Genomic DNA, 288,358 nt, shown 5'->3' with positions numbered 1-288,358 from the left:
CTAGAAGACAAACTACTATCAAGCAAAACATGGACAAATGTGGGAGTTTAAGAAATCTGGGGAGCCTGCTATTTGTATTTGGCTTATTTGATAGAAACTCCTGAAATGTTTTCAACAGTGATAAAGCAAAAAGTGTTTATCATGCTCCAAGATCTCAGGGACAAGGACATGTGCAGTTTTGATGTTTATTACCTGGCCAAAGATGTTTCGTGGTTTGGTATGCTTCACAAGAACATTCATTTCTCCCATGGAAAACAAAATCGCATCCAAAAGTTCAACAGTATCTGTGTGGAAACAAAGAAAAGGCAAAATAAATTTTCTTTTGACTTGCCACCTCCTTTAGCCCATCCTTTTAACCTCCATTTGAACTTTTGCAGTAGTTAAATTGTAGATTGATGCTTTAAACAGAGCTAAAAAGTGATGACAGTGCTGGAATAAAGGTTTGAACACACTAATAGGTTTTAGTGTCCGAAACTTTTGATAATCTGGCCCTGCGTGTCATGGGTCTCTCCAAGTGGATTCCATCTGTCCCATAAAGTTATGTACTGAAACGTAACACAGCCCTTTGATCTTCCCTGTGTGAAGATCCTCGTGTTCCATAAAATCAACAAGATGCTCTCGTTCACTGAAAAGCCAGATCTCAGACTTGGTGATTGGTGAAACTATACTACTTGTTAGTGTATGTGCCTTTTCCCCTTTTGTTCATGTCAAGTTTTGGTTGCAGGATAACTCCAGCAACACTGGTGAAAAATCAAAGTCTTTATTATTACAACATAGCCAACTGGCATTTGGCCATGTTAGCATAATAATCAACAGAGACTGTAAAATAAATCTAAATAGTTACACTCTGCACTAAAATACACTGTAGTGAATTAATAGACATATCAGCAATCTTGTTTGTTTGTCTTTAGTGAAGTGTTTTAACATCTATAGGTGTTCTTCACGATGGAGTTTGTTACACAAGTATAACAACTAAGAGGGTTACTTCAGATTAGCATTGCCATAGTAGGAAGTGGACGGAGAGTAGGTTTTTTTTCACCCGAGTGCATAATTAGAAATAAAACTCAGACTGAAAGCCCATTTGTCACTCGTGTGGTTACACAAAATACCCACGCTCAGACCTTCAGCTACTCCTGATAGACCTGAAAAGCAGCCCAGAGGCTCAGGCTCTCTTCCTGCCAAGCACACATCCACAGTCAGTCCACAGCACAGTGCAGAGCAGACTCGTGCACCATCTTTTCTTGCTGAGACACTCAGCCTTACACCCAGAACTGTCACCAAGCTACTTCGGAGCTCTGTAAGACCCCCAGAATCACCAGTACAGGGGAAATCCAAACAGGGCTGAATCCCAGCTGGCCGCCAACAGTCCCAGAAAATGAAGCACTATGAGCCCTCAGGGGATCCCCTCATCCTGCCTCAGCATCCATACAGAAGCACTGCTGTGTTTGAATACTTTTATGCAGACAGATGTAGGGAAGGGTTTTCCCTTAGCGACTTATCAAGTTCATTCAAGAACTACACCGCATATCTGTGAACAGAGCCCAGGTGCTTGTACTCCCTGTACCTTCATCCCCAAAACTCGTTTAGGTCCTTATGTGCACTGGTTGGTGCACATGACTTCTGGCATTGTAAACACTGTGTTTAGGATTGTCTGACATCCAGAAAAGAAATCTCTCATGTCGTGTGAAATGAAGTGTATTTTAATTTATTTTTTTCTTCATGTCTTCAGAGAAAACCTTATTGACTGTACACATTTAGTTCACAGTTTTATTTAAATGTGATGCAAAAGGAGCTTTTTTCCCAGCCGCTTGCCATATCACCAGTTAATTATATTATTAGTATAATTATATTCTTTAATAAGGGTCCTACTTTCCTATTATTATAAATGCTTTTAATATTGAAGTTGTATTCTGTATTATACCATATACTTCCAAAAACAGATGAAAATAACATTAAATGTTTTCATGTAATTTACAGTTATCTCATTAGATGGCACTGTAACATTCAAAACAAATGTTTTATTCTTTTAGGCATAAGTATTTCATATTCACCAAGAAAAGCAGTTCATTTTATGTTAGGTGATAAACTTTTTCTAGAGTTTAAATGTAAATTGACTTTTACATTATGGAATGTTCAAATCTAACATCTGGAAGTGTATCTTAAAATTAATTGCTATGTTGATAACTGAATCAAGATATTCTCCTTGCCAAAAAGTTACAACTTTTAATAAATAAGGTATTATTTACTGTCATCTGTAACTCCTAGGATATAGATAAGAAATTTGTGTTGCGGAAATCAATGTGTTGAGAGAAATGATAGTTTTAAACAATCTTTATATCCTTTTGATCTTTAGGCCAGCTGAGAATCAAGTCAGTTCCAGATAAATTTTGGAACTACTTTAATATGCTGTCCCCCATAGAAAGAGCTTTTACCATGCCAAGAATCATTGGAGGATTATTCCTTTTGTATCATAGATACTTATGTTGCTTATTTCCTACAGTAAAATCTGATTTGTGATGCTCCACAGTGCAAAGATTTGTTATCTTACTTTTCTGAAAATCTTATTTTTCTAGAACTGAAAGCATATCTAAGGACTATTTTTCTTTCCTAATTCCTTTATAAGCCTTTCCTCCTTTGATATATTTATCGAAGAGGAAGAAAAAATATTAAAATAGAAAAAAGAACTTCTGGATTCAGGGCCACCAAATCTAAGAAAGATTACATTAAAGTATTTGGTATGACTGGTAGTGAAGTAAATCAAATATGTTCAAAATACCTAGTTAAGATGCATATGCTTCAGTATTTACAATTTTAAATTTACAAATGCAGTCAGTCCTGGAATGAGTTTACAGAACTGTCCAGTGATAACTTGCTGGTTCTGAAGAAGAATCTTGTCTTGAAATTCAATGAATTAATAGTTTTTGCACTAATAAAAAGCACAAGACCTCTGCCCTAGACTACAACTTATCATTTATAACTTATTCCCAGCATGCTATGATGCATTCCTTAGACCTTGAAAGCTTCATACATGACACTTCATAGTACTGAAGAAGACCCAAACAGCCTCTCTTAAACACATCATTTTATTTTGAATTCATGAAAGAAAGTATTATCCTGATACGATGAAAGCCAGACCTCCGTTACAGTCAACTGAGTAACATCGTTTTGCATGGAAAAAAGTTATTAAATATAAAAGCAATTTGCAAAGAGGTGTAGAAGGGTGGGGTTTTTTACCTAGTGACCAGGTAATTGAAATGACATATGAAATTCAGTCTAAAAATAGCACATGGGAAAAGCTATCTTACACAGTACTGGACTCTGAAGAAGCTATTAAGGCTCGGAAAAGAAGATAACAGTGTCAGAGCAGATGGTTCTGTGAAAATGGAACTCAGCTCAGTTCTCAAGAGCAGTCCAGAAAAAAACAGCCAAGGAAAACGATAGGGCCTATTTTACATTAATTCCTTCTTAGAACACAAAACGTAAACCACCCCCATACTACTGTATACCCATGATATACGTGTATCTTGAATTTAGTAGGCAGTTCAATGACAAAAAGAACAAGAAGAAATTAGAAACTGGCAGTAAAGGATGTTCAAGGGCATCCATATAAGGTATGAGTCAAACAGAGAAAGGAGACAAAGGAAGAGAGAAAGAGAGGAGGGAAGAAAGATTTCCTCACTGAATGGGGAATTACATTGTGGAACTCACCGACACAGGCAGGTTTATGTGTTAAAAGTCTACAGGAGCTCAGAGAAGTTTAGACAAATTTGTGGGAGACAAAGCATGTAAACACAAACATTTAAACACAAAGGCATTACCTCTGATTCAGGAAATCCCTGAGCTGCAGGGAGTTGCAGGCTGAAAGAACTGTGCTGGGGAAATGTCCCTGCAGGCTTGCCCTGGTCCTATCTTCTGCCCTTCACACCTGGCATTGGCCTTTAGATAGGACACTGAGACTGACTGACAGGCTCTCTGGTCTGACCCGGTACCAACCGTTACATAGCTTGGTGACCGTTCTGGGTGTAGGGCTGAGTGTCTCAGCAAGAAAAATAACTAATAAAAATTATTCATGCTATGTATATGCTTCTCTTTGTTCTCAAGTGCCACATGCTCCAGATGACATTTGTTGTTGTTTTTTTTTTTTTTTCTGGGAATAAATTTTGCCACTGAAACATACAAACCCAATTTCCACCCTACAAACTGTTTTCAGCATTTCGAGTCATTCCATCCATGCAGATCTATACTTCTATACTTTTTTTATCAGTTGATAAGGGTTTCAGTCTTGCTGGAGGAGTAAAAAACTACACTAGCTCTACACTAGCAGAACTTTTACTGGGAAAAAATAATTCCCAGTTAAAAAATGGGGTTTACATCTCTTTACAATATACATGCTGCCAATGTATTACTGATGTACTGTTCTTCTGACTGTACTTTTCAAGGTTACAGAACTAGTACCGCAGGTGCCTGCTAAGAGACAGCACCCTCCTTATTGTTGTCGTGCCCTTCAACGTACAGAAGTCTCAGGCAGTGTGCTAAAATGGACTGGGTTTGTCTCACAATATTCCTTGAGGGTTTTCTATTTTTCAAATAATGTCTCATATGACAAGCCTTTCAAGAATCTCTGGTTCTTTAAAATTCCACCTATTCTTCTGGAAAGGCATGCTGTCAAAATGCCACATCCTTTACTGGCATTTACCCTGAAGGCTAGGAAAGCATTTGTATGAAAGTTGGAGTTCTGAGGGTGTTACAACGGATGTGTTGCAAAGCCGTACTTTAGGCTAGTTATTATTTCTGCACCCTATCAGAGCTGAATGGATTTTCCCATCTGTGTGAAATTAGCATCTTTTCCTTTTTTTTTTTTTAATTCCCAGTGTTGTACACCAGCATACGCATGTCACAGATTTGGCCACAAGTTTGTGTCTCTGATAGAAATGTCTCTTTGGTGCCCTGTCTTGGGTTTTGCTATATTTAAAATGGCCTGATTATTTGTCCCCTCCTTTTCTTTTCAAAATTCATTAAGAATATAGGATTCTCTTAATTTATTTTTCTGCTTCACTTTTTATCAGCAAGTTACTCGGTTCCAGGAAATTGGAAAGCAGCAAACTGACATTATCATTGGGCCCTTGGGAGCAGGAAGACTACACATGATGTGATGAGATGACATAAGTCTACTAAAAACAAAAGGAAAGAACACAGGCAAAAGAAGAAAATACTTATCTTAGCAATGATAATATATGGGAAAAATATTGTTTTCCAATCTTTTCCTGTTTTTTTCCCCATCCACATGGCTAGGAACTGGGGTTTTTTTCCATGATAGCTTTAATCTAGCAAGCAGAAATGCAACTTCTAAACTGAGGTCTTTAAAAATAAAATCCAGGATGATGATGATGATGATGATGATTATAGTAAAAAGATATTGCAGATCACATTTTATGAGTTTGTTAAGATGCATCACAGGTTAGAGTTCCCAGTGAAGCTGAAGCACTCACTAATGGCTCTACACTATGTGTCCTATCACGCCTTCATGTTGAAATACCTTCTGGCAAAATCTGTCTTCTCATCGGACACAATCAGATATTAACTCAGATTTGAAACATAATATTCTCACATTCATGTTTACTAATATATCCATGTTTCAAATTTTTAAAATAATTTCTTGGAACATATCCTTTTTTTTTTTCTTTTTTTTAAATACTAGAAAAACATTATTGTGCTACAGAGCCATCAAAGGGATTTAGGAAATTTTAAGTTTGTAGACATGAAAATCTACAGAGGTGAATATGAGCATGTAACTAATAGTACATATTATCTATGAGTGAATGTGTCAGACCAGGACAAAACAGATAGTTCAAAGCCTTTAGATTTTTGTATCATCAGTCATTGGTGACAAAAAAAATGTTACTATAAAATTATAGTTTGATCAGCATTCCTTATCAAATAAATTAACGCTCCCCATACAGTTTGTGAAGCATGAGAAAAACACTACGTTTGCCAGTAATCACTCTTGTTTGACTATTTAGCTGGCAAATAAAATACAGAATGCTTAGGGATATGAAAACCGGTACCACAAGAAGCCTCAGGTGCCATAGTTCAGAGAAAATAGAAAGTGGTGTGTAATTCTACTGAATGTTTTTAAAAGAAAAAGGCTCATCTGCCTTTTAAGGATAGACAGCCAATGAGATTTGTGTCAGACCAGACAGCTTCTGATCCTGCTTCCCAGCTATATAACCAAGGGCTAAATGCTAGCAAAGCAGTTTGATCTCAGACTGCAGTTGCCTCCCCTCCCTGCACCCACACCTTTGCTGCTCCTCACGTCCCCCAGTGCACAGCTGGTACTCGGGCACTCGTCTGCGCTGCCAAGCTTTGCTCCTTCATCAGTCTTAGCTGCATCTCCCTGCACAGAAGCACACGGCTGGTAGTCCTGCAGGCTAAGGTAGCCACGCTGGGTGACACTTGGCATGTCTCCGGAGGCAAGGCAGTGCTTTCCTTGGGAGCAGGGGCAGCTGTTCAAAATCCAGAGTTGCCTCTGACCGTAAAGTCTCAACAACACAAGCATCTATGGCATAGCCTTCATCAGAAAAGTCCAGCTCTCCCCAATGAAATAGGAGATACTAGTTGATCAAGGAGTTCAGGCTGTAGTTTGTAAAAATGCGAGGGTAATTAGGAAGATTATTTCCTCATGAATCTGAATGTGCCTTGTGAAGGGAAAATAGGAGGCTACCGTATATAAAAGAAGAATTGACGACTGACAGATAAACTTTTGGCAGCAATCAACAGCAGGGAGAGCATAGTTTGTGCAAATAGTCAGGGATATGGGACTGGGAATTGATCATAATATGTTAATCCCATCGTCCCATTCTCAGCGCTTTGGACTGCTGTCTAACTCTGTCTTAGGAAAAGAGAAGCAGAAATGTTAGCCAGTTTGCTTAGGTGAGTATTCCCATATATATTCAACAGACTTAAAAGAGATTAATTTCCTCCTAGACTGTATATATCTACTTTCTGGTAGCATGAAAAATAAATGTTATACCTCATAAAACAGTAGCAAAATACATTAATTTTAATATCTTTACACAGTTATGAATCTTATATAGAAAATCAGAACACCAGCCAATTTCCTTCTCTTTTTTTCAGCTATGTGAAGGAAAACCTGAACAACAAAAAATGAAGTTCAAATAAGCCCAAAGATCAAAAATATATATCTTTTGATTATTTTTCCTTTACTATCAGATCTCTTCTGCTGATTTGAATAGGTTACCTAGGAGAAACAATGTATAAAAGTCTGTCTTCAGATCTCTGATAGGAAATCCCCACTGCAGCAATAAATATTATATCTATGGCAGGCAATTGGCAAGCTACCTTAATCATGATAGTCCCTGGCTGACAATCACACAAAAGTGAGACCAGAAAGTATATCTTAAATGTTTCAGCACTTGGATTTTCCTAACTACTCCTTTCAAGTTCTTTATGAACAACTTGTATATAGATCAAAACATGCTAATTTCATCATTGCTGGCCAGCATCATAAAAGAATCGTATGAAAACCTATGGGCACACTCACCAACTTTTTAAGCAACCAAATCTTTCATAGAACTATTGAAGTTTCTTCAGGAGATAAAAGTTTTGCTGTTTTGAAACAATGGTATCTCTTTTTTTAATACGAAAACACATGAGAGCGCTATGTGTCATTTATCATCTGTCACCTTTTCATTTAAAACACTGTCAAGGGCCTGCCTAAATATGTAAAAGTAAAAAGGGCTAGTACACTGCACAGCCAAGATAGGCTTGGGTTTTGACCCTGAACACACTGCCTAATTCCCCAAGGCAATAAGAACAAAATATAAAAAAAATATATGCAATAACTGGCTATGAGATGTACGTTATTTTTGCTCTCTTGCAACAGTGTTTGAAGGAGCATTGAAGAACTGCAAGTGAGCTGCATCCTAAAGAGTGCCCTAAAGAAGGTGAGAGGGGGTAAAAGAATTAAGAAAATACGGAACGGCCATATGAAACGCGGTCAACAGAGCAAATAGAACGGCTTAAAGCAAACTTGGCCAATAAACTAGAATTAGGTGAATTGAGCTTTTCAAGGTGTATTTGCCATGGAGAAAACCTACAGAAACATATACACATTCTTTACTGCAGTTGTTTGCCGAGCACCATCATCAGAATGGAGAACACTTTACGTTGTTAAGATTAGCAGACACATTCCTAGATAAAAGAATTTACCTCCTCATTATGGTAAACTTGAGGAGTTATCTGAGGTTATAAGCCACAAAACCACAACCACTACACAAATGCAGGTATCTTGGACCCAGTTTTTAGTAATAAATCAAATGCAATGTGGTACTTGCAATGGTACTTGAATACAGCCATGAGACATTTCTAGTCACATGAGACAATTTCATACTGCACCTTACAGTGTTCAGCAATCACAAAGCACAAAACTCACCTCAGGAGACTTTATGATTTTGGAATAGGTAACCATGACACCATGACCTAAAAGAAAGTGTGAGTGACTAGGTAGTAGGTTTAGGGTTTAGTGTTCAGCAATTTCTTGTTTATACATAAAGATAATAGCATAGAATTAAGAGCATTTGCTGACCATTTGGTGACTGTTAAGTACTGGATTGTAGCTCACTAAGGAATGTTTGGACAAAGCAATCTTCTCACAGCAAAAATCTACTGACCGTTTATTCAAAGAGTAATAAGACTGTAGCAAAAATATCCAAAACCCAAAAATATTGGGTTAGCTGGAAAAAGATCAGTAAGAAAAAAACAGGTATCCAGATCCCTACACTAAATCATAGAGGGTAGCTGAAGTGTTTTTTGTAAAAAAAAAAAAAAAAAGCAAGCAATCCTCTGATCTATCTGTTAAAAACTGTGGTTCTGAAAGTTTGACTGGAGGGCCAGCAACACAGCATAGCTTTGTAGAACCACCACAAGGGATTTTCTGAACAGGAAAAGCTACCTTCTGACATTTTAAAAATCAAACCCCACTCTAAATCATATCTGGAATACAGTAAGCTACAAGTATGCATCCCTATTTCCATGTTAAAAGTTACCAGAGGTATAGACCATTTTAACAGGCCCATTCTGCAGCAGGTTAAAATTCTTGACAAATTTACACAGTTATATGTGTTATAAGAGTTTTCTGCATTTGTTTAGTTTCACGATTAATTGGAGATATTGTCCCCTTACAGGTGGTGGAATTGAAATAGAAAGACTTTAATATATAATCCCAAGTTTGAATAGATAGAGGAAAAGGCAGAACAGAAACCAGAATGCAGCTTTGACTTTCCATGCTGTCATTGGCTCATGCTTCTTTTCAGAAAGAGTAGATGGCCAAGGTGGTGCTAAATCTAAGAGATGAAGACAGTCTTTGCCCAGCTTAAAAGAAAAATAGTTTCTGGCTGGAGTTCAAAACCTGATAAACCACCTGATCAGCAGGCTCTCTAGTAAGGAAGACTTGCTAATTGTGAAAATCATCTCAGAGTCTGAAAAACATCCTGAGAATATTCCCCTTCCTATCGTTTTACCTCCATCGTGGTCATGCCAAGATCCAGCCAGCTGGCTTCCATCCATACCTCTCCTAGAAAACGAAAGTATATTTTCTGACTCAAGCAAAATAGGAGACACAGAATTAGCATTACCGGGATATTGATGACTTGGTAGCTAATATTACTTCATGCTCCTACCCAGAAGCACAATAGGGATCAACTGCTAAAAACTCTTAGGTATAAGCACAGCTGCCTGTCACCACCTTCTATTATCAAAACCACATACAGATGAAACCACCCTAAGGCAAATCTACCCACTTTAAGACCATGTTCATGTCTATGGCACCTTATAACCACTGGAATTAGAGATGGGTGGAAGATCTTGCATGAATAATAGACAAGTATGTTCACTGAAACAGTCATCCACTGAGACTGTTATTGCCAGGAACAAATGAAACGCTTGTAACTAATTTGAAAAGCATATTTCATAAATATATGCTAGTGGAGATATGTATATATATAAAAAACCACATTTGGGAGACAAATGTCACTTAAATTGGGCTCTATTTATAAATTAGTTAACACGCATGACTTGAAGATATCCATGAAAGATTATGTGGTTTGTGATACTTTAAATGTGAACAAAGCATGATTCAATTTTTCCTACAATGAGACAAAATATATAAACCAAGACTTCACCACAGAAAGATTTTTATTAAACTCACTTTCAAAAGACTGCCTTTCTAACACTCTTACTCCTTTTTCCTATGAATTACACTTACTAGAGATTTGCTATAATAAGAGAACAATACCAATAACATTTTGGATATGTTTGAAATACAGAGAGCTACTGTCACTGCTGCTTTAATTCAGTATTTTCTCTTTTTCCTGAACTTCCAGAATGGTTCTAGTGTCTGATCATGTTGCAGATTAAATAGTTATTTTGGCAACCTGCCAACCAATTTCTGTTTGAAATTTAATCTCTCTCCAACTGGCAATAGAACTAACTGTTTGACCTCTTCCCTGTTTGTTTTTTTCTCTTCCTACTTGAACACAACTTATTCATAGAGATGTCATGGTTAAGTATCTTCCACCTGAGCAGCTTTTACACCTTTCTGATTTTCTGCCCACGAACCTCTGACTCTTAAGAACCCATACAGCATTGTCAAATGTGCTTCAAACCTTTGTATCAAAATCTTAGTTAAAACTAACGCCACAGACAAAACTTCCCTGAATAACATTTTGATGGTATACAAAAACTTCAGAATGCTCTCTTTCTAGTAATGTATTTATTACCCTGTACTGAGACAAGCACATATACATGCAGATGGACACTAACACCAAGTACACTAACCGCAAGGATTTCACCGCAACACCAGAATATACTACTGCAAAGGAAACTGCTTTAAGAGAAATGTCTGATAAAATGTAGATTGGTGCAGACATCTGGGAAGTGCAGAATTCCATCATCGTGTTCTTCAATGTTGTGAAATGTTTACTTCACTTTTCTGCCTCACAAAAGGAAATGACCCAGAGGAGAATTGACTTTAGGTCCTAATCCTAGTCAGGGTTCTACATGAACGTCCAGAATATATGCCTATCTTATTCTTACTCTCTTCCCCATGCAGTTGAGATGCGGTACAGTCTGATCTCATGCAGCCATTGTTATGTTCATATAACTTCAGTCTTCAAATGGTTACACTACTAAAAAAAACCAAAAAAATAATTACAGAGAATTTAACAGCAGTGAAGTCATAGTTTTTCTCACATGAAAAGCAAAAAGCGCAAATGCAGAGATTTCCAAAAGGCGTCCTTTACTAATAGCATCTCCATGAGTACGGAGGAGCAAGATGAGCAAAACTTGAGCATCTTACCACAGTGATCTCAGTATTCATGGCAGAGGCTCAGTCCAGTGCATTAAGGCAATTGGTGAAGACGCATTTATGGCATACAAAACTGCCTTACCTTACCTCTATTTAGTTCTTTGTTGTACAGAAAAAGGAGTAAGGAAAACTTAATGGTTTGTAATGGTAGAACTAGAGCCATGGTATGGTGGTACTAGCATGATTACATGAACTGGAAAAAAAATAAATCATACCCATAGTTCATATAGCTGGTGGTAAAGACCTTTGTTTAAGTAAAACTTCACAAAGTTACTGAAGCAAGATTGCATGGCTATGAAAAAAAAAAAAAAAAAAGAGTTAAAAAACACATCAAGAAATGAAAATAGCTGGAAATTAAAGCTATTATGAAAATGTACTTCTTAAATGACTCTCACATGTCAGAAAGTAAATTCTGCACAACCCTGGCATGCTACCAGAGTGCATGGCCATATCAGTGATTTGAACTTTCAGATGAAATTAGTGAAGCTGGATGTCACACCAGAGCATGGAAGATAACATCAATAAGCTTATGACATAAAACAGGAACATACAGACACGACCAAACTGCTCCATGCAAACATGAATGGTTCAGACCAGTGAAAGGTCTGTGTGCCTTTTAGACTAGCTGTCCGCTTTTTCTGATTATATCAGCTAATCTAATAAAAAATCCCATTTCCAGAGGCACTTGGGTTGTCCTATATCCTGTAATTATTACAGCTAGAAGACTGCCACAGAAGACTCTTAAAAATTCTACCTTCTGCATTCTGACCAAGAGCACAAGGATTAACTAAAGCAACAATTCAACTACGCTCAGAAGTCAAGGTTACTCCTGGATTTCAGAAAATCTCCTGTATGGCAAGTACATTATTTCTGACACAACTTGGGAAAGAGAGCAGCAGAAAACGAAATATGTGAAGAAATACAGAACTGGCACGGAGCACTCAGTCCTCAGCCAGCTCTGAGATCAAAGGGCCAAGTTTTACAGCTACTAGGAGAATCAGTAGGAAGCAAAAAGTGAAGATGCACCTGCTATACACACTGCATAACTACCTTTAATTCTCCTTCCCTGGAAAAAAGGAAAGGCAGAAATAGGGCAGGCAATCATACAGGGATTTATTTCAAGATGTTACATTTCCTCCACATTCAGAGATTTCCTCTGAACCTCGAACAATGTCACCTCATTCGAATTACCCTCTTCGTGATATTAGTGCAGCCCCGATTTCAGACTGATAGGGTTATGCGAAATGTAATGAGCGGTAAACTAGATCATTAATTCTTCTGGTTAATCAGAACCAATCTCTCCCTCTCTATCCAGTTGGGCTTTCTGAAGTGGGAGTGAAAACCACACAAAAAGACCAAACAATAACAACTAAAGTTATCGGTCTAATGACATATGAAAATAGCTATTCTGAGGTGCTGCTTTTGCATCAGCCATTTTCAAACTCGAAAAACATTAACTGCATCTGAAGATCATACTGGACAGAATGTAACAGAGAGCAAATAAACACTGCAAGCAAAATGAAATAGGAAAATGCAGTATCTTTCTTCAATGACAATACATAACTAAAAAAGGATGCTGTGACAGCTTTCCAGTGCTCTGGAGGTGTTGTACAGTCATTCATCACCACTGTACCTGCTCCGTTACATTTTGTTCAAGGATTATTGTCACATATCTAAAATGGGAATGGGGCAAGTAAATGGCGAGCATATATACTCTTCTTCATCTATATGTTGGCTAGGTGTTTGGATCCAGAAGTTTCAGCTGATTACTCACTACTTAAAGCTATTCTCAGTTACTGTTCTGGATTGTACTGTATCTGTGAAAAAGGATGCATAGCAATAATAACAAGGATTATTACAGCCCTTGCCATCTTCAAAGTCCTTTTGAGGTAGTTGGATTCACAGTGAACTGCTAATCCAGAGAGAGATAAGCCTTTTAATGGTGTGATTTAAACAGTGAGCATGTTTGCCAGAACTGCATGTGAATTATGTCCTGAGCAGCAGACAACACACACACAACTTACATGGAATAAATTACTTTTTAACATGCATGAAAATTTTCTATTTAAAGCATATACTTCTGTCTTCAGTTATTGATCTATTACTAATAGGACACAGCGTCACCCATAAAATCATTATTTTATGCTATGTTAAAGTGCATTACAACATTATTTTACTAAACTGTATTCATTGCAGCATAGATGTTAAACTGCCTGTTTTTCAGAAAATTTCAATGGAGCCTTTAACCTTAGCAAGTTACATATTGCTAGCCACAAAGTGCTGAAACGTCTTTTTGTGTATCAAAATTCAATTCCTATTTGGCAAAAAGTAAAATGATTTTGTCCATAATCCATCAGTAACCTATGTTCATCCACTTCTCATTTATAGATTGGAAGAAGTTCTGGTACAGCAATGGCTCTAGCAAGTGTGTCATGTACTGGAAAATGCTTTTCCTTAAGACTTTGATTTGATATAAATGATGCATGTTGGGTACTTGAACCGTATATGCTTCCACAAAACTAAACTCAAATGAGTTATCTTGAGCTGGAGCCCACTGGGAGCACCTGAAACGGGAGACCAGCTCTGGTCCAGTACACATATTGCTGCCCTCTCCTGGACAGACCTTCCTGCACCCCTTTTCCTGGACCCATCTTTCTTTCCCGTGGAGGTGGCAAGCATCTGACAGCAAGCTGCAGCAGGTTTAAGTCTAGATCGTATGGGGTCTGCCATTAACACTTAGTATTCTTACACAGGGCAGAGACTTCCACATGAGTCAATATGCAGATGAGTTTGTGCTTCATAACTGACAGTCCTGAATTAAATTAGTGTAAATTAGTGCAATCTATCTGTTCTAGAACTGTTACTAGCATAGAGGCATGCCTCATCTTTGTCCTGACAGTCTTCACACAAAAACTGATACTGAGTGTCACGTCCAACTCAGATGAGGGAGACAAGTGACTCATCTGAGCAGGAAGTGACATTAAAACTGATCCCTAAAGGAGAAATTTTAAGACAATAAAGTAGTCCCCTTAGGCTCCTCTCTACTTAGTGGAGAAACAACCTTCTCCCGCTGAAGCTTTTCATTCAGTTATCAGAAACTTCTTACTCTGATACTATTTCCCCTTAAACATATTGAATATCATTAAAATATCTTATATAGGGATGAGAATCCTACATGAAAATTTTAAATAATACAGAGAATAGTTATTTGCGTGTTAGTAAAGGCACTAGTAAAAACATTGGACAAAAAGCCATCAAGCATGTTGTGATTTGAATCAAGATTTTTCTTTCAAGGTAACTGCAATACACTCTTCACAACTGTTGCAGATTTAAAACGTTACACACAGTGTGCTAAGAGGCTCTCGATTTAAAAATGACAGTAAACCAAATAAAGTGGTGAAATTATTTTTAATTCCCTTTTTAAATGTGCATTTGAATTTAATACAGACCTGTAAGGCACTCTCATAGGTAAAAACAAACAAACAAACAAACAAACAAACAACATTCTCTCCAAAATAAGGATAGTTACAAGGCAATGGTATGTGCATAAAATATAACCTTATCTGTAACTGATAAGCAATGAAATATGAATGTTCAGGTTTTGGATGCATTGCAATGTAATGTCATTTCTGTATCATGACACTATTCAGAGTAAATGTTGGCACTGGAAATGTTTTCTCATTGGGGTTAGGGGCTTGTATTCTCTTCATATCCCAGTAAAAAATAAACTCTTTAATAAATAAATATATAAAATAAATATATGCTATCTGGAGATGTATAAATAGGTCCATCCTGAAGAAAAGTTCCAGCTCTGAATACGATGCATCGACATCTAAGGTCCATCACTAAAGTGGAGCCACTAAAACTTCATATACAGTTCTCAGGATTTATTACTGTTTTACAGTCCATTTATTTATATTTCTTCCAGCTCTTGTCTCATCCACATGATGTAGGTAGTTCTTTGCTAATTTATGTACCATAGGTAATCCAGACAAAATTGCAAGAGTTTGTTATTTTTAAAAAAGTCACACTCCAACTTTCCTCTGGTTACTGACTACCAAACAGTTCAGCGAGTTTGAAGGAGGCTGGCCGACTCTCAGCTTTAAGGCTTTGTCTCCTAAATCCAAAGGTTAGAAAACAGAGGCCTGCCTATCACAACATAGCTTCTTCCAATCCAGCATCCTAGACCTCTGCAGGTTCCTCATGCTGGTATCGCCACGAAAGCAGCAGCAACAGCTCCGGTATGGGTTTTTTTCCAAAGTCACCTCCTTCCTCAGCTGTACCCTAACACATCTTTGTACAGTTCTGGAACTCTTTCAGGATCCACAGGCCGGGGTAAGAAATGTGTGAATTTCTGGTGTCTTTTGGACCTTGCCCCATCTCTGGGAGTACCATCTTTGTTAAGTGCTACGAAGTATCGCCGCCCCGAATCTCCATGTTTGTACACGTTGGATGAGTAAGTGTTGTACCAGTTTTCCTCAAACTGTTCCCTGAAGATGCATTCAGAAGTTAGTTTCTCCTACAGAAAGAAACAGCGAAGAAAAATAAGTCAAGTTGTTGCTATATATCTGAACACACATGTAAAAAATATGATAAAAATAAATAAAATGTTTTAGGCTTTGTGCAGCCTTACTGTTCATTTAACTGTCAACAAATCAAACCCAGGAAGAGTATGTGGAGCTGACACTGAGTTTGGGAGCCTACTTTAATCTTTATTCTTCTGAAAACTGGACCTGTACATGTACAGTTCTGGATTTAAACATGAAACGGATAACTCTCTCTCTAAGAAGGCATTACTTATTTATGATTTCATTAAAATTCACCTCACCTACAGGAACTATATTATGTAGATCTCTGTCTTGGGTTATCTACAGCTCTAGAAATGAGATTTAGTGGAGAGACTCAGGTGCAATGTAACACATCAGGAATATATTTTCATGTGTTCTTTGTGGTGTGCACCACTTCTCACATTTTAAACAGGACTAACAATGACCAAAGGAACTGGAGGGACAGAATATTTTATCCGAAGTTGTCTCAGGACTTGAAAGGAGAAGAGTCTAAGACTGTTATTATCCTGATAGTATTGGAAAAAACAAAGATTCTATTTTTACGGTCATACATTGGAGTTATTCAATAGAAACAAATCAAGCGTAATGAGTACAAGCTTATTTTCATTCTTAAACACAAATACTGCAGTCAGGATCTACAGCTACTGCCAGTACTCTTGCACCATTCAGATTTTTCAGGTAACAGTGGTACCCCTCCATGACGTACGGTATTATCCTTTTTCCCATCATTTAAAAAAATGCTTTAATGTTAAAAAGGTGGTACCTGGAAGTACCACCTGCTGATTTGTAAAGAAGCATTAGGCTACACATAAAGTAAGTCAGGGTACTATATTAGTTGTTATTTATTTGTTCCATAACTATCCTTTAAACTTTTTTCCAGTTGCATTCAATGTTTTTGATGATAGCATACACACTGTGATAAATCTGCAGTATTGATAAAAAGAAAATTAGATAGCAGGCAACTTAAGTGCTGAAAAAGAAAATTAGATAGCTGGCAACTTAAATGTTGTTTGACTAGCTGGTTTAATTCAGCTATTTATTTAAGATTATTTCAGTATATAATTTAAGAGGAATATTTCTTTTCGGTTCTCTTCATCTAAGACAGAGAAACTTTTCCCACTGCATCTTTAATATCCAAGGCTATACCGCATACTTCACAGATAGATTACACATTTCAACAGGAAAAGATGTTAGTGTTTTGAAAGCTAAGATGACATCAGCTAGCTACGCAAGGGGCTTGCATAGTGCTAAGAAGTGAATCAAAACCTCAGCATGTATGAGCTGACATGGAAGTGGTACTTACAGAGCCATAGAGTTCTCCCTTCTCATTCATTCCAAGGTAAAGGCCACTGTCCACACCTCTAATACTGACCAGTCCCACTGCCACGCTGATGAATTCAAGGATACCTGGAAAAAAGGAGATTGCTTTAATTCAATTTGTAAGCATACAATACGTAGCATCCACAATGCAGCTGAAAGCAAGTAGAAAATGTACATATTATAATACATGTGGTCTAGTTTCTCTGAAATTTCAAATACTATATGGAAATGTACACCACATTCACAGGAAAAGAGTCTGAGAAGCCTCGTCTAGAAACAAAAATCCTACACCATTTAAGAAACTTTTTTTTAACGTTGAGTATAAAACGATTTTATTCAGCACTGTCTAAAGCCTTCGGTACTCTGCAGTTGGAATCTAGAATGATTATACACTATTTGCTAAACTGCCTACTCAAACATTGGAAGATAGGTTTGAATTATCTGAAAATATACTTTATTTTCTCTGTAGCATTATCTCAAAAAACCACATCCATTATTAGATTATTTGAATGGAAATCAAAGTACAGATGGGAATTTTATATAACAGAATCTACCCATGGGAAAATAGAAAGCATTTGCCAGGCATCTTATCTAGCATATGGGCCCACACCTCTTGACACAACTTGCTGACTTCAGTGCCGGCTTTTTATGTGCATGAAATATGTTGCTTATTTGCTAATGTTTGGATTGTAGCATTATTTACATTACATTTGCCCCAAAATGTAATATATATTAATAATATAAAGTATTCAGGATATGAGGCACTATTTGAAGCCTGAATTTGGCAAGGGTATGCCAACATGTTTAACCAATTGATATGCACAGATTACGTACATACAAAACATGAAAGAAAGGGAATGTGTGAACTGGCTTTTTGGAAGTTGTTAACAATGTAAACAAAGCCTCAAAAAGAAGTTCTAGAATCATACTTTAAGATTTTGCTGTGCAGCAGCAAAACCACAAAACATTAAAAAAAAAAAACAAACCAACAAAACAAATCTAAGATAAGTGGTTTTAAATAGTGCATTTGATTTTGATTGTGACTTTTTGCCTACTTGCTATGATTACTCTTTTTCATTCAGGACCATTTTTCACTCTCAGACAGATGGACTGTCTGGACTATACAATAATTTAAAATGTTTTGAATTTTAATTGAGCTTTGGCAGGTTTCTTATTTATATTACCAAGCAGCAAAGAAAATAAATCCTTCACAAAGAATGAGCATTAAAAACCTCTGTTGCATGTAAATCATCCTAGTTTTCCAGTTCCTAAAGCACAAAGTCCCATAGAAAGAGGTGGAGGTATTTTGTCTTTCTGGTATCATTTTCAAAGCCACCCTTTTTCAAAACTATAATAAGCAGGTGATTCAACCCACAAAGCGACCACATCAGACAAACCTGCCGAGAGTAGTGGTAAAGGAAGAACATTTCTAAAAAGCCCAGTAAATGTTTGATGTGGGGCTTTTTTTTTTTCTTTTTTTCTTTTAAAGCAAAGATTTATTTCATGTTTACATGCTGTAGGAAATCTTCCTTCTGAGAACTGACTACTGCTCTTTTACTTCTGAAAGCATCCATGTGTTATAAAAGCAATTAAGAGCCATTCCAGCAGATTGTTTTGACTATGGGGAGAATGATAGGAAACTCTTTAATCCCCTTTTTTACGACTGCTAAATCAATGCACACAAAAGCTCACACGTAGTTTACAACGGCAGGTTTGTTCAGATGTCCAGTTCCTACACCTCCTATTTCGGATTTACTCTGGTATCACAGGAAACGTTTTACATTTTGGGATTGTCTTCACCTCCTTTTGGTTCACTGACAGAGAAAGTTGGCCGGGAAGCATTTTAAGCATTTGAGCGAAGAGGCATTGGAGGGCCCCCAGCTTCAACTTTCTGCCCTGCAAAACAAAGCAGCCCACCGCGGCCCTCGGGTCAGCCTGCCCGAGTGCGGGGCCCGCTCCGTTCTACGAGGACCCGAGAAGGTCCCGCACAGGCAGCGGAGCCAAAAAGGCTCGCCCCGACTTTCGGCGCTCCCCGCCAAGGCTGCGGGCCAGCCCGCAGACCTCCCGCCCGGCCGCGCAAGGCGCACACGCCCGACCTCCCGGCTCCCACGGGCTGCGCCGCCCTCGCTCCCTACCTCGCCCCGCTGCGGCCCCCGCGGTTTACGGGCGACGGGCGAGGGCAGGACGGAGCTCGGCCGCGTCCCCAGCAGCGCCGGCCCCCCGCCGGCCCCCCTCCTCCCTCCCGCCCCGGTACACACGCGTGCGCCGAGCTGACCCGCGCCCGTCACACGGGCAGGCACACGCGCGGGGGAGCGCCGAGCCGTGCCGCAGCCGCCTACCGAAGAGGCTGTGGTCCTGGCGGGTGCCGCGCACGCTGCCGTCGGGCAGGATCTGCAGGTGGAAGCCGGTGCGGCAGTACAGCTGCCGCCGCCGCAGGATGCCCTGCAAGTGCGCCAGGTCCGCCGCCGCCGCCGCCGCCGCCGCCGCCGCCGCGCCGCCGCGGGCCGCCCGCTCCCGGCGGTCCCCGAGCAGCGCCGGGCGCTCCCCGGCGGGCGGCAGCAGGAAGTGGGCGCCCACCGGCTGCCCCAGGCCGTCCAGGCCGCCCAGGAAGCCCCCCACCTCGGCCAGCGGAGCCATGGGGGCGCGGGGCGAGCGGGCTAGGGCGCGGCGGCGGAGAGCGGCTGCCGGCCTCCGCCGGCGGGCATGTGGGGGGGCGCGGCGGGGCCCCAAGCATGGGGAGCCGGCAGGGCCGAGACGCGCCGTGCCGTGCCGGTGAGAGCCAGGCGGCGGGGTGGCGGCTGTGCGCCCCGCGTGTGTGTATATATATACGGCGGTCCCCCTGACATATGCTAATGAAGCGCTCCGCGGGGAGGCTGCGTTTGAAATTGTAAACCGGCTCCCCCTCTCCCCGCACCTTCCTCTGATCTGAGCTGACGGCGGGGAGGGAGCTCTGGCGCACCCCCCGCGCGCAGACACGCACCCACGGCCGCGCGGGGGGGCACCCCGCACCGGGCAGCGGGGCCCGGGCAGCGGGCGGGCGGCGGGGCCCGGGCGGGAGCTGCCGGGGCACCGGGCGGACAGGTGCAAGGAGAGGCAGGAGGCGAGAAGGAGAAAGGGCGTTACCCGAGGGTTAGACCTGCCCAGACACACATGAAAGAAAAAAACCCAAAGATCTGACAGTTTTACTCCCTGTTTCTAAAACGCTAATAAAACGTACATGCATTACCCTTTCCTTTTATCGCTTCAGCTACAAGGAGGGGAATTTCTAAAGAAATTGGCATAGTCAGGGAGGTGTTTTCCCCTCTGCAAATTTCTCCCTCGCGTTTAATTTATCATTCATGTGACATGAAGCTGATCTATAGCGTTTGGGTATCGACACACCGCTTTGAAAATATAAATGGGCAGGCCCGTGGTTTGGGATAAAGATTTTCAAAACCTGCAGAGAAGAAGAAAGGAAGATTGAGAGGTGCCTCATCTAATCCAAATCTTTGGAGTTTTGCATTGGGACCATAACCAAAGTCCGTAAGCATCACAGACTAGCAACAATGCCATCTACTGAAAGGTCTCTCCTGCCTTGCTACGGTGTTTTGGATCGATTTAGGACTTCGCTGTCCTGTTCCAGATGAGCACAGGCCTTTTTTTCGTGCCCAGAGTAGAATGGTTCATGCATGCAACCACAGTGGTGGAACACATGCTCATTATTAGCAATGGTAAAACAGCTGTATCTTAAAACTAAGAGCTTGGCTTTTGCCTTTTTTTGCTGCCTTTTCTATAAAATCTAATGAATTTTAGGGCTCAAACTACATGACCCATCTTAGAGTTCAAGATACGCAATGCAGTTCCTTGCCAATGTTAAAACGCGGTATTAAACGCAAAGATCTTTCATGGTCAGTTCTTTCAAAAGTTTGAGAGAATCGCTTGGCAGTTTAAGGTTTCATTTAAACAAAAAAGTTGCAGAGAATCGTGAAAGATTAGTTCCCCCGTCTTGCTCCGTGGTCTTTTCAGTCACAGTCTAAATCTGAGAGATCAAATGGATTTGACTGCTTAGCTTTATTTGCTATGGAGAGTATAGGGCTAATTAATTGGCAGGTGCTTTAAAGCAGGTAATGCTATACCTTTTCATCATCGCAGTCCTAAGTACTGCCCCTGTATGCACCTGAATTACAAAAAGGCTGCTTTAAAGCAAGTGATTTACTGTGAAGGGATTTAAAACTGAAAAAACTAACGCTAAATACAATGATCAGATAAATCACCTCAGAAGAGAGTACAGGCGGACCTGCTCTGAACAGGCAGTTACAGATAGATGTTATATTATTTTACCTTTCAGATAACAGGAGCCTGTCATGTGGTGGGACCCAAAAATCCACCATAATTGAGATTTCAAAGCACATCTGTGTAAACATTATCACATCAGTGTAAAACATCAACCAATGAGCTTTCTCTTTGAACCAAATCTACTTAATTGCAGTGCTAAATCAAAGAAATAGATCAAAGTTGAATAATCTATATGGCACCTATTTCTCAAGTAGCCTGTACACTGATTACTCAAATATACCTAAAACGTTTGAAACACTCATCAAGTATTTTTATTGACATGATTGGCAGGTCAAGATCAAACTGTTCATCACAGCTGCTAAGTTGCAGGGCACGCACTGGGATGGTACAGCTAAATGGAGGAGGCATGCTCTTCTAAGCCTAAACATGCTTCAGTACAGATAATGTTGCCAGGCCCTAGCAGTGCTCTCCGAGTCCCACAAACAGTAGAGGACTCTTCTGGTTAGATGGCACTACTGTCCCCAGTAAGGAAGTCTTTTTTTAACAACAAAAAAAAATCCTCGGCCATCGCACACTGGAAGACTCTTACGGCTAAATCTTTCCCGGTATATAATGAAAACATTTAAAGTAGAGTGGAATATATAACGTCGATCTTTTCCGAGTGGAGTCTTTAATGTCTGGGCACTAAACCGGTTATGCTGTTTTATAAAGTACCAGAAAAGAAACAAAAAGATAAGAATTTTTTTGGTGTTTGCACGAGTCATGTGACAGGAAAAGATAACACTAAAGATTTTTTTTTTTTTGCGCCTTCTGAGACTATACCATGGGAAGTTAAATAATTTTGAAGAGTGTTTTTACAAGAGTACATAATTCAACTTAAAGTATACAGTACAATCTAATCAACTCGACGTATACTTCCTAGAGACCGCACTTTCGGTGTCATTGAACAAATACATATGTGGTCGAGTTTTTATTTCCATAGCAAGTAGTTAGGGCTTCTATAGACAATATAATTTCTGTGTATTTCCTAATAACACATTGTCATAGGCAAAACCCAGTGACTACCAAGGCAGTGGAGAAAGCAATGGACTGTAATCTTTCAGAGATAATCTCTCTCTATATATATACATATACAGAGACCAATCTATATATCTATCAGGTTGGTTAAAATAAAGCTTTTAGCTGTAAAACTTTATGTCCTGAAATGTATTGCACCTTGATTAATTTTAGAACTCCTTTACAACAGTGCTGTGCCAGCTATAAAATTTTAATGATATAATAAAATATTGGCTAGGAGAATGAAGGGGGGTGTTCATGAATCCACGAGAAAGCAAACACAGGGTGGAACAAAAACTACTGAGTAGAACACAAAGGAATATGTCTAGCTGGGGATACCTGTGTATCATAGTCAGTTCCAGATTCTTCCTAGATTTGGACAAGAACACATGGTTGGCTGCTTTCAGCCAGACAAGCAGAACATACAGAAGCTACAGTGACAGCCATTCAGAGCACTGCAAGTCGGAGTAAAATACCATGTATTCTTGTCCGGGATATACTAGGGAGAAGGGAACAGAATCATTTTCAAGGCTGCATGTACAAAACAGGTAATAATCCGATGGTCTAAAGCCTTTTAAATCCAATATATGCAGACTTTAAAAGCATTCAGAACTTTTTCTTCTAAATTGATACAGGTATGTATGCGTGTATATATATATGTATATATAAATATATCTACCTGTTTACAAAAACTCACACGAGGGAAAAGTAATGCTGACAAAATTATTTTCCTATGGAAAGGAAATTCTATGTTTCTTTTGCTTTATTTCTTTAAAGGAAGACAGAAATTCATAGGGTTTTTTAAAATTCATTATTTTATTGTCCATGTTTTTTTGTGGATACACATGAATAACTCCTGTATAAACAGAATGGGACAGAGAAGCTAAGTAGTGAGCACACGTTCACATCCAGTTACATCCAGTGAGAATGGACCTTTTCCACATATATCAACATTCAAATGTCTCGTTTGGCAGTTTTTATATTAATTCGGCAAGTGGATCACTGGATAAAAAACACCTTGATTTACTTAATTATATGGTTTCCGAACCTGCGCACACACAATGTGCAGACAGCTTACGGTTTTTGACTTGCTGCACAAACTGTACTCTTGTTCCTAAGAAAACACCTCACCAGGGAAGTTCTGACTAACATACCCCGGTGTAAGTAGTTACAGGTGCCGATTGGATTTTTTGAAGTGAAAAAAAAAGATTAGCCTAAAGGTGTAATTGAAAAGTCATTAAAATGTGGCTAACCAATTTCAGGGAAACAATGTGAACAGGGAAGTAAGTCATGCTTCATGTCCACAGTTTAGGTGACTGATGAGTCATCCAGCAAACAGGTTTACTTTGGGACAGTACACTGACCAAAACTGGGTTTTTTCCAATCAAATGGAAAAACTAGACTATTTTTAAAAGGTAATTGTGTTGGTGAATGATGTCTCCTAATGAGGCAGCTGGAAATGAAAAGATCCAAGAGCCATGTTTTACAAAATTTTCCAGAATGGATGCTCAGTCATGTAACTGCAGGAGAAATACTTGAGTTTCAGTCATGCTAAGCATCTGACATCTAAATATTGGCCTTTAGATTGTCCTTTTATCATTTAGTACAGAGGTGTACCTCAGATTTGGAGACAAGACTTTTGCTTGGGAAATGTGCATATAACATACATACATATACTTACACATAAAGCAGTAGACATAAAAAAATGGAAAAAAAAAAAGAGATCGTTTTTAACAGATGGGAATAATGAAGTCAAGGGAATTACTTAAAGCATGAATTGGCTTATGGTATTCTAAAATATTGAAAGAAATGCAGTAACTCTATCATTCATTCCAGACACCTGCCTTTCCAGACATAGCTCTGAGGTAATTCAGCCTTGGCCATGCTTACAGTTGTATGATCTGTCAGATTGCTGGTTGACAACCATGGCCACAGTTCTCCCTTGACACAGTATCATAGCCACTGAAACGCTTCTTAGACATTGAAAATGCATGAGAGTGTCTTAAACCTATTAAAATGAGTTATTTTCTGGTTTTCTGTATTTTCTGATATCTTGTTCATAATAATATACAAAGCCATTAAAGATTTAGGAAAAAAACCCCAAAGTGACTGAAACTTGGGAAGAACCTGTTTATACAAAGAAAAAGACTGAGGCTGCACCTGACCATTGCAAAAAATGCCCTAAGGTCTGCTGTGACTTGAAACATTTGTGTGCAGTTCATGAAGTTTCAAGGTGGCAATGTGAGTTGTGCCATGGAGAATGCCTTAACATGAAATCCCTGACACGGCCTATCCCCCCTCAGCACCAGGTAAGGACAAAAGAACATGCTCATTTTTAGCAACTGGTATTAAACTAGTGCTTGGTTCATGCTGAGGAGGCTGCCTGCAGCCAAGAATATTTATCAGAGGTGAGGCAGCTGACATGGCAAGTGTCTGTGGTTTCCTCATGACAAGGCTTCATAACACAAGAGTATAAAAGGGTAAGAGATCCTGTAGTCTGGGGTCACTTTGAAATGAACGGCAAATATGCTTGAAATATTTCTGGGAACCTGAGGTGCAGAGAGAGGTATTGGAGGGAGATGTCAGATGGACCTGGGGAAGGCAGAAGTTGCCAGCCTACTGATATTTAGGGAATGAAGTATTTGAATTGGGTCCCAATGCAACAATGCAGTAAGCAACCAAACAGAAGGAAGGTTACCTAGATCAGTCTAAGAACGGCAAAGGACAGCATTATTCTTTGTTGGTTAAGTTATTTAGCTCCGTTTCACATTTCATTTCTAAAAACTCTTCCTTGTGGGACTATGCAACCTATGAACACTTTACTGCACGGTTCAAAAAAATTATGGAATAGTCTCCCAGACTATTTGTCAGCTTTCAATAAATTTTAAAATCAAAGATTTAATGTGCCGAATGTTAGTAGTACAGACAACACTGTTTAATTTCAGTTTATCTGAAACAATCTTCATCAACGTGGTGGAAGGTGTCCCTACCCATGGCAGAGGGGTTGGAACTAAATGATCTTTAAAGCCCTTTCCAACCCAAACCATTCTATAATTCTATGGTTTAAGTTTCAGCTGGATACAGGGTATGCACCAAGAGTTTTTCAAGGCTTTGGAAACAGGTTGGGACGTTACTGGGTTCGACAGGGCAGTGAAGTCGCAGCATAAGGATAACTAGGATCACGTTTAATAAAGCCTTGGCAGTAAACAGTGACCGCTCTTCCCGCTGCAGGCACCTCGGGCCTTCAGGGTGAGGAGGCTGGAAGCTGTTCCTTTTCCGAAGCCCGTGCTCCCAGGTTCCGCAGAGATCCGAGGCTGGTGGTGCGGCACACTCCCCCGGGAGCAAGGCTGCGGCCGCGCGGGGCTGGGCTCTGGCGCACGTTTCCGAGCACCCGCTGCGGGCGGCAGCCGGGCACCGTGCCAGCCTGCAGCCAGGCCCAGGCCCGGCCTCAGCCCCAGGCCCGGCCTCAGCCCCAGGCCCGGCCTCAGCCCCAGGCCCGGCAGTTCCCGCGCATCGCCCTTCCCAGGCGCTGCGGCTCCCGCTGCCGGGATGCAGGTCCGCGCCCGTTCTCTGTCGGTGCTCTAACCGCCTCGCATCCCCGACAACTCGGCTGCAGCCCGCCGCAAGCAGAAAACGTCCGCCCTGCCTGCGGCCGCCCGCGGCCACCTGCCCCAACCACGGCGGCGGGCGGTGCCCCCGGCCGGGCCGGCTGCCTGCGGGGGCCGGCGGCGGCGGCGCGGCGGGCAGGTGGCGCGGGGCGGGGACTGGAGGGGGCCTCTGGCTTCCCCACCCCTTCCCCGCTTCTCGCGAGGCTTCTGCCGGCACCCCCGGGGGTCCGTCCGCCGGTCGCCGGGGCGGAGCGGCGGCCATGGCCGCCCTGCGCACCCTCCTCCTCCGGTGGCGCCGCCGCTTGGGCCCCGCGCCCGGCGCGCAGGCGGCGCGGCGGCTGTGGGCCGGCGGCGGGGCCGGGGCGGCGGGGCTGAGGCGGTGGCGGCGGGAGCTGGGCTGGGCGGCGGGGGGAGCTCTCGCCGGGTACGCGGGGTACCGGCTGTCCGAGCGGCGGCGGGAGCCCTCCCGAGAGCCGGCAGCCGCCGAGCCGGGCGGGGCCCGGGCGCTGCTCCCCATCCCCGTGGCGGCCGCTGCCAAGGAGACGGTAGGTGTGCGCGCGCCGCTCGCTCCCGCCTAACGGCCCGGCGGCCGCTCGCCGCCTCAGCGCGGCCTGGCCCGGCCCGGCCCGGGGGGGAGGCCCGGGAGCTGCCGGCGGGCGGCCGGAGCCGGCCGGCGGGCGAGGAACGTCACTGCCCGCCCTTTCGCTGTGGAAACGGCCCTGCGAGGCGGCAGCGGAGCCGCTCCCCGGGCTGTGGCGCAGAGGCGGCCCGGCGTGCAGCCGGCCCTCGGCCGGGGCCGGGGCGGCTGGCGGGGGAGGCCGGAGCTTGTCGCCCGTCCTCGGGCGGCGGAGAAGGGCTGTCACTGAAGCGCCGTGGCAGGCAGCGGGCGCTGACACGCCTCCGCTGCGCCTCAAAAGTGCGAACCGTGCGCGTCCCGCTCTGCTTTTTCTCTGGAGCTGTCCTAATCAAACCTTTCTTCAGCAGGACATACTGTCTTGCAAATGGAACCGCTACTGATGGTGCAAAACGTGTGTGCGCCTTCTTTATATTTAGGACAGTTATCTCCGATACACAGTTTTCTGTAGAGTCAAAGGTTTATGCAGAAGGTCATAAGAAGTGTTAGTGCAGCGCTTGGTGCAAGTAAGTAACGCTTCAGTTGGGCTATGCGAAAACACTGGTTGACTGGCCATGGGTAAGAAAAAAACTTGATGTGAACCTGGAAAACGAAGTTTCCTGTGATGGGGAGAAACTCCTGCACTGCCATATGTAACATAGGGTAATGATAGGGGTTTTTCATTAAGAAATTAGGTATTTTTACAAATGTCAAGAGCCGTGACTAGGCGGTTTGTCAGTATGATACCTGTTGAGACTGGAAATCAGTGGTGTAAACGTCCTGCTTTCTGTAGATAAAGTTTATGTTCTATGTGGGAAGAGGTACTGCGTTTTTGCAATGGAGGCCTTGGGCTTAAGTGTGAGCGTCGTTTGCCCTTTTGCGCTGCATTGTTAGCCAAAAGGCAGATTCTGTTGCCAGCATCCTTTATGAAGGGAAGTTGCACCAGCTGTTTTTGATTATTTGTGTACTTGTTGTCTTTAAGTGTGTTACTGTGGTGAAGAGGACCAAAGACAAACTCTTTCAACCTTTCATACTGTTTTGATGTGACAGAACTTTACATTGTTGTACTTAGCCAGTCTTAATTGTGAGTCGTCTTTCAAGGGATATATGGCCACTGCACCCTTGAAAAGTCCATAAATTCGGTGTAATGTGTAGTTACGAATTTTCACAGATGTCACTATAAAAACATTGAGGTTGCAAAGTCAGAATAAAGGTTATATTTGAATCACTGTAAAATAAAGAGTTGTACAAAATCCATCTTCCATGTAGACACGGACTACTTTTCAAAGACAACCATGTTCCTACGTGGGAAAGAGTTCTAATTAATTTGGTTTCCGTTTGCATAGCAGAAAATTTGAAAGAGTAAATTGAAATATGTTCACTCAGTTTGTGTGGTCAGATTAAATGCACGGACAGACATCTCAGAATACTAGCTTTATGTTGCAATTTTCATTTTTTGAATGAGTGATCTCATTGATTTCAAGTCGCAGATCTGAACGCTCAGCATTCCTGAAAAAATATCCTTTCAACTGAAGCCCCCCCCAAAATGAGGATCAAATAGCTGGGGAATATTTGGCCTGATGTGACAGGTTCCTGTGTTTTTTAATATTGGACTGTCATGCTGCAGAAGGCCACGTATGGCAGTGGGGAAAGGCCATAGTCTGATACTGGATCTAGCTAATGATCTACTAGTTTGACCATGAGCTCTATCTGCAATCTGTACTCCATTTGTGACTCCTCTAGACCTGTGATGAACACTTACTCTTTCATTACAGGCTTCTAAAACACTTCCAGAGGTGTCTTCCAGGGGAAAAAAAGCGTGCAAATACTGTGTTCAAATTGCGTTGAATGATATTCATGGTATTCTGCAATGGTAGTGTTACTTTATTAGAAGGCTGAATTAATGTTGCCAGAGTGACAATAACGTTTCTATTTCCTATTTTTAAGTGCTGAGCTTACAACCTTAAAAGTGTTTAACAAATATAATAGCATTTGAAGTAGAAAATTCTGTCATGAAAAGTCATATAGGTGTCACTGTTATTAAGATCAAGGTTGGAGCTCTTGGATCTACTGCAGAGTGTGTTTAGAGTGGTGGCTGGAGAATGATAACCTGCAGTTTCTGAATAAATGAGTTTGATGGACAAGTGATGCACATTTTGCTAGGAGGTTTTAATGATTCTATCATGTACTGACCAACAAAGAATGATGAAGCTCAAGTATCTTGAGATGCTCTTCAGCTACTTTTGGAAGATCAAGGAGGAGTCAAAGACGTTTCTCCTTTATTCCTGATGCACAAAGTCTGACACCATTTTGGGGGGTTTCTAGGTTTGTTCTTCCACCGCTTCCCTATTTCCCTAGCTCCCCGTTTCATTTCTGGTCTTTCTGCTTTTCATTCCACTAAGGCAAATCATCCAGCATCTGTTTTTTCTCCTTCCATCCAATCCAAACTTTTCTACTTCATCCTAATATTTCCATTTGCATGCTTCTTCCTTAATCTTTCCCCCAGCAGGATGCTTTTCCCAGTTGCTTTTTACTTGGATTATTGGAAGAAAGTAGCAGGTGATGTCTGTGCTCTCAGCATCTTGCTATAGAGGTTGACAGCAGCTGGTAGAAGCAGTTACACTGAATGTTTCTTGCATCACCCTCGGGACTCTGACCTGGAACGGCCATAAAACAAGTTGAAATTTTGGGGGACTTAGCAAACAAAATGAGTATTTTTAGGTGAGAGTTTGCATAGGCTCATAACTAACTTACTTCTTAACAGAACAACCACTAAAAACAACCCCAGACCTGACACTAAAGTGACCAGCCCTTGCAAAACCTGAAATCCCTTCCTTTAAAATGTGGAATTGGTGGAGATTCTTAAAAAATTTAAAAATATTCTAATGTGGACAAAACAAATATCTCCTCCCATAGTTTTTGGTTCCATTCAAAAAAATCCTTTCTGAAATATTAATTGACGATGCATGATTTAATTTTTGATGCTTAATATCTAGTAAGTTTATAACTGAAAACAGTATCACAAGGTATTCAGGTGTTTGAAGCGTTCAAGAGTATTCAAGACAACTGTGGCTATCTCATCCATATTGTTGGGGTTTATGCCTGGCCAGAGCCACCACACAGCCCCCACAGCCACTCCCTCACCCCCTAGCAGCGGAATGGAGGAGAGAATTGGAAGGGTAAAAGTGAGAAAACTCATGGGTTGAGATAAAAATAGTTTAACAGGTAGAGCAAAAGCTGCACGCACAAGCAAAGCAAAACAAGGAATTCATTCACCGCTTCCCACTGGCAGGCAGGTGTTCAGCCATCTCCAGGAAAGCAGGGCTCCATCACGTGTAATGGTGACTTGGGAAGACAAATGTCATAACTCCAAATGTCCCCCCTGCCCCATTCCTCCTTCTTCCCCAAAGCTTTTATTTCTGAACACAGTATCATGTGTTATGGGATATCTCTTTGGTCATCTGCAGTCTGATGTCCCACCTTGTGTCCCCTCCCAACTTCTTGTACACCCCTGGCCTGCTCACTGATGGCACAGTGTGAGAAACAGAGCAAGCCTCGGCACTGCAAGCACTGCTCAGCAATAGCTGAAACATCCCTGTGTCATCGACACTGTGTTGGTCACAAAGCCAAAACTTAGCACTATACCAGCTACTTTGAAGGAAGTTAGCTGTCTCAGCCAAAACCAGTGTGCATACCTGGTCTTGGATTCCCACATGTCTGTCTGTCTTCTCGAGGTGAATTTTTGTAAAAGTGTAATAAGTGGAATCACCTTCATGTTTCATGTAGGCAGCTCCAGCGGGCAGCAGAATAGGTTTCTGATCCCCCTAAATGCTAAAAAAGGGTGGTTAACCTAGTTTAGGTCTTGACTCTTGAAGAACAACTTCCTTATTACAGGTCACCTGCTTCCAGATAATGTTCATATGGCCTGTGAAAATATCTTGAGAGTTGTACTGGGCCCACTTACTATCCCTACAGGCTACTTCTCTTCAGATTCTATCACTTGAGTCCCAAATAATGCTTGTCAGTAGTGATGGAATATTTAAGAATGTAAGGTTACTGTGTATACCTTGATAAGTAGTCGCTTTGTACCGCTGTCTCTAGAATTTACCGATGCTCTAGTATTTATGGAACCAATAAATTTTAAAAGGGCTTTTAGATTCCAGGACTAACACTGATGATTACACAGATACTGATGGGACACTTTCCCATTGCAGTCAGTTCAGAAATGAAGTACATCATTTGAGAGTAACCGAAAAAAACCTGTTTGAGTCTCCTAGAGAAACAAAGTGTCAGGATGGTCTGCAGATCTCCCTGTTCTATGAAACTCTTACAGTCTAAAACCTGATGAGCAAAAGATTTATGAATTTATGTACAGGTGAGTAAGAAGATGCTGTTTGCTAGAAGTCAAGTAAGCTGTGATATGTGTCATCAACATGGGGTCAGTGGTGTGGCAGACTTTTTGAACAGACAAATCTCATGTGGTCAGTACAAAAAAATACTTGTTTGACCAAGCACATCATTGGATATGTTCCGGTAGAGTAAGATTTGTCAGAGAAGCAGCATGAAGCTAAGCTCCCTACAGGATTCCTTTTTTCCCAGGTGCTTTCTGAGAGTAATTCCAGTCCTGAGGACCAGGGGTTTATATGTGGTTACCTGGAGCAAAATCTTGGACACTGTAATAAAGCAACAGTTTTAATTCCAGGGTAGTTGCCACATTTCAGAACCAAAGTAAAATTTGGTTTTACTTTGCTAAGAGCTAACAGCTAAGAGCTGCTGGTTTTGTGTCTGAAGGTTTTGGTGAAGACTGGGAGAGCTCTACTAACAAGAGTCTAGGAGATACTTACACAGAGCAAGGAACTCTTCGAAAAAACTGTTATTTTGATACAGATTCTCTGTACTGACAACTGAGAACAGTGTTGACCCAAGAAAAGCCCTGATCCAACATACTACTTATGAAGTATTTACCTTGTCGGAAGAGCTGTGTGTGATGTTTTTTCAGAGAAATATAACAATTTTAGAAAAATACAATCCAGTGTCAGAATTCCTCAGAGGAATTCATATTTGTCCTCTAATTACTTGCTTCCATGTTCCTTACTTCCAGAATTCTTGTGTCATTTGTAAAGCTTATTAAAATGGTCTTGGAAATGCCAATAGTGCCTCTTAGCACTCCAAAGAGATCTTTACTGTAATCATGTTGTCATTGTGTAAAGGTAGTAAACTCCAGGTCTCTATTTTTATGAAATATTCTCTGAGAATCACTTCCTTCAGAGGTGATTTAGGAATTAAAAGGAGGGCAGAGAGAGACAGACATATATGTACTTTTATCACATTTCTTGAAGACACACTCATTTCCAGGAGAAGGAAGTTGCATACTTCAGATGCTTCCAGAGCTTTTTTTTTTTTTTCCTAGCACCTCAGCAGTACTGTCAAACTCTCTCTTTGTGAAAATATTCAGAAGGTCAAGTTTGTTTGTAGCAGCGCATTTCTAAGTGGATTACATCATGTATTTCCATTTCTGTGAAATGAAGAACAAGACTTTTAACTCCCAAAAGTAAGGCAAACCCTTAGGGAGGAGACTCTCCTGCCTTCTCAAAGAGAATGCCATTCCAAGAGATGCGTAAAGCATCATTTTTACAAGAACTGCTTGTAGTTAACCTTTTTTTTTTTTTCATAAGCATTGTGCATTTCATGCCGTAGGTCAATTGCCAAATGTAGGAAGATGGTTTGTGCTTTGCCTGATGACATCTGAAACTACTCCCTGTCATCATTCTGAGAAGGATATTGCTTGCCAGCCAGCTATAGTGAGAACCGTGCTAAAGAAGAAGGAAAGTTTACCTCTCAGCATTAATCCTTGTTCCTCAAGATGTTGAAAAAGGATGATACATGTTTGGGACAGACCCAGCTACTGGCCTGTTTTAGTCTTGGATGCAGTGAAGCATATGGACATGTATAGCAGGATATACACACTGACTAAACTTGAAGACCTGCCAGAGATTAAGTAACTTCCCCGTGAAACTAAAGTAAGAAGGACTGTTGGAGAATATTTTAGTGTAATACTTGCTTTGGAGGTATTCTGGAATAACTGTGCTTACAGATAAACATTGTTACCCCATGGCTTTCTTGTAAGAGTATGTTATTTGAACAGGGCGCTTTTTACAGCATTTTAAACACATTTCAGCTTTCTATGCTTGTAAATATTTTAATACAGTGATGTCCTTATCTCAGTGAAGCAGGATCAACAAACAGAATTGTCGGTTGTACTACATCTAAGTAGTCTGCTAGAAATACAGCTTCAGTAAGCATCAAAACAGTTTTGTCTACTTTGGGATTTTCCCACACTGGGAACTTGACGTTTAACCTTTTGGCCACCCAGCATGAAAACAGAATTGTGCTACTTTTATCTACATGGGAGCATATTAAATAAGCCTGAAGACAAATATAAACGAAGGAAGTAAGGAAGAGCATTGCTTTGAAAACCTTTCTATTTTAATAATTTGCAGAGATTCTCACTGATGGAAGACAGATTACTTTGCAAGCAAAAATTCAAAGAAACTCGTGCACTTGAAATAAATTAGTTAAAGATTAAACTACTGTAACAGAACATATTTTGGACTGCAAGCAAAAGGCACTTTCAGTAGTAAAAGTTGGCTGCTTTAGCTAAAATAGTCTCACCTTTATCTCAGTTGGAAAAAGAAAGAGAACACTCATTTGACTTGGAACGTGGCAGATTTGTGGGTTTTTTATGTGATACGGTTGGAGCTTTTTGTTTCATGCATGCACACACAGCATGTATATTTTTACCTATTTATTTTGTAAAATATTTTTCATTATTTGTGGATATTCTCAGAATCTGGGAGTTGAAGTATTGTTCTGGGTTTTGATAATGGATTCCAGCAGATTACTTCTTCAGAGCTTTATGAGCTTGTAGGCATCAGTTTTTCCAATTTTCAAGTGAAAAATCCTGTATCTGGTGTTTAAGCTGTCTCTATGGGAAAAAGAGATCTTTTGCCACAGAATAAAACATCTGAATTATTGACAGTGTAATACGAGACCAACACTTGGCTGAGAACATTTCTTTTGTGTTTTTTAATAGAAAGAGTAATGATGTCATGTTTTGTCTTCCGCACTTTACTTACACTGAACCTGAGCCATATTATTCCCATTTATTGATATTTTCACATAGTTTGAGGTCATAACTACTGCAAAATCCTAGCTATTTTAATGTCATCTTTAGCTTGTGTCCCATGTTAGGCCATCTTACGGCAACGTAGAGTTATTGCACGGAAGGCCCTACAGGTTAATTCATATTATACCAAATTCAGACAGATCATATCTCTGAGGTTTGAGAGCCAGTAAGACAACATGGGACCAGAAATGGAGACTAGCCTATGCTTCGAGGAAGTTCAGGTAGTATGCGGAAACCTTTGGTGAAAGCACCAGACTTTCAGGGCATTTTGACTTGTCTCCGTTGATAGATGTAGTGCATGAAAGATGAACCCAAAATGGGAATGGGTTTTAAACACTTAATTTTGCTTAATAGAAAGCCTAGATTTTCTTCACTCAAGCTTTTGCTGTGGATAGAGGGAGAAAATACAGAGAGGTATCACTCTAAAAGAGGTTCTGCAAGGAATGCTTTCAAAGTTGATCGACTTAAAAATGTTGAGTGTCCATAACAAAGACCTTCATCTAAAGGGCTACTACTCTGTGAGACACTTGGTGGCATTATTGTAGTGTTAGATGTCCCTCTCTAAATACAGTAGAAAACAGGTTTTAGGAGTTATATTAAGTCTTTGAAATATGTTAGTGAGAGAGCATTATCATCATATTTTCATTTGCATAATAAATTTGAAACTTTCGAGGCCTTTTCCAGATATTTTAGTCTGTTTGTAATATGTTTGTAGCATAGATTTACAACGGAAACACATGTAACGGAAGAGTGATATTCTCTGTTCAGAGAAGTACCCTGCCAAATTACTATTTGGTCTTCAATTTATTTTTTACATACCTTGTTTTGATTAGTTGATGTTAAAAAGGGCTTTCCTGTGGGAAATGTTTGTTTTGTTTGCCTGGTGGCCATCTGCATATAAGTGCTGAATCCAGCTAATCCGTTTTAGAAAGTGCTTTGAAATGTCTCCTCAGTGTGAGAATTAGGTACGTGTATATACATTTCTGTGTTAGGGAACAGCAAGAAAATAGTCCAGGATCATTTTTTCTCCTTAGCTGATTTAAACAGCTTAGAAAAGCCACACAATCTCTGTTCTTGGTTTTGCAGAAGGTAGATGGAAGCTAAGACCATGCATGGCAGCACCTAAAAACAGTGCTGTGTTCCCTCTGCAGTCCTCCAGAGTTATGGCACAGGAGTAGAGCAGGTGGGAGGTGAAATATGGAGCAACAAGGCACCAGAGTTTGAGGGAGAAAGGGCAGAAGGATGATAACCATGAGCTCTTTGGTTAGAACTACTAATGCTTAGATTTTTTTGAGAATAGGGAAAAGATAATAGATCGTTCATGACTGCTGATGAGCTTCAGTCTTGCCTCTTTTTATTTACCTCATGAGTTGTGAAGTTGGAAGGATGGAGATTCTGGCTACCAGTGAGATTCTTGGTTTCAGCTGTGGGGCTTTTTTTTCCCCTAAAAGTTCTAATAACAAAGTAGGTTGGTGTACATGTTCAGGTAAACCAGAGCTAACCTAAAATTAAGATAATACCGGTATTGGGAAATTCGTGACATTCTGCTTGAAGGAAATCGCTGCGTCCAGTTTTTAAAAGGCTGAGAACCATAATATGATACAAGATCATAGTAATTAGTAGGCAGGATTGCCAAGAGGGTTAGTAAACAGAAGCATAAAAAAATCTCCCCTCTTTTGTTTGTCAAAGGGATGTACTTTCATGAAAGTTTTTGAAGATTGTTGATAATTACAGAGATTTAGGCTGGATAAGATCTTGAAACTTCAAATAGAAATTGGAATCTTACTGAATCCTGTTCAATCCTTCACCAACAGAACCTTCCCTGAGGTATTCAACATCTGCTTTCTGTGTTTTGTTCATGTGTCCATTGGATTTGGTACTAATGCTGCTACAATAAGATTGCGTAACCTGGGCGTAAAGATGAAACACATCAGTGGAGAGTAATTGGTATCACTAAGATTCTCATACTTGCCTCACTGGATTATGATCTGCTAATGCTGGGGAAGACAGGAGATGTGTCATCGTTATGTGTTGAGAGGAATTTCTTAAATGAATGCCTGAAGAAATGCAAATTGCAGTCATACTTTAGAATGGCTTGGCTTTTAATTAGCATATTGATTAGTTCCTAATAATTACAGCTTTTATGCAAGAGACTTAAAGTTGCTATATGTTACATAAGTTGATAAGCAGTAATAGAAGAAGGAAAGCTCTGAACAACAAATGTGCATTAAAAATAATATTATTCCCAAAGATGTTTTATTTGTCAGTTTGCTACGATGTGTGCCTGGAGTCTTCTGCAGCCAAACCTTGTCTTCATTTGGACATTTAGTGTGTGGACTGGTGATTTAATATGTGTTAAGCCCTGTGTGCATTTGTTTGAATTCATGTTGGATCAATAGCAGAAACAACTTGGTTTGGTTCTTTCAGATAAAACCACAAAGTTCAAAATAAAGTGATATTTTTATTCCTTGTAATAAATTAATTCTTAAGATTCTAGTTTTCTCCTCGCTTTAACTTGAAGTAGGTGGAGCTTGCTGCTGGAACACGTGATATTTTCTTTTCCGTAAGCTGGAAGTTCCTGTGGCCTAAGTTTTGAAATAAGTCACTCTTCTTGTGGGGTAGATCCAGGCATTTATCTGGCTGAAAAATAACACCACCAAAACAAAAAGTTCTCAGTCAGACCATCTCCCTTATCCAGTTTGACTCTTGGAAAAATGAACGTAAAGTGCCAGAGCAAGGGCATGCAGGGTATGGAGCCTTTAGGGAGGTACTGCTCTTTTTGGTGGCAGGCTGTGTTCATATCGGGTTACGCTGACTTTGAGCCAGAGCATGAAATATTGGCATTGGTACCTAGTCAGAGGGAAACTGTAGATTGGCTAAAATGAGGCAGAAATTAAGGTTTTGCAGACCTGAATACTGACATGAGTTAAGTTTAAGCGTGTCTGGAAAATTCTGTGTTTGTAGTATGTTATTTTGTACTTACAGTAGCATAGAGTACTTAAGGAAGTGTTGAAATATGTGTCTGAGAATCTAGCAAATGCTTTTCTGTCTCAAGCGAAATATTAAGCAATAGTAACTGAGGTAGTGTGAATTTCTTGAGAGCAAAGAATCTCAACATGTTCCAAATACTAACAGTGATCAAAACTAAGGTGATATTTCTTGAGTGATACGTAATCTACAGATTCTCCTGATTATGTATGATCGATTATGACTGATTACAATTGTACGTACTGCATGTTTATTATGGCGTTGAAGCGGTTTCTTTTCAGTTTGCAGAAATACTGCTTTATTGTTCATGCTTACAACCTGCATGTATTCAAAAGCATGTTTTTAACAGTGATAAAATAACACGTATCAAAAATAAAGTAGATTATTAAACTTCAAGTACAGGAATAATCAGTTATGTCACGAAAAGCTCTGCTGAAACAGTCGAGTCGTATAAATCCCACTTGAATGCTGGATTGCTGAAGGATCAGTCAGACCATAATATTCAAATAGTGAGATAGGACAGAAATACTTTGGCTTGCATGTGAGTGTGTCAGAAGATAATTCAGGTTTTTTTCTGTCATTCTAATGTGAGTTTATAGATCTGGCTGTTAGATTTGTTTTTATTTCTCCCCATATTTAATTTGGTAATCATTTGAAAATGATAAAAACCAGAGACCTCCTCAGGAAGAAGTGCAGAATATTTGCATGGAGAGCAATCTACTGAAAATTAAGTGATTGTATAAACACTGCAGTTACTCTTACTTTCTATGACAGTTTTTTCCATTGAAGTGAAAGATTTTCACACACATGCATACAATAGAAGCAATAATTTCAAAAAGACTAGAGACAGTCCAGAAAGAGAACTACGCAGTCAGTAGTCTTGTTTCCTTCTAGAAGGCTGGTTAAAATGTCCTCAAGTATTGAGGTACTAAGGCTGCCATATGTAAAATCAAGAAATAGTAACTCTTCTGTTACATTGTGATTACACATGTGATTTTTTTTGTTTTTTTCTCTAAATAGGAAGTGTTGACCTCTTCTAGACACAATCGTTTTTGATGTGTCTGTTTTACAAACATAATTTAATCTTCTAGTTACAACTGAGGCCATAAAATTTTGTTTCACTGCAGTAGTCTTACTAATGTTTTATTTTTTAAGGACATTGTTTGGAAAGCAAAAGGGAAGTAAACCCAGATTTCTGACTGCCCAAGATAAACATGCCTTTGGAAAGTTTTTGCAAAACCAATTTCCATTTGTAATTGAGGACTGTTACCTCTTAGGAGACAGCAATTGCAGACATCTCCAAACTTCTCTTCGTGTTTAGATGCCTCTCTGAAAAGCAAAATATGTTTGGCTGTTTTCTTAGTTGTTAAAAGACAACATAAACATTAGTTAACTAAACCATGTGCTATTTGTTGCCTTTCCTTAGTTTGTCACCTGGAGAATTTTAGGGGTACTGTATGAAATGACAAGAATAGTGGGAGCAGTGGCAGCTTGGGATGTAAGATGCTGCATTCCTATTTTAACATACTAGGAGAAATTAGTCATATCATTGGTCTTCCTTTTATGAAACGATTTGGGTTTGTTTTTTTCATGTCTGAAAATAAGTTCAAGATACTTGCATTTTCTTCAAGATACGGATTCTGCAGAGGAGCTTGCCTTGTTATGGGGAAGTATAAGTGCATATATGGGCAAGTTATAGCAGTAGCATATTTTCTGTTAAAAGGTTTGACAGTGTTAACACAAAGATATAATTTAGAACACTTACAGTTTTGTACTACTAAGGTTACATGTAAATCAACTGGATGGTTAATATACCAGAAACTCCTGACATCTCTAAGCTCTCATGAGGTGTGAACTTAATGCCATATAGTACTTCTGTAACTCTGGAGGAATAATTATGCTTTTCTCTTCTTCTGTTTCCACAAGTATGGTAGCTTTAATTGCATTGAACGCTTGAAATAGCAGTATCTGTAGATTTACACTGGAGTATATTATGGAGGTGTCTTGCCTGCTATTGTCAACAGATGCGCTGTACACTAAGAAGCAATATAAAAAAATGTTATTGCATTCTTTGCTGAAAATGTCAGGCAACTGAAATAATTTTAGCAGAACTGTTTAAAATCTGACTGCTGAAGTTACATGGACTTCCTTGAGTTAAATTTGCCCCTTTTTCTAGGATTCAAGAGCCTAAGTTCTTTCTTTTTCACCTTTTTTTCCTCTTTTTCTTTTTTTTTCTGAGCTTGGGTAGTGTCAACAATTTCAGTGCATAAAGATTTATTACTAGAATTGCAGAAGACTGAAAATGGTAGCAGTGAAATCCTGACTGTAGTTTCACCTCTTACCATACAAAAAAATCCGGATGCATTTGACTATCAACTTTACATTTACAGTTTCTATATGGTGAATGGCGGTGGCAATTGTAAACCAAAATTTTTTTCATACATTAAAATTGTTTCCTTCTGTCTTTGAAGGTTACAGAAAACAGATCAGACCTTGAAGATTTACACCTTTATGCAACTCCTCGGGAGCAACGGTTTCGTAGGTTTGCCAGTTTAGAATTTGAAGGACAGCTATATATGACTCCATATGACTTCATTCAGGCTGTCACAAATGATGAACCCAAACGTAAGCAGGAGTTTTATATTGATAAAATTGCTAGGGAAAATGCCAGTGGTGTATGTTATTTTTCCATTTGCTTTTGATTACTACTTCTGTTTGATTGTTGTAATTTCGAATAACATTGAAGTAATTTAGAATAACATTGTTTTGGTATTTTTGCCATCTTAAATTGTCATCTGTTATCATGTGGGGGGTTTTTTGCCCTACAGAGATAACCGTATCATGGCTTTCTAAATCACACGCTTTGAGTACAAATTCAGTCCCCCAGGGGATCCACTTTCTACATTTAAAAGTTGCCAGAGTTAGTGCTATGTGTTAATTAAATTAATGAAAAATAAACTATCAGATTTAGTTCACTTATTGTAAAATTTTTGCTTTAAGTATCAAAGAGTGACTAAATAGTAAGGTGATCCATTTCAGATCTAGTTTGATTTCCTGGCCCTCAGGCTTGCAGTGCATTGGTAGCAGCACACAACTTCTGGGGAAAAGTGAGTATCTTTGCTCAGGTGTGACATGTATAATAACTCACCTTAGGTCTTTCTTCCTAAAGTGTATACCACAAAGCTAGTATAGAGAACAGTCAAAAGCGGCTGAAACAGTCAGAGGAGAGCTTAAAGCTCTGTGCAGATGTTAGATTTTTCCCCTTTGTTCTCTTAAGAGTAATGAAACAAGAGGAAAGAATTCAGCCACGGCACATCAGTGATCAAAACTTCTACAACTTTTGAATAAAGATATAATCTCATTGTAACAGTGAAGAGAGAAGATAGATCTTAGATGGTGAAAACTTGTAAAACTTTGAAACTCTTACCAGAAAGCAAATCTTCATTGTCTTTTTTTTGCTCTGCAGTTAAAAGAGAGGAAGCAGATTCCTCCTTATTATTGAAGTTAATACAAATACACATCAGCACTTTATGTCTACTTCCTCTGCCCAGATCTCCAAGTCTTCCTTCTTTTGTTGCTGTGGAATTGGGTTTCACCATGTATAGTCATGAAGCATTTGTTCTATATACTGGGCATCAGTTAAACATTTCATTTTAACTCCATTTTATGACACTTTGACTGGTTTGACCACACTGTTTATATGGTTTGCTGGTTTTTTCCATGCTAAGGAAATTTATGATTCCTCCTCTCTCACAGCAAGTATTCAGATTTTAAAACAAAAACAAACCAAGAAGTGTTAAGCTCACAAGGATGTTCTGTTCATCTCATGCCAAAGGAGAAGAGATGTGGTCAGGCACCCTTCTGAGTTCAGTGTAGCAAACCTTGTTTGTATCAAAATCCTTCTTGTACATCCAGTTCATCTCTGAGACTGAAAGCAAAACTAACCTGAATGGCCTTTAGTTTTATAGACTAGTATCAGAGATCACATGACTGAGATAATTATTTTAAGGGATAGTGTAAGAGACTGTAACTAAATAGAAGTGGATGACTTCATTATAGTGGAAGTCATATTGTCTGGGACGTTTGGACAGAAGGCTGACAAGTAGGAAGTCATAGGTGAAGTAGATGATCTGCAGATTACCACTTCTAGCTTCTTATCTCTGACTATGTTAATTTTCACCTTTGTACTGCAGCTATGTCAAAAGTACCACTTTGTCTGTTTGGGCAAGTCTTAATTTTCTGTCTTTCTCTCATGGAGTTAGTAAGTTTAAGGAAGGTATTTTTCTGAATAAAATAATACATTCTAAGCATCTTATTTTGGTTTTTTTGGATTATTTTGTAACTCAGTTGCAAGTTGTAAATAATTGGGTCTACCCAGGCTGACATACTAGAGCATATATATTTTGCAGAAAAAAAAAAGAGCATATACCTGTTGGGGTTTTTTATGGATGAAGACTAGAAAGGTCTTGAGTTTTGTCAAAAAGCAAAAATGCCCTTTGAAGAGTAATAATAGTAGCTCTTTATGTCTGCTGTATAGAAAAGCTAATAATCCTAGACCTGGCTGAGATTTGTGATGGAGTGAATGCATCTATTGTGATTGATTTACTTTGGAAATCTTGTAAACCCTACAAAAGTCAAGAGGGTGTTCACTTCCTTTTTTGATTAAACACTAACTAATATGGTAAGAGTATATTTTCTTTTATGAAATGTAAATTTTGACTCCAGGCAGTTATTATAAAAAAATATGAAATAAATCTGTAATTAATTTGTTGCCGCTGCCTTTGGTGCAGGCTTTCATTTGGGAAAATGTAATATTTTTAACAGTCATGCTTGATACATTTTTATCATCTGAATATATGTTTATATATTTAGAAAGCCAACTAAGAGAAGAGGAAATATATTTTGTTCTCTTCAGCTCTAACTATAGTAATTTTAGCCTAATACTGAGCTCTAGGAAGTATGTATCTACACATAAATCTTCACTTGCTTGTCTAGAAAGAAAATCTACATATAATGTATGAGACTGGGAAATTATCTGATTGAAAATTTAGATATATTTATTCCCATATTTTTTTATGGTAGGTATAAACATCAATTCGTATGGCAAATTGGGTTGTTTTGTTGGGTTTTATTTAGTATTTTGTGACAAGACTTTAACTGACATTAAAATATTAAACTGAAAAGTATGTGAAAATCTGTTAGCTCGTGTTAGATGTTGCTTGATACAATTCCATCATGGCGTGAGATTTGCAGACAGTCTTGGTGCTAACCTTTAACAAGACGTAAAACTAAAATTTCAGTGAGTCTCTAACCATGAACTAAAGACCATAGCGAGTAGCTTTTGTATTGTGATAATTATTTCATGGAGCATGGAGTTCATCAGGAGGGATTTCTAACACTATGGATTGTTTTGCTCTATAAAAATGAACCTTTACCAGCCAAAAAGTTATGGATTTGACCCCATACTATGCTACTTTTTGTACCTTTGTGAATTCTGATATTCACAGTGCTTTATCTTAGTATTGAATCTGTGCAAATGTTCGCCTTGAGAGGGTGGTGATGAACCTCAGGTTTTGAATTCTTGGATGGCTGTGGGCAACTGTTGTCAAATGCAAGTATCTTTCTCAGCTCCTGGAGTCTGACATGTAAGGCATTAGGAAGAAAGTATCTGCTCAGTCTTATTCATTAGTTTTCAGTATTAATGAGCGGTCCCAGTTCTGAACTGGAGGCCCTCTTCAGCTCCTCTGTTAAAACCGCTTACAGAAAATTGAGCCTAACAGAGGCTCTAAAAAGGGAGTATAAATCTGAGTTAACGAGGAATGGCTGAAGAGAGTATTAGCACCTGGTGTAGTTTCAAGGATTTTTTTCTGTATTTGCTTTAAAAGTATGAGTGGTCTCTGAAGCAAGGGACAGAATCTAGGTCTCCCTACAATCTGCATTGTAATACTACTGCTGCTAAATAATCATTTCAGAATATTGATGCTACAGGTTAACACGAATGCCCTCTGTTTCCTGTTTAATGTTTTAATGGTGTATTTTGGAGGTAGAAAGTCTTTTCTCTCACTGAAGCAGAGTTGGATTTAAAACTACATATCTGAATTGGTTCTTTAAAGTTAGGAGTTTAGGTATGTATTAATCTTACTATCTTTTTAATAATATAAAGAGAATTTTTCTCAACCAGGTTGAAGATTAGCTTCATGAAGTAAAGACAATACCTCTTCTTTGGCTAGAAAACACAGTATAGATGCAGTCTAATTTTTATGACACCACATAGGCATAACTAAATTCTGTGCGTTCGTAACTTTGTCTTTTGTTGCAGGTGCTAAAAGGTGGCGATCCCTTTCAAAGCAGGTGGGTAGTAATTCCTGTGCTGTTCTACAGCCATAGATTTTGATACATTAATCTTCTTTCATGATGTAAGCTTAGAGACACAGGAGAAATAATGGAGTTTTTTAATCTTTATTTTAAAAAAAAGAAGACAGGCTTTAATTTCTTTGGTTTTGTCACTTCAGACTCAGCTGAATCCAGAATCTCAAAGATACGTGAGCAGCTGTGCCTGTTATGTTGGATTTACTGATTTTCTCAAGCCTCTATCAGTTCCTTCCTCAGCCCATATCTAACTGACTTTCTTTAGTTTCTGAGTGTAGCAGGTGTATCCAGAGCTGCCTGAAATACTTAAGCCACACTCTACCTTTTGTCATGGTTAAGTACCTCTTTTTTTTTTTTTTTTTTTCATTTATACAACTGCAGAAAGACTCTCTCTGTATCCCTGTATTTTAAGTAAAGTCCGTTCATGTTCACGGGTGAAGTTTGCTTTAGTTCAGGTGGAGGGTTTTTAAAAGAACAGTTGCTTGGAGCTTCTATGAAAACCTTACCGAAATCCAGGGGGATTTATCCTTGGCTTCAGTGAATATGAGTAGTGGTGAGTAATTTCAGCAACAAATACATTACATGTCTCTCTCCAACTCTGGAAACAGTATTTGTGCAGATGAGCAATTCTTAAAATAATCTTGTGTGCAAAATTTATATATGGGCTTGAGTTACTTCCAAAGTCATTGGTGTAAACTGAAGTTAAATTAACTGGTAGATTTGCATGCAGTTCCTTGTCTTTTATATTGATTTCCTAGCATTTACTCATAATCTGTTAATGACTTCATTAAATATTTAAATACATAATTTTTCTTAAATCTTATTTTTTAGGAACTGAATCAGATCCTCATGGAGACACCACCAGTTTGGAAAGGATCATCCAAACTTTTCCGTAATCTTAATGAGAAAGGTGAGAGTTAAGAATTTATTTTCCTGAACCAAATTATCACTTGTCTTAATTTATTATGGCTAAAGTGATCATGTTTGAGTCACATCTTCAGAAAGATAAAAAGTGTTTGTTGCTTTTACGTTTTACATCATGAAAAAGTTCCCTTTAGTCTCTACAGTGTTTTAATCATGCCATCTTACAGCTAGCCTCTTCAAGTGAATTGGTATATTTGAGTTTGTTAAAGTGATCTTTGAATGTTTCAAGTTCCATCTGTTGTAATGAAAAGTGATGTATAGACAGAATATTCTAATAAAGACACAATATCTCTTTATTTAATAGGTTTAGTGATGTGCTTATTTTTAAAGACAGTATTCTTATATCACTGAATAAGCATTTTCTTAACAACATGCTTTCAGAAATGCTATGTATCCCTTTAAATTCTGCAGGTGAGGGCTTTGATAGCTTTTAAAACTCACACTATTAGTCAAGAGCCACTCCTGGTCTCCTCTTTTTTTTTTTTTTTCCCTCTATCACTTCAAAAACAAAAACCATAGAAAAAAAGAAACCTATGATGGCTTGTATACAGACATTTAAAAGCTATTTGCAGTAAATAATCCACATATTCCTTATATTCAGAATGGCAAAGGTTTGGTGGAGTGTTCTAAGTGTTTTCGAAAGCAGCCACAAGTACTTGCTGTAAATTTAAACATTCATAAAACTTTGCGAATGTTTAAACTAAGCATGCTAGCAACAAAATTCCAATCGAACATGTGCAAGTAGTTGATGAAGCTAATTCATATGCAGCTCAAATTTCTTAAAGGAGTAAGTATGCACCTACTATCAGAAGAGAGTCCCAGGCTTGAATCTCTTTTTTCTGAGTGTGCAGCCAGAACTCCAGAGGGGCAGAAGCTGGCACATCTTTGTACTGTGTTTCCTTGCTCTAGGCTGCTTTCTGTATAGTCAACAGCTGATGTTTGAAATATTAATTACATAAAAATTCAGCTTCAGAATCTAATAAGTTATCAGTTCAAAATAAATGTATCTGGATGTTGCTTATGAAATCTGTAATTAAATGTCTGTAACGTTCAGTCTTGATTCACCAATATCTTACTCCAGTTTTCCACCAGTGAAATTCTACCAAAGTTGATAGAATTAAGAGGACTCAAAACTGTCATAGTAAGCTGGTAAAATTAGCAATAAACTTTAGCACTTACATAGCTTTTCAGCATGCTTTATGAAAAAGTGAGTTCCATTATCCCATTTTATAGATAATATAAGAAAACATGATTAGTCTTATGACTGATAAGGTCATCCAGTAAGCCAGTGAAAGGAATGGGAATAGAATTCAGGTCTCCTTAATTCTAATTTAGTGTTTATTTAGTACATAACATGAAAACTCCAAGATTAATTTACTAATTTTCTTTATAATATACACATTTTACTGTGAAGCAATTAGCAAAAGCCTATGTCCATTCATTTTTCTATAGATTCATTTAAATCAGATGAGCCACATAGGTTTATGCCAGTTATCCTTAAGTTTTATTTTTACATGTTACCCTTGAGCAACGTCCTTCTTTCTTATCTTAGTGTAAGCTTTTCTTTCCATTCAGTCGTCATTACAGAGCCTCTCTCCCCTAACACTCAGAGCAATGAACCAGAACTGTCTGTCTACAACTACAATATACCAGTACAGACAAAAGGAGAGAACACTTTCAAGGCATTTTATATTGCTCTCTTGGTACCTGTGATGGACTGCTTGACAACTGCACTTTCTTCCTCTGTTTTGCAACAAGGAAGGTGTCCTCAAACAAACAAAAATACATATTTACATTTATTGACTGGCTATTAAAGAACGTTTTACATCACTGAATGAGAACCTTTGAGGTATCTGATTTCTTGATAGCTGCTTGTCCAAACAGATTCAAGCAGGCCTTTGAAAACTAATGTCTGCAAACTGCTGTATAAAATCAAGAAGATAAAGCATAGAGCATGCGTTACTTAAATGCCTACCTTTAATCTTTGCTGGTCTTCAGTGTAGTGTAGAGCTATGTGTAAATTGAAGAAAAGAGTAGGTGGTATTAAAAAGACTTTGTAGCCCTCCTAACTAGATCTACTAGCAGTAGCAAAATCTTGGTTCTGAAGACTTAAATTTGCTCTTGGATCAAAAGGTGGGAAAATACCTTTTTGTATTGTGGGTGCTTTTTTTTTTTTTTTTTCCCCATGAATGGATTGGAAGTTGGGAGGGCAACGTTTCAGCTGGTAAAGGTTGAGCGTTTTACTGGTTCTTTGTAGTATGTGATTTGGTTCCAAAGACAATTTACTTAAGTCTTTCTTTTGTATTGCCTTTATATACCAGTCTGTGATATCTGTGGAAATCTCTGTGGTTGGTTATTTTTTCTTGTCTGTGTGAGGACAGGAGACCTGATAGTCTTGAAAGTGCTCCCCTTTCAGGACAACTGACTTTTAGGGAGGAGTATTGTATGATCAAAGCTTTGGAGGGTCATTTGGACAGATCCAAGAGAAATATAGCTGGGATTTCATATCTCATCTATTCAAGAGGACAGAAAGTCCCTCCTGAGTATTCTTTCAGGACAGAATTAATTCAGAACTTTTTGTGCTGTAAATATTAGTGGAAGATGCTAGTTTCTTACTTTGGCTGTGTTGGAAGTGCTGATGTTAAATATGTTCACTAATTATAATCACATGAACGATACAGTGTTTTGAGTTTTAATTGTACAGGTTTTTCAGTTAAAAAAAATCAGATTACTATTTACATAGTTTGTCACATATTCAGTTAAGTCAGATTTTAAAAGATATTTGAACATCCAAAGATGTGGCTGTTTTTAGAAAAACTTTTGCACCTGAGTTGGACTGAAATCAAGGAGACAGCCCGCAACTTTTGAAAATCCCAGCTGATAGACATCTTTACTCTCAGGCATCTAAATACTTTTTTTTTTTTAACTCTTTTGAAATAGTCTAATATTGTGGACTGACTTAACACTTTTGGTTTTGGAGGACAGACAAAATCAATTGGTTAGAAATCAGGAACCAGTTTTGCTAGTTCAGCCTCGAAGATCATTAGAGCTAAGGACTTTTGGGAGAGCTGCAAGTCATTGTTTTCAGTTCTCACTGAACTGTAAAATGCTTCTCTTTGTTGGTACTGTGGTCATTCTGCAAGGTTATCTCTTTACCCAAGAGCTAGAAAAGCAGAAGTACAGTTTATGGTACCAGACATGGATACTGAATGATTTGGATATTGAATTCAGCTCTAATTTAACTTTTGCCTTAATCACTTCTGAAGAGAAAAGGAAGTGCCATTCCACACTGTGATTAACTTTTGACATGTAACGAAAATGAAAAGCTTGGAATGTATTCCTTACAGATATTCTGAATGTAGAAGAAGAGATAGTACAAATGTGTCTAACAGGCTTTAAAAATATTTAACAAAATTTTCACATTCATTTAGTAAGAGTTTTAATATAAATTTCAAGTGATGATTATGAAAATGTGCATGTAAAGACAAGTGAAAAACCCAAATCTATGCTTTCTTAAGTAACAGGAGGCCAAGTTTTCAATTAATATAGGACATGCAGTTACAAAGCACATATTAAAGAACTGTATTCAAAAGGTACATATCAGGAGGGAGCACTACAAGTGTTCTCAGAGTAAATGTTCTCATACTGTTAGAGTGTTGTCATGAATTACTGGTGGGGTTTTTGGAAAGAAAATTGAGTAAATAATTTATATTAGCTTCTAAGAATCTAGCCAGCTTCTGTTTAATGATCTGTTCTCCACTGACTGCAGTTGTTGTCATGACCCGGACTGGAAGCTCAGAGAATTGCAACGGTTCTATGATCTCCTTGGGTTAAATTAAAGGTGAAACAACACCAAATGACTGGTTAAAATGTGTTAGAGTGCTAGAGAACGATTGTGCTGTGCTAGAGAACAATTTAAACTTGGAGAAGGATAATAAACGATGTGGTCTCTTATAAATCTATAAGAAAGAAAAGAAAGGAAAGAAAAGAAAAAGGAGAGAAGGAGAGTCAAAGAAATCTGGATCACCACCCCTGGATGCAGCATTGTCTCGGGTCCAGTAATCCTGGGTGGTGGGTGCACGCATAGGAAAGTTTCTGTTACCCTTGTAAGTTCATTTTACCAGCTGATTAGCATACTAGACGAGGAGGGGCAGGTATTCCACAAATTCATTTCTACGAGAGATGAGGAAAAAAGTGGAGCATGGGTTCCAGTTGAGTCGGTGGTCATTGCCCAGCTTTTGTTTCTCCTTTGTTCCCAGAGATCTTCTCGGGTATCCCAGAAATGATCACCTCTTGCCAGTTCTTCAGTGGCGAAGGCCCATTAGTCAGTAGCAAGTCGTTAGGCAAGGCAAGCATGGTGTCTGGCTTGCACAACAGAGTCACAGAGGGCTTAGTGGTACTTGTGCCACTTACTCGGGGAAAACGACCTGGTTTCACTCACTCCATGTCTCCCCCTTTATCTAAGGAGTCTGTCAGTGCAACTGCAAGGGAGTGGGGGATGCATCCTTCGATACACTCCTGCTTCCTTGGGTGACATTCCTTAGACTAATCCAAAGGCCACACAGCTTGTCCTTGAGGTTTTCTGTGTCGATGAATGTTTGAGGCATTTTTTCCTTCAGTTCCTTACAGTTGTTTGTATATTTGCCATACTTAATGTATTCCTGCTCAAAGATAACAAAAACCAAACCCAAACAAAAACCCCAACCCCATAGATCAGTATTTCAGACAAATAACTCACTGACCAGGTTGAATACAGTCACATGCACACAAGTATGAATATGCATATGCACATGTACAAGAATTCTCCTTTAGATTTAATATTTTCAAGTTTAGAACGTCAAGACAAGGTGAAACTAATATAGCATAACTTCTTTTTTTGTCTTCAGGTGTGATATCTTACACAGAATATTTATTCCTCTTATGTATTTTAACAAGTAAGTATTTTTTGAAAAATGCCAAAACTTACAAATTTCTATGTTCTGAATATATTGCTGTACGTTACAATACTCTTTTTTCTTTTTTTTTTTTTTTTTTTTTGTTTCCCCCGTATATCCCAATATGGAAAAAAAAATGTATCATGCATTTCTATGTCCATTTCAACCTCTCCTGTCCTACTGGAATCTTTATCGTCTTTGAAATTCCTACAGGGTTTCTAGCTAAATTTACTGAAGTTCATAAAGGACATTGAGTACAGGGAGAAACGGAAGATATACATTATTATTGGCTTCTTTCACCTATTAGTGCATAATGGGTGATATCAATGCCACAAAGATAAAATACAAAATCTGTCAAACTAAATGTTTATTTCTGTTAGAAAACACTAACCAAAGTGAACACTTATTCTTCTACCACCCGTAAAACCAAAGTAGAAGAACTCAGAGTAAACGAAGACTGATACAGACTGTTTTAGTATTTTAAGAGGTGCTTTTTGGGAAGAAGCAAAGTGTTTTACTTGTCTTTCATTTGAATGTTAATAAAACACTTCTGTTGAATTCATTAGGGTTTTTTTTCAGACATGATCTGAGTTCCTGTTATGAATCAAAGTAGGAACTTGACCCAGAACCCTTACAGTCCCTAACTGCTGAATCAATGGATATTCTTCCATTATTTCTTTGTTATCTGGACTAACTTCTGACCATAATTCATCCATATTGCAAATCATTGAATATCACCAAAATGTTGCCTAAAGACTTCACTTACAGTTACCTTCAAAGTCCCCATGTTCTGGAAATAATTTAAAATTCTAACCTGATTTCAAAGTTCATTGACTAAGCATGTAAACAAGAAAATTCTGTGTCATTTTCAACACATCATTTCTTTTGACTAGAAGTTGCATACAGTACCTTTTCTGAAAAACTTTTTAAAGTGTCTTAGAACAGTGTTTTCATAGAAAATTTATTTTCTACTAATTTGTGTTTTGTAACATAAAATGGACTCTATTTATAAAGTAACACTCAACAACCCAACCAGCCACTACTGTGAGATATTTTTCTTGGCTATTTCATGTTCTATTTCTGCTATCTGTTTCCCCTAATGTATGAATTTGCGAGCATACCTTCTGTTTTCATAACATGGATAATAATTGTTTTACAGATATTGTGATTTGCATTTACTGTGTCCACAAATGTACTAATTTAAATTAGTTGAGGATATGGCTTTTATAAACAGAAACTAAATAATTTTTTAGAGTTTTATATTTGCTTTCTTTCAAAGCAAATAAATAATTGAATGGGGTTTTTTTTTGGCAGAGCCACATGCAGGTTTTAGAATTGCTTTCAACATGTTTGATACTGACGGCAATGAGATGGTGGACAAAAAGGAATTCCTAGTGGTATGTATATTTTCAGTCTGAATATTTGATGTAGTATTGAAATTCTTTTTTTTTTTTTGTCTGGTTTGAGACTTATGATGTCAGTAATCATGAGAACATGAGCTATTCTTCACTGAACGTGATTGGGTTTTTGCCTTATTGAATGTAAATAATGTAAGTTGTAAATAGTAGCTCCCTGTTACAGTGCGTATTGTGTATAATGATTTTTGAAGCTTAGTTCCAGGTTTTTTTTCTGGATCGTTTTAATTGCTACTATATTCACAGATAGCTAGGTTAATAAAGTAATATTGCTGTACCAATGGTCAGCAGAATTATTTAATTGCCATAATGATGGAGGGACTTGCAAAAGAATCTTTTCCTGGGAGATTCCTTCACTTTGTTGTTCATTCTGCTTATAATTCCAGGTGACCTGAAAATATTGACTACATAATGTGACACTATCATCTGTTTTGGACAAGATTTGTAGTGGAATAAAGCCTATTGTACATATATCTGTACATATCGTACCTATATCTGGTTCAGTCCATGAAATCCACATGCTGAAGCAATTTCCTAAGATGAGGTTCAGTGATTTCTTTTTAAGGACAATATTCCTGGTAGCAGAATTGAACTGAATAATTTTCATGTGCTTTGGAACAGTTGGCAGGACATCTAGAACTTGGCAGTATCTTTGTTGCATCCAAGGTTTTGTTACATTACAAGTCTGAATTACAATATTTTTCAAACTAGAGCTTTACTCAGTTTATTGCTTGGAAAAGCAGTTCTGTAAATTATTCTTACAAATTATTTAAGCAGAGAGTTGAGTTTTCTTCTAGTTAAAAATGTAAACAGTTCTAAAAGGCCAAGACTTTAAAAGAAAGATTAGCTTATTTCACTTGTCCTTGAGATTTGTGCATTAAGAAGAATTTGGCACCCAAAAGAAAATCTTAAAAAAATCTTAATCATCCACTGCATTTTGATTTTTATCATGATAAATCGGATAATTCCACTTAAAATTAAAATACTTCATAAGTTTTCATGTGATAGGATCCACTTAGTACAGGAGGATAATGTTTGCACTGACTATAAAATTAAAAAGCCTTGGAACAAGAGGGTTATGTCAGATTTATGTTTGTTTCATTTATTTTCTGATTTTAAAAGAAACGGGAGGAATAATTAATGCTATTCTGAACAAATGTCAGTGATGAAGTAAAAAATGGATCATTTTTTTTAAATCATGAAATGCAGCAGATTGCCCACTCAACATTAGGTCTTCTGATTTTTCAATTACTACATGGCTTTACATTAACAAACTGAACAATATACATCAGAGTTTTATAAACTGGTAATGTCCATACACAGCAGATGTCTAGGATTATGCTGAAACACTATTATGGAACATAGTTTTTGACATTTCTTTAGAAATTAACATCTAAAATTTTGTGGTTAGTGGTTTAGACAAGCTTTCTGAAGACAAGGCTGTTAATTTCTACTGAACAAGTACGGGCGATTAATAGAATAAGAAATATTTATAAGAAATTAATCAGGTGTAAAAAAAAAAATAAATTTGCAGAAGACATCAGTTCTTATCTTTGTACGTTTTTTGTGCAGTTGAGTTTATAAATAAATACAGTAAATACATATGAAAAAAAGCCCACTGCCTTGCTGAAGCAGGTGGAACAAAATATAAAGAATGAAACAGACATATGGAATAGATTTAAGTGTAAGACCATAATTTATTTAAAAAGAAGACACTAATTTCCTGTGTGTTGTTTCTTAATTGTTTTCAAGTCAAGTTCTAAGACTTGATTCAGATAAGCTATGCTAACCTAAAGAAAATGGAAACATGAAAAAATCTGTCCTCGACACACTGAACTTCTCTCAGTTCTCCTTTTCAAGAAAGTGAGATCTGGGGGCTTGTTTTCTGGTGGCATGGCTTAAGCAGAACAGGTCTCATTTATTTTGTAAGCTGATGCCACTTGCAGATTGTGGTATGCTGATAATTTTTTATGTTCTACTATTAAATGTACACATCCTTATATTTGCTAATTCCTAGTTACCATCTCCTCCAGTCAGGGGAAGAAGCCAGCCAAGATTGGATTAATTGGTCAAAGGAAAAATAGAGGAAGAAGGGGGAAGAAAAAAAAAAAGGCAAAAAAGAAAAAAAAAGTCTTTAGTGATTCAATAAAACAAAATATGGTAGAATAGACAAACAACTTCTTTTAAAAAAGAAGTCTTCCATTACAACAGCTAAGTGAGAGGAAATTGAAGCAGGAGGCTTTGTCTTTCAGCAATTGATGCTGAAAATGAAATCAAATAAGTATATAAGGCAGGAAGCAAGTTCAACATTTAACTATGAATATTGCATCTTTCCATCTTTCTTTTTAACTATACTTTTTTTAGTCCTCTTCGTATCCTGCTTTTTTATTTGTTCTTTGTCATGGTCCTTGATAAAAATTTCTCCTTCTTTTTCTGTTACCAGACTTGGTGGATAGAAGAAAGAAAGAAGAATTTTCAAATATTAAATATACTGTTCTCCACCTTTTATAAATTAACTGACCCTAACTCTGCGTGATTAGTGTGTCAGTGACCCTTCAAAAATTATATCAAAGCCTGTAAGTCAGAATCTTAGATCTGAAGTGATAAGGACTAAAATAGGTAGGTAGATGCATAGTGTCTGTGTAAATAAAAGTACATATGAAAATAAAAGTTTATTCAGTGATGCTGCAGCTGTAGTAGACCTGGCCCCAGAACATACATTTTGTATCTGCACTCGCCTTGCCTGGGTATGCATCATCTCCTGTGTGCCTGGAAGAGGAGACTTTAAGCACTGCCATTTGAACAATACCCAGCATTTGCAAAATACTCCTCCACTGATTACAGTCAGCTGTCATAAAATTGGGTTTATAGTTAATGCTATTCAATTTTGGAAATAAAGAGACTCTGAAGGGATTGGTGTAGGGATTGCATGTTACGTGATTCTTGAAGAGAAGAGTGTGTGCAGTGAAGAGTTGAAAAATACTTAATTTTTCTGATAACAGCTTTAGTGTTTTTGTAAACTAATTCCATGGTGTTTGTGCTTTCCTCTTTGCTTATGTCATAGGGGTGAGGTCAAGGAACAGAAGGATTGTGTTGCCTTGTTACAGGAGATCTTGGTTTTGCTGCTTTTAGCAGTCAATCTCATTATCCTGTTTCAAACAAGGTTCCTATGAAAGTGCTCCTAGATCCTTTTTGCATTCACTGTTCTACTCGCTGGTATCCTATAGCACGCCTTCTGAACAAAAGATCCATTTCTACAAGTTTAGCAAGTGCTTTAATGATGAATGCAACAGAATCCTCTCCCTTTGCCTCTGTGGCAGGGCAAACACATCGAAGGATGCATTGCTTTTTACTGATCTTTTTTTGGTTTTTCAATCACTGCTACTCTTCTCTCCTACTTCATGTCTTGTCACTTCACTTTTCACAAGGTATTTTCCTTGTACTTCTCTCTCTTCATTTACCTTTCTTCTTTCCACGTTTTTGGGTTGCAATCTGTGTAATATTCTGGGCCATCCAGCTAAATGTTCTATCATGACTCTTTTCTTGTCAGCATAGTTTAGTAATTTGTGCCTGTAGGTTTGCAAAAAATCAGAAAAAACATTCCAAGGTCTGTAAATTGATCCCATAGTCAAAACTTGATAAGGTGACACACACAGTATTCCGGTCTGTATTTGCCTTAAAAACAATTCCAGAACACAGTAGTCAATTCTGGAAATTCATAGAATGTTACTTAGAAATGCATTTGCTATTTAATCGCTAAACACTGTATTAATTTATTTCAGTGTTGTCATACCCCTGTAGTAGAACTTGCTGATCCCTTTGTCTTAGTCACCTGCCTTCTCTGAAATACAGTATTCTGAAGTTAAATTTGGAAAATTTGCTTGCAAATTTGTCACACACACTTTTATCTTTCACATTCCAAACTCTGGGGAACTCTGTGTGCATGTTTTTACAATATCAGGTTTTTATCAGACTTGTGGTAGGTAAAATCGGGTCTTTGAAACAACTTCCACAATTGTGTTACAGACATGATGTTCAGTTCTGAAAATACCATATTCTAGATAGCACAAATTAATCAGCCACAGTGTTTATTCTTTTTCCAGCCCACTTTGAGATTAGCAGATGCTACAAGTGGCAGTACAGTATTTTCACGTACAGTTTTTGAGAAGCTGTTAACTGATAGAGATACAGATGTCATCATAGTTAACACTGCTCTTTCTTGCTGTGAAGAATAAACACTGTGACACTTTTTTTTCTAATGGTTTGGGAATATTAATAAGTACTATAAATAAAAATACCTAAATAAAACAGATTCTTACAAAGAAAGATAAGTACAGACTAGTTCTTACTCTAAAGATTTTATAATTTCAAAAAACAAATATGCTCAAGAATCTGTATGTTTTAAATCTTGTATTTGAGGTTTTCTCAGAAGTCATGTTTAAAGCTCTTAATGTAGAGAAGGTTGTGAAAGGGGTATTTTACAAGACCTGAAGGTATTCTTTGAACAGACTTGAAAAAAAAGGGTACTTGATAAATTACTCTTGAGTAGTAGTTTGTTGCTGCTGAAGGGGAATGTTTCACCCCCACCAGGTGTTTCCACTCCTCCCTTGTGCCAGCAGGAGTAAGAACTGATCTGGTTGAAAACTAACAATATGAAAAAAAGATTGATCCAGGTGACTGCGTAGCCACACAGATACTAATTAGTACCCGACAAGAAAGGATGTGCCTAGAGGTGGTGAAAAAGGCTGGAACTCCCCCTTTTTGTGTAGGCTGGATTAGTTAAAATGTAGAGCCAAATAGGATGTTCTTAGTATCATGCTCCCAAATAGAATTCCTAGATTTACTTTGTAAAAAAAAATTTATCCTTTTTCCTTCCTGTGTGATGATTAAGGTCACAGAAGTACCTTGAAAGCATGAATATGAACAGTAAAGCATCACTGAAACACTGATATTTTAGTAAAGAACTATGTTTTAATACTGTTTTCAGTGTTCCTCATGATGAATTATTGTTATGCATGTGAAATGGCCTGAAAACTAAATAAGCACAAAATGGTTTGTATTGTAGCTGCAAGAGATTTTCAGGAAAAAAAATGAGAAGAGAGAAAGAAAAGGAGATGAAGAAAAACGTGCAATGCTGGTAAGCAAAATTAGAATAGTTGCAGCTGGTAGTTTGTTTTCTTCAATGTGGGACAAAATTGTGTGTGTATATATTTCACTAATCACTTCCAGGGTTTTTTTTTAAACAAATTCATGTAATTAAAAAGAGTATGCACAACTTTTATATATAGAAAAAAAGCAATATTTAGCCTAAACTGCAATTATTGAAAACAAATCTAAGTGAGCTGTAGAAAGGAAAAATTAGTGTTTAAATACTGTATTACGTATTGGCATTCGTTCCATTTGGAGTCTGTAAATCTAGGAAAAAGCCAGAGGTAATGACCCGGTGTTACTGTCTGTAAGAGTGAGAGATGTCAGTGGCAAGAGCAAACTATACTCCTGCTCTCATAACTAACTGTTTATATAGACATACAGATCCTGATGCTTCTTATGAACGTAGTAGTTTTCAAATAGCTTATGAAATGTTACAAGTGAACTTTGGATTTTATATTCAAATTTAATTTTTTTATTAAATACTGCTTATGACCACTGCAAAATGCTTTTAGTTGTTTATATTATCTGAATAGATTTTTGCTTAATATTGAATACTCATTCTTATATAATGTCAAATTTGCATTTCTTATGTGCGTAAGAAAGATAAGTCAGACAAGTCTGTGATGGTTTGTCTGGAGGATGGCAGCAGTAGCAGGAACTTATTATACTGTTGGACAAGTAAAAATCAGGGATGAGTTTCAGTCAAGCCCACAGTGGAAAAAGCGTGTTCATTTGCATATTGCAAAAATTCCTTGTTATAAAAAATGTTTTGACGTATATGCAAAGCTTTTCATTGTGCCCATTATACTTTGGGGACCATAGATGCTTGATCTTTGTACCTGAAACTATAGGAAGTATGAATTTCAAGAAGTAATACTTTTTAAACCTTCCCTGAGCATAAGAAGTTATCTTTTCTTTCCACCCAGAGACACCTCTTCTTCTCAACTTTTCAAAACTGTAGGTCAATTGTTGTATCTCTCACACACTGTTTATTCTGAACAAAGGAAACTTACACCCAAAGAAAGAGCTTTTGGAAAAAGTAAAGTTTGCAAAATGGAACTTTTCTCTGAGAGTAATCTCTGCAATTCTGTACTTTTGAAAATTTGAAGAATGAGATTGAAGACAAACCATTTTTTCTTCTGTCATTTAAAAAAAAAAAAAAAGACAAAAAGATCTAATATATAAAATAAAGATTTGCTTGTCTTAACCTATTCTATTGTATTTTTTTTTCCTCCTTTTGGCTTCATTCTGACATGTGATACTTGGCTTGGCCTGTTTTTGCTGTATGTCAGCGTCTTCAACTTTATGGATATCATACTCCTACTAACAGTGTATGTACTCTTAATTATTTTCAATTTATGCAGTCTTCACCAGAAGAAATAGTATGCTAGAGGAAAATTTACTATATTTATCTTTTTCATCAAGTACATTACTTCTGCTAATCAGTAAAAATGTGATGGATCTTACTTGCATAAAAGATTGTGCACGGTTGTTGCATGCATTCTGGCAAGCCTACCAGGAGGAAAGGTTGCTTTCTCTATTTACATAAAATGAAGGAAATAATATTTTTAAGGGAAAGGACAAAATATATCTTAAGAAATTATAGACTTGGTTTTTATGTGTGTAAATTAAATCATCCTGCATGAGTCATTTGATTCAGGTCTGTCTTGTCACTGTGTATAATGTGAAGTAATAATTAGTCAAATGAATCCTCCACCTCTTTCTTCCCCACTTTACACCAGCCCCCCACCCCTGCAAAAATAAGACCCTGCAGTGCTGAACTAGAATAGGGTTTTAGGGAAATAATCCCTGTGTTATGTAGGTGACAGTAAACTTATTTTCAATCATTTTTGAGAAAGAGAGAAGCAGCAAGAGAGAGATCCGGGTTTTTTTAATGGCTTCGTCATGGCCTGATTAATTTTTGGATCACAACAGAAGTAAAACTTTTGTAAAAAAAGATTGGTTTGTTAAAATAGAAGAATTAAACTTGTTTTCATATGATTATTGTGATATTCAGAGTGAGAAGAGGGAACCTATGAGATTAGATACTAATGAAATTCCAGTTTAAAATCTGTTTCTTCATAGAATTGTTCTCAGGAATGCACAGATTTATTTCCTGTGAAGTTAGCACATACAGTTTGGGCAATCTGCAGGAAGGGAGTCTGTTGGATGAAAGGGTGCGGTGACATGATGTAGATGCCACAATGTTGTGAAGATAATATAGTAGGAAATGTGAGGCCTTAAGATTCAATGGATTTTAGATCAGGCTTTACTGCAGTGAAAGATGCCGTACAATGGTTGTCATACTCCTATGCTGCCTCCTATTTTAAATCAAATTAGTTAGACTTTCCCACTTATATAATAATTTCCACCTTTAGTAAAAAAATCTCCTTCTGGACTCCAGCCACATCCAAACTCTTTATCAAGATGACGCCCAGGTGTGCACCATCCTTTTGTGCCCTCCTACTACCTGAATGGAGATCTCCATGCAAAGCAGACTCAGATGTATAGGAATTCACAGTATCTGACAAATCCCTCACCCCAGAAAACTGGTATTTCAGATTACTATTTCTCCTACTGAAACAAGAAGTGTTAGCAGCCTTTTCAGTTTCCCTTGATGTCCCGGGGAGCTGAAGATACTCAAAACGAAGGAGATGCAGCCCTAAAATGTCTAGGATAGTCCAAAGCGCTGTGTTGGGCACTTCTCCGCACTTCATCCTTCAAAACAGCTCTAATTTTTTGAGAAGTAAGCCACAGAGTGCATACAGTGATGTTTTAAATGGCATAAATATTTTCGTATTTTCATTTGTATGGGTTAATTCTTTCGAGTCATATTCTGGTGCATGCTGCGTTGTGTGTTAAGGCTACTTCAGCATGTGTTGCATGAGTGCTTTCACTAGCCAAATGCCAACTGGAACATGATAACTATGATGAGATGCATGTAAGGAAAATAAGATGTGCGTGCCCGGAAGTTCTAATTCCATTGGCTAAAGTAAATCTCCAGAAAGAGAACAAATTCAGTGAAGACTTAAAATAGATAATTACAGAATCGTATGCATAAAGGAATGAGGTGTTGTTCATTCACATGACCCAGTAAACGTCAAAGGGAGAAGTAAATCTAAGAGAGGAACGTGCACACTGTGCACACTGAAGTAAACAAATTTATCTGAGAAGAGCAGTTTAGGACTGAATAGAGTTATATATGAGAATACTGTGGCCACGACAAAGGAACTGTTACTCCGTAAAGAGAAAGATAAAACCAGAATTTTTCAAAAAGGAAACATAAGTATAATATACATTAAGCATGGGTATAATTCCTAATAGTTTGTCATGTTTCTTTGATGACAATTTACAGAAAGAGCTGGGTTGAATTTGTTAGTGGAGGAAGTACATAATAGAGCGTGTAGAAGCAGTACGGATAATGCGTTGACGTAATGCAGGATACATAGAGATAATAAACCTTCAACTCTTTACTGTATTCTTTATAATAGCATGGTTTTGAACATTGCACAGCAGCATAAATCTAAGAGAACAGTATGCACTGAGTAAAAGGAATGGTTTTCATTTGGTGTTAGAAGATTAAACTCATTCTGTCTTTCTCTTGCCTGCCAAGATGGATGTGAGTGGGGAGCAGTGAAAATAGGAGACGTAGTTTAGATTAAGTTGTAGAGAGAAAGGGGAAGATTCATTCAGTTGCAATAACCCTAGCCAAGTTCAAATAGCCTTCAGTTATCTTTAGGATCACCTCCCCTAGATTCTTTGGGCACAAAACCCACCTAAAATGTATTACATAGATCTTCCAAGACTGATTGCAAGATAAAGGCAGGCCTGTTTTAATGAAGAAGGATTTTTTTTTAGGCTTCCAAAATTGAAACATTTCAGAGCAAAAAAAGTAGGCGTATTTTTCTTGGAGAGATTAAATGTTTGTTTTCTCTTTAAACAAGGTAAGTTTGGTCATCAGATGTGCATAGTGTTTTCTTGATAAGTATGTTACAGTTGAAACTGGACTTATTAGGCTTGGTTTTTGCATTTCTTTATCGGTACAAGGATATAATTCTGATTACTGGATAAAATTAATTTTATATAACTAGTAGTATGGTGATACCTATATTTTGACCAATGAGAAAAAAAATCCTAAGTATATAAATATTTTTTTCAGCAAAACAGAATTGTTAGAAAAAACAGCAAAATACTGAGTTTAGATGGACATTTTCACACATACTTTTAATAAATATTTTCACTTTACACTTTCTCTATTTTGTTTGGGAAAGTGGAGTCTGGTGATATTTTTGTCACAGCCAAGTTATGAGTAATAAGCAAAGAGCTGTAATAAACCAGTGTTCCTTTCATTTACTGTCATATAACTAGGTAGAACTGTGTGTAGAAGCAAAAGAATCAAGCCATGCTTTTGAAGATCAGTCAGAAAAGATTTTAAAGTCTCTAAGTGGTTGTTTTATTGTTCTTTGGTTTTCAAACAATTGTGCTTCTTGAAACTTCTGCAGGTTCTTAAAACAGAAGGAGAGGACCTTGTTCCCAGAAGCTATTGGGATACTTTGAGACGTAGCACAAGCCAAGCACTCTTTTCGGACCTTGCGGAGGTATAGGACAACCTCTGTCTCTGGTCCATAAACAGACTGCTATTTTATTTATTTCTGTTCTGATTATTTTCCTATTTTATGCACTTTGTTTCTTCTCTTCTAATTACTATTTTTAAAACCTGAAAGTTCTCAGATGAAATGGGTTTGGTTCTGTGAAGTTTGATAATTGAAAGTTGTCATTTCTAAGTAAAAGCAAAGTTACTTCACTTTGAAAGAGTGGGAAGATAAGTCCACTTCAGTCCTTACTATAAGAAGCATTTTCTAACACTAATAGTGACAGTATTTCACATTTAGAAAAGTAATTCAGGAAACCTTTGTTGTTCAGGCTTGGTCCAGTCATGTGACAACTTTAATGAGAGTTGCAGTCCTTTAAGCTTTTAATCTTAATGTCCTTTATTGTGCTTTTTATGTATGTTATCAGAGTTTATCTTCACAAAAAGTGTCTTACAAAGATCGTTTTAATTGTTGGATCAAACCAGGAATGTTTTAAGGTAACCAAAACATCAGTCAATCTTTTTTAATATTACATGATCATTATGGAGGACTAGCAATATCGCAGAGCTGTCGAATTAATTTCCAGCGTGCTTTAAATTCTAATAAGATTCTTGTTTAACGATCGGCTTTCAGATAATTAAGACATTTGTTTGTATTGATCATTGAAGAGGATGAGAAAACTAGGCCATTGAGGCTTTTCTGTGCCCCATACAGTGAGGGTGATTGCTCTGCTGGTTGTGGCATTAAAGGACATACAGCAACTCCCCACTGACCCTGCTCTCAAGTCCCATGCTTCATAAGCAGGATGATAATGAGAAAAGAACTGAAACGCACCTCCAGGGTAAAATAATCTTTTTTGTTGCTTCATAAGCAATGTGCGCTTCTTATTAAAAGTAATTAGTGTTTGGTCCCTGCTGTTCCTTTGCAGAAGCTATTGAATAACCTGAGAACTTGGATGGACTTTTTCTAATGTCCAGGCTAAATTTACTCATAGTCCCTTTATACCAGTCTGTTGTCTCTTCATTTTCATAGGGCTTTTTCTTCTTTCGTGGTAATCTTCTTACTCATGGTTGTGTTTATAAATGCAGTCATAGCCCTCAGTTTTAATTATCATAGACTAAACATAACAAGGTCTTTGATTTTTCTTTTAAGGTAGAACCTACGTTTCCCAGGTATCAGATAGGCCTTCTCTGTACCTCTCTCAGCTTGAGTTCATTTTGTTTTGTTCACAGGCAAGTGTAGTGTTACAGAATTTAGTTTTATACCGATATTCATAACAATATTCATAATAATGTAATAATACATTCATACTAATCTTGCAATAAAGCAGTATACCCAACCTTTCTTTCCTTGGTTTTAAATTGATGAGCTCCTAAACTATTAGTCCAGTTATTAGTCCTTATTTATTCCACCAGATTTTAAAACCCAGAATATCAGTGTTCTTGTCTAGTCAGCTAAGAGACATAGAGGGGAGAGAGGGCTGCTCTTTTCATTGACCATTTAAGGAGCTTGAGGCACTGATTTTTTCTGAATTAACTGTCATCTTAATCTGCAGTTAGGCATGAATTCAGTCCCAAGTATAGATGGACTTAAATTTGGCAATCTCTACACACCTTTAATTTGAAGAGAGATAGGTTTTTTTCTATCTGATGCATCAGACTATTATCTGTAACTACAATGTAATTGAAGCTTAACAGCAGTTATACTAAACATTGATTTAAATTGTCTTTATAATGTATAAAAAGTCTCTCTGCTCACTTGTAAATCATTTTATGAAGAAAAATCATGTCCTGCATTTGGTCCACTGACAATTTCCTACTTCTCACCATAACCATTTTTATCTTGCTTGGGTTGAGTTTGAGCCATCTGGCTTTCATCCATATTCTTATCTCTCCCAGGTACTCTCACATCTGAATATTATAGCCATCTCTACTAAGAAAGTGGTATAAAGCTAGGTGACACTGGAGTCAGTGTTGTTTCATAGCCTTTTGAGAAGGCCTTGTGTAAGTTGAAAGGAAGAGTAAATAAGGTTCATTGTTGTGGGAATCAACTTACAAGGTCTCTGTAGAGGGAAAGTAAGTTATTCGTCACATCCAGTTTCTTTCTAGGACAGTTTACAGTACAGTTTCTGCTATTCCTTTTATCCTTACCCCTTAAGAGAGAGAATTTATTTAATGTTACCATTGCAGAAGGAGCACAGGAATAGTTTTCAGTTGTCTGCAATTCTGCAGAGAAGCATACTGGGTTGAGTTTCTGCGTTGAGGTTTTTGTTTGGGGTTTTCTCATTTACTGAGGCTGACCAAATGGGAATTGTGAAAAGACTTACCGATTGTATTTTTTTTAAATGGTTCTTTAGATATGGGTGAATGCAACCTAAGTCTAAGGTTTTGAAATGTTTTTGCAAGATGAAAGGCTGTAATTTAACATTTGATATCTTTTCAGTGTACTTGAGGGAAATTGTTTGAATGTGCTTGGGGATTTAATTGCTTAAAAGAAATCAGGGTATCTGCATTTCAGTATATTGTGTCTTGTAGTGGAGACTAACAATATTAAAAGACAAATAGTGATTACTTTTCTGAATTAGTTTGCTCACTTGAAGAGCAGAGCTGTCTTAATTGAAGGACATGAAATATCTCTCTACCTATATATACACTATGTCATCTTATTTCTCCCTGGAGAAGAGTATGAGAATAAAGAGGAAGCTAGAGTACATGAAATACAATCTTGAGAATCCTAAACTGATTATACTGAAGTACAGAGAAGTCTCTCTCATGTCTTTAGTTCTTGGATGTTGAAGGGAAAGGATTTATGTTGTTACTGCCTCATGTTTTTCCTTGTTGATACATAAATACTCTTAATGGATAATGCATTTTACATTTTCTACAAATCGGTATGTAAATTTGAAATTAATATAGTATATTTCAGAGAAAGTAGATATAAAATAGTTTTTCATGGTACATGATGTTGAACTACTGCATACTGTTCAAAATGTCTTCCTAGTTGCTTCATTCACAGTTTCTCCGTCAGTTATAAATTTATAGCCTCTTCAGTTATTAAATACAGTCATACTTAAAGGACTCTGTGCACCTTACAGGTTTGTATATACAGATCTTTATAGATCTGTATGAACAGTTTTCTATACTGCTAGTAAATCCCACAGATTTCTAATCTGTCATTATGGTGATAAATTAGTACTGTTGCATCTCTCAAATACTTACTAGGTTTGTGTACTGTGTATTCTGGTTTGTACTTGTGGTACAGCCCACTTTGACCTACACACTGAGTGTGATGTTGTATGATATGGAATATTCCACTGGCCAGTTTGGGTCTTGCTCTGGCTATGCTTCCTCCTAGCTTCGTGTGTACCTGTGCACTAGCAGGACATGGGAAGTTGAAAAGTCCTTAATTTCTTAACAACTAAAAACATCAGTGTATTATCAACATTTTTCTCATATCAAATCCCATACGGAATCCAAAGCACAGCACTATTCTAGCTGCTAAGAAGAATACATTCTCTCTATCCCAGCCCAAACCAGGGGAGTACTTTTGGCAGTAGAGTCGGCAGGCACACTTCCACAAAAATAAAATGTTAATAATAGGTGGTAGCTTACCTAGGGAGAGCAGAGACTACTGGCTCCCACTCAGGAGTTTCTGGGGTTTTTTTTCATGCTTCTTTTCCCTTCACTGCAGCTTCCATTATATTGTTGCTTTAAGTGTTTTCTTCTAAATGCAATTAACATCCTAATGCTATTTTGTGTGAAAATTGCATGGCTAAATTAATTTAATGGATTTTAATATTAAAATCTTCTTTAAGACTGAACATAAAACATAAACTCTTTTAATTAAAACGTCTATTGTGATGATAGGTATTCTCAGATTATACTCTAGTCACAGCCTTTTTTTTTTTTTCTTATTTTAATATTTAAGCGTGCTGATGATATTTCAAGTTCACTGTCAGATACTACACTGCTTGTGCACTTTTTTGGCAAGAAAGGAAAAGCTGAACTGAACTTTGAGGATTTTTATAGGTGAGTCTCAACTTTATTAATTCTTTCTAAAAAAATACTTGCATACTTCTTCTAATTAACGTGTATTATATTACTGTACACATAGTTTATGCAGACATGTATAGAAAGTTTATGTTCCCTTTGTGTGATACATATACAAAGAGGAAAACACAATACAATAAGTGGACCAACAATAAAAAGGTTCTGTACTAATGCTGCTGCATTTGCAAATTTTGTTAGCACTTGTGTGCATAGTTGCTTTGTGAGGGATGGGTTATACCCCAACCCTGTCCTTATTGGTATGTGGGAACTTTTTTCTCAGTTTTGAATGATTTTTATTTTTTTCCCCTGTTTGTCAGTGCTTTAAAAAAAAACTTTGTATCTCTGCTCTTAGGGACATATTTAAATGTAAATATTTTTAGACACTTAGAACAAGCTTCTTTGGGAAAAAGTGAAAACACAGTGGAAGGTATTGGGTTAATTATTATGCCAATTAAAATATAATTTAAAAATATAGGGAGAGTACCATAAAAACAGAGCCATAAAACTGTATGTTCTGTGTGGTTGAAAGAGATCCAATGTTTGGTTATAGTTTCCTCAACAAAAACTCACTACACCTGTTGTCTTTGTAGTTTATGATCACTTATGTGTTCTAATCAATCAGATGTTTGCAAAATATTTTGTCTTAAAAGTATGTTCATCATGAAAAGTATTTAGTATTTCACATAATATAAAAACAGTGTCATCAAGTGAAATCATGATGTGAGTTCAAGAACCAGAAAGGAATGTACTTTTTCAAAAGATACCTAGTTAAAATGTCCATCTATTGCTGTCCATGTATTGCTGTGAATTCTAAAGAGGTCAAAACCTAGTAGACATATTCATGAAAGAAGGACCCATCAAGTTTTAGTCAAAACTACTTTACCGGCTCAAAAAATCATTGAACTCTGGACTGGTGAGGGAAATACTATTGTATGTTTACTTTGCACTTACACTTTTGCCTAGACATCCTTTTGATTTGAGCTCTCATAGTTCTTAGAAGTCAAGTTATATATTAGGAAGGAGTGTTGTAGACAGTGTCTACAGAACCTGTAACAGGGAGGTGTTACAGGTTGTGTTTGACAATCAGATGAACATAAGCTCCCAGTGTAGTACTGTGACCAGAGAGCTAATTTCATCCTCGGTTGTATAACTAGAACATCAAGCAGAATCAGGGAAGTTATATTTCCTTTTTATATGTAGTTGGTTTTATACTATATCGAATTTTGGTGTCCAGAATATAGTAAATATGTTGTTGAGGAGAGTTTATAGAAATATAATACAAATAGTGAAGTATTTTTAAAAAAATATATTAAAATGCTGCAAGAGCTCATCATACTTCGTTAAAAATGTAAGCTTTAATTGCAATCTGTAAGTAACTACATAGGGAATAAATTTTGGGAATTCATTTAGTAGCATGATGGAATTTTCAGTCTAGCATGTAAAAATAAGGATCAGTGACCCACTGAAGAAGGAAATTAAGGAAATACAAGCTAGAAGTAAATTAGAAATGTAAGTATTAAGTCATTTTAATCCTTAGTAAAGCACTTAATCTTTGAGTTAATATTGTTGTATTGATTAGAAAATATGTCAACATAGACAAGGGATTTACCATCAGTGCTACAAAAAGGAAAGTAATCTGTGTAATGCTATATGGCTTTATATTCTACGTGTCTTTTAAGGACATGAATAATAGAAATACAAAGTGTTACTATTTCTTCATATTTATGTTTGTGCTTTAGATTTATGGATAACCTACAAACTGAGGTTCTAGAGATAGAATTCCTTTCCTACTCTAATGGGATGAACACCATCAGTGAGGAAGATTTTGCCCATATTCTTTTGAGGTATACAAATGTGGAAAATACATCAAGTTACCTGGAAAACATGCGCTGCAGGATTCCTGAAGAAAAGGTAATTGGTTAGCTAAGACAGCAGTGGGCAACAGCATCCGGTCCCATTGTCATCAAGATTAAAACATAGCCTTGTTGGACTGAATGAGATTCTGTCACTGAATCAATTAGCACCAGGATTTTATTCTGATCACAAGATGTGTGTGTTACATTTTTCAAATTACTTGCTGAATAAAATGTAGAAAGAGTAAATAGAATAGAATTATGTTCCATAGGACTTAGCTACTAGTATTTTTGAAGCTTAGATAACAAAGCTTTATATTACATGAAAATTCAGTTTAAACAGCAAAAAACCAAAAGATGTGAAAAAGAGCAATTTTCTAGCAATAAGGCATTAAACTTTTTTTTCTTCTCTTTTGCACTGCCACTGGAATAGCACCTCTTCAGAAATAACATTGACACCCTTTGTCTAGTTGTTTTATAGACTTAATGATGGATTACTTGTGTATAATTATTGATGGGTATGTGGTTCTTATTAATGGCTGAAGAGATAGAAAAGAAAAACAGTAAAGGTGGATAGTCCTTTCATTTGTTCAACGAATGTGTTGTCAGAAGTGTATCTGAGAGAAATGTAGTAGTAACTCCGCATCAATGGTAATCGATAGGATAACATTACAAGTAGCCCTTCAAATAAGGGATGTTTTGGATAGGCTCCTTCTGTTCACAGAAGGAGATCAGATTAATCTGTCCTGGAAATCTAACTCTTCCAATAGCTGTGTATCTTAATAGCATTGACAGCAGAGCTTGTGAAGAAAAGTAATAAATCAGTTGAACAGTTTAGTGTTTTTTTTTATTTGAGAAATGACATTGTAATTTCAGTCTACAGAGTAAGATCAGTCAGCTGACCTGATAGAAACACACCCCAAAAAATCAAAAGTTTTCCGTTCAGCTATCTGGGATTATCTGATTCTTCTGTGGTTGTACAGCAGTTAGGTCCACTGAGAGATAAATACAGCTGGGGGGTGAAAGGGGAAAGCAGGGCTGTCTCTTTAGCACCAGATTAGGCCTAAGAAGAAGTGGTAAGATTGGGCTCAGGGTTCCTGCTCATCAACCCTTTCTGAGTTCCTGGTCTAGCCACTGAGGCACTCTGTACTAACTACTCTAAAAGGTCAGTGCAGCTTTACACTTTCTTTTAAACACAAGGAAGTATTCTTTGAAGTTCATCTTTAAATCTTCCAGTGCCACTGTTCAGATAGCAAGCCTTTCCTCTTGAGCTCTGGTGGGACTAAGGAAAACTTCCATGTTGAGAGCTATGTCACTCAGTTATACAGTGGTTTGTCTATGCTGTGTTCTGGGAATATCTTGGCACTTGACCAGTGCCACGTATCTCTATGCTACACCTCTATTAAGTAAAACAAGACGTTGCCATTTTCTGTAGCTCCATATCACTGTCTTGGTAAGTGTGCTGTCAGTACAGTGGAAAAGTTAAATCCCTGTGACATCTCTTGTGCTGGCCACAGGCTTTTGAGAATGGGACTTTGCCCCTTATTGCACACTTGTAATAGCATTGTAATTCTAAAATTATAAATGTACCTTCTATTTAATTACAGTGATATGCTGTAATACTAATATAAACCAGAGAATTCAATTTAGAAGAAAAAATAGTCTATAGCCTGTACAGTAATAGGCAGCTACTCTCACAGTTAGCAATGTTAATCTTTCATGGCGCTGTATGGAGAAGCCTCTAAAGAACATGGTGATCATTTGGCATACCGTAGTCATGTTCAAATGTTAAGCTGGCAAGCTGCCTGGTCACAGGATGTTTTCCTCCTTTTACTGACTAGATGCCAAGCAGTGATTCATTTAAGCTGGCATCTTGAATTACTGCATATATCAGCTCCTTAAGAAAATGTGTGCATTTTTAACAGCATTGGTGCATTAATGTAACACTTTTCTTTGCTGTAGTAAAATACATCTAAATAAATAAAAAAATTAGTTTCCTTTTACACAGAAAGTAAGCTTCCAGTAGGAAACTTCTAGGATATCTACATGTAGGTAACTTCCTGTGTCAGAATGCAAAACATATGGCAAATATGAAATGTTATTACAGTTACCAGTTGAACAAAATATGGTTCTAAGAGAGACAGTAGAATGCTCTATGCCCAACTCTCTTTGAGTGTCATTTTGCTTGTCCTTTTCCCTCTTTTGTGTGCGTTGCTGGTTTTCCTTGTGAGAAAGTAAGCATGTATGATTACGTGTGTTTTCAGCAGAAATTGTAGAACTCTTAAATGAAGCCAGATATTTTTCTCATAGCTAAAATGTCGTGGAATGTGTACAGTTTAGCTGTGGACTGTAGGTGTGGCTTCTTTATCTCCCTGCTTCATCTCCACTGTCAACTTACGGCAGCAGTTTTCATCACTACTGGAAACACAGAAGCTGCAAAAAAGACTTGTTTGTAGACCAGTGATTCTCAGACTTACCTATCCAAGGGCCGCTTTCCATCTAGACTGATCATCTGCTCTCTAGTTACATGGAAAGAGACAGGATTTTTGCAGTAGCCTGACCTCTTATGGTATCTTGCACATTCCGAATCTTTACAGGCAAATTGGTGCAGATTAAGGATTTGTAAAAATCATCGTGAACCAAAAAATGTCACCTCAAGAACTGGATGGTCATTTTCTGTTACTGCGATTTTGCCCTAGTACCTGAGGGTCCTATCTGGTTGGGGTCTGAAGTTTCACCAATCTAGGTATTTCACAAATATGTGACAAAACTATTCTAGTTTTCAGTCTAAACAGAGTACAAAAAACAGAACTTGAATGTAACTATGAGATGTGAAATGCAATGAAACAAGAAGACAGTGTTGGTTAGTATTAGTAAATTAAGCTTTTAAGATAAAAATTTAAAGGAGGATAAGGAGGTGGTTTTGCTTGTGTCTGAGAGTTTCCTCCCAGTTGCAGAGGATGAAACAGAGAACAAATACGCTTGTTGAGAAAAGCGATTTGTGAAAGAGATGGGTCACGCTCTCCAATCAAGCAGTTTATAAATCTTAGCTAGGGCTTAGGTAGGATCACTTAAGCAGTGGTTTACATCTCAAGTGGGTGGAGACCTACTAAAGTCTTTTAGTCTAACAGTACTATGTTGCTGTCCAGATTTACCACAGCACTGGGTTTATACCCAATCTCTGCCGTTTTCTCCTCTGCAACAAACCTACTTCAGTATATTTTCTGTGTTCCACCATACCATAATGACTGTTTATATCTTTGAGGAGAGACATAGGTCAAGATTTTAGTTTGAACAGAAGGGCTTACAGGTCTTTCTTTTGTCTTTCTATCGTCTTTCAGACAGAAGTAGTTAAATGGGTGAAAGGATAAAAGCAGACAGAAGAATAGCCAGGAATGATAGTTAAAGGAGGCCACAGAGATCAAGGTTTGACGATGAATGCCATCCCATGTCCAGAATGGCTGACAGACCATGGAAGATGAGACATAGGCAATGGTCCTGGCATAATTCAAAGTCTCTGTTTTTCTCAAAATTGATTTAGAGATCGTTTATCAGGTTTCGTAGCTAAGATGAGAGAAAACCAGAACAAATATCATAAGGAAAGGAAAGAAAATAATCTCTTTTAAAAACAGCACTTTCAGAGAAACTTTCAGAGAAAATATTCTGGTCTGGTCAAAACGCAAAAGATTTTTTTAAAAAGCTGGACAAACCCTGCAGTACTTGATACCTGGAGTATCAGCTGAAAAGACTCAGGTGTCTAAAACTGGATATGTAAAAACTTCACCTTCAAATACAGAGCTTAAGTTAGATAGTAAGATGGATTTATTAATTCATTCAGTCTATGTGACCACACACGCTCACATACATACAATAGTGTGAGTGTCACCAAGGCCAAATGCCGGGGGCTGCCCTTGGGCCACAACAACCCCCAGCAGCGCTACAGGCCTGGGGAGGAGTGGCTGGAGAGCTGCCAGTCAGAGAGGGACCTGGGGGGTGATTGACAGCCAGCTGAACAGGAGCCAGCAGTGTGCCCAGGGGGCCAAGAAGGCCAATGGCATCCTGGCTTGTGTCAGCACTGGCGTGGCCAGCAGGGACAGGGAAGGGATCTGAGCCCTGGGCTCGGCACTGGTGAGGCCGCCCCTCGATTCCTGGGTTCAGTTTTGGGCCCCTCACCCCAAAAAGGCCATTGAATGACTCGAGCGTGTCCAGAGAAGGGCAACGGAGCTGGTGCAGGGTCTGGAGCACAGGTCGTACGGGGAGCAGCTGGGGGAACTGGGGGGGTTTAGTCTGGAGAAGAGGAGGCTGAGGGGAGACCTCATCCCCTCTACAGCTGCCTGAAAGGAGGGTGCAGAGAGCTGGGGATGAGCCTCTTTAACCAAGTCATAAGTGATAGGACAAGAGGGAATGGCCTCAAGTTGCACCAGGGAAGGTTTAGACTGGATATTAGGAAGCATTTCTTCACAGAATGGGTTGTTAGGGGTTGGAATGGGCTGCCCAGGGAGGTGGTGGAGTCCCCATCCCTGGAGGTGTTTAAGAGTCGGGTCGACATAGCGCTGAGGGATCTGGTGTAGTTGGGAACTGTCAGTGTCAGGTTAGTGGTTGGACTGGATGATCTTCAAGGTCTTTTCCAACCTAGATGATTCTGTGAACAGTGGTTTGCAGGTTTTCAGCAGTAACCATATTCTAATAGTCATATAAATCTAGACTCTTATTCTCACTATTAACTACTGTATTGTAATAATCCTGGAATTCTTAAAGATTGTCTTAATCAATAGAACTGTATTTTTGACTGCTTTTTGGTGAGAATTGCTTTCCATTGCAGTGGCAAAGATGAAAGACATCTTTCATTTCTCAGGAGACTCCAGTTCTTTACGGACTTTCAGTACAAATCTCTATTTTTTTTCAGTGGGTTTAGTATCTATTCTTAAATGAAATGGACATATGTAACTGCAAGGTTTATTTATTCAGTTGTCATCACTACTGATAAGTCTTATAGTGCACATTGTTGTTCTGTTTTTTAGGGTATCACATTTGATGAGTTCAGGTCATTTTTCCAATTCTTGAACAATCTGGAAGATTTTACAATTGCAATGCAAATGTATAATTTTGCAAGTCGTTCCATAGGTCAAGGTAAGTATATTTTAATAAAAATCTGTTGATAAATATACAGAACTGTTGATGAAAATACAGAAATGTTCTGTAATTCCTGGTTTGTAGTTTTAATGTCTCAGGTAAAAGGCTAGGACTCCAGCTTTGAGAGGAGAAAGCTGGGTCATATCATGAGATATGCTAAAGCTTTATAGCGTCATATAAGTGGTGGGTAAGCTGAATGAAGAATAGCTGGTCACCAAATCCTAAAATACAGGAGTTAAGAGGCACTTGATGACACCAATGAGAGATCAGTTTAAAGCAAACAAAAGCATTTCTTTACACAGCGTGTGTCCGGAATCTGGTCTTCTATGAGGTTGTAGAAGGAAACAGTATCTGAAGGGCCAAAGAGAGATTAGACAGATTTTTGAACAAATCAGTAAATGGGTGCTGAAAGAACTAGGCAGGTATGTACTGACTAAAATCCTTAATACAACAGTTGAGATGCTTGGGGAGTGCAAGGTAAAGAATATGGGAACTGGTCAGACTTGTGTACTCTCCTCAAGTAGCATCTTTGTGGGTCTGACACAGTAACACCAGCATAGTCCTACCTTGTGTGGCCTTACTAAAGGAGTATACTGTTTTCTCTGTGCTCTATTTCTTAGGTTCTGTTTTGTGCCAATTAAGTAGATGCCATCAGTATATAAGTAACATAGGTTTAATTATAATGCGATTTCCTAGTTGTGTTATTACACACGGTATTGTATATAGATGTATCTTTTTTGTAAAATAATTGATACCAGTTAAGCAGTATCTATCAGTTGAGAACTACCTGGCTTAGAACTGTGAAATTCAATCCTTATTTTCACATTTTCTTAATTTTTGAGTGTTTAAATGTGAAAACTCAGTTTAAAGTTTATTTGTATTTTACAATATGTTGTCCACAAAGTAGGATTAATGTATTTTATTTTTTTCTTATGATGTTCTTTTTATGCAGACGAATTCAAACGTGCTGTGTATGTAGCCACAGGTGTGAAGCTTTCACCACATTTGGTGAACACAGTGTTCAAGATTTTTGATGTTGACAGAGATGACCAGTTGAGTTATAAAGAATTTATCGGCATTATGAAAGACAGACTTAATCGGGGGTTTAGGGTAAGGATTCTAATTTTTATTGTTATCTTAGTTGACTTTACTACTTACCACTACTTACTTTAGCACCTGTAGGTTGCAAACCAACAGTGCGTCTGCTTAACAGAAATCCTGAAGCAGTCTGTCAGATTAATTCCTTCTTAAATTCTTGATTTTATTATCAGAAAGCAATACATAGAGGACATAATGTACTTTTATAGCACACAAACCAAACTGGAGATGAGAAATCCTCTGTATTCTGTCATTTCTTCTGTATTGTGAGATTGATAATGGGCATTAAGAATTTTAACAAGGCTAGCAATTATGTCTGGGTTGTTTGCAAGGAAAAGAGCATTTGTCTGTCTCAGACTCAGACAGTTTAGTTAAAGGTCAACCACTAGCCCTTCTAAAACATTATTTAAAATACCAAGTGTTGATAATGACGGTTGGAAAGTTGCAGCAGAAAATAGTTTTCATTTTCAAATAAAGAATTAGTGAACTGGTGCTGAAAAATGCTGTATTCTAGTTCAAAGTTACTTTTGATAATTTAACCCTGTATCTAATATATTAAATTACAAGAAGCTAGAGGGCAGGAAATTAATTACTTCTACAAAATTTTCATAGGGAACAAGCTTGCAAATCAGGCTTTGCCTTTTAGGTGCTGCCCTCTTCGGGTTCTGTGTGGTAAAAGAGGAATTTTATAGTAGAAAATTTTTTTACAGTATGATCAATAAAAGTCACATTTTTTTTCTTCATATGGCAGGTGTTAACTTTTTTTTTACTAAATGTAAAATGGTGTTCTTACTGACAACCTAATCCCTTAGACATAAATCTTAAATTGTATTATGAGTCCTAAATTCACACTTCAGTACGTTTTTCTGTAATGTTATTTTAGTCATTTTTAGTTAGCTTCCTAAATATAATTTTAGAACTTTCTGTGAAGTGGTGTTGAGTCCATTACCTAATTTTGTAATATTATGATTGAACATAAAATGTGGATAACAACCACTGCATTTGTAACAAACTTATTTCCTTGTTGGTCCTCAATTCCTTTTATTATGGTGTGGGAATGATGATTGTTTCATAACTGTTTCAAGATGTTCAGTTACATGTTTTTACTGTTTACTAATTGTAAGTGTGCAGTCTATGTTAATTTAACCAGAAAACAGTCTGCTTACTAAGTAATTCTTGTAAATGCATTACATGTTTCTATTTCACAAAATGCATGACAGAAATCACATATAATCCTTAAGAATCTGTATCACCCAGCACTATTCAGTGTTATACATGTATGTTTCTTTTGCCTAGACCACTATAAAATCTTCAGTGGACTGTAAAAGAACTATAAGGAATAATAGCCAAAGGTGTTCAGAAGAATAGCACTGTCTTTCATGAATGTCTAACAATTTTAATTAGACAAGAGATTCCTCTGGGACTGCACAGGAGATGATCATGAGTTGGTCCTATAATTCAGTTATATTCAGACATGCCTACATGCAGACTTGTTAGATTACTCTTCACTAATCAGTAGTATTCCAAGACAATTACAGTACCAAACTTAGGAATTACAATTGCCGGTAAATTTTTCTAAGTGTCACACAAACCTGATTTTTTCCAAGAGTGGGCAGTAGTAAAAACTCTGCAAAAATGTGCCTTTTCAGTTTAATAAACACCTCCCACCCACCCCAATCTTGGTTTAGAACGAGAAGAAGAAAACACATAAGAACAATTTGCCCAGAACAGATTGGTGGAAGGTGTCATTAATTGCTTTCTGTTGTTGGTACATTAAAAGCTACACAGTGTGTAGTGTGGCCAGAACAAGTAAAAGTTTACCCTCTTGCTCCTACAGTGAAGGGCTTAATTGTTGTCTTGTGCTAAATCCAAACTAACCTTTTCTTTGTTAGTAACTGTGTTTTGAATCGATACTAAGATTTGGTAAGTTCCAGATAAAAGAACACTATAGCTTCTGCTTATGCAGTATTTTGTAGCAACATGGAAATTTTTGCCATGAGAAATTTGAACCTGTTTGTAAAGTGTAAATGCCTGATTTCAATGTTAAGTATACTACAATTAATGTCTGCCCGAATTAGTGAGGTCTCTGATTATCACTCTAAAAAAATCTCAAAACAACAGTTTAAAGTAAGCCTATGATTTGAAGTATGATTTTACAATTAACATCTTATACTTAGTAATTCAACTTTTTCAAAAGTTGTTTTACTAAAATGTTTGCTCAGAAAAATCTTGAGGGTTTCATAGAGCTTAGTACTAGGACCATGTATTTTAGAAAAGGGCATTTTGTAGTTATAAAGTCTGACTAAAACAAACATTTAATATCAGAGAGTTACACAAGTACAATAAACTAGAGTTCTGAAAGGTCAGCTAGTACCTACCAGCTTTGTCCTGTTTAAAAGCTTAGCCATAAACTTGAGGAAGGTCGGGTACTACCCCTTATAGGAACATCATAAATACTCATTTTAACATGTATTTTAAATATGGTTTTTTGAAAAGTAAACGTCTCAAAGAGTTTATCAAATGACATTTCTCTGTTTCTGGAATACAGTATTGTAATCTGAGACCTTTCTTGGGTTTAGTAGTTTGAAACAAACTAGTATCTTAAGCTGCCATCAAGTGGTCGGTCAAAGTATTGCCATAAACTCATTAAAATGTGCAGACACGAAAAGCTTTATTTTTGCTTGCTGTTTGGTTTAAAATAGTTATTTCCTTTTTTAAATTTAAAAATATATAAGAAGATTCCCTTTCCTTTATAAATTCCATTTTTAAACGGAAAGATTTGGAACTTAATGACTAAACGATAAAAATTTTACCTAACACAATCTATATTGTATCTTCTAACTATTTGTCACTTAAAGCCATTTTTTTGTATTTTCATGATACCGTTGTCTTATGCTTACCTCTGGCTGCCTTCACATGTTGTCTGCATTTGTGCACTTCTCCATCTTCTGCTCCACAGGGCTACAAACCTATACAGAGGTATACTACTTTCAAATCCTGCGTGAGGAAGGAACTCTATAGCAGATAAATGACGGTATGTTTTAGCCGCCCAGTCTGAGTGTGCTGGCGTGCTTGCAGGAATGGCTGAATGTTAAACTGTCACTGCTGTGTTTCCTGTTCCAAAACTCAGGCATAGGTTATCTGGCTGTAAGCAATGTATTAGCTCAAAGTGTCACGTTGTGTTTTAAACTGAAGCAATAACATTTCATTTTTGAGTTGGCAATGACTGACTCGCGCTGTCGCTGTTTTGTAAGCCAGCTGCAATTTTGTACTATGTTTGGAACAGGGAAAAGTATTCCTTCATAGTTTCTGTTGCTGTTTTCTGTCTGTCCTGTGACCACTTTCCAGTAATTTTTCAGATACCTATAGCTAATAAGTATTTACCAACGAAGACTGTAAAGACGGATTTTTCTTTCTGAGAGACTGTTAGTAAGTTGATTCTACTTTGATTTATAGTTAAGCTTTTTGAAAACAATAATGTGGGTTTTGGCACTATTAATGCTATGTCAGCAATTTTCAAAAATAAGCACTGTGCCCACACATGACCACCATGCCTGCTTGTGTGTATCTGCCATATTAATATTCATTCTTACAATTAGATTGTACTGTGGGTTTCAGTGTAAAAACTGATGTGGATATTCTGGAGCCATATTGTGAAACTGTTTGTCACATGGTGGACACAACAGAAATGTTTTAGTAGACATTTCTCTTCTTACATAAAGCAAGAGTTTGCTCCTTTGCAATTTAAGGTTTTGATGCCAGCACTTTTTTCCTGTTTATATTTATAGACTTTGCTGTAGTTGCTATGAAGACTGTTAATGACTAATGTAGACCCTGAATGTATTATTTTTGCAGTGGGGAGGAACAAAGAGATGTACACCATGACAAACAGGGCCTAGTACCCAGTGGTCTGGTGTGAGTGCTCCTGTGCCAGGAGGGTTTGACTGACATTCCTCTACTGTTTTTAATTCAGAGGCACAATACGGAGATTTCTTGTCAAATAACCATCTTCAAATGCCTCCGTACATTAGCATATTGGCATCTGAATCATCCCCTTTCCTATCATATGCCTCTCTGAGCGCTTGTATGCCACTGAGTGTTCTGGGCTTCTGGTTTAAATCTCATCTCTGCGAAGTGGGAATGTGTACTGGGAAGTGTAAATGACTAATGAAATAGTTAAACCAAATTTTAGTAATGCAACTCACCGGTCACATGAGAGAAAATTCATGGCTTTAGATTAATTTTATGTAACTTCATCACTGAAACTTTTGACTCTCAAAACTTGCTTTCTTTTTTTTCCCATGTCTTTTTAAAAATCATTTTTAGGAATACATTTGTCTTTTTATCCCCATTATTTCTGCCACAAACTACATTGTAGTTGCCTATCAAGTTTGTTTAAACTGTAAACTTTTCAAGATATGGAACAGCTCTTACAGGAAAGCAGCAAAGTGCTATATAGTCATGACGCTTTCCTAATAATTTTAGTGAAGAGTATGTGACCAAGTGAAACAATGCAGTGACACAAAAGAATCCAATATCTAATCATCAAGCCTAATAAAATTACCTTGGTGACTAAAAGAGAGACTGTGACAAAAGAATCGAGTTTACATACATTAACACCTTGACAGAGATCTGAATACTGGGAGAAGAATATGCAGCGGAGATTTTTAAAGGGAGATTTTGTTAAGGAAAAAAAAAAAAAGTTTAATAATAGTATGTCTACACTACTTGCTGGGAGACAGACAGAGAAACCAGGTTAGTTCTCAATGCACTGACCTGGCCCCAGGCAGCCTCACTGATACAGTGTAGAAGTTGTTGGTTATTTGCCCTGTTCTTCTTCCCTCCTGGAGGGCCTGGATGCTATAACAAGAATGCTTCTGATACCTAAGCTTGCCTGTGGAGATCTGTATTGGGTATCTTTTCCCTGTGCACTCAGAAATGCAGTGTAAATCTCAAAATATATAAAATCTCTTTCCTGCAGACACATTAGTCAGCTACTGTCCTTCACTTGAGCAATGGCTCCTTGTCTCTTATGATGAATTACAGTAACGTAATTAGTTGTTATCTGAGTTCCTTTGTGCAAAGTGTTACTTAACTTACACTATTTCTTCAGATTTGTTGTAAATATTTATTAAAGTTTGTTGCAAATGTCAGTTAATGGAAATAGAAACTTTAGCCAAAACACATGAAGTTATTTGGAGTTAGTTACTGTGGAGGAGAACAGAACTAATTCTGTCTTTGCTGTACAGTGTGGAGTGAAAGTGAATTTACATAATTCTAAAAATAATTATTTTCTATTTAGTTTCTAAATTGAAAAGATAGTAAAGACGGAATCATTGAAGATTTGAAATCGAGAAATTTCAAGTGGGTAATTAAATTTCCGCCTGATGTACAAAAACCCCCCGCATAAATATATGTGAAATACAAAAATCTGCTGTAGTTACATCCCAAAGTTAGGTGCAATACAATAACTCTTAATCTTACTTTGTTCCAAATATAAATGTACAGATCATTTTCTGTGCTTTCATGTACTTTCTGTGGCAAACGTAGAACTCTGATGAAAGAGATTAAGATACTTGGCGTACCTACCATAGATAACACCGTACTTTGAATCTGCACCCTGAAAAGGGATAAACAGCACATTGTGTGGTAAATTACATATCTCTGAATTGTACTAACGCAATTTACTTAACAGCATAAAGAATGTTATACCCTTAAATAATAAAGATCTCTCCTTGGGGAACAACTGTACAACCTCTGTGTGGTCCAAACAGCTGGCAGTGTTTTGGAGAGCTTGTCTTTCTGCACTGCTCTCCCTGCAGGGCACACAGCCTGACGGCATCAGCAGGTACACCTCTGCATACACTGTAGGGAGAACAGAAAAAACATGTTAGTAGGGAACTGCCAAACAGCCAGGAGGAAAGCTCCGCTTTGACTGCTTTATGAAGGGCGATCTAGGAAATTTCGAACAAAACGTTTTCAGAGTTAATTTCTGAAGAAGGATGCTAGAGGCCAGCTTCAGGAGGGATTCAGGTCCATCTGAAGGTACTGTTTGCTAAACCGTTTGGTGCTCAGTAACTGTAATAGATATTTAAGCTGTAATTCCCATTTTTTTCACTTCTAAAGTATTGAAAGGAAATACTATATGTCACAATTGTAAATCTCGAAATTAAGTTGTATGTCTCAGTAATTTCTTGAAAATCTTAAGATTTTTCATTAAAGGAACTGTTTCCTAGATGTTCAGAATTTTATGGGGTTTCTAAATTTCTGGTTGAAGCTTTTTAGGAAGTAATAGTTAACAGCTAAAACCTCAACCTGATTGAGGAAGGAGATTTCATTTTGAGAAAGACACAAAAGGCTGAAGCATGGATTCAGAACCTCATTTCCAGACGAGTTTCAACAATAAGTTGCTGTTTCTGAATGAAGTATTTACAGTTAAGTAAGATTAAGGTTTTTCATGTAGTTAGTATTTTGAAAACTTTTAATTCCCATACTTTCCTAATACGCAGCACTCAAACACATCTATTGTAAGAGACAGCTTTCCAAAAAAACCCCAAAACTAAAGAGGCTGTTGCTTACTAGTTGAGACTGTCGCTTACCTCTTATTTAAAGCAGATAAAGTCAGAAGTGTGTTATTATCTGCTTTAAAGAAGAGGTAAGTCAGAAGTGTGTGAAAGGCACACCTTCCTTACTCCTCTTACAAAAGTAACTGCAAGTTACAGAACCCAAACTTTGATCCTAAACCTGACTAGAACCTTAAAAACACCTGGATACAGTGGGAGGGAAATGCGCGAGTGAAATGTGAAAGCACTGCAGAGTATGTGGACCAAATGTTCTATGAATCTGGTACACTGAGAGTAGATAACAACAGTGCATACATTAGAAATAAGTAGATGAACAGTTAACGCGCTTCAGTTTTTCTTTTACTGATTTTCATGAACATTTCTCTGAACCTGTTTCATAAAATAAAAAATAAATGCATATCTTAAAGCACTGGTTAATCAGCTGAATGTGCTTCTGTTAATGCAATGCATTTTGCAAGTAATGCATTTTTTTCATAAGATTGACTGTAAACCTCAACTAAATTATGCATTCATGTAAGTATTGTTTCTAATATTTAAAGTTTGGATTATATACTGCTGTGGATTAGATTGCTTTCTGAATATTTACAACTTCTGCATAATGTTCTATGCTTTTTAATTATACAAGATGACTAATAAGAATAAATGGAAAGTAGGCTTTACTCTTTAATGGTTGGTTTTAATATACTGCAATGTCGCAGTATTTTTTAATTTCTTCACTCAGTTCAACCAAAACAAGCTATCAGACAGTCTCTCATCTTGACACTGTAACCATTTACCTCCAGATACAGGACTTAATTTCTGAAATTAATTACAATTTAAAATTACTTGTAAATGCTTCTATCTACAATTTCTGTTCCTTACTTAGCCTCTTTCCCCAGGTGATGTAATATTTAGCCCCTCTCTATCTTTCTGTACTTACTGTCAACATAGGTTTGTGGACTCAGGAATAGCAGAAGAAATAATGAGATATAGTGATAACTACAGGCAGTGCAGAGTCTGGTGATTCTCCCAGGCCAGCCTTTGGCCAATGTTCCTCCCCATTCAGTGGGCACTTATTAATGTCAGTGAACTATGGCGCAGTTTAGGATTAAGGTAATCTAGTATAAAGAAGCTTTCGTATCATCTGCCTATTTTATTTGGGGTTTGCTAATGCCTCAGTCTCATGAACATCAGTTTTCTATGCTTTTTATTTGGTGTTAGAGGTGAATTTTTTTAGTACAGTGTCAACATGAAGAAGCCAGAAACAAACCGAGACAGAGAGCAGGATGTACATGAATAAAGAGGAAATCCTTTCTTACAGCTTTTAATATACATTGGCTATTTGTTGAAAGCTAACTGTGTGCTGTGAGGTGAAAATGCATTCTGAATACTTAACCTATGTATGGATTTATAACCTTCGTTTTACAGAAGTAGTTCTGAGCCATAGAATTATTTGATCTTCCATGATTTTAATATTAAAACATATATCTAGTTTGTATGAATCTGAGTCAAATGTAATATAGTATTAAGGAATTTAGTGAACAGTATCTTTTCCCAATTGTATGGTTTTCATTTTTCACAGGAGACTCCAAAGTATGGTTGGAAGGAATATTACTCTTGTGTGATGACTGTAACCAGTGAACATCTCAGAGATCTATGGAAGCAATTTCGGAGACGAGACATGCTCAGATAAAGGAAGAAAGAAGGAATACCTGCACTGGTTAGAACTATTTATTCCTATGAATTCTTAATGAAGAACAAACTAACCCAGCTGAATTGTGAATCTTCCAGCTGCAGTAGAAAACACAGGACTTCTTTTCCACTTAATGTAGTGGTCATCAGCTCTTAAAACTGCTATTTTATTTAAACAACAAACTATCATCTGATTGGCAGAAGGTTGGTTTCTTTTTTTTAAGAACACATTTTGAATATTATTTTTTATTATTTTGAGATATGTTTGTCACTTAAAACAAAAATAAATTTTATACCTGGTAGGAAAACGTTTTGGCAATGAAGAGAAACTGCCTGCATCAGCTTAGACTGTGCTCAGAAGAGCACTATTAAAAGTTTGTGCTAAATTGGTAATGAGAATACATTAAGTAGCATAACAATTACATATGAGTTGAATGTAAAAATTAAACTCTTAGAAGCTCACAAAGATGTTACTTTAAAAAAGTAAAGCTATTATGGTTATAATGTGAATGATAGGTATTTACTTAGGAACGGTACTGTATGGACTATAATGTTCAGATTTTCCAAGTCTTACTATTATGTTTATTAATTTATCCTTTAAAAATTAGTGCCGATTTTAAGATGTCTTACAAGTAGTATGTTGAAGAAAAGTCAAAATGTTCAAATCTACATTAAGTAACACGCACTTTGTAATATTTAATATGAATTTTATTGCCATACGTTTAACTTCACTGGTATATTTATGGTAGAGTAAAACTTCATGTGTTTCTTGTGAATAGTGCACTTTATATAAAATAAGATGTGGCACTGAATAGAAATTATAGTTGTCTCATTTGCTACGCTGGAATGCAGTATCCGAAAAATAGATAACTTGTGTTTGTGTCGAAAATGAAAAACAAAACAGGAATGCATGCAGCAGTACAGAGCAACACACACGAAGTAATATTATTTTAATATTACACGTCAAATATTAGACATAAATTAGGCCTTACAAAGGTTAAGGAGACTACAGGCAATCAGTAGCCACCATGACCTTTCATACCCTGTAGGTTCTAGATGTTACTGAAACAGTAATAAGGACACTGTTACATTTGGGTTCTATATTCAACTTTTTTTTTTTTTTTGCAATTCAGCAGCAGCATTTTTCCTTACTCCCTTTCAAGGCGATTGTTAGGCAGTGTGAATTAAACCCAAACAAACACGTATTTCTTTCATCTTTCTTGAGAAGGTTCACTGGACATTAAATATTAGGAACAATCTGTGCCTTGATATATTAACTTGTGTTAATAAACTTATCAGAAAGGCAAATATTTGGTGGTCTAACAATTAAAATACAACCGAAGTAATGGTTTTAAATATTTTATTACTCTAAATACCTATAAGCAAACTTTTCAAAATTGTATTTAGTGCACATGTTGCTCAAATACCATCTTGTATCACATGTGAAGAGAAAAGATGCATAGCATCTGTGTAAGTACGCTTAAGTTTAGAAATGTTTACTTTATGCTAAAAAATCAAAACAAAATGGAAGATTTTAAAAAATAAAAAATTCCACTGGGAATCTTAGGAAAAAAAGTGCTAACTGTGGCTTTTATCTGAGAAAAAAAACAGTTTAGAAAGCTTTTTAAAAATGCGGCTTTATTTAATATTTCATGATAAATACTTACCAAATTTCCACCTTGGCGTCCTTAAACTACCAACAACAGGAAAAATCGAATAAATTGTCATAAAGACACAACAGAACACGGATAATCTGCAACCCCTGTGTGATCATTTAGGGAATTAATTGTATTAAATGTATCGTCTTGGTACATGGTATGTCTCACTGCTTCTTGTCAGTGTATGCAAAACCCAATATGCTACTTCAGTGATGAAGGGCAAAAAATGGGAAGAAAGTATAGGGAGTTATTGAAGCGGGTTCCCGTCCTTCCTCTTCATCCACCACTGCTCACTCACAGTGATCCTCCCCTTGGAGGAAGCAGCAGCAGCAGCATCGTTTTGCTCCTCCACAGCCCTAGGCCAATCGTGCACTTTGTTTTTATGGCTGGCTTGAGACAATTTTATCGTATTTCTATATATTTCCTAACTATAGTCACTTAATATAAAATAGAATGTGAAAGTGTCAGATTAGTTTTTAAGATTATTTTTTCTCATGTTCAATAATAAGTTATTTAATATAAATATTAATATATGCATATAATATTCCTGTTTATTTCAAAATAAACGCACTTGAAATTAATTTTCTTTGCAGTGTATATCATTGAAATTCTTTTGTCAGAAATTTTTTGTGTGTGTGTGTAGCATGAATGTACAAGTGCTTTGAACTAGAGCAGCTCACCATCACAAAAAAGTAAGACTTTTTTCCTTCTTTTGGTCATTTCATTAGATAGCTTTGCCTTTCTGCCACAGAATTCTCTCTAAGAAGCTGGAAGTGTAAGGACAGACAGGTGAAAACAAGGCAGGGTAGTGGGACATGCCATCTGCTATAGAGGCACCCCTTGGATAGACAGTAGTCAGTGTGCTCAGTAAAACCTTGCTCAAAATCTGCCAAATTCTTGGCAGCAGAGAAGGTGTGTACGCTGCAACTAAATTATGTGATAGTTGCCTACATGAAGGCTTTTTGTAAAACCAGCTCTTGTTCTCTTCTGTAAGTTAAGAAAACTCTAATAATGTAAGAAAATACTCAGTGGATGCTTAGGGAACTGCCAACTGATGCCCAGACCAGCTGTAAATTGTGATAAAATGGTAACTGTTAAACCGGCAGCTTTGGGTAGCTTTACGATGCTAACTTTTGTCTGAGCTCTGATGAATTCCTAGCTGCCAGCAGAATATCCCATACTACAAGCTGCTCCTTGCTAATCCTCTGATGTTTAAAGTCACACTGGCAGTTTCCCTCCTTGCACATTTTGACAGTAAGTCAATAAAAATTATTGTACGTCATAAAGTTACCAGCCTGAAAAAAAACCCCAACTATTTAACAGTGACTTGCAGCATATTGTTGGTTGTACTGCCTGATTTTCTGTAGTTATTGATTTTCTCTTTTCCCCCTAAATATCAGTATAAAGGTGCTTTGAAACAAAATGAGAAAAAAAATTCTAGAGGAATTTTAATTTTTCACTTTGCTTCAATTCAACATTGCACATATTCTTTACATAATGATGTCTTTTGCTGTCTCGTCCCACTGAGGGCACTTTCAAGCAAAAGAACTCCAGATTAATGCTTGCAGAAGGAAAAGAATCAGACCAAAAGCTCGTTACTCAAAAAGTGAATCTCAAACAAAACTAATTTGCAGCAATACCAAGTCTGAACTCTCCTTAAAATCAAACCAAAACTGAGTATTTTCTAATATATGTGAGGTCTGAATGTACAGTATTTTTCCATATCTCAAAACCCATGAAAGCATTTGGCACCCTGAACCTGTCAGCAGATGGTGCCCTTGGATATATTATGTTCTTTTTCTTACACACACAATTAAATACATGGGGGTGTGTTTAATCCTGAATGGGTAATGTCAATTTTCACCACTACTTTCACTTATAAATTCCTCCCACAGAGGAACATTGTTATTAGTTAGTAGAGTTCCATAAAAATACTGCTACTCACTTGAAAATCTTAATATAAAATACCTAAATATATATATATATTTTTAAAGTACACAATGCTGTTACCTATATATATGTCTACCTTAATTTAAAAATAAATTAATATAATTGTGCAGGAACTTTTCCAGTTTCTGTTTCAAAGCTATCCATTGCATAACTGTTCATTTACAGTTTTCTCCTGACAATAAATTTATAATCCTTCTCCTTTTTAAGAAACCATACCTATACGCCGTGGTTTTTTAGTAAGTGGTTTTACTGTTAAGTGGTTTTAGGTAATTTGCCTGAGGTTGCAAGTTCTGGTTTGAAACAATGAACTTTGAATCGGGGTTAGACCGAGTTAAGAAGCTACAACCTAGATTCAAAAGAGTTGTAGTGCTGTAAAAATAAACTTTCAGGTATTAAATCTCTGCAGTGAAATACCGAGTCTGAAGTTAGTCACCTAGGCTCTCCAAAAAATGCATGCAGAGAATTGCACAAGATCCAGAAACATCACAAACTGTTTTAAATTGGCAAACTAGCCAAACTAGTTGACAGACAGTACTTAGTATAGGGACATCGTAAGATGCTGTTCCTGGGAGCTGTGCGTTCTCCTGGGCTTGCTTTCATGGCCAGTAGCACGTGGGTGAGATGGCTCTGTTAGAAATTAACACAGTCAAAAAACCCACACATGTGTGCACAGATGAGATTCAATGGGAACGGCTCCCTGTTACACAAGTGCTGGGGCCAGCGTATCAGAGGGGGTGGAAATACACTGCCTGGAGCAGAGGTGAAGAGCAGGATAATGGCAGTCTGGATTCAGAAAGACACGAGCTGCTGTGGTAGTTGCTATCAAATTGTGCTTCTTGCCAGAGATAACATGGCTTGTAAAAAGAATATGTCCCTGCACTTGGAAACTGCTTGACAAAACCCCGTACAAGGAGCAGGGAGTGGAATCCAGAAGTCCCTGTTTTGGGCAGATGCCCTGCGAGGCTGCCGAAGCATTTACCTTCTCCGGTCCCTTGATTCTCGCATCCTTTTCTATATCACTTTATAAAGACAATGGACAAGCCAACATACTGGCAATTAAAACACTTCCATGGGAAGTGGAAAGAAAGAAATTGTGGCTGTCACTGCATTTTGTGCAGAGGCATATTCTCAGGATCCCCAGGAACAGAAAGCATGAACATGGGAAGGTATCTCATTCCTGGATAATGATCAAACCGGGATGTGTGACCAAGGCACTGAGTGACTCAGCGCTGTCAGGGTATTTCAGGGCATTAGCTGAGCAAAAGTGGGTTTAAATTGCCTGATCTAAAACCAAAAAGAGGCTGTCAGACTGTTGTGTTTACATTTAGATGCCTACTTTTGGAGTCAACTGTTAAGCCACAAAACTTCTCCTCCAAAGGGCAGAAACCACTGGAACAGCATGCAAAGCAGGGGATGTCACTAGATGAGATAAGGTTTCTTACATACAGATCTCTAAGGCTTTCCCAACTCCAGGGGTTGTGATTTTTGCCTCAGTGGAGACATGTACAATAGAACTGGTTGAAGTTTTTCCCACCTTAAGGGGCAAAAGGGGAAGCAGCAGAGGAGTGAAAACTCCAAGATGAGTATGCCTGGAAAAAAAACAATGCAATAAAAAAAACTACTGCTGAAAGTGACAGAAGAGTGGGTGGATAATGAACCCAAATACAACTTTAAACAACTTCCCTGAAAGCAGACTCTTACAAATAGAGTATTTTATTAATCTGGGGTAGCAATCAAGAAATTCCAGGAAGGACTTCATTACTTGACAAGGAGCTAAATCTCTCCTGTGGAGAACCAGGCAAATTTCCACATTGTGGAAAAGTAAAGAAAAAAATTTAAAAATCATATGACAATAATTCGGATTGGGTATCCAAACAGTTGCAAATAATGAAGTAGCTAGCTAGAAGGGAGAGCAAGAGGATGAATACATCTGGGACAGCCCTCCAATTACATCTGACAGCTAGACCGAGACTGGAGAGGCTAGTAAACTGCTTGATTTCATGTATCTGGGAGCCATGAACTATACATAGATGGTACATGACTCCAGATGAGATGCACCATACATTTTCTAAGTGGTATCTTACACCAGAGACATTGCAGAGATTTCTTTTTCTATGTGTAGTAAGTGTCGTCCAACAGCCAAGCATTCTGGAAGAGAAGCAAGTGGCAGAGCACTGTCATAAAGGTCCGAGAGCATCCCTGCAGAGCCACTGGTTTGCCTGCCTAGTGCCATGTACCCGTATGACTGTGTCTGTCTGTATTCCTGCTTCTAGCTGCTGGTCCATGTATTACACTTGTGTGAGGGCAAGTATTTATATTCCCGTCTTACTGTCCCTCCTCCTCTTGCTGCTCCACTGAATATGTGGGACATGTGGTGAGAGAGAAAGTACTCCACCATATCAGATTGCTTACATAGAGGAGATGATGTTCAGAGTGTGTAAACTGTAAATTTCCAGTCAGATTCTCTGAAAAATACTTCTTAAATTAAGAGCATTTTGCTTGTGTGCTTATTTATCATTCACTGTATTCCGCATACACTTAGTTTTGGATTATTTTAACTGACCAAATAATGAAAGAAATGGTGTGCTTAAAATTATCAGAAAATTATTATGAGATTATAAAATGAATCATGCTTTATCATTTTCAAACTTCTAGCACAGTAAATCTGTGACATCTGAAAATGATCTAATAACACAAAGTCTTGTTTTTCCACACTCAGTTGTTGTAATGGTAGTCTTAAGAGTTCAGTATAATTTAATAACTGAAATGCCTTGAGCTAAATACACATACGGTATTTCCAGCTACTCACCATAACCTATGAATGGACTGTAAATGTGAACATCTATGACCAGCCTTGGATATTAAATCCACAGGAGCCTAAACCTAAAGTAACTCCTTGACAAACGCTCTCTTACTGCAGTACTGTCATATTCAAATCACATATATATTAACACTATTAATTTGCATAACTCTGTTTCTTTGTGGCTCATTTTACTGTTTTATTCTTGTTTTGAAATTTTATGACCCTTCAAACTAGTACGAAACTGAGCTCTGAAGAGACTAGACTATCAATAACAGATAATTTTTCTCTGCCATATATTAAACATCCTCCCCTGCTTGAGATTTCCTTCTATTTTGCCGCCATTACTTTACGGATTATCAGGAACTGTTTATCACGTCTTAATAAAATACATTCAAGCCATCTGTGTAACTTCATTAGATGTGTACAAACCTTCTACTACTGTTTGCTCTAGATGGGCAATTTATTAAGATCAGAATTCCTAGAACAGTTTCTTCTTTCTTAAATGCACCAAAATGCTCTTAACAGCTATCCATGTACAGTGAGCATCTTGAATATGCAGCATGATCTGACTGTAATTTAGGTATCAAAGAACTTTATGTCAGCAATTAGAACCACAATGTCATTCTTTAGATAAAAGTTGGTTCAACTAATCAGAGCCTCCTAGACTTGCACAGGAGTAGTTTTTAATTAAGACTGGATGCTGAGGTACCAAGATTACTCCCTTTGGAAAGAGGCACCGTTTGCACTCTCCACTTCTGTATCTGAACCCAGCTGGAACCTACCTGTCAGCACACGTGGAAGAAGGAGAGAGCGCCTGCTTTGTTGCCATCATCCTCTGACGCAGGACCTGGTCAAGTGGGATGACAAGGAGAAGGGGAGAAGCCAAGCATACAGAGGCACAAACCTGACTGAACAACGCTCACGGAGACAACAACAGGGAACAGCCCTGGCCAGCCAGATGGATTGGTACGGGTATGTGGAGCGGTAGGATGCTTGTTTCAGCAAGATGAGCTTGTCAGAATGCAGTGAGCACCAAGCTGGACCAGCTGGCAAGTCAGGGACCATGGAGCAGGTAAGAGGGCCTGGGATCTGGGCAGGGGTGTCAGACAGCCAGGGAGACCGTGCCTGTACTTGGGGATCTGCAACTGCGCGTGGGCAGCATAGAGTGTGTGTGGGGATGCTTTCTCTATTGAACCTCAGCCCTGACAGCTGAAGAGGAGAAGGGAACCTGGCTGTTGGTACTTCTGTGAGTCCTATACATAGGTGAGGTGCTGTTGAAGTTGCCACTGGCTGAGCAGGTGAGCAGCAACCACGTCCACTGGCCTGGGACACAGATGCCAGGTCCCCAGGCTAGTCTCCAGCATCTGGGCAGGAGGATGCCCAGCCCCAGAGCTGGGGAAGGCATCCTTTCACACTACCTAGGTCACACAACCTGATACAGAGAATAGTCCGACATGGTAATTTTAGAAATGTATTCCAGATGAGACACTTTTTTAAAAAATCCACCAGCAACACCTTACGTTTACCTTGCCAGAGGGGAAAACCTGAGTGGTACCACTTATGACAAGAACATGTTGTTTCGATTTGCCAAACACTTAGGAGCTCTCCTCCAACCCCAGCTGCCTTCAAACCAAGTTCCTGACAGGAAGAAAAATCAGTAAATTACCTCTGCTTCCTCTGTCTTTTTCCCATGAACATTTCATACAAGCATCAATAAACTGCCCCAAGTAGCCTCCCTCTGTAGAGAGGGGCTGCCCGAGTACAGTCATTTGGGAAATCTGTCCATGAATACCTAACAGTTTAGATAATCTCAGGATTTACTTTTGCCATAATGCAGTGCTCCCTTGAATATACTCGCTCTTGAGTCGCTGCTACCTAAAATTTCTGCGGGTCATACCACAGAGGGAGGAGGAGGAGGAAAGGCACAGAAGAAAAGGTCTCTCATGACCCATATGGAGCGTGGTGAGAGTGGTGGAGGGAACAGAAAGGAACAGTGGGCATGGATGGGAGAAAGAGAGCCCACATCCATGGGGAGAAGCCATGAGCACAAGGGCAAATGCAAGGGATTTACAGCTTCCTGACCAAAGGATGCTCCAAGGTAATTGGAATATCAGTCAAGGCAGACTTTTTTGTCCCAGCTAAATTAAAGCAAGGTTTGCCTGTTTATTTCATTGGACAAGCTAGTTTTGAACCAGAATGACCATGATATTGGAGCTCTAATAAAGAGTATGCTGTAATAATAATTATCGATATAATTACTAGCATGCTAAAGAACAAAATTCTGATTTTTGTGGAATCTGAGGGTGTTGGCACTGGCCATGGAAAAGTTAGAAAGCTGGACTACAGAAACCCTTTTCCATGAAGGAGTAATAAAAAGCCTCTGACCAGAAATTGTATGATGTAATTTGAGGTCTTTGTAACACATCATCTTCTTATTCCCACATCCCTGGCAAACTGCCACCTCTCTATATAGATAATTTTGTATAATAACTATTATTTCAAGGGATGAATTACTATCTTACAAAGTCTTATCTACTGTTTACCATGTTTCTCTGGCATGTGTTGTTGTTAATAAGCCCTGTATCACATGCAGTATTTTAAAATGGTTTATAGGAGAAAGCTTTTCATAGCCCCCAAGTACGATGCAAAAGCTAATTCATCCTTATGCATACAGTTTCCAGCTGCTAATTTCTCATGGTACGGCTACATGTCCCTGGAAACACGCAACACGTTAGATGTGTTATCCTTTCTATCTGGGAGAAGTCACTGTCAGGTATTTCCATCAAATGAATGACATTGTCTTCCTTTCTTTTAACTTTTGCCAGTAAAGCATGGGGTATGCCTTCAAGCGGAGTAATTTGGTTCCTTATACTTCTGAAATCTGTTTTGAATAACCATAGATGTTTTCATTAAACATACTAATGTTAAATCCTTTAAATGTTCTATTAAGATGTTGGCCTCGGTGACGATTTGCATAATTAACCACAAGTAAAATAAAATGGCTTTATTGTCTAGGTCACATTGGTTTTGGTCCCTTTCCTCTTGTTTTGTGAGATACGGTGTGGAATAGCAAATCTTGTTTTTCCGTACCATTCACTATATCGCTACCTTTTTTATATATAATAGATAATTCCCCATCATGCAGAATGTTGTTATTATATTCCAATCTCTCGGTGGCGTCATATTTTGTTAATTTCTCTTCTGTGATGACTGTACATTTTGCAGATGGTTTTGCTGAGCCATTCACGATGATGTATGAGTCTTTTTCTTGAATAGGTAAAGACTTTACTGCCATGGGATATGTAATACTCCTCTCAATACATCATTCTGTATTGCTCATTCACCCGGTTCTCCGTGGCTAACTGAAATTCCTCAGCCTGTTCTGACAATAACGAGGGGTGCATGACTTTGCATTACATAAAAACACCACAGCCACCATATGGTGGAACTTCTTTCTCTGTCTTTCCAGTAAACATGCTGACAACTCCGTTTCATAGTCTGGAACCTGGCAGCACACCTACTATTGTTTTTGTCTTATTTTCTCTTATTTGTTTTCCTCTCTCTCAGCCCGTTTTTAATCCGTGGCAGCCATATGCCTTCCAGGGTGTGATTATTTGGCTTCACACATAGTCTCCTGTGTGTGTGACATGACACAAGCCTTTCTTCCAAGTCCAAACACATTTTAATCAACCAGCTCTTTCCTACCCACCGCGCCGCCGGTGCTCGGAGGGACGCCAGCAGATCGCAGAAATACTACGGGCTGTGCTCGGCATTTCCAATTCTGGAACGACAGTTCAGCAACGATTTGGGTGCGCGTACCGCAACGCAGCCAGGGTTTACTCTGACGCTTCCCAAGCGCTTCATCGCCATGGCCATACCTTAAAGGCCGCTCGGGAGGGGGCGAGTCAGCACCTGCCCTTGGCCGAGCCCCGCCGCCGCTGCGAGGCGGCCGCCCCAACCCCGCTCGCTCTGTGAAGCTGTGTTTGCAAGGGAGGCGGCACTTCTCTTAACCAAGTGCCCTGAAGCATCCCCCAGGGCGGTTAGGTACCACCTCCCCTGTTTCGGCGGCGGCAAGGCCGGAGGGGGCAGCGCCGGGCCTGCCGCGGGGCACACGGCACCGGCGGCTCTGGCCACGTAAGGCCCAGCCGCTGCCGCAAGCGCCGCCTGCCCGAGGCACGGAGCTCACGCTGCGACGAGCGGAGCTGCTCCGGCCGCCCCGCCAGCTCTAACGGCGCGTCCCCGGCCCGGCCCGCGGGCACGCTGCGGCCCGTCGGGCGGGCGGCCCTTCGCCCGGCCCGGCCCGGGGGGGAGCGCCGGGCGGGCGGTGGGAGGAGCGGCCCCGCCGGAGAGCCCTGTCAGCGCGGGAGGGAGGGGCCGGGGCGGGCTCCGGCGGGGTGCGCGGCCGGGGCCCGGGCCCCTGGAGCGAGCGGCCGGGATGAGGTGCGGGAAGATGGCGGCACCGCCGCCGCCGCCGCCGCCAGCCGGGGCGGCGGGCACTTGGGGCGGCGTGCGGCGGCGCTGCCAGCGGCTGCTCTACTGGGTGCCGGTGCTCTTCATCTCCAGCATCCTCTGCTGGTCCTACTACGCCTATGTCACCCAGCTCTGCCTGCGTGAGTGCCGCCGCGGCGGGACGGGGACGGGGGTGGGCGCCGCCGGCGGCCCTGTCCCTGCGGGGAGAGCGCGGCCGCCCGCGCCCGCCGGGCCGGGCACCGGGGGCGGCGGCATTGTCTGTTGTTCGGCGCCGGGGCCGCCCCTGGCCGCTGCCGCCACGCCCGCGGGCCGGGCCGGGGCCGCGCCGCAGCGTTGGGCTGGGCAGGCTGGAGGCTGGCGGAGCCGCCCCCCCGGCCGGCCGGGGCCCTGCTGGCCTCCCTGCTCTCTCTCGTGTCCGTCGCCCCCTCGTCCGTTTGTCCGTCCGTCCCCCCCCCCCGACCTGGTCGCGCGTGGTTTCCCCTTCCACGCGAGCAGGGAGCGGATCGCACGGGGCTTTACACGGGCGTGAGTTTTGCTCCGTGGCGTGCATAGCGTGTGACACCCCAGCCCTGAACGTGGGGCGCGGAGAGTCCCGGTGCAGGCGGCGCGGGCAAAGTTTGCGGTCCCTTTGTTCTCCTCCCGCTGCGTGAGAGCACGCATACACATACATGTCTGTAAAAACAGGGGCTCCTCTCCGTAACACGGAGGTGGGAACGGGAGATCCCCGAGTCTCCCCATGCCACTCGTCGGTCACCTAGAAAATGCCGGGCTGTCACAACTTCTTGGTCGGCTTCTGGCGCGGGCAGCCGGCGGTTCGCTCCGGAGTCCTGGCTCTTGCCTAGCGTTAGCAGATAATTAACCAATAATTAACTGGGGGCTGGGTGTGACCTGAGCGTTTGTGTGAATTTGAGTACTCGACCCAAAAGGGTTTATTAAATGATCAGCTTTTGCTGCTAGGCTCGCCTGATTTATTTTAAGTTTGCGTTGCAGTGTATCTTGGAGGAAACAATTGAATGCGTGGTGTACTGGTGTTTCATGATCGGTGTTATAATAATGGCACAAAGGAATACAAATTAGCTGTGTATCCCCTTCTCCCTCTGCTGTAGGTGAGGTTCATAGTGACCGTTGGTCATTTAGCATCTCTTTAAGGAACAGTGGCTTGGGGAAAATAACCAGCTCAAGCTGCGTGTGTTTATATATATATATGTATATAACTTTGCTAGACTTCAGCTGTTCATGTTGAAAATTTCAGCAGTCTGGTACCTAATTTTGGATATATACTTTTTTGTTGTTGTTGTTAACAGAAGACTGTGATGAAATTTTTTGTCCTAACAGCTACTTGGCGGAGCAGTTAAAACATTGAGCAAAAAATGATTGCCAGGCCTAGCACCTCTGTTTTGGAGGGAGGCACCAGGACTCGGTGTGGTTCCTATATTGGAGGTGGGCTTTTTATGCCTTTTTTACGCTAACATCTGTTAGTTTTAAATGCTGCTTTTCAATTAGAAATTGAGACTTGACTTGCTGTGCCCCCACGAGAGGAGGACTGAAGTGTCTACCTCCTGTGCAAGGAAGCAAATTGTCTGGAAGGGTGTGGGAGAAGTTGACTGGACAAGCCTGATAAAGGGGAGCTGTAAGCTGACAGGAGGGCAAAGGATGTTTCAGGGGAAGGTGACCCTATAGTTAACATCTGTCCTGACGTACACGGCCCCATGATGCCTACACGGTACAGTAGGCTTAATTTGGGCGCTACTGCTTGAGCTACTGTACGTTTTCTTCTGTGTCATTCTGTATAACAAAGGAAGATTGGGTTTTAGTCTACCTGAAAGCGGCTACTTCTTAAGGAAATGGCATGCTTGAAACTTGCTTCAAACTGTAAGGTATAGTACCATCGTTCCTTGAGAACCGCTCAAAGCAAAAGGCCTGTGATGGGAGGGAAGATGGAATCCTGGGCTCTGCTAAAACATCTTTTACCGAATTCCTTTCTATGAGCAAAGGTGATTCTTTTTTTTGTTTACCGCACCACCACCCCCCTTCCCCATTCTGCCCATCTCACCAGTTTTTGAATTCAGCATAATAGTTGTCCACGACTTCTGCTAATTCCATCTTTTATCTATATCTGGATGATTCCCCTCATTTTTGGCATATTAAGATAAAATAAACTTATGTCTTGTCTTACTAATGAATATTTAGTGTAAACAACAGAAGGAATAGCTAACAACTCTGAGAATGAAAGCCAACAGCAGAAATAGACTGTAAGCATTTCAGCGCTTTGAAGCCAGCCTGTCTACTCAGTGCATCTTTTATTCCTGCAGCACTGACTGCTGAAGAGGACATACATAGCTGCTTATTTTACTGCAGCTTACTGTCATTGATGCTAACGACACCGTACAGGGAACAGCATTAACCATTGTGCAATAGGACTTAGCAAGGACTTTGCACAGTTGTAATTGGCTTATTTGAGCTTTTGGTAATGAGAAAGTATGTCAAATGTAGTATTTTGAATGTTTTTTGCAATTTCAACTGTTGCAGGAGGGATGTTACATTTTTTTAAAAAAGAAAAAGTCTACTAAGATGATCCCTTTCATCCTTAAAGCTGAGTAGTTATATTATTAAATAGCAATTTAGAAACAGAGAAAGGTTTTAGAGACAGAAAAAGGAATCCACAACTTTTAACTGTATTATTGCCATGTACAGAGTTCTGTCTCTTTTTTTAGTGGATTCAGTTAAGTGCCTGTGCTGCTTTAAACTTCAAGGAAAAGGAGAAGGGTATTGAACACTAGCAAATGGTTATATTCTTCCTGCTGGTTATAGAATACCGGAGATAAATGTGTAAAAGAATGGGTTTTAAAATAAAACACCTGACTAAAAATTGCTTCTCTCTAATCCATTTCCATTCTCTTGATTTTGCCAGTATTGTCATCTCACAACCCCTATCTGGCAATAGTAGTTGTCTTCTTCCGCCAAATAACTACCTCTGTGTTTAAAATTAAGGGGCTTTTAAGTATTCCTTCCCTTAAAAAGGTGTTTATGAAAACCTGAGGGTTACAGATTTATTGTTCTTCTAAAAAAGATGAAGAAATACATGGGATTTACAGTGAGTACACTGAACTTTGATAGCTGAAGCTACTGCAATTACAACCTGGGTTGTATGGAACACCAGTAACATGAAAGTGCAAACAGAATGCTTTCCCCCAGCTTCTGCATCCAATGTCTGTACTCAGAAAATACATACTGGATTCAGTAAACTAGATACAAAGAAAATAATTGTTCCTATGTCTTCTTTCTTAGGTGTATCTCTAACGTGGGTTAGTAGAACTATAAGGGGCTTAGTCATCCACACCATGCTTTGCGTAAGGCAGAACCAGTAGTCACTTGCAGTTTCTGACAGTTGTGTGTCAGAAATGTTCTTTACGAACTCAGAGGGTTGAGATCCTTTTCTGTTTTGTTTTGTTTTCCTGCCCGTTTGTGATTTGGAGTTGCTTATAAGAACTAAATTGTGAAAATTTGACAGTGCTGTGACATGTTTTTAATGAAAATATCAACTGTGCTATTGAAAGGGTTATCCAGTAATTAGAAATTGGTTGTGTAGGTTCAGTTTCAATCCATTTCTACATATCACTGATTTTAATTCTAAGGATAATGCTCTTGCTCAGGGAATCCTGTCCAAAAACACACCTTGAATTTGTACTTTTGAAGAATGAAAACAGATCTAATGTGGAACATAGAAACAAGCAATGAGCATTTCCTGACTACTTCGTTGAAAGGAAAGGGAGGAAGTTTTGCCACCTGGTGAGTGATTTGCCTGATTTGGGAAAGAACAAAGTGACTTCAGCGTAGTTGAAGAGGGGGACAACAAGACATGCATTAACAATACAGTCAGAAGAGCTCATAAGCCACGTCTGTGGTTTTGGGGTAGAATATACAGCTGGGATCTGTCTGCAGCTACCTTCAGCATGGAACAGAAAAACGTGGAATGACATCCAGTTGCTAAAGATGTTAATGATCATGAAAGATTTTTGCTGGAGGATCAGATTGATTAGTGCTGAATTGAGGTTTTTCACTCTCTAACATCAGTGGAATGGAATTATAGCAGGATAAAAAGCTGCTTAATTCATCACAGTTTAGAGGCAGAATTAATGTGTGCCTCCTAGGCATGGCACAGAGTTATCAGGGAATCAGAAGCCACAGAAAATATGGAAATAGAAGCTGATGGAGGGGAAAAAAAAGGGGAGGGGGGGAAGAAAAGGTGGGGCCCAAGATTTGGTCAGCTGGATCTGAGTTCTTTGATCGGTACGTTCTCCAAGTGGATCAAAAGGATTTATGGTACTTGCTGCTTATGTCTTGTAATCATCTACCGCTTACGTTTGGCTATAGAAATACATTGCAGCATTGCAGTTGGCTGTTGTAAAATACCAGTCAAATACCCTGTCTGTTCGTTGGCTGGTAAGGTAGCAAAGGACTTTGTTCAAAGCAAGTTTGTATTTTTATACCATATTTTGCAAACATCACATTTTTTCCTCTTCCGATCCCTGGTTACTTTCAGAAAAGTTTCAAAACTGGCAGCTGAGGTAAAATAGGCTTCTGAATTTTAGTCCGTAGTGCTCCTCTGCGTTTCTCAAATTTAATCTCATTTCTTTCTCAGACTTTCAGAGGCAGCTGCCATTCTCCACTTCTGAAACAGAACTGAAGTCTGTGTTAAGGATGACTGGTTATCTCTCCATGTAGTGCCTAGTGTACTACTTACAGGTTTTGTGCCTTGAAATTTAAGCCGTGGCTTAAGACATAACATCTGTGTTGAAGGAATAACTATTCGATAGGATTGTGTCTTCAGTTAAAGGTTTAACACTGCTTGATATAAAATAGCTTGAATAAGATGTATTTGTCAGGATGTACTCTTTGTTTGCTAAACAGGATCAGATCGTGTAACTTCTCTAGAAGAAGTTACATGATCAGATAGTCTCTTCAGATAGCCCTTGGGACTTGGAAAGTTAATGGGAAATTTGCAAAGATGAAAGTTAGATCAGTTCTTGGGCATACTCAATTCAAAATCAATGGTCTTGTGACCTTATCTAAAAAGCTATCAGATATCAGCTTGCTGCTGGGTAGGTGGATGGTGACGTAGTCTGATGGGCACAGGGTTAAAATGAATTTACCAAAACATTCACAAATGCTGTCAAATCCAAATGGATGGGTTATTGATGATTATTTATGCCAACCTTAAATCTCCCAGAAGTATTTCTGTTACTTTTGTAATTCAAATCATTGCTCTGTCTGGCAAAGAGGTAGATTTTATTCCAAGCACTGTTTTTTTTTTTTTTCCTAAAGGACTACTGCAGACAAGGGTAGAACTCTTGTCACAACTATAAAACACTTTTATGAGTACAGAGGCTCGGTTGAGTTAAACTGCATCTGTAGATCAGTGTTTTGCAGCTTCAAATATGCTGTAAAGATAAAATACATACTTAGTTTTGTGCATCAAATCCAAGATGTTAAACTGTTTGAGGGAAACAGCTATTTATAGATATGGCTGCAGAGTCTCTGAATCAGATATGTATTTTCCCAGTTCAAAGTTTTAAATATTTTAAAAACGTACATAAAATACGGAAGCAAGATTTTGTATATCCACTTCCATCAAAGCTTTTAAAAATTGCTTTCTCCAGTATTTTTTTTTTTCCTAATCTAACCATTACGTCTGCTGTTCAGGAACTTTGATTTAGGGTTTAGAAGTCAAGAAAAATTTAATGTTGGAAAACCAGTGCAATTTTTTACATACATTTTACCTGCTAGAATCTTGGTGTTTGTGGTAGCCATGTGTCTCGCCATGTCTCTAGCTATATGGAGATGGATGCCTACTTAATTTTTTCCATGGGTGAATGTTCAAGAAATGGGAAATTAATTTCTGTCACTGAATTAAGATCTGACCAAGTGCGAAGTGCCTAGCAATGTGGCTTCTCTTCTTAGCAAACTGATTTGGTGATGGAATTGTGGCAGGCAGTTTTGAGATACTGTGGTGGCACTTTGCTTCTCAGGGCAGCATTCCTAATGCTGCATGGCTTCCTCCCAGTGAGGAAGGCTACCATCAGCTGTGGGGTGAATTTCTCGGGCTTCTCTGGGTGTCCTTTCCATGCTGGACTTTTTCCTACCTTTTGTAACACAACTTTATGTCCTCAGTCACTGTTGTTTTTCGCAAGCACAGGCTGTTTAGCAGCATCGACTTCTGAACGTGCTGTTGCTGTTTCTGGCTGCCTGTGGTTCAGGGCAAGCAGGGAACGATGTTTCTGGCTCAGGAAATTGGCATCTACGTTGGCCTAAGTCCTGCATATGTCCCAACCTGATTCCTAATTCTGATGAGCACTGTCTGCAAGCTGTGTAATGAAACAGAGAGGCTCTAATTATGGGATAGTCTGCTAGTGCTGAACTGTAAATGGCATCCTGACGCTTCAGCAGTGTAAGGCTGATTTTTAATGAAATTGGCCCCTGCGGTATCTCAGGCGAGCAGAGCTGTAACTTTTTAATGACTTCTTGAAGGCAGGTCATGGTTTTATAATTGTCTCTGAATATATGGGAGTATCACTCCATTCCTCTCTCAAAGGGTTTTACCGTGTTTTCCCCCAGATTGTAGAAACGGCTGGGATTGCTATGTCCTTGGTGTTTATTTTAGTCATTGTAGGCATAAATGCTTTTTTACCCTTACTATTTGTGTGCTATTTGACTACCAGGAAGTGAATTTGCCGCATTTAAGCTGATATTTATTAATGACAGGATGCACAGTCTGACCTACTTTTCTATGTATTACCAGCAGTCGATAATAACCCCTAGTAAGAGAAATGAGAAAACTGCTAGAAAAACTGGTATGAATGATTCACAGAAGATTGTATGATCAAATACTATTGAATAATATACCAAAGTTGTATCACTGAATCTACTGAAAAATATAAAATTTGGCTTAAATAAATATTGTGTGCTGTTCAGAAGGTAGAGAAGATAACACACGTTTCTTTGATCAAATCCAGAATTCCAAGGTTTTTTTTCATGTTAGAAAATAATTTTCCATGCACTTAAATATTGTGATTTTAGAATTACAAGCATCTTGTGGTTACCCTAAGAAGTCTTTGTATCGTGGTCATCCTACAAATAGAGAAATTTTAATTTTTAAGAGAAATTTAAGAGACAGTTTGATTTGTAAGGGTGTGGGGTTTCTTTTTCTTTCCCATCTGCTGGTCAATTCTGCCACATTTGTGAAAAAAATATCCAAACCAAACCAACCCCCTCTATTTTCTCCCTGGTCCTGTGGTATTGCAGATACTTATCCATTGCTTCCCCACACATTATACATCCTTCAGGGAGTCTTTGTCAAAGGTAATTTAAAAACTCATAAGCAGAAGGAGTAGTACTGCACTTTGTGAAAAGCTGCAGGTTATTGGATATCTTGTCTATTCCTCTGTGTCACCGTCTGAGGGGAAGTTTTTAAGCAGCACAGCCAGTCTCCTTGTGTCGTGGTTTGAACTCAGAGGGCAACTGAGCACCATGCAGTCACTCACTCTACCCTTCCCCCCTAGTGCTGCAAAGGGGAAAATAAGCAAAGATGCCACTCACTCCCCCCGTCCCTCCCAGCACTGAGAAGAAGGAAGGCAAGAGACCCAGGAACTTGAGATAACGACAAGGAGGGATGTTCTCATCCTTTAAGGGACAGGCAAAAGACAGACTCATTAGGGTAAGAAAAAAAGAACATAAATTTAATACACTAAATTTAGAACTAACAGCAACAACATTTAACACAGAGTACGACTGTGAGAAGGATTACCACATCTTGAAAACACCTTCCCCATCCCTCCCTTATTCCTGGGCTCAGCTTTGCTCCCAATATCTCTGCCTGCCACTCCCAGAGGGGCAGGGGGCAGGGGCTGGGGGGTGCAGTCTTCCTGCTGCTTCTTCCTCCTCGGGGTGGGGGGAACTCCTGGCATTCCTCCCCTGTTCCAGCAGGGTCCCCCTCTCACAGGAGACAGTCCTCCACACACTCTCTCCGGCATGAGTCACTCCCACGGGTGTGTGGGTCACCCTAAACTGTTGCAATCCTCCTTGTGCCAAACTGCGACAACGGGGCCTTCTTCCCATGGGGTCCCGGCCACCTGCAGGCGCAGGCACCTGTCCCGGAATGGGTCCCTCACAGGCCAAAATTCAGCATCTGCTCCACCACAGACCTCCACGGGTGGCAGAGGGGGCAGCCCTGCCATTTCACCGTGGGGTACAAGAGAGTCTCTGCTCTGGCACACCTCTCCCCTTTCTTATCTGTTCTTCCACTGACCGTGCTGTTCACACAGATGTTCTCCTCGTAATGTCTCCCCACAGCTTCTCCCAGGTTCCCCTTCTTAAATCCGTTATCGCAGAGGCGCACCTGCCGTTATTAACTGGCTCAGCCTTGGCGCAAAGGCAGGTCTGACTTCGAGGCAAAGGAGCTTCAAGGGGCTTCTTACAGGGGGCCACTGCTGTAGCCCCCTCTCCTGCTACTAAAAACCCCACCAGTCACTCAAACGAGGACACCACCTAAACACCAGTTACAGTAAGTGGGGAAGAAAAGCATGGTAACGTGGAAGATACTGGAATCTCTCTTCAGCCTTCCCTCTTAAGTGTCTTACAGCTGCTGCAACTCAGGAGCGTATGAAGTAACTCTGAGTTATACTTGGGTGGTAAAAGAGATTAAAATGACAAGATGTATCAGAAAAAAAAGAATGGTTCTCACTCTGCTTGGATTAACTGGACATCTTTGGGCACTTACGTTTTAGCCTTCATGGTCTGCAGTTCCTGACTGTCAGCAACATTTGGCTTCCAAGCTAGATAACCATAAAAACTGAAAAGACATCCACTGAACAGGTGCAGACTCTGAAGAGTGCATTTCATCCCAGAGGTGGACAGAAATTTTGAGAAGTTGTAGGCTTGTAGTCAGGTAGAAATTACTAAATTTGGATTTATTAGTTGTATTGGTCCTTTACTTACAGACGTGTAGAAAAGTTAAAATAAGTCTCAAACATTTTATTCAGGAGGGCAAAAAAGATGACAGCTGCTTTCATGTAATGTTTTATGCCATTCCTTTGTTAGGAGAGAAAAATACTACAAATCATTGTGAAAGGTTGGTTAAGGAGATCTTAGTTTGAAATGGTGATTCTGCAGTGTATGCTTGGCTGTGGCTTTTTAATTAGCAGAGAGTAGTTATTCCAAAAAGACTGACAAAATTTCTGCACACCTTGCTGACCATACCAAGTGGAGAAAGAAAATTGGAATTTGAGTAATGGCTAGTTTGTCCTAATCTGAGAGCTCCAGCACTTTGAAATTACACATCAGCTCTAAAGCATCTTTTCTTTTTTTACTGGTGGATGGCAGTTTACCTACAATTTTAGAGTTCCTGTGCATTATTTTACTGCAGTATCTCTGTTCCTCAGAGTCAAGTGTATATACGTGTTCACTCAGCTTCTCTCCAGCAGTTGTCTAGATGGATATTTAGTTTGTCAAGCTCTAAAGATTTCTCTTAGCTGAACTAGAAAACTGAGAGTCAGAACAGAGTTTTCTTTATAGTGGCTTATGCAACTTCTGTGGTGTCCTGTTTTTGTGAAGAACTTTATAAACATGATTATCTACTGTTTTCCCTCAGGTAAGGTAGGTGCTCGTTTTGGTAGAGTTATAGTCAAATCTTCATTTTAATAGATTTATTTTATAATTATAAACTTCTGGAATAATTCGTGTTTGAGAGGACCTAAGCTCATCTAGTCCAACCTCCTAATCAGAACAGGGTTAGTCGTGAGGTCAAGTCAGGTTGTTCAGAGTTCTATCTGGTTGAGTCTTAAAACTCAAAAATGGGATGACGTGACTGCTTGGCCTTTCAGGAGGAATTGCCTTGTGCCCGCTGTTTGAAGACCAGCCATGTGCAGCCATTTTTATAGGGAAAACAAGAGCAGATGAGAGATCTGTGTAGCTACTGCCTTGCTCGCAATCGTAGGTGCTGGTATTTTACAGTTTGTAGACTGCTTCATTGGGATGGATAAATGTGTGATGGAGTGGTTTGGGTGGAAAGGGAGGAGCACCATGAAGTTTTAATCACTTGGGAGTTTGTTCTCTCTGTTGTTGGGTGGTTATTTTTTAAAGTAATGTGGCCAAGAGTGGAATACAGGTGTAAGAAAAAGATCTATTCTCTTTCATGAATGTGGTGACTGGTACATAATATCTGTGTACTCCACTCCATACCTGGCATACTTGCACCTTTCTTACTCTCTTACTATCCCCAAATCATGTAATCATCATGCACAGTTTCTTAAAGGAAATGCAACTTTTGTCTGCTTTTGATTTCTATGCCTTGGAGATCTAAGGTATTACTGAGTATTGCTGGCAAAACCAGTTCTGGAGTCTGACACTCCACCTCAAGAACAGAACATACATAAACAGTAAAACCTGTACAACCACAGATAAAGAAATAACTGTTCTTCAGAGGTGGCTTTTCTTGGGTTAAACTTGGGCAGCTTGAGATAGATGGAAGTGCTAGTTCTCAGGAACTGAGCCTGGGAATGGGAGCCAAAAAACCTTATAAGCAATTGGCATCGTCTGCCTATTCTTGTAATGAATGTACACAGCATAAATGCTTGATAGTGTATGCCTTAAAGCTTGTATAGTTTTATGATTACTTGTCATTTGGTTGATAAACAAAAAATTTAAAGTATTCAGTTACATCATTTAAACATCATTTTTACTCTTTCCTTTTTTCTCGTTTTTCAGTGACAATGACAAATATTGGAGAAAAAGGTAAGATTTTTATTAGCTGTTTATAAGTAGAATTCATATATCATGGTAGTATAGTAGTTTATGAGTACAATCGAGATACAGATCTAACCTGCTTAAAATAAGTGTATTTTTTTGTGTTCCTCAGCTTTAGCCATTCCAAATAGAGATGAGAAAAATTAGAACTTTTTATTCTTCTTACTGGCTTTGTGAAATGTCAATTTTCCTTATATTCTGGTTTTAAAGATTTTTATTCCTAACAGGGAAAGCTTTTGTAAAACGAGAACTTCTAAAGATGAGCAAGGGTTTATACAGAGTGCAACATACTTAAATGGGAGGTGAATTTTTTCTGCAGTTTCTTTTTAGCCAGTTTCTTTGAAGAACCAGAATCCTTCAGATATGTAACCTTTTCAGAAGATAATAAAGCTGCCTGATTAGAGTTCCTACCCCGAGGCTGTAGCATGTTTAGATTGTTTTTCCAGATGCTATTTTAATACCACAGCACAACATGGGAGCGTAAAATGTGGGGCGGCAGAGCTTTTGGAGGAAGGACTTTGGGGTTAGAAGACAAACTGCTTTTTACATTTGTGTAACTCCAGCAGGTTTTACTAAGTCATTGGCTACTCCCTCACTTAGAAAAAGTGTTTGTCAATTAAGAAACATATGCTTGAAAAACTTTTTTCAGTTTAGCGATCTCTTTCCCTAGATGAGTGCATAAGCATATCTGCAAGCGTCAGCACCTGCAGACTGCAATAATTCCACTTTCTTGCTGCTCCATAGTGTGTGTGGGGGAGACAAGTAGGTTGTTAGGAATTCCTTACAAAGCACATTAGAATTATCAGTAAAATGCATTGGGGAACATTAAATGTCCCTTTTTTTTAGCTGCCCAAAGCCTTGGTGAGCTTCAGCCAGTCAGTAGAAATTTACCCTAGCTGTACTTCTGCCCTAAGTGTTTCCAGGAGTGAAAACCGGGCGAAAGGGGCTCACCCCTACTACAGGTTGCTGCAGATTACCAGGCAACTCTAGCGATGCTAGAGTTTGTAAATGGGTTGCCTTCAAGCCAGGAATACGCCATTTGGGTTTTTTTTTTCAGAAAGAGTGTAAAACAGAAGGATTTCTGCCCAGGGAGCTGCAGGCAGCTCTTCTTTTTATGTCTGAAGGGAATTGAGGTTCTTGTGTTGGACTCTGAACTCCCCCAGGCTCAGTAAAGCAACTGGTTGGCCCAGGGTCTCCACTGTGGTGTGTTGAAACTGGTGAGTAGGTCACCTGGGAGAAGCAACTGGTCAGGACCTGGGCTAGGTTGGAGAACTGAGGTGCAAGAGCAAACGAGCTGAAGTCTTGTGCAGACTTTAAAGGGGAAACATGGGCTAATGTCTTTTGGCTAAAATTTTGTCCTCCTCCAGTAGTATTTTTTAAAATGTGTGAAAAAGGAATTTTCTTATCAATCACACTCTCACAAGAATAAAATACAGATGCAGATTAGTAAATGCATAGAGTACAGAACTGATGTAACTTGCCCTAACTTGCCCTCATTTTATGCCATGAATATACTGTTGTTTAAGAAAATACTGATTTTGTTTGAGTAAATCAGGGGGGTTTTTTGAGTTGATTAATAGAAATGTTCTGATAAAAACGTGGACTGTTTCTACCAGATGCTTGTGCAGTAACAAGTTGGTCATTTAGTTTATTGTGGTTGATGTGGAGTCCAGTTCTATCACTTACTGATCAGACTTTTTTGTTTATAGACAAGGCATATGGCTCTTTTTCTCTGTCATCCCAAAAGCTTTGTACACTGTTGCTCCTCAGATTTTGTTAGCTTTTGTTTATTATTTTTTAACTACCTAGTGGATAAGAATAAATGTTAACTATGTTGCTGCCTTTTTGAGTAAATCATCTTCAACACCGGAAACACGAGTTCAGTGTTACTTTTGAGGCAAAATCACAAAAAACAAGAACATGCTGGGCTACTGTTCCTTTATTTATACACACCATCATGCATGTGTTGTGGAAAATGCTCTAGCGCTGAATAGCATTACATATTAAAAAACATGGGCTAACCATATGAGGGCAGTATTTCAGGTTGTGTAGTGAAAGTAAACAAGTTTTCCTTTATAATGTTTTTTTGACAGTCTTTTGAATTTATAGAAGTTATATAAAGACTGTTTGACCGTGTAGCTTCTGTGTAACCTTGACCTCTCTATGATATGAGTTCATCCGTACAACAGGAAAATAATATTTTTCACTGTTGCTGTCCTAGTTGTCCTTTATTTCCTGCTTCTCTGTCCAAGGAAGAAAAATCCAAGGAAATACTTTTCTGTACATTAGAGAAAGTTAATCAGGGGATACAAGTTTTGGATTTATTATTTACTGTAGTGGATTGCTTAGTACAGCAAGAGCTTTTAAATGGAAACACCTATCCATCCATGGCAGGCTCTTTGGAAGAGTTAATGTTACCTTCTGTATGCTAGTAAAACGACTCAGCATGGTAATATCGACTAGCATCTATTAAAAAAAAATCTAAGAATAAATCACTGTGAAGAATGTAAAGCAATGAATGAACATGTGAATTTAAAGAACCCACAGGTTTTTAAAAACCACCCTACTGTCCTCCCTCTTAAAAATCTAGCAGCACAGATTAACTGGTTATGGTTACTGCTCAGGTATTGTTGCATATCCACTCAAAGACTCCTCTCGCTCTAGTTATTGTTTAGGCAGCTATATTTCCTTATTTCCTTTGGGATTGAGGAGGAGCGTGTTGGGGTTTTTTGTTTTGTTTTTTTGCATGGCTCCCTACATGGAAAGTCTCCCTACATGGTTTATAAAGCTAAAAAAGCAGAGATGCATCAGTTAAACAGGATTTAACAGATACATAAAGAGAGAGTGCTTGATAAAAAATCATGGGACTCTTAATAGGCTATTAACCATTCCCCTCAAACTTTTGTAATACATGTAGCCTGTATCATGACTTTCCCCACACAGTCTGTATTTGTCTCATGTAAAGTTGCAGCGCAGTATTTTTGTTGCAGAGTTTTTTGCAGAGGCTCTGTATTTACATCTGTTAGAGTAAGTATCTGTGATACATACAGCATCTGTTTGTAAGTACTATAATATCACTGGTCTGTATTAATTCTGTTCCTTTTTGATTTTAGTTGTGTGCCTGGTTGCTTACCACATATTTTTCATGCTGTTCGTCTGGTCATATTGGAAAACAATCTTTACGCTACCAATGAATCCTTCAAAAGAAGTAAGATAAACTTAACTTTTGTTTCTGAAATAGACTAGTCAAATGCCTGATTTTGTAGTATCTGAGTAACTCAGAATCTGATCTCATGTAGTTTTGCACTGTGTAGAAAAATACAGGTTACAGCTTCTTAATAGGAGTAAGTCAGATTGCAAACAGTGTAATGGCCAAGACAAAACACCTTCTCTAAGTTTTAAAGGCTTTTAAATAGATTTTTTTAAACTAAATAATATTTATGCTCTGAAGAAGAAAAAAAACCTCTCCGCTTGAAAAATATTACTTATTTGAACTAGCAGCTTAAATCTCTGCGTGGAAGTACACTTTTATGTGGTCAAAAAAATTATTTCCCCCTGTTTAAAAGTTATATTGCCTGTCAGCATCTGTCTGTTGTCCTCTGAATTAAAGTTTCTTCCCCATCTGTTTTGGTATGAGGAAACCTGGGGGCAGTGGCATGAGCACACAACAGGTGAGCTGATGCTGGGAAGCCACGGCTGGCTAAGCAGGAAGGGAGCTAGTATGGAAGAGCTGCATGGAAAAGAAGTCTGAGTCCAGCTAGTACAGAAGTGTAAAGAAGGATCCAGTTGTCTTGGAGAATATTAAGATACAAAACCTTGTCCAACATGATGTAGCCTCAAGATAATTGCTTTTAGTACAGTGTTAGGGTTTTAATTTCACGTTCTTTCTAACATTTAAAAAAGAGAAAACTGTCAATAGCCTTGATGAAAATCCTCCCCATGCAGCTTAGTACAACCAGTGCAGCTCTTTGGCCTCTTCCATCTTGTCTTTGTACAGAAACCCTACAGTCCTCAGTAGGTGCTGAGATCACACAACCTCTGAGGTCAAGAGGAATCCTGCTGTGGCTGCTCTGGAGTTTGAAATATCCACAGAGCCAATACTTGTTTCGGCATGGACTCATCATTCTAACTCCTATAACTACCAAGCCAACCCAAAATAAATAGCTTGTGATTTCTACTGTCTGTTATGTGGAGGTTCTTCTCAGTAGTTTTTGTTCACTAATAAGATATATAATTGTGAAAACAAGTAAATAATTCAGAGCGATTGGCATCTTCCTTGAATTTCACACTGCAGGCAGAGAGGAATGAAACAAATTACAAACTTACTTCATTTGGTAATTACATAGCAAAATATATGCATATATATGGTGACTGTAGCGATAATTAGAAGGGTTTTTGAAATCACTGGGCTGATGCCAATAAAAGACTTCCAAAACATTTTGACAAGTCCTTAGTAATTACAGTGGGATTCCAAAGCCACCATACAATGCTACTGGAGAACTTCAAATGGGATATTAAAAGTATTGAAGTTGAGTAATAGAAAGCAGTGTGTGGTGCTTCTGTGTCTGAATTTACAGTGTTGCTGGCAGTGACACGTCTGTTGTTCCATGTCTTTTTCCTAATCTACTAGAGCAGTATTCTTAAAATTTAATTAGGGTATTTTGTAATGTTGAGCTACTGCTTGGCTTTCGGTTTCTAGGATGAAGTCTGTAAATGTAAAATAATGTATTTTCAGTTTGACTAAACTGACTTACCAACTATAGCAAATATTTGTTTGAAGTCTGAAAAACAATTGATTAAGCTTTTGCATTTTGCTTTCGTTAATACTGCAGCTGGTGCAGACCACACAGCCTGTAGTTTTCTTTTTAAGATTATTTCATTTTACATGTATAAAAAGCACTAAAGTTCCAGCTTCAGTTTAAGATATTTTGAGGAACTTCACTTTAGTGTGTGCCATTCTGTACCTGCATGTATTGGCTACATACAAGTGTTGGATGAAGGTAGGAAAGAAGATGGTTTCCAGGCAGGAAGGTTTTGTAGACTTAGGGCTAGTCTGAGAACCGATAGAAAATGATGGAGCAATAGCTCTGTGTACATCAAACAGGAAGCATTAAAAAATAAAAGTACTCTGAAAAAAGTTTCTGCAGTGAGAGATCCTATGTATCCTGATATAAAATCAGTTTGGGTGTTGGCAAGAGTGTATTCTTGCTAGGGAAAAAAATGAAAGGTGACCTAAGAAACTCATGCTGAACAGTGAACCTCCAGGTTCTGGTGGAAAACTGAGCTTTGTCAGGAAGGTAGAGTGGTGCCTTCTCTACGGAGGTGAGAATAAGCTCCTAACTGGATGTTTCTGTCTTGCTTTCTTAGTTTTGTACGCATCACTTTCATTTAGGAAAAAATTCAGTATTATTGCAATGTCTAGCCTTTTTCTAGATGTAAATGCTGTGCAGAGGCCTTCTGTTTCTAGCAGAGGTTAGAGACAGCCACTTTTTCTGCCAAATAGAGACTTTCAGAGGTGATTTTGTATCCTGTTTTTCAAATAGAGATACCAAAGACTTCAGCATCTTCCCATTTCAAGAAGCTACAGCTGACAAAGCTGACTATGTTGATGTGTTGCAGAGGACTTTGGAGTATAAGAAATTTGGACTACATCGTGTATACCATGTATTTCAGTAATTTTTTACCCTCTTAGCTCTCAACTAGAGCAATGTTTGTTATTGCTATTTTGGGCAGTGACAGAAGTTGTCTTTATGCAGCAAGATGTTAAGAAGTGGTTATTCTGTCATACAGGTCACCTATCTCTTCCTTCTCTCAGCCAATCTCTGAAGTAAAACCACATCCTAACACCTACACGAAGAGAACAGCAACGCTCCAGCGGCAAAGAACAAAAGTAAAAATGCCAGATACCAGTAGAGAAATAAAGCTGTCTTTTCTGCTATTACTAGTAGCATATTTTCTTGCCGTTAAAAACTGACATCCCTAGCTTATATTCACTAGCTAGTATTTAGTATTACAGAAATAAATTAACTGACCTTTCAAGGGAATGGTAAGTTCTTGATCCTTCTCTTGAAGAGTGTCGCTTATTACTTCTGGAAGCATTCAACATTGCATCAATACCAAATCAGAAGTAATAGAAATTTTGTCTTCAGTTGCCATGAAATAAATTAGTCGTCTTAGGAACACTGAATTTTTTGCTGTAATACGTTGTATGTGCTGCTAATCCATCGTTATATAATGAATATTTATTTCTCTTTATATCTCCACAGATATTTAACTTGAAATTTGCTAATGTATCTTTGATTTTTAAAATTATTCCAGTTTCATCTATCATATTCAGACAAAGAATCCCTAGAGAGGGAGCCTAGAGGTGAATCCCAGCAAGAAGTCTTAAGACGGGCAGCCAAGGATCTTCCTATCTATACACGGACAATGTCTGGAGGTAAATAGGTGTTCAGGAGACCACTGAAGGCAGGTGTCTTGATGTACTACCTAAACTAATAAAAAAAAAATTGCAAGGGTTTGGTTTGTAGGGAAGAACTGGTTTTCATGCTTTAGAAAATAACAAAGTGACTCAAGAACTTTAACGTAGCTGTATGCAGCTACATCTGTTCAGTGGAAAGGTTGTTGGAAAGTAGATTGCTGCATATTATTTAGGATTTTAAAGTGGATTGACAATGCCTTGCTAAATGTTTGCAAACTGACGTTAACAAATAGCATGTAATACTAACAAACTGCGGAAGAGGCTGTAGCAGTCTTTAACCGGGTAGATTTCTTCTTTCATGGATTTAAATCACTATCTGCATGTCAGGTATAGCTAGATAAACCACAGTAAGAAACTTACTGGTTTACTTGCTGGTTGTTCAGTTGCAGGAACAAAAGTTCTTCCACACTAAGAGTTAACCTTAACCCACTGATACTGTAAGTTTGTGAAAGCTGGCTATCTGAGCAAGTCCAAGAGATAATCTCATATAGTAAATAAAAGCCGTTAGAATAATAATTTCAAATAGCTATATTGTTGAACAGTCTTTAAAGGTTTTTCTGCCTAGTGAGGGTTTTGTGGGTTTTATTGGTTTGTTGGTTGTTTTGCAGAGCTGAGGGGTTTGGAAGAAAAAGCCCTGATTAACACGATTAGCGGACGGCAAAAACTAAGCTTTTTGGGTGCACTCTGCTAGATTCAGCATTGCAAGAAGCATTGCAAAGAATGCTTCAGTATTTGCAGCTGCTTCTGATCATGCTGAAATGCTTTCCTGTGGGTTCTGCTGGGCTGAGCTGCTAGTATTTATTTTTGCACAGATTTCAGGAGTCAAAATGTGTAACTACACTGAGATCTAACCTTGGAACTTCTTTCTTTAGCAATCAGATACTGTGACAGATGCCATCTTGTAAAACCAGATCGTTGCCATCACTGTTCTGTATGCGACAAGTAAGAAAATATTTTGAATACGTGGTTTTCCGAATTAACGGATTTTTTTTCTTGACACAGAAGCTTTTTTTTTTATGTATAGATTTTTCAGGTTTAATGTTTGGGCAGATAGGCTTTTTTTTTTTTCCCCCTTAGATTTTTTCAGATGTAGTTTTTATTTACTTGTTTCTAAGGAAGTCTGTAACTTACTCTAATTCATTTGATGGCTTTCTTGATGCCAACATGGATTACATGGTCTTACACGTTCTTTACATAATGGTTAAAAATTATGAATATTAATAAAGAACTTTCCTTAACAATGTAACCAAAAATACCTGATAAACAAAAATTTGCTTCTTTTGTTAGAATCTGAATAAAGATCACTACCCATCTCAATCTAATCATGATGTCACTTACATCTTATCCGAGGTAATAAACTTAATATCCTATTTTTCATTGGATAACTTGCAGGTTATTTTTGTTTAAGGAAAGAAACAACCAAGCATCCCCCATTTCTAACTGAAGCTGTAAAATAAAGGTTTTGTTTGTCTAACACAAAAGGAAGTTCACGTCCATATTCCACAGAAGTCTAATTGCTTTGTAATTTAGTCTTGCTTTCGGCTGTTTTTTCTCTCTGATCTTTCTCCAGTTAGCCTGGATGTCCCTGTGATTTAAATTTCCAATCCACTCTTGCTCCCAGTGATTTAAATTTCTAACATTAAGAGAAGGGGCTTCTTCCGAGGTTCATTTATTCTTAGCTTTAAGGCTGTTCCAAGTACTCTTCAGCTGATAATGCATCAAACCTTCCAACATGATTGTGAGGCCAAGAAGACTTCCTATTTTATCCACCAAAACAGCAGAGGCACTGGAAGAGTAACTGAGTTGAGGCAGAGGATCTTGGTTGTGTTGCATGGGATAGTGGTTGTAATGTAAGACAGGAACATTCTCATGTCTGAGCAGGGTGGAGAAAAAGGGTGACCTGTGTTACCCTACGAAATAGGAGAGAAATTTACAGAATGCCATTAGTTAATATATTTTGCAGAATACCTCAATTTTGTCCTTGTCAAAATTCACCTGCTTCAATTATATCTGATTTTCTTGTGCATGTTTTATTAATGGAGAGTGATTAATTACAAAAATGTTTGGGATTTTTCATGCAAGGTAAGTTCCTAAAAACATTGCGTGCATCTGTATATATTTCTATAAGTGCAAATCATGTACTTGAAAATAGATTTAATTGTATCACTAAGTATATAATAATTGAATTAACCCAGTTTCTAAAGCTCTGTCAGAGAATAAAAGATAGTTGAAAAACTTATTCAGAATGAGACCGAATCCTAAAGTTGGAGTTACAGATTGCATTTTCTGAAATCACTAAGCTCTTGACAGAGCAAGAGTTTTGTGTTTGGGTTACCTACAGTTCATTCTAGGTAAACTGTATTAGATGAAGTCAAAGAGACATATTTGTGAAATAGATTACGTAACCAGTAGTACATACGGCTAATTCTTAATCTGAATGTGAATAATTTAAATCCGACATGTAACAGTGTGCTGACTTATTTTTTTCTTTTGCCTTTTGCGGTTATTGGAATTCTGTTGGGGTTTTTTTAAGATGCATTTTGAAAATGGATCATCATTGCCCATGGTAAGTGCACTATTTGCTTTCTTTTCTTATTTTCTGATTTGGTAAAATAAATTCTTGAGGGGCCTGTTATGAAGGTGATGCTTCACAATTCCTAGAGTTACTTGTTTATGTGAAGTTACTAGTCTTGCAGGACCATTGAAGTTATTTACTGTATGCCCTCTTTTCCTGGTTGTGGGATGTGGAAAGAAGTTCATATATCATTTTTCTTAGACCTTTGAGTTAGGTAACTCCATGTTTTTACAGTTAGGATGAGGTAGACTTCTGGTCAGTAAGAAAACGTTTTAAGATTTGCATCTTCTCTTCACAAACTTTATTACTGGGGCTTAGTTGCATTGAATGATGAAATACTACCTTAGGTTAAAACGCACAGGGCTGTGCTTTGTTCCCCTTTACTGAAGCACCCAGGACAGATTGAGTGGGCTTGCTGGAAACAGCAAGTTAGCTCTTTTAATTTTATGGGTTCTTTGTTTTCTTTCATTTTTTTCTTGCCTCTCCCTCCCACTCTCCCTCCTTTTGCTGCCATGACAGCCTGCACAGTGGTTTTGTTTTACTGTCTTTTCTCAGCAGCCTTTGGAACCAGTAGGTAGACAGGATGTGCAATTAATTTTATGTCAGTTTGGCAATTATCTCACAGAAATAATTAGAGGGTAATTGTTTAGTGGGGTCCAAGTTAAGAGGATTGAGTGGTAGATGGCAGTTCTTCACCACATGAAACCAGTCAGAAAAGAAGAATCTCCTGAATGCGACAAACTGATTGGTAGATGATTCTAAGCAGCTGCTTTGACCTTCTTAAATCAAATTTTTGGGCAGAGGGGGCTCTGTCCTACGGGAGAAAGGGGTGCTGGGCCCCTCCTGTTTGTCTTGGTCCTGACTGCAGCCTCTGACATAATACAATATGATTTAAGAATCTCTTCTTATTTTACAACTGCATGGTAGATACAATTGAAAGAAATATTTAATGATACAGGGTAGAGTTATTTCCTACATATTTTTTTTCTGTACAGATATGAGCATATGAATCTTGATGATGCTTAGTGTTAGTAGTGTGCTTCTTAATTAAAAAAAAAAAATCCAAACCACAAAACACAGATAAAACCATTGAATGTGGAACAAATTTCATATTAAAAAAAAAAAAAAAAAAAGGCTGTTTCCTTTTGTTTCCCTTTTTCAGTTTTCTTATAAGCTGTCTTGTAGAAAGCTGTAAGAAAAATAGCTGTCAGGCTATTCCTGACAAAGTATCAGTGAAAAGTCTCAATATTACTCTTATTATTCAGTATCATACACACTTTTCATAAGCTTTATGGTCTGTTTGAGATTTTTTGAATTGTCCTGCCTTAGGACAGCACATGAAAATGTCCTTTATGTAAACTTCAATTTCAGAATAAAAATCCATTGCATCAAATAACAAATCAAACTGAGCACTTGTGTAGAGTGGCAGTGAAGTGGTATTTCACTAGGGCATAGACTTCTAGAAAAATAAATTCAATTTTTCTCTCAGTAGCATTTGCTTGTTTTACCTGTTTGCAGACTTTGTATCCAAACATAGATATGCCCATTTTGAGAGAGTATTTACATTGCTCATTGTTTTTAATCTAATAAGCAATAGGTGCAAAAAGAAAAAGTAGAAATGGAGAAGGTACTTGAAAGACATGTAACGCTTCTTGATGGAGAACTATTCCTTTTGTGCTCCAAGTAACAGAAATGAACTAGAAAAATAGGTATTGTCTTGCTTTATTTTTCCTGATCTAAGAGGATGTCCACAGTTCCTTTCTCACCCTGAAAAAAATAACTGTGTGGAAGTAATAAGAGAGTTTTGAAATACTGCACAGATGCTGATCAAACTTTATAGTTTCCTTTAAAGAGCCGTGTTCAAGGGTTCTTTGGGAAATACGGATATTTTGCCAACAAAAGTAGGGGTGCAAATCAGTATAATGGGTGGGTTTTAGCCCCCCTGAAAATATCATTAGGTGCTGCTTTGCTTTTTTGTGTTGGGATTTTTTGGTAGAAGTAAGTTTGGTGGGAAAGAAGGGAGAAGGAACCCATGTGATACTTAGGGAGAACAGGGAAACAGTAATGGGAATTACTACTATTTTAGTATTTGGCTAGGATAAGGATTTCTGGAGGGAGAACAGGTAAGAACAGCCTAGGGGAAGTAAGATGAAGCATTTGGAAGGCAGAGGTAGTAAGATGGTAGTCATGTCCTAGCCTCAGGTCAGCTGTCTTCTGCTTCTTGGGAGGCTTTATTTTGGCTGTCACTCCTGCGCTAATGGAAGTGTTGTGATAAATGGAAATACTTAATGCTAATTGCCCTCTAACTACTCTAAAAGGTTTAAGTGAAGCAGAAATAAAAGCAAATTGATGAAGAAATAAAAGCATTAGTGATTCCTATGCTAGTGCTGCTGCTATTCATACTATATAGAGATGGAACTGCAGGCAGGAATGTGATGGCTTGAGGCATCACCAAAAATATAATTTGTGTATAACAACTCTAATGCTAACAAGGTGCATTAGGAACACCTTAGGAATAATTGGAAACATCTCTCCTTTGTCTTCTGAGAATCTCATTTAGCATCTTTATAATTCTCTGATGCTTTTGGTTAACCGAGTTTTATCACCTTTGGAGCCTTGGCAGTTGAAGACGCCTGGCATCTTCAGTAAGCTAACTCTTGAGACAGAAGGGATAAGTCTTTTTGTGCTTCAGAATTGTTCTAAATGTTACCCGTAATCCAAATTGTTAACCTGGACTGTTCTCCTGTATGAACGTTTCACTGCGATAGCACACCATTATTTATCCCGTTGTTGGCACATTCATCTGTTTTACTCTTCCTCAAAAATGTTAAAGACTTCAAATCCAACCACCTTTCTTGGGTTTTATGATTTGATACTGCATGTTCAAATAACACAATTACAAAATCCCTGTGTTTGCTTTCTCTTCAGTTTTCTGATGAACTTACTCTCTTGCAGTAAAAACTCCTCAGTCCAGCACTTTGTCAAAATTGAAGGGAGTGGAATAATTTATGAAAGTTTATTTTAATGTGTGTACCATATGCAGTAGTGCAAAAGAACAGCAAGAAAGAAATCTATCTTTGGGGAATAACATTTCATATGATATTTCCTTTCTCACACTAAACAGTGTCATAAAGTAAAAACTGTCCTAAAATAAATACCAGGAAAGGAAAATAGGGTTATTATAAAAACCTTTAATTTGAATTGCTTGCAGTTTATCCTGGAATTGCTTAATCTGGCATATTTAATGGAAAACAACACTTCACTGTGGAGAACTGTAAATTTACCTTTCCAGTAAAAATCATAATGAGCTTAGAAACATACCTTCTGGGTTTTTTTAATTAGAACAATCTGTTGTGAGCCCTTCTTAACTGTAGTTAATATAGATGCTTAGCTATTGCTGCATGTTTAAATGGCGATGCTAAATTTAATGTTTAGCCAAGGTGGCATGTTTGGCAAAACCAAAACCAATAACAAAACAGGTAAACCCCCTACCCACCCTGAGGATGGATAGCAGTAGTGTACAGTGAAAGTTTATTTGCTATTTGAAGATTTTACCCTATTCTGATTACCATTTATCCTGCCATTACCATCACTGTCTCTGTAAAGAAGAGAATAGTTATATAACTTGTCCTGTACTTGTAGAAGCTGAAGTTGAGACAAGCCATGAATTCTTATTTTTTGAAAATTATTTTTCAACATACAAGTGCTTTCATGGATGTAGTCATCTCTTTAATTTAGCTGATCTTTCTGACAGCGATATCAATTAGTTAAAGAAGGCATATGGAATTATTTTTTTCTTGTATAGAGAGTTATGTCAAAGTTAGCAGTGCAGTGATAACTTTCAGTAGCTGCTTAATGCAACCAAATAAAAGAAAGAGGAAGCTGTTTACCAATAAACTGTCCATGGGCAACTCTCCAATATTTTTCGTTTGGTGGATATAATATCATTACATGTTTAATAGAGCTCTGAAATTAATAATACTTAATATATTGCCTCTAATGGGAAGCTGCTGTGGTACTAAATATACCTTCGTCATGTCTCTCTGATGATAGTGTATACTAGTTGCTCATGTATAAATTCTTTAAAAATGGGAAACAGATGAACTTGAAGCCCATAATTACAAATGATAAAACGAGGTTTATTTTAATACTTGGATGTATTTACATGTTCCTGATCTCTCTTATTTGCTGTCATGTTGTCACTGATATGGAACGTTTTATGTTTATTCAGTGGTAGTATTTCTTTCACTATTTTATACAAATGTAAATATTTTAAGGAATTTCCTATAAATGCTCTTAAGTTTGAGACTCTTAGTAAGAAGTTTTAGTATGAAGGAGGATATGGATTAAACGAGACTGCTATTATTGTCACCAAAATTCAGTTGAGATTCAAATTCTTGGCTTGTAACTGACCCAGTTGTTATGTGCAGTGTGCCTAATGGTAAAGCATGGATACTTAAACTTACCTACAAAGTGTAAAAGTAACTGCCACTGTAGTTACATTTACATCAGATGTGCTGGGACCAGATTTCATACCATAAATGAAAATTCAGTTTCAGTTAGCTGTTGACAGTGGTAGTAACTCGTAAAGTTCTTTGGGTTTTTTGGGGTGGAGGGTGGTGTTTTGGTTTTGGTTAGAATTACTACAGTAATTTGGGAGTTGAAACTAAATACATTTCAGTAGCTTGAGGCACCAGAGATAGGAATTAAAATTTGATTTACATGCCGATATTAACTTTTTTAGAGTAAGTTTAATTTTAAATTGGATGAAAGTGAAGGAAATAACTTTCATTACATCCCATTTTTACTTATGCCTTTTTTTGTTACCAGGGTGAACAACTGTGTAGGATTCTCCAATTACAAATTTTTTCTTCTCTTCTTGGCTTACTCGCTACTGTATTGCCTTTTCATTGCTGCAACGGATTTACAGTACTTCATCAAGTTTTGGACAGTACGTACCCTAACTACATACTGTCTTTAAGGTACCACTGTGCGAGAAGTCGTAAGATTTTGAGGCATTACATTGTAATCTAGTATCTCTTAATATGAGGTACAAAAGTTTATCTAATAATCATAGCCCTCAATTTTTTTCTGTTTATCATAGTTTATGAAATTTCACTTATTTCTTCATTATTTTGAAGCTGCGTAAACAAGTATGCAATTATTTAGAAAACATTTTACAAGGGCATTTATATTATAGATAGGTTTTATTAACTTCCATTAATGCTACGTTATGAAAAATCTTCAGAGAAATTTTCTAGTATTTTAATTGCGATTATCCGGGTTCACAACTTAGGATATGACCTTCTTAGATTTGCAGGTTTTATGCTATAAGTATTCTGAAAAGGCTACTTAAGGCTATTTTTGTAAAGACAAATTATTATTCACTAAAGCACACTTCAAAGTTCAGAACCAGATTTCAGATCCTTGTTGTCAGTGATCTCAAGAAAGGGCCCCTTTCTTTAACTTCCATGCTGTCAGCAACCTCCTGGCTGTACAGAGAAGGTGTATAATTCACTTATTTAGACTCTTGTGTGGTATGTTTGTGTCTGCAACGGATTTGATTTGGCTGAATAGGGGATTATTCATAATCAAATTAAACAGCTATTTCCCCAATTCTGAAGGCTTTTTTTTTTTTTTTTTTTTTTTTTTTTTCCCCCCCAGAATGGCCTTCCTGATACTCAAGCCAAGTTCCACATCATGTTTTTATTCTTTGCTGCAGCTATGTTTTCTGTCAGTCTGTCTTCTCTCTTTGGTTATCACTGTTGGCTTGTCAGCAAGAATAAATCTACATTAGGTAAGTAGATTTAATGCTTCTGTGTTTGACAGCAAAAAATAAATAATAAATGTATGTTATATGTATGGGGGTAATGGAAAAGGTGAGTAGTCCTGTGCAGGTTGCTTGGACCCTAGTTAGAAGTGCTCGGATCTGGCAATGTCCAGTACCGACTTCCCAGATCTGCTGCTCCCCAGAAATTCTGACTCTTTTCCTCTTGCCCCAAGGGGACAAGCTATTAATGAACTTATCCTCTTCTTCCCACTTCCTTCCATCCACAGCTTGTTAACAGAAACTGAAATAAATTAAAAAAAAATAAATTGAGATCACTTTGTAATGTTAGATACACTAATGCGTGTTGACCCAGATGCTTCTTGTTTGGCATTCCCAGCCCCCAGGTCAGAGTCTTCTGATGTGGCATCTCAATCAGGTCTCCAGCACTTCGTTCCCACCCTTGCCCTGGGCAGAGCCAAAATGGCTCTGTTCAGTTCAGCTACAATTCTGTTTAAAAACTCTGCAAGACAGAGTTACTCATTCTCCTTGCCTTCCTCTCCTTGCCTGTACTGGAGGCAAGGAGAGGGAAGAAAAAAACCCCTGGAAAGCCAAGCTGTTTGTGGTCATAGTGCTGTTAGTTTTGATCAACATGAATGAGCACAAAGAGCCAGTGTCAGAGAATGATCTGATACGGGAGCACTTCTAGATTTAGTAGTAGATGACCACAGAGATCTGAAAGGCAGTTTCACAGTTGTGAGTCCTGTCTACCACATAATCATAGATGCATAGAAAGGCCTCTGTGTTATGAGTTAATTAAAAAAACCTCAGAGATGGCCTGTGCCTCTGTTACGGGGCAGTATATATCACTACATTGAATATCAGCATTTCCCACCACTTGGATGCATGTTTGTCTGGGTACAAATCTAAATAAATAAATAAATAGATAAATAAATGGAGGTGCAGAAGATTTGAGTGCCTGTCCTATGCTATATCCTGGCCTGTAATAATAGCAATTTGCAATATATTCATTAAAGTTTCTGTATCTCTAAATGCTTTTCTTTTGATATAAGATGAATTCAAGTAAGCCAATAAATTGATGTTTTTTCCAGTTCTCTTGGGATTTACTAATATATGGATGATTAATGGAAAACTTTGAATATATATCATTGGAAGAAACCTTGTTTACTTCAAGATTTCTCCAGAGTTTGTGGGTTTCTTCAGTATTCTGAAAAATGATCTCCTTAGAAATTAGTACTGGAAAAAATTTGCTCAATCTGATTATAAGTGGAGAAAAGTTTTACTAATGATGATTAAATGAATTGAAATAATTACATGTTCCGTTTATAAGCTGTTTGTATAATTTTAGTGAAAAAAAAAAATGTTCAAAGGTAACCATAATGCAGTACACTTCTAATTCAACATTTCATGTTTTTAAAACAAATTTCATTCCATGCGAGTATACCATGTATTCTGTACCCTTAAGCTACTCAAAAAGATCTGTTTGTCTCTCGTCTTTCCATTTTACTTTGGCAAATTGTTCAATATGTGAAACCCTTGAACGTGCAGTAGTTTGGTCATGAAGCCATGACAGCATTAAGTATGACTGTGCTTAAATCACCCAGGGAGCTGTTTTCTTAGCCTAACATGGCCATCTAAACGGGTATTTCTGTTTTCCCTTCCCACGTCTTTAAAATACCTTGTAACTAATGCATACTACATGCTGAAGGTCATTTCCAGCAGTTCATAGCTAAGGATTTACTGCAGAAGGACGATTTCTGCGTAGTTCCAGCATGGTTTGTGTGAGCTGTACTGTCAGGACATCAGGACGTGGTTTGCCTACTATATATAGCCAGTTAAGGGAATGAAATGGCTGTCAGTCACTTGGGGAAAAGTAAATTATTTTTCTGCTCCAGGCACTTTGCAACACTTGAAGCTGTATTTAGCTCTGTTCTCGAGAAATTTAGTTTGGACATCCATGGGGAGTAACCTGGGTCTATGAGTAAAGTGCTTTCTTTATGCAGCTGTAAAAACATAGTATTTTTCATACCCCAGGGTGTGAAAAGCTAGTCTTACTACTAAAGTAGGTTAAGCTTTCCTTCTTTTCCATTACTCTTTCTGTAGTAAACCCTTTGTTTAGGTTTTTCTTTCTTGCACACACTGTAGTATATAGTCACATGCTGAAATCTTCATATAATATACCACGTCGTCTTAAAAAGTGAATCCCTCGCTCTTCCTTGCCTTGATTAGGGAGGAGGGTGAAGGAGACTGCCACGCTTCCTCACCCACGGGACTTCCTCTGCACGCACGGTGGCTGTGTAGCACTGACTTTGGCTTTTGTGAGTGGAGTAGCTTTCTCAGACATCTGGGCAGTACAGCCTTCCCTCTTGGGTGATGATATCATCAGTGCAATTGCCTAAATATTGGTGTGAAACTTAAACGTGCTGTCTTGCAAAGAGATGCAATTGTTTTTTTTCTTTTAAGAGGTATTCAGAGCTCCCATATTTCGTCATAGAACAGACAAGAATGGCTTTAGCTTGGGCTTCAGCAAAAACCTGAGGCAGGTGTTCGGCGATGAGAAAAAATACTGGTTGCTGCCAGTGTTTTCAAGGTATGCTCAGTTTTTAATGTTTCTTTTGTTGAACTATTGAATAATCAGGATCCACAGGATTTGGAGGGGATGGTGGTGGTTAGTTTTTTGAAATAGGAAACAGTAATACCTGCTTTAGAAAAAATAGTTCTTTGAAGTGGGGTTGTTTTTTGTATATATGACACTAATTCTGAATTTTTCAGTCTAGGGGATGGTTGCTCCTTCCCAACTTGCCTTGTTAATCAGGATCCTGAGCAGGCTTCCACACCTGGTGGTCTTAACTCAACATCCAAAAAGTAATCTGCTTTTTGTTACTCATTTCAGATAGTTGATACTCTGTTTTTTCCTGTGCACATGTAAATAGAACCATGTATAAGATGCTTAAAAATGGTAAGCAAATTAAGAGTATCCTATTAATAAATACAAGTCAGATTTAAACAGCTGAGCTGTTGTTCAGCTAATCCTCAGATTTAGATTTAAATTTATGGAAATAAGGTGGGGTTTTCTTTCCCCTGATGTGCTTTGTCTCAGTGCAGTGGCACCCGAGGACCTGAGTTTTCCACACCTACCTAACACTGTGTATCAGCCACATTCTGTTCTGCGTACACGAGAGACGATTAGTCGGTCTGCTGGGGATAGGGATGCATTACCTTCCAAGGCTTTTGGGGGAGGCCTGCTTCTTCATATCTGCTCAAAGGTGCTTCACATAAGGGAATCCCAGCCCTCAGCACTTGTGCCAAATGCGCATGTTTTGTTTCTGCTGATAACAGGACATGTTTTCTTTATTCTTATCCTTCATGGACATGACATCTTTAAAGTGTGAAAAGTATGCAGATGCTCCTTAAACTAAATAAATATAACTTAGTATTTCATATTGTAACTTTTCTGCAACATTTATTTAATGGAGAGCAATGAGTACAGTAGACTTGAATATGTGACTAAGAAATGATAATAGAATCATATCGGCAGTCTTCTATTCATAAAAAAAATACATTACATTTCAACTAGCTGCTTACTGACATTTTAATTCTTACTGCAGTGATCCATAGCTTATATTAGACAAGAGATTTTGGAGATGGTCTCTCCACTATTTATCATGTCAGGTTTGTTGTAGTGGGACAGAATATGGCTAGAGTGCATTTGGAACTGAAGTACATGTATTGATATATAATGGCTGTTAAAGAAAAAAAAAAACCAGAATGTTTCCCTGTTCTGTGCTAGGGTGTTGCTTTTTACATGGAACTTGCATCTGTGACAACTACAGTATAATGTATGTAATGATAAAAGTGTAGTGATTCATCAGAAAAGAAGCAAGGTAAAGTAGGGAAAATATTGTCCATGACAAACTCATTGTAATATGTGGTAAGATAATGAAAAATTACTGCACTTTACTAATGTTCTCTTTATTGGCATTACAGTGAGAGCCACCTGTTTCCTGCAAAGCCGTTGCGTGATTCCCAGAGCCACCTTCTTACAGATACACCATCTTGGTCAGAAACTAGTGCAAAGGCTGAAAAGGGCAAAGTTGGTAAGGAACTGATTTATGCTGCAATGATTCGTTTTGTAATAAACTCATTTTGGAGGATGTAGTGCAAGAATCACCAGGGTCACTTGGTTTGTATTCGTGAACCAAAATTCATGAAGCTTATTTTAAATGCATGTTTGTAGGAAGTTCCATGTATCAAGCTGTTGTGCCCTTCCCAGTTAAACCTGACCAAGAGATACTGAAAACGCTAACACCGAGAGGTGCTCATTGTCTTTCAGGATGAGCCTGATGAGCAATTTGCTGTCAAAAGTATTATACTAGAATATGATGACACCTTGTTGAAACTAGTGAAAAGCTGTGTAAGGGACAGAGGACAGAAACAGACGTGGTAATAGTGGAATGACATTACGATGGATTGTTAATTAAAGATTGTATTATTTGATGAAATAGACAGGAGACCTTTTCCTGTGGAAACAACATTTTTTGTCTTTAAAGGTATGAGCAATCCTGCATTAACCATGGAAAATGAAACCTAATTTTCCTTAAAAGAAACACCTGAATATCTAAGGAAAGGTATGTTAATATTCTCTGTACTTAATGTGTTATTTCATGATTTCTTACCACTTGAAAAATGCACAGAAGAAAATTACTAAAGCAATTCCTATCTCTTTTCTTTTCTTCAATTTAAATTTTTATACCATGAGTAGTATCATGTGAATTAATAGCTTTAAACTAAACCTCCTGTTTCTTGATGTGTCACGTTTGCAAAATAGTTTAACCTTTATACCTACTGCTTTTAGGTAATATTCCAAAATACTAAAATTATTCTCTTTCTTTAGAGAAATAATAAAATTGTGACTATTCAAGCTGACCAGCAAATATTTGTGAAGCTTTTAACACTGAACATAAAGATCACAGCTTGGTCTGCTAAAGCAGTGTCATGATTTAACCCCAGCTGGCAACGAAGCCCCACACAGCCACTCACTCACTCCCCTCCACAGTGGGATGAGGGAGAGAGCTGGAATGGTAAAAATGAGAAAACTTGGGGGTTGAGATAAAGAGTTTAACAGGTAAACCAAAAGCCACACATGCCAGCAAGGAAAACCAAGGAATTCATTCCCTGCTTCCCAGGGGCAGGCAGGTGTTCAGCCATCTCCAGGAAAGCAGGGCTCCATGCCACGTAACGGTCACTTGGGAAGACAAACGTTGTAACTCCGGACGTCCCCCTCCTTCCTCCTTCTTCCCCCAGCTTTTGTTGCTGAGCATGACATCACATGGTGCGGGATATCCCCGGGATCAGCTGTCCCAGCTGTGTCCCCTCCCAGCTTCTTGTGCACCCCCAGCCCACTCACGGGTGGGGTGGGGTGAGGAGCAGAAAGGGCCCCAACTCTGTGTGAGCACTGCTCAGCAAGAACAAAAACATCTCTCTATGACCAACAGTTTTATCAACAGTTTTCAGCACGTATCCAAAACATGGCCCCATACTAGCTACTGTGAAGAAAACTAACTCTATCCAAGCCAAAACCAGCACAAGCAGGTAAAGGTCTATCAAGTGATGAAGGAAAGATAATTTCTTCGAATATATATGCTATCAGCAGCTTGTTCTTCTATGTCAGGTACTGAGCTGCATCCTATTTAATAATAAAAAAGTGCTCCTTACAGAAGACAAAAGGTGTCCATATGACTTCCTGAGAATTTAGTCACCTATTGTCAAAAACAGCCAAGATTTTTTTATTTCTTGCATTCATGTCTTGCAACATAGAATTCTCAGAAGGCAGGTTTGAGAATCAGATAGTAAATTTTGTTATGTACATAAAAGGAGGACACCTTAATAATTGCGTTGTGGGGAACGAACACAATTGATCATCATATTCACTCTAGTATTTGAAGAGTTCTAACTCCATCAAAGCTTATGGAAATCAACTATTTCAAATTTAAAGCTGGATAAAAAATTTTACTCCAACCCTAAGACTTTCAGCATACCCAATAATTTTCCAGCAACATTGGAGGAGTCATTCCAGCAGGGTCATGTCCTGTGTTATTGGAAGCACCCTTTCAGTCATCCTGAAAAAGTGTCTCAAGTGGATATCCTTCATTTGTGCGTGACATGACTCCTGGACATGCTGCTCTCAGTCACTCCTGGAGAAAGTGGAAGGCATGGAAAGCCATCGGAGAACTGCAGTGATTGTTACTAGACCCATCAGACATGGTACTGCACTGTCAGGCAGGTTATAAAAACAAGTAGGTGTGCAGATACCAACAGGTGACTTTTAGCCTGTACCAAAAATGTCCTAACAGTTCAGTTGGATTCATCAGAGAAACCAAAAATTTCTTGACCCGTATATTCTGATTTCGTGTTAAGTGTGAAGGACGACACAGACGGTTCCGGATATAGGTACATCTACAAACTTGATCATGGTGTGAAGTGTTAAAGTGTTGAAAATGTGGGTGTCATGAACAGAGTTAGAGACAAGCGAATGAAACTCAGCCAGTGTCTGCAATTTTGGCTGCTCGGTGTAGGGCTTTTTTTAATGGAATCTAAAAATCTCAGTTCTAACGTTTTGTTCAACATGCAAGTGCCATGTTTCTGCCCTATTTAATCCATCGTTTGTTTTCTGGAAAACAATAAATTACTCAACTTCAGTTAATTTAATGTCTTACATGTCATCACTACTCAAGAATAAAGATGGGAGACAGGCTTTAAAGAAATAGATTTTTTGATTATGTTACAGAAATACGATTAATTGCAACTAGTCTTGTCAGGTTTGAGTTCCACTTTCTGAAGTCCTAACACTTTATTTACTTAAGTAGTAACTTTTAAACTTTAATCTTTCTTTGAAGAGTGTGAACATTTTATTGGATTATTCACATTATTCTGAATATATAATGCGAATATAATTATTCACATTATTCTGAATATCAAACAGTTTATGTTTTTTCTCAAGATGCTGAAAGTGGTTTTTTTCCAAGCTGTTTAGCTTGGTAAACATTTCATGCTCTTTTTAATTTTTTTTTCTTTTAGTCCAGTCTGAGAAAGTAACAGATTCATGATTGCAGTCCAATTACCCCACCCCCTGGGTTTTGTTGCATTCATTTGTTTTGAGATTTTTTTTTTTTTGTTTCTTCTTTTTGTGAACATCCATTTGAAGTGCAGCTTTTGAAAGAGAGACCACCTATGTTGCAAAGAGTATGTGTAAACCCCACATAAATGGACTCCTGGAAGTTAGTTTTGCCTCAGACTGACACATGCACATCTCAGAAGGGCGGTAGCTAAGGTCTGATAATTTCTCTGGCATGAACGTAAGCGCCAGTTTGGTTGTACCCTTAGCTCTGAGATATTTCTGTGTGGCCCTTAAAAGATTTTCTGGAGAGATAACATCTATATATCTATTTGACATACAGCAGTTAGAATAAGAGCCCTTACATAAAAACATTTTTACTTTTTTTTTTTTTTAACTACTGTGCATTTAACTTCATTACTTTATTGTCAGTATTGAATGCTTTATTAAAGGTGCTGAAGTCACAACAACAAGACCAAGTAATTTCATCTTTGACATGAAAAATGTAGCCCACAGCCCCTACCAGTGTGTTAGTAATGTGAGTTTCTGTCCCAGCTAGGGATATGTTCAATATCCTGTAATCCTTTATAGTTGAATCAGAAGATGAATTACTGAGAGTGCCAGATGTGGTTTACACTAATGTAATAGAGAATTGGTTTTTAATGATGCTGGTACCTGGAAGTACTGTAAAAATAGCTCACTTCATTTTATAAACTGGTGGCCTGCTTGCTATGTAGTCAGTTTTTAATCACTGTCATCCTGAAGTGCATTAATAACTGTGAACAGTTTTACTGTGTTCCTCTTCAGGGTGGGATTTTCATTCATCTGTGGTTTGCTTTCCCCTTTGAGTTGATGAGAGTTGTTGCAATAACGTAATTTTTAAGTATTCTTCAATTCTAATAATGTCTTTTGTATTTAATGTTCTGTTCCAGTTCAAGAAAAGCTGTCGTTGGAAGGAATATGAATTCTTCCAAGTATCAGCCCTGTTGGCCAGCTGCTCCTATCTGCTCCTGTGTGGATGTGCTCAGAAAACAAACTGACAGACAATTAGCTGTCTCCATGTCACTGCTTGAAACATGAAACTAAACATACTACTTCTGAACCATATGAAGAATGTTTCAACTTAAAATTACTGGTTTTGAATGGTGAAGGATGATTCTGAGTATTAGGAAATGGAGAAAAAAAAAAAAAAAAAGGAGTCTGAATTTGCAATTGTAAAAATTCAATGGCTGGTTTTACTTTGATATTCAGCACAAGAAAAATGTGACCTCCTTACCTACAAGTCCGTGTTCTTGTCTTGGTTTTGAAGATTCACCCGTTAATTCAAATTGCTGTAATCAAATTTTTGCACTACTGGCTTTACAAATTGGCAGAACAGCCAGTGTTGATTACAAATAATTTAACGCTTGGTGGACTGTATTTTCTTTTGGGAGCTTGATAAGCAATTTTTGAAGATAATGAGACCCAAGTGAAGTGTCTTGACTATTTTTGGAACATTTTTGAAAAACGTTATTGCAAAAGGTCCATTTTTCCCTCAGATAGGTGCTACCAATAGTTTGAAAAGTTGTGGAGGGGGGGGGGGAAAAAACTCCTTTGTTAACTGAATGCCACAGTGGGTCACTGGTGAGTGGAGTGATAAAAAGCCTGCGGTCAGATGGGTAACAGATGAATGAAGCTGGTCAGCTGGGGATTTTGATGGGAGCTGCGCAGGACAGTGCAATGAAATGGGGATTTTATTGTCCCATTTGGAGCTGTTAACCCCTTCAGGAAACAAATGTTGGCACTTAACTTTGCTCCAAAAGGCTTTTTACCAACTGTGTTCCCAAAGGCCACTGTCTTTCAAAATCCTAGTTTCTAACTAATCAATAGTTGTCTCAGATTTCTTTTTTTACTTGTTCTTTGAGACACTGCCTTTCTAACTGCATAACTTAACGAATACCACGTACAACCAACAAGACTTACTGCTACAACTTGTGATATTTGCATTTACAGGACAATAGATATTTGATTGCAATACCAAAAAGCCAAGCTGCTGCATATAGGAAACCCCCTCCAATTAAGTTAGGAGCTAGCAGCTTTCTTAGAATCAGAGTTTACCAGACAGATAATAAAAGATGCGTTATCAGCTTTCAAAGGCAAGGAAATTTCAGCAACACAAATCTAATTGTCTTGTGCCTTTTGTATACAGTACATTTATGGTATCAGTGTTTACATTTAAATGCAAATCGTTATTCTGAAAACAACTTTAGGAGGAATTTAGCTATGCGTTCTAGGTGGCTAGATAAAAAGACTAGTCCAGAAAAAAAAAAAAATGTGAAAACTTCTCAGACTAAGCTCAGTTCAGTTGAAGCAGAAAAGTACTTCTGTTACCAAACCTGAGTCACTTAGCAGGTTGGCTCACAGTGTGAAGATGCCAGTTGCTTGTTTAGAAAACTGGCAGCTGGATTAAGTGACAGATTTTGGAAAGCAGATATCTTTATCATTAACTCTTCTACAGGCAGGTAACTTTAAAATTTGTCTTTCCTGAGTTTGCAACTTAAAAAGTGATAGCTGTTGGAGCACAAATGTGGCTTTTTTTCTAGTGAGGGAAAATGTATTTCTTTCAATTCTTTTTTTTTTTTTTTTAAATCTTAAAATTTTACCAGCCTGAAAACATCTGTTTCTTGCCAGAAGTGCCAGTGTGGATTCCTTGATGTAGAACACCTTTTTTAAACTAGCATGAAGGTAGCATACAGTTTACATGATGCCTGCAGACATCTAGCAACCAAAAGTTTTTTGCAGCTGTTTATTCACAGTGTTGTTCTGTCAGCTTACCTCGTATTAGTGTTTAAAGGCTAACTTGTCAAGGGATGAGGGGGAGAGGGAAAGTATATTTTTTAACACTTCAGGTTCTCTATCTGTATAGTCTTGTTTTTTATGCAGTTAGTCACAGGGTGGTTTGTCATGGAGCATGGCATTTGAAAATACTGAGTGAAAAGTTGAAATTCTGCTTCAGTGTAACTTGCTCCGTATTTTTACATAAAGACAAAGTACAGGTTTCTTCCCTGGCAAAATTCATAATGGAAAGTAGATCTCTCCAACACAAATGTTGGCCTCCCTGACTATGGCCAGGGCTCTGAGAGCTCTCAGTAAGGCTGGGGATCAGTGTAGAGAAAGGACAGGGGTAAGGGATCAAGAAATGCCTGGCTTCTCCGTGTCTCAGAAGTCACACTTGGAAAGCACAATAGCCCTAAATAATCTGCAGCTTTGACGTAGCCATTGGCTGTACCTCTAGCAGAAAACTGATGGAGGCGTGGGAAACATATGCTGATGAAGGGAGGAGGGGAAAGAGAAGTGACAGCTCAGAGGGAAACGTTCAGCAGCTCTGAGCCAGAGGGCTGTAGCTACAACCTGCTCCCAGGGCGGGTGTGAGCCGTGCCTCTTGCAGAGCACTGCTAGCAGGCTGGGGAGGGTTCCCGGAGGTTCTCACTGCATAGAGTATGGACAGAAGTGAGCTCATCCTGCTCCAAAGTATAATTTCTGATATGACTATATTCTTGGCTTTAAGCTCTCTTAATACTTTATATAGCAAAGTGGAAATGGTCTTTTTGACACTGTCATTGAGCATTGATGCTGTTACAATGCATGTGGGAGAATTTGTGAAGAGGTGAGGGGAGCAAGGATGCAGTGTTGTTTGTCTGATTAGACTGATTCTCCTGTTCTTTATATTCTTGCTAGGCACTTTACTACAGCCTTTTGTGTAATTTCTGTATTTTTTTTAAAGACTGCTTTTTACCTAATGTACAGTTACTAATCTACTTTTTTGCTAAAAAGAAAATGATAGCCCTGATATTTGTCTAGCAGTATGACTGCATTTCAAGCTTCGGTGGAAGTTGAGTGAGCTCTACAGACTCCTCAGATGGGCCTGAGTCCCTAATGACAACAGAGTTAAATTTATTTTGTATATATGTAAACAGTCATATGAATCGTAGCCTCCCCCCACATGGGCAAGGAAGCTTCCTTCACTTTTAAGTTAGAACAAATCTAATACATGTCTGCACCAGAAGTGGGACACACCTATGTCAGTTGATGTACTGGTGATGGAATGCTCAAAGTCTTCACAGAGAACTATTTTTATGAAGAAAAAAGAACCCCTAGATGTCGGTGAGCTCCTCCCACTGAGAAATTGAAGACAGCTGCTGCTGTGCACTTTGAGAGAAAAAACACTGTCCAGTTTAACTTGCAGAGTGAAAGTGCTTTAGTAGCCTATAACTGCAGCATAACGTTTGTGTACCTAAAATCAGGGTCTTCAAGCAAGACCTCAGAGAGTTTGCAAGAAGCAAGTTTGTTTAGTGCATGGTATGCTGTAGCTGCTGTTAGTCATTATTTGGACTGAGAGTTCTTGCCCTGATTCAGTTGACTGGTGTGCTGGAGTGGGGGGGGGAATATATTTCTACATAAATTTAGTGTATAACTTTGCGACTTAATGTATTGCTCACATAAATAAATGCTTCATGTTCAGCAAATTAAATCTGTAGTAGTCATTGACCTTCAGTTTTACTAGCAGCATACCTGATCAGCAGAATGTCACCTCCACTATGGCTTCATTAACAACATAGCTGCTGTAAATGTGCCCCCTCACCAGCAAACTTTATAGGTAGGTTCTCCCTCCCCTGTTTGTTAGATCTCTACACCTTACAAAGCACAGACACCATGAAACGGGTTAAAAGGGAAACGGATCCCTTCTGGTCTTTCATGGGTGAAACGCTCCATATATTCATGCTGGCAGAGCTGACACAGCTGCACTCCTTTGGCTACTGTTGAAGGTCAAAAAGGTAGACTTTTGTCCCCAAAAAAGAGGGAGTTCTTAAACCCACATTACTTTATAGAACTGAGGAGTGCAAGGAAGGGAAGTGGGTTGTCACCCCCAGCAGCTTTGCTTCCTGAGGGCTCGGCAGTGCCTCCCATGCCAGATTCTTCCAACCTGCCCACCTTGACACTCTGCACTTTGCCAAGCCTCCCCGAGGAAAGAAAGCATTGGATCCACCTCTGATGCAGAGCGGAATGAGACTGTCTTCTTAGGGGCCTCTAAAAATGCAAGAACAATTACATAAAGATGAAAGCTTTCACCTGTTCCAGTTCAGACATTAACCTGCAGTGTATGCTCCAGGCTTTCCCCATCTTCTATTTAAAACCCTTCCATAAATACTTGTATTGAACCACATACAAACATTCTCATCCAAAAGAGGATTAAAAAAAGAACACGCTGCTACACTGCATGCGTGGTGGGGTGTCTTTGTTGCCACTTGTTCATCAGTGACCTGGTAAGAGGACTGGAAAAGCAGCAGCCTTGTGGGTGAAATTCTAAGCAAGCAGCATCTGACATAACCTAAGGAAAGCCTTGCCTCCTTTCCCTTTGCAGTTTAAATTTCCTTTTTGAATTTATGATCATCGTTCTCTCTTTTCCCCTTCCCTTCCACAGAAATCCAGATTGAAAAGTCTTTCAATTTGAAATGTACAGTCAGTATCTACATCCTCCTTATTCCTCCCAAGGTTTATTCTAGATAGAGAATTCCTTAATCTCTCCTAGTTTCGCTAATGGTCCCCATCACTGAAATACAGCAACTCAGGCATCTCTCAATGTGGCTGTGTAGCTCCCAGTATTTGGGGCAATGATTACAGGCTTCATCCTAGATCACTGTGATCTCAGGCAGATGGGCCCAACAGTCTGACTGCAGCAGTTGGAAGAGTGTGCTGTGAGCCATGTCCCCTTTCCCACCTCCTGCATGCTCACAGTTTAACTGATTGGCATAACTGGATCAGACCCAACACTTCCTGACAGTCGTCATTTTATGAAGTCATTTTCCTTTTTTTCTTCTGAAAATGAAAAAATTCTCAGTTCACCTAAGAAGGAGCCCCAGTTATAAAGACAAAATACACAGCATATACAAACTTTTACAGCCTGAACAACAGGAACCTATTTCCAGGTATTTTCTGTCATATTAAACTGGCCAGTAGTTCAAACATAAAACAGAGCAAATCAGTAGCTTAGTGATGATATAAGCACACTAACAATTAACCTTCATACAGAACACAACCACAGATAATACAGATACAGTCCAGAGCATGCAGAGGGGCAAGAACGAAGGAAAATGGGGAGCTTGCAAAGCTTGGCTATTACACGATAAAAGGTAAGTAAAAGATACTGCCAACTGCAACCATAGCTCTGATTTGCTATCCCATAAAAGATAAAGCGTGTTCTCTGTAACGCAGCTCTAAGTTCAGCTCTTGCCAATTGCTACCTGAGGCAGAGGTATCTATGATGATCTCTTTCCCTCCCATGGTCCAACACAGTTAATTGGGGCAAGCATCTCATGAGTGCAGGAAAGACAACTCTCTCACTTTAGCAGAGGCAGAAAAAAAATCTGTGCTGGCAGAAAAAGGACAAGACAAGCCTCTGCAGAAATCAGATCTTCACAGTTGGCATCAATGAGCACATTTCATTCCCAACCCAAGACTGCTAAAATAACGCAGGAGAACCCTGCTCGTTTCTCTACCATACCTAGTCAGGCAAGAGGGAAGAAAACACCAAAACAATCTCCTATAAACCAAGGTACACTGAAGTTCAGAAAAAGAACTTCATGGTATGAATAGGAATATAAGCTGAGACAACCAATGTGTTTTACTCTATCTAAAACTCAGGTTTTATTATTTGTGAGATTTTGTTCAAACTCTACAATTTGTGGTAGTCAAAAAAAATACCAACAGTTCTACTAGAGGCTTTTGGCTCTCTTTCTTATCACTCGGTGTTGTTAAATAAAAATCTCAAGAAGTCTATTTTATTTTAAAATCACTTCTTAGAATAATTATTTTACAAGTTAATAAGTTGCAGCGAACCCACACCATCCTAAAGCCATTAACATCATATGAATATTAAGCTTCCAGGGAAGCTCTAAAAACTGATTCACTACAGAAACAATTTCTTACTTTCCACACACTCAACTAATTTAGGTGAGTTATTAGCTAATTCAAGGCTGAGAAACCAACTGGGAGTTTAAAACAGAAGATAAAGAAACACATGTTCTCAAATAAAAATTACACTTGAAAAAAACTGGGGAAAAAAGCAACCAAAAACATGTCGGTAAAAGAAAAACATAGCATTGGGAAGGCTAAGTAAAGATGCAGGGGGTTAAGTTTGTGGGTTTTTTCCTTTCTTTGAATGGCATTTGTTAATGTGTAGCACATTTAAAATAAATAAAACAATATTTGGCCTTATAAAGCCACTTTCATCCCGTGACTGGTCAATGAACCCCTTCAACAGGAGGTGGCTCAGAGAAGTCAAGCAAGGATGGTGTGCTCAATGAGGCTCCGCAAAGAATACAGGCAGCGACCACACCTGTCACCAAAGCAGCTGAACTAATCCCAACACCAAGGGGACCAGAGATGACCTTTGACGTAAACAATCAAATGTATCAGTTGAGTAGGTCAACCGGTTATGTAAATAGCCTTCCCTAAACTAATCTACAGATTATTAATAATAATCTACTTCTGAGTCAGTCACACCAACACCGGGATGTATTTGGCTCAGCCCAACAGAGAGCATAAAAACTGAACACCCAGAAAAATCAACTCTGAGGAGAGCAACAGGCTTGAGCTGGCTTCAACCCACGTGTTCCCTCAACCCATGTGTTCCTTCCTGGCAACTGGGAACAGCCAGCACCCTGACAGTGAGCATCTATAGAGACTGGTAAAGGGAACAGTGCTCGACTGGATGTACAACTGCTATGTTGTGTTGTGATTTCACTATACTGCTGCATCCCTTTTCTCAATCAAAATCCCACATAGCAACAAAGATCTTCAACTAAGTTCAGTACTAAAGCATGAAGCCCTCCTTGTGGAATATCTAGATGAACCTGGTCAGAGAATATTGGACTAACGCACTCAGTTTGCCAGCTGATTTTATTAACTCTTCACCTATTTTTCTAAGCAACTGCAAAAGCAGGACTACACAAAAGTTTTCTAGAGCTGAACAAGTACTACCGCTCAAGAACATTCAGCCAACATGATTAAATGCAACACTTCTTAAGCACTACTACTTATAAGCTAGGAAATTTTTACTTGGACTTATTAAACAAAAATACTGTAAAATCATACTATCTGCCATGTGGGTTTCTATGACAAGGACGCCTCAGAAGACAGGTTTGATTCTGTAACTTTAGTTCTGAATTGCTTTGCTACTTAAGGCAGTGTTTAAGGTTACTCCCTCCACATGAAAATTAATACCATCAGTACTGTGTAATTAACAGAAACACAACCTGTAACCCAGCAGAAATAATTCTCAACCAGATTTATGTACAGCTAAACATACTCGTTACCAACCAGCTTGACTAATCATCCTCCTAAGACGTTACTAAGACCTAGCGTTTGCTCTCTGCAGTTGTTTAGGCTCCCTCATTTCAAGCATTACTAGTGGAATTATCTTTGATACGGTAATTTTAAAATAAAGAAAACCAGACCCCAAGGCACACTGTCTCCTTTTGCTTCAAGAGCTTAACATGCCCCCTTATCTGAAAGTAGAAGCAACCACATCTCTGTTCTTTCAGCAAAACACAACATTGCCAGAGCAAAAGCCTACATGAGGAGGCAAAGCATGGACCTCACACAAAACTGGCTGTCTGCCCGAGCTATGTCTTCCTGTTACGCCACAGAACGTGAAGTAACCTCTCAGTCTCCACTGTGTGGACTGTCCCCTCCGGATGACCAGTAAGCGTATGTGCCTTGTGGGTGCAGAACACCCATACTCCTGCCTCATCTACTTCAGACGCAGACATCCAGTGCAGTCTACATCATTGTGCTCTAGTATCGTAGAAGAGTTAGTACTGGAAGGGATCAGTCGTGAACATCCAGTCCAGTATACCTGCTCAAAGGAGGGTAAAATACAGCAAGCTGGTCAGAAATTCTCTCTCCTTCATAAATCCAGGCTACTTCCAATCACCTCGATATCCACGTTTGGAAATTTCTAGGATTATCTGCTCCATCCTTTCCAAGGATCAAGGTGAGGCTGACTGGCCTGCAGCTCCCTGCATCCTCCTTGCTCTTCTTGAGTGACAACTATTCTCTTCTACTCCTCAGGAAGCTACCCTTACCACTGTGACCTTTCAAAGACCACGAGAACAGCCTTACAATGTCATCAGTGAGGTCCCTCAGCACTTGTGAGTGCATCCTATCAAGTCCTCTGAAATTCTTTATGTCCTCTTTGTTTATATGTTCCTAACCTGATCTTCCTCCACCAAGGATAAGTCTTCCTTGTGCCAGACCCTCCTTGGCATCTCAGGGACCTGGGATTGCTAAAGGCAAGTCTTAACAGTAAAAACTATGAAGCAAAGAAGGCACTGAGTACCTTGGGCTTTTCCATGTTCTTTGTCACTAGGTCTCCTGTCCCCATTTAGCAGTGGTCTCATTTTCTCTTTCTTTGCACCTGATGTCCCCATATGAACTTTTCTTGTCCCTCACCAGATTCAACTCTAGACAGACTTTGGCTTTCTTAACCCAAACCCTACACACTTAAGACAGCATCACCTGTCCCTTGTTCACCGACGCAGGCTTCCTACTACTTTAATGTGACTTCCTGCACGAGGGAATTGAACCATTCTTGAGCTTGGAGGAACCAGTCAGGTATGATTAGACAAAGTTCTTGGATATCAGAGGTTATAGGTCATCCCCAAATTCACATGGGGAAAAAGCCCAAAATACTCTGAATATATTCCAAACCTATTTTCTTCCGTCCCCAAAATCCTTCTTGCCTAGTTTCAATAAGCAAAGGGAGTAGATGCTTTAAAAAATTAAATAGAAGTGACAGAGAACACAGTGTCCCTAGAACACTCATCTGACTCCAGAAGCCAAAAATGCAAGTTAATAAAAAAACCCCCGAAATATCAAATATAACAGTTTCTGATACTGCATTTCTTCTGACAAACCTAGGCAAACAACGTTGTATTTTAAATGGATTGGGAAGAGCAGAGGCCTGGAAGGAAAATTTTTGTCTCTGAACAAAAAGGTGCATGTCTAGACACCTGGAACTGTGCCTGCACATTTAGTTTTACAAAAGCAATTAAAGCTGTCCACTTTGGAAACAAATTTCAGGCTCTGCAGTTTACAAGTAACAGTCCTACACATAAGAAATTACTTTTTTCCTTAATATCTACAACTGACAATTTAAATCATTCCTTAATGGAAACGAAACCTAATTTTGTCACGGAAACAGAATGACGCACGGATGTCTCCCCAGTTATAATCATCAACTCTGGACAGATCACACAGATGACCAAGAGTTCTCACACAGAATAAAACACAATCTTAGTTTCATGCTGATTGGTGGTGGTTTCTGAGAAAAGCTTTTCTTACAGGAAGAAACCAGAAGATTACAATTGTTTAAAAGCAAATGCTCCGTGAGAATATTTTAGGCTAGGGTTTAAGTAAAAGCTTGGTCCTGCAGACCGCATGCTCATTAGCAGCTGGGACACAAGACACATTTATTACGCATTTTTAGGTTTAGCTTCTTCCAAAAGGAGTCCAAGCTCTCACAGGTTCATGAAGGAAGCAAAGCACAGCACGTGGGATGCTTAGCAGTTGCTTCCTAAGTGCATCCCAATCTCAACTAAAACTAAATCTGTGCCTATAGTAAAAGCAGCCCCTAAAAATTTCTTTTGATCTGCAACTAATAAGTTACTTCAAAACAAAACTCCAAAATTCTTCAAAGTCATTCCTTTCAACAGTTAACCCCAGATAGCTGTATCAGTGCACTTTAGGCAAAGCTACTAAACTTCAAGGCAAATGCATCAAACTTCAGGGGTTCTTTGTTCCGTGTGTATGCAAATATTCCACATTAGCCTATCGTTCAAGTGTGAAAAGACACAGATTGATGCCACAATAAGAATCCATCCTATCTTCTTGTCAGATAGTCCCTATCTTATTAAAGCCAAAGACAACCAGAATTAGAACAAGTCACCACCATCTAATACATAACGGTATTAATGTAAATTACTAATGGGATTTGGATGTCTCAGTAGTAAACTGTGATCACCACTCTTGAAACTCAGGTGAGTAGGAACAAAGTGACTGGAAACCCATGAACAAAATTCTGCTCTGAAAGTGAATCAGTAAAGCAGCAGTGAGTTAGATAATTTTATAAGCAAGTGGAAGGGAACTATCACACCTAAACAAAACAATACAGAATTAAACTGACTAAATACACACACTCCAGAAAAAATTCTGCAACAAAATCACCAGTCTGTGGTTATGTAAGAAAACATTTCTTAGGCCTTTATTTACAAAAGCTTTAAAAACAAATACCCTCTGTTATGCAAATTATTTGTTGTTTAAAAAGGACCACCCAGTTACATCATTGTAACTCAATGAAAAAAAAAGGTGTTTGACTTTTTGTTTTTAAGTACAAGGTAAAACACAGTAATTTGGTGAACATTTGGAGATTTTTCTACTATTCATTTCCGCGTGGAACATGCACACACTTACGCGCGCGCATGCACACACAGGCACACGATGTCACACATTCCATCATTTCAGGCTAGTATTTAGCTATTCAATACCAAAAATCCTTCCTGCACAACTGCTCTGTACACATGCTATGCAGAGTTAAGAACATACTTTAGGGTCCTTTAAAACAATATATCTAAAATATATTGCTAAGATATACTCAAAAATAAACTAGCATTACACTCCTCAGGTAACTTTATTAGCTATAAGTTATTTATATTTTGTTGTTTTACAACAAGTATCTGTAACATCTGTCTTTGTAGCAACTACAAAAAAAAGCACGATTTAATTGTTCTTCTAATCCAATAATTCAATTAAATAGTATTTTTTCAGATCTTTGGGTTTTATCTTCAACTAAACTGACTTTCAAAAATCATCAAGTACATAATAAATATGACTTAATAAAAAATGTGAGGTGTACGTTACTAGAATAAAAGCTAGGAACCTTAATCAACGGAAGTGTGCCATTACAAAACTCCTACTATTCCAATAGCCTTCAACTCTCAGCTTAAAGGCAAAAATGCTAAATTCATAAGCTGTTCTTTTCCTGAAGGGTGTAAAGCTGTTTTTTCAAGCTTCTTTTCCCCATCACAGAGCGGTTCGAAAGCAGCAGGCCAACCAGCAGTTGACATGTGCAGGATGTGTTTGAAGATGGCTGAACACTAGTAAAATAACAGCAGTTACTATGATTTCAGTAGTTTGGTTTGCTTGAACAAACAGAGGTTAGGCAGCAAATAAGTCACTTTCTGTGGGTTGAGATACCAAGGAAATACAGCGTGAAGCTGCTGAACTTGGCAGATGATTGTTTTCTAGCTGAGGGCAAAAGAAAAAATAAAACTTCAAATAAAACAGAGGATCCGAGTCAGAGTCGCTCTCTAAAGTGCAAATTTGATGGTCCACAATCTTGAATAGCTAAAACGCCTGCATACTGGAAGGAACAGACATGAATGGGGAAGTTAGTTACAATCAGTGCCAGTTGATTTGGAGAAGGGAGGGGAAGAGACAAAAAACCAGAAGATCAATATAGGGAGGTTTACCAGACTATTCATTAGGATTTAACTTTCCCTTCTCTCTGCCACACTGATCCTATACATGCTGCTTTACAAATGGGCGAGGTATGAGGCCAAAATGTAACCCAGAAAATTTTACATATCAATAGTAAGATCAAAATCTGTGATAGGAACAGTCAAGTTTAGTACATAGAAAGGCAGGAAAGAAGTGTGCTGAGAAAGGGGAGAAAAAAGCCTTATTGTCCAAAGGGTTCAACCAGAGATAAAACCTATATACAAGCATGTGGAGGTCAAAAAGATGGCCTTTCATTTCATGTCATGACTGTTTGTTGGCTTCTTCTTCATATGCATTTCCTGTGCCATTTTGTACGTAAGATGACCCCGAACCAAGGCCGTATAAGTGGCCGCAGTATTTGGCATCATCAATGTGATCTTCAAAGAACATCTAAAGAGTTAAAAGAGAGACACAAATTATTGCCAAAGAAAGGGCTCAGTTTAAACAGAACTATAGAAAGGCTTTAAAATGTTACTTTCTTTTTAGCATAAGATATCAAATCCCAAGGTGCAAAAGATGATATAATTAACATCATAACACACTTAATCTCAACGTATTATCAAAATGTGCTAGATGACATGATTTTTTTAAAGCAAATTTGTCAAGGAATACAATCAGTCTTCCTGTGCACCCTTCCTGATGAAATGGCCAAATAAAATGTTTTGATAATTTTGTATTATCAGTTAGCACTCTCACTTTTCTACAAGCGCAGCGAAGATATTTCTCCAACTGATTTCTGTGGAGTTTCTCACAACAGCCATATGCCTAACATCCACCACCAGTGCCCATACTCTACCTACACTCTTCAGCATGTGGCGTTTTCAAACTGTCTTGAAATGGACATTTGTCCTAATTTATGTTATAAATCATTTAATAAGGAACAGCAAATTTTGTACTAAGTAAATTTTGTACTAAGACTGCATTTACACCTTGTAAGTCTTAATCATAAACAGAACCTTTCAGTGGAAGACATAAAACCCTGTGCTATTCCGATTCTACCTTTTAAACTCAGGTTTTCAAGCAAAACCATGAATTACCCTGCAAAAATAAAAGACATACGGATACACAAAAATTTTTCACCCTCAAAACTTCACGGCAACCTGGGACATCCCAGTGGTTGACACTGAATCATTAACAACATCAAAAATCTAAGACAGCCAGAATGATGCAGGAGCAGGGCAGATACAATCCACAATCTAAATGCAGAGGACTACATATACCACACAGGCTGAAAACTTCTTTCAAGGTTTGCCTTTAGCAGCACAGTCTGGATGGAAAAGTTCTGTACTGCAGGAATTGGAAACCTCAATTAAAAGTTTTAAATCCCCCCAGCAGTACTTAAAGAAATAAACAGGTAGAAAACCCCCCCAAACAACAGTTCTGCTGTTGTAGTATCAGTATTTAAGTATTTCTGATGGGAAGAAAAAGATCAGTAACTTTTCTAGCTGGCACTCCCAAAACCCAGCAAGCAAGTTGCAATTCCTTCATGGGAATCAGTAAGAAAATTTTGTATCTCTGAGAGCATTATAAAATGAATTTTTTTCACTCAGAAATACATTGTTAAACAGTGAAGTCTACTGAAAAGGCTTTAAAAATGCACATTAAATACACATCTCTCTGCTGATCACTGTGTCCTTATTTAGAAATGCTGTATTTGCAAAGAATCTCTGAAAGTACTGAAAAAAACCACTGTAAACAACCCATCTTTACTGGTCTAATTAAGCAAGTGTTTTGCACTAAAAAACCTCAACAATTTCTACTTTACCCTATAAGAGCTTTTGGTAAACAAATTCAAGAAACTAATTTGCCATGTAACATAAACTGCATGTCGTTAGAGAAATGATTGCGAGTTTGAACCTTTCCCTCTAAAGAACTAACTTGAAAGGCAGTATCTTAGGCATGGTTCCCATGTATTTCCCCTTTCCCTGTATTTGCTTTGGATTTTGTTTCAAATTCAAGAGTGAAAAACTAACAATAACCAGGCAGACAGTAGTTAGCCACCCTGGGCTCAGATCATAGCAGAAACACAATCCTCTCCATTATATCTGTAGCCCATGACCTGCTTGACAACTGCAACAGTTCCAGCGGAGGCAGAACAGCATCAGGATGAGCAAACCAGCTTAAATCACAGCATTTATTTCTCATTGCTGTCTCCCCAGTATTGTCAGAAACTCATAGTCATCTTCTCCTTTATACAAAAAGCTGGATTACAGAAGGTACAGATACACTAGCATTTGTCCAGTACACTGCTTTCCAGAAGAGGCCTGTTCAACTTGTTTGTTTTGCTAATGCAAAATATCGTAGTAACTTCCTGTTGTACGCAGACAAGTAGCAAGGAAACATGAAGCTTGTAAGATCTGATTTCCCTTGAATTAACTGACCAATGTACAGTCTTTTAGAATGTGTGCTTTACTCAATGGTAAGGAATAAATGCATGGACATTCCCCACAGCAGCATGAAGGTCATTATTTAATATATCTATAGCCTGAAAGTTTAGCCAGAAGTGGTTAACCAACACTTTCCCCTCTCTAGGCCTACCACAAGCAGCAGCACACACCAGCTGGGTATTACACTGAGCAGAGGCTCCAGAAAAACTGGCTTTGAGTATCGTCACCCAGAAGCAAGTCTGGCTCCAGCAGCTCATAACTCACTGCAGCAACCACCTAGAAGGTACTTTGCAGAACTGGGAAGGGAAGAAAAACAAAAACAAAACCCCACAAAAAAATCCAAAAGCCAGGCACAGGCTGGAAACAGGAAGCAATATTCACTCACAGCAGCTAATCAGGGAATCAGTAGGGCTGGTTCACGCTTACTCTGGGGAAAATATAGATGGTCTTATTTTTGTTAAGAAAGCAGCAACCCCTGAAGCCCTTCAAAGACCTCCTCAAAATACAGCAGACTTATTAGAATCAGCAATTCCATCCATCTGACTACTACAGCACGTTACTATCATGGAGATAAAACCAACACATCCACCTACTTCTCGCATTTTGAAAAAGGCCATTCCTGTGAGTAAAGAATCAGATCCTGCCTGATGCTGCGGTCCTATCCTTTCCAGCTCTAACTGCTCAGCCACTTCTTGTAATCCACCCTGAAAAAGAAAACATTTTTGTTAACTGCTGAAAAAAATTTTATCAGAAAACTGAACAGCTATATTTGGGAAAAACTGTTGCACAAGTCATATAACCTCAGGTATATTTTAACATTCACTAGCTGAAACAGTCACTATACTAGATCCACACCTGAATAATCAAACTTTGAGTATCAACAGCAGCATTAGAATTCTGTGTCAGTATTGATTTAATAAAGCAGTATCTGTGACCAACAAAACTACTACTCCTTCATGTTCCAGCTCCTCCAGTAACCAGATGTCATTATTTAACAAAAAAATTCCTTCAAGACGTTAAAGGAATGGCAACACTGAAGAACAAAACCAGGTGTTCCTGTACTCCTATCTGAATGAAAGTTTAAAAGGTAAAAAGTTGTTCTACAAACACAAGAATTCAAGTGCTTACAAATGAGATGTCCATATGTCTCCATGTATTAAAGTATCTAGGCTTTCTTTGAAACAGTCCTTTTTCCTTTACACTTACCTTTAAACAAGAGGGTTTTTCCACTTCCCTTCATAAAAACTGAGAGCATCCTTAATATCTAGAATACTACAGGGAGTCCAGGAAAATGTTGCACAGCAGGCATTTAGAAACCAGGTGCTAAAGTCAAAAAAGGATTAAAGTGCCCACTCCATCTCTACAAGACATTCTACCATTCTTTAAAGTTTGTTTCATTAGCTGCCATAAGAGGTAGAAAAAAAAAAAATCCATCATCTTGCACCTAGTTTTCTAAGATACTAAAAAACCAATGCTACAGCTGGCTTTTCTGTTAAGAGACATATGTATCAGTCACATGTGTAATGAAACCTACTACTTAAAAAAGTATATAAGCTTCTCGCATACAAAAAGGGAACAATTTAAAACAGTAATTTTCTGCTTTGAATGTTGATACATGGTTTAAAAAGGATGGACTGTGGAGCTGTAGACATCACTCCAAAGCTGCAAATCTACCTGCTCTTAAAGGTAGACTTCTCCAGTTTCGAAGCAAATTTTCTTCCCATTAAGTTTAAGTGAAAAAATATTCCCTTAACTGCAGTGACTAAATAAACCTCTTTGTAGTGCCCCTCAAAATGCTAATAACCACTATATGTGGAAGCAAATCCATGAGAAGTCAGTTTTGTTTTACAGCTATCACAGATCAGTTGAAAGATAGACATGTCATACTATCCTAACCACAATCCTTTAACGCTGTAAGCTACATTCTGTGAGCACATAATTTTGTAGATCAATTCTTCTTTTCAATCATCAAGCCATAAAGCTACTAGAAACAGAGTAAAGCACATGCACGATCTTTAAGGCCTAGAAAGATCAAAAAAACAGAAGACAAAATCCTTCGTGCTGTCATAACCTTTGCAAAGTACAGGAGGGGAAGCAGTAAGAGGCAAAAGGGTAACAGTCAAAGTTAAATAACACAGAGCAATAAAGTCTGACCTGAAAATCAGATCAAACATTATGAAAATTCCTGTGAATCTTATGGCAACAGGTCTGTGTCCAGGTTTTTGTTTTGTTTAAAAAGATGGAAGCTTCAGTAGTAACATTCCCAAGTAACATCTACAAATCATTATGAAAACCAAGTACTGGTATGGCTAGTTTTATTGTAGCTTGAGCAGCAGAAATATAGTTTACAGACATTTAAGATAAAAGTAAGTCTATACACCGTACAGTTAAAGCACTGAAGCTAACTTGTTTTCTTTATGTACCTGGATACAACATTTGAACACTGCAAACATGCTCAGTTATTTAATTTACACTCTCAAAAGCATACTGAATGTTGGTGGGCAGTGGAAAAAAGTGCATCTCAAAAGCATGTTCTCCGCTTTCTAACTCCAATAATGAGCTGTTAGAATTAGCAACAGCAGTTAGGCCCACGCCCTTCTCAAGGCACCGTTTTCTGCTCCAAACCCCTCTACTTCCTCAAACTGCCAATCAGCAGTGCCTCATCATCAGGTTCTGCTAGCTGTAAGACCATCTACTCTAGCTTCAAATAACTCTGAAGAAAAAACACTTAAGAATAAAAATCAATATTTACACAGCAGCTGCAAGCTCTAGAATGTACTTAGTAATTCAAAATTTACAGTAACAGCAACCTACAGAAGAATGCTTTGAAAATAGCATTTTTTATGGCATATATCTATTTGCAAATATATCATACACCACTTGTGTGGCACTTCTTGATCTACAACTGCAATAATTATGGAATAAAATTTGGCTGTCTCTGAAAATTAATAGGTTATTGATATTCTCTTTCAGGGAGCACTTCTGCACTCCAGGTAAGTTACTTCTGGAGGAGAAAGACAAATTCTTCCCAAGTTTTCATAGCATAAGTCTTTCAAGGAAAAGGCCACTGAATGATTTATATAATCACCCAATCATAGTCAATCCAGTTCAAATTTTCATTTCATGGCATTTGTACCGGAGTTCATTGTTCTGTACAAACTCACATATTAAAAGCAAGTTTCCAACAAGGTCTATAAATCTAAAAATTACCTGAAAGTCACCATTACTATCAAAAGGTTTGGAATTGTCTACATAGAAAAATTTTTAGAGAACAAGCAAGAGTTTAACCTATACTACATTAATGTCTCAAGTTATCTCCTAATCTGCATGCCAGTAAAGTACATTCATGTCCGTTTAAGTTACAGTAACATACTGTAAATTCACAGACTACTTAATTCCAGAAAAAGAGCATCAAACAGTTTCCCCAATCATGACGCATATTTCTCCTCTTAATGCCAAGAATTCTTTTTTGGGTGTGTGGGGGCACAGAGCGGGGTATCTACAGCAAGTCAGTGACGTTCATACGAAAAATAACTTAGACAAGTCAATAAAGGACAACTGCACAGCAGTTCAATTCACTGCAATTTAATATTGAAAGTGACACACATTAGGAGACATTTTTAGAGTCACAGCACTGATGGATTAGCAATTTGTTTCAGACAGCTGCTCTCAGCACATTATAAGCCCACCATCATTTCATCACTGCTAAATTTGGATGGGTAGGGTATTCCACATCCCTTGCCCTGCTGTCATCACCACTCTGCACGTTACGTGACAGGATCAAGATTTACTGCAGGAAAGCTGACCTCCATATTCAGCTCTGAAAAAACCCCATGACCATTTCATGAACATTTCATTTTAACTTCCGGCCTCCGTGGAAGAAAACGGTTTCTAACATGTTCTCTAACTAGTCAGCTATTTGCCCAGCTGGTGATAGCAGTAACAACTCTAGATGAACACAGATAGGTATTTTTCTTACTAACTCAAAGTGAGGTCTCCCATTTTCAACATTGATTAACAAAAGGATTTACATAATTTACTTCCCACACAAGCAGGCTCCTACTTAAAAGTGACACATTCTATTAGTTTATCTCAGAAGGAAACAGAGCACTATAAACCCCACACAGATCACTAGTTCAGCACGACGACGTGGCAAGCCATCCCTTAGGATTTGGTTGTACTACAGGCAGTGTTCTGGTTTTCCTGCAGGTTCTCATTAAGAAAGCCTAGAGAACTGAGTTAGTTTCCACAAAAGCAGCGAGCCATTAATTGCCTCAGATGAGCGATGCACCTCATTCCAGCAGCAGTCCAGACTCTTACAGTTCTTTGGCAAGTAAAGGTTAACAATCCCTGTAGCATCTTTCTTTCGCTTGCTGTCTTCCCCTTCACATACTTAGTTCCAGTTTCCATTCAGTCTCCAGTCCAAAAAAGTATCCAGATTTTATGCCTGATAGAGTAAGCCAATTAGTAGCCCCACTGGCCTGACATGAGATTAGTTTCTAGTACCGTATTTTTTTCCTAGAAGTTGTATGTTGTCCCTGAACATATGTTGTTGTTTATATTTCCTTATGGGTTGTTTATCTTTTCTTATGGGGCCATCTGAAACACTCTTCGCTCCATTCATCTTCCCAAGACACTTCCACAGCATCACCGTTGCAATTACCTTTGCCAAGACGACTGCAGTCCTTTAGTGGACTGCACAATAAGGAAATAAGAGTATATGAAACCCATCAATTCTTACGGCTCAAAAAGCGAAGGATTAATTCCAAACAGGGGTTTATCATCTGTCAAAATACTGGGCACTGTAATTACAGTATCAACATGCTATTTTTAACTGGTAAGCAGTTAAAAAAAATTAATGTATGCTCCTGCCTACTTCTATCAATAGCCTTTAATATTAAATATATAAAGCTTGAGACAACAATATCACAAGTTTAATAGGTACTACCAAAGCAAAACCAGAAAACAAAAATATTGAAAATAAGTATTTTTAAGCAGGAAGTACTCTGTCCCCAAACCCAAAACTTGTTCTGAGCCATTAACAGATTACTTACCTTCAGATTCTTGCAACTCTTCATCAGATATTTTACATCATAGATGACAGGGAAAAACAATCGCAGTATCTCAAAGAAGTCCAGCTCTTCTTCAGGTAAATTAGAGTTTGTCAGAATTTTGATTAGATAGCCAAAGTCATATCCACTGCAAATTAGTAACAAAAACAATATAAGCAAATACCTTAGAAGCATCATTCTCACTTCCAACTTCAAGACTTTATTACACATTAACAGGACGTTTGGCTTATTTTTAATCGATCAAGACTGACTCCTGCAGAAGACTAAGCCTCAGTGTAAACGGCCCCACTGCAGATTCCAGAGAAAACATTTTAATTTAGTCTGAATGAGGCCAAGTGAAGAAGCAAAAAGATCTGTCTACAGGAATTTCTCTAAATCCTGAAACAAGGTAGTGATGCTGGGGCTTCATCTGATAACAAGAACTTACACCAGAAAGGCTCCTAGCTGGTTCCTTTCACACAGACTGGACTTTCTCACTACAAACTGAGACACAGACACTTCTACAATTCCTGAAATCCAAAAGATTCATGAGTTTCCAGAGTCAACACATGTTTGTGCCTGGAGGCAAGCTTCACCCTCAGCAACAAATTGTGTATTGGCTTTCAACTGTCCCAACTAAATCAGCACACAGACAACCAAAAAATTTAATAGCTTGTAGACTATTACTCTTTTTGGAGGTGAGGATAAAGTCAGTCAGAAAAATTTTCATGTGTACATGTAAGTCAGCAGGAGGCAGCAAGATAACTGAGCCGTACAGGTTTGGTCAAAGAAACTGAGGTACAGAGTGTGTGTGGTGGAGAGAAGAGATTGGGAAGACTTCCTTCTCAATAGCTTGACAGAAGAGAGGACACAGGAATGAGGTGTGGCAGTAAAAGGGGAAACCATGTACTTTTACAAAGGGTTATGGGAAGAAACAGAGAGTTTAAAGCATTGGAAAGACATATGTCAGGTATTAAGCAGGACTGAAGACCAGAACAAAAAGCAGTAATGACTCGTTATCCTTTTCCCTCGGAAGGCAGAGTTTACAAAACAGATTATTAATGATATGATCATGAATCTGATCCATTCTGATCCCTTGCAGGACTGCTCATACACATATGCACTGAACTAGATGGGGGACTGACACATTCTCATCTTTGTTACTAGGTTTGCATTGAACCAAATCAGTTCCTAACTTTTATTGACATATAATTTTAAAAATGCCTGTACTAACAAAGATGATGAAAACACACAAACAGGGCTGCCTCTACTTGAAGGCTGCACCAGTTTTGCTGCTTAAGGAACCTTAGCATCTAGCTGAGACACAGCTCAAGTGAGCGGGTGGCCACCAGAGACTCCAAATTCCCAGCTTAAGACTTAGTGTTTGTTCTTGGTTACATGAGAATCATACTCAAACCCAAGAATTTTACAACCTAGTAAACAATGACTGAGATCTTTAACTGTGAGGTGAGCAATACAGAAGACAAATCAGTTAAGAGCCCTGTACTAATGATCCTGCAGATATTTAGCACCCACAAAGACTGGTGACTTCTGATTTAGGCTTAAGGTTTTAGCTTGCATACTCAATGTAAAGGGGATTGCTTTTTGTACCTTTTGTATAAGATGGTGTTCTCTACATCATCTTTATCTTATGAATTTCTAGACAGAGGGTAGAAAATCTTGAACGTACTCTTAATGAATGTATTATCTGCTAAGAGTCCATTAATACAAGATATACAAAAGGTACAGACTATTGCAGCTCTCCCACGGGGGTTTTCAGTGCTCTGAACAGGAATTTCATGTTGAATGAAACCTGCACTGCATCTGGTGCTTTGAAGCTGTGCTGGCAGCACTCCAAACTCCACAGCAGCAGCTACTGGCCAAGAAGCAAAGGAGCCAAAGATAAAGAAGGATTTCATCAGAGTCTTACAAAGTAAAAACCTGTAGTATTCTTGGCAAAACAGTAGCTTGGAAGCTGAATTTTATTAGATTACCGGGGCCAGGGGGGTGGGGGGGAAGCAGTGGGGAAGCCTGTATCAGCATAAAATCCTCTACAGAAAAGAAAAAAGCCACATTAGCAAAAAAGGGCTGTTCAGAAAGCTGCGAAAAAGACTTTTCAGGATTAAGGAGGCTTACTCCTCTACAGATCAGAGAGCTTATTAACTCACTGAATTCCTGACATCAGTCATCCTTGTGGCTCAAATGTAACAGCCATATTAAAACTTTTAAAGGTAAGAAAACAGTATTTGGGCTCCTCCTCTTCCAAAACCAAAAATGTTTTTTACTCCAGTCATCTTCTAAAACAAATTATGTACATGACTGAATTACTAGAAAACAGATGCTATCAAACACTTCCAATTTCTATTAAGAAGGAAGTACTGTAAAAAAAGTCAAGATTCATTTACTATTTGTATTGAGAGTGATCAGGCTATCATAAATCTGCAATTTCGATTAAGAATTGTGGGGATTCTTCCCCCTTGGGGATTGTAGCAGATTCTTTCATTCTGGGATCCTCATGCAGAAGAAGGGAACAGGGTATCTGAACAGGCATGATTACCCTTCCAGTGCATGGCAGTATTAAGTTAGCTATCTGTTCTTGGATTCTAAACACGGGTTAGTTTTAGTCAGTTCAACCAAATGATGCTTCACATTCCTTAAATTCCAGCTGCTTATACTTAGTCCCATTGTGCTCATAACAATCATCACAAACCACACTTTACTGCATTGTGATTAGTATCAAGGCATTTACAAAATCTTTCTCGTATACTTTTCATCAAGACTTACACAGACATAAGAACTGTCACTCCAATTCAAGACTAAGATAATCTAGTTCAAAAATTGGAGTGGCCGCTGATGAATGCTAACAGAAGGATAAGTCAGTCCACAGTGAGCAATTATATTATTACCTGCTCATTAAAGAAGTTTTCTTCTAATCCTCTAACAGGCAATTAGTGGCTGGTTTATACCCTGAAGCACATAGGCTTCCTTTCCTTAAAAGGCTTTCACCATTTCTAATATAATCACCTGAAGTTACTTAGTGCAGCTAGCCACAATCCCCGGAGCTATATAGCAATATAAGCATTCTTACAGTTTGTTTTTTTTCTTTTTTTCACCAAACATGGACAGCTGTAGGCAACAAGACCATCAAAAAAGTCAAACATGCCTTTATTTATTTCCCTTACTATCCAGAAAGAATTCAGGTAGCCAATTAACAATGAATTCTACTCAAGCACCAACAGTCTCTGAAATAAATTGAAACCTAACAGAGCTGAGAAAGCTTTACTTCATTTTATAACTGGCTAGTAGAAATGAGCCAAGAGATTAAATTTTACTAAAATCAGCTAGACACAATTATTCAAATACAAGAGCTTGGAAATTTCCAGCTTCCCAAAAACATCTGGGTTAAGAGGCATGTTTGCACAGAGCCTCCAAAGGTAGATTGAGGAGGGTGCACACAGGTGGACACTCAAAAGCTTCAGCAGATCAGTCAGGTGAACACACAAAAACATTGTTTGAGCTGTTTTGTTTTATAACTTGTTAGACTGACAAGCCCTCAGCTCCTCTGACTGTGACAAGAATCAGAAATTCAGGGCTTTCCCTTCCTCTCTGATGAACTCAAAAACATTTTAAACACACACAAAAGATTTGATGAAGTTTCTTATGAAGTTGAAGTATGCAAGAATTGGTGACAGTGCAAACATTTCTTCGCTCATGACTGGCAGAACTGCAGGTCCACACAGATTTGCCAATAGGTCAGGATGCCAAGGCAGTGACATCAAATGCAGAGATAAAAAGCACACAAAGGAAACTATTTTTAAGCTCTTAGCTTCTCAAATGAACTACACATAAGACTTCAACGAAATCAAAGACTGGGAAATGAAAAAAACAGAACATAACCTATCAATCTGAGAAAGGAGTAATTCCCCTCTGCCCACTTCCTAAGAGACTCATAAATTTTGAGGGTTAGTAGTAATTAAAGCATTTTAAGGAAACAGAAGTCATGGCAGTCAGCAACTATCTGTAGTTTCTGTAGTCAAAGAACTACTGCATGGAGTACCTCATGAAACAAATTGCCAACTGAACTGTCCCACTGTAAGTTTCCACTGATAGAACATAATCACAATCAACCTAAAATACCTTTAGAAACAGCTGTTTACTATTCTTTGTGGCACATTTTGTGACCCATGCTCATTTATAGCTTTGTGCAATCTTAGCTACCTCGGAACTTAACCCACTACTCCACAGTTTTGTGCTCAAGATAGTATGAACATGCTCTGCCAAGCACAAAAGCCTTTAAACACGTTCTGACTTCAAGCAGAGATGGGATAATCAGTGTTTGAAAATATTTACTGAAATAGCTGTCTTACGAGGATTTCTAAAGATGTTTTCAGTGAAGACCACCACAGAAACTCATTTTATCACGGATGAAACTGGACTTTAATAAAACCATTTCAAAAAACCCTTCATATGCTGCTCTATCGCATTGTTGCACATAGCTTACACTATACTTTGACCCGCTATTAGTCAGGAATCACGCAATCAATATTATTATGCTTTAAAAAAAAATCCCCAGTGTAAAAATGTCTCAGGTATTGTTTTGCTAGGATAGCTTACATTGGGCCCTTAAAGTTATTAGACAATACTGGAAAAACCTTCTACATGGCAGTGCCTGTTGATGTACCAGTTACATGCATAACACAGCCCCCTCCTTCTCCTGAGCCATACAAGTTATTTTACCGTAGTTAAGCATAAATCACAAATATGCATGTAAGACTCCGTAACAATGGGTTTAAGAAGCTGAAAAACTTAATTCACTAATTCAGCCTTTATAGTTATTTTGACACAGTTCATGGCATTTTTGTTCCAGTGTTTTTCCCCAAGGTGCTACCCTAGTAGCAAGATAGCAAGAGTAAGATTATTTTTGAGTTATATTGTGAGTCGAGAGAGCTGCAAGTGGAACATGTAGGCAGATTCAGTGACAAGCACATTCAAAGAGGATCCTCCTTTTTATGTTAACTGTCTTTTCTTTTACCACACTTCTCCTTTTTGAAAGTCAGTCTAACACTTGCTTTCTACAAAGCAAAACGATGACTTCTGCAACAGGCTGTTATACACACCCATCTACTACTGTTACACATTCCTTGCTGAAGCAATCTTTATTTTTCAGTTAGTTAACAATGTAAATAATTCTCTAATTCCATGAGACTTTCTCTCCTCCAACCTCCTCTCCAAGATGTAATACTTAAGGATGGAGAATTTGAGGTATATTATTTTGTCATATTCATACTACCACCAATCAATGTAGCATGTACACACACAAGAGTAAGGAAAGTACTAGTCTCAGCTAAAACATTTGCTCTACCTTTGTTGACTTGCTTAGCAGACAGCATTTAAAATGTCAACTTGTGGGTATTACATAGCAGTAAACCTTTAAAACCACTGTTGATTGCAAAAAGTGTAAGTTGTCTCTGGCATGTAGTTGCCTATACAATGACTACTGCATAAGTTTTAAAGTGTTAAACCTTTTTAGCACCCAAAGATCTTTTGTAGTTTGACAGATTCATAGAGATTTGGCAATTGCATTTCTATTTCTACTCGGATGATGAGTTCCTGTGGTGGAATAAATAACATACTCATTACTGCAGCTTGAGTAATTTTCAGCTGCCCAGATTAAAATTTGTTTTAAATCCGGTAAAGCGCTTTATAAAACTATTCACTGATAATTCTGTGGTCTCTCCCATGAGACAAACAATATTTGTTCAATAATTGTTTAGGAATAGTTTGCTTTTATCATTGCTACTATCACTACTTCAATGTGTGACATTAAAAGATACAATGCCACCTGCTGGCTCAGGAGTTTCACATTTTTCTGGTTTACAGTTTTCTGGTTACAGTGTAAACACCAAAACCAAACCACTACGGCCCTGTACACTCTACTCTTCCAACACAGAATGGTGCTATAAATATCACAGCAGAAATATTTTCTGTCTTAGCAACCAAAATACGTGCTAGATACACTATCAGATGTGTACCACTTAAGATTTGAAATGCAAGCTCTAGAATTCAATAATCAATACTGAAACTCAAATACTTAACATGCAGAATTTACCTATGAAAGGAAAGCCACTTGACTCCTTCACACAGTACCACTCCTGATGTCATAAGCAGCTCTGCAAAGTACTGCGTCTCAATTCCTTCTTCTTCATGCTTTTTAAACTGGATACCTGATGTCGTCAACAGTTCAATAGAGTCCTGGGCATACATATCTTCTCTAAAAAAAAAAAGAGAGGAAAAGGAAATTTTAAAAATCTACAAGCATCAGTGATTATAAACCTGGCAGCATTTCATTTTGCTATTCATTCCACAGACTTCACTAGCATAAAGCAAGAGCAACTTGACTTTGTTCAGTGTTGATAACAAAACCAACCATTTTCCATAGGTTTTGTTAACCTTTAGTAGCATTTCACCATTCCCAGCACCTCCATTCTTGCCTCCTTCATAAAAATCTACTTCCTGCTCCTCTTCCAGTTACCTAGAACTCCCCTTTTGCAGATCTACAGAGGAAAGTGAATGTATGGATACAAGCATTTTACCGAACGAGACCTATTACCTGAACTGTGACAAATTAAACATAACAGCTGGAGCACTAACATGTTACTTTATAGAATTAGGAAGAGTACCCTCCAGATCCCAGTGCTGTATTAGTTCTGTGAATAATATTTCCCAAACATTTCTTGTGATTTAAGCCTAAGTAAATGTTTAGACATGTGCTCATCAAAACCTCCTTCTCACTACAACTGGAAAGTGAGTACTTTCTCCATTTAGTAAATCCTTACAATTCAGGTAGTCTAACGTTTTCTTTCTAAACAACCAACTTTGAGAGCCATATTTTGGACCTAAAATTTAAAAGGATAGAAAAAAATTCCTCTATGCCTCGTTTGATCTCCTCTTATACCTGTATTTCTTCCCTTTACCAGTAACATTTTCATACAGCCTTAAGGACTTCATGATGAAGTGGATGGCTTTTTTTTCCCCCTAAAGTTGAATCTATATCATCATAACAAAGACACAGAATGGTTGACTGAAAAAAGCAAACGTGGCTCTACTTACAATATTCATATTATTGTCCACAATATACTAGTCCACAAAGTCTCTTCAGTGTATAGTTTTCAATTTTAATAAAAACCAAAACAACCAATATATCAAACTTGGCTATCAGATTCATTCATAGACTTCTATTCCTTATTCCTAATAGCAAGTCATCATTCATCAGAACATCAAGATACATTCTCAAAATGTGTTGCATCTTTTTTCCTCCCTCCCACACAGCTGGCTGCTCATTAGTTTTCCAGCTCTAAGGCATCAGCTTCCCAACACCTGTCCATCTCCATAACATATTACTCATCCAAAACAAACATGCCTATTTTACAAAAAGAACTTTTACTTCTAGTTTGTTGCTCTGCACTAATCAGGTGGATAGTTATTTTAGAGAAATATTTATGCTCTTTAAAAGCACACCATAACAAGACCTGGCTGGAACCACACACAAAAGAACTACCTTCTAGGAACAGCCAACAGCTGTTTTGCTTTAGGAGCACACCACCTGGCACAGTGCCACTTCCCAAAAGGAAGCTTAGAAACAGACAAAAGTCAGTCATTTCTCCACCCATGTAAAAAAAAATAATTCACTTTTCACACAGCACTTACGTAGCTTACCTTTTCGTATGAAATTCTCTCAGTGAACTAGTAACAAGTTAGTTATGTGACTACCTGTATCTTGCCTTACTAAACTGTCTTATCTATGCAGCATCTTGCACAAATGGATGGAAAACTATTTTTGTTTTTAGTTGCTTGATATTAAATAAACCTTTGAAGCCAAAAAAACAGACATACATAACACAGGCTCTTCTTCCCAGATCACAGTTTAGAAGTTATTAATCTATTCCTCCTTTCTCCTGTACTTAGCAGATTTAGTATATTATTCTATTAAGACAATGGATAACTTTTATCCAGCATTTGTATGGCCAGGTAAGTTTAGATACCAAAATATCAAACCCACACTTCCTTTTCCTTCAAGAGGTGCTTCAAAGAAAACTAAAAAGAGCATGTCATTCCTCTGACCAAACTGATCTGTGACAAGCCACAGCACTGCTTATTTAGAGAAGCTGAAAGATCAAGCGAGACAGCAGCAGTTTTTTCCTTTGTAAGAACCAAAATTACTTTGAAAACAAGTCTTTTTATCTACAGAAGAAAAGGTCTGTTCTCTAAGCCCACTTTGTAGGCAGCAGTTTTGACTCACGTATATCAAGCTGTCCAGTGATCAGCTTGTAACACAACTGCCAAAAAACCCCAAGCTTTCAACACTTTTAAGTTCGAGGAGCGTTTGCACTGATAGAGGCCATACAAAAAACTATCAGGCCAATTATGCTTAGTTCAGGAGAAAATTCCAAGATACTAGCTAGCAACTTTGTCGACTACCTGCTAAAGATACAACTAGAACTTCCGAGCACTGTCTCATCTCACTGGAAAAGTTAGGTTTACACTTAACGGTTTATCACTGATAAAAATCACATTCTGAAATAAAGTTCACAATACTATTCCAACAGATAGTAAAAATCAGCTCGCCTTTTAACCAACGTTTTAGATAAAATGATCCAGAACAAAAGTCTCCACATGAGTTACACTGTAGAATCAATAATTCCTTTCAATCTGTTATCGAAGATAATTAAAATACAGGAGCTTAATAGAATAAGGTGCTCTGAAAAAAGAAAGGCTGTTGCAGTATTAAAAAGTTGACAGTATTTTACTGAGAATATTATCTAGAATTTATTAGTATTTTAACATTAATTAACAATGTTATTTTAAAGAGGACAGAGCACGCTCGTTGGTAATATTTGTCATGCTTCTTTTTTAGTCATTTCAGTAACTTTACTATTTTTCTTCAAATGTTGGTATTTTCCATTTTAAAATACGCAAAGGAAAAACACGTGACTTCTATAACAGCTAGTAAGAGTTAAACTAGGTTAATGTAGAAGCATTCTGAAATGCTAAATATGAAAATGCAGACCCAACTGCAGCACTAAGTATAAATGCCTCTTTTAAAAACTTCTGTTGAAATTGCTTAACATTTATGACCAATTTACCAACATACTGCATAGAAATGAGGAAAGAAAGCATGTGTTTGGCTGATAAACAAAAAAGTGTCTACAGTATTCCAATCATACAGATAAAAAGAGCTTTCACAACCTGTAATACGTTTTCAGTAAGTCAGAAACATACATTCGACAGCACAGACATTTAACACTTACGTTAAATTAAATTTAAAATTAAACTGCCAAGTTGAAGTTCCCGGAGGGTATTCTCCTTGCTCATTCATAAATGTCAGTCCTAGCTGAATTATTTTTAGCAAGTCTACATTGCAGCGTAATAATTGGTACTGATAGTCTGCGTTGCTTCTGAATTCTCCAATAGGCCTTGCAACTACTCCTGGAAATTCTGTATCCTGTAGGAACACAATCAAAACTTCCAATTTAAACTTCAACAGAAGACACCCATAAAAATTTATGTTGCGCATTTTTAATAAGACATATTTCAGGCATCTAACAGCTTCACTGCTGAAGCATACTGTGGGTAAATTTAGCTTTTAAAAAGTAATAGATTAGGATTCTAATATTCGTCCAGAATTAATTCAACATTAGAACTCCATTATTCTTTCAATGAAGGTGGATGAACAAGTTTACAGCTTTAATTTACTAATATTAAATGAAGTAACCACGGTTTTTGTGGTAATTTGCTAAATAAACATCAAGTGCGCACTCACCATAGCTACATAGTTATACTTCCGTATAACCTGACGAATTTTCTTCATCTCTTCATCCAAGTTACAAGCCCAAACTTCACAGATTCTTTGGCTATGGTCTACGGTAGCTGCTGGCATAGTGGGGGGCTTTAGAGACCATATATCAAAACTTACACTTGACTGAGGATCAAAAGAGGACTTCAATTATTTGGTTTTTTAACCTAAGAGACAAAGAAAGGGAAATATCAAAATGTAAGGTTTTATTCTTCATTTATCTGAAAAAAATGCTTAAACACCAGGAACAAGCTTTATTCTTCAAAATTTCAGAAAAGCAGCACGACAGAGCCACCAAAGCCATGTGGATTTCAGCTGCATGAGTTCAGATTACTATCTGAAACGAAAACCTTACGGTTTTATTGGTAACTTTATTTCTCGCACAAAGCCAGGCAAACCGGCAAGGCGCGCTATAGTTCAACAGATAAAAGAGATACCCGAACCTACAAGCGTTATTGCCCCACGGGTTAGAAGAGCACATTCCTGTGGATCCCACCGCTGCATGCAACATGAGACGAAGCGGCAAAGTAACTATTAGCGTTACACCAAATTCGGGGTGGCTGCGGACGACAGAGCCGCCCCGGCAGGCAGCCTCCCTGGGCAGAGCAGCTCTTCGAGCTCGTACGGGCCGCGCTAAACCAGAGAGCGGCGCTGGGGGCCCGCAACTCGCCCCGGCTGGGTTCCCGGCCGCCTCCCGATGCCTACAAGGCCCTTCAGAGCGCCCCGAGGGGCCGCGGCGCCCGCCCTGGGCGGCCCGATGAGGTGCAACGGGGAAGGGGCCGCCCCGGCTTACCCCCCGGCCCCGGCCCAGCGCAGGGAGGCTCCGCTCCCGAGCGGCAGCCGCACAGTCCCCAGAAGCACCCTCCGCCCCAGGGGGCCGCCACCACCACCACCGGTGAGGCCGCAGCGCCTCGGCGGGGCTGCCCCCGGCCCGAGCGGGGCACGGGGGGCACCGGACCGCTCTCAGCTCCCTCCTTGCCCCCGCCCAGCTCCCCACAGCCGCCGCCGCGCCCCACCCCTCGCTCGCTCACGCTCTCGGGCGGGCCGGGCCGGGCCGGGCCGCGGCGGGTCTGGCGAGGCCCCGCAGCGGCCCCCGACGCCCCAGAGCCGCCAGTCGCCGCGCGAGACGCAGGAAGCGCTGCCCCCGCCGCACAAAGCCATTACATCATCGCCGCGCCGCGGCCTTTCCCCCCTCACCTCTGACCGACGGCGGGGGCGCCAATCGCCGGCCGCCCCGCCCCTCCTTCGCCCCGCCTCCCCTCGCCCGGGCGCGCGCCGCTCCTCCCTCCGCCGCGCCACGGCTCGGGTCGCGGGCGCGCGGCGGTGACGCAAGCTGCGTGCTGCCGCGGGGGCGGGGCCGCGCCGGGCGGGAAGGAAGGCAGGAAGGAGGCGGAGGCGGTGCCGCCGCGGCCGCGCGCATGCGCGAGGGAGCGAGGCCCGGCCGCGGAGCCGCCGGTGCCCCCGCGCCCGCCGGGGGCTGCCGCGGGCAGGATGAACTGGCTGTTCCCTCTCGCCAAGGGTGGCGGCTCCTCCTCGCCCGCCGCGCCGCTGCCCGCCCTCACCAGCCTGCAGCAGCAGAAGCAGCGGCAGATCGAGTCCCTGCGCGGCGCCCACGCCTCGTGAGTGGCCGCGGCCGGGCGGGGGGGGGTCGGGGCCGCCCGGCCTGTGTCGCCTGGCTCGGGCCCGGCGCTGCTGGTGGCCGCGGCGGGACCGCGCCTCGGGCGGGTGCCGTGTGTCCCCACACGCACACCCAGGGACCAGACTTCGGCCCGTCCCCTCCCGGTGAGGCCCGGCTGGGTGCCGCCGGCCCTGGGCCTGGCGCCAGCCGCCGCTGGGGCGGGTAAACAGGAAACCGATCCGGCGCTGCAGCCTGGGCCGGCCCAACCCCGCCGTGTTCCGCGGGCGAAGGGTCGTGCCGCGGGTCCCGGCCCGGCCCCGGGGCAGGGCCGCGGGTGGGTGGTCGGAGGAGAGCGGGCAGCAGGTCCACGGTGGGGAGAAAGCCCCGTGGGCGGGGGCCGGCAGGTTGCACTTGGAAATCGAAAGCAAGATTCGGCGGTGGCGGGTCCGGCCCCGGCCCCGGCCCCGGCGGCTTTGCCGGTACGGCTCGACCGGGGCATCGGGCGCTGATCGCCGTGCCCGGTCATACTGGCCACTGGGTCGGGAAGTCAGCTAAATTATTTAATGGGTTTTAAAGTCCACAAAGAAGTACAGATTGCGCCTGTTGGAATAAAGCTCTCTCTGTGGAAAGTGGTTGTAGGACCGTAGTTCTTTAAAAGTTAAGAATAAAACATACGGTGTAAAGACGCTGTGCGTCGCGATGCTCTTATCTGCAGTGGCACAGGAGCCCTCCTGGCCCCACAAACCTTTTCTGATGTACAGTGCTAACTTGCTAATAACCGACTGTTCCCGAGTAACTTGTTTTATTTAGATGCTCACCAGAAGCAGCTGTGTCTTCTGCTGTTCAGGAGCCACACTTTTCTGCAGTAAAACACCTTCCTTTATCCTCAGAAACTCTAGTTTGTCAGAATGCTGATCAGGTTTGCCTAAATTTTAGTCATCTGTTGTGTTTAGTGTTCATATTTTAAAAGGAGATCCAGGCTTCATGTATTCCGAGTTATACTTTCAATGAATGTGGAAGCGTTCATTGTGCTTCCTAGGGTGTCTGTTGAAGTTGAACGATACATGCTTCCAAAACAATCCGGGAAAAGGAAGGAGAATGTTTTCTGTAACGTCAGACTAGGAGTGGAAGAGATAACTTACTGTATTTCAAAGTTTAGTAAATGCAGATTGCTCACTGCCCTAATATTTTAATTATCACCAAGGAAACATGACAGTATTGCTAAGTGCTATTGCTTGTTTAAACTTAAATCTGTTCAGAGACAATTTTGCAAATATTTTTGAAAGCTCACTTTTCTGAGGAGCAGTGTCTGTGGGTATGCAGCAGCTTACATAACTAGACTAGTTTTGGTTTGTTTTGTTGGACTGGCCTTACTTAGCCTTTTATTTCTACCTTTTTTCTCTATCAGGGAGATGAGCTCACCCCAAGCTAAGTCCTCAAAAAAAGTGATCGGTTTTGGTCAAAGTCAACTTGCCAAACCTGTTTGTGCAAGCACCAGTGCAAGCATAGGCAGCCAGGAATGGAAATGAGGGGTAGGGAGGTGGTACCTGCACACAGGTAACTTTACAGCCGTGTAAGCTAGTCTGCCTGATTTCTCTTGACGATAGGCATAAAAAAACCCAAAAATTAGGCAAGCAAAGGAGTAAATTCTGGCAAAGTGTACAGTTTTCATAAAAGATACTTATTACTGAAAAAATCTGAGTAACAGTGCCTCAAATCCTGTGCTTTTTTGAAAAAAGGTGTGTGTACTGCTGCAAGTTTTCAAAAGTGCAAAGGTTTTTTTGGGCAGGACTGATGTGGTTGCTTATGGACTCCCATAGCAGCACAGATCTGTAGGACAGGAATATGCATTAAGCAGTGCAACAGCATTGTTTCGTAAGCAATTATTAAATAAGTGTCTTTTCTAGTGTTTCTTTTGTCTGAGAAGTATATTTTCTCATTAATTTATGTGTATCTCAGCTGTTCCTCACTGAAACGCTCAAAAGAAAATTCTTGGCATCTGGTGTAGTTACCCAAGTTCGGTTTGTCTTAGGTCATAAAAGCCCAGGTATATGTAATCTTAATTTCATTAAAGTAGCTAGTCTTCCTTTTCAGGATCCCTCACAGGTTAGGAGCTTGAAATCAAGATTTTGTGTTTAAAAATCAATTTTCTTACATTTGCTGTTGTTCTAGCCAAAGTGAAGAATACGTCATTTCTCCAGTGTACTCATTCCCACGTGGAGAAGGGACAACTGAGTTTATCAGTTCAAGGTTTTGCTTGAAGGAGGTTATAACAGTTTAAACAGCTCAGTGAGATTCTGGGTTTCTCATTTCTTTCTCCCTCTTCTCCTCTTCCTCCCCAGTTCCTATAGGTTATGCACGTGAGTGGAGCATAATCCTCAAAAGGATTTCATAGCAGGCTATTAAAATGCTTGACAAATGATTACAGGGCAGGAAGATGCATGAGGGATTCCAGGGAGGATTCTTCAGTTAAGAATGAGATGGTGATTTTGGTGTGTGGTGTATCACAGTAGAGCCCTAAAGTGATTTGTGTTCTCCTGTGCTGGAGCTATTTGATAGTTTCTTCAAACAGCATGTGATTTCCCAAGGAAAGACCAGATACTGGGTTGTCTGTGAGAGGAGTAAAGTCGGGCTGCGGAAAGTAAGGTGCATAGCTAGGTTTGTGTCTTACTCCATTTATTTGTGAAACTCTGAAAACTAATTTTAAATTCTGTGTGCAAATAACGCTTTGGAGGGATACAAAACACTCCTAGCGTTACACTTAACACACATGGACAGGTAGTGTGTTTTGAGGTTTTTGAGGAAGTAATTGTGTGGAGTGTACTTGTTGGCAGGGGATGGGTGGGCATTTCTGAAGTTGGAGAGGAAGAGGCTTTCTGGGAACACCTGACTGTCATTATTCCCAATCAGAACTGTGTTTCTTCCCTTTATGAGGGAGCCTGAGGGAGGTGAGGGAGAATAATATTATTACCCAGGTGCAGGCTGGAAAAATAGGTGGAAGAGGAATCAACCTGCTTTTAAAATTTGTTTTGATTGAGACATTGTAAGATGAAGCTAATTGTCTGCCCTCCTTTCTCTTCCAGTCCCAGTTTAGGAATGTTTGTGTTATATGGAAATTCTGCTTCTGAGCTGTCTTCTACTCCACATTCTTTGAGATGCCATCTTTCAAAACAATCTTGTGCATAAAAATTGTAGAGTCCTTTGAGTATTGAAAATAACTTCGTATTAATGCAGCTGATTTAAAGATTTTTCTCAGTACCTTACCCGTTACAGGAGAAGCAAATTTGGATTCAGTCTTTCCAGATTTCATAAGATAATGTTTCTTCACACAGTGCTTTCATGGCAAGACTGTGTCTTGAGCTGGATTACAGAGCTTTACATTCTTGGAAGTAGCTCTTCATATAATTCTTGAAAATACCCGTGCAAGTAGCTCCTCTCCAAGTAATTCTCGAAAATATCTGTGCAAGTGCATAGAACTTGGTGCATGTGGCAAAAAAACCTGCTATTGAGTAGTAATCTAATCTATTGAGGAAGAAGGCTTAGTGTAATGTGTGCTCTACATACTGACCTGTAGGCAGTGTTGCAGAGCAGTACTTAGTCATGAACCAAGTGTAATGCCTTGGCAAAGTAAACGTTTATCAGATAAAATTCAGTGCATACAAAATAATCACTGATGCGGTGTCTTAAATTAAGCCACTAAGTGGAGAAAAAGAACTTGAGATTGTTGTCAAGATCAGTGAGTGGCACAGTTTCTCCTGCTGTATTTCCATTGCTTGTGATCACATACAAGGTTTAAAAGTTGAGTCTTCTATTTTTTGTTTTAATCATAACATCCAATATAGCATTCTGAAGTATATTAACGTACTGCAGCATTTTCAATTTTATTCTTACAAGGCTTTTCAAAATTAAACTAAATATAAAGGTCTGAGGTTGTGCCTTTTTTTAGACTTTAAGCTGTTATATTGACCATGAATTGGATGCTAACAATTTCTTCTTTGACAGCATTGCAGAAATTCAGAAGGATGTGGAATATCGACTGCCATTCACTGTAAACAATTTGACAATTAATATTAACATGTAAGTGCAGTGAGATATCTCTATGCGTATCTTGAAAATTAAAATTGTTCTAAAAAAAAAAAGTAGTAATAGAACATTAATGACTCCCATCTCATAACTGATTTCAGGAACTATTAACCTGGATTTGAATTAGTAGTTGTAGTGATATCAGTGAAACTAGTTCTGTACAAGATGCAGGTGCTCAGCTTAAAGCAAAACTGTATTTTGCTGTCCTCAGCTCCTAAGATACCTGCATGGTTTTAGTTGATAAGTAGGAGAAAACACTTGAGGGTTTCTGATGACTTTGAATGCCCTACAACTGAAAATAAACTAAATTAGTAATTTACTGATCTACTGTAACTCCTAACTCTTACTCCACTTAAGCTTCTGGATCATAACTTAAGTGATTTATTGTAACATTTCCTGTGAATTTACTTTGGGGGATGACTTTCCTCTGGCAAATATTGACGGTATACTATTCACAAGGTTTTTATTACTTTAGCCTGATAACTTCCCTGGTATTCTTGCAGATTACACTGCATTGTGTTTGTAGTAATAACATTTATGTTAGAAAATATTTTTATTATGACAAAGCTTTTTCTTAGTCCATGGGCATAATTGCTTCATTGTTTTGCTCAGTAAATGCTCTCATCAGTTCGTGGAAGTCTGGTATTCTAATCTGTCTGACTGCTAATTTTGTAACTGAATAATAGTTTTGTGTGCTTCATTCACTCTGTATTTCACTGTAACTCTTCTCATAGAAAAGTAAGTTTATGTAATTAATACTACTTTTTCTTTGCATAAGAAGGCTTCTTATGCAAACTTTATCATAGGATGTACCTATAGTAATGATTATACTTGTGTTTGCAGCTTGCTTCCACCTCAGTTTCCTCAGGAAAAACCAGTCATCAGTGTTTTCCCACCTGTGAGACATCATTTAATGGACAAGCAGGGAGTATATGTGACCGGACCATTAATAAGTAATGTATGTATAATTTGCAGCTTCACATGTATCTACTGTTAACAGCAATTTTAATACATCTCACACTATATTATTGCTAATACTTATGGTAAAAAAGACTATTACAGATCCTAATCCCTCTCAAACTGTATTTTGAGGGATCTGAAAACAAAAATTCAGTAGCTTTCAGTATTTATTCTGTATTATCAGTATTACTCTTCTACTGCTACAGTTACTCAGTTGAGTATTTCATGTATCTAAAACTATTCTAAGTTATGATGGCTTAGAAAGTTCCTGTCACTTTTCTTGTTAGCACCAATAGCACAGTTTTTGTTTCTCTACAGTGTATTATAAATAAGGGAGAAGGATGCTTTAAAACTGTTTTGTAACATAGTTCTTTCTACCCTAATCCTGTTGGAAACATGTCAAGGTTTTAAAGGTTTTAGCTCTAATAGTCAAGATTTTAATATTCTGCTGTTCTTTTTTTCCTTTTTTTTTTCTTTTTTTTTTTTTCCCCTCCTTTTTCTCTGCCAACAAGGATGTGGAAGTTTTATGGGGTGGGTGTTGGGGGGGGGAAAAGGTTACAAGTTTTTCAGAGTGCAATTAATGTTTTTTGTCTCAAATCGTTTGTTTGGTTGGTTTGTTTTGTTTTCCCAAATGTAACTTGGTAACTAACCTGGGGTTTTTTGGTTGTTCATCAGAATTATCGTACTTGATTGATTCTTCATTGATAATGGAATCCACAAAAGACTTTCAGTTTCTCTTCAGTTCTGGGTGGCTTTATCGTTTTATTTGGAACTTATGTATACACAGTTTACATTAGCTAATATGTCTCTGAAGTAGCTTCTGGCACGGCTGTGTGGGTATAATAAATGTCAAGTTCAGCACATATTGGAACTGTTGGATTCCAGACGTAATTTTTCTTTTGCATTGGGTTTTGGTTTTTGTTTTTACCAGTTTACAATGCACTCAGATCTTGGAAAAATTATTCAAAGTTTACTGGATGAGTTTTGGAAGAATCCTCCAGTTCTGGCTCCTAGCTCAACATCATTTCCTTAGTAAGTATCTATAAACATGATGAATGGAACTATGTGTATTAACTTACATTTTTAAAAAAGAGATGAAACCAAGTATTATAAGGGCAGGAAAAGGAATATTGTAGTGGATGTATGGGGAGGCATAGATTCTCTGTCCTTGCACAATTTCAGGTGCATGCTTGATGTCATGATTGTTTTGAGAAGAAACACTTGATTTCATTGGAGTTACTGCATCAACATGCTGATGTAACTTTATGTGCATGTGTGAGTCTATATTTGGCTGCTGTACAAGAATATAGTTTAATGCTGTGTTGCAGTATAGGATATAAAGTAGACTTACTACGTTGGAAGTAACTGAGAACAGAAAATGCAGAATTTATGGTCATTTAAACATTCAATCTTAATGTCTTGTATGTGATCTAGTAATTACAATTCAAATTATAAGAAATGTGCTATAAGCAGTTGGTTGCTCATGGTTGTGGGTTTTTGTTTGGTTTTAGCCTTTTCAACAAACCAGCTGGAATGCCTCCTTATGCTCCTCAGGGGTTTCCATTCCTTCCTCCATTTCCACCTCAAGAAACAAATCGAACAATGGCAGCTGTGCCCGTTGCTGAATCAGTTTCTTCAAGCTACACTACAGACAAGCCTGCTGCTCCCTCTTACAGCGTGATTGCTGATCTGCCACTACCCGTTCCGACAGCAGAAGCAGCGCTTCAGGTCTGTGTGCCGAGTTTTGGTGCTTAAGCTATCAGACACTGACTGTAAGTTCCCTCAAGGGCACGCGGGGCATTGCTGCAGAACTCAAGGGAACAGTCTGAGTGACTGCACTTCATTTTGCTGGTGCTCGAAAGATGAAACTGTCATTCTGGCTGTGATGAAGTTTTGAAGTCAGAGTAAAAGTTTGTCTTTCTGAGTTTCAGTGAAACCATGTTATACTAAATATCTTTGAACATACTATTTTTTTGGAGCTGCGCTCCCCCGTAGTGCAGCTTGTGACTGTTTTTCCAACCACAGACAATAAGATCCTTTTGTCTATATGGAATTTCCTGCCCAGAACCTATCAGGTGAGAACGATGTGCAGTCTCAAGCCTTTCTGTGTAGAGTATTTCTCATTTTCATGCTTAAAATAGCTTCTCTTCATGGATCTTGTATATGTGTACTCAAAAACCTCCCTCTCACTGGTGCACTCTGGAAGGACTTTTTTTGAATGTCCTCCAAAAACTTTATATCTAAATGTTTAGTCTTTCATCAAATCTTGTCTTTAGAAACAAAAGCTCTCTTAATCTTGGAAGAAACTTCTGGCTTTGTAGAATTTAAAAATTATACATTCTGTGAAGGCAGACTTTTTTTTTCCTTGTCTAAAAAGTTGTTTCCTGAGGGATTATAGCTTTGAAAACCACATGAAAGAGATCAAAATGTAAATCTCTTTCTCTCTTGTCACATCCCTGAGTTATATTCCTGTGTGTTTCCTGGGTCATCCAACTGTTGTCGAATGGAGGACATAGCAAGACAGAATTACTTTCCTCCAAAACCGACTCTTCTCTTACGACATCCCAGACATCCCCAAGTACTTTGTTGCCGTGATTGAATCAAGACATCTTCTGTTCACAGACTAGTGCTACTGCTTTTTACTGCTTTTCCTACTTTTCTTGTTGCTGGCAAATACTCACCTCCAGTTTTGGATTAATCAGGTTAAATATTAAGAAATTGGTCTTCAAAAATCTACTAAGCACTTCGAAATTTCTGTTTAGGTTGGCCAGAATGGATTTACTTACAAGATGCCTGATGTTCCTGATACATTTCCAGAACTTTCAGAACTAAGGTAAATTTTCAGAAAGTAGCAAAACTTTCCACTGTCATTAAAAGGCAGTTACTGCTGGTCTGATTTTGGTCAAATGTCTGTATACATCACTGAAAGGTTTTTGTAGAAATGATAGATAGGGGATCTACCACTCACCGAAGTGGAGTCAGAAAGTAAGCAACGTTGTATTCAAATGTGCTGCTTGTTTAGGGTTTTCTCAGCAGGAACAATACTTCAGGACTCAAAACCAGGAAAAGGAGCATTTATTTTGGCTTTTTCCTAACTGTCAGTGTTCTGCTGCCTTCTGGGGCCTTGCCAGGGACTTAATTTCTACTACTACAATAAGTGTAGCTTTTTTAAGAGGAAAGGGGACAGGGAAGTGGACTTGAGACTGATTCACAAGTCACATGCTCTTAAATTTGAAAAGACTGTAGCACAGGGTAAACAGTGGACTTTGTGAGCAGCTCAGTGTATGCAGGGAGGTTGAGATAGATAAATCCAGGTGGTAAATGTGCCAACTGTCCCAGTGAAAATCACTTCCACAGCTAATACTTGATACACATATTACACAAATGTTTTCGTCAAAAGCGTATCTTGTCACAATTCAGAAAAATTGTATTAGTTATTGTTCCCTTAGCAATTATTGATCCCGAGCAGTTTGCTTGGATCTAATGAGACAGCCCCCTAGATCAGTTACCTGGGATTGTCTAGGTTACAAATCAGCTCTTACTGCTGAAAGGGTTTTAGATTGATTTCTTTCTGACCTCACATCTTTATAGTAGTGGTGTTACAGTTTAGTGATTGAAAACTCTGTCCTTTCAAAATGGAAAAGACTTTTGGCAAGAAGGACTTTTGAGGTTTTTTTTTTTGTTTCCAGTGACACCTTCCTTAGAGACTGTGTAATTTATCTAAATCAGCTATGTTCTAGCAGAAGGTTAGGGGGTTTGGGACGAAGTGTAATTTTCTTGTTTAAACAAAACATTCTGATCAAGTTTGGTCCTTCCAAGAAGACTGCATCCATTATTTTTCTGGTGGTAGCTGAGTTAAATCACAAATAGTATCGCAACTGTTCTGACTATTGTGTGTAGGTGGCAAGGCTTTGGTAGCTGGGGGTCTGCATGGGTGGCCTTTATGAGAAGGGGCCACGGGCTGCCCCTGTGCCAGGCACAACTGGCTCGGCAGCAGACCCACTGTAGGATAGCTGAGTCAGTCAGTGAGGCGGCTGGTGCCTCTATGAAAACACACTGTCGTGGTTTCAATCCAGGCATCAGCCACGCAGCTGCTCACTCACCGTGGGGGAACGGGGGAGAGAGTTGGAGGGATAAGGACACACCTGCAATTCCCCCTGTTTCCTGTTCTGCTTGGGGCAGGGGGAGCTAGAGGAGTTGGGAATGAGAGAGTGAACTTGAGCCTGGGGGTAAAGGGGATGAGGTGTTTTTGTCTTTCTCACCATCCAACTTTTACTATAATTGGGAATAATTTTTTCCCAAGTTGAGCGTGTTTTGCCTGTGATTGTAATTGGTAAGCAATCTCCCTGTCTTGATCTCAACCCACAAGGTTTTCCCCTATATCCTGTTGAGGAGGGGGAGTGAGAGAGCAGTTGGGTGCATGTCTAGTAGCTGGCTGAGGTCAACCCACTATAGTAGCATTAAAAAACACTTTCTAGGAAGTAAGACTTGAAATGAGAGATACTTTTTAACACACTGCTTTTTAAGCTCACTGCTGCAGATAGTAGAGCCGACAATCCAGTAGAAAGGGGGAAATCAAGTTGTGGTCAAGTGTTGTGTATCTGTAGAGTCCCAATAAATGCCTCAAATTTTTTACTTTTGGCAGAAACGAGTAACTCTACATGTAATGTTTGCTGTTAGCTTCAAATCTGCTTTCTTTCTTTCTGTTTCAATATAGTATATCTCAGCTGACCAGTATGAATGAGCAAGAAGAAGTGTTACTGGAGCAGTTTGTGACTCTACCACAACTGAAGCAAGTCGTTACTGATAGAGATGAGTTAGTGAAAAGCATTGAAGAGCTGGCAAGTAAGATGTTAAAACATAGACATCTGTGGCTGTGTTCTGCGAACTGAACCTTTAAAAAAAGTAGTAATAGTGACTTTATTTCACAGAAAAAAACTTGTTGCTGGAGCCTAGTCTCGAAGCAAAAAGACAGATGGTGTTGGATAAAGTAAGTGAAGAGTAAAATCTTTTTCAGAAATAGCAGTTGTAATATTCTGTTTTCTTCAGGGGGAAAACATCTTTTCTTCTTCCTTCCAGTATGAGCAACTCACACAGATGAAAGCAACCTTTGAAAAAAAGATGCAAAGACAGCATGAACTTAGTGAGGTATCTCTATATCATATTGTCCTTTAAGAATATTTCTGAATGAACTGAAGTTTTTATTTGTATCTTTCTCCATAAAGAATATTATTCTCGTTAAACTCTAATTTTACATGAAATAGATTCACATCAAGTATGAGAAAAAATGGGATGAAGTACCAAACAGTTTGAAAGCAAAACAGTGTTATGATTGCGCTACTGTGGTTTTGGGTTGGATTTATATTTTTTAGTGTTACAAGAACATTGGAAGAAGGAAGTATGATGAGCATTTAGAGCTGTTCTTAAGAACAATCCTGGGTCAAACCAGTTTTAAGAACAGAATGATTTTTAAAGGCTTGTTTAATTAATGGTACCCATTTAACATAATGAGCTTGTAAAACTACCAGATGAAAATGATTAAAATCATTGCTTTAGAAACTTAAATTCTGTGATTCACTGGGTATGCTTACTCTGGGCAACATGTTATATGTGCTGTCAAACTTTGCACATTCTAAAGCACAAATAGGCTGAAGTCATTACTTCAGAAAGCAATTTGGAGAAGGAGAATATCTTAGTAAGTCTAACAGGATGTGCATTGAAGATGCAACTTCTCATAAGCCAGTTTCTGCACTGAAATCTCCATTATTTGCAAGTCTTGTCACCTGAGAATAGAACAGTCCATAAAAATAGCCTGCGTAGTACCTGAATTTGAAAATGCCTCAAAAGTAACAAAATGCGAAATAGCAGGTAAAAATTTACATGACAGCAAACTGAACGATTTCATAGGTGATTTAAATGAATTAAATGTTTCCTCCCTTGAAAATCAGAACAGTCTGGCTCCTAATGCCTCTTTTCTGTGTAAGTTGGCTTTAAAGTGGACGGAGGTAGTTGTCATTGAGAAACTTTCTACTTCTGTAAGAAACCACTTAAGAATAGAACATAATATCCCACCGCTATATTATTTTTTTCTAAGTAGATTTGCTGGTTCAATTTAAATGATGACTAGGCGCCTGAGAGCTGGGAAATTGTAGCTGAATTTTTGTGCTGTTTTTCCACGTATGCTGTATCTTCATGTATTAATGTTCACTGTGCACTATTGGCTATCTCCTGTTACAACTCCTGCAAAGTTCCATACAAGTCTTTTTACTTGGACTGGAATTTTAGTCATTTTTTATTAGAGAAAACTCTTCTTATGTTGCACAAGATTAATTTAACAGGAAATTTCTGATTTTATTACAGTTTTACAGTATGTAAGTGAAATATTTTTCATGGGGCAGATGAAGGGTAGTCCAAGCATCTAAATAAAAATCTATAAGTATCTTAATTTTGTAGTTCTTGCTCTGTACAAAGTCCTACTGAAGACATGAATCATGTTCTCATTAATTGCCCAAACATAGTAGGGGAAAAATAATGAAATTATATACAATAAACCGAATTAAGTTTTGAGGTCTGTAAGAACAGAAGAATGAGTATACTAGTTTAGATTAGCAGCCCATCTACTTCTTGAGTAGGTGTTTTTTCATTTCCTGTCTTCCTCTCTGCAGTCACTTCAGGGGTATTTAAAAGCTGAACAGTAAGTGATTTTTTTTTTTTTTTTTTATACCCTTTTATACTTCCCAGGTTCACTGCTGAGTGTCAAAAGTAGACCCTGTTCACTGAAGACACTTGAAACGCTAGTTCTACTTGGAAATCATGCATTTGAGAACCTATCAGATTTCCAAGTCGGATGCTTTCTACAGTGTAGGGTAAAACTTGAAAAGCTTTATACATTTGTGAGAATGATTGTGAATCAAGACCTAAACTAGCAACACTTTCCTCACACTGAATCCTTTCTAGTTTAACAAGCTGTGCCATTTCTTGGAGGTGAAGCTTCATCTGGTCACTTAGACATTTATGTAATAATCTTTATTCACATACACTGTATTTATACATTCATTTATCTATCTTCTTGGAAATGTAGGTTTTGATGGACAGTTTAATATTACATAGGAGGGTTTTTTTTTTATTTAGAGTTGCAGTCCCAGTGCTCTGCAAGCCAGACTTAAAGTAGCTGCTCATGAAGCTGAAGAGGAATCTGACACTATTGCAGAAGACTTCTTGGAAGGCAAAACAGAAATAGATGACTTTCTTAGTAGTTTCATGGAAAAGAGAACGGTATGTAATATAGAAATCATTCTAATCTGAGCGATACGCAACACAAAGTGAATAAATCTAAGACTTGGAGTTTGAACAGGCCTGTGATACAGAACAGTGCTTTAGTAAGCTCAAACAGAAAAACAATATATACCTCAGTGGTTTCAGTCTATTTAGAATATAATTTCCATTCTGAAGGCACGTATTTTTAAGGCCGTGGTTTTTTAGACACAAGTCATGTTGCAGATATTTTTGTGCCACTTTCTTCTATATCCTCTATAGATACAGGGAAGATAGCCACATGGACAATTTTAAATTCAGTAAGTCAACACAGAATGACATGTTATATTAAGCAACCTTAATGTTTAATTTACTGAACTACTTAAACTAATTATACAGTTGATGGCTATCACCAAATAAGCAACTCACGTTCAAAAACTGCAGTTCTTGCTCACGCTGTGACAAGAGCTATTTACCAGGTAGCGTACCTTTCTTTACAGATGCCTAATAAATGCATTTCCTAACATAGGCAACAGTTTTCTTGTCAGCAGTTGTGGATGGAATAATGTTATCAATATAGACAGTTGTTCAGCCTGAAGCTTGGAAGGGAGGTGGTTCACAGGGCTTTCCTTTTTTAAAGAGCCTGCAAAGTAGCTAATTCTCATTAAAGAGAAACAGTAGGATGCATTATAAAAAATTCCTCTCAGAATTCAGTCTTCCTATGTCTTGTTTTGTAGCTCTGCCACTGTAGACGAGCCAAAGAGGAAAAACTTCAACAGGCAATAGCGATGCACAGCCAATTTCATGCTCCGCTATAGGTAAACTGCTGGTTTCATATTTGTGGTGAACTTTTTTTACAATTTACCTCGTTGTCACCCGCTTACAAATTGATAACTGCAGACAGACGTGTTAGAATGCTTAGTGTTCTAATAGTGCTTTTGTGGAAATCAAGTATGTACTGCATCTGTTGTTAGTTGTATTTAAAACACAACTTCTGGAGGGGTTAAAATTTCTAATTATGGAAATTTGTCTTTACAGACTTCCTGCAAACTACATCTGCCAAGAGAACGAGTGAAAAACCCAATAAAGCACACTTTTTAATAACTATGATTTGCAAATAAGCATTTCATCTTATATGGTTGTATTTATAGAAGAGATTGTATACAGAGTTGGGATGGTTTTTGTACAAATTAGAATGTCTCTTTATATTCTCATTGTACTCAAGAATCCTTCTATTGCAATCTTTGCACTAATTTCTTGTATTTATTGTTGATAGTTCCTATTATATTTAAGTTCCTGCTGCTATACTCCATTCTTCAGAGATTAAATATCTAAACATGTAATTTTGACTAGCTTTTTACATTTTTATAAAAACATAATTCATATCTTTTGTATTTTGAACTTTAAACATAGATTTGGCCTGATCTGTGGAAGAGTTTGGGTAAGTGTTGATAGGACTTTGGAAACTGAAGAAGTTCATCATTTGAGATTGTCAGTGGAATCCCAAGCTGTCTTTTTTTGAAGCCAAAATGTTTAAGAACAAGTTTTTAACTTAAGTAATAATAGTAATATAGCCTGTATTGTGTTTTGGATAAGTTGATTTGGATTAAGCAAAGGATGTGTTGGAACAAATTATATTGGTATCAAAATAGAATACATGTTCTCTGCATAGATTTGGTATGTTGCTCAGTAGCACTGATGCACTTGATTTCAGGAGTGGCTTGGTACCTAGCACTGTAATTAAACATAATTTTCGTCTAACAATTTCATTTTCATAGTTGTTTTTACTTAAAGGAAAAAAAACCCGTTCACCTTCCAGTTTGTTTTATGCAATATGAGTATGTTTGTGTGAGGACCTCAGAAGCACTGTACAAAAACTAGTTCTGAAGTTCTTTGTGAAGTAGCAGTTATTTTTTTCCTAATTTTAAGGAACAAGGAAACTAATTTGCCTGGAGTTGCACAGCGTGTTATGTTAAAGGCAGTGACAGATTTTGGAAGTGAGACTTAATTCCACCTTTTAGTCACTGAATCTTGCCTCTGGTGAGCTGACTTCTTTAGGGTGGGGGTATTTCTGTTGAGAATGGATAGGACCGAGTGCTGTATTCTACAGGAGAAAAATACATGCATGTGTGTTCTGTCTTGCTCTTGCAAAAAGACATACTCTTTTTCTCAACCTTGTCAGTGCATCAGGTTTTCGTGGAGGCAGTCAAGTTGCCCAAGAACTGAAGGAATTGTACGATTCTGAGCGATAAATAAGATAAAGCACTGAATAAGTAATGTATCGGGAATCCTGTTTGTTTCTTGTCAGGAAGCAATCTGGAGATAAACCTCTTGGCCAAGACACTGCCTCTGTGTTACCTAGTGTCACAGAACATCACAGATTCAAGTCTCAAACTAAAGCTTGTCAGTCCAAGCGAGTACTTGTCTGTATCACTAATCTTCAGGCAGTCCTAAACTCGATGCTCTTCTAGCAAAATGTGGTAAGATATTCTGAGGTGAAGGAGAGTGAGTAAATTTGGAGTTACAAAAATCATCTAATTGCAGGAAGTCTGTTTCACAGACTTCAAATGGGGTTTTAGTCTCAGCCCTATCATGCTTTATAGTACTGTGGTTGTCTGTCTTAAGAGACTGCCTTTCAGGGTGAGTGAACTATTCACTGGCATTTGATGGGATTTTTCTCTGTAAAGCTGGTCCAAATTCTGAGAGTAGATGTCTCAGCAAAACAGAACTGTGTTCCATATCAAAGAAAACACTTAGGTGCCTGAAAAACAGGTTGTTAAGTGCCATGGTTAAGCAATAATTTTAGAGTATCTTCTTCCAAAAAATATTTCTACCGTGTGTAATACTGCTTGTATATTGACAGCACTTCTGCTAATGTGCTAACTAAAGCCCTCATTAAAAATGAGATTGTGTATGTTTCCAGGTGGTTCTGGACTTGGGTCTCTAAGTAGAGTAATTTCTGCAGCTCTGGAGAAGACTTAGATTTAAGTCACCAGTGTTACCTTCTTGGTAAACTCCATCTGTTTTTGTGCTGTGTGTACAAGTCGTTTTGGATGTTTTTCTGAGTCTCTAGCTGACAAAGACTAGACACACAATTCTATACAGGGCTGGTTATTTTGTTGTTGTTTCTTCCTTGTAAGCAGAGAAAGGAACGGATGACCAAAAATCTGGTGCTCTTGCTGAGTTGCACTAGTATCTTTATGCATTTTGTAATGGCATGGAATGACAGACTTCCATCCACATCTGCGTCTTGAACATTATGTTGTGTATTATGGTGCTCTGCTGTGACTGAACTTTCTGGCCAGGTCACCTTCAGGGGATTTGCTTCCCAAACTAGAAGTTCTTTTCTGCTTATGTTACTTTTGTGAGCAAATTTACAAATTTGGGACTTCTCCATGGAGTCCTTCTGATGGTAGTGGAGAGAGTCTAGAAGAAAATGTCACTGTTCAATGAAAGTTCTTACTACAGTGTTTCTTGTTCAGGGATATGAAAGTTTAAGGTCTTCTCAGTTCTCCCTTTCTATTCTCTCTCTCTCAGAATCACAGAATCATCTAGGTTGGAAAAGACCTTGAAGATCATCCAGTCCAACCATTGACCTAACACTGACAGTTCCCAGCTACACCAGATCCCTCAGTGCTGTGTCGACCCGACTCTTAAACCCTTCCAGGGATGGGGACTCCACCACCTCCCTGGGCAGCCCATTCCAACCCCTAACAACCCCTTCTGGAAAGAAATGCTTCCTAATATCATTGTTCCTATTCTTAGGATTATTTCCCCTATTTTTTAGCCCCTTCTGCAGTCACAAACCCATCCTCTAGAAAAGAAGCAGAGAAGTCTGTTCAACAAAGGTGCACTGCATTAGCTACAGGTATTCTGTCACTTGCAGGAATGGCCAGCCTTGTTTCTGGCCTTTCAAGGATAGGCCAACCTGCTGCTGCTTTGGTTTTTTTCTTCTTTTAGTCCTACGCTGGTTGTGCTAATGGAAACATTTTTTCTTATAGGTAATCTTTATACTTTCACCAGAAGATTTAGTAGACCACTGAAAACGCTGACATCAGAGTTAGGTTTTTTTGGCCTCTAGCAGACTGGTAGTTCACTGTTAAGTGCATTCCTCAACAAATTTTGCCAAACTGTGTGGTGTGTAGATGTAAATCCAGCTTTAAACAATTTCCCTATGAAGTGTAAGAGAATGGCAGCTGCTGTTAGATACATATTCTAAAATCTTTTCAAATGTGTTAAGTGAACTCTTAAGGAATATGGAATAACAGGCTACATACAGTAACTTGTTTCTGGAGAGCCTTGCGCTGGGTCATGCTCATGGAAATGTTCTGCCAAGTGGAAAAGTACAAGAAATGAGCAAGAAATATAAGAGCCAGCAGGTGGCTTGTATCTGGTGGTGTGGTAGTTTGGAGTGGGGTTGAGGGTACATTCTGTATTGTAACTTCTAATTGAGTCTGGGATTTGCATAATTTCAGTATCTGATCTTACTGCTAAATGTTTTCTATAGCTGAGTTTAGTTAGGCCTCTTTCTCCATGAGTCAACTGACTACTAAAATCCAGAACTGAATTCTCCATATAGCAATTGTAACTGATGCTACTGCAGACCAGAGAAATTTTAAATCTGAAATCAAGCAGGTTTCATTTTAGGGTAATCTTGTATACCACTGATGTTAATGGTACATTCTGCTGGGACTTACAGAAGAAAGTCTTCTTAGACTTCGCAGTGTATTTGACATGTTAATCTTTCTGAAAGACAGGGATTATGAGGTATGTACAGCTATTCTAGCCACCACTACAAGCAAGAGACTGTGATACAGTCAGTTCTAAGCAGTATCGAATGATCTGCTGTAGTTCTGTTGTTTGCTCTGTACATAATCTTGCAACTTTGCCACTTCAGACCTTGTACAAATGTGGAAGTTGGAAATCTTAGTCTTGTTTCTGTCCAAGTTATTACTACTCCCTTCAAAGAGTAGGATAAATCTTTCTAAAAGAAACCTTCAGGTAAAGCTGAATTAAAATTCTGGCAACAAAATTAAGTCAGTTATCACGGCCTTATTGTGTACATTATTCTGAACAGTGAATACTGTAATGTGTTAAACTCACAAATAAAGGCTTTGGGATTTTGAATATATCTTGTAATTGTCTAACTTACGGATAGAGTTAGGCATTGCAGGACTTTTGGGTGGATACAGAGTTGTGTTGGAAACAGAGGCAGTAAGCTACACAAGGACAAACAATCTTAGCGGTAGCGATTTGAGCTTTTCCTCTTTAACCCTTTCAACAGCAGTAATTCTTAGAGCCACCTTCACTAAAAAGGGCTTTGAAAACCTATCTTACATCTCTGGCTACTGCTTTTATAAATGCCCTGTTTTGGTCAGATGTGTTCTTTAGTTTTCAGAAACACAATAAATTAATCTGACTAACCTTGGCAATCAGCAGATTTAAAAATTAGTCCTCACCTGAATTGTCACAATGATTTTCATGGACCTAAAACATTTCATTAGCTTCTTTCCAAGCATGATTCCTATTAAAAGACCACTAAATTTTATTTTAAGATTTAACGTGATTTGATTTGCAGGCTCCAGATGCTCTACTGGCAGTTTAAATAATGTAAATTGAATGCTTATTTTACCTTTCCTTCTCCTCACCCCACTCTCTGGTGGTGTTTCTGGTCTCTGAGTTCTGGGTTTTCTTGGCCCTAGATCTTTGGCATATTTTTCACTAGTCTTAGTACTGTCATAAGTTCACCTGCTTTTAACTTACCCCACCACGTGTTCCTCCCTTCCCAAATGAATTGTCAGTGACTTACCTGTCCTTGGAGGATTTTTTCAGTCACTGCAGCGTTTACCTGTCTCTGCCCTGCAGAGTGTAAGGGTGACCAGCAAACCTAAAAGTTAGACTCAGCCTTCAGCCTACGCGCAGAAGCAGCCCATTGCCTCGACTGATGTTTGTGATAAGGACTCTGCGTGCAAGATAGGGCAGCATCCACGTAAAAGCATGAAGTTAGCTGAGCAACAATGACAAAATGCTTTTTTTCATCGCAAAGGCTACCTTTTTCTTGCTGCTGGCTTTTAACTGTTAATTAGTTTGTGTCATCAGACATCTTTCATGCTATGTAAACTGGTGCTCTGGCTTGCCCCTGTCTTCGGAGAAGGTGTTCCCCACCTTACTGCTAGTTTTACAAAGAACTTTCCTTCCCTGCCTCCCTCCTTTTAATTTTTTTTTCTCCTCTACTTACTTTTAGTTATACCCTTTGGCCTCAGTTGTGCCCTCCAACTTTGTAATTTCTCAGCTTTTCAGAATCCATTACCAGCTTACCACCTTTGTGTCTTGTATAAAGCTAGCAATAAAAGCGGCTTGCGAATACATTCTTTAGACGGCGATCTCTTTGTAGAGAAAACATCAGCTGTTTGATCCCGTTGCCTTCAGTGTCCTTTAGATGCACATTTTCATACTACAGACTGCCTGAGCCTAGTGAGGCTAAAACTACCCCCCAGAAATCTATCATGCTCTTCTAATCCTTTCTTCCCAGCAGTTTAGTTACATTCGTGTGTCCTGTTTCAAATTACACTGGGGTTATGCCAGATTTGCAGGGATCTGCAGCAGAGGGGAGATCCCCAATGCTACAAGAGATCACTGTAGTTCGTAGTGTGGTTCTCTCATGCATTTTGTTTTGCATACCATAAAGAAAAAAAAATACAGGGGTGTAACATGCTCCCATATAATTAATCAACAGAAGCCTCAGTTTTCTTCATTAAGAGATGTAGATTCTCCTAAAGCTTAAACTACTAGATTCAAGTATCAAAGTAGAGAATATACAAAATCCCTTGATCTCAGTGACAAAATGACTTGAGTAAATGAACTATATTACAAAAATTAGGAAAGCAAACCTTTGTTTCATTCAGTGGTGTGAAATAACGTAACACTAAATGACCTGTTTATTTGAAAGTGTTTCTCAGTAGGCTAATAATGCCACAAATACATACATTACAATGAAAACAGTAGTAGCTAATGCAAAATTCTAAGGACTGATAGACACATCAGAGGTCTGCTATGTAAAGGCTTCATATAAAATGCTAATATGTTAATGTTTTAGTTGTAAAGCTAGTTACAAGGAGTTGCATAAGCGACATGAAGACAGTGCTTTGAATTTGCATATATTGCTGTTCTGCGTTTATTTCTAGATATGTCTAACAGGACACAATACCATCATAAACAGTTTTACCTTTTAAAGATGTGCAATAATATTGCCCATTTTCAAATTAATTTTTAGGCAGAATATTTGGGTTTTTTCATTACTGACTTTGCAGCGTGTTTCTTTTAGTTTGAGAAAACCCATTCAAAATCTCCTTTAATACCATAAATTTTATAGGCTAGGTTCGAAATATGAAACATTTTTAAAAGTGCAATTAAAACCAGGGCTTTCGTTTATTAAAAATTCATAAAGATTAAAAACCAGAAGGCTAGATTCTCAACAGAGTATAAATTACAGCAGTATTGATTTCAAATGAGCTTCACTGATTTATCAAATTGAGGATCTGGCCTTTCCAGTATAAAATTAAGATAAATCTTGCTTTTAGGAATTGAATTATTTGTTCAAAGACAGCAGCTCCCTTAAGAGGATATTAATAACACTGAAGTTTACTTACTCATTTTTAATAATCTAGGTTCACAGAACAGGATGAAAAGCCATTCCATAAAAGCAGACTGGATAATAAAATCTAAAGCTTCTAAACTGAGGTATATTTATATAATTTAATTCTGCCTGTAAGTCTGTATTTGAAGGAGTAGTATGAAATGCAATGAAAGTAAACTTCCTACCATTTTGCTTTACTAGAGTTCAGTACCACTTGTCTCCAAGCAGGTAAGAGCAGCCATATGAGTTACATTTTTAACTGCTTGCTTTAATTAAATAATTTAAAACAAAACAAAAAACAACTTGAAAGAATTAAATCCTGATATGGAAGTCTGTTGTTTCACAAGTTTCAAAACATTCCAAATTTTAAATATTTTTTCAGTGATTTACTTTTTACCTATGATTATGAGAGCTATTACTCCTACTCTTAAAAACTATGAATATTCTTAAACCAAATGAGATTAAACTTTTTGTTGTGGTGAATCAGTCTTTTTCTTCAGTTAGCATTGCCATGCTCTGTTCGGGTTGGCAAATACTAAAAGGGAAATTTAGTATGAGGATAAAAAAAAGCCCCTTGGCTGTGGTTAGTTTATTTTGAACAATAAAATTCGGAAGAAGTATTCTTCATAACCGGTCCTTTATGGGCATAACCTTCCTTTAATTCTGAATTTGGAGTGATGCTTTTGTAAGTGATTGTTATAAGTGATTTTGGATTCCCTGTTCTCTCTACTGTATATGTACCTCATTCCCACTGAAAACATTTTCAAGTAGGAATCATAACAGGCTGGAGAATTTGAGATTTTTATTACCTTTAAAATTTGACCTTTATATCTCATGTAGGCAGTTTCAAGCATGAGTAAGATATAAACAATCAGATTTGATAACAAAACATGAAGAGGCTAAAGTATATTGTCTAACACACCTTTCATTATAAAGAGATGCTTTACCACAAAGGCTGCGTAGTATTGTTCTATTCCTTGCAGTTTTACTCACAGAAACTACTGAACTTTCAACACGGGTTGAGAGATGAGTACAAATGGGATGCGTTCATGTGCAGCAGCAGCAGCTGCCTTGATAAAGGGTATTTTTGCAGGAACAAAGCTTCCCTATGTCCCCTAAGCAAGCACGTCCATTTGTTAGTTTTACTTGGCCATGAAGGATTCTAGTAGCAGAATATGCAAAATAATTGTCAGAATTTAAAATTTAACACTTTCTATGAAAAATAAAAAGTGAAGGATATGCACAACACATCTGAAGGCAAAAGAGCTCTATAAAAATAAGTTTTGACCGATTCACCAGTAAGACTAACGCTAATGAATCTTCAACCTTGTCCCTGTGTGCAAGAGAGTACTTTGGAATCTCACATCTTTGGAGAAGAACTATTATTTTGTACAACAAATTATTATGGAAATGTACAAAGTAAGGAATAATTATGTACAGCATTGATAAAACAAATACCACATTGGCTTAACTAAATATAACAGCAGATACTACCTTTCCTTAGCATTATGTCTTAAAACTAATAATGGCTTGTTCTGCTTAGATCTTTACTTACACAATTGCACAGTTCCCTTTCTTTGGATTATTTCTTTAGGCCACAGACCACTCCCATTCTTCATCTGATGAAAAGATGCTGTTCTAGACTGTGAAAGACTCAGCTTCATCTGGATCCTTGCTGTTGTGAAGGTAATTCAGACTGCCAGAAATATAGCCTCGTCTGAATCCTTGCCACTGTCTTCACTAGGCAAGCAGCCACCCCCGCTTGGGGACCTACAGCTTAAGTCCTCCACACCAGACTCCTGATCGCTGTTAGCTGAGAGGTCAGGATCAGAGCTTTTCAGGTTGTCCTGTGTCAAAATCAGGGCGGAATCTTCTTCATCCCCTTGTGAAGGGCTCCGGGATGGGAATGATTTCAGATCGTTGCTATATTCCTGGGGAGTGTTAGCTAAGCTGTTGTTGGAAGTAGAAAGCCCTAACTGTTTGCTCCGTTCTTGTTGCTTACTCTTGTCTTTATTGTCATTTAATTGTGATTTCTGAAGATTTGCCAATCTCTGAAATAAAGGAAACAGTATCTATTACATGGACACATTTAGGGCCCAGTAATCCTTTGACGTGTCTTTCCCTTTTTTTTTTTTTTAAAAAAAGTAACTAAGTTCAGAGCCCAGCCCAGTTGGCACCCTTTAAAACTGCCTGTTAGTGTTTATGGAATATGAGAAGTGCACAGTTTATCACAAACCAATGTTGAATTACCACAGCCTTCTGAGTTACAGAAGGATATAAAATTTCTTTCAGGTTTAGTACTTGTGTGCCAACATGGGTGAAGTTTTATCCCTAAAAAGTCCACTGTTGTGACATGCAAAACATACTAATTTATGTGAAAACAAAGGTGACAGCTGAACATCCTCATGCCAGAGAAGGATGTAGCATGTAGGGAACTTGGCAGTGTACGGAGCTGGGTTTTATTTACCGTCGGTTAAGTCTGGGGCATTGAGATCAAGTGTCCATTACCTCTCCTAAGACCTCCAGCTCTTCTTCCAGCTGCTGAGATTCTTCCTTCACTGCCATCAGATAATCAGTAACTGACTGTCGAGGATGCAGCCCCTTTTCAAAGCGGTTGTACATACCACTCCAGAACCTGGAATTAATGGGAAGGTCAGCAATTTTCTCATTTGCTGAGGTGGCCTCAAGACACAAATACACACTTTTTTTTTTTCCCAGGCATATGGGAAATGAGTCATCCATGGATTGATTATTCATCATTAGAGTCCATACATATAAATTCACTGAATATTTGTAAGATTTATGATTCATTTGCATTGGCTCTGTCCTGACGATGTAACTCTGTGGACATAAACTGATTCCAATACACGATAGACAAGTGAATGGTACCTTTAACTTAGATCACATGGCTGAGGGTGGATCACTGAAGGCAAACTTTTGCTGTATTTTTCCTTGTTCTACACTATGGGCTTTAGAGCAGTGGTACTTATAAAACAGCCAAGGTTCAAGACAGTTTTTCATAATGTAGTTCTTAACTGTTGTCTAACTTGCCATGAAGTCAGCTTTGAAATTCTGTAAGCTTGTTTTTGGCTGGGGCTGGGGGTGAGGTGTAACTAGTTAACAGGGTTTTTTTCCCCTGTAAAGAAGAGTTAAAAATCAGGAGTACACACCAGTATGACATCCTGTTCTCTTAAAATTTAAACTTGACATTTTAAACTGGCTTGTGGAAATTGCATGAAGCATATATGCTGGAAACTCTTCCTGTTCTATGGGATTATCTGACAAACCTTTAGTTAAAAAGCTGAGTTGATTTTTTCATTTTCTGGAGAAAAGGACTTGAATTTGTTAAGTCTGTAGCTTACAGAATCACGGAATCATCTAGGTTGGAAAAAGACCTTGAAGACCATCCAGTCCAACCACTAACCTGACACTGACAGTTCCCAACTACACCAGATCCCTCAGCAATGTGTCAACCCGACTCTTAAAACCCCTCCAGGGATGGGGACTCCACCACCTCCCTGGGCAGCCCATTCCAACCCCTAACAACCCGTTCTGTGAGGAAATGTTTCCTAATATTCAGTCTAAACCTTCCCTGGTGCAACTTTAGGCCATTCCCTCTTGTCCTATCCCTTGTTCCTTGGCTAAAGAGGCTCATCCCCAGCTCTCTGCACCCTCCTTTCAGGCAGCTGTAGAGGGGATGAGGTCTCCCCTCAGCCTCCTCTCCTCCAGACTGAACCCCCCCAGTTCCCCCAGCTGCTCCTCATAGGACATTACCCTAGCAGTCCTCCTGCCAATACCTGGCCTCAGCCAGACTCTGAGTATGTAACTCGGTTATTTAAGCTGTCTGGTGAATGAGAGACCTGCCCTCAGCTGCAGCTGTCCAGCCATGTAGCTGACAAATATTTTCACAGCACCTGCGTGCTCCTTGGTGGTTTATTATTCCTGCTGCAGCAGTATACTATTTAAGTCACACTCACCCTTAAATTTATCATCCGATAGCTTATGCTTGGAAATGTTCACACACCCAAGTAATTCCATGAAAATCAACAGGATTACTCAACCAGTGGAGGATCTGCAGTATCAGTACTTTTTTTTATAAATCCTACTCTCCTAAAGAATATGATTCATAACTATTTTAAAATTGTTTTAAAGTGGATGTAACCTGGAAGAGTAGACATGAATTCTGTCATTTAGCATATTTATTGACTTTTTAACAGGTGTTTTTTCTTGCAACTGGAAAACAAACTGATCAGTTTTACTTAAATCACAGTTTTAATGAATTTCTATTCAAGTTCTCCTTAAGTTTGTTAAGATTAATGGCATAATTAATTACTCCAGCCAGAATGTCAATAGTAACATTTCTAAAATTATTATTTTGTTACATTTTGAAAAAACTTTAAATATCAAGTAAAACTTACCATGTATATTTTGGGGTATGACAACAATATGGGGAAAGTCTTCTTTTTGTTTTAGCAATCATATCAAATGATTTCTTGAAATGCCCCTTGTTAATTTTGACACCAATTGATCAAAATAAACATCACAACATCTTGGAATGGAATAAGTTGAAGCAACTTTAAATTTAAAAACCACACACAAGAACAGAACTGAAGGAGACATTTCTCAGTGGAAGAAGTGAGTAACCATGAAATTAGGACGCACAACTATCAATATGGCTTTAATCTTAAGCTCCTTTTCAGACTAATACTCTGTTGTGGAACGGTGCAATAGCGTTGGCTGACTGTGAGCACACAAGCAATGAACACATTGCATCTGAGACTGAATTTACTCTCTATAAGCTACCTTGTGGAACGAGAAATACTTAAATACAAAGGCACTCTGTTCTGTACTAACACATCCTACAATTCTTAGTAGCAAGTGGTACTACCTACTTGTACAAGAAGTTGCATGGAGCCATCCGTGAGCGCAGAGTCCCCTGGGTTTGACTGTGGTCTGATTTATACAAAGGATTCATGTAATCAGCACGATTTTTCCACAAGTGAGCCCACAATGAATATGTTCGTTCTTGGATTCTGAAAAAAAAAAAAATTAAAATAAAAATATATTAAAGTCTCTACTACAATTCAGGTATAGCTAAAGCTTAGATGTGACATTCTGGTGCTCTGTACTACTCGTTTACAATCAGCTTTATACTTCCTTAACAGAGTTAGACCTAAATTATAAATATAGAAAAACAGGCCCATATTCCTTTGTTGGTCACTAAAGGCAAAATCCAATCCATTTCCCCTAAAGCCAGAGCAGCTGGAGAGTGAAGGTGGAGAGACAGGTTCCTTTGTGAGACGGAAAGGATCACTTTCATAAAATCAGCTTTCAGACTGATCTTTACACCAAAGGGATCCCCCCATTTAAAAGCACTCCTGCACCACTGAGCTGCAATTTCTCACGCAGTTAGGTTTTGGGATACGATGACCTGTGAAGGTTTTGATTTTAAATGGACTGTGGCACTGAGGCTGCTCTGCCTTTGAGCAGTGAGAGGGACCAAATGCAGCCAGCAGTAATTCCCACCTTCCTGTCATTACTACTGCTGACACAATCGGGATGCATGAGAAAAGTGGTGGGTATCATGATGTACCTGAGGAGCTGGGACCCCAGGAAGCAAGAGAAACATCAGTATTGCCGGGAATGGTGGTTTTGTCTCTGTTTGGGCCTGAGGGCAAGTAGATTAATTTATAATTGCTTTGGGGACAGACAGCAGAAGAATAGTTTGCTGACTCAGTCCTAGGGAGGCCTACCAGACAGAAAGGCTATTTATAAGAAAGGATCTGAGAGATCAGGACTAAAGTGTCTTGCATGAGACCAATTCAAACACAGAAGAGCAGTGACTCATAAACTGAGAACTTAACTAGAGTTAATACCGTCTTGTATTGGAGCTACAGTGACAGCTTGCCTTGTATGTTGTTAATGCTGCAACGAAGGTAGGGCCACATGGCTGAAGGGCTAATGCTCTTGTCAGTTTTCATTAATCCCTGTCACGCACACTGTGGATTACACTCCCTGCAGAGCCACATTGCAGAGGATCAGCTTTTCTTGGTATTAATCTCTGTTGCCAGAAGACGACAGTCAAGAAGTCTACACTACCCCCCACGCCTTATGAAAGCACAAACATGTAGACTGGCAAATGTCTGACTCCTCAATACGCCACCACGACCAGACCCCACGTGTAAACACGCTACTAAAGGAAAGACTCATACTTCAGCTCTCGTCTCTCCTTCTGGCTGTTACACAGGAAATTCCCAAACTGGCAAGAATAGATATGATGTTGTATGTGGATGAGGAATCGCTCATTGAATTCAAAGGCACAAGGAAACTGTTCCATTAATTGCCAAACACACTCGATGAACTGGTCAATAACAGGGGATATCTCCTTTGGATCGCCATCTAAATTGCCATACCTGAAATAAGACAAGGTACAGTCAATGATAACCTTGAAACCCTCTAGGAGAACTGAATTAACACTAATGAAAACAAACGCCTCGCTTCTAGTGTGCGTAGGTATACATTTCTAAAATCTCAACGACTAGTATATTTTTTTACTTCCCAAAACTGATGCAAGATTCATGGAGTAGAATGAAAGCAGAATTTGTCAAATACAAACACAAAAATGTTACGGGTGTTATTGCCTTACAGCTACCCACAGCTGACTGCTGCATAGCCACGTTTTAATGCTATTAATAGAAAGTTATACCACAGTAACATAAGTCATCATGACTCCAATGACTTAGTGACAAAAACGTATCTCAGACAGCCACTTAATGGCAGACCATTCCCAAAACCAGAAAACTGAGCAGGAGAGAAACAGAATAATCTTGGCAGAAAACAGTTTAAAGCTGCCCTCTCTTTCTTGGTCAAGTTTTTAGAAAGTCGGAAATATTTACATGCTACTGTAACTGTCAAGTGAACATCAAACTTTCTGTCTATAAAAATGTATGTTGGAACCACTTGCAGTGAAGAAAAGGAGCCTGAAAATATAAAACACATAGAAGTAAAAAATATTTTGTAAGACTACATAATAGGAAGAAGCATTTTCAATCAATTATTTTGCTCGTCTAGTGTGTCTATATATATGTGCATATATTTATATGCCAACAGAGTGGAATTCCATAAACATCTGTAATTGAAACTTCTAATTCTACTATTATTAGGCATCAAAGAAAATATAGCAATATTGTACTGCCAACCAAAGCTATCAGTGGTGATGACATTTCAGAATATCTTTCACCACTGATAACAATAGACATCTGACAGTAGCATATTAAATGTTGTCATTCTTGCTGTAATTCTACAAGTGGTATAGAGCTGCACAGATTTCCTGAAAGTTTTGGTGTGTTTTTTGAAACTAGAACAAATTTATATTCAAATCAAACAATATAATGTAATTAAACTCCAACATAAAAATTGCTTTTTTTATTTTTACAGAAACTAGAAGGGAATACAAGAAAGAAAGAAAATGTGGATATTTATTAATGTTTAAATTTATAAAGTCTTCTAACATTTTCATGATAGTATTTGCGTAAGGGATGTAGACAATAACTTGTCCAAATATATGACTTTCTGCTTCACTTTACCTGAAGTTTCTGAACAAATACTACTGTTTTCATTAGAACAGACTGTAATAAGAAGAGTATATTTTTACATAATAGATAACTTGCAGAGATGCCTAAGATTAAGTACTGTCCTGGAAGATGTAGACTTTGCTGAGCAGGGACTTACATGGGGAGTTGTGTCACTACTGAAAGATTTGCTGGAGTCCAAAGGGATTTTGCAAGCCACATATATACTGCTTTTCTCTCACGTGGATCTCTCAGTGCTCTTAGAAACTGCAAGAGCAGCACTCAGGATTCCCGATAGCAGTCTTGGAGTGCATATGTAAGAAAAGACTGTTATCAAAATATTTCACTTTGATTTTTCCAGGCAGCTAAATTATATAGTAGGAGAAAAGGGTACGGCGGTTTCCTGCGGGCATTCTGTTGATATGCTTTGTAAGGCAACAAGGAAGTAAAACTGAAGGGCAGCAGATACTGACTACATAAAAACATATGTAGAAAAATCTTTGCACCACCTTACCTGTGGTTGAATTTGTGACCAAAGGAAACCCAGTCTTTTTCAATTAATACCTAAAATGAGAATATTGCATTCAGTATTGTGGAGCAGAGCTGACACATGTTGAAGCAGGCAGAAGAGTGGTGTAAACAAGCAGTATTGGAATCCCAGTTAATTCTTAGAATAAGCAGAAAAACGACAAGCAAGAATGATGTAAGCAAGCAGCATTAGAATCCCAGATAATTTTTAGAATAAGCAGAAAATTAATGAGTGATGAGCACTGCTGACAGCTCAAGAGAAAGTAGCACTCTTCATGGATGCAGATAGGATGCCGGTACTTCAGCACAACTTCAATTAGCTTGATTCATCATTTTCTAAAATAGAATCTAAAAAAATTCTCAAACATCTTTTTAACGTGTGACCACTAACTTTATAAGCTTTCCTAGATGCTTTACCAGTGCTCATTTGCTTGGGAAAGTAACAGATTTTCCAACATAGCTGCTCATCGCAATCAAATGTCTAGGGAGCACACACTTCTGACACTCAGAACTTCACTGATCCCTGAAAATTAATATGAATTCTTGCTTGCATGGAAGTTCCTTGGGCTGTGAGAAAGTTTTGTGGTCAAGGTTACGAAAAAAAAATAAATGGGTGCCCAACTGATCCCCATCTTTGATAACATTTCATACAGAAACAGGGAGACTGTAACTTGGACAGATAAAAAACTTCCTTTCCAATTAAAAAAAAAAAAAGGGGGGGATATATTTAAGGAAAGTGTATTTTCCATTAAAACCAAAGATATTCATCTTAAATGATGCCACAATACTTTACTCTGTGAAAGAGAACCTGCTTACCATGAATCCCTTCATAGTTCTGTAATATGGATCCAATAGAAGGCTTGCTACAGAGCAAACCTGGGCTGTCCTATCCCAGCCATCAGAGCAGTGAACAAGCACACTCACACCTTCCTCAGCCACAGCCTAAGGACACAGAAAAAGTCAGAAATTTCACAAGCAGGGAGAAAGGCAATGGTAAGAGAGGAACAGTGAGACAGCTCAATATAGAGAAAATTAATTTGGAAACTGGGAAACCTTGTTCATTTTTTATTCTGCCACAGAGTTCATAGATTCATAAACGGTTTGGATTGGAAGGGACCTTAAAGATCAACCCCCCCCTGCCATGGGTAGGGACACCTTCCGCTAGACCATGTTGCTCAAAGCCTCGTCCAACCTGGCCTGGAACACTGCCAGGGAGGGGGCAGTCCTTGAATTATGTTGAGGGTTATTCCTCTTATCTGAAGTCTTAAATCTCATCTCATCCCATCCCGTGCAATATAGTGGTTGCAGCATCACCTGTTTATGCTCCACTGCAGGAGGGTGTGGATCCATTTCAATTAAAATTCTTCAGTCTGTCAGAGCAGACAACTACCTAATGCAGATTCAGATGCATTTAATGATCCAACTCACGTATCAGCAACAGAACAGCCATACTTGTGATGCAGCTCTTAACTTCTCATTTTGTTGGTAATGTCAATGATGGCAATGTCTACTTCCAGTGCTGGTCCTAGCGTAGATATTATTACAGGAGACTGCATTGCACGCTGATGACATACTTCTACAGGTTTGTGGGGAAGCCTGTGGTAGAGGTAAACTTCCACATCTAATGAGATTGCATCAATATCTTTAAACAACTGGGGAGAGAGGATCCCATTTTACACATAAATACATAAAGAAGAGATCCTACTAAGTTCTTCAAAGTCTACTGTTGAATTATTTTTGGAACTTGAGGGGATTTTTAAATTCTAAGGGATTTGACCTTTGTCATTTCTAAAGAGAACTAAATTTAAAAGGTAGAGACATAAAATAGGTTAGGAAAGATACTGCTTAGAAAAACAAACACTTAAGTTAAGTTTGGGCTTAATAGGAAACATATAGTAATAATAAATTATCTATGTTTATCTCAAGAGACAAGTAGATTCTACCAAAATAGAACCCCTGTGGGCAGGAGACCAACAGCTGAGAACTGGGAACTGTACAAATAAGAACGGATCAAAATGCACGTCTGAGGAGGCACAAGGCTAGCAAGCATACAGACAAAGGATAAAATCTTTTTTGACAGTATTTTAAGACTAGTCACCGGAGAAAACTTGACAAGAGCTAGTGTAAATGACCTGATATAATAATGTGCATTTATCCTGCAGTTGCTGTTGAGGTAAAAAACTACAGTTGCCTGCTGAGCTAGAAAAAGCAAAGCAAGAGAAACAAGCAGTTAGTGAAGAAGGAAACCCATGAAGTTTTATCCATATAGTCTTATGTAGCAGGACATGTGAATAAAATGGCCTATAAGAAACTGTAATAGTAACTTCAAAAATAAGAACTGAAACAGTCAAAGGCAGAGCACAAGAGAAGGGGTAATAAAATAAAAATAATAATAATAAAACTGTTGCTAGATGACAAATATCTGCATTACTTTGGGTGGAATCAGGAGAAATAATTTTTTATCAAAGCCAACAACTGTCTCTTGAAACAGTTCTCAAGTCTGTAAGAGCAGAAGCTGCTAGAGCATTTGGCCATGGAGTGGAATGGCCATGCTAGAGTATTTGGCCAATACACAGGAGTTGGTTTAGGGGGGAAATTTAGTTGGTCACAAAATAATTCAGAGGGTGTAACACAGTAGCCAATATTCTTATATTACAACTACTGTGTGAAGAAGTAGTCCTCAGAAACCTTCAATAAAGAAAGTGTTCAGAAATAGGGATTGAAACAGTGAAAATCATTCCTGGGGAATAAAGTAAGGACATTCAAGCACCTGGCATAACAAGATACAGGCTGGTAGAGGCTTTAGTGCATTTGAATTCTTCAGTGAAAAGAACACAAACTTTTTTTTACCACATTAGCAAAGTGTCCAGTCGACAGCACCTACGAATCATCTCTCCTCATAGATGAAGCATTGCAAGATGGTTTTTTTTTCAGATACAATGTCACTGACGATAACTGAAGTTATCCACAAGCAGAGAATTTGGTCCTCACCTTCTGTATCTGGTTAGTCCAAGTTTTGTTCTCATTTTACACACTTTACCTTTGCAATAAAAATTCCAGCATCCATAATGGCTTTGATATGCTTCAGCCACCCCGAATTTTCTAGGCCCCACAGAAAGTCACTCATTGAAGGCGATTTCAGCTCACAAACTGCAAAATAAGATGCATCTTAAATGTACAGCAATTCTAGTCCCTTCAGCCTTCACTGACTGTTCAACCGAAGAGTTATCTCTTTGGATATCCCCCATGAAAAACATTCACTTTTGAAAAGAATGGCTACTTCAGAGTCAAAATTTCCCACTGAAAAAAAAAAAGCACACATTTAAGAAATGGGGCTGAGTCAAATTTCACCCAGTATGTTGATTTAAGTTAAAAAGAGAAGCTGTTACAAAGCCTGTTGCAAACAGTTTACCAAATACATCCTTCTGTGCAGCCCAGATTTTCCAAAATTGTGTCGGGAGCGAAGTTTTCAAACCCCTGAGAGGGGATCGTGTATTTAATAATGTGAGCTTGGCAACACAAAGCATACAATTTCTGCTGTCGGACAGGAAGCCAGCCACCTAAACGGTGCCAACAGCCTCCTATTCCCAGCCACATTTGCTGATGAAGCTCTGTAAGAGCAGGCCCACCAAACCCAGCCTGCAGCATCACCACAGACAGTGGTGTTTGAGTTAAAGCAATTCCCTCAACAGTTCTCCATTCCTGAATGAAACTGTAATAAAACTTCATTTGTAATCAGAAAGTATTCCGACGGTGAGAAAAAAAAACATAATTCACCAAGGAAAGTATTTTCCTGAAAAGTTACCAAGCTCTATGCCATGTTTAAAGAAAAAAAAATTCCCAGTTTTTACAACATTTTCTATCTTGCTGTGTCCATGTGTCTGGTTTTTTAATATTACAGAGTTTGTGACATCAGAAGAAAAAAAAGGGCAATCAGAATCTAATTCGGATACCTCAATCCAGCAGCAAACGAATACTCAATAATATTTGACGCAATTCTGCTTTCAAGAATGAGATACTAAATTCACCCCATAAATAGACTATACATTTGGTTTGATCCATCTAGAATTATACTGTCTTTTAAGGAAAAAGATGTTAACCAGTGAAACTCATTTAAGGAATACAGTGAAAAATGCCATGGTTTTTACTGATTTAATGTACTATCTGTGAATTAATAATGTCTTAGTAGGTCTCTTGTCCTCTGGAAATCTTCTAAAAGACTCCATTAATTATGGTCATTATGACCACTAGCATAACTCTAGTTTCCTTCAATGTAATTGGAATTTAATTAAGTCAGAGTTTATACCACATCTGAACTGATTGTCTTCATTTAATTCAGAGGCAAAACAGCCTAATGTGTCCATACAGAGTCTTGCAATCTTTGCACATAGGGCCTCTTCCAGATGGTTATTTTAAAAGTAATTTTTGAAGGATATTTATAAAAATGCACAGATAGCAGCACCAAAAGCAAACAGCTTTTCTCATGATTAATGCTCCTGTGCAGATGGAAGCGTGACCAATTAGTGGCTGAATTCTGGCTGAAGCTGCTGTCTCTGTTTACAAAAGCCCAAGGTAAGGCTGAAATAGCGCTTTGCTCATTCCCAAACTAGAGTCAATATTTACTGACCACTTCACTGAGCAAAGTTCAGACTGTCCTAAAGCCATACACTGTGTATTTCACATGATTTTGGCTACCAATCTGGACCTTAATGCTGAGTTAAATTTTGAATTCAGTTATGAGGCTTATCCTAAGGGGAGAAGGTGTTTCCATCTCATCAGAAAAGGTACCAAAATCATGGAGAAATAAGACCTGCCTGCACCCACTGTGTGGGCCCAAGAAAATCATGAGTCCCTGGGCAGAGCTCATAGCAATCCAGCAGTGCTCCCTTCCCCAGGAGAGAAGAAACAGGACACGTGGTGGAAACTGCCTCTTCCACCAACAAAAGTACCAGAGGGGGATGCTGGGCCAGTTCCCATTTCTGTCAGGATGGCCATAGGTAGAGGAAGGAGTAAGTGCTGTGGGTCAAACCCTCAGGGTCTCTTTCTGGCCAATCTGTCACTTAAGTCCAAGGATCAGAGGGCTGCTCTTACATCAGCAGCTGATGCTCCTGGTATGAGGGGTGGAGAAGTTCATATTTGCTGTTTAAATACAGAGAGGGAGCATGTGGGGTCATCATCTCAATGCACAGCAAATGGGGGTCAAGTCTTGGTTGGCTCCTGGACGTACAGCAAAGCTCACCCCATCACAAATGCCCAACAGCAGCCTCAGTCAGCCCTTAGATCTTCACTGAAAAAAGTCCTTATGCAACATTTCCTTCTAACATTAAAAATTATTTCAAGGAGCTTGTGCACAGGATCAAAATTATCACAAGAATTTTCACATATATCTGTCTTTAAATTTTTTTTAAAAAATAGCAATACTATACTAAAGCAATATGAGGCATCAAAGACAAAAATAAAACGTTTGGGGTTTTTTTTCTGGAAGGAAATTCCAGCAGGTTGAAATGCATTTTACTTCCAAAATACAGACAAATCTCAATATTTTTTTGCATATTCTGAAAAAAATTCTCGTCCTACAAATTTAATAATTTTATAATGCTGATAGATTTTGTCAAAAATTAACAGTATACAAGAGTAAATACATGTTAAAGTTAGGATAAATAAAACTGCTAGCATTAAAGTCAGCAAAATCACAAAGCTGAAACCAAACTTTTTTGCCTACCCAAATTACTGACATTATAATAAGTATAAATTAATTTCTTCAGCTTTTTCCTAAAGAAACATCATTGAAATGAACACATTTGTAATATAAATGCATTTTCCAATGGAAAACTGAATGATCAGTTTTTGTTCAAATTTCCTCATCGCTGGAAGTTATTTAAAATTGTATTCTGGAAACAATCTGCGGTCTCTCATGTGAAAAAGATCCTCCAACCTTCGCTTCTGTTTAATTCCAGTAAGTTGAATAAAATCGCCCTTGTGCTCCTGCGACACATCAGACCCACTATGTCTTGATGTCCTCTTTTCCATGCTGTACACTTCCAGGCAATAATATAGCACACATTAAACTAAAATCAGTTTTAATCACCTTATTTGTCTTTCTGAGGGTTTTTATAATATCTCACACTAGATCACGAGCAGCAGCCCTATTTTTTAACGTTTGAAGTGTAATGTAGTGTCTTACCTTTTAGAGATTCACTTAGGTATGTTTAAGTACTCCTTGATAAAAATGTAAAGCTATATTAAATGTATGTTATCATCACCCTTTACAGCCTTTTTGGTTCTGGTTCCCTTTGTATGTGCAGGTCAGGTAATAAATACTCTTTTAAAGGCCACGAGAGAAACAGATGAAGGGATACCGATACAAATGGAAAACAGAAAAAACTACACAGCACCTTACATGAGAAAAGCCCTGCTCATACACAGAAAGTTGTAAGATTATTTTTTTTAAGAAAAAGTACTTGAAAGCCTCAAGTGCTTGAAATCGCAGATTTAACTTCTCTAATTTCAAACCTTATCAGATGGGTCGCTAAATAAGAGATTTCAATATAGCAAATACAAAACCTATGGAAAAAGCAGATGTTTTGAGCATATGGTTTATTTAAAAGTAGATGCTAGGAAGTTATGCCCCCAAGCAGCCTGAAGTGTTAAATGCATTAGAAATTACCTTGTTACATGTTAGTTTGGGCCATGGATCTGTCTCACAAACTTTTGGCTCAAAAATAATACACAGTACTGTCCCATGCAGCCAGGCTGGTTGTTTACTATTTTAACGTTGATGGTCTTTAGCTGAAGAAATAACGGGACAGGTTTATTCACCCAGCCTGTCTCCTAGCCAAACAAGACTGTAGTGAACTAAAAATCCTTCTGTTTTCCTTCCCGAGACCCTTAGACCAAGGAATTAAGTAAAAATAAGTCATGAAGAGAGCAACTGTTTTACCTGCATCACACTTTACAGCTGACTCTCATAAACTGCTCTTATTTGAAAACAGGGCACAGCTCTCCTGTCATTGAAAATGTAAGCCCTTCTTAGATCCAAAATTCACATTCACATACAGATGATGGGAGACAGATGAAGAATAAAAGAGCAAAAGCAGAGCGCCAAGTCAAGAATAGCTAGATCAAGCTGATCCAGGAGGTGACAGAAGGTGCTGATGGTATACATGAAGTAAATACTGAGACTCTGTGGAACTGAGTGAGCACTATTTACTATTTGCTTGTTAAAAATCAACAAGTTATTGAGGGTCAAGGATGGCTTATTTATTCTTATCCTTTTCCCAGAAGGCCTCTAAATGTAATCTAAATATCAAATGGCAGCACAGATGTGCTCGTTTATACATTGATAAGTATTTATAAAGTAATCTATTCATTTCCATGGGATTATGAAGGTGCTGAATGGTTACACTCATTGACTGTGAGTTTTATAAATAAACCTGGTGTGACATGCTCTGTACAGGCCATGAGTTAATTTTCTGTTAAAACTCACAGTCTAAAATGCACGACTACCTAATTGACCACACAGAAAAATCAAACCATAGGTCTTCTGAGCTTAAAATAAAAAAAAAATCCTGTATTTTTCACTAGAATCAAAGTCAGGTATAAGTGATTTTTTTTCACTGTACCTTCCAAGTGCAACTGCAAGAGAAGAAATAATAGAAATAAGGTGTATTGAAGTCAAATTAATTTTGTCATTAAAAGTAAATGATATCTGGATTTCACCACAAAACAAGGTGTTTGCACAATTAGGAAATCACCACTAGTTGTGATGCATTGTGCAAGTCCCATTAGCCAGCAGGCAGATGCATGCAGCTGCAACAGGCAAAACTCTTTTCACTGCTGCTGATTTCAGAGCAGTTATCCTGATTCATGTGGCAGAAGGATCAAATCTTTCCTCTAGATGTCAATAAAGAAGAGTATTACCTTCAAGCATTTTCTGCAGACTATTTCTCATGACATGGATGTTCTCAATGCCTATGAATTGAAACTTGATGTTGGAGTAGTTGTCTTCATTTTCATATCCCTTCCCTGCTGCTCTGTTTGCCATTGCATTGAGCTGAAAAAAATAGGGAAAACTGCATGAAAACCAGTAGCAAACAGATTCTTTTCAAAACAAAGCCTGTGGTCTACTGCAATAAATAAGAGTGATTTAAGTCAGGGATAAATAGGAAGCATTTATCACAGTGTCAACACAACCGGTTAGGAATTAGGGATCTGTTTACAGCCTATTGAGGGGCACTGGGCTCCTGAAGCTCTGACCTTTATTTCACACACTTTGAGTGAAACTTCATTAGTGAGGTTAGATGCAAAAAACCCACAGCTTATGTAGGGCTCCTCTGGAAGAGTGTAAAGGTTTTTATTTGTTTTTAAAAGGCTATTTATTTCTGATCAGCATTATGTTTACTAGCAGAATATAACCAGGAGGTGGCAGTGTCTCCTATCTGCCTCGCCACTATTTCACAGCATATGTACGCTGTAATGTTGCCCAAGTTTTACCACTCAAATCATCCAAAAGTTGATACAGCTTACTTCTTTGAAGCTGCAATAATGAAGAGAGAGTTGGACTAGTTTTTCCTAAGTTTATAGTAACTTGGCTCTAGTTGTGTAAGACCACAAAAGATTTGTATTGACAAAATTACCACAAATATTTTCATCTGCAGTGCTATCAAATATTTTGCTGTGCTTCAGCAAAAAATACATTCATCTGGAAGCTGGAGTTTTGTCTTTGAATCTGTTGCTTGCTTGCTGGCATGGGAAAGTCACTAAATGCTTCTTTAGTTCAGTTTTCCCAAGTGTAAAATTAAGGAGTTTATCGTTTACTTCCCCCCCTTTTCAGATTCTTGGGGGAAAACTATCTGTCAAGCCCCATATGCCAAACTGATCTCTGGGATGAAAACTAGAGCTGATAGAAAGTACTTTATTAGTCTTTTTTTTTTTTTCTTTTTTTTTTTTTAATTTCTTACAGCAAAATGTCAGTGTTCAATAGAAAGAAATTGTCTTTTTGCCTGAAGTCCCAGCTCTTCTATGGCTGTAAGGCTGCAGAGCCCTTGAACTTCCCAAGAAATATGAAGGCTCTAGGAGTAACAAAGAAAACCATGTGGCAGAACCTTCACACCTCCAAGCACAACTAACAGTTTCTGCTCAGGAAAAGATTTAAGAATTAAATAACAGTGGATATTGCACATGCGGACTGAAGGGCACTAACAAAGCTCTAAGAGAGACTTTATGAGGCATCAATTGGTCAAGAAGTGTCTCACCTTCATGGCAGTGAGAGCCAATGCTCAAAAAAAAAAAAAAAAATCAAAACAAAATCTCTAAGGCATTGTCTAGGGGACAAGAGACTATGCAGGTAACTCAGTTTCCAGCTTATTTTCCAACATCACAGACAATACTAGTGATTTGCTGCTTCTGTGGTCACTTCTGAAACTCACAGTAATGTATTTTAGCACTTGGCTAACGATATCATGGGATATACAAGAATGTGTCCCTTCCTGATGTCTTCCACCCCAAACACACACACTGCCAATACTCAATTTTAATCTGGAGCTGAATGAATGCAACTGAGTAGGACAGATTGTCTGTTGCCAACTTATCTCCAGCTAGGATGAACAAGTCTAGCTTTTTTACATCATACGTCAAAACAGGTTTCCATAGACCAGATCTGACCTCTTAACTTTCAAAGGAAAAGTTTGAAAGTTAAGCTAAACTAGCTTAAGACTAAAGCTAAAGACTAAAAGCTTTTATATGTCATTATAATTTCATTTTAGATACATAAGAAAACAAATGGATGAGGCCACTTTTCAATTCTCCTATTCTGTCCAAGTTATTATGTGAAGATAAGGGACTTTTTTCCCCCATCTTCACACTTGCTAGCACATCCATTTCCATGAGCAAAACTTGGCAACAGAAATATATAGTTACGTTTGTGGACCACCATTAAGAACTGAAACACTGCATGAATTTCGTGATACAACAGAAGGAACCATATTCTAAGACTGGAAACTAGGCAAAAGCCCAGCATTTTTCATTTATTTAAGTCCTGTGTAAAACTTCTTTTAACTTGTAGTATGCAATTCAGAAAAAAGCGCAGGTGAAAAACAATTCTTGTCTATCAACCAGCAGTCTGCTGGTGTTTTGACTATCAATGAACAATAAAAGAAAGATACAGTCTGTGAACAGCATGTCCTTTAAGGACAGAGTCCTCCATGTGTCCTACTACAAAGATATAAATTATCTGCAGAATCCTAATCTTTCTCTTTTGAAGTAGACATCAGTGTTCTAGTATAAACAAAATTCAGCAGTCTCTCACTGCAGTAGCATACAGCTTCCAGAAGAAAGATCTGTATGCATGAAGTCTAAACCATCACAAACCCTTGAAACCCCAAATGAAAAAATCTAGCCCCTAACTGACCTAATCCTCAGTACAATAAATGCTATTGTCTCTGCAACAGAGCAATTTTATCACAGAAATCCTTTCTTAAAAGGCAATCTGAAATAGTTCTCTTTAAAAGTAAATAAATATCAGGTTAACTTTGCAAGACTTTGACACTCATTTGTTTTAAATATTGCCAGTTGCCAAACTTTGCAGCTGCCACAATATTTACTAACAAGTTTTCCACATCACCTACCAAAATTCCATCTGTTGCTCTTAAAGTAGTTGTTGTAAGGCTCCCTAAATTGTCCCTGTCCTTGCTTAATCTCAGTGAATATGAGGATACAACCTCTAAAAAGAACAGATCTCACTTGCCAGACTTCCCGGCATCTTTTTTAATGTGGAGGATAACAGAGTCCTGCCTTGTTATAAAGAGTTATAGAACTAATTTGTTTTACTTGTAAACAGTAAGTTTATATTAGCCTCTTCTGTAAACACATAGAGAAAAGAGAAAAATGAAGAAAGACAGTAACCTTAAGCAAATCTCTGCATATGGTCATCCTTGTATATTTAAATGAAATGAAAACAAAGCTTTCTTCTGCAGCCAAATCTTTTGTTTTGAAGATTATCAAACACAACAATGGACAGCATATGAAGCACACTTGGGAATGCTGAAGATTCCATCAATATTTATAATCTTTGCAAGGATTCTTGCAAATCCTTGATGAGAGAAAAGGCAGGTAATTTTTTAGCTTCATAAAGCAATGGGAAACCTTGCACCAGACTCAATATCTTACCTTTACATTTGTTAAAAGGTTCGCTGAGGAATGCCCGCAACAGCTTGCACTGACACCTATCACCTCCTACATGCTCTAGATTTATATATGCATTAGGAGATGCAGAACTGTAACAAGGCTGTATTTAGCACTTGGGATCACAGGAGCTTTAGTAAATCTGCACATTCTTGCAGCACAGAGAGAGAAGTAGAAATCTGTGTATACAAAATTCTTAACATCAAAATCTTTTTTTCCAGAGAAGTTCAATGAAAACACTCTTTGTCTCCTAACTGGCTCCTGAAGAAGCCAGTGTTGCTGGAAATATGCTGTCATTCATGACTGAGTGAGCCAATTTCACACCCTTCACTTAAAAGTACAGGCTTTTTTCACTGCACACAGGTGTCTCTGACCAAAGTCATTTACCAGAAAAGTTTACAGGATGGGACCTTCCTCTTAATACCTTGTAAAACATTATTAACAGCCAAGTCAGTAGGCCGTTAGTAATAAATCTCATTGGTGAGCAACCTCTTTAATTAGGAAAGAGTACCAATATCATCAGCCAGGAAACATTATGCTGTAGCTATTATTACTTATAGAAAACTTAAACATTCATTTAGGCAGCTATGTCTGTACTTCCTATCTAAAGCCTGTTCTGAACACAGTAGTACCAATCCTTTCCTAGTACTCATCACAACTCATTTGCTTCAGGACCACGAGTAAGTTGGTACCATCCCAATAAAAAAAGGGTGAACTGAAGGTCAAAGTAGTTACCAAAATACAAAGTGCAATGAGACATGCTATAGCCCTAATTTTCTGTCTGCTGCCTCCCATTAGAGCTGTGAGTGCTCAGCACTTTCCCACCTGCCCCCCAGTCTTCAATCACCAATCAGGCAGGCTCCTCGTTTCTGCCCCAGCTCTGCCAGGTTTGACTTTCCTCGCTCCATTCCTTATGTTTCCTAGTTTACTGATCTTTCAGGGTCTGTCTCCTGATCTCAGATACTGAAACAGCTTCCTTGTTCCTTTTCTTCAAGCCTTTGTTCTTGTTTTTCCTTCTCCCACACTATATTCTATACCTACTTGGGATTTTGTGGAGATTGCCCCTTTGGTTTCTTTCCTTCAGATGCTTTGGTAACTTTGACAGGGAAGCTACCAATAGTGCAAGAAAGAATATATCCCTGCTCCCACCTCCACACACTGAAGTCTATCTAGTCCTCATCACCTTTGGTAGCACGTTTGCTAGGATGCCAATTTGGACACAAGGGATTTTTAGCTTCCAACCTCTTCTAGATCATTGCTGAGTTTCTGTGTTTCTGCACAGCATAATTTTTTTTAAAGCTTTTATCTTGGACAAAAATTTTGGTCAGTTATAGAGCTATAGCATCTGAGATCACTATTTACCATACTCCAGATTCTCAAAAACACAAAAGTGCTGCAGATATTCAGAGAAGGTCTCCTCAATTCTTGTAACCTCAGTAAATGGTCTTTCCTTAGCCTTATGCAGAGGTTGTTGAAATTTTCCCACTTGCAGGAGAAATCTTGCATGGAAAATTTTAGTATAAGCAGGCAGAGGTTTACAGCATTACAAACAACTGTAGATAAGAGTTTTATAAGGGGAATTATTTTTCACTAGTCTCATCAGTAAAAGAGTTACTGATAGCTCCTCTGTGTGTGGGTATAGTTACTATTACAAGTTACTCACTTTGCTGTGGCTTAACATTTTGCTAAGAACAAAAGAAAAATAAAAGCTCAGTGTAAAGAAAAATATTTTCTAAGGGATAAAAATGTCTGCAAGATTCCAAGTTAAGATCCCCTGATAAATCCTGCTTTACCTGTGGAGTTACACAGGTGCAACTAAGATCAGACATATGGTCAGACACTTAGGCCATGCATCTTCTTTAACGTATGCAGGCCAGATTCAGTCTTGCCATGTGCAAGAAATTTAATGTACCTACTTTGGGCCGAGTGTCAACAACGTATATGAAATCACTTCCTGGATTTGCTTTTCTAATGGCCTGGAGCATCTGTTCGTCCTCAAGGCATCGAGCACTAAAGCCAGATAAAGGCTGGCTGCTTCTACATATGGAGGCCTACAGAAAAATGGACAAAGAAAAAAAATCAACACAGTTATTAAGCAGAAATAATTTAGCATCCAGAAGCATTTACAAAAACAGCTCATTAGATGTTTGCATAGGTGTACAGTTGTGTGGGAAGGGCAAAACAGTAAAATTAATTACATGTTAATAAAGACCTTATTTTTAAAAAGGCAAGGAAATATTAAAGCAATACTTCAAGCACCCCAATACCTGTTGGAGGGACAACACAGCAGGACACAAGCAATTCTGGAGGTTCCTGGAATGTGTGGATGATAATGTCCTTCTCCAACTGATAGGGGAGACAATGAGGAGAGCTGCTATGATGGACCTCGTTCTCACCAACAAGGAGGAGCTGGTGGGGAGTGTGAAGCTCAAGGGCAGCCTTGGCTGCAGTGACCATGAAATGGTGGAGTTCAGGATCCTTCGTGCAGCGAGTGAGAAGGGTGCACAGCAAGCTCACTACCCTGGACTTCAGGAGAGCAGACTTTGGCCTCCTCAGGGATCTGCTTGGCAGAGCAGCAGGGGATAAAGCCCTGGAGGGAAGAGGGGCCCAAGAAAGCTGGTTAATATTCAAGGATCACCTCCTCCAAGCTCAGGAGCAATGCATCCCAACAAAGAGGAGGCCAGGCAAAAATACCAGGAGGCCTGCATGGCTGAACAAGGAGCTCCTGGACAAACACAAATGCAGAAAGGAAGCCTACAGAGGGTGGAAGCAAAGACAGGTAATCTGGGAGGCATACAGAGAAGCTGTCTTGAGTAGCCAGGAATCGGGTTAGGAAGGCCAAAGCCCCGATAGAATTAAATCTGGCCAGGGACATCAGAGCAACAAGAAAAGCTTCTATAGGTATGTTGGTGATAAAAGGAAGAATATGGAAAATGTGGGCCCTCTCCGGAAGGAAATGGGAGACCTGCTTGTCTGGGACATGGAGAAGGCTGAGGTACCCAATGACTTTTTTGCCTCGGTCTTCACTGGCAAGTGCTCCAGCTACACTGCCCAGGTTGCAGAAGGCAAAGGCAAGGACTGGGAGAATGAAGAACCAGCCACTGCAGGAGAAGATCAGGTTGGAGACCATCTAAGAAACAAGTCCATGGGACTTGATGAGATGCATCTGCGGGTCCTGAGGAGACTGGCAGATGAAGTGATTAAGCCAATGTCCACTATATTTGGCATGGCATCCAGTGAAGTTCCTGTTGACTGGAAAAGGGAAAACATAATCCCCATTTCTAAAAAGCTGAAACAGGAAGACCCAGCAAGCTACAGACCTGATGGTTTCACCTCTGTGCCCAGTAAGATCATGGAGCAGATCCTCCTGGAAACTGTGCTGAGGCACATGGAAAATAAGGAGGTGATGGGTGACAGCCAACATGGCAAATCGTGCCTGACAAATTTGGTGGCCTTCTACAATGGGTAACAACGTCAGTGGATAAGGGAAGAGCAACTGACGTCATCTACCTGGACTTGTGCAAAGCATCTGACACTGTCCCCACATGACATCCTTGTCCCTAAATTGGAGAGACATGGATCTGACAAACGGACCTCTCAGGGGATAAGGAATTGGCTGGACGGTCACACTCAACGAGTTGCAGTCAGCAGCAAAATGTCCAAGTGGAGAGCAGTGAGGAGTGGTGTTCCTCAGGGGTTGGTGTTGGGTCCAGGCTGTTTAACATCTTTGTTGGTGACATGGACAGTGGGATTGAGTGCCCCCTCAGCAAGTTTGCCAACGACACCAAGCTGTGTGGTGCGGCCGACACGCTGGAGGGAAGGGACCTGGACAGACTTGAGAGGTGGGTCCATGCAAACCTCATGAACTTCAACAAGGCCAAGTGCAAGGTCCTGTACATAGGTCAAGGCAATCCCAAGCACAAATACAGGCTGGGTGACGGGTGGACTGAGAGCAGCCCTGAGGAGAAGGACTTGAGGGTATCAGTGGATGGAAACCTGACTATGAGCCAGCAGTGTGCACTCACAGCCCAGAAAGCCAACTGTACCCTGGGCTGCATCAAGAGCAGTGTGGCCAGCAGGTCGGGGGAGGTGATTCTCTCCTTCTACTCTGCTCTTGTGAGACCCCACCTGCAGCACTGTGTTCAGCTCTGGGGCCCCCAACATAAGAAGGTCATGGGCCTGCTTGAGTGGGTCCAGAGGAGGCCACAAAGATGATCAGGGAGCTGGAGCACCTCCCCTATGAGGACAGGCTGAGAGAGTTGGGGTTGTTCAGCTTGGAGAAGAGAAGGCTCTGGGGAAACCCTATAGAGGCCTTCCAGGGCTTAAAGGGGGCTGCAGGAGAGATGGGGAGGGACTCTTTATCATAGAGTGTAGTGATAGGATGAGGGTGAATGGTTTTAAACTGAAAGAGGGTAGATTTAGATTAGCTATGAAGAAGAAATTCTTCCCTGTGAGGGTGGTGAGACACTGGCACAGGTTGCCCAGAGCAGCTGTGGCTGCCCCCTCCCTGGCAGTGTTCAAGGCCAGGTTGGACGGGGCTTTGGGCAACCTGGGCTAGTGGAAGGTGTCCCTGCCCATGGCAGGGGGGTTGGGACTAGATGATCTTTAAGGTCCCTTCCAATTCAAACCATTCTATGATTTAATGTCCATAAACTGCCATTTTAATAGTAGGAACACACTGCTCTCTCATCCATAGCGTACCATACACAAGGCAGATATAGACCTCAAGATTAAGGTTTAAGTTAGTGTTGTGGAAGCAGGTTGGGATTCAGGAAATATGGACTGGAGGCCATTATGTTATATCATCCTCTGGGCCCAAAGGCCTTATGGTATGTGCTGGCACCAATATGAGAGAATGGCTTGTCTGCCATAACTTGGCTTGGGGTTAAGATCACGTTTAGCCCCATCTAAAGAAACAGCCGCACTACCAGTACTGCGAAACTAGGAAGATAAGCTGACCCACTGACCACAGATATCATGACACATGATATCCATGAAAAGATCACCTCCTGCTGACCCAGGCCAATTGTTTAGGATGAGCACATGTATCTATAAAATTTCTTGGGCTATGTTTAAGAGTAGGTCAAGAGATGAGGTCATGTTTTGCTATTGCACAGGCTGAACAGATAGTTCCGGAGTTTGATCTTATCATATTCACACAGATCCTGGAAGATGCAGAGTAAGGTGTCACATCATCATTGAATTTGTCAGTACCAAAGAGCTATGGGAAAGCTCTGAGCATGAAAGACTGAATGAGTGGCACCCATCTCCCCTGCATGAAGCAGACCTCTTCCCAACCTTCTGTTACCATAGCTGTTCAATGTCTACAATCACAAATCTTCACAAGTCGCACTCTTGTCCATTACCCTATTAGCTGGCAACTCATGCCAGCCTCCAAACTCACCAGGAGATATTTCCTCCAACATTCCCAACTGTTTTCCTAGCCTTCTGAACTGGGAAGGATCCAGGAGTAAACACAATACTTCAGATTCTGGTGTTCTGAACCTTAACCTGAACTCCAACCACAACAGGGAAAACATTCAGGCTGAATCCATGAAACCCATCCAAACAGAATCACTATATACTGGAATCTCACAGATGCCCAAGATCTTTTCTTTCACTGAGATTTGGAAATGTCCTAGTGTTTTGAATCCTAGATATCTAAATTGGTACTTAGGTGATTATGCAAAGTGGTTAACTTTGAAAATTTTGGTCCTAATGAAACACTAAATATGCAATTTATGCAGAGACTGTATTTACTATTTGTATCTTCCTATCCTCTTGTTTTGTTGTCAAATTCATAGATCTTTATGGAAGCAGAATTCTGATGAAATAAAGGGTAAAGAAGAAGTCAAAATAATCTCTCATTCCTTCCTTCTGAAACTTAAACCTATCATAGGGGCCACTGTAAAGATAAGATTTCCATGGAGACTGTAGCTTATGATTTCTGCTTGTGACATCCTATGGAAATAACTCCTATCCTGTGCGGCAAATTCCAGAGATGCCCTGTAATCCTGCACTAGCACTGTCTCTTGGGAAATCCCGGTCATCTTCCAGCACTAGAGAAGATCTCTCAGTGCATTTGCCAGGCTGGGACTGAAACAGGAGGAGATAATAAACAAACAGATCCTTTGTCAGTACAAAGGGGACACCATCCTCCTAGCTGGTAATGACTGCTGAGCTAAGCCAGTCTCAGAGGGCCTGGGACACGAATGGAAAACCACCCAGTCCATGGGATCCTTCAGTCCAAGGGTCTCTTTTACCTCAGCTGAACGAAACAGAAATTTCAATAAACTAGGTACAGGGGGGTTTTTTTTAATGGTTACAGACAGGTGGGTCAGTTCCTGAGAATATCTGTCATGGAGAGGAGAACATGACACTCCTCAATCTTACAGACAAGGAGAGTCTCTTCTGCAAAGGCACAACACATTGCTCAGCCAGAATTTGGTAGCTTTCATCCATCCTTTTTGGGTCTATTCACAGATCTTTTCTTGAAAGGCTACTCCTGATTGTCCAATTGCTGCAAGCAAGGTTTTTCTTCTCCTCAACTTGCTCTCAGGCTGTCGCTCTGTTCTTTTCCAGTCACCTGCTAACTGCCTGCTACTGGCCCTCACTCTTCCACCACTCAGTTTCAGGACCTCTGCTATTCTCCCACTTCCTTGTGATACAGGGATCACATTTTTTAGTGTTAGTTGGATGATGAAGCTGCCTTTAAATGACTGCATTAAATGCCTATCAATGAACTGATCATAATTATAGTGTGTGCTCATATGCACAACCACACTGATCAGAGTTGTATTTTTTTTGTACAATAACCACTGATTCCTTCTTATGAAAGCTTACTAGAATTATGAAAGCAAGGCCAAAATGAGCAAACACTTCAAAGCTACAAATTCACACTTACATTATTATTCTTGCAGTAGTAGGAAAGAGCTGGGAAACGCCTTCGGCTCCGAAATTTAGAGCTCCCCACTATGATGTGTGCAGTCGCAGACTTTGGTACATACACTTCTGTAGGATAGGAGTCACAGACCTGTGAAAGGAAACTCTACTTATTTCTTCTACAAAATACAAGCAGCATTAGCCATCTCCACAGCAAAAACAAAATACCAAGGAACTCTAATCTCAAGGAATATTCCATCATTATTGTACACACATCACTGACATTTCTCAAAACAGTCTTTTGAAGCTGGAAAGTATTAGTTCTAACTCACAGATGGCAAAACTGAAGCAGAATGGTTTAAGGGCTGTATTTCCAAATGTTAATTCATTCCTTGTTGAGAACATCAGGTATAACATGCATTCATATCAGAAAAGATTCATCATTATGTACAGCAAGGTGGAATTTACAACTACGGATCCCTCTGTAGCAGCATTTGGAAGTAAGTATGGGAGTGGGTGAAAGTCTCAAACACCCCTCTGTTATAATGGGAGGGAACTATAGAGACAAATTCTCCAGCAAATCTGATAATAAAATGAATGACAAAAAAAGGGACTTGGAGAAAGTAAATTAATCCATATGAAACGAGGATACCAGAAGACAAGCAGGCCTGACAATGCCCACCACTTCTGAAAGCAATGCAATGAGCCTGCAAAAAAGCCCAGAAGTTCCTCTTGAGGCAAGTGGGACCACAAATGGGGTCCTGGTCTGATTTCCTTTTCCTGATACTGCTTGTGGCATTCTGGCTGGAGTCAAAAGAATATCCAGTATCTCCCTGGGACTTTCTGAGATGACTAAAGGAATTAGGATGCCCAGGAAGAAATTAGGTTCTGAGAGAGTCAGAGATATGTAATGAAGGAGAAAGAGAAGGAAGGGCTTGTGGTTACAGATGCTGCTGTGGCAAACTGGATTTTGTTCATGATGCCATTTTCCTACAGATTATCTTAAAAGAGGTCAAATATTTTTTCCGATTAACAAAAAGAAAACAAACCCAGACAGCACATTCAGTCTTCTCTGAGAACTTCACAAACCTTCCTTAGCATGGATATGCTCCAGCAACAGATCCAACGGAGTGGATGAACAAACTTCCTTCAACAATACTTTGATTATTATTTCTCACAATTAATTAACATTCGAGGGACATCAGTTGTACAAGACTGAACGAGGCAGGAGAGCATGCAGCTAGGAAGACATATTACCTGTCAAATGACTGTGAAAAACACTAACAGTCAATGACAGAGGCTACAAAAGGATTGTGAGGATAGCCAGTAAAAAAAAAAAAATTGCCAAATTCACTATTTCAAGTAATTTTTTTCTTAAAATGACTGTGTAGTAATTTTAAATAAGCCTACATATCAGGAAAATGCTCAATCAGACACGTAACATTAGCTATGATTTAAACTTCTCCCCAGGCAGACAAGCTCCAATGTTTAAAACACTGTGGACATGTTTTCTGTGCTTCACTTCCACCTGTGTTAAATGAAGACACATCCTTTCTCCCACTTTCTATGTGCCTTTTTATGTGAAAGGGTAGAAGAACTGCACCTTACTACATGTGTGTACAGCACTGAGCACAAAGGGATACTGCATGTAAGCACTACAGTAGTCCACAGTCAGACTGCTGATTTGTTTTACAGACAGCCTCTGCAACAGAAAAACCACAGCAACTCACTCCGTAGTCTCTGTTTACATCGCTAATCTGCCAATAGTTGTTTGGAATACCCATCCGATTATATTCTTCATTGAGGTCCACAAGCTTCCAGCCTTGTTCTCGTTCTTCTTTATCTAATTTTGGATTGAATGAGAAACAATACAGCTCTTCGTATTTCACTGGAAAAAAATAAGCAAACAAACACAGTAAACCCGGTTCAGATTTCTCGTCCTGAAATCACACTTCAAAACCAGAATTGGTATTATCCTTTACGTAGTTTCTTTTAAAATAGTATGCTTTGCTATACAAAAGCACCTATCCTGGTTTATAACTATTTTCAAGCATACTTTGAAAGTACTGTGCTCTTTTATTATTTGTATGTGTTCCAATATACGTGCCTTATTAGTAGTGCTACTTAAAATACATTGTTTTTCTGGACCACTTCTCTACTGAATTGTAAAAGCCCTCCCCCAGCACAAAGACAAAATGTCAGTGATCATACACTTTCATCCAAAGAAAACTGAAGTCAGTGCCAGAATAAGCACTTGTTCTGCAAAAGAATTTGCTGGCCAGAAGTAGCTTAGAAGTCTTTTTATTAATGTAACATCTGTACTGTGGCAAAGACAAAAGATCTGAACAATGGACTATGCAGCACAATCTTCCAAAAATGAACTAACTCAGAAGTCTTTGTCCCTAAATAGTGACGTTTCCAATAAATTCAATTAAATCTTAGGTTTGAGGACTAAAGTAAGCAAGATTTCATCCTGCCTCAGATGAAGACTGGATAATTTTCTGGAGAAGGAAAACTACTGTACAGCTGAACTATGCAAAGAGCTAATTCTGCTGTGCTCTTATTGCATCTTCTTCTTCATTCAAACCTTCTTGTCTATTGCAGTCTGATGCTGAATTTGTATTCAGGGTCCACAGCTATTCTTCCCTTCATCATTCTGTATGCCTGTGTCCTGTTCTGGTGCACAACAGTGTGCAGTCCTCCTCCTGGCTCCCAGGGAAAGAGCATTACAGAACTGCATTCCTTCCAGCATACATGTACACATATGTGCAGCTGAGGTCTGTGGAATTAATCCAGATTTACATCAGTAGAACCACTGACTGAATTGGTCTCATTGTTTTTAAATTTCTCTGATTACTTTCATCTTGCATCACCTAGCATATTAAGTTACATCTGCTGCAGCTGCATGTTACTACTACTACTACTACTACTACTACTACTACTATCCTAATTATAGAAGGTACTTTATAAATTTCAGTAGCTATGCTGGCTGACTGTGCAATTTTTTCCCCCTCTACAGAGTAGATAAAATTGGTGTTCTCCTAGCAAGATAATCATTAAAGCCAATGTTGTAATTTTTGTACAGACTGTGTTAGACATTTTATTTGCATGCTGTTAAAATAATAATAAAGGACAGAGGTTGGTGTTGTATTTCTACAGTTATCACGTAAAATAAACAATCCGGAAGCCTCATCAATTGGTTCTTAGTAGAGCAGCTATAATGCAGAGGATCAGATGTTGGACTTTGATGCAATATTTGGATTTTCATTGAAAAGAGGAAAGGTTTCAAAAGGATCTTAATTCAGAAATTCAAAAAGGGCACTTTCAAAACATAGAGAATAACAGGCTGAAACACAGGCAGTCCAGTGGAATAAATCAACTACTTGCTGTAAAACCTTTTGCCGATTTGCAGAAATTTATGCACAGCACAGAAAGTGAAAATTCAAATTTGTCATGACCACTAAATATAAAGTGAGATTTTTGTCACAGCAGGAACATGAAAGTTCCCTGGATTTAGAGACTTGTCGGTATTTTCCTAAATTTACACACAAGGCATCCAGTAAACAACAGCTACAAAGAAAATAGCATTATAATATGATTTATGGCCTGTGATACTCTAGAGTATTATTTTAAACAAAAGTTCATGTCATACTTTATGGAACTAAGTACTTGTTATAATGTGCTTTCTTCGTTGCTCCATAAGTGATTATTTTAATATGCTTGTCTGATCAGAGACCTTTTCTCTCATAACACATCTCTAATAAAGCCTTTTTTCTTAACCTGCAAAGGACAAAGATGCACAGCTACATTTCTTCCATTACATTCTGCCTCTTCAAGGTAAGGATTGACTTTTGTGCCAGTTTCCTTCCCATACCTGGTCGTGCCAGACGTATCAAAGATATGTAAACATCATGGCAGTCTCGTTCCTGAGGGATGACCAGCTGGATCACTTGGAAGTTCTTGCAGCGGATCAGCAATGGACAACCAGTGGCAGTGGTGGCCTGCTTCTCAATAGAGGAAATTTGGCTGTGAAGAACCTGCCAGGGAATTTAAAATGGTTATGCCAAGTGATTCAAACCTTCAGGAAGAAAAATAATTATTTAAATGATACGCCAAGCCAAGCACAGTAGCTTCCACTACTGTTTCAGAAAATCCCCGCACCTTCCACTTGTAGTTTTGTTCCTATCTCCAGCTTCAGGCTCTAGCAGCACCTGATACATCACCTACAGACAAAAAAGTGCTTCTGGAGTGTTTCAGCTGCTCAAACATTAGCCTGGTCATGCCATCCAAAGCTTTTTGTTTGTTTGCTTTAGTGTAAGCTAGCAGTTGTCAGAAAAGGAGCTCTTTTCATCTATCTGGACAGTGAAAAGATCAGCTGGCATCAGTTAGATAAGGCTAAAATGTTGGGCCTCCTCATTGGCAGAATGGTAGTCCTGATCTAATTTTAAATACTGCATCAGATGAGATATTACAATAAAAGTCAGGAGGGGAATAGCAGGACCAAAAGAGGATGGAGTTAGTAGTACAAAAATGGACAAAGGATTCATAATCAAGCTACATAAAGGACTCTCAAATGGTATGACAGCGGAGATGTATCTGTACCTATATATATACATGCTACATACGTTATTGATCCATCAAAATAGGTAACTCAAAACACTACATTATGAAAAAAAAAAAAAGCAGCAAAATCACTGATTCAGCACAAGCAGTCAGGAAGATAGGCAAGAGCTGACTGAGCCAAAGTAGTAATTCACATTCAAATATTTCTCCTCAGTTCTTCCTAGACAATAGGAGGAACACTGTGGTTTACAGCAGCTGTTCCTCAGTTAATAACATCTGGTATTCATACAGTGAAGGTCCTTCTACTCCTCTCACTATGTTGCAATATCCAAAATACACTGACAATTTTCAGAAATTACCAGGCTGGAATTTCACATGCTCTGAAGTTATAAAAGCATCCATACTAACTAATTTACTATGTTTAAACTGTTTTGCAGGTTATATTCAAATTGCCATCAATCAAGAGCCACAAACTTACAGCTAACTGAAAAAAACAAAAATTCATACCCAGGTTTCTTTACGAGTTTCAGAACCATTCTCCACAAATATGACATGGGTAGCCGTTAAATACAAGGTTCCCAGTGCAGCTTTTCTTGAAGATAAACGATCAAGTAACCGAACATTTTCCACCTATACAAAGAAATGACAGACAAAAAAAAAAAAATAATTAGGCTATGACATAGCCTGGCCACAGTGAGATCTCAGCATCTACACTTTGTCCATCACAACCAATGTTATTTTCAGTACCATATGAAATGACTATCAGAAGAGTATAACTATATGAGAAAATACGATTGTATTATGTGATCTATGTCCAAACCTACATTAATGTTCATTTTTCCCCCTCTTGTGGTACCTATGTATCCAAAAATCCGTTAGCAAAGATTTCCAAAGACAATTTCTCACTTCAGCTCTTTCCTGTTATCTCACCTTACCAAAACCCTCTGATTGCAAGGCAGGGCCTGGCCTTCAGCTAAACTCTAGTGTTGTCCGTTCAAGCCATTTCAAAATTATCAGTGATACATAGGAAGTTAAGTTAAAGAACATAATAAGGAGGTGATTGCTGTAGAAGAGTGTCTTTCTTCAGCAGGCGTCACTCCAGCTTCCAGGCAAGTCTCTGTTGATGGTTCAAAAAAACGTTTCATCGTTTGTCCCTATGCTCCTATTGAGGCTGACGTGGTGGTCATACCAGATAACTATTGAAGAGATGCGCCCCCATTAAAATCAAAGGGGACTAGGCTTGCATTTGAAGTACAGAAGCTGACTTAAATATTGCTCTAAGAAAATGAAAGGGGGGGGGGGGGGGGGGAGAGAACAAAGATAAAGAGGACCTGATCACTTTTGCATTGAAATAAATGTATTTTTGCACCAATTTCTTGAAAACAGAATTGAGTGCAACAAATACAAAGCAAAAAAAACCCAAGAGGAATCAGCAAAATCAATTTGATTTTTAATAATTCAGAGATTTCAGATTAGATTGACAGAAACTTCCTAAAATACTCTCAGAGATGGGATGTAGCCATGTATTCTCAAAATTTTGCAGAAATAAATGCACTGAAATCATACCAGAAACAGAATGATGCCAGCCCCTAAGAATTACATGTTTACAATGTGTATCCCAAATGCATTGCGCTATTTTAAAAATAGGAATAAAGAAATCCTTAAAACCAAAATATGCCAGTTTGGTAGCAAAATGCTTAAAATTAAACAATTAGTAAAAACCAAGTCTTCTCCCTCAAGGCCAGTTATAATCTGCTTTAAACAAAAATAAAACAGCTAGAAGGCATGGATAAAGTCTTTTCCCAGGACCATCTACTTCAGAGGTCACGTATTGGGTTAAGGAGGAATGGAAGAAACACAGAATTAACCCAGTAAGCATTTCAGTAGTAAGTAAAAAAGGATATATAAAAGACCAGGGATGGTACAAAAGAAGGATGTAGGCAGTGCCCCTCTAAAAGGAACCCACAAATAACAGTAACAGTGAGGTTTGTCCACAAGGACTCTGCTGTACAGGCCCTGATCTTGCACAAGGCAGTCATCATGCTCAATCCTACAAACTGAGGTAGTTTGGGCCATGAAACACAAGCAAAGCAGCATCCACACAGCAGGGCAGGGGCTGAGGGATGAATTTCCAGACCTCCTAGTCACATCCTCTTCCCCCCACTCATCAACCAGAGCCCCATGACCTAATACACTAACTAAGTTCTTGTTTGGTTGTTTTTTTAATACAGAGCTTTTTTTAAAAACACAGAGCTACAAATAAAATAAAGATTGGATCTCAATAAACAGGAACAGTTGGAGTTACTGTGCAGTAAATTTCATTAAAGTGTAATAAAGTGCAGTAAGTTTCACCAGAGCAAATATAATGGCTGCACCGGGTGAGATCAGAGATCTCCTAGCCCTGCAGTTTCTCTCTGAGTGGACAATTGCATTTGCTGAGGGAAGAGTCTAAGAGGTGAGCGTGTACTGATGTTCCCTCAGGATGTCATCCCAGCTTCTAAAAAGCAGCAGCAGCTCTGGTGGTTTCCGAAGCTGAGGTCATAGTTTTTAACAGCCATAGTTTTAAAGTGCATTTTAGTTCCATGAATGTTGTTAAGTAGCATTTTGAATCTCTGTAACCTATGGGCACCCACAACATCCTCTTAGAGCGAACTTCACATTTCACCTACGCAGTGTACAAAAAACCGTCCTCTTGCTTGTTCTGAACCTGTCACCGATAGCAGGTGCTCCATGCTTTTGGTGAACAATTTGGTAAACTGGGAATGTTGCTCCTCAATTTACTTTCTCTGTGGTGCACATGCTCTTACAGATTATTCCCCCCATCCTTGCGTTCCCAGAATGAAGAGCCCAACTTTATGTAGTTGTGACCTTTATGGAAGCTATTCCTGACAAGCTCTTCCACACTTCTGATTATCCTACAAAAGGTCTGGTTATTGAGAAGAGGCCAAAGGTGCAAGCAGAATTCAAGCTTTGGGCGTACGATGGGTTTGTGTAGATGTTTGCTCTTTTGTTCTCTATTCCATTTTTAAGTTTTCAAACAAATCTCCTGGATATGTTCTTGACAAAGGAATACGCCAGAATGGGCATGTCCCTAAATATCATTCCTACTTCGATCATTTACTTTCTGTAGACTTTCTGTCAGGACTTTACCTACTTAAAGACGGCTTGAAAGTGGCTTTACTAGTAATCTTTGTCAAGATGTTCTTTAAGATCTCTTTTAGTCTGCCTTATTTTGTTCAAATATTTAACTTGTTTATTCTTTATTTTCCTCATTTAGGCACAACTTTAACTTGAAGAAAGCCCTTTTACTTCTAATAAAAGAAGTCCTTTTAATAAGAGACATCTTTTTACTCCTTTACCCTGCTGTTTAGCTATGCAAACCTTTTTTTGGTCTTTTAAGACCTTTTTCTGGAAGTAGGCTTGCAGTGAGCTCCCATATTTAAACAATCTTCATGACTCCTATAAACATTTTAAAATTTGGCTCTCTTTCTTTTTAAACAGTTTTCACATTTTTATGTAGTTTCCTCTTTGAAGTTAAACATTGCCATGGGAGATTTATTTCCCCTCTTTTTCTGCTATTTCAAGTACATTATGTACTTGAAATAGTACATAGTACATAGTACTCTGCATCTAAGTACGTTAGTTGCTGTCACACAGAGGTTCTAGCTGTATTTTGAACCAGGTCTTTCTCTTGCTGTCTAAGACCAGGTCCTAGGATTATTTAGAATTACTTAAAATTATTTTTTTTCAAGATAAACAAATAGCCTCCATATAAGCAATCATTAAAAAAAAAATAAACTTTTACTCAGAACCACCCCCCGCCCCCAGCCCATTTACCCAATCTCAGTTTGATAAATGATGTCTCCCACTGTTACTGCATTTCCCTGCCATCATGTCCCATTTGATCTTGTTTAGGTTGTCACAGACAATGCCACTATTTAGGTAGGACAGACAGTACTACAGTCCTTTGGTGCTACAGTTCTGCTTTTCCTGTTTAATCTTCTAATTGCAATCTGTGGGGACTCTTCGCTTTTGTGATTAGTTAGTGTGTGGTGCTGGGTTTGTGTGTGTGGCGGGGGATTTTGGTAGAGGGAGAGGGGGCTACAGCAGTAGCTCCCTGTGAGAAGCTTCTTGAAGCATCCCCCACTCCAAGTCAGACCCACCTCTGGCCAAGGCCGAGCCGATCAGTGATGCCGGCTGCGCCTCTGCAATGATGTATTTAAGAAGGGTAACGGGAAGAGGAGTAGGAGTTGTGAGGAGGAGTGATGAGGAGGACACCAATGTGAACACTGAGGTCAGTGGAAGAAAGGTGGAGGAAGGGGGAGAGGTGCGCCAGTGCAGAGACTCCCCTGTATCTCGTGGTGAGAGGGCAGGCTGCCCCTGCCACCCGTGGAGGTCCACGGTGGAGCAGGTGCCCACCTGCAGCCCGTGGAGGAACCCACGCCAGAGCAGGTGGCTGCACCCGAAGAAGGCCGGGACTCTGTGGGAAGAAGTCCCTGCTGTTGTAGTTCTGCGCCAAGAGGATTGCCCATTGCGGGGACCCACGCTGGAGCAGCACAGGAATGGCTGTGGCCCTTGGGAAGGACTCATGATAGAGAAAGTTCGTGGATGACTGTCTCCTGTGAGAGGGACTCCACACAGGATCAGGGGAGAATGCGAGCAGTCCTCCCTCTGAGGAGGAAGAAGAACGCTGTAGCCCCCCCATTCCCTGCCCCCTGCGCCACTCTGGGGGAGGAAGTAGAGAAATTGGGAGCAAAGCAGAGCCCAGGAAGAGGGAGGGTGGAGGGAAGATGGTTTTGAGCTGTGGTAATGCTTCTCACTATCCTCCTCTGTCTGTTAAGTGGTGTTGTTCATGTCTGAATTAAAGTGATGTTCTTTTTCTTCCCCTAACGAGTTTGTCTTTTGCCCATGACCATAAGAGATGAGTCATCCCTCCTTGTCCTTATCTTGATTCCTGGTCCTTTTTCTTTATTTTCTCCTTTCCATTCCTAAGGGGGAAAGGGTGACTGAGCAGTTGCGTGGTGCTCAGTTGTCCTCTGAGCTCAGACCACAAGATCTATGAGATTTGACTCTGTTTACTTCAATACAAAAATTCTGGTCTTTTGACAGGCAGGAACTTTACTTGTCTTTTCCACGTAATTTGTCACCGATGTGCCTGTCACATTGCTTATTTTTCTTCCACTAAATTTCTAACGTGCCTACTACATCAACATTCTAATTTATCACCAGTAGCTTTAGTTTCAACATTTTTTTCCCAGAGTTTTAATATTTGTACTGAAAGACACACATATTTGGTCTAATTGTCCATGTTTCTTTGCTCTGGTTAAGTGGAACTCTTGGCAATTTCTACTTACTTGAGAATATAGAATTTTTTATCCTGACAATTTTTTGACACAGCACATCATCCACAAGAGCACACATTTTCTGCATTATAACAAGAGCTTCTCAGTTTTTCAGTACTTCAGCGTGGATAAGTACCACTCAGACTGAGCTCTCTTACCAGGCTCAATCAACAAGGAAAAAGTAGTTTACAAGATGATGCAGCAGACTGAATTTTTAGCTAGCCCTTATTTCTGCTGACCTCAAAGAGTACAATAAGAGACAGTTAAAATTAGTGAGAACTTAAAAATTTGGCTCAGTAAAAATTAGCATGATTCATTGATTAACCTTGCTTATTTCTCATGTGATATATGACAATCTGTGGTTGTAGTACGAGAAAAATAACACGGGTTTACTAATAACTTGCCTTATGGACCTACCTTAACATATCTAAATCGTTTCCAAAGGGAATGGGAACTGCTTAAGTCTAAACTCTACCTGGATTCAAATTCACAGTTCTGCTTTATAGGAGTAAGTGGAATGAAATGCCTTCAGGAGCAGTAAGGGTCTCTAAGTTCTCAGGAGCCTGTTCTAAAAGCTTTCTGCGTAACCTTCTGCATGGATTTACATGGTTTTCATCTCAGATCCATCTGTGTTTCTTCTGCCTAGCTTCCAGGTACTCAAACTTTGTGAAAAAGCACAACATTTCACCCATGGACAGGAAAAAAAAAGTAAAACAGGGCTAGATTTCATTCTGCTAATCAAAAGATTCAGAGAACGAGCCTTCTTTCTTCTTCTCCACCCTCCCAATCATGAAAAGAAAGCCAAGTCAAACAGTGTCTTTAAATGGTCTAGGGGGAATGGAAATACGTTCTTTTCACAAGAGAGGAACATGTAGCAATAGTGCTTTGGAAGAAATTGAATTTTTCTGTCTAAAAAGTAGCAGCATGCTGAGAAATCAGCAATAGCAAAAAAAAAAAAAAAAAAATTTAATATCAGAAAGAGACACTGTAGTAATTCATCTCCTACTTGTTCTCCAAGAAGTGCTCCATTTCTTCACCAAAACTACTACAGACTTTATTGGAGACCCTAAGAAATCATGTATGTACTGACACACATCAAGAAAAAGCATGCACACCACACGTATACACTTTGCCTGAAATGAACACCTGGTGGGAGAGACCAGATCAGAAAATGCCAGGTAAAGAATATAAAAGAGCAAAACCAGCCTGTAAAGCTGAGAGCTGGAAGAGCTCAAGGAGTAAAAAGGAAAACATTAGCCAAGCCAGTCTGGAGAGTGGCATCTAAGGAAAAGCTTCAATAATTTATTTGAAGCTGTTGTCCACATCATTTATTTTTGCCTGATGACTATGGTTGTCTAGGCTTAAAGAAAACACTGCCAAGAGATTTATTTCAATGATTACAACCCCTTACATGGGGATGAATAAAGTTGGCCAGAAATTCTATTTTCAATGCAACACAGATGACAGAAAAAAGGAGGCAAAAATAGAAGGTAAAGGGAATGCAGATTAGGAACAGATGGAAGGCACTTTTTAGTCAGAGAATAAACATGACAAATGACTTACAAACAAGGTTGCCAGGAGGTCATTCAAGAAAAAAATTTCGTATTGGGGAAAAGCATGGGTCAAATCTTTATTCAGGCACAACTCCTACCACTTTCAATGGGACTCCCACCTAAGGAAAAATGGCAAAGATTTGACCCCGAAAGTGTTCAGAAAAGTTGGTGTGCCAAAATGTTATTCCTAAAAATATCCATGTACCCTAATTTGTTTTCATTTTAGTGTAGGTTACTTCTTGAACAAGGTCTGACTGCATGGCCTGGTTTTAAATGCTTCTTGAATATGCTACCTTCATTCTCACTTCTTTAAGATGTTTCAGTATCTCCAAACACACGGCACCATAAAAAAATGCAGACGTTATTGCTACTTTTTCACGCTGTTCTTAACTCCAGATGGGAAAGCTCGTTCAGATAAATGCAAGATCAGTTCTGACTGTGGACTCAGACTCAAGTAGGAAAAGGAGAGTACAGAAGCAAAGCTGTACAGCAGATTGGTCAGACTGGAAAAAAACATGCCTTGGATCAAACCTTTGGTCCCGCTGCTTCCTGACACAACACCACTCACGGAGATGCCACCTGACACAAAACAGTCTGTACTGTAGGATTTTCAAATAAAATGAAATTCTGAATGAGGAAAAGACATCTCAAAGAGCTATATTCTCACTACATAGGTCTGTGTGTTTCCTTCCCATATATTAGCTAACCTGAAGTAGAAGACACTTGAACCGCCAGTTCATTTCATTACCATTATGACTGTGCATCTGGAAGGAGAACATAAGTGGAAAAACCTATCTGGGAGCCAAGATAGAAATAACTCTGCTCCCATGTATCACCAAGTGCTCCCCACTTCTTCAGGAAGAACTGCTACTAAACTCTCTAATTCCTTATCACAAAAAAAGGAAGAAAGGCCAGAAAACCCTCCCAGATAGGAGAAAGCTGCTAATTAAAGGTGAGCAGGGAATGCCCTAGCTCAGGCCACATCCTCAGGAGCTTCTCCATTACTCAGCCCGTTAAAATTCAATGCTCTACAACAAAAGTCTTTCAAAGAACGTTCCAGATAAAAGCTGATCAAGTACCTTGACCTTTGACTGTATGAAGGAGTTTCAAGGATTCTTCAAGGGCAATAAAGGACTGCTTTCACAACGGTCTGTGCTGCTGAAAAGGCTGACCCAAAGCCAAGGAACAGGGCTGGGCCCCTGTTAGGTTAGCGGCACTCCCTTAGCCCTAGAAAGGCTTTTTGTCGTCTGTCCAGGACTTCAATTTCCCTTGGGCTCCTGGACCTCCTGGGGATTTCGGCTGCCTCTCCCTGCTCACCTTGTGATGTTATACATGCAAGTAAAAAAACAAAGAAACCAAATCCTGGGAATTAGTGACAGGACTCTGACCAGCTTCAGCACTGCAGGCACGCAAAAGCTAAGGAAAGAGCTTGTGCAAGCCAAAAGCCTGAGCCTAATGAGAAAAAAGGAGCACAGCTGGTATGGTATGAGGCCAAGTGGAATATTTGAGCTTTCTTCACCCTGGTTGACCCCAGCTATCCATGTGTTTAGCATAATTCCTGAGGGTGAAAAAATACAACATGCGAAAGATCAAATGCTATTACAACTTTTTTTCACACAAAGATACTATAGTGTTGTACTCATTAAACAAAATATACAATAAGTGACCTTTTTGCATAATCTTGGAACAAGAATAAAGGAAAACTAAATTGCCAATTGATGCTGCTGTTTAATGTGGTTTCTATTCTATTTCATAAGAATCATGAAAACTGTAGTCGATCCATGTAACTTTTTTGTATTTCCATCTCTGACAAGATTAACCCAAGTGCAGTAAAATAATGCACAATCAATCTGTAACACAGAGTCGGATGGTTGCATATGTCAAAAGAATCAACCAAAGCCAAAAATACCAAAATCTTTAAATTTAAGTAAAGACACCGTAAGCTCTGCGCTGTAAAAAGTTTCCTCAGGGCAAACCTGACAGAATGGGGGAAAATATTCAAGAAAAATCTAAGCAAGTCCAATCTACTAAAGGAATAAACTGATATGGGAATACTGGAAGAGAGATGAAAAAAAATATAAGGAATGACTCATAATGTTAGCAAGACAGTGAACAAATTACCTAACAATTTGGCTTAAAAACCCCTATTGTCTGCTAAAATATTTTTATTGTCTATAAAAAGTGGGAGGTCAGTACCATATTATCAGATATAGCTGAGTAGCAGTTGTATAATGGATGCAGTGGACCTATTAGGTGTATATAGCATTGCAATATGGGGTCAACATTGTAACACAAGGCTCATCCATGTTTTCTCTTTCAGTCTATATTAGATCTCATTTATCTAGAAAAGAAGAAAGCAACTGAGGAATTTCTTAACTTTTCTGTGTGTTCTATTAAAAAACATAGATATTTAAAAATATCTAACAGCTTTAATTTAGGAAAAAATGTGCTTCCTCAAGTCAGTAAATTTTACTACATTTGCCAAAAGTGTTTAGATTTAGTTCTGAAAAAATATGCAGAAAATTATTGTTTTGCTCACAGCAGTAAGCTGGAGTAAGGTGAAAGAATTCTGCATGCAGCCAAGGGACACTGAAAAGAAATGTCTGTTTAAGTTCCTCCGTTTGATACAGGCGTTTCTGTTGCACGTTCAGACTTATGCCCTGTTTGGCAGCCTATTTCAGAGCAGCAGTACCAGGCCGCTTCAGCTGTGCAGGCCACTAAAAATTTGCATTAAACCTGCATTTGTAGGACTCCTTTGTCTCATGGTGACGATCTGTCTTTCTCAGCAGAGTACACCTGCACACCAGGAAATGTCGGTGTGTATTTTCTGTTGCAAACAGATGATGCTTTTAGCTTACAGACACAGATAGATTGAATACCACCCACTTGAGTCCATTAACAGCAGGCTTAGGGATTCCAGCCTTGACCACTCCAAAGCCAAACTTCCCAAATCCTCCACTCCAACCTCAGTCTCCTACTATGCATAAACAGAAATCAAAGAGTACCCTGCAGACATGCTGTCTAAATGATTTTCAGTACCATTTTTAAGTGCAGTAAGTTTTAGAGTTACTGGTTTAGACACGGATACCAAGACAGCAAATTAAAGTATGTGGTTTTCCATGGTTCTTAGAGCTTGTTTTATGACCTTATCCAGCTGCCTCTTTATTGACGGTCACATTATTGAAATATGAAAGTCTGGCATAGAAAATCAAAAGGACCACTGCCAATTCCAGGATTAGGAAAATATTATATTATTATGGACTTAACAGAGCAATCTAAATCTAGAAGGAATAGACAAAAAACTAGAAATCTAAAGAAAAACTACCTTTCCAATTAATACAATGAGTCGGTATACAGATCCCACAAAGGACAAATGCCTTCCCACTCCCATAACGTGGGTAAAACAAGGTATTTAGAGAAAGACTTGGTTTGAATTTTTTTTAAAACAACACTACAAGGAAAATAGAAATAAAGTGCATATTGGGAACAGGCATATGTATGAAAACCAAGTTTCAAAAGAGAAAAAGCATTCAGAATAGAAGGGTCCTAATTCTAAGGTTAATGTACAATAAAGAAAACCAAGTGAAAATAGAACCAAAACCATAAAAGCCCAAATGCTATATCGGGAGTCTTTTCAAGCCAGAGGAATTCTTTCATTGCCTTAAATGACCTTCGGATTAGGACCACTGGCTGCATCAGTGTTCATGCTTCAGGACATAAATTTGGAAACATCTTCCCATATGGATCATGCTTTCTCCCAGTTTTCTTTACATTCTCTGTTAGTATTCTGAATCAAATGTTTGGTTACAAAATTAGAAGCACCACTCGTCTGGTCTAGTAGATAAAAAAGAAAGGCTTCAGCTCTACCACATGAAGACCAAATTAGCACCCCAACAGTGAACATGCCTGAATTATCTGGGTTTCCAGGTTCCTGGTCTTACAGGCTGAATCACAGTTCTCAAATCCACAGCCAAATGCAAGTCTTCCAGATCTTTAAGATGTGTTGGCTTGGTGTGGGCTGTGAGAGCTGCAGGACGTTGACTATGGACCCAGGAACCAAGAGCTAGCTACAGTTAGGTCTCCAGATTGAAGACCTGACATAGGACTGTGGAGCTCAGAAACCCCAAAGTCTCCAATTTCTCTGCTGACTTGAAGGAAGGACAGTTCTCAGATCCCCAGTAATCTCCTGGGTAGACAGACAGGAAAACAGGCAAATTCTCACCAGAACCCTGCTGGTGCTTTTACAGAACTTCAGCAACAATAGCCTTCTGTGACTCATTTTAGTCTGGTAAATAAAAACATGTCAATTTAAAATTATTTAATTGAAAAGTTCCTGGTAAGGAAAAATAGAATTAAGAATGGAAAGAAGGTGGAGTCCAACAGAAACACTCCAAAATAAGGGAAATAGCAACACTACAACCTGATAAGCCTGGGAGAAAGAAAAAAAAAATCCAGATCACTGAACAAGAAAAAGGAAATACTGCTCAGTGACTAAAACAGCAGCCAAAATCTTCCCATGTATCAAGACAAAGTCTCATATTCACATATATACAATGGGAATGAGCCAAACTAAACCCGTGATGTGGAGGAAGAGGACATCCAAGACCCAAAGAGCGATTCTGGCTATGTGATTCACTGAAATTGCACCACAATATTTATTTTTAGCAGGAGTTAGTTTGATTTCACTAATATGACATCATCTTGAAACCCACCCAAATCAAAGATAGCTCTGGATCTCCTCCAGTTGCAAAAAGACATATTAAGTGACTTAAATGATAAAGATGATGAGAAAACTGAGGCTGAGATGGGCAATCCCCAGCTGGATTGCAGGTCCGTCAGGTTAGATATGAAAATATGATCTATAGGTGAGGTAAACTGTAAATATAATTTGCGTCAAGTTTGTGGTCGGTACTGTAAACAGGCTGTGGTTCTGACACCCAGTCAAATGTAGCTGAAGTTTAAAAGCCTGCAATTCTCTGAGGTGGGTTAGGAAAAAAAAATAAATACCCTTGAGTCAGAATTTAATTAAACTGGTATCATGACTGCACAATAACCATGATTTGCATGACCTTTTGACCATTTTCTGACTAAATCTTTTGAGAATAATGGCTGTTACAAGGCTATGTTTAAATCTAAACTGACACTAATAAACAGGTCCCTTGATGACTCTAATGCAAACCAAATATTTTAGAAGCAAATTCCAAACTCAGATTTTAAATCCAATCCCACATCAACTAGATATCCTCTGCAGTTCTTGTTTTAATTTTACCCACCTCCAGTCTTGAAGGCCAAACCACAGAACACTTTTCAGCATAGTATGTTACAAAGCTCATTTGCATTAAAGTTATCATTTGTGCTCAAATTTACACAGCACAAAGATGAAAAAAATGGAACCCAAAGAAAACTATATCACATTTTAAATAGGGAAAATTTATTAACAAGAAAAAATCTATAATGCACAAAATCAGAGTCCTAAATGTCCAGAATTAGTGTAAATGTTTTAATGCATCACTTCGAGTATAAGCGGTCAAGTAGAATGACATGTTTGAAGTCATTAAATCTGTCTGGCCTCATAATAGGTTAAACATTTCCTAACGAGGATGTAAATTTAGAAAACAGTTATGGAATCAGAAAGCACCAGCTGATCTGTAAGGTACACTGCTCTAAGCTGTATATTTAGAACAGAAAAGTGAATACTGTCCACATTTACACAACACTTGAAAAGCAGAAAATCAACGTGGCACTCAAAAGAGGTTGCAGTAGAGTGTCTACCATAAGCTGATGACCCCAAACAAAAGGCATGGGCCATGTCAGCCTTACCTCCTCCGTGTTTCCTAAATAGCAAATTAAAGAGAAGTTCAGCAAAGAGCTAGGACAGCTATGGCAAAGTACCTGTGGAACTCCATTCCCTGACTTGTTGGGGAAACAACCAGCCCACATCCTCAGGTGGTTCCTGACAGTGCCTCAGGACTCCTCCTACTTTCCTACATCACTGAACTGAAAGCAAATTTTTCCAGAAAGAATAGTAACCTGAATATGGAGAACTTAACTATAGTATCACCTCCTATCTCAACAGAAGACACAGAGAGAGCTTAGCTTAAAAACAGATGAAGATCCAGCAAACCAGCAGATGTAGTTGTAGAGTAAAGATTAGGCTTACTGGGTTCAGTTTTGCCATTTGACCTAAATGAGCACTTGGACAAATTTTTTGCCATTTACATGTGTCATATATAAAGTGGATGTAAATGATACAGGGTTCCTGATGGAGACATTGAGAAAGTTGACTTGTATTATAAAGCTTTTTGAATGAAAAGGAAGAACTACGGAAAGGAAAATAGACTGAAAACAAAAGGAAACAACACTCATTTACACACGCTGGCAATTTGTTTTGGAAAATAATACATCTGGTAAAAAGATCCGTCATTATCATGAGAAGTGGCAGCGCATCTTGAATTCTGCCTGAGAAAGGGATCATTGAAAGGAAAAACCTTACCATAACATCACAAAAATTAAAGCACTCGAGCAACAGAAGTCATCCCAAGTATTGTGTTAACAAGAGATACTGAGCCAAATTAATTTCCGGGCTAACTCCACTGAAGACAGCTGTTACACCAGGGATAAATCTGATGTATTCTTTATTGTAAGAAGGGCATTCAGAGGACTGCTGCCAATATACAAAGACAAATGATACGGAACACCAGTAAATAAAGTAACTGATTAGCAACAATGCATGAAGTTCCCCTATGAAGTAAACATATCTTCAGAGCTCTTTATCTGTCAGTCTCTCCATGGCCAGGCATATCTCTGCACGTTAACAAGATGTGCTTCTAGTCTGAGAAGTATTGCTTATTCGCTTTTTATAACTGTTATGAGCAGTTTGTCACATTTCAGGGTTTGGCAGTTATCCTAAACTATCCCGCTGCTCAATCCATACTCATGGCAGACAGTGGTTTTACTAATTTTTAATTTTTCAAATAGATATAATATACAACTATATAATTCTATTTAGAAATGAATGACTGTTAGCAACTCTTAAATGTACCCAAATTACAGCCTGCATACATAGGATGACGTTAACGTTGTGAAAACATTGTTACTGCGCATGTATGTCTGCATGCATAAGCACACAACATAGAGGCACTCTGTTCTACCAGTATTATAATGATAGAATAATAGCGTTCAGTACATAAAATAGTGTGTTTGGGTCTTGGATATTCAGAAAGTCCAGGGAAGGCTCAAAAGGTCTAGGGAATACCGTTTCAAAAATAATGAAGAAAAGTCATTTTGTCTAATAGACAACTGTCAAGAGACCTGGTTTCTATTTCTGCTATTGACTTCCTACTTTAACTTGCTAAGGAGAGACGGCCGTTAAATTCTTCAGAACTAGACTTAAAGAAATCATGTCTTTTGGTGAAATATTAGACAATGTATCATTAGCAAAATTACGTAGTTATGTCAACAACATGTGAAGGAACAGGATTGTTGAGCAGGTGGATACACACAGGCTGCTGAGAAAGAACCTGAATGGCTTTTGCAGAGAGAAATTCTGCCGAAGTTCCGTGATGCTGCCACAAAGCACAAGGCTAAAGGTGACCCAGAGGACATAATATATTTAGAGTTCCACAAAAGCTTCTGACAATCAGAGGTTATTAAAGAAACTAAGTTCCCATGGTACTTATGAAGGAAAGGTCCATTTACAAAGTTGGTAAAAGGGCAGGAAGCAAAGACTAAGGCGTAATGCTCTCTCTTCAGGATGGAGAAGAGGCAACAGTGAAGTCCTACAGAGTCTGGTGCTGAGACTGGTTTTATTGAACTTTCTCAGTGACCTGAAGAAAAGAATAAACAGTGAAATCTTCAAGTCTGTGGATGATCTTAAACCATCTTAGGTAGCCAAATGCTTAATCTGTAGCACAGTAATTCAAGAAGAGCCTTGCAAAACAGATCTTTGTGTGGTCAAAAGAGACACAGAAAACCTTCAACAGAGACAGCCATAAATTAGTGTACCGATAGGAAAACCAACCTAAACCATACCTACACAACCACAGACTCAGAATTGAGTTACCAGGCAGGAAAGAGGTCTTGGGGTCATTGTTGACATTTCTCTCTTATTATCAGAATCTGGTGGGTTGTGGTCAAGATTTACGGTGAAGGCACAGATAAGATGAACACGGAACTGTTATTCACCAAATTCTTGAAGCCTAGAGTATTGAATGAAATTCTATGAACGTTTTAGCAGATACAAGAAAATATTTTGTACAGCCATGGTCTTCTGGAACTTGCTTCCATGCAGGCTGTGGAGGCAGCGGGTGTCGGCATGTCTAGAAGGAGCTTTGGCAAACTCACACAGAGAGGCCCATAAACGGACACTATTGGAACTAGGAAGGGTTGGACACTGATACGACTGCGAATGCTGAAAGGGTGCAGAACATGGCCAGGTTTACATGCTCTCCTTCTGTCGCTGTCAGACACAGAGTAGTGACCTAAATGAACTACTGGTCCAACTGCTATAGAATTTAAATTACAGTTATGTTTTATCAGATTTATTTTAATATTTATGAACCCTCACTCACTACAGTTGTATTTCAATTAAAATAAAAGGCAGTTGCCAAGTCCTAACGGACATCATGTGATACAGATGGTTTTTTACTGCCTTTTGAAGGAAAAGAGTTTACTTGGGGCAGGAATTTTGTTTTCAGATATTATTAAGTTTATTAATTTTCTAAGTATGGGATTTATACTGATTTTCCATTTTGCTGGGTTTGCAAATCAAGAAAAGTGTCATTAATACCTTTAAAGAGTAGGGTAGTTACTTATCAAATTTCTGTCAGGACATAATAGGATGGAGTCAGGAAATGTGATACCAGAGACTGTCATGTGATACAGGGAGACTATCCCTATATCCACATAGTCTTCCCTTAACTATTTTTACATAGCACTGGAAATCATTTAACATTAAATTCCAAATTATCAGAAACAAATTCAGTAAAAACAAAACCTAAACAACCCAACACCGTTCTGGTGGTTGATTTTAAGCTGAGGTTTTTTGAGCAAACAAATCAAAGATACCAAATTCTGCTAGGTGACTGTAGATACACTGACTTGCCACTGAATTTACGAGTAACTGGAGAGAACTGACTCATGCTGAATGTCCTGGATTTTCTACATTTATGTAAGAAATTTTAAAGGATTTTTATATCGCTCGTACCTTTAAATCACGTCTTCTAAACTGCTTTATTATGTTAGAGAAAGAACTTTTAGCATAGCTATAATGTAAGAGAATGCCAGGAACCAAGACTGTAGAATCACCTCACACCGAGTAAGATTTTCAATGTTTTGAGTCATCAGTACAGTGCCTTCTCACAGCTGTCAGATACAGAAATGGGTTTTACATATGCAGATCAACATTGTAAGGACTTGCTTGTAGAAAAGTTAACAGATAAGCTTCCATTGCCTGCAACAAGGACTTGCCAGAGCCTTCCGTTCACAGCAAACATGACCGTTTATTTTTAGGATTTTTTCTCCCCTTATTAATTTATTTTCACTGTTTTCCTCATTCATGCTTCCACTGTTCAGCTAAAGGTCAGAAACATCTGCTCAGACAACTTTCACTGATTGTTTCCTACCTGCAGGAGGATACACCCTTACTATTCTCATATTCTTCCTTCCCACAAGGGCAGGTAATAGATCATGAAATGAGACGAGATGAAAGGCAGTTGTTATAAACGCCTATCTTTTTAATATATTTGCGGTTTAACACCTGAAGGCCCCAAGATATAAATGAACTAAAAGAGGAGGCCCTCATCTCAAATTCATGTCACCATGCTAAATGTTGATAATAAACGAATAGGCACAAATCAAAACACAAATAAATTCTTAATCACAGGGGTTTGGGTTAATAAATAAATATGAAAAAATATCCCACCCCCACTTCAAATTAACATATTGCTCTGGTTCATTTTTTATTATTTTTAATCTAAAATTTGCATGTGTCAATACTGTATCTTCTTTTTTGGAGCAAGATGGCAATTTTGTTAACAAACACAGGCCTCATGCTTGGGAAGCTGTATTGGAAGAATGATTAAAGTAGCCAAATGTCGGTATACAAACACTAAACCCATTCATCACCAGGTCTGAAACACCGGGCTAAAATAAAGGCACCTGAAACGCAGATAACACACCCCTCATTTTGGATACCTGCAACTCACGGACACTGCGCTAACGGGAGGGACTGAACCAAACGCAGGTAAAATGCCCGACAGATCCCCAGCCCGCACGGCCAAACGACGCGGCCATCTCTGGGCGTAGCTGGGCGGATTGAACCGCAAACCGCCCCAGGACCGAACCCCCGCAGCAGCGACCGAGCGCGCCCAGGATGGCCGGGCCGGGCCGGGCCTCAGGCCCGCCGCGCCGCTGCTAACGCCGCCTTCCAGGGCCCGGCCCGGGGGTGCAGCCGCGGCCGGGCCCCGCCGCCGCTCCCCGCCGGCCCCGTCCCGGCCCCGCTGCCGGCCCGCCGGGACCCACCTTGGGCATCCGGATGTGCTCCATGGCGGCGGCGCCCCGCCGAGCTCCTCATGCACCTCCCGCCGGCGGCAGGGAGGCAGCCTTACCCACCCGGCCGCCCGCCTGCTTTCTCCTGCCAGCCCTGCTTTTAAATGTGTAAATATATATATATTAGTTTTTTAAATAATATTTGATTTGATTTTTCCTCCGGCGCAGGTAGGAAGGAAAAAGGGCGGAGTTATTCAAAGCAGATAACGTGCCCGTGTTTCGCTGCCGGCAGGTCAGTGGCTGGCTCCGCCTCCCCGGCAGCTGCGGGGATGCTCCGGCCCCGGCCCTCCGGCCCCCGGCCCCCCGGCCCCCCGGCCCCCGGCCCTCCGGCTCCCCGACCCCCCGACCCTCCGGCCCCCCGGCCCCCCGGCCCCCGGCCCCTGCCCCGCGGCGGCGGCGGCCCTGGGTTGCTTCCCAGCGCACCGAAAGGCACAGCCTGGCTCTTCAGCGACTTGCTGTCTAAGCTGAAATCACATCGTTCTGTCCTTTCTTTCAGGAAAGGCAAGATCAGACACACACAAGGGAGCTCTGTCTGACATCGCCTCTCCCTGTTTTTATTTTTTTTTGTTCCCTGGCCCAGCACGTCCGATATCTCAAAGACAAAAGCTGCACTTAATCAAGCTGAGGCACTGAATTTTATTTCCCTCAAGCTCTTCACGTCTGTTTTTCTGTAATTCATGATTTTGTTGCATCCTCAGGTTTGCACAAGGGGTGAATTTTTGTGACACACAATTTTCAGCCTTATGCCTGAAATCCCTTGTCCCATCTGTTGCCTTGCCAGGTTCAAGAGCTGTGTTGACTCCTAGAGCAAAAAGAAATCCTATAGAGGTGGTTTCCCCAGTTTACCTGCACAAAGATGAAGAACAGGTATCTCCAATCATTTTTGAATTTCTGTCATATTCTGAGCAAAAAGAGAAGGTTTTTAATGTTTATGCCAACGTGCAAATAACTAGAGGTGATAATATAATAGTTTCAGGTCAATGCTAGCCTTTGAGGCTTATAAAATGCCCACGTGATCTATATTGATCAACATATTCCAGCAATTCTTCACAAACAGGGTCTAGCCTCATCAAGGGATACAAACAAATCATGGAGTGTTGGCAAGGACCTTAAAGATCATCCAGTCCCAACCCCCCTGCCATGGGCAGGGCCACCTTCCACTAGCCCAGCTTGCCCAAAGCCCCGTCCAACCTGGCCTTGAACCCTTCCAGGGAGGGGGCAGCCACAGCTGCTCTGGGCAACCTGTGCCAGTGTCTCACCACCCTCACAGGGAAGAATTTCTTCTTCATAGCTAATCTAAATCTACCCTCTTTCAGTTTAAAACTGTTACCCCTCATCCTATCACTACACTCCCTGACAGAGTCCCTCCCCATCTCTCCTGTAATCCTGGAAGGCCTCTATAGGGTTTCCCCAGAGCCTTCTCTTCTCCAGGCTGAACAACCCCAACTCTCTCAGCCTGTCCTCACAGGGGAGGTGCTCCAGCCCCCTGATCATCTTTGTGGCCTCCTCTGGACCCACTCAAGCAGGCCCATGACCTTATGTTGGGGGCCCCAGAGCTGAACACAGTGCTGCAGGTGGGGTCTCACAAGAGCAGAGTAGAAGGAGAGAATCACCTCCCCCGACCTGCTGGCCACACTGCTCTTGATGCAGCCCAGGGTACAGTTGGCTTTCTGGGCTGTGAGTGCACACTGCTGGCTCATAGTCAGGTTTCCATCCACTGATACCCTCAAGTCCTTCTCCTCAGGGCTGCTCTCAATCCACTCGTCACCCAGCCTGTATTTGTGCTTGGGATTGCCTTGACCTATGTACAGGACCTTGCACTTGGCCTTGTTGAAGTTCATGAGGTTTGCATGGACCCACCTCTCAAGTCTGTCCAGGTCCCTTCCCTCCAGCGTGTCGGCCGCACCACACAGCTTGGTGTCGTTGGCAAACTTGCTGAGGGGGCACTCCATCCCACTGTCCATGTCACCAACAAAGATGTTAAACAGCCTGGACCCAACACCAACCCCTGAGGAACACCACTCCTCACTGCTCTCCACTTGGACATTTTGCTGCTGACTGCAACTCGTTGAGTGTGACCGTCCAGCCAATTCCTTATCCCCTGAGTGGTCCGTTTGTCAGATCCATGTCTCTCCAATTTAGGGACAAGGATGTCATGTGGGGACAGTGTCAGATGCTTTGCACAAGTCCAGGTAGATGAAGTCAGTTGCTCTTCCCTTATCCACTGACGTTGTAACCCCGTCATAGATGGCCACCAAATTTGTCAGGCATGATTTGCACTCATTGAAGCCATATTGGCTGTCACCAATCACCTCCTTATCTTCCACGTACCCTAGCATGTTTTCCAGGAGAATCTGCTCTATGATCTTACCAGACACCGAGAGACCTGTCAAACCACACAAAGGCCACACAAAGAGTGCTCTGCTCCCTGCATATCCTCCTTTGTGCAGAGAATTGCATGCAGCTTGATTTGTTTTGTGAAAGGTAAAATATGGGCTGAAATTAACATTGAATTTTCAAAGAATGTGAATGCGTTTTACCCCAAGGGAAAAGGAACAATAGGTATATCCGTACTGGCTCCAGTCCTGCCAAAGTTTCTCCAGTCCTGCCACTTTCCTGGAAAGGAATGTCTAGATCATTCAGCATCATGAGGTTTTTTATGGTCATACATAGCTGAGACACATCAGCTGGATGAAAACTCTTCTCTTGGAGTTTTTAGTCCTTACATTCCACTCTGTTCACTCAAATCTGAAATAAGGGTTAGAAATACCATTTGCTGTTTGAAAATTCACTGGTTAGCATCCATAAAAGTGCATGAATTGCATAGAGTGTGGACTTCACAAGACTCTCTATCAGTGGCATGTTTCACTCTCTATTTTAGGCCAGAGATATCAGAATAAATTAAGAATTAACCAACCAAGAAATATGTTTCCTTTGTAGTTATGGCTGATGTGATTCACTGCATACATTATCATCCTTTGGCATTTGCTGCCTCCAGTGAGTAAGTAAAGTTGGAAGAAAGCACAGTTATCCTTTAAGTCCCCAGAGACAGTTCCTTTTTCTCTGGTACATCTTGTGATCCATTACAGCCAAGTTCAAGTCCTACTGTTGATGGCAAGAAGACTTTCAGACTTAAGTGATGATGCATTTTATCATTACTCAGAGGAGACTGTTTATGTTGCAATCTGTTACTCAACACCCTTCCAGAGTTTTTGACCTGTCTTGGGCTGGTAAAATAATTAATAGGCGAGTGCAGCTATGAACAGAACTTGGGTTTAGATAAAAGTTATGCCTACTGCAACTGTCATGGAAAGCTGCAGTAAGCACAACCTTCTGAAAATAACATTTTTCATTTGCATTTCACGCTCATGGAAGCTGTTGTCTTAACAATCCCGGAAATGAAATCTGTCCACAGTAGAGGTACTGTGAGGGTAACAACAAAAAATAACACTTCATAGTCTACTTCTCTGACTCAACTAAGATGCAGAGGCAGAAAAATTAACTTGTCATGCCTACGTAGGTTTTGACCTATCTGCTGCAACTGCTAACATTGTTCTTGATTAATGTCACATGAAGAAGGCCGGTCACTGAGGGGGCTAGAATGATACCACTGTATCATTAGTACATTACACTGTAGAGTCAGCTTTCAGCCCTGTCCAGTAAAACCTGAAAGCACGTTCCTCTTCCAATAAGCAAAAATTTCGGTTATAGTCAATGGAGTCGCCTGAATGCTCAGACATTTTTGTATCTGTTACTACTAGATCTGGAAGGCTTTATAGATTTATTTGTGTTTTACAATCATTGTTACTAGTTTAAAGGTGATTTCCTGTAGGCTGCATTTTAATACAATACAAACTGAAAGAATACAATTATGTACTTGTATTAATACTTATTTTGAAGTGTAGTCTATGGATGATCATTCAGCTTTATAGATATATATTAAATACTATCATGTAGGGAAGAAATCGGTGGTATAACAGCTTTGTTGCTGGGACAGATATAGCCAGTGTGACAGAATCTTCCACCTGGAGTCTGGTGTGTGGGATGAAGACATGGAGGTTGAGGTCAGCCCATGTTATTGGGGGCTAGAGGCAGACAGCAGTGGTTTGAGTGCAGCCCTGGGTTTGTGGATAAGGAACGGAGCAAAAAAACTGTCTGGCATCTCACCAAGGAAATGGGTCTGGACTCAGTGCTGGCAAGAAGTGATTTGTGAGCAGCAACACTTCCTCCTGCAATCCAGCATACAGGTCTTCATAAATCATTTGTTGAAAACAACAAACAAATCAGACAGGATCAAAGTCAACTGATTTTTTTATCAGTCTTCTTCTAATGGTAATATTCGGTAAGATCCATGGCAAAACAGACATTTTATGTTAGAAAAAGGGGAAACAATACTGCTTTTTACCATAAAGTACAATACATTAATACATTTTTGAAAATATTATGTCTACACCAGTAATACACTGAAGAATTGTGGGACTTGTAAATTGGTAATTATGGAGTAACTATACCAGCACTTCATCATAATTTACATTTTAGGCATATCTACTTTGTAGTTTGAAAATTCTTTTTTTCCACCATTTTCACAGTGCTGCTCTACTGTTTTAACTCCTTCATAAGGTAACAAAACTGTAATTTCTTGTTTCCTTTTGTCAAGGTTTTTCACCACTTGGCAAATGGTAAAGATTAATTATCTGGGAACACGCTAGTGGAGGATAATGTCACAGCCTTTTGAAACACAAATGCCAAAACCCCATAAATTCATGTTCGATTTTTTAAGGACCTTGGACACTGATGTCAATGGGAGTGGCAGAACCTCCTAGCAGAAGTCTGTTACAGGAGCTGCATGACCTAATACAGATCAGGTTCTCACCTTTTTTTAATATCCCAATGCATGAGAATCCTAGTGAGACCCACAGTACAAGGATGTTGCTGAAGAAACAAGAAGCCTCTTGAAAAAGATTTTTAGCCGTCCTCTTTCCAACACAAACCCACGTTAAGAACACATGCCTTTAGCAGGCACCGTAGCTTTGCAGTGCTACAGCTTCTTTCCAGGTAAGCTTTCTTCGGTGCCAAGATCCTAGAGAAGAGATGCCCCAGCCCCACACCACTGTCCGGCTCTGTAACAGGCTCACAGTATGGCTGAGCTGAACGAGCTATTGCCAGTGAAACAAGGCAGAGGACTGGCTTGTTTCTTCTTCTTGTTGCCTCTGCTTCCAGCCCTGCAGCTCTCTCTGCCTATGCTCTGACTTGGTGTTTATCTGGCTTTGGTGTCTGTAAGCCAAGTGAACGTGCTGCACTGTTTACTTTGTTGTCGTTGTCTAGTTTTCAGTTATTTTTGTGTGATGAACTGGCTTCCTGTCTGATACAGAGGCAAGGGTGTCAGCTGAAAGTGAGCAGTGACAGTGAACCAGGTGAGTTAAAGAGTAAAAGGGGGAAACGAAAAACATGAGAAAACAAGCCCAGAAGAGTTGGGCTGGAGCCTGGTGAGGCAGGGTAATTTCACTCACTCCGGAGGCATGGCAGGCATTCATACACTAGCATCAACACTCCTGTTTGCCTTTTACCTATTGCCTATTGCCACTACCAATAGCAGCCAGAGGTGCAAATGCACACATGCAGTTTGTCGGTGTCTTGATAGTGTTTACGCCCGGGATAATCAGTACCATGGATTCAGAAACAGTGTGTCTGTTTATATTTGTTTCATAACTTTTGAACTTTTTCAGGGAACGTGCAAGTTTTTCGGGGCAAATGCACTTGGACACATAAACTTCTCCCCCAGTTAATCTAGCAGGAGCCGCATGTGACAAGGTAAAGGATGCAGGGAGCAGCTTTCACTTTATTGTTTAACTCAGCTAACTGTTACTAGGTTTGACCTTTTAACATTTCCTTCAAGAATTACTCCAAGCAATCTTCGATGTTGCCTTGTTATAAAACATCATTGCATTCTTATAAAAGCAAATTTATGCAGGAAAAAATACAAGCAGATCTCTGGAAATTGGAATGGTTTTGATCCTATTCTGCAGACAGATGAACTGATATATGATACATGATATATGATACATGATATGTGATATCTGGCCAGATATATGATAACTGGCCTGAAATGCATAGTAGAGGAATAAAAAAGATAAAATTCTGCAATGACTCAGGATATGTCTCCAGCTACTCACATGAGGATTCCCCTAACTGAGGAAACCGGTAAGATTTTGGCAAAGTGATAACTGTCTGTTACATGAGATCATTTCAACAAGATTATAATAGTTAATCCAGCTACTCTGAAAATGATACGTTCTTCATAACAAAGCATGTTAGGACAACCAACTGGAGAGAACAGTGTTGGAAGGTCAGCTGTGATATACTTGAGCTGGTATATGTCATACCATACATAGCACTTAAAGTATAGAAGTTAAAGGAAGGGGTCAGTTATTACAACAGGGAACGTAGAGGGAAAATAGAGAAAAGTGCTTCTTAATACGGCCAGCAGAGAAACAGACTCTTCCATAAGATGTTTCAAACCTCTTAATCTCTTGAAGTAGTGTGAATACTGCTTAGAGATTTACCTCATTCTGCAAATCCATATACTTTTTTTTCTACCTACAGTCTTTTGCCAGTTAGATAGTCCAGTGGCAAGCAATTGCTTCATTTTGCCTTTTACTGCTTCTCAGCAGGACACTGTAATGGATCACTATACTGGGAACAGAAAATCTGTAAGAAAGGCCCCCACCTCCCCCATACATTAGCTATGTTTGCATATGTCTGAGCAGGTCTGGTCCTAAGTTAAATCTCCAGCTATGTAGAGAAATTTAGAAAAACTGATTTAGTAATTTTTAAAGAACTTATTTTTCATTAAAATCTAGCAGAAAAAATTGTTTCTTCCACTTAAAAATGGGAATTGGATATTTTGCAAGGGGCTTTACTACAGAGTTAGGTATCAGTCATGTGTGACAGTGAGTAATTGAATTCTCTTTGAGAAGTGTTAGGAAGCTGTCCCACATCCTAGAGTCATATAGGGATTCTCCAAATTGTAGCACCTATGATACTCTAACTACCTTTACAATATCTCATCCAGAATCCTAGGCAGGAAATATTCCTATAACTGATATTAAATATTAAAAAAAAAAAAAAAAGCATTTTTATCTTCTCTGACCCTTTCCATTGAAACATTCAGTCACAGGCTCAGCAACAACTTAGGCAAATAAAATAAGACTACTGAGTTCAAAGCAGACCACAACTGTCTGTAATCTGAAGCAGCATTGTTCAATGAAAAATAAAATCATGATAGCAAGGCAGCTTCCAATATTTTCACAAAGAACATTTTCTGAACTTATGGGGCTATATTAACAGCCTGCCTAAAGCATTTTTCCCAACATGAAGAAAAAGAAATGGACATGATATATTTAAGTTTAGGGAAAAAAGAACCGGGAAGAAAGAAAAAGTGGATAATGGAGAAGATGTATTCCATGGTCTTTGTATAAGAATTAGCTAAAGCTGTGTTCAAAATTCTGAAGAGTTAGTTTATCTTGAAACTCCCCATTGACCTATGATGACCATAATTCAGTGAAGCAAATGTGGTCTTTTCAGTTATGAGATTTATGCATGTGTGTGTGATGCCAGTAAATTATTTTTGATTACTCTCCAAATTTTACAGAAGCTCCAATGCCAAATGTAGGGAAACAAAAAAATTACATTTGTTTCCCAAAAATACGTAAGAAAAACTTCACTGAAATTCTGCATCATCACTCAAGTTCACACCATATGAAAGCATATTTCTGAGATAAAAAATTTGTTTCTCTCTGCACTTCAAAAGGAAACCTTAAGATTAGGATTTTGGGTCTTTTTTCAATAAGGTGCTAAAGGGAAACACAATTCTTTTGATGTCTATGCAGAACAACTGAACTGATGTGATTCCTACCATCTTGCTGACAAGCAGCCATCACAGTAAGTGGCCAGAATCAGTTTTGGCTGACTTGTGCCTCTTGAAATCCTTCTAAATTTCAACTGATTGCCTAGGCCCCTTATCTACCCTAGTATTAAGGCGATAAGCTGACACTGTGAAAGTTGTCAGTGAAGTCTCGCTTACTAACCTTCTGTGAAAAGGAGGTTCAGATTACATGATAATCTTTAAACTACTGACAAGCAATTTAGTTTTTGAGAAATAGCTGATTAAGTAAGGGTCATAGAGACCTCAGTGTTCAGACTGAAAGGGTGTTATAATTGAATTCACATGTGCTTTTCCAAATTTTGTTCAGTTTTATGCTTGAATTCACTTTGTTTCACTTCCACCCAGTCAGTATTTTTCAGGTTCCATTACTGTTTCTTGGGTTTATGAAAAAAATTAAATTTTAGGGTGGGTTCTGAAGAAAGTTTGAACTGCTTTTGCTGTTGCCAGGCTGAAAGCTCTGAGGCTCAGGAAATGTCTTTTCTCTAACTCCTGAAATTTTCTCACCCTGTGTAGTATTAGATTTGTATTCTTGATGTCTGTCAATTATTTTCATGGGTTATGCATGAGAGGACAGTGTTTGACGTGATCTGTTCCCAGAGTGGAACATCCAGAGTATTGTTCCAACGTACTTTTGCTCGCTGGTCATAGGCAGTGTGCATGAATTTTCATGTTTGGAAGGTCCTCATCTGAGTGGAAAGGATGCAATCTCTAGGAAAAAAAATGTGTGAGATGAGATGTATCATTAACTGCAGAGAGCTACAGATACAATTGTACATAACCGTTCGCTCTGAGGTTAACTGTTAACTAACAGTGATTATAGTCAACACATAAAGCAGTTGTCTACACTGTACTTTTGTTGCATGCCACAACATGAGCCACTGAACTGAGCAAACTATTACTTGCCTGCTTACATCTCCGATGCCGGTCTACCTCTGTACAAGTCTCAAGAGAAATATTCACACCTTACTGGCTCAATAGCTATTCCATGGTCTTGGTGCTCACACAGGGCAGACCTCTCTTTGTCTATGCTTGCCAGCCATCTGCCTCATACACATTATACATCGCTAAGTTACGTAAGGGCAATGCTCCAGAGTCTTGTTCTTTCTAGTCCTTCCCTCTGCCTCAGAGATGCCACTGCCCACTGTTGCTGTATTGCAAGCCAGGCTATGGCAATTGGCCCAATGCTGTTGGACTATGCCAAAGGGGACCCCAAAACATCTCCAGATTTGATCACCATGAAGAAACTGCTGCGAGTGCAGCTGGACGAATCTGCTGAGGAAGTACTCCTTAAAGAGCAGAAAGTTGAGTCCTGGTCTGGACTTTGGTTGGAGTTCACTGTGGTCTCCTCAGAGTCTGTAAAAATTTTGCCTCTATAAAGCTAGGAATGGGACTGTATCATTGTAGCCAAAGCTGACTATCGGGGGAACAGGACTTTCAGATATGAAGGTTCACACCTGAAAGCCTCTATTTCTAGTTACTGCCTGCCCTTCAGCACCAATATACTCCTTTCTCATCATTTATCTCTGTGGAAAAGAGGGTGAACATCAGTTTGTAGACCTTCATGACTGCCCAGTCATGCTTGTTGCTGGCCGGTGTGGTCGTCGGTGTGATCATCATGGACAGCTCCTACTATCATTTGGTCAGAACTGGCAGCATTCCCAAGAACACATCAACTTTCAGTCGCTGCCAAAATTCATAGCGGGATCATGAGCAGTATTTGCATTCTCACCCATGTTGTTCCCACCTAACTGACGCATTTATAGGCTTGTGATAGCAAGTCTTCTGAAGTTTTAATTTTTCAGAGACAAGAATCTGGCACTCTCTTCCCTCTGGGGTACATTAACATCCGATGAGCTAGCCACTCTTGCAGCAGAGGTATTTAGACAGCCTGCAAGTTTATGGCCAACTTCCTCTGGAGCATTTATTCCAGCACTGCACTTTATGCTGGAGGGCTCTGAAGGATAAACTAGGTGCTGGTGGTCCAATGCCAGCAAAATTATATCTGCCTACTGTGCTTTATCTATGGCCGCTTATCAGCCTTCCCTAGGGGCTGCCCACAGCTGAATCTTAGGGTAGGAGCAGGCCTAAGCAGAGTCAATGTCCTTACATGTGTAAGACTGGAGAACTTAGTCACAAAATAAAACTTTATGATGTTTGGTACTTGCATAACAAGGCCAACATGGCCAATAAGTGCTGCCAAGAATGTAATACCATATTAAATATTAGTCCAGTCAGCAGAATTAAAGAAAGATGCAACCAAACTGGCCAAGTAAAATAAACAATGGCCTATGTGTCCAATAAACAGAAAAAGGAAAAGAGAAGCTTTCTTCTTGAAAGGATTTAACTAAGTGTTGTGTCCTAGGTGACTTCCAATCAGCTGTTCTTCACTCCATTTGAGCTGTGGAGTGGATGGTCTGGCATTGCCTCCTCCTCAGCTGGTGTGGGGTTAGGTGCTTGTAGCAAAGCTGTCTCTAGACTCTTGAGGGCCTGAAGGATCTGGTGGCTGCCCCAAGCGGAAGGTTAACATGAGCCCAGATTAGGAAACTGAACCTGTCTTATGTGCTCATGAACCTGCAGAGTCATGAACATGTGTCTTCTCCACAATGGCCTTGATCTCTTACCTTGTCTCCTATTTGACTCCTTTGTGAATCTTTGCCATGAGTCGCCACACTTAAATTTTCATCCCTTCAAGTGTACACACTGGTAGAGATAGAGATGGGCGACTTCCCTAAGGAAGATAGTCTGCTTCCATAGGGCCTGCTCCTTCTTTCATTTCAGGTCCTTCCTTCTGCAAATCTATACAGGGTGCTGTCTGGACAATTCCATTCCTGCCATGCCAAACAGCAACTGAACGTCAGTCATGTAGCCACTAGAAGCTCTGCAAAACACTCCACTTTTTTTTTTCTGCTGAATTATCAGTGATGCAAGGACTCTGACAATCCTTGAGTGACCAGGTTTGGATTGAGGAGCTTGTCAATGTGATTGAACTGCAGGCAGATGTTTCCCTTTCTTGGAGGACTATGGGGAAAGATATCCCTGACTTAAGCCCACAGTGTGATCAGGAAATATTAGTGAAAACAGAGCTGAAAAGGAGAGATGTTGCAAATGCCACTTCACCGTGTTTTTACTCATAAGCAGAACACATGGCATTCCTTCCAGTTGTAACTGGTGTGGGATTTTTCCATTTATGCAAAGCCATTCTCCATAATCCCAAGGTACAGTGTCACTTGGGCAGAGGGAAGCACATGATCGGGTCAGGGAGGACACATGCATGCCTATATGGACCCTTTTTCATTATGAAATTATCGGTGTGACTATAAACTTCATTCATAGTTTCCACAAAGCCAAGCTCCTGTTCTCCTATGTCAACGTGTTGTATATAGAAGAGCTAGTCCTGGAGGCTGCTCGGGGTATTCATGCCCTGCCCAGCAAAGGGTGCCTGTCTCTTCCTCTTTCTGTCATCTGATGTTTCAGGGACAGTGTTTGGTATTGATTCAGCTGCTGTGATAGCCTCTCAAAGTTGAAGACATCCCAGATGGGTCAGAGTTGTCAGCCTGGACTCTTATGTAAAGATCAAGTGATAAACCCTCTGATGTAGTGTCTTCCTTATTGCAAATATGGTATCACAGCTTCTTGTGCTGTGAACGTTTGACAAGTTGCCCCAGGACACCTGCTGTGATTCCTGACATGCCTTTATCTTCTTCAGTGTGAATCCGAACCCCTTGGTGAGCCTGACATGCCCAAAAATATAAAGCTATTTGACTTCAGCCCTTTCCTAACACAACTGAGTAACTATGTGAGTTTTTGTCTAGTCCCCAGGTCACTCTTCTGTGTCCCATAGGCACCTTCTTTCTTGCTGAGAATGAACAGCACAGTGTGGATAAGGGCCAAACCCTGAACTGGCTGCTCTCTGGCATGCAAATATTAAGTTTTATAGCATACTGTTTGGTGGTTCTCATGAGGAATGAGGGCATCTCAGGGATTTCCTGAGAACAGAATGGTCTGGGAAAAATCTGGGATTGTTTCAGAAAGGAAGAGAATAGCACTTGGCAATACATGTTTCTCCACTGTCCAGGAGTGCTCCACTACAGAAATTTCCTCCCTGCAGTCCTACAGTAAGTCTGAGGGTGGATCTAGCTCTACTGTCCCTGACTACATCTGATGGGCAGGGGAAGAGGGAGGAAGAAAGAGCAAAACAAATTGCCAAACTGACAAGGTAGACGTGCTTTCACAGATTGGTGTTCAGGGAACAGATTCCCTGTCTTCTTGTTTCACATATGTTGAACTTCAGAAATGTCTGCTTGTAGTATTCATTACATATTGTTACATGGAAAATAAATTTCAGAGAACAATTTCTCTAAATCTCCAAGTGTACGAGCATATCTTCTGTGTTACAATATTCACGATCTTATAAAATATTTATATTTAATTGAATTATTTGCCGTTTTAATCTTACTGTTGTATTTTGCAAGAGGGAAAGTTCAGCAAGCGTCTGCAGAATCATGCAAGAAAATACTGAGATTCAAGATAACTTTGTCTCTCTTAGTTGTTCTGGCTTTTGGTGTACTTTTTTCTTGGCAAGGTATCTACTTTATGTTGGACAAGACCTTTATTGGTATATTTCCCAAAGCAAAGGAGCTAATTCAATTCTTTCATATTCCAATGACCTAAAATTTTCATCCTTAATTCTGTAATTGCTGAAAAGTATAGTTATATTTTTGTTTGGCTTTCATTTTTCTTCTCAGTATAATGCAGAAATGGACAAAAGAAAGGTGAACTAGATGAGAGAGACATATAGACAACAAGAAATATTCCTGGTACATGGAATTTACAAGAGCCACAAACCTCAGAAAATATACTTGTAGAAAAAAAACTCCAGATATCCTATGGTTAAACTTTTATTTGAAGTGAAACTTGAAAGATCCCAAAGATCTCTCTTCAGAAGTGAACTTTTTTAGCATGACAGTAAAAAATGTGTTAAATTTATAAAGCTAAGGGGACTCTCCTTTGATTTGTCTGAGAATTGAGTTGATTAAACAGTGCAGAAAAGCACTGTTTTGGGGAAGACATGATGGTTTTGCTACATTGTCACTTACTAACACCCAAGTTTATTTTTAGAGTGAAGGATAATATGTTATTGTGACTTTTTTGTGGCCATTTTAATGTGACCATCAAAACATAAGTTTTGGTAACTGATAGGAAAGGTAAATGGAAAATATGATCAGCAGATGCCTATATGAAACTACATAGAGTCTTCATTTCTGTTGTCTGAATCTCTTTCCATATTTAATATTGGCAAATATATTACAACAGTATGTTTCACGGTTTAAAAACAATTAGTCAAACAAGCCCTTGAGGATTTATTTAAATAGAAATATGTGGATTTAGTAGCGTAGCAATCCAAGGTTGTGTAATTTTGAACCCTGTGTAATTTTCCAGTTGTTAAATCACATGTGGTTCTCCCTCACAACAGTGACCTTGGTTAGATTTTGATATGGCAATAACTATAGGCACAAAACATAATAAACTCTGTGCCCCATCATTTCTAGAAAATAAAATATTCACAGTCTACGCTGACATCCATCATAAACTCATTTTTCCAGCATTCATAGCGTTAATAATTCATCAATCAATTCTATTTGCCGTATGATCCAATGCTACTGTTAAAGTGAGAAAGTAAATTACAAAGTAAATTACAGGGTAGGAGGTTGGATTTTTTTCACACCTTTGAGAAGTCCACTTGTGAGTGCCAAATTCTTCTTTGTTTTATGCTCTTTGTTGATATATATTGAAGGGATTAGGAATTCTGTCTGTCATCTGGAGATTTTAACAGGTACTCAGAAGTTGTGCAGCCAGATTCTTCTTTTCCTAAATGGCTTTTGCATTATTAACTAGAAAGAAATTACAGGATTAACTGATTTCTGAGCCAGTAACCCTCTGCACTTGATAAGTGTGATAATTCCCTCTTTACCGAATAAACACAGGAGTCAAGTTTCAAAAACTTATAAAATGCATGGCTATCATGGCAGCAAAGGTGCAAGTGCTAGAAGTCTTCAGAAAAAGGGATGCTGAAGTAGCATTGTCCAGCAATAAAATTTCCATATAGATATATGTAAACCATACTGCCTGAGACCAAGCTCTGCTCCAAAAATTAATACAGAAACTCAGCCTACCAAACCTTGTTATTCCACAGGTTTGAGCAAAAGTGAGCAAGGAGACACAGCTTTTCTGCTCCAGGGTGTAACCAGGTTATAGCAGAGACTGCTTTCATAATTTTGTCCATATTTCTCTTCTTCTTACAAGGTTTTACATCACCTTGGTAACTGTAGGTCTTGGAGCAGGTATTTTAAATACTGTAAAGATGATGGAAGTATGCTCTCCCCCTGTGAAACTCCCTCTGAGTTGAACAGGGCCAGGATCCCACCCAAGAAGCTGATTTCGTAACATTGAATTAAATCCAGATTTCTACTTAACAGGTTTTTCTACAAATTTCAATGCTAGATATTTGTTGGAGTTTGGTACACATTATGATTTTTTTTCCCCCTGAGAATTTACAGCTGTCATATCCCTCAAAGGATGGAGAATGCAGTAGTCAGAGATAACCAGTTAGTATACCCATTTTTTGGGTAGACTTTGTTTACTCATTTTGTAAAATGCATTATCTAGTACTCTGAATACTGTGAGGTTTGGTTTTTTAAAAATTTGTATTTAACAAGGTAGTTTAAGGCACAGGAGTTTTCACGTACTTGTTCTTACTGGCGGTGGTGTGTGAAGTATCTGCTTCTTCTCTGTGTTTCTGATCTGTACAACTGAGACATTCCTAGTTTTTAAAAAGAGAAAGCTGGTAAAAAATATCTGGTTTTCAGATGTTTTCTGCCACCCTTTCTTCTCTTAAATGTAACCTCTGGCATAGAACTAAATAGTGGCAAGTCTGAGACCTCTTTTTAAAAACATCTTGCTAAAATTAGCCTTATTTGGAGGGTGAAAATGAGAACAGGATGAAAGCTCCTATTCAGCAGAAGGAGTCATAACAAATGCATCGGAGTATTGTTGGGAGTACACCATAGTCTCTTCCAAGCTGTATTTAAAAAAAAAAAAAAAAAGACGTATGTTAAGTAGTGCTAAGAATAGAAAATATGTTTCTGTTATTGTTGCTGGATGATACACTATATAAGGTAGCTTCAAGACTTCTCTTCTCTGAACAATCCCACAGTCTCCTTCATCCTAAACTACTCTTTCCCTTTTAATGGAAGATCCTATTTTTGATAAAAAATATAATTCTACAATACACTGAGCTTACCCTGACTCAAGGGGCTTTAAATAGGAGGATTCAGTGTATCAGCACTTTCCAGGGGACATGCAGCACCTTACAGAATTGAAACCTAACTAAAAGGCATTTTTTCTCCTCTGAGTATGTTTGCAGTTAGTCATTCAATGAATGACAATTTCTGAGTTGGCAGCTTCAGTATTATGATATGTACAAGCTTTGACACCTTTTTACTAGCAGGTTTCATCTAATATCTCTTACAAGTGCTCAGCGACCAAACCTCATTCTTTAGTCTTTGCATGTTATATGAGTCAGAACAGTGAACTTCTCTTTGTATCTTTATGACATGTGGGTGGAGGGGTCAGCAGGCAAAACTCTTTTGCTTTTGTTGTCAGTCCAACACTCTCTCCTTTCCAAAAAGGAAAGAAAAACAACTAACTTGCAGCAAATCATTTCATGCCACACTTCACACAAGCCCACTTTAGGCCCAGGATTTAAGGGGCTGAGCTGGAAAGCTCCACAAGTACTCAGTGCAGGCGGGAGTGGTCCCTTCAGTGCATTTAAATTACACTGCTGCTCTGACCGCTGTTCTGGAGGACCTGAGAGATGAAGATTAGCTAAGTTAGAATCCTGTAGGATGTCCCATATACTGTTCCCTGTAGCTTAAAAGAGGAATAACATCCATCCATTTCCTGACATTGCTAAATCACACTTCTGTGACAGTATTCTGATAACAAGCTAGGCAAGACTTGGCATCAAATTCAGTGGGAAGCTACTCTTGCAAGCTGGAGTGACAGTGACAGTCTGAGCCACTTTTGGATGACCTTCACCACTTTCAGAATTCTCTCAGAGGAGCTGGCTCCCACATTGCACTGCCAGATCCACCCCCACCCCCATATGTGAGCATCAGTCCCTGTGGACAAGACGACTGACACAGCTTGTAGAGGCTAACTATTAATGTGCAGTAACACTTCTGGCTTCTATACCGGGCATGGGAAAGTCCACACTGAATAGTCTGATGTGTTGGAAGAGTGCCTAGCAATACAGAAAGTCTTAAATTTTTGTTAGCTTTTTTATTCTATTTTATTTTTTAGCATTCTTGATTTTTTGGCAAATTTCTATGTACTCTGATGGTAGATTTTTCCCACAAAACTGAAGAATTATAAAAAGTGTAATGGACAGGAACTGTACCTGGTCTGATATACAAAGGCAGTCAGTTTTCCTCACTAACATCTCAAGGTGGTGAATGTGGTAATGGGATTTCTTTTGGGGGAGTGGGAGGGTGGGTGTAAGAAAAACAAACCAGTAGAGCTCTGAGAGATCATTTGGTTCCCAGAAGTTTTGGCCGCTGCAATGTGAGCACAACCTCTACTAGAGACCAGAGAATCTGTACACAAGAGATGCTATAAATGTTTTCAAAGCAGAAAAAGCCACACTCCGTATTCACAGAGCAGGAACTTCTTACAGAAATACAATGATAGTTCACCAGCTACTGTGGACTTACTGCAAATTTACACCCAGATAGTTGGCTGCTCTCCAGGTGTCACAAGAGAAGAAAGAGCTGGTGATGTGAGTAACGGATGGCATTTGGCAAGGAAATTTTGCCAAATTCTTGGATGCAAATGTTTTTGGTGCTGACATAATGCCTTCTTTTTACTGTCAGAGAACAGTCAAATTCAAATTTATACATTTCAGTGTTAGAAGTTATAGATAATTTGGTATGGGACAGGTTGTTGACTACCACTAAGAGTAAGTGTTTGGAGTTTACCTGTTCAGCACATTCCTGAACCTGGGAGAATTCAAAATCTAGCTTCATGCTACTTGGCAAGAGGTTACTAGAAGAAACATAGCCACAAAAATGTCTCCTCTGCCACTGAACCTCCTGAAATCCTATCACTGTTGGAATAAGAGCAGGAATAGAGAAGTGTCACACTGGATGGCCCAGGTTATAAATTTAAATTGTGAAACAGAATTATTTGTGCTCTGAGAGGACCATGAAGAAATCCCGGTTTATGGCTTTTTAATACACGGCTATCAATGTTAGTCTTCTGTAAAGTAGCACATTTGTGGCAATTTCTATGACTGTTAATAAACTTTTATAGCATCTTAGCTTATTTCTTAAGCACTACTGGTTGATTGTCATACAACCTTGAGGGCATTTAGCTGGGTACTCATCATGTTTCTGCATCTAAATCCCATTGACATTCACAGATTCTGGCTCAGCCAGATGCCACATTATTTTCTTTTTTTTTCATTTGTTCCCTCCTCTCTCCACCCTCTCACACATTTCCTGGATGTGGGGTCTTTTTCTTATAATCCATTTCTGAGAGTGTTAGTCCTCATAGGACCAGTGACTTTTCAGATTCTCCAGTACCTGAGGTACACATTTTCCCAGAGCTACAGTCCTGGAGGATTCAGGATTTATAGTTCAACTAGTGGTATGTAACGGTTAAAGTAGAAAAACACAACCTTAAGGATTCCAAAAGTAACAGTCCTTACTTCAGGTAGCATCAGGGATGTGTAGATACAGATCACATTACTCTCTGTGTTTCCTGTCTCTCCTTCCTCACCACAGCTTGTCTCCAGTAACATTCCTCGAGGCAATCCAAGGCCTCTCTTCCTGAACATAGTTATGTTTCTAAACCAAACAATATACTTTCTCTTGCTTTCTCTCTACTGCAACTAGTTTTCCTTTCACTTGGATGGTACCAGAGCTAAAACTTAATGACTCTGCTGTGAAATCCTGTTTCTTTTTCACTTACCGCTTTTCAGGCTTTCTGTAATACTTTCCTACCAAATTTCTGAAGTTCTGTCATACTGAAGGTTCAGTATCAACAGTTTGAGCTCTTTTCCCATTATTTTAGCAGACTCACAATTTCTCCCTTTAAGCAATCTTGCCTGAAGCTAGGCTTCAATTATCCCCTTGTCTTAAGGTCCTCATGCTTGAATAAAAGCCAAAGATTTAATCACCCTCTGTTTTTCACACTTCCATGAGCCAGCAGTCTATATAAGAAACTTTTTGCAAATCTGAAATTGCATATAAAATTAATAAATCAACTCCTTGAAACTGTGGTTCAGACACAAAAAAGCCAACACAATCCTAGTTTGTATTCCATGTAAAAATATGCAAAGTGTTAGTGCCCTGTACTAGGCCCTGGTGACCTCCTATATGAAACAGTCTACAATTTTGTTAATCCATATGCAAGAAATAGGAACTAACCTTGAATGAGGGTACGAAAAGGCTACAAGCTTGATCAGGGATACAAAGAACTTACCGCTCAGGAGAAGACTGAAAGCTCTTTGCTTATTAAGCCTGGCAAAATGAAAGTGGAGAGAAGATATGATTATTTTCTGCAAACATATTTGAGGAGAAAAGGGAGGGGGAAAGTTATTCAAACTAGAGAATAGTACTGGCAGTCAAAAAAAAAAAAAAAAAAGAGTATAAATGGTCTGTGGAGTCACCTGAGGATGAAACAGCAGTATCTCCAGCCATCAGAGCAGTGAGGTTCTGAAATATCCTTCCAGAGGGATAACTCAGAGGTTTTGTTCTCCAGTGACACAAAAGCTGCTTATATGAATCTGGTTGTAGGGAGTTGTGTTGCTGTGTTGCATCATGTCGCCTGAAGTATCTCTCTTGATCACAATTTCTCAGTTTTGTGAAAGCTGCATAAATTCAGGATTTCTTATGAAAAGTCATAAGTTACAGGGAGAGAGTTGTACCTTTTCTGGCCTGTACATCTGCAGACACTATGGGTACCACAATAGCCGCATGACTACAAATCGCATCTTAGCTATTGCCACTAGCTTTAGCCCTAGAAATCTGCTATTTTTAAGCAAACTGGATACACACAAAGCATCGGACTGGAAGGCCTTCAATACCAGGATTAATAGGTCATGCTCTATATTAGTTCTGACAGTGAGCAGTGATGAATCAAATTACACTGCAAAGAATTGCTTTTAGACCAGAAGAGCCATTCCATTGTCCAACAGTAACTTGCAAGGGTACTAAATTCTATGTCTTAAATAGCATTTAGAGCCCAGCTGCTAATCCCAATGGTTATAGTGTTGTTATAACCAGTTTAGTTCTGTTCTGTGTTGGATGTCTTGCTTCTTTGGGTAGTACTAACACAACCCCTTTTTCTTGTGCTCTTTCTGTTGGGAAATAAATCCAATCCATGTGTGCTCATTCTTATAAAAAGCATACATAAAAAATAAAAATATGAATTGTCTCTAAATCCTTGTGTTCAGGCCTAATGTTTCCCAGGCAATGTTACAAACATAGGCAGTGCTCTCCAAAACTAGTTTAGTAATTAAAAATATAGTCACCCTTTCAGAAAGACAAAGGACTGAAGGGGACCTTCTGGGTTGTCATGTTTAGTCCCCAGCTCTTGTGAAGTGCTCCATTACATGATCTCCTTCATAAATTCAGCTAGCTCCATTTTAAGACCAGTTATTTTATTTTCTCCCTACACACCACTCCTACAGAGAATTAGATACTGACTCATATGTCCCAGCTAAAATGTATTCATGGTTTCTTGTGCCAGCATCTTCTTTTGCCAATCTAAACAGTTTCTCTCTCTCCCCAAAACTTACCCTTTGAAATATATATTGCAATCATACCTTCATCAGCCTTCCATTTGTAGGACAAAACTCTTTTGGGAGGATTTACACTGCAGATTGCTGTATAGTATATATACATCACAAGGCAGCATTTGATGAGGGCAATCTTCTGTGACAGCTGGCAGCTCTCTGCAGTCTCTTTGACCAGATTCCTCTTTGCAGTTTCCATATATTTAGTATGCTTACTATGTTGTGTCTTGTGCATCAGCATTTTAACAAGTGTAAAGATCAGCCAAAGAATAAGAAATTATAATGCAAACTGAGATATACACAAATGTATAATGCAAGTATTCATATATTTTTACTTTTTCTGTGCAAGTATAGTCCACTGACCAATTAAGGGGGCTAGAATAGTGATTTGATTACTATGTGCAAGAAGATTCATATAAAATATTGCAACTCATTTATGTACTAAACCAAGCAAACCTAACTTGGAAGATTAGAAGGTCAGTGTTGAGAAAGTTAGCAATCTCAGCTTTTGTGACTGCAGCGCTGAGGAGGCTTTTCCATATTCATATTTAAAGCCACGATTGAATGCTTTCTCCCCTATAGATTGTTTATTCATCCTGCATAAGTGGGTACAGTTGTGAATCAGCTCTGAGGGAGACATTCTTCCCCTGAGTTCTACAGAGGTCCTTACAAATGTGAAAACGCATCATTAAAGAATGTGCATCTGTTTGTACTGCTGCAGATAGGAAATGTTCCAAATTAAGCCTTTCCCTCTGCTATTTGAATCACTGGACACATTACTTTTAATACAACGGAAGTGACAAAACAAATCTTGTAACATTACCAGAATCACGTCCTCTACCTTTTCAGTGCCTGCAACTCTGAACTCAGATGAGCTTCTTTCACTCCCAATCACAGTTTGCATTCAGCAAAACATTTTACTCAAATAAGCTTATTTGGTTAAAACAAGCAATCTAAGTTCTCCCTAGAGTTTCAGGTCTTATATTTGTTTCAGAGCCCAGTAGAAACTTAGGAGTTCATCAAAGTTACAGATTTAAGCCTAGAAGAAGATACAGCTCATCCAGATTCTCAGCAGTCTCTCATATTGATAAACTAATGTAATAAGTATTGATTAAAGACAGATTTCCCTCAGCATAAAGACTGACATTAGCTCCCCTCATCCTGAAGGACAATAGTTAAAGGGAATAAAGTACACGTATTGATGCCATGAGAAAAATAAAGTCTTCCATCATTTGTTGCTCAGTTAAGCTCACCGCATTTTAGGTATCAAAAGAAGAAAAGAATAATAGTGTATGAATCATGCTTGTTATGCATGAAAATGAATAGCAGTGTGAAGAAAGGTGATGCATACAAATCCATCATATGAATAATACCCTAGATTTACTACCAGCTTTCCTCTGATAGGTTCGAAGAATTTCGCAGGATACGTTTTCAATGATCATGTCATCTCTTACTGATGAATAGTAACCACAGGAATGGAACAATTCAACCATGTTGGTGCCTGCTATTACATTGTTCAGAAGAGGAAGTGAACTAAAAGGTCAAAAGTAAAATCCAGTGACAGTTGTAGGAAGTTATCTAGGTGATATTTTTCTTTGAAGAAACAACTTCAAAAGAGCAAATGGTATAAAATATGAAGAGAAATTATGTGCAATATCTAGAACATGTTGCATTCTTCCTTACCCCTTAAAAATTTAGCTTTGTCTCATCAAAAAGTAGCTGCAAACATGTTGTCCTTTTTATCAACTTCAGAGTACACACGTGTATAACGTATACTTATATATAATATATACACATGCAAACACAGATGAGCAAAGACATACACAATGTACCTAGTCATAGAATCTGTGGCATCTCTGTAGTCAATTACAAGCCCAAGTTGTAAACATTGCTTTCCTCAGGGAATATTTCAGTAATTAATGAATGCTGTTGTTGTGCAGAGATGGAGCAGAGTGTGCTGACATTATGGTTTCCCCAGTGGTATAACCGTGACTGAATGATTCAGAAAACTTCCTTCCCACCACACTAGGCAGAGCTGAACTTAAAAATGTGTCAGTATATATTTATAATCCTTCTTTTCCAAGGGCAGAAGGGCTGTTTAAGTCTTCCACATCTGGCTGCTCTCTCCCACCCTTTTCCTGTGGGAAGTTCTCTCACATCTTCGGCCACAGAGAATGGGAAGAATAGCTGCGTGGGGGACTACACAGCAACCCAAAGGTCAGTGGAATCTTCCTGGGAAAGCTGATTAAAATTATTGCTTTACTCTGAAAACTGATTTTGTAAAAATTTTGGTCGGTTCTCTGCGTGACTGAAGCATACTGAATCACAGGAACTGATTTAGGAAAGCTGAAGGTTCTGGTAGGGAGGAACTCTAGAATACAGTAAAATTATGCAGAACTAAAATTAATACATATGGTGAAAGTCAAAGTAATAGACTATTTCTTAATGAGGACCAATGCCTTTGATGTAGAATTTCCTTTGGCATTAAAACTATCTGGCTGAAACTTGTGGAGCAGCTTGTGTTTCTCACAATGTGTCCACACTGCACAATTGGCATGTAGTGCAGAAGAGCCCGACCAAACTTTAAGATATCCAAGTTTGCATGTCAGGAAAAATCTAACAGCAGTGAGACAATGCTCTACATGAATAGTTACAAGAATCCAGAATCAAAGACTTGTTTGTTAAAAGACAACCTGAGTATCTTTACATAGAGGTTTGTTCTCAAGTGTGAACTTTTTTTTCAGGAATCCCGGAAGCTCAGTGCCACAGCATCTGTTTCTGGTTATCTGAGCTTTTTTTTATAAATCACAGGCAAGATATTTTCCCCTCTTCTAAACTGAAAGTTTGGACTGTTCAAGACAGCTAAGCATCTGAAGACATTAAGTCATACAGTCTATGGGCTCTGTTGATGCTGGGAAAAAAGAAAAGTTTATGGCTTAGAAGCTATTCTGAGCTGGCAGAACTGATTAACGGTAATGGTACCCCACCACATCATTTTTGCAGGCCTATACTTAGAAAGATGTTCCAGTTTAAACCTTAGCATTTCTCTTCTGCTGGAACACGTTCTTGTTTTCTTTCTGCTGCTCCCAATACCAGAAAAACCTCCGCTGGCAGATGCTACTTTTGTGCAAAACTCCATCAAGTAATGCATGTAATGCAAATATGCATAAATAATGCATTCTGAACTCAACAAGCCCATCTACACAGATCAGACTGCAAAACTTGCACCTATTTCATGCCTTAGACTCAAGACACAAAATCACAATGCCATCCTAATTTAAGAGATTACCTCCTCCATTTCTTTCAGACAAATTAAGGTGTCAATTTGATGCACAGCTCATGTGGAAAAGTAAAAGAAATGAAAAGAAGCCAACCCTCACAATCCTATAAGGCACATTTCATTCTTTAAATGTGCCAGAACTCATGTTGTTTGCTTAGGCTTCAGCAAGTCACTTAATATATCTTACTGAGGCAAATCATGTGATTCATTATGGCTAATCAAACCTTAAGTACTTAGGCAAATTCTGACCCCAGAAGGGAGTATGTTGAGCCTGTGAACAGCACCTGTGTACATGAGACTGTAAAGCAATGGTTAATATGTAAGCAACTTGCTGATAACTGTAACAAAAAGTATGTTTTCCTTGCTGATGAGATTGGACAAGTTTCTTGGCTTTTAAAAGTAGAAATTTCATTGACATGGCCTCAGTTGCTCAACAGCCATAGGTTGCTGGAGGTACTTGTTAGTTACCTTAACGTTGTTCACTGGAAAACAGAAGATGATTGCAGCTCTCCTACCACTCCCCCTTACACGCCCCTTGGTACACCCCTTGAAGCCTCAAATGGCAGGGCTGCTTTATGCAACTCGAGATCAAGTCCTGCCAGAATTTTTTTCCTACTGTTATGGAAAAGCAATAATTCATTTCTGACTCTACATAGCCAAGACCTCTAAAGAAAATAAACCCCCAAACTGTTGGAAATCATAAAAATCCAGTGTTCATGTAAATATACTTTTAAACCTTTATACCTTTTTTTTTTTTTTTTCTGCAAATGGGTAATGAATTATTTACAGAGATACACTTTTCTGTGATTTATTTAAATGTTCTATTGTTGTTGTTCAGTCTAATATAAGACAGTATTTTTTATTTATTAACACAGATTTAAAATACTTCTTGGCTTTTTTTTTTTTTTTTTCCTTTGCAAACCTTTTTCCCCTCTGTGTTTGTATTTGAAAAGTTTAAAGGACAATCTGTCCTGCATAATAAAAACCCTTATTTATCCAGTGGCTAGATGTATTCCAGGCAGCCAAAACGTGAAGCTTCTGTTCTGCCAAGTAATTTTGCCATGACCTGATGGGTATTAACCTGTATGCAAAGAAGAATGCCTTCATTTTTACAGCATTTACACTCCTGACAGAATCACTGACTATGAATAACATTGGCATGAACTAGGTGGAGAAGTGGGAGGAGGCTAAAGCCTAGCCCTCTCCCCCCAAATCACTAGCCAGCACGTTTCACAAGCACATTAAAGGCACCACTAAGTGCCTTTCTTCCGATGAACTTTCCCTGGAAACATTATTAATAGAATTAATGTACCTATACTCCCATAAGTGAACTTTATTTTATAAGGTATGTTACCTTCATTAGGAATATTGGCTTGGCCAGAGAAATGTATTCTTTCACTCTCTTTTTCCTCTTTACCACCTTGCCTCTCTGCTTTTTTGAGCCTTTTCATATAATGTATTATACAAATATAAATACAAATATACCTATAAGTCTGGGCTAATATCCTATATTCTGCTATACACATTAGTTACAATCAGTATCCGGAACTGGAGATAAAAGCACGTCAGACTCCAAAAATTGCAATAGTTATTTGAAAGTCATCAGGTTTTTCAGTGTTAACTTTTATGTTATTTATGCTCGGAGCCTTGTTTTCTGAGCCTCACGTGGATCAAGATCTATGTTTTCCCTGTTTTTCTTTACAGCGCAAGAGGAAATTTTCTCCCAAACTTACACTCAAGATGTTGAAGAAAGCGTGTTAAGACTTACGATGAGACTGTAGAAATAGGTAGTACTGATGCCTGTTAATACGGCACAACTCTCAGAATCGCACAGAAATATCCAGAGCAGTCTGAAATTCAGAGAAAAAGAGGTGGATAACTCTATACATACTGCCTGCACAGTAGGATGGATTTCCATGTTCATCTGTATCACCATAGACATAAGTCTATTCATTCTCACTGACTGGCCATTATTTTTTCAGACCTCTATCTAGTTATTTGATTTGGTGAAAACCACTTAATAGCAGACTGACCCACTAAGACTGAAAGCTAGGAAAATAAGGCTACTTTAAGTCTTTAAATGGAAAATTACATGCTTAAACGTCAAGACTTTAAGTTTACAACATGTGTTCATTAGGTATATTAATATTTATCTATTCAACATTTCCTCCTTCAATACATCCCACAGGACAATACCGAGAATAGAAATAATTTTTAAAAAACCCTACAACATAGGGAAAAATAACAGAGAGGTGAAAGGACTATGATAACAGGGGAAGACTGTAATTTACAGAATGAGAAGCCAGTCCTACATTTCTATTGCATCACTCAAGCAGAAGACTGAACAGTGGGGGAAAAAAGAGGATGAGCTATAATTTTTTTTCCTTTATTTTGTACCTGTGATAAAAATCTCACTGCTGTTATCAGCTAAAGAATGGGGTGGAGAATGATCATTTTGTATTTGTGCAGTAACAGCACATACAGTGCAGCAATAATAGGCAGGGTAACGGGAAATTTCACAGAGCTAATTTCGTATCAGAGATTTGGTGAGACTAACTTTTGGGCTTAATTATTTTAGCTTCTGACTTCTGACATGTAAAGTACTATAACCACACAGAAAACAGTTACAACTTTCATATTTACAAATCCAATTACTGTAAAAGTATCCTTCAATAGCATTCAGAAGATTTTATGCATCTCATGTATCAATTATGAATATGGATTAGAACATTTAGCCAAAACTGTTGTTCTGCACACATGGCAAAGGCAAGAGCAGAGAACTTTGTGACTGCCAATGTTTTGGTCAAATAGGCTTCCCATTAGTAACATAATTTCTCTGAATGATGTACATTGTGGAAAAAAATCTTCACTGTACTGCTTATGCTAATGATGTAGCTATTTCTTAGTAGGCTTGATGACACTCTTTACTATACCTGAAATGTCCAGAAAAGATGAGAAATCCTGCTGAGAATTTAAAAGTAAAAGTAGTCCAACCACATGGGAACACAACATGTGTTTAAGAATCCATGTTTTTATGTGTCCATGTTTTATTCTTCTGCAGATGAACAGAAAATTGTTCATTCCTCTGAGCTGTAAGTTCACTTATGTAGTGTTAAGTCACTAACCAGCCACTCCGCAAATATGTTTCTGCTCTTCTTATTTCGGCAGAACTAGCCCTCTGCATAATCATATGAAGTAAGAGACACACAGTATGACTGTTGAATCAGTGTTACAGATGCTTGGCAGTGTTATAGACGTTTTGAAGTTCTGAGAGAGTTTCCCTGTAGAAGGAGAAAGGCAAAACGTAGCGCAGTTAAAAGACAGAATTTGATCTACTTTTGAAAGGAGCTATACAATGTCCTAGTCTCAACAAGGACAACAAAGGTACTTTTGAGTATTTTCATATGGCAGTCCAGGCAGTATCTAACAGCACAGTGATGCAGCAGGGATCTCATTCACCTGGACTAATTCTTGTCTGTTTACCTGTAGTCATGGAGATATGGAGCTCATTGCTGACTCCAAACATGCCCAGGAAGCTTTGGTAAATAAAAAAAAAAATTATTGGTCATGTTAACTCCGTGACTATACTAGTTTCTGATCTAACTGGTTTCAAGCTGGTCTGTGATTGTGTTTGTAAGCTGCAGTTGCAAGTTTGACTGTAGGATATACACATTCCCTGTGATGCTGGAAAACCAACAAACTGGAATAACCGCTATTTGCTTTAATTACATAATACATTAGTACATACTAAACATCTCAATCAGAACTGATGCATTTACAAGTGGCTAGCAATGAATTGAAGGCTGACCACTTGAGTTTGAGCCCCCCAAAATGGGAACTGTTCTAAAAGCAGGCACTTTACCTTGGCTGCACAGTCAGTGGGAAAGGACTTTCCACTGAAGAAAAGGAGGGCTGTGCCTGTGCAGGACTACCAGACCTCCCAGAAACATGCTTGCTGAGGTTTCTGACACACTGCTGCTTTTTATAAAAACAGTTACGGATCTGTCAACATTTCAAAGCTACCACAGTGACTGAGAGAGCAGGGAAAGACATTTCAGTTGTTAATAGGACAATGTAGTATAGTTAGGGCTGAGATAATATCTGGCCATTTCTCCTGTTTAGATCGTGGCATTTCAAAACCCCATTAGTACTGGAGGTAAATACCTAACTTCACACTTTACAGGCAGTATTGACAGAGGAAGACATGCACATACATTTGACCACTTCAGGTGGAATCTGCACAGAAGAAAAGTCCATTGATGTAACAGCTGAAACCTATCACTGTTAAGTATTATTTAATAAGCTGTAATTAATATTGTTATTTGTTGTGGAAAGAACTATATTTAAGATGGACAACTCCTTGCCCAAAGAGCAAATGACATTTAGATTAAAAAAAAAAAAATTAAACACAAGGGAATATATTCAATCTGTAAGTTCTCTATAGGAAAAATATAGAGATCTAGGGGTGCTAGACCTTCATGGACTTTGCCTGCATCCTTGACAGAACATGGCATTGGTCTCTTCCGGAAATCATATGGATGTGGAGTGGGTAGAAGCACTAGAGGGCTGGTATAAAATCGTTAGGGAAATATGTTAGCTTTGTTTTTTTGTGAAATGTAAGCTAAGTAGCTAGCTTGAACTGTGAACAGTTAGCGATGATATGCGATTGCTGGTCTTCTTCAAGTATTATCTGAAACAAATTTGAAGGCCTGTTCATAGAAATTTACATTAAGATTTGCCCCAGCAGTGAAAAGTTAGTTATGTGTGATCCCTGATAACACAAGGTTTAGGTATCATGATAAAAAAAATCCGTTGGAAAGTTGTGATCTAAGCAAGAACTAGTTTTAAAGATGTCACATAAAAACTCGAAGACAAGACTTTTTTTCACAAGTGAGTTGTATCATTAGTTCTGATGTTCATGGAACAACTTCTGTTTTCTTAAAGCCTACAGCAGGTAGATCTGTATGTATGTGTACGTATATATAACGTATGTATGCACGTACATGTATGCACACACACACCATACATCGTGACGGGACGTCACAGCAAAGAGACGAGCAGATCCACAAAATTTTTTTAAAAGAATTCCCAGTCATCTGATGCTTTCAGATTATAGTGTTGAAAGTAGAGGACTTACATAAATAGAATATATGCAGGGAGAAAGAGATGAAGATTGCAAGATTTATTCTGGCTATTCTTAATGTTAGTTATTCTTAGCATTAGCTATTCTTAGCCTAAGACTATTCTTAGCCTTAAAATGAGTTTTTTAAGATATCTGGCCCAGGGGAACGATTTTAATTATTTAGGCTGAAGGAGAGGGAGGCACAAAAACTCTCCAACCTGTGGACAGATAGAGCTGCCAAGTCCCAGGCATCTCAAACCAATATGCCAAAGCTTGTAGGAAGAGGCAGTTTATGAAACTGATTGGCACCACCGGAGTGAAAAGAACGCTCACTATACATGTGACAGGCTGGTGCTGTATTCCATCCTGTGGCACTTTTTTCGCTGTTCTCGGCCAAATTTTTGCCGATTATATATCTCGAAAGCAACTTCCAAAGCGTTATCTGGTAGGACAGCCACAGCGCCTCTTTCTCCTTCTTTCCCACCGCTCCCTGGAGCTTCGCCACGAACCCCCACGCGGAGGGGTGCGTGACATGCCACCCCAGCCCACGCTCCTGAAAAAACTGCCCTGGAAAACTCATCCGGCAAGTCTGGGAAAACACCTCCAGCAAGTGGTAAAGGGCAGTTCGAAGGTGGCCGACTCAAGCAGGCGTCCCCCTCGCCTCCTAACGCCAGGCCAGGGCAGGCATCCACCCGCATGCTCGCCTGCCTAAAACGCTGTGGAGAATTGTTTCTGAGGGCGGGTCGCTGAACCCCCCCGCGGGTGCTGTTCATCGGCAGAACTTCAGAGCTCTCGGGGCTAAAACTAGGTTGGAAAACCCCGGTGACTGTTGGTAATGAGGAACGGGACAGAGCCGCGGGTGGGACCGTCACGGTCGCCCCCCGACCGCTGCGAGGTGCGGGGGGGCTCTGCCACGGCCGGGGCGGTCTGTAACGGCTCTGAGGCGGGCACCGGCCCCAGCCGCGGGTCGGCGCTGCCCGGGACCCCCTTCCCCGAGGGACACGGCGGGAAGCACGGCCCGAGCCCTCAGGGGAGACCCCGCGTCCCGCCGCGCCGCTCCGCTGACGGGGGTGGCCTGGCTGCGGAGGGGAGGAGGGGAGGGGAGGGCGGGAAGGGGCTCGGCGGGGCGGGGTGGCGTTTGCCGGCTCCGCACGTGTGGGAAGGCCGGGCATGGGGGCTTCGTGAGGGGAGGAGCGCCCCGGTTTCGCCGCGGAGGGAGACCCGCCGCTGCCTCCCGACGGCCGCGCAGCCCGACCCGCCGCCGCCGCCGCCGCCGCAGGGAGCCGTGCCCGGGCCCCGTAAGTGGTGCCCTCCCGCCGCCTCGCCTCTCCTCGGGACCGGGTGGGCGAGGGCTTGGGGGAAGCGCCGCGGCCGGGGCCTTTCGCCTGGCTCGGACGTGAGGGCGAGCGTTCCCCTCGAGCCAGGCGAGAGGCGCCGGTGTGCGGCTGGAGGGGCTCTGGCCCCCGCCGCTGAGGGGACTTGCCTGGCGACTCGCGCGGGGAAGGGAGGCCGAGGGCTCTTCTGCTGCCTTTTAAAGTCCGCCGTGAGGGAAAGGGCGCTGGCTCTTCCCTGCTGACCCCGTTCGCCGTCCCTGCCAGTGCTTGCCGGGTGCAGCCGGGAAGGGGGTGGCGGGGGTCTGGCGCCCGCGGGCAGAGGCACGAGTGGGTGCCGGGCACAGGGGGAGAGACGCACCTGAAGGCAGGTGGGCGAGAGGTGTGGGACCTTATTTGCTGGTCCTGGGGTAGCGTCTGCTGGTACAGTAAAGGTTTGGAGGTGTGGATGGGGGAAACTGCCCCCCCCCGGGTCTCCGACAAGCTCGCTCAAGGGCTGGCTTTACCTGGAGGTGCTGTCCCCTCAGGTCTTTACTGAATCAAAGGATACAACCGCAGTGCAACCGCAGTTCTTCCGTGCACTTTGCGAAGCTGGGGGAATCGTGCTTCAGTGAGAGAGTGAAGTATGTAGGTCCCTAACTGTTCCCTTCTGCTAACTTTGCACGTTTAAATATAGAAATGTGTTTGATGTGTATGTCATCCAATGTGTAATGCTACTGGCAGCTGGAGAAAGCTCGTCCAATAAAATAATGTTTAAAATTTAACATATCTGAAGCAGCAGAACAAAATCCTTCATTTTAAAATAGCGGTTATCACTTGAGATTTATGATACCATTAGGATGATAGAGTGTTGTGGATCTCATGCAAGTCTTGAATCTGGGTGAACTCCATTAATTTGTCTGAACTAAATGAGTTTAGGGGGATGAGGGATATCACACCACTTCATCCTGACTGTGAGTGTAGTTTCTGCTGATGTTATGCCAGTGCTGAACACATCGTTCCAACAAAAGTAACTTACCTGTGAAAGGGATAGAAGTTTCCTGAAGTTTGGCCCTGTGGAAGGAACTCAGTCAAGCTCACCCTCTGCTTCAAGTATATTAATACATGCATATATTTTAAAAGCTTTCAAACACATTTCTCTTTGTATTCTTCCTAATTAAAACCAAAGCAAATACATTGAGAGGCATCCAGATGTTTCAGATGGGCAATGTAAGACGAGGGATCATGGCATATAGAACTTCTGTATAGTGAAACAAGCTGATGGCAGTTTGTTTATGCTAGAAAGACAAAACAAATTCTATGAAAAGTTCATGCAGACACTGTGCAGATTCAGTACACAGTGGAACTTGGATTAGAATTTGGATTACACAGTGTGGAAAATGTTTTGAGTTCTGGTTTGTGTTACCTAATGGCTTTAAAACATGAAGATTGACACTAAAAACAGTCATAAGGCCTATACAAAAACTAAACTTGTTTTCATTGACATCCATAATGTATTGTATGGTCAGACAGAAAAAGGACATGGTGCCTGCCCTACTCCTCTAAGCAGGTGTCCATTGCTGCAGTTGATTCCCCTTGACACTCCTCCTGTCCACGCAATTCTTCTAAACCCTGCTGGGCTCTGATACAAATTGGGACAGGAATAAAACAACCCCACAGAGCCATATGTTATATCCACTATAATGATATGTTATATGTTATATGTTATATATGGATATGTTATGTCCACTATAATGATATCTTTTGAAAGGTGCAGTGACTTTTTGTATGAATGACACACACTTTTAGTCTTTTGCCACATTGCGATGAAGATGCACGATTACTCTATGCATGGAGTAATCTTCTAACCGATGTTACTAAAATACAACTTTTGATTCTTCAAACTTGGATGAGGACTGGCACTTTGTGATGTTTTGATGCAAATGAAGTTTTCATCCTGAGGCTCAGTGTGCTGGCTAGTGTGTACATGCATAAATGTGTGTACATGGTGTAATCAAGGTTCTTGACCTCAGTAAAATCATACCTGGTAAGATGCATTAATATGTAGCTGCTTCTAGCTTTGTACACACAGATTAAATCAAAATCAGTTTCAACTTTCTTAATAATTTCCTATATTTCATCCTGTCTGTATATAATTCTCTTTTTTAAGCTTAAGGTTCTAGTTAACAAGGTGTAGTTAAGGATGGCAATGAATTCAGAGTCCATGTCTTAAGTTATTGATGCCATTTATTAGCTGTTTTATGGGGATATTTGCTTTATGAATATGTTGACATAATAAGTGGCAGTGAGTACAAAAAACCAAGCAAGACAAAAGGAGAATAATAATTTAAAACTTATAAAAATCTTACTTTTTCACTTTCTAAGTGTTCTGGCAACAGTGTATTTTGAAGAAGGAGGCTTCTGTTTGTAAATCAGTGGTTTCAGATGGCTGTTACATGACTAAAACCATACAGCACTCCTAGGTAAGCGTGTTGGATACAAGGATCCAGTGGTTTAGAATTCCTCTAGGTGGAGATAATTGCAAAACCCCATGTATCTTAAGTGAAAAGATGTGAAACTTTATTTTTGCAAGTCTAGGGACCAGAAATGGGACAGAGATTAGCTCTGCGACTGTGAGAAAAACCACAGATCAGCTTCAGTCAGTGTGGTCTTCAGCTTGCTTGAAAATGCACATTGCTTCTACCTTTCAACTTGCACACACTGTGAAGTATCTGAGAAAAGTTGTGACGTGCATTCATTGCAAAATGAGATGTATTGAAAGGTGCTGTGAAGATTTAGTTCCTCCTTTCACGCCTTGGCAGATTTTAGTTCATTTTGCAGTTAATTTTATGCTTAAAACAGAGGCTAACAAAGGGGAAAGACTGCAAATGATCAAAAAAAAAGCTAAAGCTAAATCTCATTCCCCAAGTTGTCACAGAGGTCATAAAATAATAAAGTTCTCTGTTTTACTCATATACCTTTTCATCGTTTTCACCTGTGTTGCTTCTATAAATATTTTGTCATCTGTCCATCATGATACAGATATATGTGACACAAACACTCCCAACACCACCACTACTCCACCCCAGCAAAACATGGCATGCTTTCCTGGTTTGTCTGCTGTCCTGTTTTTAACCAGAATTCTCCCCAGCTCATAGGATGACATTCCTCAGCGTAGAAGCCTTTAGGGAATTTTTCTTTTACATAGGCATTATTGGGTAGGGCATTAATGTAAAATATAGCATGCATTGTAGGCTATCAGTCCTGTCTTTGACTTATTGTTCATTTTTTTATACTAAAATGAGCAATCTTCTGCCATTTCCTTTCTTCCCTTAGGTACTTCTCAGACAGTTAGTGATGTATTAATGCTGTATAGCCAAAGATATAGGAAACAGTTTGCAATGCCATCTGTATGCATATTTGTGACTTTAAAGCAGAACTTCATGTATTCACATTAGCTTTTTCCATACTAAGGTATTAAAATTATTTTGTACGCTGCTGAAATCATTAAAAAGTATATAAAAATACTTGAAGTCAGGTTTCTGTGTGTAACATTTTTCACGTATCTGAAAGCTCCCACCCTCATGACACCTTTGCTGTTTATCACATCACCTTTGATCCCTCAGTGTCACAATACAGATTCTAATGCTCAGTCTTGTCAGTTCTTCAACCTTATGTGCACTGTCCAGTTGGAGTATGAATCATCCTCATTCCACCGGTTTAGTAGCTAACCAATTTAGTATTAGTAAGCCAAGTGACAGGGCTGTTGGAAGCAAACAGCCAAGCTTTCAGAAAATGACAAACGTGTCCTCCTCTCTGCTGGGAAAAGCATTTGTATAAGTGATCTGCCACTACGACTCCAGTGAGAGTTATAAAGGTTACTAGTAGGCGTGGCTTCTGGGATTCCTGTGTTTAGTCATTGCTGACAGCCATCCAAGATCCGCAATATTCTCTTGCCTGATCTCAAAATTGTCATTTATCTGAGTGGATGCACTCCAAGGGGAAGATCATTTAGAATGGGGTCATTGTCTTCATGGGTTCCTGCATAGGATTCCATATGTGTGGAATGAGAGATTTCTGAACAAATTTCCCCATACTGATAGGAAATGTATTGCATGAGCTTGACCATAGCGTGAGCCGTTAGCTCGGGACATCTTGTTCTACACAGCTGGAGAAGAAATGCACTGTTACCTTGAATAAAGCATTCTGCTTGTGAGATGATTGTTTCAGATCTCCTAATGTTGAGGTATGATCTACAGCAGCTTTGTAGATGGGTATCCTTTAGTTCCATCAATCTCACCTGACCATGAACTCCCACAGAAATGAGGGTGGGCAGGCTGTGACAGTTTAAAAAGTTGATAGTCTGAGGGCTGGTGTTGGAACTGTATCTGTTGGATGTACGTAGGGGAGAGGTGCTACGGGAATAGCACACACAGACAATTGTCATGTCTACACTTGCTTCACTGTGGCCATTACAATTCTGTCCTACACTGGATAGACTCCCATGTATGTGTGATGGCTGTGTATATATGTACACACAGCCCCAACATATGTTACGAAGAACTGAGCATTAAACTAGAGTAGAATATTAGTATGCTTAAACTCAATAACAGAGGCCATCACAAATAAAGTATATGTCCATTCACATGTCATAAATTTAATAGAATCCCAAAGAAAGATCTAGCCTCTCGAAGTGTAGCCCAGGCTGCAGTGAACTTTTGAGCAGTATGGAATAGCGATGGGAAGAACCCTGCAGCTCTGGTAACAGCTAGCTACTCTTGTTTGGGTTATGGCTTCTAGAAACAGCATGACATTATCTAGAACTAGTTTACATAAGAGTCCAGACCATAGGATGACTTCTCCAAAATTTATTTTGGAAGGGTAGAACCTCTCATTAGTGACTAAATGGCTGCACACATCTGACAAGTAGAAGCAAACCAGCCACACAGGAAAAAGAATGGAGGAAACAATCATATATAAACCATCACATTATTGTCATGCTTGTTCACAGTCTCCGGTTCTTCTTCCATCTCACTTTTTCAATTACCTTTTCCTACCACCCCCAGTAATTAACGTAGGTGACGTGTAAAGACCTCCATGAAGTTGCTAAAGAAAGGTGATGTTTGGTGACCTCAGTTCCCTGTGCCAACTCATCAGAAATGCAGCGGAATGCAACAACAGCTGGTGTTTCTGATAAGTAATCAGAATGGGCAGTCAGTGTTGGTGATTCAGTTATGCTGTAGATTTTGTCAGATGTGCCACCAGAAAGGGATGGTACTTGATTAGATTCATGCAATTGTAGTGATTGCTGGAATTTTGGTGAGCGGCAGTTTATCTGCTGTAGAAAGGTGACAAAATGTAGAAAGGTGTCAACTGATAAAATCCAAATAAAATTTTCTTCATAGTTCTTCTTCAGGGAACTTGACTAGGAATCATTAGTCAGTGGAGACTGGACTGAAGGAAAAGACAAAGTACCAAGTGATCTTGCCAAACTTTAGTACTGTCTTCCGTGTTTAATATACAGTTTCTCTTCACATGTGTTTTTTGCTTTCCATAATAAAGTGATTATTTTGTGAAATATGTGGAATAAATTTATTTTTGCTTTAAGGAACATTCTTCTTTATGTGCCTCTTTTCGGTGGGAGGGAGTTGGATTCAGTGCAATCTAATCTTCATTTCCTTCACTGTGGAAAACAGTGAATGATGTGGATAACCTGTTCTATAGCTGTGTGAATTCATGTAGCTAATCCCTGGTCCTTGCCAATTTTGTTTGAGGTTAGTTCTTTGTCTGGAGTTTGATTGCAAACCATTTGACAAGATGGGAAAAGATTGTGTTTATTTTATTTTGTTTGTGCAGTACCATGTGCATTGTGGTTATGGAATAAATAATAATTGAAATGGAATTTGGAAGGGATTATTTATTGTCCTCTTCTCAGTTTCCTTAGATTGAGAAACATCTCCATATTAGCTAAGGAAAATGTAACATTTGGATATCGTGAAGATATCTGGTTACTCCCATGAGGATTTAAATTAATTCCTCTGAATTCACTGTTTATGAGTGATTTGGTGTAATAGGGATTTTATTCTGCCCTTGAATGTTTTTGGACTATCATGCAGTTGAGAGAAAACAATGGGATGTGACTTGCCACGAAATACTTTCAGCGCTCTGAATTAGATGACAAAGCTTGTGGATATATAGAATTAGCATGAATGTGTGATTCTTTTCAAAGGTAAAGTGCTTTGGTGTGCTTTGTAGAAGCAGTTGTTTAGATGACCAGGCAGTATTTCTGATCCCTGTAATGATAATCTAACTTGCTTTAAAGTTTAAAGCTAATGGTAAGTATTTGAGTGCAGTCAGCTGCAAAATTTAATTGCTCTGTTCTGCTGTAAGGATTCAAAGAGAGGGAGAATTTTTAAGGGTAGTGTCGAAGAAGCATGATTCATGAAACATCAGGTTTATTGTGTGGAAATTGTAGGCCAGGAAAAAGTCTTGCATGTTTTTGCAATAATAGGTACATGGTAATTTATGTGTTCTGCTGTTGTTGTTTTTCCTCAGCAATACATTTTTAGAAAATCAGGATGTGTTATACCTATGCACTGCTTACCAATCTGTGTCCACCTCTCTTCCGTTACATCGATTCAAGGGGGGGGCCCTGGAAGATTACTGCTAAGGAGGGGCCATTCTGCAGGTGTAAGGAGCTCTTCTCCTTTGTGAAGAAGGAAGTCCTGAGCTGGGGACTTCCTGCAGGCCTGTTTGTAGAAGGCGCCTCATACATCTATTAATTTGTTTTTCAAATAAATTATTTTTCAATAAGGCATGAATATGCACTAGGTAAATCGCCATGCTTACAAACTAGTAAGAGAAAAATTGCCATTATCTAGAACAAGATCAATTAAAAAATCCTATGTAAAATTCAGTGATACTAATTGCCAAGAAGTACAGAGTGCTTGGTTAGAAGTACTATAAAACTTGCATTTATAATATTCACTGTTAGATGGAAAAGTCCAGAGAAGTTGAAATTAGTACTTCTTAAAATACCATCTATGAGGAGACTTCATTATTGTATCTAATAAGCCTGCTTTGGGGTTTTCACCGTTTTAAGGTCATCTGTGTACCTGTCCTTGCCATCCCTTGAAGAGTATCTTATCCTTTCTGTTAGTTGTGCCCCATTCTGAATTGGCCCACATAGTTACTATGAATAAAGATTAAAATATCTTTTCAAGTTAGTTCATAAAGTATTTTGACTCCTAAGGAAATCTCAAAGGTGACTTGCTGTTCCTCATATTCTCACAGTGCTGTCTTTCCTATTTCCCAATTTATTTTTCAGTTCCATAGAGACTGTTACACTTCACGATTACACCCCTTGCTGTGGAATAACTTGATGGTCTGCAGAGATTTGTGCTGGTGTAAACAATCTATGCCTACATACAATCTATGCCTATGCCCCATACCCTGACCATGCTGGAGCTAAAAACATGTTTGGAAATAGATTTACAGAGATTAAGTATTTTTCCTAAGGTCCGTAACTGCCTTCTCCCAGTATTTGTATTTTTCTGCCTTCTTGTCCAGAGCCAAATGGATGCTTGTCTTTTGTTCATTTATGTGAAAGATATAAATACCTGACAGAAAGTAATCAACATCCTTCTTGTTTTTCAGTATCCAAATGCCTGAAACCAAACCTAGCACATCTAGTCGGACTCTTCTTGGCATCTAAACAACTGAGTGGAATTTAAGCACGTTCATCATATTTAGTTGAGACAATATGCAGAGCTCCCCATATCACCAAGCTCTCTGTTTTCTGCTCAGAGAAATACATGGTTGATCGGTGTCAGACAACATCTAGGAAAAAACTGAGAGAGATCATTGTATATGAAAGACCTTTTGGGCCATATGGAGGCCGAACAGTGGCAAACTTATGCCACTTATGTGGCAAAAACAAAAAAAAAAGATGTTTTCTGGGGTAGTTTGTTTTCTGTAGCAGTGATGGCTGAAGATGAGATGCTGCATAGGGAAGCAAGGGTGATTCACATGGTGTTTGCTCCTGAGAGTTTGAACAGGCCTGTTTAAGGCATGTGGGAGATCCAAATCACCTGAGAGCTTCAATTTTTCAGTCACATTTTGCATAAATTCTTGTGCTGCTTAGAACTTAGGTTATGAACTGTGTCAGATCTGCATTGTTCTCTGGCTTGCATGAAAACTAAACATGCGATGTAAGTAAAACATTCAGTGCTGCCTTGTTTACATACTCAGAACGTCAGGAAGAAGAGCATACTTTGTGGTCTTTGGTTTTACTCTTGCTGACTTGCTAGCAGAAATTTCCTTGACAATAAAACAAATAGCTTAGAAGAATGCCACAGTGGACACCAAAATTATTTAAATGAAGCAGGAATGAGTTCATAAATATGTTTTCCCATATGGGAGGTGTGATTTCATGATTAATGTGTGCTCTGCTGCTTTCTTTGTCAAGTATATTTTATTATCTTTTTAAACTAAAAGCAATACAGTATTAGAGTTAGATATTGCTTGCCTGTTTAGCAACAATAATAGTATTTTATTCTGCTGAAGTGCATGACAGTCATGTTAGAGCTTGAGTTCATGGATGCTTTAGGCCAAGATCATCTTGAAGACTAACTAACCTGTGATTTTCCACACTCCCAAAATCCATGTATTTGGATTTTAGGGCTTAGTTTTACTGTAGCTCTGCCAATTATAATATGATTTTCATATATGACTTTCCTACAGGTCTTGCTTTTTGTTCATTTCTCCACCTCTGCTTAGTTTTCCCTGCTTTCTTCTGAATGTCCAGCCTCTGAGGTTGTACATTCTTTTTGTGGGAATTACATTAACCAACTATTGCCGAGACTCCTTTAGATTTTTAAGACAATTACAAGAAGTTTTCAGGAGTTAAAAACTAGATGTTCATATGTAATTTGGAGAAATCTCATTTGTCCCATGAAAATGCAACTTTCATCATGATTGTAGAGCCCAATACTAAAAAATACTATGTGGTAGCAAGTTATCATTTGCTCTGAGGTGTTCTGGTAGAATGACTATCTTACAGAAGCGAAGTGTTCACTGTCTGATTTTTGCATGGTAGAGAGAGAAGAAACTGTCTGAGAGGGAAAAATCAGCCCTGTAACATACTTCCCCTAAATGAAGGAAATCCTTTCTAATTGTTTCAACATTTATTCCGTAGTGGGACACTGCTTCTGGGTATCCAGTCCAGAATTGTTTGCAGTCTCCCATGCAATGTCCAACTTTTAGAAATATTTTATTAGACCATTTTAATTTATTACATGCATGTGCCTTATTCTGAGGCAATTAGTTTCAACATCAGACTTAATAACCCCATTTTGTATTTCTAATTGTCCCAGATAAAAACTTTTATAAACCTTCCTGCAATTTTGTGGTACTCTGTAAAGCCTTCTGTGGTGTTTAATTGCCTATATACTCCACTTCATTATTTGTCTAAGCAAATAATTTTGGATTTGTATTAAATAGGAGAGTTTTTTCCTATTTGACTGTTTTTCTGTCTTACGTGGTAACAGATGGGTTGCACTTAGTTCAGTGAACCAGATGCAAAAAGCCAAATTTGCAGTAAAATACTGTTGATGTTGCATTTTTATCCACACACAATAAATTAAGTCAGCTTTCTGATTATATAAAGTGAATGTTTACACTATTTCATTGTAACTAATTAAAATGTATTCACTCTGCTCTGTGAAACAACTAGCTTTCCCAGTCTGGATGGGCTCATCAGTATAGTTTGTGCATTTCTTACTGAAGCTGTGTCAGCATGAGCAGCTCTTGTGTTGTGCTCCAGGCTGCTGTCTCTTGTTCCTGCTTCAGTAACCATCCCTCTGTGCCTGCACAGCTGTTTGTGGTACTGTTCAGTGAACTGGATTAGGAAACTAATTCATTTTTGTCCTTGGGATACTTTTGATTAAGGACCAGTTCCCTTTTCCAGTTTATCACATGGCCACACACATGGCTGCGCAGCCACAACTGATGGATGGACACAGAGGAGAGAATAGGCTAAGCTTAAATTGTACCACCATTGGGAGAAACTATCAAATATGCTCCACGTAGCCGTGAAACATATAGCAGTTTCTCTTATCCTCTCTGATTTTTGTTCTTCCTTTTAGATCACCATCTCTTTTATTCCTGGAGAAAGCATTAGTTGCAAAACTTTGGTCATAGGAGTATGTTATCCCTCAGACTTTTGAAGTAAGTTTGGGCATTTAGAATCATACTCTTCCTGCAACATAGGAACTCCTGTAGAGTTCAGTTCCATAGTTTCATTCCTTTGGACTTTTATTACAAGGAAGTAATAAATTTTTAATCAAGAAGATATCACTTACCAAAAAGTGCATTTTTGCTCTTTTAGACTTGCTTGGTAAATGACTTGTATGTGAAATTGATTTTATGTGAAGGATTTTGGATAGTTCCTACTTTCCATCTGTTACACCTTTATTATAACTGTAGTTCCATTACAGCATATTTTACCTGATTCTGATCTCTGTTTGGCAATGTAAATAGGCAATATTTCCATAGTAACCAATGAAATTACTGATGTTGCAAAACATTGCTCTTCTTCCCCTCGCCCCCAAATACTCTCTCAACTCTCATTTGCATTTATTAGTAGGCTATTATAAGTGATCAAAAGTCTTCAGAATTATTTTCTTGAGCCTGTTTATGAAAACATGCAATATTACAGTGTATTTGTCCAAACAACTTCATGATGGTAGGTACAAATTACTCCTGTAGAAGATGGTGAGTGGGATAAGTATCTTCCTTTATTCTACATTAGGGAACAATGAAATACAGTATTGGATTTCCAATGCTAAAGCATGGCTGAAACGCAGCTAATAAAAGTGTGGGTTTCCGTGTTCCATATGGTTTCTAAGGATTTGTTAACAAACATTTCTGATAGCACACAAACATTGAGTTGGTTTAATTGCAACTGTTTGCAAATGGCAGAAAGGCAGCAGAAACATGGAATGATGTGAATGTGTTCCCTGGAGGGACAGCTTGGCGTTGGATGTGGTGGCTGGAAAGATGCCTGGAACTGTAAGCAAAGAAGCTTACTCTTTGTACTTTGACTCCTGCTATGTTCAGGGAAACAGGACTCTGGAAACACACAGCAGGGCATGTGAGATACGCGACACTGAATGTCTCCACCTCACTGGAGACCGCAAACCCTTGAAAACAGATCATCTGAGTCAAAAGGGAAAATTGTAGTAGTTGGTGAAGCATCTGCTTTCTAGGGAGCCAGGCTTACAAGTGCTGTACACAGAATCTTCTGTGATGGTAGACAAACCCCTTGAAAATTTCACTCAAAGGTTGGAGGAAAACCTGGAACAGTGGTATACAGCAATTTTATTCACAGTGCTACTTCTGTGAAGTGTCATTCTCAGAAACAGCTAGCATGGCCACTGGCTTGAAAGTAGAGAGCTTTTGCATTTCTCTTAGCAAATTTAGCAAGCAGGATTTCAGGAACAACACCAAAAAAACCTCCACAAAACTCAACTTGGGAAATAAATCCGTGAATTGGACAGTTTATAGAAATTGCCTGCCTGGATGTGGAACTGGATCAGCCAGGGAACTTGCATAAGGCTGAATATTTTGCCACAGATTTCTACCCCAGAAGTCCAGGAGGGGAAAGGTTGGATTGCCCCATCAGAAATACTGCAGTCCTTGACATTAGCATTTTTTGTGACTGATATAGTTCTGCTGAAATTTATTTGTCTTGGTTCAGTATTGATGGTAAATTGGGTAAATTACAGGGCAGAACAGAAAGATAACTTTTTGAGCACAGACTCTGAGGTAGAAGCCATTACAATAAACATGTTTTCTTGCCTGAAGAGGCGAAGCTTGATATTGTATTAGCCTTCGAGAAACAGAGAAGTGGCATATGCTTCAGACCAAGAAGAGCAAAATGCTAGTGTTAAAATCCCACTCAAGGTTGCAAAATGTGAAGCAGTATATACCATGCATTCACATTGATGTTTCAGAATATGAACCCACACCAGGCTGCAGAGTGAGGAGCAGCTGACCATCCTAAGCAGTAAAAATGGAAATCAAAAAAATGTTGCTTCCATCCTGTGTGGGTTGCTTTGCTGGCCTTTGGTATTGATTTGACTATTTAGAGAGGTTCTTTCATTCCTTGTGTGTATCACTGAAGACCTGTATCAAGAAAGTATATCTGAACCTTCAGCCACTTCTAGGATCTTGCTCGCTAGCCAGCATAATATGGCAGCATTGCATTGTGTGAGAGACCATGGGCACGTAGCAATGTAGCGCTGGAGAATTTTACAAATCAGAGAGATCCTGGCTTGATACAGAATGGGGTTTTTATGTTTGTTTTCTGTAGTGAATCTTAAGTTGGCAAGAAAGTCAGCATCCAAAGACCAAACTGTCCAAAGAACAACTAAAGGACTGTTTTTGTATGAGGATGAGTGTGTGACTGTTTTATGTGTGACTTCAGGCTTGTTTGGTATACCAGTTTGCTTTTGGACGGTAGGAAGAAGATACTGCCTGGATGCCTGCCACAGCCCATTTGCTATACTGAGACATACACTGTGTACTAAAAGGCAGATGCTAGGCCCTTTGAACTAGGTGGACAGTTATCAGTATGAAATTTATATCAAAAGGGAAGTGGGAGAAGTCTACTTCGTATTAATTAGAGAAATGAGCTCTAGAATTCAACAGTACCTCTTATCTGGATTCCAATTTCATGTATTAAGACCATCTCAGCACATAGTGGGGATGAGCTTTCATAACGGTCTCCTCCAGAAACTGAGAACACAGCTGTGGAAACTGAAGACTGAAATAAATAAGTAAATAAACCCCTCCTATACATACGCAGCCTCTGTAGGTTTCTGTTCTTGTATTTCTCAGATGCTTTTTTCTTCAGTTTGCACTGAAATAAGAGTATTCACACTGAAATAAAGGCATGGCTGAAATAGAACTCGGGAAATATTTTCTTAGAAGTAAAGCAGAGCTATTAGTCTCTACATTATTTCTGTAGAAGCCTTATTATACTTTTTGAATTTCAGATCAAATAATTTGGAGTCGGAGGTTCATTTGGCATTCCCATCAGACAGTGAATACCACATCAGGGTGCAGGGTGTGGTGTCTGTATTCAGTTCATTGCACAGAACTTGGAATGGACTAAGACTTAAAAGTAACTTTTGTAACCAGTATTCTCTAAATATTTCTATTTCCCTAACATGTACCAATAATGTTCCAAACAGAACAACTGACCTGTCCAAGTTTACTCAAAATGGATTTGTCTTTTGCAGGTGTTTCTGCCAGTGAAGGGATCAGATTTGACGCATTATTATGAGTCATACACCATCGACATTGCTGTGGTGTTACATTCTAGACTTTAATCTTGCCATTCAGACTGTTGTGGCATTTACAGGTTCTTAACTTGCCTGACAGCTCTGCGTTGCTTGAGAATAAACTTGTCCTTACTCAGTTATGGTTGCACCAAAAAGGAATGATATTTTAAGTCTTGTCATTTCACAAAGGTTGCAGCTGGCATGGCCACCGAAAGGAGCAATGCCACTTGCCTACAGCAGTTCTCCATATGTGCCCTGCAGTAATGCTGGTACAAAAACTTGTGTGGCTCTATAGTGAATTGTACCAGGAAACTAATCTGGGTCAAAATGGACTGTTTCCCTGTAGCTGCTCAGTATCACTGTGGCTCCATTCCCCAGTTGAATTCAATTCACAGCCACAGAAATGTTTATGTTGGCCCAAGGGAAGAAAGCAGGAGTGAGAATCCAGTCAGGGTACACCACTTATTTTGGTGGAAATGCCATCTTGAGGTGTTAGTTCAAATTTTGCCATAACCTCTGATGGAGCGGTGGCAGCAGAGAGCATTCAGGTGGGTTGGCAGACCAGCTGGCAGCCTTTGCAGTTGAGGACTGACTGTTACCTGTGTGCAGTGGCAGTGTCTACTTCAGCAACTGGAGCAGCTCTGCCGGAATGAAGCTGTAGAGGAAAACTTCTGGTGCTGTGGATTCACTGACCACACCACTTATGTTTTAGTATGTGTGGGAGAACTGGGAGGACTTGAGCTTAAGTTTTGTCTGGTCCTGCAGACTGAATTTCCATTACCAGTTAGAGTGTATTCGATGCTGTCTGGAGCACATACTCAAATTCCTTTAATCCAAGAGGATGGTTCCGGATTGCTCCATGGAGCGACCCAAAACACAGTGAATGGTCAGGATGACTGGAAGAATAGCTTTGAAAATATGCATCCGATCTGAACAAAAAAGCCAATGTAAACACACCAAGGGTGAGTCAGCTCTGCCTATACATGCTGCAGTCAGATCATTGCACTGACTGTGCTATCAGTGGGGTTTCACTTGTCGTACATCACCCTCTCATTCTTTCAGATTCCATTTCAAAACTTGTGTCAGTGACAGTTCTGCAGCTAGTCCTGAATGAATCATGTCCCACTATTGCTCTCCAAGCTCTGAGACTGATGCATTCACTCTTGGTGGTGGGAACCGTCAGAAAGAGAGATAAGATTCTAGCACCATTTCATTACCTATCTCTATCTACCTTGGTAGTAGTCCATGAGAATTGAGCTAAGTATGACACCATGATGTCTAAGTCAACTCTTTTACTGGACTGTTCGTCGTGCGCGTATGTGCTCTCATGAAATTTAGTACCCAAAGGGGATTTTCTTATTCCAGACTTGAGTGTGGATCTTCAGCTGATGGAGTTTTGCCAAAAAGAGGGAAGTGTAAAGACAGTGCTTGAAAGAGTTACATTTGCTGTGTAATGGAAAGCATTGAATCTGCATAACCTAAGAAGCACCAAAGAAAGAAACCTGGAGGTAAGAATGTAGGCAGGAAACAATCTTATTGGATTCCACTTGGACAAACAGTTGATTACTAAAAAGCAATTCTGCGGGAAGCAGCCAAGCTTGAATTGTGAGGTGAAGAAAAACAATTTCTGGCCTGAATCAACTGAACTTTGTTTGAAAGATGAACTTTACAAACCATTTCCATTCTTATTTGAAGGTATTAGCAGCAATGGCTACACTGGAGCTTCTTGTTGTTTTGACAGTCAGGAAGATTGATTGCACATCAGTAGGAAGACAGATGATCCCACCATCCCACACACTTTACTTTTATTTGGTTGTTTGACCTCTACTTTTCTCATACGATTGATTATTCTTAGATTAAGCTCTTGGACAGGCCTTGATTCTGAGATGGGTGTTACTGCAGTATGAATAATTGCAGAGATATTTTTTATCTTAGCACGGCTGAAAAGTTTTTTGTTTCACTAACTAGGACTCTAAGTGTATTTATGGAAAGAATTTTGCCATGTGGCTACAATCTGTAGTAAATTCAAGTGCTTTTATAACAAAGCCCTTAATTTTGAAGGGATTTCAGTCTTTTTGATTATACATAACTGTTTGAATTTCTGGATCAAGGATAACGAATTAAGTATTTTCTTTTTCTTTTTTAAAGGAATAAATGCTGACCCTTCCCCTCCCGTTCTGGAGCTAAACCAGCTTGGCAGCAGTGTTTGAACACTGTTCAGTTAAACCAGTTTTGGAGCGTAGTTTGGCAGGCCAGAATGGAGTAAGGCCAAAGTATGTTAGAGCTAAGTTTTAAAAACCTAATTCTAAGCTAAAATTGTAGCTGTAGTGAGAATGATGTAAATCTTGACTACAACGTCTCTTCCCTCGACTCCCTTTTTCTTCTTTCTCCGGTTAGCCAAACTGTGCTAGACTGCTAGAAACTGTGCTCAAACTTCTCATGGATCTTACAGCTCTTCTGCCTGAGCCTCAGTCAGTGTGGACACAAAATTACCTAGTTAACTAGCTCTTTGAGAAGCGGCTTGCATTTTAGTCATCATCAGGTAAAATTTCACTTACCTTAAAAATTGTGTGGAGCCTATAGCACTGCAGATAACCAGTCTTTTTCTTTGCTGTATCATTTCTTGCAAAATAGTTGGATCAAAGGCTGTTTCCAACTCACTTGATACCTTCCAGTGTTGTACAAACACAGATAATTTCAACTGCTTTAGTTTATCTGCTGTTGACTTTAGAAGTACAATTTGCAATATGAAAGGATGACTGCAGGATATTATTTTTAAAGTTTGTATAAAGTGATTGTGCATCTTTTTTCCCACAGTGAAAATGTCTAGACTTTTCTGAACCTTTGTAAAGCTGTTATCCAGACAAATTAGTTCCATGAATTTGAGCTACATCAACCTCAAGAATTATCCAAATAAATGGGGTCACCAAGTCATTTTACTCTTAGCTATAATACAAAGCACTGCTTATAATCTGAAAAGCTGACAGATATGAAGAGAAAATAGCTCATCAGCTACAACCCAATTTTTTTTTTTTTCCTTTAACAGGAAGATTTTTAGTTCATTTGAGTGTTAAAAATATTTCACAGCAGAATGGGCATTCTGTTGCATAATAATTTGGGCTGTCTCTGGGCATTGATAAGTTGTATTAAAGCATAGATGTCATGAGGAATAATACTGCCCAGACTAAGAGTTAAGAGTCCATGTAATACCCAGTTATATTTTTAGGGAGATGTTCAATTCATTTGGGGAAGAGGGAGATGTCATACACCAAACTGTCAGTAGCTTCTCTTTGATCTTTTATACTGGTTCAGAATTCATACCAATGCTAAAAATTAACTCCTCCATATCCATGGCTTCTCATCTGGTTTTGATTGTGCTTTCCAAATAGCCTTTTATCCAGCATGTTCTTGTTACTTCTGCCTTCTTTTTGTCCAATATCTCAGTTTGATAAACTGTGAATAAAGAAATCCTCTGAACTCTACTCACCTTCACTTAGAGTCCACCTTCTCTCTTTTACAAAAACTTCTCCAAATGTGCTTTTTCAATTCCAGGCAGTTAAGACTGTGATCATTATTTTGTTTGGTCTTTTGTGGAAGAAAGGGGATTAATAAAAAAAAAAAAAAAAAAAAAAAAAAAGTAGTATGAGTAAATTGAGTTAAGCAAAGTTTAGGGAGAGCCAGACTCATAGTTTTAACAATTTCCCCAGCTGAATGATACTTTCATGCTCTGTTTATGTGTTTTCTTTGAAGAGAACTTATCAGAACACAACTTTAATTACATGAAATAGCTTTCTGAGGGGTTTCTTTTTTTCAGAGTCTGCATTATAGAGCTTTAGGAACAGGTAGAATGAAAGACAACATGAAATTACTTTAACTCTTGAAGGAGTGATGACATTGTCAACACATCACTGATCCCAGTGTGTATTTTGTGGTGATAGGCATGAAATGGTAGATTAGCTGTCTCTGCTTTCTCAGAGGCATTTTCTGCCTGTTTGGATGATTTATGTCTGGGTCATGACAAAATTTTTAATGTCACACACTCACAGAGCTGTCACAGCAGAGAGCAAAGTTATACTTAAAAATCTAATAATGGGGTCTATATTCTGAAGAAGTAGCTGTCTTTGATCTGTTTGGTCAGATCTGTTTGATCTGTTTGGCTCAGTAGCTCTACTTCATTTTTCTCCTTTCTTCATGTTTTGGCTTAATAGCTATGATCAGTTTCATATGAAACATTGCCGTCCAGTGCTGAGCCCACTGATGTCCTTCAAGAGTAAACCCATTTTTTCGGCTCTGGACAACTAATCCATTTGCTGTTGCCTGTCCCTAACATCCTTTTTAGAAATATTCCTGGCTATTGCACAGTTGTCTGCAGTTTGTGATGGGTTTTGTAATTGCCATCAGAAGACCCTCTTTTTAAGGTCAGTTTTGAAGATAATGAATCAGTTCTAATGCTTTGGAGATTTTTACTTTTGTTTCATTTCTCTTTATGATTGTAGGGAATTTTAGAGTAAGTGAAATACGTTCAACATATTTCTGTTATGTTCAATGTATATGTTCAGTATAACATCGTTAGCCTTGTGAAGTCTTAGCCTTCCTGCTTAGAATGTTACCTAGCTATATTTCACATGTAGAATAACTTGCCTTGAAAAATTTTAGAAGAAATACCTATTTATGTTGTAGAAGAACATCACTTTTCTTTTCCAGACTTTTACTGTCAGGGTTTTCAAAGATTTCTCTCAACATCATGTCAAGAAGAAACTAGTCTGTCACCATCCAGTTCATCTTCAAGGATAATCAGAGTGAGTTAGGATGATTGTTAGCACTACTCGAGAGTTACACACGAGGAGGTAGAATCTTTTCATAGAATTTTTTTCGTAGGTAAAGTAAATGCAAATGTTTTTGTACGAGCTGTCGGTCTTCTATGGCAGGTTTTCGTAAGTATCTGCAGTGCTATAGCAGAGCATCAAGTTTCATTGATTTTGTCTTCTATTTTAAAGTTTTCTACCTGCAGAGTTTGGAAATAGAGAGGAGGTTAGCCTTCAGGGAAATCCCTGCCTCAATCAGAAGAAGATGGTAAATAATTTCCAGTGGCCATATGGGAGTCTGATTTTTATTTTTTGTTCTAGTAGGAAATTCTGCTGTGCATATAACGATAGATTTTTGAAACTGTATATGGCTAGCACCAAAAAACGTGTTTAATTTGTGTACCACCGAAGCTTTGCTGGTAAGTAGAATCACTCTTACTTCAGGAAGTCATAAGGACCTCTTTGCCCTTCATATACTTTTACCAAGACCCAGACTTCTTGCCTTAGATTTCCAAACCTCCGTGCTATTTCATTACTTTAATTAGAGCTTGCTATTTGTATTTTAAGTAGACCAGATTGATAGCATTTGAGAAGGATATTTTTTCAAAGCTGTTTGTCACCTCAGACCCAATAACCTGAAAAAAAAGAAAAAGGTAACTGCAAGTTATGAGAGTTTGAGCTCAGGGAATGTTTGGTTCTGCTTTAGCCTCTTCAGCTGCTGGGAACTGGAGTTCTGTATGAGAAATGCATGTGCATTGCTGGTTGCGTCTCTAGGGGCAGAAATAAATGAGCAGTAGTTTGGCAACTGTATGCCACTGTGACATTTTCTGAAGGCCAGTAAATCACTGTGTAGGTGAAAAAGGATCTTAGCCAAGATATACTTGCTGACAAGTTGATTATCATTTAAACTAGCTAAGAATATTTTTAGTTTAGGCAGGCAGGATTTTACACCATTTATCTTAATTTTACATAGCAAAATTCATTATATGAGTATCTGTTGCTAGTGTAGAACAATTAAAGCTTCATGTTTTAATAGTGTTTCTATGTGGAATGTGTAATTACTCGTTGTGCCAAAGATTTCTTGCATTATGAAAGCGTATATCATTTACAAATCATACTAACCTATTAATCAGATTCAATAAAAATCGGTAAGTTGATGAAATATTCCATCTAGTACTAGTAAGGGAAGTGGTGGCATCTTAGAATTAGAAGTCATTTCTATGGCCTTTTGCCACTCAATATTTTACTCAAAGCGGTTGTGCTTATTCTAGTTACGCTCTTAAACAAGAAGATCTCAGAAGCTTTTTTCAAACAGTTGGTAAAAGGAGATGTCTTACTTGGCTGTAGTTTCCCACAAGGTTACCCTAGATCACTGTATTTCAACTAGCAATGTGTTTTCTGGGTTTGGCCCTTGAGACGGTGGATCTGTCCTGTCTACCTTTTTCTCCTGGGGCAAGTAAGGAATGGTTTGTGGCCAGATCCTGCCTCTGCGCAGACGGGCAGTTGGAACTCAAGTTGCTGTCATTGCCTCCAGAGCTCATGAGAAAGGGAGGGAGAAGGACAGTTTTATTCCAAAATTGTGATCCAGCCATAAGAACAATGAAGGCTGGGCCACCCAGAAATAAGCTATCCTTTTGTGTAGTAGGCACTGAGCAACAATCCAAGAAATACTATAGTTTGCAGTCATGCACACAAACCAACCCACATACACACGGAGTATGTGGAAGGATATCTTTCTGGTGATCTTTTTGCAGTGTCTAGACTTTTGGGGGCCTAGCTTGTGCATTTGAGTTGATTTTTTTTAAGCAAATAGAATTTGCTGTATTAGGATCTAGTGTTTTATGGGATTTTCCCCAAAATGTATTCACAGCATGGCTGCAGATGAGACTAACTTTTGTATAGATTTAGAAAAAGCAGTTGATTTAGGAACAAATAAGGGGAGAAGTATGTTGTTTTGCTTAAATGAGTGGATGATAAAAAAGACAGAAGATGTGAACATGCAGTTAAAGAACAAATATGAGATGATTTGGTAACTAAACGTGCTTGATGCTCTGTGTTGCTAATGTTAAATTCCTATCAGTTAGGGGAGGATGCTTGAGGAAATGCATAATTACCTGTGTGACACCCCCTGACCTGCTCAGTCAGAAGTTGGTCATGCCATTCAGGATCATTGGATGTGACAAGGGAAGAAAGTGACTGAGGGGAGGAGGTGGTATAATATGTATGCCGAGATGGTCTGTGTTCACTGAAGGTAGAATAAAAAGTTACAAATTTGTGGAGCTTTCTGTTGCCACAACAGAGTGAAATTAGAAAACTGGATTTCACCCAGTCTGCATGTGGGGGAAGAGATGGGCTGTCCCAACCACTTTCCAGTTGCTGTGTGATTCAAATTTTTCTGAAAACACATTTGTGAGTAATTTATTATAACTAGTGCATCAGTTGGTACTGCAAGTATTTTACTGCAAGCAACATTTGTGTGGTTTGTTCCCCTCTGCCATTTGGTAGTCAGTGTAGTAGCTTCATTGGTACAATAAGTGCGATTTAATGCTCAACTGACTTATGATTTTTATGAGCAGAACAGCCTACTGGAAAAACAGCAGAACTGCTAAGCTGCTAGCTTTTCTAGTACCCTCCAAACAGTTTATATTGAAGATAAATTTGCAAGTAAAGAACCATCATGCTGCCTGGCTGGGAGTACAGATACACGTGCACATGCACAAGTTGGGCTTTATCTAAGATGTTTGTGTTATTCCATACGTCTTTTATTATTTTCAGGATATTAATCACTTTATGAACCTATGCTTGTGCCGTTGTACATTTTTTTTTTTAATGCTCTGCTGGAATGACTCTCCTGCTATTGCTAAACTTGTTCAGGATTTATACCAAGAGATCTGGTTTCTTCAGGCAGACTCGCCAGTGTTTCAAGCTTTATGCATTGTCAGATCTGCATCGATCTGTGAAGCAGCAGCCTTCATCATGGTTATGCAACTATCATACATAGCTGTTAAGATACAAAAGAATATTTCTTTCTTAAGGGAAGTTAAAAAAGGGTTTTCTATGTATCTTCAGAAGATGGTGAACAGAGCCTTGCTGTCTGCAGTGCTCTGTTATGTGACAAAATGGAGCACTTCAGCCTGTGCAAGTGTAAGCTCTCCGGAAAGCTGCAGCACATGGTTAGGCTAACATAGGGTCACTTCCCATAGCTGTTGCTCGGCCACTTGGAAATCTGTGATCAAGATCTCAGTGTGTGACTAGCAAGGTCAGTGTTGGTTTTTGCTGTTTTAAAGTCTTGGTCATGTTTTACTTGTGAGATGTTACTTGTGGTCAAGCTGTTCATTGACTTGCTTAAAAAATACTGAGAAATTTGAAAACCTTTTCACAAAGCTACTCAGTTGAAGGTTATAATGTTCTTCAAGGTCTGTTTCTGATGCATTATGTTCATGATGCATTCTGGTGCTATTTAAAGCCAAGAATGAAAAGGGAACTCTCTGGCATTAGTTGCCTCAGTTATATGTTAGATGTTGGGATTTATATGATCTTGACATGGACAGTGTGTATTCAGAATGTCTGGCTGGAATGTCTACAGTTAATGTCAAAGGGTAATGCTCTGTAACAGGGTTGCTATAGTGACTTGGCAGTGACATTATTTTGGGGATTTCATATTTGAAAGAGGTAGTGTTTGATTTTGCAGGGTGCAGAAAGTACCCCCAAGGAATGCAGCGTGGTCTTAACACCCCTAACTTCAGAACACAGAATGCTGTTTATTGCTTCTGGAATTAAGCCTTGCAGATGGAGCTTATTTATATTGTGTGAACTAACTATCCCTGTTTATGTTGTTTTGTATTGTTCTGATATATAAGCCTAAAATAAATCTCTTCGACCACTGGTTCTGTCTGGTGTGAGTGATGTCTGCCAGTGGTGTTGGGAACATCACAGTTCCATTTTCACACAGAATGGAAGTAAAATACTTCTCTGATTTAATATTCATAGTCCAGTACAGATCCAGTGGTATCCTACTTTAAATACTTCGCCCTTATTTCAGAGCAATATTTGGCTGCAAATTTTGACATTTGCCAAAACCTTTATGTAAGAATCTCTGAAAATAATTCTTACCACCTTCATAAATGAAATATGGAATATAAACAATATGTGAATCTAATTCTTGGATTTCTGTAAGCAAGAGAAAACAAACTTGGTTTTTAAATACTGTTATAATTGGCAGATAATTAATACATACTTCATTTTAGAGGTTCCATTCTGATAAAGTTGTAACACCTTGCTTAGGCAACCTAGTTTGTTTTTTTTTGTCCTTTAAGATGGCATCTTTTCCATGTGCCATAAAAAGTCATGCGGAAACAAGTAAGATGTGTATTAGGAATTCCTTCCCTTTCCTTGCTCTGTGATACTTTTGTAAGTGAAGCTATTTCTGGTATCATCTATGAATCTTTTTAGTCTTAAATTAGGTACATTCATCCTTTCTCCTCTGCTCTCTGTTCTTCTTTCCTTGGCTTCTATAGAAAAAAGTGGAAAAGTCCACTTTTTAATGTAAAACTGGGTTATTTTAAACAAATGTCAATAAATCAATAGAGAAAATTAACTGCACTTTTTTTTAATCAAAAAGACCCAGTGGACCCCACTGGTCTACGGTGCACTGGTCAAATGGGCCAAAAGGTGCTGTGACCTAGGAATGGGACTGGGCAACCTCAGCGGAGCAGGAATCCCTGAAGATGATACCACTTCTGCTATCAAACCAGCCAGCTGAGGCTAGGAAGGGAGGAGAGAAATGAAGTGAATTGTTAGTTCTTTGTTTAATTTCCCTTCTTACACCATGAAATTAGGCTACGTTTTGAGCTGTCAAGCTGTTCCCATTGTGGCTCCCCTGTGGAGGCACACAGGAGCACACAGCCAAAGCCATTCAAAAACTATGTAGACTTTGTAGAAATTTTAGAAGCCACCTCAGGAGTTCAGAAAGGGCTGGCATGATTTCTACTTCAAAAATAGTGGCTAAATCCCTTTCAGAGAATCACCAGCTTTTGTGCTAATCAATACAGCTTTCAGAGGGAAAAGGGTTGGGATTTAGTTTTGGTCCTGAAGTCATTGCTCATCTCTTCCTATTAGCACAGAAAAAAATATTCCAGGATTGTATTTGTAAATACTTCTCTACTAGTTTGTCAGGGTTTTTTTTTTTTATTTTATTTTGTCTGGTTTTGAAGAGGACAGCATAGATGCATTCATTTGATGTTAGCTTCTCTGAGGCTTTTGCTTATGTCTTACACAAGAGGCTGTCATGGAAACTTAGTAACCATGGGGTGAAAGGTAAAGCCCTGTTACTCATTAAAGACAGCTTGAAAAAGAGTAAATAAAAACAGCAACCTTCATATCATTTTTGCAGACATTTTCCGGCATGGAAAATGATTGTTAATTACATACCTCAGAAATGAAGTAGAAATGGAGTTATAGAAATTTTCTGGACAAACCCATTTTTTATAGGAAAACTGAATGTTCATTAAAGATAGCAACTGGAAAGGTTTCCCTTTTTTGATATAGGGAAATAATCACACTTTTAGCCTTTCCAATTGAAAGATTTTTAAAGAAAAAACAAAACAAACCCATCAGAAGTCCTTCACAAATATTCCTGCAACAATAGAAAATCTAAGTTAACTGAGAAAAGAGATTATTTGGCTGAGAGGACAAAAGAGTAAGTGGAAGGATGACAGTCCTATATTATAGAAGGACTAGGAAATAAATTTTCTGTTGGTTAATTTAGGTAATGAAGAAAGTGATAACTAGAACAAGGCAACCTTAAAAAACTATAAAGGAAACACATTCAAAACAACTAAAAAAGTACTATCTTTGTAAATAATGATATACCTTTTAGTAATAAATAACCCAGAGCCCAATCATTTGGGTAAAAAGCTTGGTAAGTTGTTTTTTTAAAAAAGTTTTGGTACTTAAGTACCAAAAAACCAGTATGTAAGTACTATTTTAAGATGTCACTTGCATTTACATAAGCTTGGATAATTACTATGAAATATGCCAAATCACCTACCTAAGTTGTCATTTCAAGAAAATATACATGGTCAGTGGTATTTTACCACACATTTGGCTCAAGCATGGGCTGTTGTCAGGAATGGAATACTTTTTTTTTTTTTTAAAGTTTGCTTCAGTTTGAGATGTTGTGAATTCCACCAGCCTTATGGAAAAGCAGAATAAGATATTATCCAATAGCTTACTTCTCAAAAAATGCACAGTGTCTTAACGCTTTGTCTTCTGGTAGATCTTTCTCCTTGCTCTTGTTGAAAGACCATTTGTACCATCCTGCCTGTGATGAAGAAGTGCGCGCATGCCTCAGCTGGCCTGTGGTGCCTCCCTCATGCTCCTTCCCAAGCCACGGCGTGGAGCTGTGTCTGATGCTCCTTTCCAGGTCTCTGGAAAGAAGCGAGACCACTTCATTTCAGTCTTTGCAAGACAGAGCATTGCACTTTTACTTTCAATTACAGAGCAAGTGTTGGTTTTAACTTTGATTTTGTTGTCTCTTCTTTGTATACATTACAAACTTTTCTATCTGTATTTCCTATTTGTATTTCTCATGTATTCAAGGTGTGTATCTAGGCAAAAAGAGTATGTGTGAATTTTCTTCTTCTAGAGAGTATGGCTTTAAATATTTCCTTCTCCAAGGCTTCTTCAAATCTCTGATTTTAGACTTGGGGACAGCACTGTGACTCAGCACTGCAAACATTTTCTTTAGACCCTTGGGAATATTTGGAATTCAACAAATGATAGCTAGTAGCTGCTTGGGACATGCTTAATATTAGGTTAAATGATTCATTCCTGGGTCAAAATAACTAGTAGGAATTTGTGCCAATGTAGCCTTCTTCTTGTTACTTATGAAATACACATTTGCAGATTTACTCTTCATGGGTGTATTAGTCTAATAGTATGTGATCATTTGTGCTGTATTCGTGTGGCGGGGATTTGGTAGCAGGGGAGGTATCTACAGTGGTGGCCCTCTGTGAGAAGCCTCTCAAAGCTCCCCCAGCTCAGAGTCAGTCCCACCTCTGCTCAAGGCTGAGCCAATGTGACGGTGGCCGCACCTCTGTGATAACATATTTAAGAAGGGGAACCCGGGAGGAGGAGTTGGAGTAGTGAGGAGAGGTTTTGGGGACACCTGTGTCTTCCACCTGTTCCATCAAGGTCAGTGGGAGAAAGAAGGAGGAAGGAGGGGGAGTGCATCGAAGCAGAGAGGCCCCATGTATCCTGTGGTGAGATGGCAGCACCACCCCACTCTGCCACCCAAGGAGGTCACTGGAGGAGCAGAAATTCACCTACAGCCTGTGGAGGGAGGACCCCTGGGACTCTACGGGAAGAAGAAGCCCCCACTGTTGTAGTTCAGCACTGGGAGGACTGCAACCCGTGGGGGTGACCTGCGCCGGAGCATCTCGAGAAGAATGAATCCCGTGGGGAGGATTCATGGTGGAGAGAGTTTGTGGAGGACTGTCTCCTGTGAGAGGGATGCCCCATAGAGCAGGGGGATGAATGCAGAGGAGTGCTTGCCCTGCTTCTTGGAGGAAGAAGCAGTGGACTGACTGCATCCCCCATCCCCTGCCCCTGTGCCACTGGGGAGGAGGTAGAGATATTGGGAAGAAAACTGAGCCTGGGAAGGGATGGGTAGGGGGAGGTTTTTTAAGTGTTTTTAAGAAATGGTAACGCTTCTCACTGTCCCATTCCATCTGTTAAGTGTCATTATCGTTAGTGTTTTGAATTAAAGTGACGTTCTTTTCCTTCCCCTAATGAGTCTGTCTTTTGCCTGTGACTGTTAATGGGTGAGGGACCCCTGTCTGTCTGTATCTCCATTCCTGCACCTTTTGATTAATCTTCTTCCTTCCGAGCACTGGCAGGGAAGGGGTGAGTGAACAGCTGCGTGGTGCTCAGTTGCTGTCTGGGCTCAAACCACAACATTATTTTTAATAGGATGTATTACATTTCTCTTAGGACGTCAGGCTTTGAGGTATTTTTCTTTCAAAGTACCAAGTGAAAGAGAATTATTAAATAAAAGTTGAGAGAATTGGTAAGTGATAATTTTATAATCTGTACAACATTCTGTAGAACTAGTTTCAGTAATCGGCTTAAACCATGAGAATCAATATTTGTATTTCAACAAATAGGAAGACCTTTATAAAGTGCTGAATTGTAATTGATTCTCTTCAGAAACGATCCTGTCATAACATTATAGAGATAGACTACATTGCTATTGAGCTTTATAAAGATTCTTTTTCTCTCTTATGACCATCTTACGTAGATTAGCATATAGATTGCACTAATTTTATTTTTTTGTGGTAACCTGGATTTTTATTCTCAGAACCACTAAAATGCTAATTACTTTATTTAGCTTGACATACAAAAGATTCTTGCTGTCACTTGATGAATCCTTTTATGAATACTAGTGTATCTTCTCAAATCCCATCAGAGCTGCACAAACTGTACAAACCATGTTGTGTTTTCTTTCCTGTGCGTGTCGGAAGTTACGTTTGTTACAGTCAGCTGCAAAGTCCTGACTTCCAAGGCAAAGCAGCACTCACTGTGCAGAGCACTGTCGAGTGATTGCAATGGTTCACTAGAGCCCTGTTCCTGCAAGCACTTTTGTTCATGTTTAACTTCTGTGCAGTATGAGGAGTTATACGGACAAGCACATGGATATGCTTTTGCAAAATTAGCACTTATGTAAAACTCCACAGCTTTTTGGCCTGTAGCTGTGAAGCTGTATCTGTGAGACAAATCAGAGTCAACAGCAGAGCTGCTTTTAATCAGTTTGACATTTGGGCTTCTCCAGTATCATGTTTCAGTCCGCGCAAGAGTTTCACAAATTAATGGGGATTTTGGTTTAATATAAAATTCCCTGAGCATGAATTTCCGCATAACTCTTTAAAAATATGTTCATCCCCTTTTGACACTATACGAGAAAATCTTAAAGGAGCCTTTCATAGGAAAATAAAATAAATAAAATAGTTTTCTCTTTTAGTTCATTCCCTCTAATGTGGTTAGCTGTTTCATGACAAGAAGAGAATTTCTGAACAACTTCTTTATGGAAAGAATGTGCTGTGAAAGTCCTTGGGGTATGCAAGTCAGAGAACTGTTGGATGAGGCAGTTCAGATTAATCCAAGTGTGATATAGTTGCTAAGGAGCAGAAAAGAAGTCTCTAAAGCCAGAACCTAAGTTGTTAAGTAATGTTGTTGGTCAAAACACAGTTGGATTTGTAACTGGAAACAAACCGGGAGCCAGAGTGGATGTACCGCAGCTCTTTTCTGGAGAGAAACAAGAATTTCCTCCAAGAGAAGCAGTGTATGCTATTGCAGGTAGCTGCCTCCAGACAGCACTCTGTATACTTCGTCTTGTCCAAAGTGCCTCAGATCTGTTGTCCTTCACCGGTACCCCACCAGACCCTGTACCTTCTCGAACACCTCTCTGATGCTGCTGTGTCACACACACTGAGGCACACAAATACACCCTTCAGCTGAATCTGAGAAAATGCCACTCTGCTGAGTGGCAACCCAGTCCTGCCGTTTTGAGTACGCATGACTGAAAACACACACAGAACTATGTCTGAGTGACAACAGGACCTCTGAACCAAGCACTACGTAGTGGGGACATACTGATCTACCCCACAGTGCTCTACATCTAGGTGGGACAGATGCAAGATATTTTATTTCACCAGCCACTGTACGGAGCCAGGGTCAGTTCTAGGTTTGAATGCCTTTAGCAGTGTAGCGGCTGTGTGCCTCTGTTCCCAGGATTAAGGTTTAGAAAGTCAAACGGACTGCAGCAGCACAGCTCCTGTCTGTCTTTGTAATGATCCATAGATTTACCAGTGTTACCAGGGGTGAATCGTTATCACAGCCAGCTGATAGCTCCAAAGGAACCAGAAAGTGCACTTGCAAGTGACTTTCCAGCCTCATGGATGTCAGTAGAGTTTCTACTGTTAATTTAATGAATGAGGATGAAATTTTGAAGAGATTTATACAGCCCTGAAGGATTTGAACTTTGAATGTCTCTAACAAACCTGTACCATAATAAGGTCAAGAATAAAAATGAAGAGAGACAAATAGCAAGGAGGGATCCGGTTAATACTAAATCTGACTTACTATAATCTTGTTTCTGGCATTTTTCATAAAAGGAAAATCCATTTCTGAAGAGGCAATCCTAGAGGAGCTGGTGCCTCAGAGTTAGAAATGGTACCAAAGAAAGTTTTGAAGACACTGCAGTTATATGGATGAATAAATAACTGCTCATTTTCAGTTTTCAGTGAGATGTACTGGAAGTGGATTTTTGCAAACTCTAGAAAACTTATGGCACATTCACTGGATTATTCTGTGCTATAGAATAAATAGTTAAATATGGTGATTGCAATGTATGTTATGGCACTTGCAGACAAACAAACTAGAGAAATAGTTTGCATGCAAAATATTCTGTTTGGGGTGTAAATTCATATAAGATGTAGTGATGGTGCTCTATTGTGAAATAATACGAATGGTGGGTTTTTTCCTTCTTAATTGTACAGTGAATAAATTGAAAGAGTGCTAGAGGTTGCATGGGTAATGAAAAAAAAATCCAGAAAAAAAGCTGACACCCCTAAAATATTTATTGTGGAAGTGTGAACAATCCTCGTCCTGTTGTGGTTGTGTATTGTTGGGAGAGGAAGGGTTAGTCCATTCTGTCACTACTGTCTACTCTTCCTGTTTCCTAACCAAAGACCTTATTTTGATTCAAATCCTGACCTCAATGATTTAATTCAGAATTTTGCTGTTGGCTTCAGTCTGACCAGGTTTGTATATTCAATACCAATTGTTTGTCTTCCTCTGTGAATATAACAACATGTCCTGGATTGCTTTGTGTTAATTCTGCACAGTTTAAAACATTTTGAAATGCGTGGTCGTACAAACGCAAACAATGCATGTATATAATATGTCCATAAAATATTTTAAAGCTATTTTATAGATGCTATAGGAAGAACTGTGACTATAGGGAATCAATAAGTTTACAGGAATGCAAATTTTAAATTAAACTACTTTCTTAGGCTTGTTCTACCTTCTTGGAAAAACAGAATTCCAATTCCGCTCTTTAAATTTGGGCCTATATGCCTGTTATGACCACATCTATATGGCCTGCGTATTCTTCAGTTCTGCGACCAGATTTAGAAAGTAGTTAACAGTAGTTGTCAAGGTTTGAGTTTTTTGTTTGTTTTGGCGGGGTGTGGTGGTTGATTTTGGTCTGTTGTTTTGTTGGTTTTTTTTCTTTTTTTTTTTTTTTCTTTGACCTGCGGAACTGTCTTTTATTAATAATTAACAATGCCACTTGGAAATTATTTGCATATGGTGATACCCCAGACAATGGTTCCATGTCCAGGACTGACATAAATTCAGTCAGCCCATTAACCTGACAAGAGTCTACCAGAAAGCGATCAAAGAAGAACTGCAATGCCAGGCAAGCCTCACTCAGCTTCTCTGTGGGGGTATCCTGCCGTGATACTGTGGGAAAAGTATTCCTGAGGAAGGCTTTTGGATGTCAAGTAGAAATGGAGTCTCTGTATTCACCATCTTAGGAAGAAATTTCATCTTCTACTTTGTTTTGAAGTGGAAGGGATGGCTTCCATGATTAAGCAATAAATCAATTTGTGTATTGAGAACAATTCCTAGTGGATCTACGTGGTTGGAAATTATTCAGAACTGGTCTTAAGGCTGTTAACTAAAATCCACATGAGTAATTCTCATGTTATTCAGAGACTTGCTTAGGAAGTGATGGTTTGGGAAAATAATGCCTGGATATCGTCATGGTTGAGAGTGATGCTCCTTAAAGTTAATTTCCACACAAGAAACCAAACTTGTTTAGCAGCTTGCACCTCTAGCATGACTTCTTGTTCTGTCTTCTGACCAGGTATTAACTACAAAAGAGATTAAGTTCATTCATATTTAACAAGGAAGAGGTCAGCACAAGGGGAAGAATGAATATTGTTATCATTAGAGCTTCAATGAACAAGACCTTTTCACACCTTTTTGTACTTTAAGAAAAGAATGGCCTTGGATAATGTAAGCAATGACATCTGGACTCCTGGTATTGAAATGCAGCTCACCCCCATGGAGCACACTTCTTGGAGGCATTTCTCCTTGGATCTGGGAGAGCTGAGGAAAGGTTGTCTTTGTCCCTTGTGTGTGGTCACTGGAAGCAGGACTTTTCATGAGGGATGGAAGAGGAGCCTTCTGTGCTCCGGCAGGACTGGGAGACTTTACACCCAGGGAAAACTAAAAGCTGAGAGCAAGTTGCAGGGGCCTGCCACACTACATGTGTTTTTCTCTGTATTTTCTTAGGAAAGACTTTTTAATTATGAGAAGCATAGGGCTCTTCTCTGCAAGGCTCATATTTTCAGTATTCTCTGAACAAAAACAGAGATACTGAAACACAGGTGTTTTAAGGGAAACAACATGCTGTGAATAATGTCTGGAAATGCTACTACATGTTTGGGGTGGGGTTGTCTGCCATTGGACGTAATAAAAATACATCTTTATATTATCCATTGGGGTTTGGTTTATTCTGGAAGCTAATTTTTAAGAAACTGAGGGTTATTTATTGGTTGTGTCACAGGAATATTTGGACTTTCTAATTCCAGTCTTCAGCATTTTTATATTTCAAGTCATATAAAGGAGAACAAGATATATGGTGCATCTATCCCAGTTCAACAGAATGGCCTCTAACCAAACACTGTAAATATGCTTTTAGCCACAGAAATGCTTTTCAAAGTATTTATATTATTCTAAAATTTACTCAGCAAAAGCAGTTTTCATTCTATGCTATTGAATTCAGGTCTCAAAAGTGTTGCAAACTATCCTCCAATATGCTTCAAATCCAGTTTATTCTTTACAAGGGCAGTGGGAGGACTTTGCTTTCTCAGTGGGAGACCAAGTTTGACATCCACAGTTTTGCTTTTCCTTCAGGATGTCCCAGGAGTCCCTGGAGGGGCTGTGGTGGGTACCCCCACCACAGTGTGCCTTTTGTATGCAAGCACAGAGGTGTGTTTAAATGTAGAAAACAGCATTCCAGTTGGATTTTGTGTCATGAAGACAGTGGATATGATTTATCTGAACAGCAGCAAGACTTTCTCTCTCTCTCTCCCTGCCTTAGCTGGGCAAATAGCTGGCCGACTCGCTCCCTCCAATCACCCGGGCTGCCAAGCTTCCACCCCCTTAGCACCAACAGCTCTCACCACCTACAGCTGGATTTTAAAGCAAATATTTTAATAAAATCACTTTCAGTCATTACTCTTCCATTTAAGACGTCAGAAGTTCAGGACTGGGTAAGAAGAGCAGAAGTTTGCCCAGCAGAAGTTGTTCTGAATCAGGTTTGTAATGAAGTTTGCTGCTTGAAAGAAGTAACCTGAAAGCAACGTAGTTTATCATGGGAAACTTTGCCTTTAACATGTGTGCGTTTGAGTAGCAAGAGCTGCGGTATGCAGTATTACATTTAGTTTACGTTGCAGCATTACTGTGTCTCTGACAAAGTGCAAATTACATGTTAATGTATAGAAGATGCAATTTATGTTTTCCTTCCCAGTCTGACTGTGAAGTGTTTCTGTTTCTGAATGATAAAGCTTTCCTTTGCCGTTTTATACGTATTAGACTTCTCTTACAGGTGCTGCTTTCCAATGTTAGGGCTTTAAGTGTTATTTAAATACACTACTTAAAATATTCCAAGGCATTAGGAGTTTTGTGAAAGTCTTGCGCACAACATCAAATTTTAGGACACTTGCAGTAAAATCATGTGTTGTTGTCTGTGCATGTGTGTACACACACACAAATCAGACTATACCTAGTTTTGCTTAATCTCTGAATTCTTTTACTTTCATATGTTATTGCACTAGGTCTAATCACCACAATTCTGAGTAAGGTTAAATGTACTTAAGAGCAAACAAAAATTTTCTCATAAATGTCACAGATGGAAAATACCAACTATACAGTTTTTTTTCAGGAGAATGAGGCTCAAGGAAGACTCTGAGTTAATCTATATATAACCAGTATATATTTATATTTTCTCATTTTCAATATGTTACAAACTGATTGCATTATTTTCTCCCTAATTGTTGTCTGTTTAGAATGTTAAACTACTGCACCTAAAATTTATACTATATTATAGTATATAATATTAGCTCAACAAAATAGCTTGTAAGTAAAATATCTTTAAGTTACTTTTGCTTCTGGAATCTTTAACATACATCTCAATAACAGTATTAAAACTTTCACAGGTTTTATATTGTTTCATAACAGTTGCTTTCCATATGAGATTTTTATCTTTTTTATTAGAGCCTTTAATGGAAAATTTTGTAGGAAAAGTTGAATGGCAACTGCAGAAAAACTTCGGGTTTTCCCAGCTGTAGCTTGGGTTTGATGTGTACTGACTTAAATCACTTATTACACGTAATTAAATTAAAATTATTTTAATGGAAGTGTGTGGTGATGTATGTTACTTTTTTGCTCCAATATCCACCTATTGTTTGAGTTTTGTTTTGGGGCTGTAGGCTGTTAGTTTATTTTTACATGGAAAATACTTTGCAAAAATGGTAGATTTACAGGACTGTGAAGTAGTCAAAGCTATTTTTAAAGATAAATATAAGCTTTGTAGATGGAGACATTGTCCCTTGCGTTGCATTTGTAGTTACAAATTTTTTTGACACCAAATTTTTCCTGCTGGAAGAGGACTAACAATAGACAACCACTGAATGTTCTTGATCATCCATCTGAATGGAAGAGCTGGTATGAATTTTAAGGCTGAACTCATCTTCTTCTGTTAGCATTGAGATGTGTGGTAGTCAGGGAGTAAATTACCTGGTTTACAAGTGGCCAGGAAAGACTGAATTTAAGAAGGGTCTATCAGCAGCTACTGTAGAGAAAAAAAACGGAGACAATAAAGAACAAAAGGGATTGGACAAGTATTTGTGCATATTCAGGTACTCTGACAAATACCATGAATGTTCATTAGACATGAGGAAGCTTTTGGTTTTTTTTCCCCCCCTATGTTAGATAGATCTGTCCAATTCCTTTCCTGTCTAAATTAAGTCCTGTCCTGCTTGTCTCTTTGTTGCATGTGGTTGAAGGTGTAGAACTGTCAACTGCCATGTGGATGGCATTGGGATTCTTTCTAGGAATGTGTTCAAGAGGCTTGAATATGAGCTGAAGAGTGGTTCTCAAATCCAAGGTAGATGAACTGGGGCCTCTCTTTTTTATAGGACTGTTGGAGACATATTCTGTGTTATACAGTAATCTGTAGATAAAGAAAAGCTTAATCCAAAAGACACTTCAGTATGTGCAGAGCCAGAGAGCTGCCACCTCAGTTGTGTGCAGCAAAAGGAACATGCCAAGGTCAGTGTGGACTTCATGGGTGTTTGCTTGTGACAGATGTTTCAGTAAAGCAGAATTCACCAAAGTGGAGTGTAGCACAGGTTTGAATGCATGGGAGAAGCAACATCTTGGGCCTGCTCCTCCCCTTAATTACTTTGTTGGTGAGTGTGTTTTACTTTTTGGTTTCCTAGGCTTAAACACTCTGTAAGCTCAGGATTCAATCTTTATTTTGTTTAAACTGCATGAACGACTCAGCCCTGGCTGGTTGCACTTTTGGGCTACATGCCTGATGCTGTTGTTCAAAGGCAGGCAGGTATCCAAGTCTGCTCTAAGAAACATAGGACAGGTGCCTCAGAGATGCCTCAGAAGCTCTCTGAGCTCTGTCAGCAGCAGAGAATTAAGAGAGCTTACTTCCTTCTCGATTGATTACCCAATATATTACCAAAACCCCCATTTCCCATGCTGTCAAGTGTGCCTCCCCAGGAAGGCCCAGAGAAGAGCCAGGGCTGTGCAGGATGCTCAGCGGGGCCCGCGCCAGTGCTGGTGGAGCTCATGGCAGCAGAGGTGAAGAGGAAACGGGCCACAGTGGTCCGCTAGTTCAAGGCAGGCTTAGATTGCAGTGGGGAAAGGAGGCAGTAAAAAAGGAGCAATTAGGAAAACACTGAAACTTGCTGGCCAAAAAGTAGGAGGGAGCATTTTTTTTTCTGTGTTCACTTACCCTACTTCATGTTCCTCTCTGTCCTAAAGATCAACAAAAAAAGGAAACAGTGAGATTTGCCCAATTATGCCAGCACAGGAGTAAGACCCTTTTTAGCTTGTGTGGTTGCAGTCAGTGTAAGCTTATCTAGGACAATGCTGCCACCAAAAGGCACACATAGCTGTTACCTTCTTTGCTTCTGTAGGTTAGTAGTTGAGCGTGAAACATGTTCAGCCACAGTGTAATGACTGTGCTTGTGCGTCAGCACACATCAGAGTCAGAGCCCAGGTTGTTCCCTTGCGGTGGGCAAGGCATTACAGGATCTGTCCTACAAGGGACACCCCAGAAAAAGGTTACACCTCTCAGTGATTTCTGAAGACACTTTGTCACCACTTACCTACGTCATTTGGTCCTCTGTGTGGGTCAGATATCCTCATAAGCTCGTCAGTTCTTCCTGCTGCACCTTCCTATCGAGTGTGAAGTGATAAATACTGGAGTCTTGGGATGTCTCAGCCAAAGCTGAAAGGGGCCATGTGTGAGGTACAACACCACACTTGATACACAGCAACAGAAGCAGCGTTCAGACATTGTTTTTTATG

The 288,358-nt window shown here is 39.2% G+C and overlaps 6 protein-coding genes across 12 annotated transcripts; 3 read left to right on the top strand and 3 right to left on the bottom strand.

The window, feature by feature from the left end:
* Positions 1-15,441: 15,441 nt before the first annotated feature.
* FGF20 (fibroblast growth factor 20) lies at positions 15,442-20,105 on the bottom strand. 2 transcript variants are annotated; one of them, XM_074904113.1, is made up of 3 exons: positions 19,611-20,105; positions 17,255-17,358; positions 15,442-15,902 (listed from the first exon to the last, which is right to left on the bottom strand). In XM_074904113.1, the coding sequence occupies exons 1-3, from the start codon at positions 19,906-19,908 to the stop codon at positions 15,657-15,659; spliced, it is 648 nt and encodes a 215-aa protein (XP_074760214.1). In that variant the 5' UTR covers positions 19,909-20,105; the 3' UTR covers positions 15,442-15,656. The 2 variants fall into 2 exon arrangements, with proteins under 2 accessions (XP_074760214.1, XP_074760215.1); XM_074904114.1 differs by lacking the exon at positions 19,611-20,105 and adding an exon at positions 19,407-19,500.
* Positions 20,106-26,438: 6,333 nt separating this feature from the next.
* Positions 26,439-83,026, top strand: MICU3 (mitochondrial calcium uptake family member 3). 4 transcript variants are annotated; one of them, XM_074905900.1, is made up of 15 exons: positions 26,439-26,755; positions 39,469-39,622; positions 43,317-43,348; positions 44,198-44,276; positions 49,177-49,224; positions 50,539-50,621; positions 55,705-55,776; positions 57,083-57,121; positions 60,293-60,388; positions 64,310-64,410; positions 66,171-66,342; positions 71,306-71,414; positions 72,370-72,527; positions 75,475-75,549; positions 80,661-83,026. In XM_074905900.1, the coding sequence occupies exons 1-14, from the start codon at positions 26,471-26,473 to the stop codon at positions 75,541-75,543; spliced, it is 1,497 nt and encodes a 498-aa protein (XP_074762001.1). In that variant the 5' UTR covers positions 26,439-26,470; the 3' UTR covers positions 75,544-75,549; positions 80,661-83,026. The 4 variants fall into 4 exon arrangements, with proteins under 4 accessions (XP_074762001.1, XP_074762002.1, XP_074762003.1 ...); XM_074905901.1 differs by lacking the exon at positions 57,083-57,121; XM_074905902.1 differs by lacking the exon at positions 60,293-60,388.
* An 8,549-nt stretch (positions 83,027-91,575) lies between these two features.
* On the top strand, positions 91,576-125,984 carry ZDHHC2 (zDHHC palmitoyltransferase 2). The gene is made up of 13 exons (XM_074905899.1): positions 91,576-91,791; positions 102,413-102,439; positions 105,565-105,659; positions 108,770-108,890; positions 109,805-109,874; positions 111,466-111,498; positions 116,338-116,458; positions 117,172-117,304; positions 119,759-119,885; positions 120,068-120,160; positions 121,283-121,392; positions 121,846-121,923; positions 125,342-125,984. Exons 1-12 carry the CDS (start codon positions 91,617-91,619, stop codon positions 121,884-121,886), a joined length of 1,146 nt encoding a protein of 381 aa, XP_074762000.1. The 5' UTR covers positions 91,576-91,616; the 3' UTR covers positions 121,887-121,923; positions 125,342-125,984.
* Positions 125,985-135,679: 9,695 nt separating this feature from the next.
* CNOT7 (CCR4-NOT transcription complex subunit 7) lies at positions 135,680-155,481 on the bottom strand. Of its 2 annotated transcripts, none has more exons than XM_074905896.1 (7): positions 155,329-155,481; positions 154,265-154,464; positions 153,753-153,946; positions 150,554-150,715; positions 144,448-144,592; positions 139,987-140,097; positions 135,680-137,396 (listed from the first exon to the last, which is right to left on the bottom strand). In XM_074905896.1, the coding sequence occupies exons 2-7, from the start codon at positions 154,379-154,381 to the stop codon at positions 137,268-137,270; spliced, it is 858 nt and encodes a 285-aa protein (XP_074761997.1). In that variant the 5' UTR covers positions 154,382-154,464; positions 155,329-155,481; the 3' UTR covers positions 135,680-137,267. The 2 variants fall into 2 exon arrangements, with proteins under 2 accessions (XP_074761997.1, XP_074761999.1); XM_074905898.1 differs by lacking the exon at positions 155,329-155,481 and adding an exon at positions 154,745-154,859.
* A 191-nt stretch (positions 155,482-155,672) lies between these two features.
* VPS37A (VPS37A subunit of ESCRT-I) lies at positions 155,673-177,580 on the top strand. Of its 2 annotated transcripts, none has more exons than XM_074905895.1 (12): positions 155,673-155,916; positions 159,918-159,992; positions 160,842-160,956; positions 161,890-161,990; positions 162,470-162,686; positions 163,721-163,791; positions 165,676-165,803; positions 165,890-165,948; positions 166,038-166,106; positions 168,090-168,233; positions 168,950-169,030; positions 177,443-177,580. In XM_074905895.1, the coding sequence occupies exons 1-11, from the start codon at positions 155,789-155,791 to the stop codon at positions 169,028-169,030; spliced, it is 1,188 nt and encodes a 395-aa protein (XP_074761996.1). In that variant the 5' UTR covers positions 155,673-155,788; the 3' UTR covers positions 177,443-177,580. The 2 variants fall into 2 exon arrangements, with proteins under 2 accessions (XP_074761996.1, XP_074761995.1); XM_074905894.1 differs by lacking the exon at positions 177,443-177,580 and adding an exon at positions 169,251-174,999 and having other exon boundaries at positions 155,674-155,916.
* On the bottom strand, positions 175,133-224,474 carry MTMR7 (myotubularin related protein 7). Its single transcript, XM_074905893.1, has 15 exons — positions 224,440-224,474; positions 223,990-224,110; positions 207,081-207,203; positions 205,885-206,047; positions 203,741-203,898; positions 202,033-202,161; positions 197,045-197,179; positions 191,868-192,000; positions 186,988-187,097; positions 184,764-184,889; positions 183,934-183,983; positions 182,061-182,261; positions 180,741-180,881; positions 178,357-178,483; positions 175,133-177,899 (listed from the first exon to the last, which is right to left on the bottom strand). The coding sequence occupies exons 2-15, from the start codon at positions 224,011-224,013 to the stop codon at positions 177,540-177,542; spliced, it is 1,980 nt and encodes a 659-aa protein (XP_074761994.1). The 5' UTR covers positions 224,014-224,110; positions 224,440-224,474; the 3' UTR covers positions 175,133-177,539.
* Between the last annotated feature and the right edge of the window lie 63,884 nt (positions 224,475-288,358).

Source organism: Athene noctua, chromosome 4, assembly GCF_965140245.1.
Source record: "Athene noctua chromosome 4, bAthNoc1.hap1.1, whole genome shotgun sequence".
In the NCBI taxonomy this organism is placed as follows: domain Eukaryota; kingdom Metazoa; phylum Chordata; class Aves; order Strigiformes; family Strigidae; genus Athene; species Athene noctua.
The sequence above is the reverse complement of the archived record's forward strand: the minus strand, read 5'-3'. Positions and strand labels throughout refer to the sequence as shown.

Excerpts from the sequence above, each read along its gene's own strand:
- FGF20 (XM_074904113.1), bottom strand. The coding sequence starts at position 19,908 with ATGGCTCCGCTGGCCGAGGTGGGGGGCTTCCTGGGCGGCCTGGACGGC. Across the intron at positions 17,359-19,610 it reads CCAGGACCACAGCCTCTTCG|GTATCCTTGAATTCATCAGC; the intron begins GTAGGCGGCTGC and ends CCTTTTTTCCAG. Across the intron at positions 15,903-17,254 it reads AGGGAGAACTCTATGGCTCT|GAGAAACTAACTTCTGAATG; the intron begins GTAAGTACCACT and ends TTCTTTCTGTAG.
- MICU3 (XM_074905900.1), top strand. The coding sequence starts at position 26,471 with ATGGCCGCCCTGCGCACCCTCCTCCTCCGGTGGCGCCGCCGCTTGGGC. Across the intron at positions 57,122-60,292 it reads ATCATACTCCTACTAACAGT|GTTCTTAAAACAGAAGGAGA; the intron begins GTATGTACTCTT and ends AAACTTCTGCAG. Across the intron at positions 60,389-64,309 it reads TCTTTTCGGACCTTGCGGAG|CGTGCTGATGATATTTCAAG; the intron begins GTATAGGACAAC and ends TTAATATTTAAG.
- ZDHHC2 (XM_074905899.1), top strand. The coding sequence starts at position 91,617 with ATGAGGTGCGGGAAGATGGCGGCACCGCCGCCGCCGCCGCCGCCAGCC. Across the intron at positions 111,499-116,337 it reads ATGGATCATCATTGCCCATG|GGTGAACAACTGTGTAGGAT; the intron begins GTAAGTGCACTA and ends TTTTGTTACCAG. Across the intron at positions 119,886-120,067 it reads TTGCTGCCAGTGTTTTCAAG|TCTAGGGGATGGTTGCTCCT; the intron begins GTATGCTCAGTT and ends TGAATTTTTCAG.
- CNOT7 (XM_074905896.1), bottom strand. The coding sequence starts at position 154,381 with ATGCCAGCAGCTACCGTAGACCATAGCCAAAGAATCTGTGAAGTTTGG. Across the intron at positions 153,947-154,264 it reads AGTATAACTATGTAGCTATG|GATACAGAATTTCCAGGAGT; the intron begins GTGAGTGCGCAC and ends GTGTTCCTACAG. Across the intron at positions 150,716-153,752 it reads AATTTTAAATTTAATTTAAC|AGAAGATATGTATGCCCAGG; the intron begins GTAAGTGTTAAA and ends TTTTTTTTTTAG.
- VPS37A (XM_074905895.1), top strand. The coding sequence starts at position 155,789 with ATGAACTGGCTGTTCCCTCTCGCCAAGGGTGGCGGCTCCTCCTCGCCC. Across the intron at positions 155,917-159,917 it reads CTGCGCGGCGCCCACGCCTC|CATTGCAGAAATTCAGAAGG; the intron begins GTGAGTGGCCGC and ends CTTCTTTGACAG. Across the intron at positions 168,234-168,949 it reads GTTTCATGGAAAAGAGAACG|CTCTGCCACTGTAGACGAGC; the intron begins GTATGTAATATA and ends CTTGTTTTGTAG.
- MTMR7 (XM_074905893.1), bottom strand. The coding sequence starts at position 224,013 with ATGGAGCACATCCGGATGCCCAAG. Across the intron at positions 184,890-186,987 it reads CTGGAATTTTTATTGCAAAG|GCTGTGGCTGAGGAAGGTGT; the intron begins GTAAAGTGTGTA and ends CTGTGTCCTTAG. Across the intron at positions 180,882-182,060 it reads AAGGAGAGACGAGAGCTGAA|AATCCAAGAACGAACATATT; the intron begins GTATGAGTCTTT and ends TTTTTTTTTCAG.